Source organism: Tetranychus urticae, chromosome 1, assembly GCF_039701765.1.
Source record: "Tetranychus urticae isolate SD_2017Ah chromosome 1, NJAU_TeUrti_SD_1.0, whole genome shotgun sequence".
In the NCBI taxonomy this organism is placed as follows: Eukaryota; Metazoa; Arthropoda; class Arachnida; order Trombidiformes; family Tetranychidae; genus Tetranychus; species Tetranychus urticae.
Genome location: NC_142958.1, coordinates 28,552,124 through 28,803,149, shown reverse-complemented (window position 1 = coordinate 28,803,149; position 251,026 = coordinate 28,552,124). Strand labels below are relative to the sequence as shown.

The following is a 251,026-nucleotide window of genomic DNA, read 5'->3' as shown; positions in this document are numbered from 1 at the left end:
AAACCTAAGCCAGCAAAATCGTCGCTTGAATACACATCGCATTAAAGGGTACCTTGTGAACCTTTGGTATCAGATTTGATAATAAAAAGGTACCTAATTGATTGTTAATTCAGCACTTCTGTGACTCCATCTCCTCTTGTGAATTTTATTTAATTTTAACAAAAATTGTATTGAACTCATATTACGGTGCAAGGAGTATATACGGCAAGCTATTGGAAATTTATTAGATTTACTTTATGTTGGCCATCTCCTCTTGTGTGGAGCAATCTTTAATACTAATCTCGAAAAAACATTTGAAAAGTGCCTTTCACTATATCGAAACTGATCAAGAATTTTGCGTCGACTGTGAAATCAAAAAACATTTTTTAGAAGATTTGGTTCTTGATTTTGTTAGTTTTTCTGCTAAATTAAAAACTCAAATTTCTGTAATATTTCATGTTCCTCTTCCTGGTATTTTAGGATTATGATTCTCCTGATTGGTCAGTCTTAAGATGCATATTGAGCAAGTATCCAAACATTTGGCTATCAGCGGTGAAACAGAAATATCTAATGAAAATATTCCTGAACTTTTAGAGCTACTTCCTCGTATTATTCTCATTAATATCAGAGAATCGGAAGAAGTAACCGAAAAGTCAGCTGAATATATTGAACAGTTCTGTAGACAGCATAACCGTTCAATTTCATTCTTTTGCCAAGATGATGAAAGTGAAACAACAAAAAGAAAAATTTGCCAGCATGTCAACCTCAAAAGGTGCATGCAAAAATCTACAGATTTTGATAAATAAATATAAAAAAAGTTTAAAATAAATAATTTATTGAGCATATATGTTTATTAGTTCTTATTTCTGGTGAACAGACGGTTTTAGAAAAATTGTGCCCACTCCAACGGCCATAATATTTTTGCATGTGTCTTCGATGAAATGACGAGGATTAGCACAATCCTGTAACTTGGTTACCTCCTGAGTAAAAACGTTAGGGATTTGCGCAGTATACCCTGTTACTTGTGAAGGAGGATGCAGAGTATTGTGGTGTTGAAATTTTTTGCAAGCCTAGGCCGTCCATGAAAGATATCCTGAGTTTGCAATAAATTTGAAGTCATAACTCGATAACCAAATTTTGAGTTATCAATTCATGCCAAACTCAGATCTAAGGTATATTCACCTTTTTCATTTGAATACTCTTTGGGTTCCTCGTTCGACCTTGAATATGGTTGAAAACTCAAATTATAAGTTGCTCAATTTTCGGGAATTCAACATTCAAGCCTGAGATTTGTAGCATAGATATTTCGTGATTTATAGCCGCAAACAAAAACTAAATGATAAAAAAATATAAGAAAAATACAATTGTATAACGATCAAGTTCATTCAGGTCGATCTGTACCATGGCCTCTGATTTACATTGTAAGAAATTTATATTTTTAATCTTGTTCACGAACAACCAGATTTTGCAGGCTAATGTGCTAAATTTCTTACGATTTCATCTGCTTTTCATTTACCACAAAAAGTCATCAGTTTGAACTTTTAAAGTCCCTCAGTAATCAAGCCTTCAAGGGAAATTTCAAGATCATCTTCCATCATTTCTGAGTCTAACAATTGAGTAAACAATTAACTTTTCTTCTGTTTACTTTCTTGCAAACATATGAAGTACACATCGAAAATTCGACAGTTTTCATTGTGGAAACAAAATCGCAGCACCATTCTGTGTCCTAATGCAATAGTGTTTCAGAACCAGATGATAACTAGCTAATCAAATATGAGTTTTATAGTTTCTATTATATTTCAAATAATCCATGTAGAGTCGAGGATTTTGTCTGTGCATTGAATGGTTCATTTGATTTTGTAATGTTATCTCTTTGCAGCAAAATTTGGACAAAATTTCAATTATCAATTAAATGTTGATAAATTTTGGTGAAATGCATAAAAGTAGCTAAAGAAGAGCAATTTTATGATTAACTGACCTCAACTATCTTTACAGGGAATTATAATAGCAATAATAATGATAATAATAGGAATATAAAAATAAAGGTCATAATAACTGCGATTATAATGGTGATAAGTATCAGCAACATAAAAAGTATAATAATACTGGTAATAACAATCATTCCTTTTATTATTATCATCATTCTGTGATCTTTAGACTAAAGCTAACCTCTAACTTGAATAAACATGGAAAAGAGTGAGAAAAAGAGAGGAAAAAATGAGTAAAGTAATAATGATAATGGTAATAATAACAACAATAATAAGAGAATAGAGAGCAAAAAAAGTGAATTCATTTTCAGTGGGAAACATAATGAAGACATGATAACAGTAATAACAATAATAATGATATAATAATAAAAGTGCTAAGTTAGTCTCAACTGAAGTTTCAGCAAACAAACGGGTTCAGCTAATTAATCAGTGAAAAGGGACAAAAGCTTCAATAGCTTCAGTACATCGAAATCAAATTTTTGGTCCAATCTGAATCACAAATGCTGAGAAGTTGAAATTTTCAGAACAAAAGTTAGAGAAAAAAATGTGAAAATTTTCTCCATTTTTTGTTCGGGATAAAGTTCGTGTAAAGCAAAAATCATCACATGTGAAAAGGAAGAAAAATGTTTTTTTCTCTCTTCTCCATTATTCTTTTGCAAACATGGTGATTTAGTTGTAATACTAATAATAAAAATGATAATAATGATAATAGAATCAAGAGCAATTTGAAATTCCAAGTGAACAATTTAAAAGTTGAAAGTTTATTATCGTGTGCAAGACTGCAGAGGCTATAAAAAAGGGAGTAAAAAAGAGGAGGAAAAAAAGGAAAAACACTTTTGTTCATTTGTATTAGAGTTCTGTAGAGTTCTGGAATTGGCTTTAGATCCATGTGTGTGTGTGTGAGCTTACATGAGTGTGTCTTGAAATCAACATAATTAGCATGATGCATAGAAGTGAATAATGATAAATACACAAGAGTAGAATGGAAGGGAAGGGAAATGAAAAAAAGGCTTAAATCTTGTACTTTTTACAACTCCTAAAACTTTACCACTATAATCAGTATTATCATCTTAAAATACATTATCGTAAGTTATTTAGACAGCTTACAAGATTTAACATCCATTCTTGGTTGCTTAATTTTCAACTCTAAAGGTTTACTTTATTTTTCATCTTTTAACAATTTTGCTCAACAACTCACATGAAATGTCATTTGGAATGATATTTTATCCATTTAGACTTTATGTCGATATCGGAACGTGGGTAGACAGGAACAACTTGATTAGTAAATTAAACCTCAGATAATAGACTTTTGAATGTTCTCATGAGATCAGTAAGCTCAATAAGTTGGATCAACGTTTTACAGCTACTGATATAGTCGACTAAATCATAGACTTTTTTACAGAAGTATTATAATAGCAATAAATTGATATTGTGATAAGAAATTTTCGTCTAGAGAGGAATCGATCTGACAGAGGAAGGCCAACGAATGGTGCACAAACAGGTTGACTTCAACATTCGTATAAAATCCATATTTGATGGACTGGATGAATATTTCATAATGAAAACAAGATACAGAATTGAAATTGGCTCTGATTGCTCTTCAGAAAATAAGTTATGAAACGAAATTGTGATCTTTAAGTGATCTTTTTATTTAAAGGCTAAAATTTACTAATATTCAATTCCCAATACTTTTGCCGTGAGCTTCAGATTTGAGGATTGCATGAAAATTTTTAGGAAATAATCACTGATGGAATTTTGATCGACTTTATTCACTGGTTTATGTTTATTCAGTTGAACATGAATTTGAATTGCTGTGCCTTCATTTATCCCACTAATCAACCTCAATCTATTTGTGTTCATTTGATGATTTTTACCATTTGAAAAAAGCTTGTAAACCAGTGTCACTTTTATTTGTAAAAGCATCATTTCATTAATACTTAACTGCAAGTTGATACAGAAAAGGAAAGAAAAATGAAAATGAGGATGAAAAAAAGAGAAGCAAAGAAAAGATGAGAATCCATTACACAGATAGGCACTTTTCTTCCTCATGACAGACCAATATACTTTGAATCTAACGGTACAAATAATTTGTTTGATTCAATTAGCATGGTTCAATGGAATCCTTGGTCATCATCATCTTGATCATCATGAGAATTTCTTGTCACATATCATTGATCTTCCTCTTCTTCATCATCATCTTATTTACGCTCCCTTTTTCAACAAAACACTCTGTTGACTTTTCTCATTCTTCATCTTTTCATCTGCCTTTATCATCTTATCATCTAGAGAATCGAAAGAATAAAGACCAAAAAGAATGGGATAAATTGTCTTTCAAGGAATTTCTCTAATGAACATGTTCTCATGTAAAATTTTTTACTGAATCCATTTTTAAAAGTTCCATTTTCGAAATGAATGACAAAAACGCTCAAAAACATGGAAACGCGAATAACAATTCAAGTAACTAAATCCATCATTAATAAACGAATTTATCTGATTTCGAACTTCGAGAATTTCGAAATTTGACATTATTTCGAAAAATGGATTCAGGATAGCATTTTACATCCATCATGTTCGTAACTACAAAATTCCTTGTTGGACACTTGGGTCTTTATCCTTTCGTCTCTGAATTTTTTCTCCGTTCTTGTTTTCTGTGTCAACCTTTTCAATACAAAGAATCATCAAGATTTGATGATGATTAGGATGATATGAAAAGAAATTTCGTCCAATGAATATGGAACAAGTTATCATCCAATTTGTCTTCATCTTCTTTCACATCTATTCCCTTTACCCTAAATGTGTCACACGAAAGCAAACGTTAACTTGAAGATTCATGAACAAGTGAAGACAAAAAAGAGAGAGAAATGGTAAAGGAGAACAAAAAAAGTCCAAACTCAGGATAACTTTTTTTCTCCTCCCTTCAGCTTCCATTCATTCTTCGAGTTTATTTTTATTTTTCATTACAACTTTTCCATGTTTCTGTCTGTCATCTAAATCTTCAACACCTTTCTTCTCATTTTGCTGTTCATTATCACTGCACTCAATCTTGTTGTCTTTGCTGTTAATTCAATGTCAATAATGGCACCAACACAATGAGAAAATTGAATTGAATTTTTCTCTTTTCATTTCTTTCATTCCTCACTCAATCAGGTGAAAAATTGTCTAGTCAATTTTCATCTCGAGATTATCACAATTTATTGGATTGCAACTTGAAATTGTCTTTCATTTTCTGTTTTCGGTCAACTTGTGAAAGTGAACAGAAAAGCTTTAGACAAGTTTTTCCGATTGTCTCGAAACAAAAATTAGTAAATACCCTCGATTTATTTTGCATTGCATTCTGATATAGAAAACTGACAGTGAAATTCAAAAGAACTGAAATATTTCTCATATCAAACGATTTTTTGCTCTGATATCAAGATTTTTCATAAAGTGAGTGTATTCTCATCAAATCCTTTCAATGGCATATTGAAATGGAACTTGCTAAAAGGGCATTTGTTTCATTTTTCCGCTGTTTGCGGTCAAAAATTCACGAACTATTAATGGTGTAAATCTCAGGGTTGAACCATGGACTTTCAAAAATTCATCTGCCTTAAATTTCGGTTAAAAACGTTTTTCAAGATATCATTAAGCCATTTGACCTCTGAACGACATTTCAAGGTCACTGAAACTGACAAATCTACACACTGCTTGGTATATTGCACGAACTTGTTTGAATAAGGGATAGTAAAGGTTTGAATACTATGTGCTAGATCTTTATGAGTGTGCGATCTGACAGAAGTACCAACCGATAAAAAAAATTCGATACTTTAGAAAATAACCTTGTAGAGGTCAAATGGAAGTCAAACGTAAGACTGGACCCCATAGATGAAAATCAAATGGATCGAGCCAGGATGAAGGTGATTGAAGAAAATTCAATTAATAGTACAGTTAGGTGTTGCCCCATCCTGATGAATCCAGTTATTGAAATATAAAAATTCTTGGTCAACTCAGGAACAAAATATTAGACACTTGATTTGATTTCAGTTGACGCTTAATAATGTTAATTATTACTCGGGTATAAGATGATATGATTTATCATGAAATAAAAAGATTCGGCGATATCGAATATGGTTTCAACACGCAGCGTGTAGTTATTCTAATGCAAAAATTGTTATTAACGAAAAATGGTTTTCATATTAGTCTGTGAAGCTTCAGCCCTGTGGTTAAGGGTTTCGGCAATGACATATGTAACCCCAGGATCTCTCTCTGGTTCTATTGGTTTCTTCTCTCTTTCTCTCTCTCTCTTCTATCCTTCCTCCCTTTGAAAATGTAACCAAGTCTAACTTGTAACTATGGAAATGAATTAAATACAAAAATGTAGTTGCGTAACAGCGACATGGCCGCCGCTAAACTACTAATAAAATTTTGTTAAAAATGAATTTTAAACTACGAAGCCCAAATAATATGATCGGTGTTTTAAAAAGATTCCTGCGAAACAATTAACTATCATCATGGGAGCTGATGGCACTCATCCTACAGTGAAATGTCATACTCTATAGCTGCATGTGTTGCCAGATTGTATAAAAAATATACCGCAAGTGCATGTGCTCAACGAAGATCTAAAGAGTAAATATATTCGATCTTCCTGATATGGGTTATGAACTACTGAATACGTTTATTTTATCCTTGACGGTCGTTTGTGCTCCGTACTTTTGAGCCAGAAGGCAGATCACCAAAAAAATCAGTCAGTATAGTTCTCAAAATTGAAGAACTATATATCCAGAGCATCAAGGACATTCAAGGTCATTCAGTTATTTGACTTCTAGCTGACATTTGAATTACAATTTCTTGAAGTTAAACTTTTCACATCGGTTGATGTTTGTTACATTTTGATAACTCATGTGAGTTAAAACATATGAGTGTTTATTTACTGTCCAGTTAATGAATGCTTTTTGGTGTAAATTCGTTTATTGTCCCAACGATATGAGTTATCGATATATATTAATAACAAATATCAACCGATGTGAAAAAGTTTAACTTTAAGAAATTGACATTCAAAAGTCAGCTAGAAATCAAATAACTGAATGACCTTGAATGTCCTTTAGACTTTGGATTTATAGCTATGCAATTTTAGGAACTATATTGACTGAATATCATCCAGAACATAAAGTGATGGTAAGTATCTGTTGATCAGAACAGGTAAAAAATGAACTAAACGGTTTGACTACATTGAACTAAAAATGTTCATGGATGAACTCTGTCTTGTTCTGTCCGTCAATTTCTGTCTTTATGACGATTCATCAGCATAATGAGCTTTCTGCTAGTAATCAGCACGGTCGCCCAAACTATGTACAGAAAGTTTAAATGTTGAAAGTTTTACAGGTACTCTGAATCTTTATCCGCATCATGATTTATATATAATATATTTTATCGGAAAAAAGACTGAACTGGAAAGAAAACTGAATTAAACGATTGAAATGATTTAAAAAGATTATTCAAAAATGTTAAGCTCATTAACACCGAGATTAATCTAATCTATTATATTGAATCATCATAGTTGGTAAGTAAAAGATTATATTCATTAGGATTTTCACATTTTGTGGCTTATCATCCCATCATTTTTCAATCTGATAAAAGAAATAAAATTTTATTCGCATTTTGTTTCAACATTAAAGACAGATTAGGAATGGAAAGAAAAGCAAAAATTTTTCAATTTCACTAATGAATAAATTGAATGATAATGTTGGCTTTCATTTCGGTGTAAACCTTCCCTGCAAACTAAACTGACTAATGAACCATTTACATTTCTCTTTTTGCATATAAAATCCAGGTTCGGAACATCATTTCACCATATTCATGTCAACATTATCAAGCAATAATTCAATTGCAAGTTCAAATCGAACTCGATGTTCATCATTTCATGGGATGTTTGGTGAGTAAATTAATGTTTACCCATTTATTGCATGAGAAAGAACAAGAAGAAAACATAAATCAACAAGATGAATTGACCAGGCAAGTGAAGGCAATACAATGTAATAAAGAACAATATGAATGCGAAAAATATCATTTAACAGAATATATCGATTCTGAGCGAAATTCAGCAAAAAAGAAAAGAAAAATTTCCTCTCAGAACCTTGATAAATTTGAATTTAATTAGAATTATCATATTCATTAGAGGCAATGAAGAGTCTAAACAGAATGAACTTTTAAAGATAAAAATTTAAAGGCAAAACAAGTTGCAAAACCAACAGCAAATTAAAATTCATGAAAAATTCATCATAGCATAATACAAATTGGAATGAAATTTAATCTCATTTTTTTCATGTTTTAACCCAAATTCATTTTATAATCACTTTACAAATGAAATGAAACTTTTGACGAAAAAAAACATTTCAACTTTTCTGTTCATCCTGAATGTAAATAGGTTTCATCATGATTGTTGATTAATCAATTGCCTTTCAGTAAACTCTGATTAACCCCTTTGAACACACGAAGTGGTGAATGGCTTGTTTACTCAAAATTAATGCAGCTTTGTTGTTGTTTAGCTTAACATAATCAATTTACACGCAGGTTAACCTTGTTAACAATAATTCTGTGCTTATTATTAAATCATTAACATGGTTCATTGGAAAAGATTTTTTTTCCCGGATTCTATTATAATAATTAGCAAACAGAGAAACTCTCATTAACAAGTATCATGATATTTTGACCTTTTTTTCCTCTTCTTTTTTGTTCAAAGCTACACAAACTCAACTGATTGTTTGCACAGAAGGAGTTGAGGGTCGCTATCTGACCATTCAAGATGATTCATCTGCTTATGAATACTTTGGATTGTGTGAGGTCAAAGTAACCACTGAAAGAGGTAAGAATTTTTTGGAATTCTGCTTTTGAAAGATTCATTTTGGGGTGAAAATGTACAACTGTTGAGACTTTTCATGGTGCAATGTTAATATTTGATAAAGTTTTCATGGGAAAAGTAAAAAGTTTGCCATTTTCGTTTGTTATTTTTCTTCAAAAAATGAATCAATGATGTGAATCAAATGAATCACCTTTAAGCTATTATCGTTGATTTTAATGAGTTAATTTCCACTCGAGTCAGTGACTATTAGTCATGCCTCTATTCACTTGACATCCAAGTACTTTCAAAGACAATCAAAAAGGTTTCAAATTTACTGCTTCTAGAAGTTGCATAAATAAAGTTTGGAGTTTAAAAGTCCGTAGCAGTCAGGGATGGGTATTTTGATGCAGTGAGTAAGCCCAGTCAGGTTGTACTTGGTAACTTGAGCTGGACTCTGACTACGTAAGCAAAATAAGAGAAAAAAGAGACACGAAAAACGGTCGATTTTACTCGAGAATTTCAATTTTATTTTCTTATCGAATACAATACTGAAAATGTATAATAGAATCTGAACTGAATTAGACACATGGATTGCAAAGGAAACTGGAATCGGTCGTTACTATACATATTGACTATATGATGACTGTATCAACTTTTATGGATAGCAGGCATTTGGAGTTTAAAAGTCCGTATCAGTCAGAGATGCGTATATTTATGCAGTAAGTGAGTCCAGTTAGGTTGTGCTTGGTAGTTTGTCTGGGACTCAAACTGTGCAAGAAAAATAACATGAAAAAGGTGTAAACTAAGCTGATCGATTTGGCTCGAGAAGTTTTATTTAATTTTGAAAGAAAATAAAATATTGAAAATGCGATTTTTATTATTCGAATAAATGCAACCCTGAATTGAAAGAAAGATTGAAAAATTTCCTGTCGAACCATTTTTTAAGTTCTAAGAATCCAATTCAAACAGAATCTTAATGGCTAATGAAATGCAACTTCATACCCAGTAAAATAGAATCACGATTTCATTATTTTTAAATTGTCCTTTTCTCGTAACTAATGAAAATGCTTTTCTTTCAGACAAATATGAATGCGGCGAACCTGAGAAGCCTTTAAATTCCCTTCCAATAGAAACTCACAAAAACAACGTTGTTCAATATCAATGTAAAGATGGTTACCTACTTGAAGGACCTTCCGAACGTCATTGCCAAAACGATGGCTTCTGGTCTAAGGATCAAGCCGTTTGCAAAGGTAAAGAGTCATTATCCTGAAAAAAGGTCTCTTCTTAATTACCCTCAACTTTGAAGTCATTTCCATTTCTCAACTCAATAGTTATCATTAGTGCAACTGGCAAGTTTCCAAATGATTAAAAGCAACATTATCATTGGATCTTCTTTTTTTGTACTTCACTCCCAGTTGATAAACTGATTGTTAGTTATCATTTGTAAAACTGGCCCATCATGAAGTCCACTTGTACCAAACCATTTCTCCTCCTTTTCATGGTTTTATAACATTCACATAGACAAAGTCAATTTAATTCAATGGGAACATTAAATACAGAATAGCAAATGAAATATATTATAATAACAAGACAGACAAGAAACAAGACAAAAAGCAAACAAAAAGCATTGAAACGCAAAGAACAAGTTGAAAGGGAAAAGAAGAAAAAAAACTTTATAACTCGACAAAAGTCGATTCCAACCTCCCAATAAATTAGAATTGAACTCTTCCAAATCAACCAATACAACTGATTTAATTTACTGTTACATGATCATTGACAATTGTCCATTACTGTGTGCAGAACCAGTGTAATTAAGCCAATGTTGATCAATTTCAATTTTGATGGAAAGAGGAAAAAAAGAAGAGAAAAAGTTGTTCCATGAAAAACAAATGCGAATATTATAAAGTGAACATTTTGTGTGCAATTAAACAACATTTTTTCGTTGCACACTCAAATTGGATAATTACAATAATCAAGTTAATCAGGGAAGCACAAAAAAGGAGTGAAACAGTTAAAGCAGATTCACTTCTTCGAGTTGATTAATTATGTTCATTATAACCTCAGTTTTAATAATACTTAATGGTTAACTTGGAAAGAAGAGAAAAGTTTGCAAACTTTTTTTTCTCTCTCTTCTCTATCCATCCTCTTTACCTCATCATCTTAATCTTTAATGATTTACTAACTTTAATTAGAGTCTTTTAATGAAACTATTAAATTTAACTTGAAACCTTTTCTTTTCTTCTTCTTCTTCTTCCCATTCAACTTTTACTTCTTAACCAGCACACTTATACATTAGTAACACGCCCAAATTGATTAATTGTCATTAGAATGTAAATTAGTGAGAGAAACGAAATTTAACTAACAATGATTCTTTGATTCATTAACTCGATTCAATTGATACTATTAACAGAATTTCTTTTTTTCTCTCTCTTCCTTTTACTTGGTTTTTCTCCATGAAATTTTGTTTCACTTTTTCTTCTTCTTTTTGGTTCCTTTTCATGAAGAGAAAAGAAAAAAATCTGATTATCCATTTAGCTCATTATATCAATATATTGTTGTTAAAAGTCATGATAGTATTTATCAATTTCATGAATGAAAACGGAAACTTTATTCAATTAATTGATTCCTTTTCTATGATGATTGATTTGCTAAAGAGTTTGGTGAAAAGTTGAGAAAAAAGTTTCTTTTCAAATCAATGGAAATTGCCAGTTTCAAATTATTGCCACTTTATACACTTAGAGCATTCCCAAGACTCGATGAAAACTCTTGACTTCTTGGAATTGGAAAAGAATGAAAAGTAAATTGGATTCAATTTTTACTTCAACTGCAAACTGGTGAATCCTACTGATTGTTGAGATTTTAATTTGATTCTTTTACCGATTTTCTTTCATATTACAAGAGGTTACCTGCAAAGAGTTGGAAGCTCCGTTGAATAGCAGGATGGTTCTAAGTGGACTGAATGAAAACAGACAAGCGACAATACTCAGTCAAGCATATTTCCATTGCGATTCCGGTTTCCAGGTTGTGGGTGAGAATCGTCTCGTGTGTTTATCCACTGGTAAATGGTCGAGCTCAACTCCTCAATGTATCGGTAAGTTTAAAGACGAGTGTTTGGTCTATCGAAACAAAGACAATAGAAAGTCAAGAAGATTTCAACTGATATAAACTCTGTTCAAATAACATGAGACTAATTTGCTTTCCATTCATAATCAACTTCATAAAAAAGATCACAAGAAAATAGAAGATTTTCTTCTCATTCGACCACAGATTTTAAGCTTTAGACCATTTATTTTGCTGCATAGTCGATCCAAAGTGCCTTTCGTTTATCGACATTTTACGCTTGAATCTGGTTCCATTTCTTATTGATCATCTTCTGGTTTGAAAGTGGATTTGATCCTAACAAAGTTAATAAACATTTAACTTGATGAGAAAATGTCATTTCCAATGAAATCCATTGAATGATTGTTGCAACGTTTAGATTATTATTCAACTTTGGATTGTAAAAGTCGATAAACTGTCGAGTTGTTTAGCATTATTATTTTGTTTTATTGAATGGATATCAATTTAACGGAAAACAGTTTAACCAATCCATCTGAAATGGTGGTTAATTTGATGACTAGAGTTGATTTGATGCTAATAAACATTTCAAGAATAACAGCATTTTCAAATAGACATTTATTGCTCTTCCTAATATTTACATTTATCGTTACAAGTAGTCTTTCAACTTGCAATTTAACTGCTGATTCAACTCAACTTTGACATAACATTACATAATAAAAAGTTTCTTTGCTTTTTCTTTCCTTCTTTTTATTCCTTTATTCAACTTGTCTTCTTCAGCCATTGACTGTGGATTACCCAAAAATATTGTTCCCGAATCGAGTCGATTTATCCTTCTCAATGGGACAACTCGATTTGGTTCCATGGCTTTACTTGAATGCCTAAATGATCAAGGATTACCTGAAACAGAAGTAACTATAGTCTGCCAACAAGATGGACTCTGGTCACAAGCATACATTTCATGCAATAAACAAGGTAATCAATTGTTAGACTAAACAAAAGGCAACATTTTCTTGACCAACATTTTTCTTTCAACGGAAAAGTTCAATCATGGAAAAAGTGCAAACTCGACTGATGAACCAATAAACATTTTCTCGACTCTTTTTTTTCGATTTCCATTTGTTTTCCAATTGTCTCTTGCAAACTGCAAAGATAATATTAAACACAACTTAACTTGAAATCATTCTAATTAATAGTGTTAACGATAATAACTAAACGAATGGGAATGATTTAACCTCCAGGAAATTAACTTCATTTGTATTCCTAATTTGTCAATACTCTGAGTCAATACACTAACAATCAGAATATTGTTCAGTTCTATTTGTTTCTCTGCTTTTTTCTTCCTCTTCCTCAGATCTTACCCTTGATCTGCTCAATTCTTTTCACCTTTTTTTTCTTCCTTCTCTTTACTCTCTATTTGTTTGTCGTTATTGCGACCCAAAAAAAGAAGCCTCGAGCTAATGGTGAAGCAAAATGTCGAGTTGCAAGTGTTAATATCCAGTTGGAAATTGTTCCAATCCCTGTTATTAGATAATCAAAACCAGTTGATTGAGCAAATAGTCTTGAGAGCTTTTCCTTTGTCAACCTTTTTCCATATCTTGACAGTTTCGGTCCATTGTTTGAATTGCTTTTTTTTCTCATTCGCTGATGAATTTAATGAGAAAAACCAAAATTCTTGTTCAATTGAAATTAGATATTTCATCTAAATACAGACAAATATGAATAATATTGAAATTCATATCTGATAACATTCATTGCTCAATACCATTGGTCTGATTACATGTTTCGAAATATTCATTGAAAGTATTCTGTTTCAACTAATAATATTGTTGGCAATCAAACTGTTAATGTTGATATGATTCGTCGAATGATCGATAGTAAATGAACAACTGGTTCAACTGTAAAGTTGCAAATTGAAATTTTCATCATTTTCTTTTATCATCTTTTCGACAGGAAAAAAGTTCAAATTCAGCAATGATTAATGATTACAGAATGGAGTAAAATATGTTTTCTGTTTCAATTAAATATTGAAATGATAATTGAACTTGCAAACCTGATATTATAACAAAAGAGACAAACAATTGTCATTATAAAGCTTTGAAATTAAATACTTTTTTTTGTCTCGTAAAGTCAAAGAAGTAAAAAATGAACAAAATGTCGAGCTGAAAAATGGTGAAAAATTGAAAGAAAATGTTTCTATCTGAACATGGAATGAAATTATTAGACGAAAAACTCGTCTGCAATAATGTTATAAAATGTTGGCTAGAAAGCCAAAGTAAAGGAAAAAGTCGACTTTTCCATTAATCATTCCAACCTTTTTTTCAATCAAATGATTAACAAAACTTTAATGACAATCATGAAAATGATTACAATGATAATGATGAATTTAAATTCATTTTTTCTCTCTTGAACAAAAGTTCTCTCCGAGTTTGAACAAAACAAATATCCAATTAGAGTTGCAAGAGAAAAGGAAAACTTTTGTTTCCAAATTTTGTCAAATTAAATTTTCGCTGCAAATGTTGACCAAATGTTGTTTCCAAAAGTAAAGATATTCATTGAATTTCCAATGAAAATAAATGACATCAATTTGCCAATGGAATAACATTTTTTTGTTGAAAATTTTCATTTCCATTTTTTTCTCCTTTTCGTTGCAACGATTTTCTCTCCCAAAAGTTGATTAAGTGGCGGTTAAAATACAACGAATAATACATTTTCTTGGAGTAACAATAAACAGTAAAATATTACTTTACATTATCATCATTATTTGCTGAGAATGATTGTTCTTGTTACTCTTTTTTTTCTCTCGCCTGATTCTCTTATTTGACTTTTTTTTCTCCATCATTGCTATTCTTCACTCCCTGTGCTTGTTCAAGACTTAGCCTTGTATTTCAAGATATTAATCTCAACACACTAAAATGCTTAGCTTTCTCCATTTGCTCCGAGCAACATGTATTCTTGGCTTGGTTAACTCTCTCATTAAAACCCAAGTCAAGATTACACCTTAAGGGTGAAACTATTATTTCCTAATGAATTCTTCTTTTCTCTTTTTCTACATTATTATTTTGTCTTTTCTCTTCCCATTTCACCTTTCTTTTTCCTCTTCATGCTCTTCATCATTATCACGATTCAATTGGTTTCATTTTGATTGGTTAACAATTAATGCCTCATGAAAGAGTGACACATGCAAACGAAAAGAAGGAAAAGAGAAAATTTCACATTCCATTTGCAATATTGAATCAATCAATGTTATCAACGATATTTATCAAACTTTGACTGGGAGTAAAAATATTCACTCCCAGTTAAACGATAAACTTGATTTACTTTTCATTTTGAAATGATATTTAAATGCCATCAACTACACTTTATTTAAACTTTTTTTCTTCTTTTGCTCTTCACTTTTTCATCAACCTTACCTTTTTCATTTCATTTTTTTCTCTCTCCTCATCAGATTGGTTATCCTCTGAAACATTTGTCAAAAGTCAATTGGATTTAGTCAAATCTGGAAATGGTAATGTCATCACAAGCATGATTATCATAATACTTTGCGCTCTTTCCATGATAATAATACTTTTGATTGCATTGCTTTTAAAAAGGTTTGTATTACAGAAAAAGTTTTACCTGCAACTTTGCAATTTTACTTTTTTCTTTCTTTCAATTCTTTTCTCTTTTCTCAAAAGTCAAATATTAAATGGCTTTTTGCTTTTACTAAATTTAACTTGATTTCTTATTTTTACCATTTTTAAACTGTTTTCCACTTTACTTTTCAATTCTTTTCTGCTGGCAAACTTAATTAAATGAACCTGTTAATGAGTTATTTACTCAATTGTAGTAAATGCCATTATCCATTGGTAAAACATTAACAATAATCAGTTGTAATCAGTCACGGAATATATCTGTGTGTAAGAAAGTGTGTAAAGAATGGAAAACTGTTCAATGATAAAAGTAACAGGGAACAATGTTAATGTTGTGAACAATTTAAGAATTCAATTCCATTGAACCAGATTATAATGGTAAATATACATCATTAGGTTAAACAACATTATTATCATTTTTTCTACTTGTACCATTAAAAATTTTGTAAAGAAAAGGAGAAAAAAGTTTTGGAATGAAAAGAAGGGAAAAAAAGTTCGGTAGAAAGAGAAAAATTCAACTTTTTTTTCTCGTTTTGCAACAGAAAATTTTTATCCGTTAAACTTGTAACCTGGCGTGATCATGATCACAGTGATGGGAAAAGGTGCAAGGCTCTTAGGTCAAAGCATAAACGATTAGGAGCCACTTTATGCACAGTACGTAAGCATCTTGGACTGCAAAGTGACTTGCCATTGTTTGGTTCACTCAAGTGTTCCTTTCCTTCCCTACCAATGGCAACCTCAAGTGAGGCCAATGTGGTTACACAGTCAGGTTTGAATGTCAACTCTTCAAGTCAAGGTTATGGCAACTACAATGTAACTGATGATGCAGGCAAGTTGATCAATGTCAATAAATATTTGGATAAACATGACTCATCAAAACATGACTGTTCAGATGGATCCATCTGTGTTCCAATTGAAGATTCTTATCGAAGTTCGTATCGAAATTATCAAAACTTGGATGAAATAGAGACAAATGAAACTTCGATTCAAACTGGTTTACCATCGTCGACACCCACAACTACAAGGGTTACTTCAACGGTAGAGGTAACAGCAAGTACGGTTGCATGTTTGGATGAACATGCCTTGGTCTCCACAGAGGTATCTTCACAAGATTGGATGAATATTAGCAGGAAAAAAAGTGGTTACTGGAAAAGAGAAAAGGATCGCTTCAAGAGGCAAAATATAGCCTCCTTATCCTCACCATTGCCATCATCATCATCTTCTTCTGGATTCCCATTTTCACCAACAAACTCATCCTCTTTTCCATCTTCATCATCCTCTCTTTTACCAACTTATGTCGACCTTGATTTAACCTGTAAACGTTCAGGTTACATTTTACCAGCCAGTGAAAACACTGAACTTGACAGTTCGAATAATTTGGTTTCCAAGAGAATTGTTCAAGTGGACATTGAATTACCTCTTGATGTTATCACTGGCCTTGTTACTTCACCATCATCATCTTCATCTGAAACAACAACAACAGATTCACCTTCATCATCATCTTCTATTACCAGTAAACCTTGTGCTTCACCAAACGATAAAAATAATGAGACTGAAAATGAGAATGGTAAAGTTGTTGATGTTGCTGTTTATCAGAAACAATCCTCTAATCCAACTACTTCTGCCTGTGATTTATCCAAGTTACCAGCTGATAAAATCTCTACTGAAAAGGGCATTACAAGAATGATGATGATGATGATGATTAGTGATCCTATTGATAATGATATTACCCTGGATAATGGAAATGAGCATCCATTTGATGAGAAGCAAACAAATCTGTATAAACATGAAAATAATTGTGATAACAAAGAAAAAGAGGTAAAACAGCAACTTGACCAGACAACAGTCCAGAGTGACCAAAAGATGCGTGATGATGGAAGAAGCTTCAAATCAAATGGCATCATCAAAGTGAATACCAATAATTCCCATGGAAAACAAAATTCAGCCAATTGCTCATCAAACAGTCAACCCTATTGTGACACTTTCAGGTCAAACTCATCACCTTCAACCAATGATAAACTCTTATTGAGTCACCATGATAATCATGCAAGTTCAACTTGTGACACCAACATGGACATTTCAATAATAACACAGAAAAGCTATCATTCCTTTTCAAATGCATAAACTTCACGTCAAACCAAATAAACGAGACAAATGTTCTAACCAAGAATTCGTCATTCAAACCATGTAAATCATTTCATTTCATGATTCTACAGATTTATATTTTAATAAAAATTTCTAAAAATTTTTTGAGAAAAAATTGTCTGAAAAAGTATTCCACGAACAAAATATTCGAAAATAAGAAAACACAAAAACTCTTCCCAACGAATAAAACGAATCGAACTTTTGCAAATTATTTTTGAGAAAATTAGAAAAGAGATTTTATCCGATTTCGTTTACGGAGTGTTGTTTATGGGCAAATTTTCCTCTGAAAACTTTAATGCGAAATGTCTCGATATTTGAAATCGTTCAAGTTATGTAAAGTTCATTTCGAAAAATATTTTTGAAGAAATTGTTTTAGATTTTATTGAGTCTCAATTTTTCCCAATTTTCTTGAGATTTTTCATGATGCATTCTGAGCAATCTGAACATGATTTTCGGTCAAACTTGAATCGAATTTTCTTTTTCTGTGAAAATAAGTTTCTGATCATCTCGCTATTTTTATTCAGGATTTTGCGCACTTTTCTGGGAGTGAGATTGAGCTAAACTTGTATTCAGTTTTCACTTGTGTTGTTCACTCCATTCACTGATCATTTCATCCTGTTTCACTGTGCATTTCCTTCTCTGTGTTTGCATGTTGATAAATGTTGTCGATAATCATTCAACTTTAATCTTTACTCATTCATTATCCTCATCAATGTTCATCATTCATCATTAATTAATAAACAATTAAACATGTCATTTACTCATTATCTAATTTTCTATTGTATAACACTGATTGACACAAGTTCACTCACAGGAATTGATTTATCTCTTTCAATCAACAATTCAATTTCAATTGACAAAGTTGATCAATTGACAAACGCAACAACACTTGAAACAAACACAACAACCGAAGCATCAGCCTCAACAGCCTCAAGAGTAACAACAACAACAGCAACAACCACAACATTCACATTTGAATCAACATCGCAAACATTAGCAACACCAGAAAAAAATGAATCTTTAGTTCCAATAGAAATAATTCAATCAAATAGTACTTTCAATGAAAGTGAAATTGAAACGCAAAACTCGACTCATTCCTTGGTCGAGCAACCTTCAACAACATTAACACCATTGGAATACCCGACGAGTTCAAAATCAACTTTAATCTTGAATAATGATACAACTCCAAGTGAAAGTACAACTTACGAGACAACAGTAAACAATTCGTCTTTACTCCAAGAAAACTCATCTCTGTCCAGAGTAGCAAATGAAACACTTGTAGTGAGTAGTAGAGATGATAATGAGACCAAGACTGGACAAGATGAGCGAGTAAAGAGCGAACTGCAAGTTCAAACCGAAGGTGAGGAAGAGGAAGACGGTGAAAGTGATGTTTACCTCGTTTCCAATCGACGTCAATGTCAACCTTCACAGTCCAACTCCATTGAATGGGAAACCGTAGATGCCTCTGTAATGGCAAGTAAACCTTGTCCTTTACCCTACACTGGTACAGCTTACCGAGCTTGCTATTCAATGGGTCACTGGGAGGAACCTGATCTAACTGAATGTCGATTGCCTCATTTGCGAGAAATTCAAAACTTGGTGAGTTGCATCGGTCACTTTTACCTTTATTCAATTTTCTGTTCATCCAAAAATTCACTTTCAATTTTTTTCCATCAAAAAAGGCTACAAATGCAGTTAGACTAACAATGTAAATGTTTACTAGATTTGATTAACTTTTGCCAAGTCAAGCTCTTTCACATTCAATCAAGTTTACACATTTTGGCTCAAATTTTTGTGAACAGTTCAATACAATAGTAAGCTTCGATTGGAATAATGCAATCACACGAAATCTTGTTGAATCCAACAGCCAAAAAGAAGGCAGAAATGGTTGAATTGAAATGAATTTTGTCCAAATTTTGCTTCTTCTTTTTTCTTCTCCTCCAAATCAAAGTTAACCTGATTGAATAAGAACTGCTATTCAACCTTTCAATGTTTTGTGCGTCAGTAAATATGATAAAATGTTTCAACATTTTGCAGAGGAAAAAGTGTTTACTCAAATTATCTCTTGTGCATGTAAATTTGATTGATGAATCGTGAAAGGTAAAAGTGTATAAAAACGAAGCAACGCAAAGCTCGCAAAAACAAAACAACAGAAGAAAAGAAGAGAAGAAAAAACGTTTCCATGAATATAATGATGTTAAAGATTATCTCATGGAATTGCAATTTTTGTTCTTTATTCCTTTTCTTCTTTTTTTCCTCTCGCTTTTCCTTCTTTCGCAAACAGTCAAAACCATGTTATTATTACGAGAAAGGAAATTGTTTCAATATCAAAGTATCAAAGTAATTATGTTTTTCATCAGGCAAAAAGTAAGAAGCAAGCAAAGAATACGAAAAAATCATAAAAAAAGAGAAAACACAAAACGAAGAGATTTCCGTTTCCTATTGCATCTCATCATGTTAATAGTTCAAGGTTTATCTTTTTTTACTCACTTGTCATTGTGACTGGGAATGAGTAAAGAGAAAACTCTTCAATTTTCATTGAAGAGAAAAAAGAACAAAACTTTTTTTTCTTTTTTCTCCTTTTCTCATGAGCAACCTGTAACATTAAACGGTAACACAACCACAAGTCGATGTAAAGTTGATGCTAAGAGTAAGCCTTTTGGGTCACATTTTTATGCTCTGTTAGGCTTCTGTTCTCGTCTGACTTATGCAACTTGAAGCTCGTTTAGTTCGTTCACTGGCACCTCAACAAACACTTGAAAAAGCACTAAATAATGTTCACTGAAAAGTTCATTTTTTACTCTTCTAACTCTTTTTTTGGTTCATTTTGTTCTCATTCGTTTGCTACACTTTTTCTCATGTAATCATGTAAAAGGTTTCAAATGAAAGATGATATTTCTTTCGGTTCATCTTTTTCTCTTCTTTTCATTCTACCTCATTGTTTAGCTTTCTTATTCTCTATTCACTTACATTATTATCATGTTTTCGTGTAAACCTCTTTTTCTCTTCTTTCCCTCTTCATATTATTCATTTTTACGTTTACCTTTTTTTTCATGGTAACCATGTTTATGCAACCCTGTCAACTGTAACATTGGAATGTTATTCAATAACAATTTTACCTTGATTTGTTTGCTTCTCCAAAGGAATAGTTTGAAGAGCGATTTTGCTTTTTTCTTCTCATAACTTTATATTCTTTGACGTTCAGTTCAATTTCAAAGAAAACCAGAATAAACACTGAAAATTGATGAAATTTTAGAAAATTAATTATCGAAATTTTGCAAAGAAAAAAAGTTCTAACAGGTGGTTTCGTCATACAGTCATTTTTTCCTTCTAAACTCAAAGTTTACAACATTTTCAGAAAATCATTTGATGGAAATAATGAATAAACTGAGATTATGGAAGCTTCTTGAATATTTTCTTTGCAACTTTCTGTTCGTTTCAAGAGATTTAACCTTTTCAATATTCTTATTCGACAAGTTTATTCCAACACTGAACATGAAAAGGAAAATCAAGAGTTGCAATTATTTTCCATGTTTCGTTTATTTGTGATGATAAAGATTCAGTTTACCTCATCATCATAATTATCATTACCTTGAAGTTGTTGGAAATGAAATTTGTTTCTATTAGCCAAAAGCAAATAGTAACTCAAGTGCAAAAAGGAATAAAGAAAAAGTTTGTTTTTTCTCTCTCACTCTTCATGATAATCTCATTTGAGTGGTTAAGCTTTACTCCCTGCTTAACCCATGCAAACAACTTTATACAATACCAACAGTGAAAAATTTGGAGAAAACAGTTTAACACTTGGAAAATCAATGAATGCGGTTTAAACATTAATCTGATTGAACTCAGGGAAGAATCAAGAGAAAAGACGAAAAAAAAAGTTTTGTCACAATTTCTTTTCTCTCCTCAGAACAATTTACCCTGAAATAAAAACAAACACCTCTTTAACAATGTTATCTGTTTTTTTTGTATTCAGTTTTCTTCTCACCTTTGTGCTGATTCAGTGAAAAGAAATCTCGAAAGTTAAAGGGCAAAAAATCGAGAATCAACCAAGTTCCATGTTCAATTTAGATGAATCATGTTAACATGGAATAAGAATTGAAATGGAGGAAGGAAAAGAGTGAAAAGTTTACTCGAAATGCAATGAAGAGGAACAAGTTTAATAAGAAGAAAAGTAAACACATTCGATGCTCGAAGTTTACAAATTTTATCTTTACCCTGCAATCGACAAGCATTCATTAGCATGTTTACTCATCAATGATAGTTGACAGAACTTTTGTCAATTGTTTAACCTTGATTATTGCCTTTTGGTTAAAAGAAGAAAATTTAAGCCTAAAAAAAGAATCGTTCAATAGCTTGAAACAGTAAAGTGTAAATTATTCAAAAAGCTTATTCTTTTGCTGGGAGTTTTTTCCTTCCCTGTTCAGTTCTCTGTTATTTTTGGTGATCTTGTTGGGTTGATGAGAAAAGGAAAGATAAGCACAAACAAAAATGTTAATCTTGATGAATTCATTCAGTGATGAGCTTTACTTTTATTCTCTCCTCTCATTCATGGTATTAATTCAGCTGAATAACTGTTCAATTTTATAGAACTCAACTTTAGAAGAAGAGAGAAAAAAAAGAGAATCTCAACGATAAATTTAACTTGAAACTTTACTCTTTTTTTTGTTCTCTTTCAATTCAACAATATCAACTCAATATAATAGCGATAATAATCATACAATAGGAATCATAATCATCATCATGATGAGTTTTTATTCCTTTTCGCTCCATTTTCTTTGTTACCTTTTCCTTTTTTTTACAGATTTGTTTTCCTCTCTCATTGTGATTGTTGAACTTTGGGCTCATTTTTTAATCATGGAAAAATGTTTTTCAATGGAAAAGTTGAAATGAAAATTTCTTCTCATTCTTTTGTTTGTTCATCAAGTGTCTGTTTCAATTCATTGATTTGTATTTGCTTTTCACGAGTAAATTATATTTGCTTTTTGTCATGAATCATCAAAACGAAATGAGGAAAACTTGATTCGACTTGAAAGGTTGGAAAGGATCAAGTTGTAAAGTTATATGAATAATTATCAATTTTGTTTCATTAATGATTCATTGAAATTGAAACTTCGATTTTGGTAGAGAAACAAAATTCAATGACTTTTGCAGGTGCTTTTCATCATTTGATTACATTTTGATTTTATAATTTTGTTTTCCTTTCGAGTAAAAAAAGTAATTTTGAAAATATTCAACTTTCATTAACTCGAAATGTTCAATTATTTATGTAAAATTGCAGTGAAAAGTGATACAAACATAAAATTTAATTTTTAATCCAAAGTTTAATAGCTATGCAACTTGGGCATTAGATTACCAGGCAGCCAAGCTGCAACTTTGTTCAACAAAATTATGAAATTCATTTCCATCAGAATTTGAAAGTAAATACAGAAAAGATCAGCAAAAGTTTCAAATAATTTATTTCTTTCATTTTATTCAACATTATTCATGAAATCATTTTTTATTCGCAACCTTATAACTAATGTTTATAAATTTTCCTACAACTTCAAGCATCGTTTTGTTCCATAACGCAAAATTTGTAAACGAAAAAAAATATTTCTAATTCTGTTTGTTGCTCATTTCGATAAGCAACTGAGTAACAGTGATCCTCCGACAAGGATCAAAGTTAGCATATAACTTGAAGATGCATAGCAAAGCCTTGTGCATCATTTTACGAAACGAACGAACGAGAAACTTTCATAAAATTTAATATCGACTTCTATTAGAGTTTGAACGAACTGATCGTATTGAATCATCTTTCCAAAAATGACAGCAACGAAAATCACTTATTGGTTCGATCATATTCTGAGTCTAGCGAAATAGCAAAAAAAAAGAAAAGCTAAGTTCAGTAAAGTGCTTCAAGCAGATATTTTCGAAGAATCTTAGCTTCGGCTTTGCATTCAAAAGTAACTTTTTTATAGTCAGCAATGGAAGGCTTGAAATTGACAAATTTCATCGATTGTTTAAAGTCTTACACAAAAGTTTGCCGAAGCGTTGGTTGCACATTTCGAAAAAACCAGCCTCATTTGGAGCTGCATTTCTCGAAGAGAAATTTTCGAAGAAAATGGGCAATAAATTGTGCTTTTTTGGATTCAGCTTTGATTTTCAATGTTGGATATTGGGTGAAATTAAATTTGTAGAACAAGCTTTACTGCTTCATATTTTATCCAAGATTCAATATAAAATGTTTTATTGCTGCATTAAACTGAGCAAATGGATGTTCATCTTTTCCTAATAATAGACTCTTGCAATTGATTCAATTTGCAAGTTTTATTTCACATTTCGCTTTCGCTAATCTTTACTCAAATTAATATTCATTACCAAATGAGCAGTTGAAAAGAAACTAATTTGTTGCCTTTTCATTTTTTATGTTCACTTTAATTGCAGAGCAAAACAGGCAAAAGTTAAAAAACCAATCCAAAACTAGTCAACAAACATGATATTAATTATGCCTTGAGGATAAATTATGAAAACATTCAAAGTCGAAATTGCAAAACTCGAAATAATCTGCCACAAAGCAAATTAGAAATTCATTTTTCTGTTTTTTTCTTCTTTTCATTCAGATATTTTATCATGTTCATAAACATCTTGTTGATGGATTGTATCCATTAGCAGAGGAACTCAATCGATTACTGCAATCACCAGCTCTTCCAATTCACAGTCCAATGGATAAACTGGACGCTCTTGATTCCCTCAATTCAATCCTTAAAACCAAACTTCGAATTAAATTGGACGATGAAGATCGAGATGTGCTCTTTATCAAGGTAACTATTGCCTTATCATCCCTTTTGGACAACACTTTACATCCTTTATGTTTTGCATATTTATTTTCATTCCAATGATTGCAATGATATTATTTGATTAGTTGAAAGTTCAAGTTGAATGTAAATAGTTTGGAAGCTTTTGAGTTTTGCATGAAAAAATATCACATTTTACTATTTATATTCAATTGTCAATTGTTGAACAAAAATTCTCTTTACAATTTATCATTCAAGAATGAAAACTGGGAAGGAAATATATATATTTATATGTTTATTCCCATTCATCATAATGCCTCAACTTGAATGGGTTAAACTGAGATGTGAATGAAAAAAGTAACGATAAACACTTTTGTTTACTTTTTTAAATGTATTCCTGTTTAGCTCTGTCGCTTAGAATTGATTACAAGTTATTTATTATAATAACAACTCTCAGGGAGTTATCAACATTCTTGCTGTTATATTTGCTTAAAATGGAAATAGTAAAACAATCCTCATAACATTAAAATAATTACCTTAAAGTTCCAAAAAAATTGTTTAGCAAGATGCTAGTAAACAAGGTAAATGCTATTAGAAATTAAGTTTTCTTTTCTTATTTTTGCAATATTCACCATTTTATTAATCGAATATGTAATTAAGATGGTAAGAAATCGAAATCATTTTTGTTTTTAATATTTATATGCTTGTGATAATTTAAAAGCAACTATTAATCAAGCAGTGTATAGAATTATTGCCATTTAGTTAGATTCGAGCACTATTTCAATGATCCGTTGTTGCTATCATAGTTCCGGCACCATGTATTTTTGATTTAAATTACACTTAGCCAATTGCGCAATCAAAGCTGCACTGAAATAGTCTAAAGCTAAAGTCATGCGGAATTTAGAAATACGGGTGACTTTACTTTTTAGCTTAATTCAGTGTGGTTAAAAATTGAAAATGTGATTAATAATATCAAAAAACTGCTACATTTTCACTGAATTGTTAAAATCTCGTTTGCACTATTGATTCACTTGAAGGATCAGAACTGTACTTAAGCGGATAGATGAAGCTATTCTTTTAATTCAAGAAGTGCCGTCTGTTGACTTTTACAATCCAAGTTTCTTTCATAATACGCTATTTGCCTGTCATAATTCATGGGCAGGGTACTGAGAATTTAAAAGCTAAAGTTCAGCTCATCGTTCAACCATCTGAACTTTTAAACTCTGACTCTTTTCTGCAAAATAGGTTGCGTTAGGTATTTAAAGTTACGTACGTTACCTAGATAAAGCTGAAAAGTCGATCAACTAGTCTAACATCTAGTTGGAAACGAAATCAATTGAGTTAGCACTTCAGCACAATGAATGAGCTAGTACAAAAAAAGTGTTTCTCAAAACCCAATGATATCATCTTACGATACCGCTTCAGTACAGTTTCGAGCGTTACAATGCCACATGTGCATACGGGATTTTCATAAAATTTGTGCGAACAATGGAGAAGTACAGTTACGTTTTATTTGTGACGCTTGCAATTACTCAATAAGCTGAATCAAACAAAAGTAAACCCCATCGCTGTGTATCGTGTTGATGCAGATAATTTTGCCTAGTGATACCGTTTCAGTACAGTTTACATTTTGAAAATTGTATGACTTTCCCTTTCAGCAGAAAATATAATTTTCTAAAATCGGAATACTTGATTATATCTATAAAGATTGCGATTTGATTGAATAAATTACATTTTATAACTAGACAAAGGTTAACCCTGTTTTGCATTTTATTAATCTAATAGAATTTAGAATAAAATCATTTCGCATTAATAAGTGTTCATTTTTTCTCTTGCGAACGCAACATAATATTAATTAATCTCGTTTGTTGTTGCAATTTTTTTCTTTACTTGCTACCTCACAATATCAAATTAAATGATTGATGTTGAGTTAAGTAGCTCTCATGATGATTAAGATTACATGGTATCAATTTTCAGTTGAGCACAATGTTGATAATCAACAAAAGCAACAGAGCTCAAAAAAGACTCATTGACATTATTAATAGAGATTAACAGTTAATTAAACAATTTTCGTCGTTCATTCCCTGTTATAATATAAATATGATTCAACATTCCATTTTCATCTTGTCTCACTTGTCTCACAACCTTTCCTTCAACATTAATCACTTTCACCTTTGCTCATCTCCAGTCATTATCACTCACTCAATCATGAGAGAATGCATGAAGAAGAAAAAAAATCGTTGAAATTGACAAAAAAATCTTCCCACCAATTTCGTTCTAATTAACAAATTATCTCTGCCCATTTTGAGCGAAATTAATCAACTAATTGAGCCAAAATTACTAAACTCTTCTTTTCGCTTCTCTTTACAGTCACTGATTTCAAGTTCAGAGCAACTTTTAACTCAACTTCCATTAGCCTTTCCGTTGGAAACTGAGAAAAATGTAAGTAACCTCAACGAGTAAAGTTATTGAACAGGAGGTTAAAGTTGAAATATTGTTGGAGCTTCAACATTCAACCCAAAGTGCAATAAAAAAGCTCCACCTTGAGAAGCGAACCAACGAAGAAAAAAAATGATAATCATTTTGGATGATAATAATAATATGCACTTTTAAAAGTGTTGAATAAAAGTTTATCTCAAACGATAAATCATAACTTAAGGTAATAATCATTTCTTAAGGTGAGAAGGAGTAAAAAGAGGCAAGAAAAAAGGCAAAAAAACTATTAATACAGATAATACCTATTCAAGCAAGATTATTATTATTATCATTACCACCTTTTCAACCAAATCTTGCCTCATCTTTTGCTCCTTCAGCATTTCATATCAGCTTGATCCATTATCATAATCAACATCTTGTGTTGCAAGCTTCTTTTTTTTGTACTCTCTTTCACTTCTTTTCTTAACCCTTTTCTGCCATTTATTGTTCTGCTGGATAAAAAACTCACTCCATGTTACTCTGTCAAAATTGCATCTCCATTTTTTCCTCTCACTCCTTCGCCTTCTTTTGTTCAACCATTATCCTCTAACCCAAAGGAAACCCATGAAGAAGAGCAAGAACAAGAAATGTTCTGCCAAAAAATCACATCACATTATTTTCTACTTTTTGGTTTGGCTAATATCAAAATTTCTGGTGAAAGTCGAACCTTTCATTCCTTTCATGTTTCATGTTTTCATTTGCCTTATCATTATACACATTGAACACCATCAAACAATTGTGTCCAAAATTCAATTTACATTTCAATTCCAAGATTTTTCGCAACTTCACCTTTCATCCAATCTTCATCGAAATTCCGATTGCGCTGAATTGATTGAAATATTAAACTTTGGTTAGAATCTTAAACTAATATTCATGATAAAATAAGCAATTTATTAATACCAATAGTAGACAGTCATTTGTTAGATTGATCATCAAGAGTAAATCAACTTTAGTCACTTTGATTAGAAGGACAAGTTTATAATCTTTACACTTGTTTGCAGTCATAACTCAAGGTTGATGCTACAGGTCTTGAACCATGAGCTTCCGTAGATAGAAAAACTTTAGTTCAGATATCCGATATTCTTCCAAGGTTCACTATCCATATCCATGAGCACATTTCTTCACCACAAAGTAATTATTCGGCAAAGAAATCGACCTCTTAAAAAATCGATTTTCCAAAATTGTTGAGCTAATCGAATAAATAAATTTATTGCTATGAAAGTCTTTCAATCTCAAACCATAATGATGCAAAATGCGCTGAAATAATAAGTGAATCAACAATGATTTCGTATCTTTACAACTTGGTTCACTTTTTGATAAGTTTGCTCGTTTGCATCTGACAATAGATGCACAGGTTGAACTCGTTATGAAGTTGTTTGCTTCAGCCTTTAAACGTTATCTGGCTGTAAGCTGATAAGTGTGTATTAATACGTGCACCAAGAGTCGTAAAATTTTTTACACCTTTTTTATTCCAACTACTTTCGCAAGCAACATTTTGCTTTTTTTGCTCAATTTTTTCTCACTTGTTCCTTGCTCTACTTTTTTTGTCAAGGCTTCACTTTTTTTCTCCTTGATACTCTTGTCTGTACCAACAAAAGTGAACAGACAAAAATACACATTTTGAAAGCTGAGTTTTTCATGATAAAGTTGACATTTTGGACATGTTTTTGTCAACAAACAAACAAAATGTTATTTCACAGTTTTTCTTCTTCTTCCACGTTCCATCATCCTCATCATCATCTTGTTGCTCTTTTCTTTTCCTCTTCCTTTTATTGTTCAAGTTCAACTATTATCCAAGTAATATACTTGCAATATTTTACTTGAGCTTTTCAATGTTGACTTTTTTCATCTTTCAATTTTTATATTTCAGCTTCTTGTATTGAGCACAACTTGAGCATTTCCATCTGAAGTAAACAAAAAGTAACTTTCAAAATTCCCAATTTTGTTGACAAAATATCCACAACAAAGAAACAGGTCAACATGATTAATACACAGAAAAAAGTGTTTAGATTTTGAAGCAAAAAAAGACAAAAAATTTATCAACCCAACAGTTAATTGCATTTCCGAGTCCAAACATTTGAAGGAAAAAATTATCAAGAAAAACTTTCGACCGAAAATGTTCAAAATTCATGAGCAAGTTGATGAAAAGGTTGAGAGAAACGTTGTGATCAAAATATATCGAGCAGTCAAAGTATTGAAAATGATGAATTTTAATGTCAAAGAATGGTTTGGTTAAAAGATAAAAATCGTTTTCTAAAAAAAACTAAGCTTGGATCTCAATTTGGTGTTCTTATGGTTTCAACTGAAAATAGAAAAGCAAATGTTGAATTGAAAATGAACAAAATCAATGTGATAAAGATTTTCCTTTGAATGTCCACAGGACGACCTTCAGAAGCAATCAAACTAAAATAGCCAAAAGTAAAGGTTTCTACTGGCGTAATAGTAAAATATTTTTTCTATTTTTGTTTCAATCTATTTCGTTGAGAATTTAGATTAAGAAAATGAAACAAAGTTCAAGTAATTCGTCTTTTGTAAACTTGATCGGGCATCTCAATCCTTTGGCTTTTTTGAGACGCAACAATGAATATTTGTTCCGTAAAAAGTCAGCATATAATGATATATCTTATTGATTCTGAAAAGATGTAAGTGAAAAGCTCGAAAAAAAGCCGGATCAGGTTCCAGCATTCGACCTGTTCTCCTAATGGATTCTCTTGGATTTGGTAGTAGCACTTTAGTCTCTTCCAGGGCCCAAATGTCTCCGGTCGTCCATTGAGCCAGTCTCTAAAAACTTATCAATCAAACTGAAAATGATTTGAAATTAATATTAGCTACGAGCCATGTTAGTTTTTACCAAAAAGAGTAATGTGAAAAAATTTCAAAATTTGGTTTTATAAAACTATAACTTACCGTCCAAGAGTACTATCTGAACAAGTGACATCTTTACCGAAAGTTGTCTTTAATCGCCGTATGGCAGCAGCTTTAGATTTTCCCAAAGTGAAGTAAAATTCAATTAATTTCACTTTTTGTTCAATTGTAACTTCAGACATTTTGTAAAATTATCAACACAAAACACTGAAAAGGAAACTTCACTGACTTCCTAACTCAACCATATGGTCACCAGAACGGAAATAGATGGCGTTCAAATTCCAGTCACATGGTCAAAAAAGTCACTTATTTGTTAGAAAGAGTAAATTCTGTCGATAGAAATCTTAACTATTTTAAGAGCTTATTTAAAATGCTCATTGTGATAGCTCAATTTGAGTAATTACGTCTCTCGGAGTTGGAAATAAACATGATTTAAACAGAAAAGAATTAAATTATTGGACAAAATATCACTTAATAATGAATGTAAACTTTGATAGACTCGATTGAACTTGCATTTTCTCCATTTTTTCACGTAAATTACACTGGCTAATTCAATTATTTTACACTGAAAATTGAATTTGATGAGAAGATAAATTAGATTGAAAAGCATGAAGACAGTTTACGAGTAAAGAAAAGAAATGACGATAAAATGAATGAACAAGCCTGGCAAGATGAAAGTGAAAATGTGATAACAAATATTAACTGTAAACAAAAGATTGAGTTGCTCTTGATGACCTTTATAAATAGACTCATGAGAATGGTTGAAATTGAATAGTAACTGTAAAAGGGAAGAAGAGACCAAGTATTGCTTACAAATAAAAAAAAGGTTGGTGAACAGTTGGGTTCATTGAAAGAGAATGGCAAAGGAAAGTAAATCAAACCAAGATGAAGATGATGATGAAGGGAAACAAAAGTGTTACTGATTGCTTGTTAAACACATTCAATCAATAAATTGAGTTGAACATGATGAGTTGATGGTGTTGGTGTTGAAAGGCAAAGGGTAAAAAGGCAAAAAAGGCAAAAAAAAGCAGCGAGCAAAAAAAAAGTTGAATAAAGAAAAATGTTGGAATCAAATGAAGCTGAGCAAAAAAAATCACTTTTCCAAGTTTTTCATTTTTTCTCTCTTTACTCATGATAAGGTTTAAGTGAATCTTTCATATGTAAACCCCTTGAGGTACAATTCAGCTTTTACTTCAAGATTAGATGATCAACAAACGAAAGATTATTTTTTCACTTTTCTTCTTCTTCTTCTTCATGTTCAACAATTTTTACTCTTCATCATTGCCTTCGAAACCTTTCACTGTAATCGGGTTAAAATTTGGGTTAAACACAAATGAATCAAGTAGTGAAAAGTAGCACCTTATTCAGGTAAAAGCAAGGTGTGAAAATGTTACTAACGAAGAATGGAAAAAATGAAAAATATCTTTTTTCTCATTACAATAAATACTGTTCAATTCATTGATTAACTTGATTGGAAATTCACTTTTTATTCATTTCTATTCATTTTCTCATTTTCACCTTTTCTCACCACCTTTAGGCTTTGCTAACCATGAAATCGGTTGAAACTATTTTTGGACTCAAATCACTTTCTGAATCATTGTTACGAGCATTAATAGTATTCTGTAATGATGGAACAATTCGTCAAATTAAATCTTTCAATCCAATAACAACCAACATCGGTAAGTTCAACTGAACCCAAGCCTTCATGTAATCCAATTTTGCAGGGAAAAAAAGCAGAAAAGAGAAAAAAGTTCAAATTTTTATTCTAATCCATTTTTTGCCATCTTTATTGTCTTTACTTTAAGTTGATTTTAACACCATAGTTGGTGGTAATATTCATGCTGATCATCATCATCATCATCGTTATATCAAATTTCAATTTGCAAATAATGATGAGAATAGAAATTTTTTTCCTCATTTCCACACTTTTCGTTGAGACTCTGATTCTGCCATTGACAGTTTGTCAGATAAAACTTTATTGGCCAAACAGATAATAAATATGCATATGATAATGTCGATGAAAAGGATAACAATAATTCATCTTTGACATTGATTTTCCATTAATTTCTTCTTCTTTTTTCTCTGAAACTGAAACTGAAATTAAAATTGATTAAATTTTCAGAAATGAATTTTTGCAGAATTTTCTTTTTTCATTTAAATTGAAAGATTATTCAAAGTGATTTGGGAAAATCTGTTTTGATTGAAACCTTGATCATGGAAAAGAGCGAATTTTTTTGTCGTCAAGTCTGCTTTTGATGATGATGATGATGACATGAGATGAAAGATAAAGAGAGAGAGAGACAAAAAGGAATGATCAAAAGGCAAAAGTGGAAACGAAAAAATTCATGATAAAAGTAAAGGTTCTTCTTGTAGATAAACTAACAGTAAAGGTCCATTAAGCAATAAATCCTTGTTATCTTTTTAAGAAGGCGAATATACACTTGGAAGAAAAGAGGAGAAAAAAAAGAAAAAGAATAAAGAGTAATTGAAGTTACCCTGAAGAAGGAGGAGAGATGAAGAAGCATGATGTTGATGATGATGACTGGTGAGATGAGCAAGATGAAATTTGTAGCTAAAAGTTACATTTGGAAGAAGAGTTGAAGAGAAACGAACAAAGCTAAATAAAGTTAACGAAATAAAAGGCAATGAAAAATGATTTTAGAGGTTTTTTTGTATTATGTTTTTGTCTAAAGTAGTTGCAGCTTTACCTGACTAAATGACCGTGATTGATGAAACTCGAGACCCAACAGGCAAGGCTTTTGGGTCAGACTCTAGTCTTGACTGTAGTCACGCTTCTTGATGAATAACCAAATGAGAGAAAAAAAACATTTCCAAAAGTCTTTTCTTCTCTCTCGCAATTCAACAATTGTAACTTTATCTGTTTTTTGGTCAACTTTTTTTCCCTTTTCTATTCAAGTTTAAATTTCATTTTTACTAACCTCAACTTTTTTTACTTTTGTCCAACCTTCATTTGTTATTCAAGCTCTAACATTGACCCATGTAACGCCTTTTGGAGATCACATTTCATTGTTGCATTCTGAAGATGATAGCAATGAAATTGAACATTCACCGAGTAAACCTAAAGCAAATATTTTTCTAGAAGGCAAGTTTTCGACTTTTTTTGTCGAATTTTTGGGTTTCAAATTTTGACCTTTTCGTCTTTTTATAATTGACAGATTTTCGACGATATGGAATGGGCATTTCCGAAATTTATTTAAAAAATGTTGACAAAGACTTCGATTCTGATTCAATGAGCTTGGTTAGTGATATTATTGTTATCTCGGTGGTTCCACCAATTTCCATTGAAGCCAACTTTGAGCGAGTTCCGCAAATAGAGATTGACTTTGCTCTTCAACAAACAGCAACCTATCAAGAGAAGCTCATTTGTGGTAAACTGAGATCGCCTCGCGAGTAAGTACACATTTAAACTTTTTTATTCTAATGCAACGAATTAATGACAAAAACAAAAAAAAAAGTCTGATAACTTTTCTTGGAATTTCCTTCAAGTTTCGATTGGAGAAAAAAATTTCACTCTGATAACTTACAAAACTTTCGTCAGCAGGGAATGACATTTCTAAGCATATTTATATGCAGAAAATGAAAAGTGATTAAACTCGAGTCTTGAAGATATTACAATTCATTTGGAGTTAAGAAAACTTGAAAGGATTGTGAAAAGTTTTTTACTCAAAACGGTCAAGACAAATGGAAGAAAACAAGTCTTGGGAGTTTTCACTCCCTGATGAAAAATTATTTGCTCAATAAAGACATTTTTCAATTGTAATTAAGTCAAAATGGAAATGAAAAATTGCTAAACTTGATCCAAACTTTATTGACTCGAGAATGGTTATTCTTGCATAAGTAACTTGACCGGAGATTATAAAAGCGTCAAAATATAGATAGAAATTATTATCGAATAAAGTTGCCTTTGACCTTCAGAGGACATGCATGAATCACCAATCGCCCAAATATTTTGATGGTAACAAGCACAACACAATGAATCAATGGATGATGTTCCAAAGCACAATATTGAAGTTCTTTCGCTTTCCTTTCGTTGCAAATGTAACTTACTCTTGAACCTTTCATTCCTCCAATTGAACCATCCATTACTTGATCAACTGTTTTCCAATGCAATTTTCATTTCAAAATTTTCCACTTATCATGATAATGATGAAGATTCATCAGATCAAAGTAATCTCAAAGTAGAAAAACTTGTTTTTCCTTTTTTTCCATTTTCTTGTTCGCATTTCGTCCAGATACAATTGAATATTTCATCAATTGTTTTACCATTTCTCAAAATGTACATAACTATCTATTTATTCATCGACTCATTTCTTAGTCAGTGAATCAATTCCCAATGAAAAGTCATTTTCTGGGTAAAAATTTTCTCCTCACAATTTCCACCGAAATTCCATCATGTTTATCCAATTGCTCGTCAAAATCAATCAAAATGATGAACCAAAATAGTTGATTGAAAAATATCGTTTCAGTTATTATCTTGTAATGATTGTAATTGAATTGATTTTTTGGCTTTTGATCAAAGTCAATTGAAAACAAACGTAAAATGATTTTGAACGTGATTCGAATTTTGCCTTTTGTTCTTGTTCCAAATATTACCAATTCATTATCATCATCATCAGTTGAATTTATTGTCCTAATAGTTACAGTATCATTTTGTCTGATTATCATTACCATCATGATAGAAAATTTTACAAGAGGAAGAAAATTTCTCAACTTGTTCCATTCATTCCCTTTTCATGTGTGTTTTCAGTTGAAATGAAATTCCTTTCCTTTAACATTATCTGATTCGCGATTTTTCAATAACTTTTTTTTGATTGAACAATAAAAAAAATACTTTTTTCTTCTCTTTCCTTTCAAGTTCAGAATTTCAAAAAGGAGGGTGACAGAAAGCCTATGTAAAACTGCCCATTGTGAGCCAGCTATTTGATAGTGCCATTCGATAGAGGACATATAAACAAGTAAAAGTCCCCACAGGCATAAATTTCCCAGTGCGGACTTAAGGCATGAAAAACGCGTTTGGAAGTCGGAAAAAATAACATCGAGATAACAACTTTGAATAAATATTCGAGGCTTATAAACGATAATTAAACATGCCTTTAAGTTTATTTTTTGCAAACAATACTCCGTTAGCTAATTAACTAAGTTTTTGTGTATTAAAGTATAAGGAGTTGCCAGATTTGGCAAGAAAGTTAGTGAGTCGGAGATTTGATAGACTTTTTGTAGGTTTTTATAGATGGCCTTTCACCTGGACTATGTTTGGTAGTTGTCATTTCGGACTTTCGCGTATTTCCCGAGTTTGTCAACTTTCACCCCGGTGCTGCCTATTCTTTAACATGCGTGAGCCAGAGGTTTGATAAGATTTTTATAGGTTTTTATAGATGGCCTTTCACCTGGACTATGTTTGGTTATTGGCATTTCGGACTTTCGCGTATTTCCAGAGTTTGTCAACTTTCACCCCGGTGCTGCCTATTCTTTAACATGCGTGAGCCAGAGATTTGACACAATTTTTATAGGTTTTTATAAATGGCCTTTCACCTGGACTATGTTTGGTTATTGGCATTTCGGACTTTCGCGTATTTCCAGAGTTTGTCAACTTTCACCCCGGTGCTGCCTATTCTTTAACATGCGTGAGCCAGAGATTTGACACAATTTTTATAGGTTTTTATAAATGGCCTTTCACCTGGACTATGTTTGGTTATTGGCATTTCGGACTTTCGCGTATTTCCAGAGTTTGTCAACTTTCACCCCGGTGCTGCCTATTCTTTAACATGCGTGAGCCAGAGATTTGATAAGATTTTTATAAGTTTTTATAGATGGCCTTTCACCTGGACTATGTTTGGTTATTGGCATTTCGGACTTTCGCGTATTTCCAGAGTTTGTCAACTTTCACCCCGGTGCTGCCTATTCTTTAACATGCGTGAGCCAGAGATTTGACACAATTTTTATAGGTTTTTTCAGATGGCCTTTCACCTGGACTATGTTTGGTTATTGGCATTTCGGACTTTCGCGTATTTCCAGAGTTTGTCAACTTTCACCCCGGTGCTGCCTATTCTTTAACATGCGTGAACATTTAAAATGTATGAATTCACAATTACCGAATCAAATATGTGGCTTATAAACGCATAATGTCAACTTACAAATCATTATTGACACTATTTGTACATAAAAAGTTGAAAAGTACTTTGAAAACAGCTTTTTCAAGCTTTTCAACATTTTTTTCAGTACTAAAAACCTTTATTTTCATTTAAAATACTGTTTAAAAAATTCGACTTTTTACCGCGTTTTTTCGGCCTTAGGTCCGAAATTTTCTGTAAGGTTTTGAACATTCCTTATAGAGTCGAGTGTCCTCTATCGATTGGCATTGAAAAATCTCTGGCTCAAAAACAGGCAGAATCTGTCACTGTCCTTTAGATTCTCTTTGTTTTCCTTGTTATTGTTGACTTTCAGTTTGAGTCTCGTTCACTTTCCAACAAAAGTGAAAATCATCTTTTGCTTATCAAGAGTTTTTCCTGATTTTCAACTTCGAACTTTTCTCTTCTTCTTTCGCTATTGTAAAGTATTTGGAAAATTTTTGTTTCACAAGAAAAGTTCAATTCATGATGTCTGCAGAATCAATTTGAAGTTTCTCTTTTTGTTCGTTATTACTGTTCAATAAGAAAAGTGGGCGAAATTAATGAGCAAAAAAATGTGTTAATAAGCAGAGAAATGGTTTCATCTTTTTTTGCAATTCTTTCCTTTTCTCACAATTGGTGAATCTAGTCAATGAATGTCATGGCTATTCATTTGGTCGAATGAACCAACATGTGTCATCAGAATGTCTCATTTCATACATATTTATTATAAATGCTTTCAATTCATATCTTTCTCTTCAACTTGTGATCGCAACAAATTTTTCAATTCAAGTTTGATTGAAATTGACAAATCAATTTGTTCGATGAAAACTGTGCAAAATTCAAATGAATATTCATGAAAGATGAAATAATGGTCAGCAATGTCAACTGATTAGACTAAATTTAGATTTCGAAACTCGAGAAATTCGTTTCAACTGTATTTCGCATACTGACGAAGACAATCAGACAATATGATTGACTGTGATTGTTTCGCCCATTTAATGACTATTTCACGTTTCAATAGAACTGAACTTTAAATATTGAAAATTCTATTCGCTGAATTTGTTCTATCGAGGTGGTTCGCGTTGCAAGCTCATTAATAGATCGTGCCGATACAGTGAGAATCTGCTTATTCTTGAGTTTCTTTGTCAGCTGCCTTTCCAAAATAGATTATTGAATAATTTTCCGTCAAAATGTTATAAAATGTTCATTGATGACTGAAAAGATTAAAGGAGATTTGAAGCGAAACTTTGCCTAATAAAAATATTGCAGTCTCAATTGACTAACTGAATAACATTTGCTAATAATTACTAAACTTGTAAATCTTTTCATCTCTCAAATTCCGAATAGATTAACGAGCAAAATCGATAAATATTAGGTGACAAATCCCTTATTCGTTATTCAGCTGTTTTTTAAATGAAATAGCAACAGTTTTTGGTCCAACCAAAAATGCACAAGATTCGTCTTTTTGGAAATTTTTAAGCCCTTTGGCAGGCATAAAAAGAGTGCAATAAGAATCAAACTCGACGATCCTTTAAGTCTTCATCTGTGAATAGATTGACCTTGAAAAGTTAATCGAAGTTGAACCCATCAATTGCACTAACAGAAAGTCGATTTGCAACAAGAATGCAAAATTAATCTTAGTGATTAACGATGAAATCACTTGAGATTTACAATTGTGACAATTTACGCAAAAATCAGAAAAGTGAAAAAGAAGAAAAGAAAATGTTCACAGAATTTGCATTTCAATATCAACCTCGAAGCAGAAATGGAGAAATATCGATCACTTGCAGTTACACGTTCTATCACGAAAAATCTAAATCGAAGAATGTTGAGAAATTGAGTCATTTCGATCAAAAATTGGTGAAATAAATGATAACAGTTGGACGCTTTTCATTATTAATATTTGCTTTTCAACTTTATTTTATTGCTTCTAGCAGACTGCTTTGCGATGTTCACCTTCGTGTTTGACGAAAATTCATGTTTCTCATGTATCCAGAAGGCAAACAGAACATCGCATTTCGATTCATTTGATTTCAATTTTCTGGCCTTTTCTATTCTCGTTTATTCTCATCTATCCTTTTATTGATTGAACAAGCAAAATTAACGATTCAAAAGTAAATTGAAACACTTTCAGTTGGTTGACAATTCATGAATAATGATGCTTGTAAATTTATGGTGGAAAAATTGAATGAGTCATTAAATGAATAAATTGCGACAAGTTGAAAGAAGAAACTTTTCTCCATTAATTAAATGGATTCTTTCTAATCAATTGGACATGATTGAGGTCGATAATTGGAGGTGATACATTCTTGAATAGGAGAAAAGGAAGAAAAAAAGAGAAATAAACTTTTCTCCTTTCATCATTTCAACTAAACAAATTGATATTCTTAGTTAATGTGTTGGCATGAATGGTTCAATTAAGAGTCCTTGTCAAAAGGTCGATACATTGAACCAGGTTTTCAATGAGAATCAAAAGTTGAAACAATTTGCTTGAAAAGCTGAAAATTAGTCTCAACATTCATTCATCATAAAGTGCCCAAAAGAAAAGGCAATATTAATCATTTTTCCCTCCCAGCAAATCCATTGATTGCTATTATCAAGAGTCATTCCCAGTAAACTTGCCAAGTGAAACAAATTGTGAGCATTTGCCTTACAGTTGAGGTCAAAATGTTTGGTTCAATATTATACTCCAAGTAAAAGGTAACATTCAACTGAACAAGATGAATGCTGGTTAAATGGATTTATATGAATCTGTAAAATAGCAAACAAATGAAGGGAGTGAAAATGTTTTCCTTTTCTTATTCTTGTTTCACTTCTTATTTGCCTGTTCAAGTATTCATCTAATGAATAGATTAGGCCAGAACAGGAATAAAAGTTTTTTCCTTCTTTTCTCTATAATACATTTGTATGCATGGAAAAAGTTGAGTGTTCATAACTGGGAACAAAGTTGAAACGCTATAATTCAAATTGTGTGTTGCTGATGCAATGAGAATTGTGATAATTGTACTGGGAGTGTAAATGCTTGCAGCTAATATAATCACGTCGTGTCCATGGACTGTGGACTGAATTGTACCAATTACCTTTTGATAAGATTCATTTGCTCATCAATTGATTTTCCTTGACAATGTAAATATCTTGAGATGGTATAAAAGGTTTTTCTTGGGAACAAGCAAGATTGTACAGATAAAGAGACTGGGAGTGAAAGGATGGGAATGAATGGAAAACTGCTTTCCAGATAAACAAACAAGACAAGTATATGGCAACAACTCGAGAAAAGGTCAGCCTTACAATTTGGAATCATCATCATGATTCTTTACATGAGAGGGAAGCGATATCAGGGAGAAGAGCACAGGGAATGGAATAATGAAGAGGCAAAGAAAAGAAGCTGCTAAAAAAAGAATGAGTTTCCATGTAATACTTATCGTGAGAAAATTATGAATATCAAGTTTCCAAAAATTATCATATGAGCTGTTATAAATTAATATCAGTTTCACAGGGAATGATAATCTAATAATAGTGATAATAGTGGTTTAGATAATAGATCAAATTGTATGGATAATAATAATGATCAGAGAAAAAAGCATTTTTCTCCTCATCATTTGGTAAACAGAAAAGGATGCAAGAATTGTTGGGAAATGATAATAATCCGACAAACAAAACTGGAGTCATTCAAGGTCATTCGTTCATACATTTCAGGCAATCAGTTGACTTTCAACAACAGAAAATTAAAAATTGCAGTTCACCATAACCATAAGTCTGATTAGTTGTCTTAATGTTCTAGAAGCTAAAATAAGCTAAAATAAAATAAGCAATTATTTTGAACAGTTAGTCATTTTGAAAATTTACTTTCTGGTTTGGTGTATAAAAATTTTTTAGACAAACCACAAAACGAAACAAAAAAATTATGAAAAATTCATCCATCATATGCATATCGTGTCGATTTGCAAATGATAGTAGATTGGCTTATGATATAATTTTTGAGTCACTAACAGCTGAAGTTTTTTTTTGCTATCCATCTTGATGTATTGTATCATTTTATTGCGCCCTTTTCTTCTTGTCCATTATGTATCTACAGAGGTAATTCTCCAATCCAATATTTTGTATCTCAATTCAAATCACATTCGCAATTTTAAAAATAATCTATACAATATATAAAGTAAAAACATGAAATTTTTGAGCAAAGATTTTGGCCAAACTACAGGGTTCCTACGCTATTTTGGATAATTGACCATAGATGGTGTTAAATCACATTATAAAATTTTTAACAATTGACCGATATCAATCAACATCTAGCTCACAAGTCGAGTCAGTTCTTACTAGTTAACTATTAGTAAAATTTTTATTGAAATTTAAGGTAATTTTTTTTGTACAGGGCATTTTAGCTAATTTTCTCATTGTAAATTGGCTATATCTTTGCTCCTGAGTGACCTAGAGGTTATATATTTTGTTTATGGGAATTCGGGCGGAACTCAATTGTCATATTTCAAGGGCAAGGTCATTCAAGGTCATCGCTTTATTTGACCTCTAAGTAATGTTTGGAGGTCATTTTCTAGGATTGCAATAATTTTCAGATTAGTGGCATGTTCATAACTTTTTCTGGCCAAAAGATATGAGTGTTCACACATTGTTGTGTTGATCAATTGGTTTTAAGAAAAATGCATTAAAATGTAACTAATGCAATGTAATGCATTAAAGATACTAACTCGTAGTAAGCATCAACAATTCTGAAATTTTTGCACTCTTAGAAAATGACCTCCAAATATCAGGTAGAGATCAAATAATGTAATGACCTTGAATGACCTTGACAATTGAGTATCGACTAAATTTCAAGTAACAAAATATCTAACCTATAGGTCACTCAAGGGCAAAGATATAGCCAATTTACATCGAAAAATTAGCTGAAATGCCCTGTAAATTAAATGTTGAGTGTTAGGTTACAGCTGAAGACTTTCAACCTGGTGAAACTTTTTATTATAATTAAGCCGGATCAAAAAGGATAGACAATTTTTTTAAGTGATATATTTTTACAGAACGAATCGCGGTTTTGGTGTCGTATATCTTACTGTATCTATTTGCGCGCTTGTAAATCATAACTACACATAATCAATCGGTCATTCGACCTCGTATTGACATTGGATGCTCATTCTCTAAGTTCACGATTTTTTTCAGATCGGTTAGTGTTTGTTAGGTTTTCTAACTTGTGGATTTTAGCGATTCTATTACGTTCAATCAATCAGTTGAATTGAAAAAATTCAGTTATCTTTCCAATGGTAAAAGTTATGAATATGAGTTTGAGCACAAACGATCTGAAAAATCTATAATCTATAATCCAATGTCAATTTGAGGTCAAATGACGGATTTACCTTGAATGACCTTGTCTTTAGCATTTATAGCTCTTCAATCTGCGGAAGCTCATGGTTTAAGTCTGAAGTCTGTAGCACCAATCGATTGTGAGCTATGGCTGTAAACAGGCGCAAAATTAAAAAAACATTCGGTACAAATTAATGTAGACTGCCTGAAAGTGAGGAAATTGGCTTTGCTTTCAAAATTGATTGTAATTTTGAAGATGCGACAGGAAAGTTGAGTGAATCAAAAGTGTATTAAACTCATCCAACACAGCTAACAAATGATTCACTATCATTTTGATACAAGTAAATGAAGTCGAGATGAACACAGTGTGAACAAATTGTGTTAACTAATGGCTAAGTCTATCTGTCTATGAATGAATGAAATAAACTGTTGAAAATAATACTATTGGCAAAAGTAACTTGTAATGATATTTCTGTATGAATAAATGTCACACTTGCCTCTCAACTTTTCCCTTTCAATGTGACTTCATTTTCAGATTACAATTACAATGTAATATCAACAGCATTAATAGTATCGAGTTTAAATGGCAAAAATTACCAACTCTACCAGTTCAATCATCGGACAATCATTAAATAGTAATTTACACCAAAAGAAGTTGACCAAAGAAGAAGAAACGATTCCAACTCTTGCAATCATTAGAGATTTTGGCTCAACAGAAGACAATTTTTCCTATCCATTCTCCTGTCCATCCGATTTCAACATGAAATATTACTTGAAGCAGAACGTCATTGAGATTAATTTGAAATCGGCAAAATTCAATCATTCAACGCAAATAATAAACTCGACTTTGATTGTTTAATCTCGACATTTAAATACAGAAATGAAACATTTTTGCAAGAATGTTTCAATTTACATTTCAACCCTTTTCTTTACAAGCAATTTTGTTGCTCTTCAGTGAATCCGAATAAGGTGAAATAAAGAAGTCAAAATTGTTCAAATGCTTTGAGCAAAAGAAGCAAAGAATCAAAAATGAAGAATAGAAAAGAAGAGAAAAAATTGTTCGACAATCTACTTCTATTGATACAAGTAAAGCTTTACAATCATTATTTATTCATTGCAATATTTGTTACCATTAATGATTCAATATAAAGTCAATTTTGTTGAGACGATGTAAGATGAATCCCAATGAAAGTGGATAAAATATAATGAAATGTGAAATTAAAAGTAAACAAAATGAAGAGTAAACTTTAAACCTTAAACCTTTCAATATTTTATCGTCGCATTTACCTAGAAAGACAAACTTGCAACATTATATCGATAATTGAATTTCAAGAAAATTATTGAACACACAAAAAAAGATGAACAAGAAAATACGAAAAAAGTATAAAAAAAAGTAAATCGAACCAAGTATCACTAACTGAAAGAGTAAATATGGGAAAACATTTGTATCATTGGATTCAATGAGAAATGCAATTTTATAGAAATGATTAAATTGTCGATTCGCTATCAGATTAATTTGTTTTTTTTGTTTCGTTCTTTTCCTCTTTTCTCTTGTGTCAAGATTTTCTGCTTTTACCTGTTTTCAGGGTTTACTATTTGTTCAACTTGTCAACTCTCTTTGAGCTATAAATAAACTTTCACTAATTAATTGGTTAAATTTAATCAAGTTAATCAGATTACCAATGACTTGAATTGATTCATAGGGTTCACTGGGAGTGAAAAATATCAAAATGTTTGGTGGAAACATTTCTCTTCGTTTGTTCTGTTCATTTCAACTCGAAACAAAACAGATAAACTTAAAGGTTAATGAGAAACTAGTTGTAAATGGAAATGATGATTGGTAGTGAGATTGAGATACAATGGGATGGAGAAAGGGTTAAACAAATTAACAACAATTTCGGTTGCTACTTTGGTCATGTTTGTAGTCTTAGCCATTGGTCAAGGACATAAATCTCTCGAGATTGGACAATCTTATTTTCTTCTTGTTTCACTTTCAATTATTTTTGCCAATGGAAATTTATTTGATTCTGTGAGAAGAAGAAGAGAAGATGGAAAGAAGAAAGATTAACGTAATTCACTCGTTTATCACTACATCAGTATTTATTGCTTTTTCAATCTAATTAAAGACTTTTTTGTCTCTTCATCGAGAACATTGAGTTTTAAATGAATTACATTTCATTACAAAAACCTCATTCATTCGCTGCCACTTTTGCTATCATTAACATTGTGTCAGCACTTTTGCTCGATAAATTTTGTACAACAAACATTAAGACACAAGTTTCACCATTATTTGCACAAAGACACACAGCCTCGTTGGTTTCTCAGATTAAAATTGCTGTCCATTAAGAAAAATACATTCTTATTGAGCTTATCCCAAGATGGGTCCGACCTCAGATAATATTAAAACTTTAATGTGATATAAATTTTTATGCGTGCTTTTTGCACTTAGCGACTTTTATTGGGGAAATTTTCCGTTCACTGATTATCGTCACATCAGTCGTTCGTTAGTTATGATAAAAGTGTTGGAATAAAAAATCCCATTTTTTGCATTTCAAACAAATGTGCTTACACTTGTTGATATTGAAAGTTTACCTGAAAAGGAAGTTGAAGCAAAAAGTTAAAAATAAAGTTGACAATAAATTTAAATTATTAGCAACTTTTTTCTCTCTAAATAACCAAATAAAAAAGTCGACGAAAAGTTGAAGCCAAACATTAGAATGAAAAACTTCTCACAATTAATTGACTTTTAATAGATAATGATTTTGTCATTAATTCACCGCAAACAAACAAATTACAAAATAATGATAATCTGTAAACATTAAAGTTGCAAAAAGTAAACTAAAATTTATCTCTTTTTCCTCTTAACCCAGACTTTGGAGCCATAAAGAGTGCCAAATTGTGTTCCGTAATTTAACCTTCATCAGATGCTCTTGCTCTGAACTTGGTATATTTGGAGTTGTTCAAGTGAAAAGTTTAACCTCCCAACAGCATTCATTCAACCATCACAATCAATGTCATTTTAATTCTCTTATAATTTACCTTTCCTCGGGATTGAGTTTAATTTTTATTCTGGTAACCATGGCTGGACAAGTAGTGATCATGGTTAAATCGCCGAATAACAGAAAATCTTGTTACATTCTACTCAATCTGTTGACCTGTTTAGCATTGATTGAGATTATTTTTCTGTTCGGTGGACCCTTCCAGTCATCCTCATCTTCATCCTCCTTTCCACCTTCCCTGGCCAGTTCACTGCCATCAATTAGTAAATCCTTTTCATCGGCATTCATTGTTGATGCAATAAATTTTGCTACACCTTGTAAGATGATCTCAATGGTTCTTCACTATTTACATCTTGTTGTATCATTTACAATGTTAACTTATTCAATTTATTTGTACAACAAACTTTGGCATTACCAAGATATAATCACACCTGATAATAATAACAATGAGGTAATTTGTTATCCAGATAATGGTTCACTCTTACCAATTACAGTGACCAACAATGGTCAATCATTTTCATCCAGTGAATCCTTACCAGCAACTCGTCAAAATTATTACCAACAATATCATCATCAACATCAGCAACAACAGTCGATCCAACAAACACAAAGTTTCTCAAGTTATTCTTCTTTTCCCTACTTTTTCTCTTCATCACCATCATCTTCACCAACACAATCCTCATCATCATCATCAACCTCATCCAATTGTTCATCATCGTCCTCATCATCAACTTCACCAACTTCTTGTGAGAAAGCCTTAATCTCTTGGAATCAGCCCAATCTTCATAAAGAACCAGATTCTCAACGAATCATCAATTTACTTTTATTCACTTGGATTGCATCCTTACTTTGTGTTATTACATCCAACATTATCAATCCACTTGGATATGAGACTAAAAGATAGTAAGTTGCCAACTCAAATTCAATTTTTATTCCCTTCATTAACTAAACAGTGAAAACACCAGTAAAAGTTGATTCAACAAATCTAGCCATTCACATAATGTCCAAGATCCAAATTAAGACATTTCGTTTTCTTTCAAAGTTAAACTCATTTTCAAAAATGTAAACTCATGTCAAGCCAAGCTTATGTCTTTACATTTTGTATCGCCATTTTTCAAGTTGAGTTTTGTCTTTTGATAAACTGGCCAATTCTCAACAGGAAATCAATCCTTAATCTTTTGATTCATGGAATCGTTGAGCTCAGTCATTGTTGACAAATCCAAGTCTTGTTAGTCTCATTTTAAATGCGATTCAACTCGCAATCTGATCAGCATTTTAAATAAGCGATATTATCCTTTGGATAAAAAAATGATTATTGTGATAAAACTTGAGCTAATGGAAAATCAATTTTATGAAAAGTTCTGATTCTACAACCAAGTTTGATTTCTGACATCCATCGAAAAATACTGATTCAGTGGACTCAGTCTGACCATAAACCCTATCTCTTGCCTCGAAAGTTTTTGCATTCATTTCTTTCGAGGTTAACACTGGTTTTGCGGTAGATTTGCTAATCAGTCTTAAGGAGTCAACGGTACATGACCAAGCATCTGCCTTGTGACTCCTTTATGATGGCCTAACCCTTAGATGCTTGCAAAGCTCGTTAACAGTTTGAGTACAAATAAGTCCATCATGTTGTATTCAATTGCCAACATTGTCATGTATCATTAGATGCACCTTGAATGATGCAAAAAGAAAGTGACCAAAAAGTAATTGAATGAGTGTAGATTAAAAAAAAGTGTTGCCAAAACTTTGCTTTATACCTTCACTTGGGACCAATTATTTATTACAAGAGACTCTGTTATTGATGAGGAAAAAGTGAACTAAATTTGGAATGAAAATGAGCCTAAAATGTCAGAGGAGAGACAACAACGAATGTCTATCAATTGAAACGACAAACGAATATTTTAAAAGCATTTTTAGCAAACATGATTTCCACAACCTTTCTTGTCATTACTTTAAAGTAAAATGTAAATGCCAAGTGAAGTGACATTTGAAATGAAAACACTTGACCATCAATTAAACGTTCAATTGAGACGAGTGAAACATAAATGTTTATCTCATTCATCATCGACTGTCAGATATTAATCATGTTTTCCAATTTAATTTAAGCATCATGAAAGTGCTTGGATTGGTAAAACAGTGGAACCTTTTTTCTTCTTCTTCTTCTTCTTGATAAATTTCTTTCCTTTTTCCTTCCAATTTTCCAAGTGAAGATGAAATAAAATAGAACCGGAACTCAATCAAGGAATCAAATTATAGATCCAACAAAATTTTCATCCCCATCATCAGAATCTTCTTAACTTTTTTTTGCCTTCTTCTTCATTCTCTTCACCAAATCATGTCCGCTCAAGAATCAAGTATAACAAGGGATGCAACTTTACTTCTCCTTGTTCAAGTCAAAAATGTAGGGAAAGAAAACAGTTCATAAGGCGTAAAAAGATGATGAGAAGAAGGAGAAGCCAAAACTTTTCATGATAATGATGATGAGCAAAGGAAAAGCTAGTTTTTTTCGTGCGATTCTTTCTTCTTCTTCATCTTCATCCACCAACTCGCATTAGTTAAACCTTTTTTTTCGCCTTTTCCTCTTCTCCATTCATGATCATCTTTAGTGGTGAGAAGCACAAAAAGAGACTCGAAATGAGATGAAATCCATCAGACTCAACAGGGTAAATGAGGTTTACAAAAGTGAGATAGAAATTTCCTTGTGAATCCTTTTCCAATTGAGACATTTTACCGGTTCACTGAATTGAATGGACAATGTTGAATGAATCAAGCTTAAATAACGGTCAACTTAAAGATGGACAAAAAGGCAAAAGGCAAATATTTTCTCATCAAACGTTAACCAAACGAAAGAAGAAGAAAAGTCGATAATTTTCGATCAAATGATTATGGAATTTCACAAATTTCTCGATTAAACGTAAATGCAATTTCATGAATAGAAATCATTCAATCTCAGAGACTAGAAACCCAAGCCCGAGATGTCTTAATATCATTCACTTGAAGTCAACTAACGACCAATTCAAAGTTAAAATTCGAGTTTTAATGAAGACTGAAAGTTTTCTTTTCGGTCAAGAAAATAATTCCAATGAACATGAGAAGAACTTTGGGTTTTTCTTCCAATAATTTGTGTGTTTTTAAGGCAATAATGGGTCATTACCTGAAATTATTATCCGACTGAGAATGAAAGAAATGTTGAGCAAATGAAAATGAATTTTGCGTTGTTTAGTCAAATTTGTTTTCCAATTTTGGGTTTCACTTTTTTCCTCTTCTTCTTTACCTTTTTGCTTAATAGTTGCGATTATTTGTTGAGCAAATAATAATCGTCATTAGAGTATAAATTGTAATTACAAATGCATAATAGCAAGTAAATAGTGAAAGTATAAAAAAGCAAATTTGGAACAAGAAAAAAAACTTTAAAATCTCTTCTCAACTTTTCAACATCATTTATTTTTCCTTCAGAATTGAACTTTAAAAACTTCATTTTTCTTGTTTTGCCTTCTTCTCCTCTTCAACTTCATTCCCTGTAACTTTGAGATGAAAATTAATTTTTTTTTGTTTCAATTATTTTCGCCACTTTGAATAATTTCAACAGCTTTCTTGTTTGCGCACTTTTACAAGCCAAATTGCGATTTCATTTCAAGTAAAACTCATTTGTTTCAATTTTCATGATTGACAATTTATTTTCGTTTGTTGCTCTGCCTTAGACCGGGTTGAAAGATGATTAAATTATCGATAATTTAACCGAGCATTACAACTTTAATTGTAAACTGTTTGGCAACTTGAAGTTGTAGGAACACGAATTTTTTGCACACTCGCTTGTTGTACAAGTTAGTCTTAGTTGCTCATCAAAATGCAAATTAACTGTACAAGTTGAGATCTTTTTACTTCTTTTTTGTTTTCTGTTTCCCTTTTTTTCTGCTTTTCATTTGATGATATTCTTGATGAAACTATTAACGCAAAGTTTTGTACAATTTACTTTTGAATCATGTTTCCAAGTCTAGTAGTTTATCTCGCTTGAAAAATGGCTTTTGTGAGATTACAATTTCGCAAAATGAAATCAACTTTTAAGTTGTTGTAAAAAGAGTTCAACTCCTTTAGGATAAAAATGTTGAACCATTCAATTTATTAAAATGAGAAAACATTTATAAACGCAAAATGAAAACTGACACATTTAACATTGCCATGAATGACGCGTAAATGATTGATTCAAAGGAGACAATCAATAAACTGTGAAAATTCGTTCAACTGCTTTTACTTCAATTTTTATTGCCTTCAGATTACCAATCGATTGACATTTATGCAAATTTGTTAGTCTTTATTGCTGTTAATAAAGGCTTTTCGAGATTGTCTTGCAAATGCTGACAAACTTTGAATTTGATTCGTATTCGAAGTTCATTTTCCGAAATCCCAACTTTTACTACTTTTCTTTAACTTTTACACATTAGCTAATTAGCCATTCAGACAAGTCTGGCATTTTCATTTCTTCAGACTCAGATTCTTTACTATTAATAATGTGAAAAGCATTTTCGATTTTCATCTTTTATTCCAAAAGTCAACCTCTTTTGTTACTTTTAAGACTAAATGAAAGATAAGTCGAAATGCGAAAAGTCAAGTTACATTGAATGCACTCACTGATTCCATTGTTGATTGATGGCTTTTTAATAATTACAAGTTGCTGGAAGCATTTCATGGATAAAAATGAAACAATTATTTTTGCTGCAAATGCATTAACATTGCAAGTGTTTAAAGTAAATTATCATTCTTATAATAATCCTGCTGAGCGTAAATTGAATGGCGATATTTGAACCCTCATTTTCATGGTTTACTTATAAAACTTTTATTTTCATTATCATTGTTTCTTATTATATCTCATCAGTCGAGAGTCACAATGAAAAAAGCAAAAGATTTCTTGTTATTCATTTTTTCTCTCCCTTAATGCATCTTATCATATTTATACAAATATCTTACTTATCTTTGCTTCACTGGTAATATTTGTCTTTATATACTTTTATTTTTCCAATTCAATGAATTCACCATTTTTCCAGTAATCATCCAAATGATGATAATGATGATTATGAGAATAAGGAAGAGAGAGAAATCCTTGGAATGAACAAGAACTAAAAGGATGCAAAAGATGAGAAATAACATGGCAATGGATTGAACCAAAAGGAAACTTAAATAATGTTTCAATTCCCAGAACAGAAATGAATAATCATTCAGCATTCAAATAAAACTTTTTTTTCACCGAATTATTACATTCCATTTTTTCCTTTCCTCATCTTGAATCAACTTTTTACTCCTTTTATCATTCAATTTTAACTTGTTATTGATAATTTCAAAACAACATTCAAAACATCAAGTGTTTTCCATGTAATTCAAATTTTCACCTCTTCTCAACTTTGCATTCATTTTTCTTCCAAAATCCCAAAACTGAAAAAACATTTTCACCTTATTTTCACACTCGCAACCCAACATCAATTTCACAAACAGAAACGATTAACTTCAAATTTCCAATCTTGCAATATTTCAAATTATTATATTTCTTCAAAGTCTTTAAAAATCCAAAAACAGAAAAACAAGAATTTTTTTAAAAAATCGTTAAAAACTTTCTCAACGAAAAACCGAATGAAACGAAAAAAAGAACAGAAAACTCGTTTCTCCGATTCTGCAAGTTTCGCTTCATTATTTGCCACCGATCCATCCAGTCACTTGTCAACGTTCAAAGGGAATATTTTTTCCTCGAGAAAAAAATTTCATTTTTTCTTGAAACTTTTCGAAAAATCGAAACAGATAATTTTTAAAGAATTGAAATTTTCCATTTTTCGGCCGAAGTTGAAACTTGTATTGAAATCTGTTAGAATTTGATTGGAAATTCCAAGTTTCTAAAGCAAAACTTTTTCTTCTTTGCAGCAATTAGTCTTTTCGTTGAGAATTTCATTTAAAAGTTAGAAAAGTTTGAGTCAAAATCAATTTTTGATTTAAAGTCGAGCAAAAAAGTTCTTTTCATTTTCGGTTCAAAACTCATTTCCAGTTATCAATGGAACCTTTGAATGTTATCAAATTTCTTAACTAACCTCTCATTATTTGATTCGAGGTGGAAATTTGTTAATATCTAAATATATATTTATATATATTTGTGTTAATAGTAACATTTCTTTTCTTTTCTTAGTAACGATTTTTTCATTTGCCAGTAAAAGCAAAATAATAATGTTCATGTAAATTTTTTTTCTCTCCTTTTTTTCTTCTTCTTCTTTCTTCACTTTTCTCTGTTCAACAACTTTTCTCTATTCATTCACAGATGAACATTGCTTTGAATGCTAATATTCAATTCTAATGGGAGAAGATGAGGCAACGAGGAAAAGAAAGAAAAGAAAAATTCTGCCAATAATATGAATATTAGCTTGACTGAGCATCACACAAGAATCGTTGATGTATTCAGATGAATATAATGATAGTCAACTCGAGGAATTTCACTTTTTGTTCACTTTCGTTTTTTTTCATATTCTTTCAAATTCTTATTACAATTGTCACTTTTGATGGAGTAAAAGGAAAGAGAGGAATACAGTTGAACGAAAACTGTTTTCATTGAAAAGTAAGGCAAACTATCGATAATTGGACAAGTTTCATTGAATAATCGAAAAGGAATTTCAAATGGAAAAGTTTGTAAAGTGAAAAATTTCAATTTTCTCCTCTTCTCTAATGAGCACAATTTAACACTTTGACAATTGATAAAGGTGTTTAATGATTAAATTTATTTGTCGACACAAAATGTCCAAATGTCTGTTTAATGTCCAAAACGTTTGACCATCAAAGTTGACAGAAAAGTAAAGAGAATGAAAAAGATTGAGCAAAATGGGGTTAATTTTTAATTCTGACACAAGTTGAATGACATGAAAGTGTCGAGTAAAATTGTTTTCAACTTTACCCTTTTCCAGGTGAACATGACAATGAGATGAATATTTTATCAATAAAAGTTGAAATTGAGTTTTGAAAATGTTTAAATGAAAGTAAAGGAAACAATTGCCAGATGAAAGACACACAAAAAAGAGGTTTACTTTTGCCTTTTGTTTATCTGTTTGTTGCTTTGATTTCAACAATTCAATAAGTACAATGAAGATCAATTTGATTTCACATTATTTCATTTGATTCCTTTCAGTGTGATCATTATTTTCACCATTGATTCCAATTTCCCTATGGATCATTATTCGTTTCACCTTTTGTAATCCTTTTTTTCTCCTCTTCATCTTGTTCCATCTTTCCTTTGCTATGTGTTTTTTTTTCATTCTCATCTTCCAATCAAATAATAATTGTCAAAATGATGTTACACTTGTTTGATAAATGATTTCAAGCCATTTCCTATGTTCATTTCTCGTCGACTTTTTCCCTTCTTTCCTTTTCATTCCTTTTCTGTGAGCTATTTTCAAATGAAAACTTTTCGTGTGTCAAATGTGGACAGTTTTGTTTCCCTTTATTTCGCATTCTCATTCAATTGGTAAATGATGTTGTCCAGTTTTTAAAGGAAAAGTTGAGAAATGATTCAAGGCAAAAAAAGGTTGACTTTTCAAGTTAACAGTTTCCAGCATTTTGTTAAGGTAAAAATGATACCTTTGAGATAACGCTGAAAATGGATGAAAAATGGTTCCTCAATTTGGGCAACGGGAAAGGGAGTAAAGGATAAAGATTAATGGGCCATTCATGTTGATAAAATGCATTGAACACAAAATATTTTTCCCTTTTTTCTTCTTCTTTTTTCTCATTCTATTTCTTCTTTTTCTTCTTGTTTTCATCTTTCAAGTCCATCTATTAAATTTTTGGGAAATCGTGAAAACAGGCAAAAAACGGTTAAATGTTGATCATTTTTATTGTTGCTTTAATTTTTTATTCACTTGCCTTTTCTCAAACGCCTACCTTTTCCATGTCTATTTTGGGTATTTTGTAAGGTAAGAAACACATGATTACTTTAATATTGATGAAAGTCTCTGACTACTTTATTTCACATCTTGTAGCTGTTGGTTAATTTTTTGAGAAAAAAATGACTTCATTTCAAGAATCAAATACGTGATGAGAATAAATGTTTGGTTGCAAAAACATTTACAGTTTTGTTGGTAATTTAAAGTGAATCTTTGGTGCCCGTTAAAAGGTGCATTTACTGATTCAATGACAGTTTAAAGTTGGCTTATTCAACCAACAGGGAAGAGCATTGTTCGTGAAAGTCATGTTAATTGGTACTTTTGGTTGTTGATTTGAAAATTTCATGCAAGTATACATTGTACAACAATGAAATGTCCAAAGTCAGTGTTTCGTTTCTTGTAAGTCTTTGCTGTGTTTATTTTAAGGAAGGAATTTTGTTCGTGTCTTTTCAAGGCTAATGAGTTTGACTCTGATAATCATTTTGATTTCAATTTTGATACAAAAGTTCAATTCTCTTTGCTTCTCATCCATGCAATTTTATGCCTCATCAGTTTACTATACAATTGTCACCGAATGTCTTATTGCATTTGCTTAGTTTAAAAATCACATCATCTATTCGTGTCATGGTGTTGGTAAATTATCAGCTTTGAATAGCAATATCTCGTGACTATGTTATTTTGCTCATTATTTCAAGAGAGTTACATCTTTTGAACAATCCAAATGCGATTTTCCGACAAATCAAGCTTTTAAAGTCGTTTTTGAAAGTTTCCGTAGTTCAACTTTTTGTAGGGAAAATATTTATTTTCCGGTAAATCTGAAGCTGATAAAATCTCGTTGCACGTAATTTCACTTATTTCAGAAATTGCATAGCAAATGCAAAATTTTGCTTCAGCTAAAAGTTTTTCTCTTTGTTTTCTCGTCTTGGTTCTGGCAAGCTTTTTAATTCCGGAAGACACTTTAGCACCTTCAATCGACAAGATCATCTATAAAAATAGTCCTGTCATCATTCACGCCTAGGTCCGTGTTTCAAGACGGGTCGGATAGAGTGTCGATCTACTGACCACAGAATCACTATGTTAACGTAAGCTTGCCTCTTTTACCAACAAACCACCAAAAGCCAGCCAATCCATGAGTTGTCTCAACACCAGGTAAAGAAACAAACATTGTCAACGAAAGACTAGTCGGATTCGTCAGAGCAGATAACAAGCAATGTTGACCCTGTGGCAAGCTTTTTAGTGTTGGGTTAATGTAATTCAAGCAGAGGTTATCTTCATAAGAAGGTTTGCACATGTGAGGATCCGAAGATTGGATTGATCCTGAAAAGATACGATCCTATCGGGTCTGCTTGATATGAGATTCGCAACATTCAAATATTTTGTAGACAAAAACCAGGAAAATGATATCGAAAGAAAAGTTTTGAAAAAACGAGTTTTCGCTTCAAGCCTTTAATAACAACATTTTGCATTCCTTTAGACTTTCAATCTTTTTAAATTTATCACTGAAACATGTAAAAAATTTGAAATTTCACAACTTGAATAGTAATCCTGGTGCAAAGGTAAATTGATGAAACAAAAAGTGAGAAAAGAAAAGATGAAAGTTATTCGTATTTAAACTCTTTTTCATTCTCATATTAATACATCCCATTTCAAGACTCAGTTTTGGAAATAAAATGAAATAAAACAACATTTATATTTCTCAGTTTTCCATTTTTTACCTCCTTTTATCTGTCTATATTGAGATGGATTTTTATATTATCACAGCTTATCGCTATTCAGTTTTCCTCTTCTTTACCCACTTTTACTTTCAATGAAATGATTATAATATTTTGCTTAGCATTTTGATGACATTTTCTTCTTGTTGCTTCTCATTTTTTTTCTGCTGCTTTTTGCCATTTTTCAGATGACTCAAATTACCTGACAAGAAGAGAGAGAGAGAGAAGAAAATTTTGTATATTTTGCCTGATAAATTCGGAATAAGAAATGGCATGAAAGAGAAGAAAAAAGAAGAAGAAGAAATAAGATTTCATTTTGTTCCGTTAAATTGAGCGACTCTGACAAAAGTCTGCAAAAAAAGGTTAACCAACAGAAGAAGGCAAAAGAGAGGAAAGAAAAAGGTACAAAAGTAAAGATAAACTTTCAAGATTCTTTATCATTCCCTGTTATCTTCCCTGTTAGCCTTGATTCATTTTAGTTTATCTTTTTCACTTTCACTTGCAGTGTTGAGGGAGTAACAATTTTTTCTCATTCCATTTCCAGATTACCGTCAATTCAACCTGTAAATACCCTGATTTAAAGAGGTAAAAAGATATTCAACTGACTTATGTTTTTACCTCAATCCTTGTAACAAGGTTTTGTTGAGACAAAAGGAAAGAAAAGAAAACTCAATTACAAAAATTTCTATTCAACTTGATGAACAGAACTTTCTCTCTTCTTTTATCAAAACCTCAATCAAACGGGAATGATAAATATCAACCAGAGTGACAAAGGGAAAAAGGTTAATCAATTGTTTAAAGGCAAAAGATTATCATTAACATTACAACTTACATGGAATGATTTTTCAAATGAAATTTACTTTAGTCAATGTCACCTCGAGTCAAGACGTAAACATGCAAACACGGAAAAGCATTAGACTCGAACTCTTCTCTTCTCTTTTTCAGGTAAACTCGAGTGACACCAAATTAGCACCAAATTGATTCAATAGATTAACCTAATTAGATTGCCAATCAACAGTTTTTAAACAGCAAACCAACAAGTTGAAGAAAGAGAGGAAAATAGAGTTTTCCAAGTTTTGAATAAAAGGTGAAAAATGATTCAATTTGAAAGATAATCAAATTGTCTAGTCAAAGGGTTGACGTTAATCAATAATGTTAATAACTGATGAAACTTTTCACCATCAATTATCTCAATTGCATTGTCATATTGGCGAAATGTTTGCCGAGAGAAAAGGCAAAATCCATTTACAGTAACAATGTTTAGCTTTTCAATTAATCATTCAAATGATTACTTTATATTAAAATATACATTTTTATATTCAAAACACTTTTGTCACTCTTTTTTTGTGTCCCAACAGTTTGGGCAAGTTGTTGGCTCATTGTAAATGGTATCAAGCTTAATGATAATAAATTAGTTCAAGTTGACAATTGGATGCAACATTTACTCTGGATTCATTTTTTTCCCTTGTTTGGCCTCATCTTTGATTCCCATCAATCGTAACTCACAAGTCTAGCTTCCAGCTCTTTTTTTGTTCATTGAATAAGAAACTCGAGAAATTTCAGCTCATTTTTCATTCCAACATTCAATTTTACTTCTCTTTTTTTTCATCAGTTATTTTCAGATTATGATGATGATGATGGAAAGAGTCGAGTTATAAAGTTGTCTTTGCTTTGCTTGCACTCATTTTGTGTCTTCCTTCTTCGCTTTAAACTCAATTTTGGCGTTTTTTTCCTTCCAACCTTTTACCTCAATTTAACCTGAAGCTAAATTTAATATTTCCATAAATTCATAAACTTGTATAATGCTGTATTCAAATGAATTTACACTCTTTGATAAATGTTTGTGGATTTTTTTTCTCTTCCATTGAAGGGAAGCCAAGAAATGATTTGGGAAAAAGTTTTCACTCTTTTTCTTCACATTCATCAATTGCTTTCCTTTTTTCAATATTTTGTTATCAAATTTGGTCCATGATAAGCGAATGTAAATTAGTATTCAATTGAAATATTGCACAGTTAATGTAATTTGATCAATTGAATTGATGAAAGAGAATCAACTTTTTGATTGAACTAATGCAATTATTTCAAATTGTTTCAATTGCTTAGACAGCTAAATTGTCTGCAAGAAACTTAATAATTGTACAATTTGATTAATATTGATCCAAAGTACAATATCAAGTTTAACCAAGAATCGGAATCTCTTTTAATAAAAGGTTTCATCAAAGCTAACTCAAAGTTTAAGTGACTTGACGGGCAAAGGCAAACATGTTTCATCGGGTTATTTTGCATTATTGTGACTAAAAAAACTAATGTTGCCATTTCCAGGACAAAAGTTGACTCATGATTACATTGCAATCGATTTGATTGCGATAAACATTTCATCAAAAGTCATAGTTCAAGTCTGCTTTGAAATTGTTGACTCAAAGTTTCGTGTTACATCGTCGGGTTATTTTGAATTACATTATTGAAACCTTTGTAAAGTGTTGCGGATTATAAGATCCTTATTAATGTTAAACATCTAATTGAGTTGATTTTGTATTTGTTGAGTTAGTCAACATTCATTGTTAACATTTAGAATCTCAAAGTGTAAAATTACATTGAATGGTAATTACGATTTGAAGATCAATAATTTATAATACAACCAAAATTTACTTCAGGTTATGAAGCCTGTACGCTTCCGCTGTGCCACTCTGCAATTGCTTTGATGACCAAAGATCAACGGATAAAGCTTGATGTTTATGTCTTTATCGATATTTAGAGTTAACTTGTTAATGCATGTTGAATCGTTACTCAAGTCAGCTCTAATACGTTAAGAGCTTAAGATATTAGATCAAAATTTAAGTATGTTAATCAACATTTTTCATTAGGAAGTTGGGTACAAATTAAAGCTTAGGATTTGATTGATCAATTGTATAAATTTGATTGAGCTTTTCTTAAAAGCTCGTGATTGATTTGAAACTGATAGTTTGAGGCATTTCATGTGCACATACCTAATATTTATAATAAACTGATGCAACTGCAATCATTGTATTGATTTCTGAAAAAATATCCTGAATATTTAAAGTTGATTATATCTCGAGGAAAGAAAGTTGTATTAGAAGTGAACATTTAAAAAGACCATCTATTATTGCTGAATTCAGCAATTCATCACTCCTCTGAAAATTCAGGTAGGAAATTTGTTTGCCATGAATGAAATTTTCTTAATCTTTTCTGTTTTTGACCATTCATCATTCTGTGCATTCAGTTTTGTGCAACTTTTCAAGCAAGTCCTGCAAAAACAGGCAACAACATGATAGCTCATCTTGACTGTTTTCAATCTCATCTGGTCAACATATCTGCATTTTTCGAGCTCAACTTTGCTCGCCATTTTATTTATCACCACATCAAAATTCATCTTCTTTGTTCAGTCTTTTTTTTCTCTAAAAAATGCATGGAAATGATGATGATGATGGTTAATATCCATATGATTTTGGGTGTAAAAGTTTCGATTCTCAGATCATGATGATGAGAAAAGGAAAGAAAATGATTTGCGAATTTGATTATTTTCTCACATCCAAGTTGATCAATGAAACATGAAAATTCAAAAGTTGTCCCAGCATTATATTGTGAACAAAATGATTGTGACAAAATGAGAAATATTTTCAATCTTTTTCTTGACACTAATTAACTCATCAAACAACATTGAACACAGAGGCAAACAAATGTGATCCAATGGATGATGACACTCAAAAGTTATCAATCAATAATCCTGCTGTCAGTTGAATGACAAACAACAAAACAAAACTCAAATTCCAATCATGAACTGACAATCATTTTCCTTCTCTTTTCCTATTCACTCCCTTCAAACACGAACAATAATAACATCAATGGAAACTCCAAGTTTCTTCACCTTAGAGACAAAAGTTTACTCGAGTTGCTTCCTTCATGGAAATAAACTCGACTCAAAACTACAGCAAAACACTTACTTGAATCAATCAACTAGCATGACTTTTCCAACCAGTCTGGCCCTTTTGGCGAAAATCAAACATCATGAAAGAACAAAAAAAACGACTCAAACAGTCAAATTTCAATTCAATTTTTCACCAAAGAAAATGAATTGAAAAATATTTCTCCAAAACTCGAAAGCAATGAAACTGGAGTTGCAATCAATTTACAGATTTGATAAACTTGATGTCAATAAGTTTACGATCAATGATCAATCGACAAATGACGAAAACTTGATCGAACATTACTTTGAGAAAAGAATGAAAAAGTTTCAGAATTTTATTAATCCCGTCGATTGATGGATCAAAGGAAAATGTTTTTTTCATGTTTTCTGAATACTTGGCAACTTATCTTTTCTCGCCATGAAACTGTTCCTCCTTTTGTTCACTTTCAACCAATTGATTATCCAATTGATTATTCAAACGAGATATTTTCATGACTAGATTGGAAAAGATTATTTGAAGGGAAAAAAAGTAAATTGAATAAACGGAAAAACGGAAAACTAGATATTCATTCACAGAGTAATCATGAGTTATTAAATAGTGAAGCCAAAATGATGCAAGTGACATGAAAAATCATCAAAATGATAGATAAAAAAAGAGTTAAATAGAGGAAAAAAAGTAATAGAATTGGTGAAAATGAGAAATATTATTTGCCAATATTCAATCATTATTCTTGCTGTTCATTTAATCTCATTTTTTGTTGCTTCTCCTCTTCTGATTCTCATTCAATATTATTACAAACCTGGCACTTTATCTGTTTCATTTGTTTGAGATGAAACAAAACGAAAAATGAAAAGAGCAAAAATATTGAAAAGAAAAAAAATGAAGAAAAAAAAGTTCATTTCAGTTTCTCTTTTTCCTCTCCCTTTGCCTGTTTACCAATAATGTTTTATCTCATGTTATGTTTCATGGTGCAAAAAGGTTTTGTACTCATGAATTGAAGATCAATCATCTTACCTGTCACCAACTTTCAATCTGGAATCTGTTTGGAAGCGAAAAGAGGCAAAAAAATAATATTCATATTTATATATATTTATATGTAATAATAGATGCTAATGTTTACCTTTCAATGTTGGGAGTTTTCACAGTTTTGCAGTTGAAAACTTTTTTCCCTTTTTTAATGGATAATTTGATTCTCAATATTTTCGTTTGCGCTTTTTTACCTGTCACTATTATCATCACTTGAGTTCACTCAATGAGCTTTTCTATTGCTGAATATTGAACCGATTCAAAATGAAGTTGCCAGTTGAAGTAATTATGGAAATTGAATCAAAATACTTTGCCTTCAAATGTTGGATACACAAGATAACTCATACACAAGATGATCTTTGCCGATTCACTTTAATTGACTGGTTAAATTGTACATCAATTATACTTGTATTTATGTGTTTATCATTTGTTATTTCACAAGATTATCGTTTGATTGGTTTGCCACAGAAACAAGGTTTCAATGGTTACAACTGAGCAAAGTAAAATTGATAACACAAATGTAACCATAAAGCTTCTCAGTAATAATAATCATCATGAGTACAAGAAAATGTTGCTAAGACTTTTAGATTGCAAGTTTTTTTTCATTTGTTTGCCTTGTATCAAAATATTGGTAGATTTACTCGTAAAGGGATTGATAATCAAGTTACACTCGAGGCAAACTTTTTTTTACGCTTTTTTGCTTCTGATTCTTATAAAGATTATTACTTTTCCTTTCCTCTTCCTTATCAACTTAGCCTTTCGTACTTTATTTTTTTTTGCTTTTTGCTTCAAGTCGACTCTGCTTTATTTGCTCTAATCCATCAAAAGGACCAGGTTTACTGACAAAATTATAAGATTGACCAAATATTAATAACATCGAGAAGGAATGAGTGAAAGGTTCCTTTTTTTCACCAATTTTCTTCTCAAGCTGAACAAGTTGCCAAAGTACTGTTCAATAGTTTTCAAAAATCTGGTTCCATAACTGCACGAAAGGCGATCCAAGTTTCAATTTTAAACTAAATTTTCCTCGAAAACTGTTGGTCAGAAAAAATGATTTAACTGCATAAATGGACTCGAGTTTTTATGAACCAGGTTGAGACTCGATTGTTGACTCGAAATAAAAAGTTTTACGGTTTACTTCTTATTGTTGTCACAGAAATGCAAAATAACCTGAACATTTTCATGTGTTTGACTCGACAGTGAATTGAACCGACAGATTAAATTGTGAACCTTTACTTTTGTCTCAGATTTTAATGTTCACCCAAGCTGATTGTCAATTATTTGTGCTCTTTTATTTACTGGCAGTTTTCATGGTAAAGCATGAGAATGGTCAGATGATTATGATAGTGATGATTAAAGATTACCAGAAGATGTTTCTCTAAACCATTTCTTTACAACAATAATCCAATGATTGATGGTCAATCAACAAGCGCTTCTTCCAGTCATTCAAGTGTCTTCCTCAAAACATTATGCCTTTTCAATTTACTTGAGCTACCTTATTTTCATCCAACAATCTCCATCTCTATCTTCAATGTCTCTCAATTTTGCTTCATATCTTTCATTTTTCTCATCTTTCTATCCTCTTCTCTCTCTCTCTCTCGCCTTCTTTCCCTTTGACAATCTTTATTCAGCTCAATTCATTGTTCATACCGTTGTCTCCATGGATTCAATTAATGTCAAGAATTTTATGCCCTCAGAATAGAGCAAGGCGGACAAAATGGTGAAAGAAATTTATCATCAACAGATAAAAAAAAGGAGAAAGGCTTAAGTTTACTCATTATCTGAAAATTTATTATTTTCATTAAAGGTGATCTTGATCAAAATACCCTGATCAAGCAAAAGTAATTTCAATTTGCAACAAATTCTCACCGCCAAACAATGTCGGTTCATTGTTTAACCATTGTCAATGTAAGGTTAGGTTCGGTTAGGTTAGGAAACCAAATGAATAATAACAAAGAGCTTCATGTTTGTTAAAGATGTTTAATTGGTGAACCTTTTGCTGTTCATCTTTTGCTCAATATTAAATGTCTTTTTGGCCATTTCTGAGACTTGCAGGGTAAACTTGCACTCTAATCTTGACCCATTACCATTGATTATTATTGATTGTAGCAAAAAGCCATTTAAAAACAAAACAAGACAAAACTGTTGGTCCAAGTTGTTTAAAGGTAAATGAAAGGTTAAACCAAATGATTGTGCTCAAAGTAAAAGCAAACTTTCATCTAATGGATAGTAATGACGACAAATGAAAGGTGATTGCTGTAGACTGAAGATGATGAAAAGGGCAAAATCAGAGAGCAAAAAATTAGATGATCAAGATGAAGAAGACGATGGAAAGGAAATAAGGTGAGGAATGATGAATCGGCAAAGACCTTTGATTTATCTCTTCTCAACTCAATTGGGCCAAACTGTGTATTTAAGGGCAACTCTGAGAAAAGGTAACAAGGTAAACATGATGATACAATTTAACTAAACTACTCACAACTAATTTAACCATTTTTCTTTGCACATTTGCTCTTCTCTTACCCATTCCATTCATCATCATCTTTTGTCTTTCATCCTTTCCTTTTCCCTTTCATCTTCATCTCCATCATTATATTAATATCTTTGTGTTTACCTTTAATTCACCAGAGACATTATATGTTACATTAGAGTCACAATATTTGTACAATGTCATGTAGCAAAGATAATGTCATGAAGAGAAGAAGAAGAAGCAAAAAAAGATGAAACAAAAAATTCATAATGAAATGCTCATAATCATGTAAAGTTACTCATTTCAAAGTTTCAACTTTTTCCTTTTCTTTCCATCTTCACATTGACATCAATCAACAATTACATTGAACTTGAAAATTAACTCTACTCTTTACTCGTTCATCATTAACTTTATCAACTTCAACATCATTAGATATTAGATTTTTTCATCTTCTTCTTCAGTCAACCTTTCCTCATCTTCATGTTCATCATTTTTTTGGCCAACATTTTTGTCTCGCTTACCAAGTCTATCAAGTTTACCTTTTTTTTTCGTCGAGTCTCACTTTTCACTTCTTAACCTTACCTTTTTTTGCCTGCAAAAACCTCCTTTTCCTATTATAATTGTCAGTTGATCAACTGAACAGTTGACAATTTTAGTTGACTCTTTATTGGCAACACTCAATCAATGACAACAAAACAAAAAAAGCTTTCAATTTCAACTTTTCTCTGTCACATTTGTTTGCCCAACTTGCTGGTCTTTTTGCGTCTCTTTGGTTATTTCATAACTTTTCAGGGTAAAATTGGTGAAAATGTGAATATTGTAAACTGTGAATATTGGCCAATGAATCAAGACCAACTGTAGCTTAGCCATTGTCCAGTTAATGGATGAAAATGATGATATTGATGAATATTGACAGCTCCAAAGGGATGTTACATTTGTGTTTGTTATCAATACTGGCAAGTTTCTTGCGATCAAATTGATTTTCCTTTTCTCTTCCATCTTCATCTTTTCTTCCACTTCTTGCCCAACAACAGCCATCAACATATCAATGATTGATTGAGAAAATAATCATCTTTAATTGCCTTTTCATTGATTCATTTCACAAATCAAATTTAAAATTAACCTTCACCAGAACAATGACAACAGACGAACCAGTTAATCAAACAGATTCATGCAATATTTGAGTCTAAATTTGAGTCGACTTCAAGTTTCATTTAAAAGATGAATTAAGACAATTTAGTTATTCATGAAGGAAAAGATTGATTTTTTTCATTTCATCTTTTCAGCCTAAAGTGAACAATAAAAAAGGTTCATTGGAAATTGTTTGACACAAGAAAAGATGTGACAAAGGTAAATAAGGTAAAATGGTGATCATATTGATGATGATGATAATGACTCTGACAATGAAGCCAATGGAAGGTAAAAAGAGTTGCAATGCTTCAGGGTTTTACCTGAACAGCGACTAAAATGACAATGTTATTTATCATTATCACAGTTTCCTTTTCCTTAACAAACTTTCATCATCTTTCATCATCCTTCATCCTTCCTCATCTTCAATCATCTTCAATCATCTTTATCCAGAAAACAAATTTCTCTCTTCAACCAAAATTTCAAATGTCAAATCACAATTTAAAGCAAACCAGCAACAGTAAACATTCAAGAGAAGGGTTAGACTCTGAAACGATTAAATAACTTTATAATTTCATATTAATATCCAATTTGAATGCAAGAAAATTTAGAAGAAAATTGATTCAGAGAAAAGATTGAAACTGAAAAAAAGAGCGACCCTAAAAATTGAATTCATCTGGCGTCTTTGCTCTTCAATTGAACCTTTTTTTTGTAATAAATATCAACTTTCCCAATGTATACAGCAATGACAATGAAAAGGATTTGCTTGTAATAATAAAAAATAATAAGTAAACTCTTCTTTTTTTCATGCCAAAACTCTGATTCTTACAATTGAACTTTTCCAAAAGAAAAGAAGAACTTTCAATTGACAAAATTCCATCTTCACCATCATCATGATCATCATTGTCATCTTCATTCCATTGTAAAGTTTCTCTCTCTCTTCCTTGTCTCTTCATTGAGAACCAGTTTTGGATATATTTCATTGAACCTTTCAAAACTCAGCATGAAGTCAAGGGAATGAGATAGTTCAGTGTGTTAATGTTTTTATCTACAACAGTTCAGCTCAAATAATCAGGGGAAAAAAGAAGTTCACAATTTTACTCTTCTTCTTCTTGGCGATCATCATCATCAACATCATCTTCATGAGCAATTTTTTTCTCTTCTCTGGTTCAATATTTTTGCCTCAAAGGAGACTTAGACTTATGTTGATGAAAAGTGCATCTTCTGTGTATAATAATAAAAAAAGGCAACATTTTTTTTTATTCACTGGTTAATGCACATTGATTCATATTCATTGAATCAGAATTGATCTTTCCAATCAGCTTTATTATCTTCTTTTCATTTCTTTTCTTCTTCGCCTTCGCATTATCATTATGTTATTGACACTGTACACTGTTTACAGCCTTTAAATAATGCAGTATTGATTACATTCATTGTTGTCATTAAGATGTTCACAAAGGTTGAAACCTTTAAATTTTTAACTCATTTTACTTCAGCTTCAGCCTCATGTCTTCATCTTGTCTTTTCACTTTAACCATTCACTAATTAACTAACCATTGTCAGGTTAATTGTAAACATTGTCTTGTTTGTTTATTTTTGATTGTTGTCTCAACTTTTACAATCACTTGAGTCAATTTTCACTGATTTATTGTTGTCTTTCAATGCCTTTAATCATCTCGTTTTATTCATTGTTTTCCTAGTTGCTGGATGTCCATTGAAGGTGGAATGATGTTTTCCTTCATTGTGCCTGTTTCATTGCTTATAATGGTAAGTAAAGCTGTTGGTTTAGTTGAACAATTCAATTTTTGGTGAAAAATCAGTTCCAGAAACTCTGTGGGGTAACGTCATCTAGCGAGTTGCAATTGAATTAGCTTTGGTTTCTATTAGCAACAGTTTGGGTTTTTATTTTTAACGGTTTTGGCAAATTTCTGGTTTGGTTACCTTTTTTTATCCATACTGTGAAAGATTCGTGATGATACAATTTGTGTCATGTTATTTCGTACCTCAACTGTAATCAATGTCGTTTTATTGGTGTTCCTGGATAAAATAAAATGACTTGGAAATACCTTGAAATAGCTAATTACTATTTTTAAACATCATTCTATGTGGTGATTACTTTGATAGATATTGTTGCTTAAACATGTTAAACAAATATTTTTAAGTCAGTGATTTTCCATTTCAGGAAAACTTGCTTCTTTTAGTTGATTTACAGTGGTCCGGGTTTTAGTTTATTTCCAAACTTTCCTCAATTATGTTATTGTGTAAACAAGTAGTGATGGTTAACTAATGTATCTAATGGAAAGATCAAATGTCTTTCGTTTTCAACTAAACCTGAAAATCTTGCAGCCATTAGCATCCAAATCTGTATTTATATATTCTTTAGTATTTTCATCGAATATAATTGTTAATCTTTTTGATAAATTCTAGTTTCTTAATTTGGAAGGAAATGCATTGGAAAAGTACGGCCACTATTCAAATCAAAAGAAGCAAAGGCAAAATAATCAGAAGGTTAAAGATGATTAAGTAGCAATTTAAACTTGTCAATAATTAGATTTACAAAGGCAAAACAAAATATAAACACTTTTTAGGTTGAATTGTTAGGCAAGTTGATGAATCTAACTAGAGCTTTTGATGGGCGATAGTTCATACGGAATCAGAGGATAAGCATTTGAATTATACTTAACACGCTTTACGTAGTCAGAGTCAAAGATTTGTTTTTGATAAGTCTATGGATCTAAGATTTTTCTATGGATATTTCATCCGAACACCTATTGATAATTTTATATGAAAATTTTACAAAAATCCTGAAACAACATGATAATGTAAAATTTCAATGAATTAACGAGATCTTTCAATTCTTATAATTCTTTTATTTTAATAATTCGAATCACATCAAATCCATTTTTTGAAAACCATTGCAAAGTTGAGTTGAGACCCCATTCATAACAAAATCAATAACTAGTGATACCAAACGAAATAAACTTCAGTTTACTGTTATCATTTATGCTGCATCGAGGCCATCAACGCTTTTTAGTCGCACCAACGTCAACTTCGGCAGCTCCATCCACTATGTTATCTACGGCCATGTTTCTTCCCACCACCCTTCTTTTTCTTGGCATCTGAAAGATGGCCAGATAAAACAATGAGAGTAATGAAAAATATTAGAGTCACAATTTTCGTCAATTGCATTTTAACTTCCTTTATATTTTTATATTGAATCACTCCGAATGAAACCTCGTAAGTTTGAAAATTCAACTAATAACTTTACAACTGACAATTATTTGCGAGTTTGTGGCTTTTATACTCAACTTATATTTGTTTAAGAAGTCACCTTTTCCCATTTATTTTTGTCTGAATAAGTAAAAACCAAGGCGCGAGGATGTTGTTTTTATTGTAATAAGTACGATTCATGTTTATTCAACTTCAAATTTTGATAAATTAATATCAACCAAGTTGTTTAATGTCATGAAAATTTGTTCATACGACTTCGTTCAGCTCTTGCAAAATATTGATCTATTCATTTGCAAGTTTTCGCACTGAGTATAGCAAATTCCTATCATGAGCTAGAAGTGCTTTTTGCTCAATAAATTCATCCAAACCGAAATTCTGCCAAATTATCAAGTAAATTACTTCCAAGTTTCAATTCACATTTTCATATTTTATTGTTTCAAGTTATCTCAATTTGTTGCTGAAGTTGCTATTTGACTTGAAAACAACCATTTCTGTTGGTTTTGACCAAATTTTTGTCGTAAATTCTTATCCTTTTTCAACTAATTTACTTTTCTTGTTCATTTCAGAGCAACACTGTAACCATGTTGTTGATATTGAAACGCTTCTTTGCTTACAAGCCTATTACACACAAGATTGAAATTGAACGTGTTGAACCTTCACTTCGATCGGGTGTATCATTGTTGCCCTTTTTTGCTGTCAACTGGTTTTTAAGTGTATTAGCCTTAGAGGATACGGCGACAAACATTTTTCAATATTTATTCTCATTTTGTAATCTAATTCAGCATCTATTGATTTTCCTATTCCACTGTTATCAAAGACCTGAGGTGAGTAAATTAAGCTTTTAATAAACAACATTTATCTCTCACGAAAAAAGGGTTTTCACTTGAAATCAAACTCCAGCAACTTGAGGAAAAGGCAACAGGAATAACCCAAAATACCAGAATCTATAATCTAGTTAATTAGCTTGTTATTTCATCAATTACGTTAGCATAATATTAGATTGCAGATATCAGTTAATCAGGGGTTAATTTTGTTTACCATTGCCGTTATTCAAATATTTTGAATTTGATTTTATATTACAAATGGTTTTGTAGATTGACTTGGAAACGAAATGCTTTTTTCCTTTGATATAATTTAAAAGATTGTCATTTATTTACAATAGATTTTTGATTTATTTAACTTATTCAATAATTCAACTCTCAAAGTTAATTATGTGAATATTTGCTTTATTTTCGAGTCACAAGCCTCAATAGTTATGTATTTTTAACCAATATTGATCTGGTTTTACTGTTTTCCTAATGTTATTACCTTTTCCATTTTATTTATTCAGATTCATCAAATATTCGCAATCTATTTCTATAATGGTAATTATAATCGGACCGACAAGTCTAACCTGAAATCAAAGAAAAATTATTGGTGTTCAGCAAATTGTGCCACTGTACCTTTGTTGATCTATTCAGATGATGGATCTAACCGATTACCAGAAAACTGTTTTGAGGATCCTGCTAGTGACATGGGAAGGTTAAAAGATCAATGAGACAATGTTGATAATTAGCTCAATTGATAATCGAGACTTGATTGACTCAACCAATGTCAATGTCAATGGATTAAATATGATTATTGATATTGTTAATCAATAATTGGCGGATTATGGAAAGCAAAAATAACGTCTCAACGATCATCAGAGTGCCAAAAATGACTCCAATTGATTTAGCTGTAATCTGGAAATTTCAGCTTCTCAATAGATCATCTCATCTATAATGAAAATAATCATCAAAATGAATAATTTCACATCAGTTATTCTGATAAAACATGAACGTTTAGTCAACTCTTTTTTCCTTTGGATTAACTCAGTCTTATTTTCCTTGTCCTTTGTCCTTTAATCGTCATTAAATCATGATTTTATTGTCCAAAACGTGATAATTATTCAAATTGTTTAACTGCAAGAAGAGACAAGAATAAATTATTAAAAATTCAATTTAAACAAAAAGGTTGATTCAATAATCTGTTCATAACTTATGGAGCTTGTTAAAGTTACCCGAAACCTTCTTGAAAAAAATACAATTGATCCGCAGCTTTTAAAACAAGAGCTAATTAAGAGCTGATTTCAATTGAATTAAAATTGAAATGTAAATTCATCAAGCTAATCAAACTGTAAAATTAAGTCAATCAAGTCAATTGGAAAGCTTTCGTTTGCGGAGGAAAATTATAAATTGGAACAATTGACTGGTAAGATCAAAGCTTCAACGTGTCAAAATTGGTGTAAAAACAATTGAAATAATTAGAGAAAAGATTATCGGAAAGAAATTCTGAGGATAAAATGTTGTGAAGCATAACGATTAGGATAAGAGGATAAAGGGTTAGTTACTGATGGTTTGGGTTCAAAACAGAGAAAGACAAAACAGCGAGAGACAAAATAGCGAAAGCAAAATAGAGAAAGTCAAAACAGCGAAAAACTCTATGCGCATGTGTAAGTAAAAAGAAAACACAAGAGATGGCGCTAGAAAAAAAGTTTAATTCACAGAGAATCAAAGTTTACACAGGCCAATCGAGCCATTAGGGCATTTTAGATATTATTTAATTAATGTTCAACGACATTTTAATGAAGGGTCAATGGCGACGCGCATAGATTAGACAAGCCGTTTTGTACTGCGCATTAATTTATTAAACTTGTATAATATTTAACTTTATCAAGAAATTCTATGACCGAAATGCGATTTTCCGTGTAATCTTCCGTCAGAATAGCAATTCTGGCATCAATATCCCGATACTTCTTATTCTGAGGTGGACGAGATCCATGGGCAGCGATCAGAATTTGCACTTCGTAATTGTTTTGTTGTTTAATTAGATTTTCAATATATTGATATAAGTTCGCGTGATTACGACCGACGGCTTTGTTTAGTCCATGATGCCATCCTTCAACATGATTATTGGTTCTCGGGTCACTATCTGCATAATGATTCCATATTTCTTTCGGGAATCTAGGGTCACCATACAAATATGTTGTCTCGAAGTAGGTCAAAAAACCAATCATATCATCATCGTCTGGCGCTGAGGCCTTTATTGCATTGTACGCATCAACAATATCTTCGGTTTTCAGAAATGGCAGAGCCGATATTCTTTTAACGGAGAGTTTAACATTGTCATCATTGGCCTTGTAACGATTTACCAAACCGAATTTACCAACATTTCTCCATAGACTTTGGCTGAAGTGAAATAGGCAGCATTTCAATTCGCAGAATGGGAAAATTATATTGATTGCCTTGATTGTGGCAATTTCGAAGTCGGTCGTAAATTTTGTTGGCTGCCAGATCAATCCCAAACTTGTGCAAGCATCTTGAACTAGCCTGAAAAGTCTGATATAAGTTTGCATAGAAGCGTCTGGTATCAAGGCGTAAACGACGGGAATCATGACCTCATTTCTCATTACATGAAGAGTATAGAGAGAATGGAATAATAGCGGAACACTCTTGAAAGTCCCATCGGCGTAAACATGATTCGCTTCACACAAATGACGTAAAAAGGCATCAGTAGCGAAAAAAAGAATTTTATCATTACCACCATCTGAAACTTTGAAAAACTTCTCCGTGGAGCTGAATTGTAGATTAGAAGGTATTTCAATATCGTTCAATGATTTAGGCAAACTTGGGAAACGTGAAGCTCGAGCTCGAGCAATTGTCCTCTTCATATGATGAAAACTTTTCAGGGCCGGAGCGATTTCCTCTTGAGGCACTGGAATTGTGTTCAAAACTTTGTTAGTTGCACTGTGATAAGTTAATTTCAAATTACAATAATTATCACTTTTAGCAATCTCTTTTGCAGCATTTCTTTGCTTAATTTCAATTAACTTTGCAGTATCTGGTTCATGAGAGTGTTCAGTAATAGAAGAAATGGTATCACCAATTAAATTAACTTTGCCTTTACAATTTGGCTGAATGCATGACCAATATGATTTATCATCAATTACTTTGGTCTTTCGATGGATGTTATTGCACAAAACTAAAAAATTGCCACCTTTGTTGGATTTAATTAGTTCATAATTAGCCATGATTGAGTAAAAAATTTGATTGAAAAAGATTGAATAAAACAATGAAAAATTGCCAACTAAATGAATTGAACAAGTTTAGTTTATGATAAACAAAGCATTGAGTTACCTTTCACCTAATTCTATGAAAATAGTTTAATCAGTTTAATTGTTAAGCTTCTTTAATTTAAACGCCTTATTATCTTTCGCTATTTTGGCTTTCTCTGTTTAGACCTTCGTTATTTTGACTTTCTCTATTTTGGTTTCTCTGTTTTGACCCCTTACCGTTACTGATTGTTACTCCAGCTAAGATAATAAATAGGGAAAAACAATTGATTAGTGATACATTATTAATAATGTTATGTGAGTTCAATTTCTTGTTTAACCTGAGTTGTTGGACATTGAAATTGAAGAGTGTTTCTATGATGACAATTGGTAAGCAAGAGTCATGAATTTAAGTTTTCAACAGCATTGATTGGAGTTTTATCGTTTCCTTGTTCTGAAGAGATGGAAAGATTAAAGCCTAAGGATATCCAATGATTGTTAAAGAAAAATGTTGAGATGCAAAAATCTATTTATAATATTATACTGATAGGAATGCATCGACAAGCCAGGAAACCACTCTAATGTACGATTTGCCCCATTGATATAAAAAAGAGTTGGATTTAGGTTCGACTCTTGAAAGGTGAGGTGATTGAATCAAGAATTGTGAGAATCGTTTGAGCACCGATAATCAGACCACCAGATATGATTTAGTTAGACTATTGAACAATCAACTTGACATGAAACACAGAATAAGCAGATTTCTTTTCCAAAGATGAACACATTTTGCTTTTCATCCGAGATGTAATGGCTGTATAGAGAGATGAAAAAAGTATAAATTAGATTGGAAATGGTTTTACGTTTGACGTTAATGGTAGCTGATAAAAAAGATGGTAATTTGATTCCTTAAAATCAAAAAATTTTCCTTTAAGAAATTAAATTATCTCCATTGTCCGTAGGACAAGAATTTTGAATGTTTAAATTGAAAGTTAAACATACTCGTTTTGATTGCCATTCAATTTGGCATTGCTTCCTCGTACAACAGATTGTCAATTAGTTTACAATTCAAGGTAATCGGGAATCGTATGAACAGCTTGCAGCTTGATATAGATTTAATGTTAGAAGTAATCGTTGCTACTAGTTGAGCCCCTTTGACGTTAACCTGATGATGTTGATCATCATGTTATTCATTCAAGCTGAATTTTTAATCCTCTTCTTTGACTGCATAACCTTTGTTTCTGGGTAAACAAGAAATTTTGAGAGTTTGTAAACATCGTCTGCGTCATTTCTTCCTTATTTTCACTGAATGATCGTCATCAATAGGTGCATGTAAAGAGTCCTAGAATTTTCATGGTATTAGTCTTTTGAACTTAAAATTCTCCATCATCATCCCTACCACCAAATGGTTTCTTAAGTCCCATGATTTTGTCCCTTTCCAGCCTAGTGATCAGCTTGTTGAAAGCAATGGAGAAGTCCAAAGATCACCAATTCCATCAGGCTTTAATTGTTCTGCTTGTTGAGACTTTCCGACTATTGTGTCATTGATGTGCACGAGGATGAAATTTATCTGGTAAAAAATGGAAAAAAAATATTAGATTAATAATGTCTCCAAAATATAAGAAGCAAATAATGCAATAGCTACTATTATATGATAAAATACTATGAAAGAAGCAACCCTTTGACTCTTCATGTCTCATGATTAAACTTTGGAATTGAGTTGGACATTGAATCTTACTATAATTTACATCAAGATAAGGTTATTACACATGATGATAGACCAAGGAACTCTCTTGAAATTAGAACAAACAAGCTAGAAATAAAGGTAAATAAGACTTTTCCTTCAACAAATCATGCACAATCCTTTGGATTCTTGAACTGGAATAAACCTCAGTTAATGAGGGAACACATGCATCACAATAAGTACACTTGTTAAAAATCTTGGAACGTTTTTATTTTCAAAACATCCAAATCAATTAATAATACTTCAAGTTTTTGAAATGACAAAAATTAAAAGAAGGGTAAACAAAAGCCTTGAGAAGCGCAATTTTCACTCACGTGAAACTGTACATCAGATGTTAAATCTTCAATGATTGTTATAAGGTTACCTCAGTAAATTTATGTTTACAATCAATTAATATGCGATCAGATAGAAATTAAAAAGCTTCAGTTATCCAAAAAAATAGTTTTTTGTCTAAATTAAACAAAATACAATAAATTTGGTAATCCTTTAGGTTCAAATAAAGCGGTTATCAAAATTACTTAGAGAATGCGTAAAGTGGTTACAGAACATTGCATCATTAGTTTATTTTTGCTGTTCCAAACAACTGATTAAAGTGGGTTGAGTTTAACAAAACAATCACGCTATTATAATTTTGTTGATTCCACATCAGACCACTATTTTCATCATCATAATAATTCGCCCTTTTTCTCACTAAATTTCATCATGTAATCCAATCTCTGGTTTTGTTTGTATGTTTGGCTTCTTCAGATTTTCATGGTGAGAGTTGCTCTTCAAGCTAACAATATTTTGATGAATCACATAAATTGATATCATATTTAACTTTTCTATTGTTTTTTTTCACCCTTCTTATTTCAGTGTCATTGTATTGAAATCTATGATCAAATGGAGGAGATACTGATTCTGTATAACGAAGTGGATGGTTTGTTCATGAACACAGTTTCACTCTCTCCAAGTTGTTGGCCTTAGGCTGTACCAATCTATTTACCTGGAACAGATAACCATCATGAGATTACCTTTAAAAGACTGATTAATCAAGGTTAATCTTCCTGTAAATCAACAATAAGAGTGTCACACTATTTACTTACTTGGTTTATTGGTCCATACATGAGCTGCATTATTAATGGGTTGCGCCAAAACCGACTCAAAAAAAACAACTGATATTGTTGGCGATAAAATTTATTGGACTGATTAACAGTATTACAACGACTGATTGGAAACATCAGGATATTAGATTATATGATGGAAAGCTCCATTTAATTGAACTCAAGCCTAATCTATTCACATATCATGTTTGTGTGAATTTGATTCAAGACGAAATACCAATTTATCATTGGAAATTAAGATGATTCATAAATGGCAGATATCGTGATGTTTATTGCTAGTTGACATCATATCTAAATCAACTTAATTCTAAAGGTTATTTTTTTCAATTAGTCTCTTCGTCGTTTTTTCCTGTTAGACAATGCTAATTACTCATTAATCAAGGGTTGGCCAGATTGAAATAGCGGGACAAAAAGCAAAACAATCACAAGAAAGCCAAAGAGAAAGCAGTTGAATGATTTTATAGTAAACACGGTTTTAATTGATTGAATCATGTTAGACAATCAAAATAGACTAACCTTGAGACTGTGTATTATTTGTTTCATCAATTAGATAATTAGATAATTAGCTAATTTAATAATATAATCTTAACCTTGGTAGTCTATTTAGGCATCATTTTTTTAATGAATCAGTTGTACTTTTTGATCAATAGAGACGCGGAAAATGCTTGTGTTTATCATGAACATGCAAAAGCTTGTCTAAATTGTAGCAATTAAAAATGATCAACGGTAGGCTGATTGTGGCAATGAAAGACCGGACCATTAACAATGTCTTACAAGCAATTTACAAACCGGCAAACAGCCACTTCGTGGATATCCGCTTTAAACGGAAAAGTGGATTTACTCTTGAATTTACAAACAGTTAGATCATGAACCTCAAGTACATTCTTGTGGTCCTCTCAAATTGTCATAAATTGGTTTTTATTGTATTTTTTGGTAAGTAAACAGTTAGATTATCATCTAGTTAATTTGAGGAAATTTTTCGTCCAATAACTACTGTTATTTGATTATTTCAATGTCTTCTTTTGAATTCATTTATCAGGCAAGAAAAATATTGCCTTTCATTGTCAGTGAAAATTTACTTTTTGCTTAGTCTATTGTTTGACTGTAATATTGATTAGTTTGACATTAACATTGGTAAAAGATAATTCAAATACTCAGAAGAAAAAAAACTGAATATTTTTCAAATAATGTCACCTAATCACACAACTTTGAAAAGCATTAAAAAAAATGGACCATTAATTATTTAAGCAAATGGTTTATTCATTGGTAATTATTGAGTTTGACAGTTGAACCTTTTTGACTTGATCACAAAAGAAAGTTGAATAATTACTATCTGATACAGAACTAAAATGATGTAATAAAATGATGCAAGATAATCATGAATTTACCATGAAAAAGGCATATGCTGAGTTGTCCATGTAAACAAAAGAATCATTCTGCAACAATCAAGACAACTAAAGCGATAGACAATTTGGTAACCAAGTTAGTGTAGGTAAACCCAAAACCAAATGATTGATTAACATGGTTAAATTTATTCAATTGTTTTTTCCTTAAATATTTAACAAATCATATTTACAATCATTAAAAAAATGCTCAGAGACTTTTGGGTTTATTTGGGTTTACTTGGGTTTATTTTGGTAATGAACAATATGGTGAAAAGTGAATGAAAACGAGATTGGAAAAGCAGAGGGAAAAGCCGGTTCCTTACTTTCAGCTCTGGTCCCGAAATTTGCTCTCCTTTTTCACTTCTAAAAACTGGTAATAGGAGGTGGAGCTTAATTACCGGTGAATGTTTACTTCCCTTTTCATTTTCCCCTAAAACTGGTATGAAACAAGAGCAAAGGTGAGTAAGCTATTCTCATTGAACCAGAAGCTGTTTCGCAAAAATAAAAACCAGTTTAGGTTTTGTGGTAAAATGAAGCTGAATTTTCGGAAAAATTGAAAATTTTGCTTGTCTCATGTAATTGTTTCATGGAAAGCATCATCAAATGATGAGTAAGCCTTCTTCAATTACCGTATTGACGTGAATTCATATGATTACCGTATTATCGCAGTACCGAGCCTTCAAAATGAGAGTGTCACTTTTAAAGGCACAACTTTGCGACAATAGAGGCGCAGTGTGTTTATGAATGATTAACTCTATGTAAAAATGTTGGTCTAGTTATAGAAATTTTCAGGAAATTTCTAGATTATGACACAGAAAAAACGCTGTTTGGGTTAGTAATTGTAACATTTTGGGAATAATGACTGGAACTAGGAAAAATCGGATTCTTGTGAATTACAAGCTTCATACGCAATTGAAGTTCATTGGTAACCAGTCATTGATTTGAAAGATTGAAAGATTGTGTTATAGCGAAAATTTGAAATAACCACTTTCCGGACTCAGTATTTTCATTCTTGAAAAAGCAAGCTTGAGGAAATCCCGTTTTATTTAAATAAAAATTCATTCAAAAATACGCACGGAAGGCTGATCTTCAGCACCTTGTATAAGTAAATAAACCTTTAAAAGAGGTTTTCTGTCAGTTCAAATAAAGGCGGTTCTCTGCATAATCACCTGATGTTACCAACCCCCCTTATTTTTCCCCCTAAAACTGGTGATATCAGTTTTGTGGAGAGTCTGATGTGGATGATTTGGATGTAGTTAGAGCAACGTTCTTTTTTTCTGTCTCTCATAATTTCACTTTTCCAATGTGATATCTGTTCAATTAACTAACGTCTGATTATCAACATTATTTATATTTTATCCAAGCATCGTATTCAAACTTTACCTTTATGTCTGTTTCATTCTAACCGTATTTAGATTCCCTGTTTGATTCATCATCAGTGTACTTAACAATTTTTGGACAATTAATTGGTAAATACATGTTGTTTCACTTTTCATACATTATTTGTTAATTCTGTGATTTTGTTTTTATTATTTGGTGCTTTTTTCTCATATTTCACTAAATTAATTGTTTATCATTTTGTGTGTTCACTCTTAATCATCTTGTGACTCATCTTTTACTCTGATTTGCTTGTTGTTAGACTTCTTTTTCACTAGTTATTAATGTCACCTTATGTCACTATTAAACACAGTATAAACACGCTTCAACAGTAATTCGATCAATAGTGTTTTTCATCTGAAGGTTGAATTCTTGTTTATTGCTCGTTTTGATTTGATTATTATGCTTTTTTATGCTTTCCCTTTTTTGATACCATTACGTTAGCGTCTTCATATTTTCTCTTTTTATTCTTGACTTTTGTCAACTCTTTAAATTGAACGACTTTTGTGTGTGGGACAACCTTCCATATTTTGATTTTTCTAATATCTCCTTCTAATTTTTGCTCTTTCATCGTTCTATATCAAAATTTTCACAGGTCAAAGAAATTCTTTTGTAATTTAAACTTAATTCAACTTTTATTCATCAAAATCACTTGGCCCGTCAATCAGCCGTGTCTCTACTCAACCAGCTTGTATCACCTCATTCAGTTTTGTTTTTTAATTTAAAATGTCTACTGGAAACATGACTGATTCTCTTGGTGTCTCGGTTGCCTTAGGCATGATCAAGACAGTGGTCTGTGCTTACGATTTAATGACTTTACCCCTTTACACAATTGTACAACAACCTTGGCAAAGAACCCGAGCCAGGGATAAAATTAGAGCAAAACCAGTTAAGGAAGGGAATTGCTACTCAGGTAAAGACTTTTGAAAACTTATTTATGCAATCTTATGAATATCGAATATTTAAATGAAATTATGTTTGCTTTTAAAGCCTAGAAAAAATGACTTTAATGTACTTGAATTAATTCATCTCGATTTATTTTTTTTTTTCATTAATCAGAATGGCGTCGGACTGATTCTCCTCCCGATCATTTGATGCTTCATGCAGAAACTGTTGACGAATTATTCGTGAAGACTTGTAAAGTATATTCTGATAAAAAGTGTCTCGGTTTTCGGGAAGTTTTTGGTGAAGAAGATGAAAAGCAGCCAAATGGTAGAGTTTTTCGTAAATTGATTCAAGGAGATTTCAAATGGTTCACCTACAGTGAAGTAAATCAAAGAATTACTAATGTTGCTCGAGGAATGTATCTAAGCGGCCTTAAACCTGGTGAGCCTGTTATGATTTTTTCCGAGACTAGGCTAGAATGGTTCTTAAGTGCAATGGCGGCATTCCGTCTTGGAGCAAGTATTGCAACCCTTTATGCTACGCTTGGTTTGGAAGCTTTGATTCACGGAATAAATGAAACTGAAGTGACACATTTAGTAACAACTTATGATTTGTTGCCAAAGATAAAGTCGATCATCAATAATTTACCTCACTTGGAATGTATTATTTACATTGAAGGTCCTAAAAGACCTGACCTAACTGGCTTTGGAAACATTAAGCTAGTTTCCTTTGCTCAAATTGAACTTAATGGTACTTCATCAAAACAATCTATTCAATTTGAGCCAAGGAAAGGCGATGATCAAGCTATCATCATGTACACCTCCGGTTCTACCGGTATTCCTAAAGGAGTAGTTATCACTCATAAAAATATTATTGCGACTATGGTAGGTTTCTATGGTGTTGTGCACAGTTTAACCCCTGATAATGTTTACATGGCCTATCTTCCGTTGGCTCACGTTCTTGAATTAGCTGCTGAAAGTTTCTTCGTCGCAATGGGTATTCCAATTGGTTATTCATCTCCTCATACCATGACTGATAAATCAACAGCGGTCAAGAAAGGTTGTAGAGGTGATGCTCCTGTTCTTAAGCCAACCATTGTAGCAGCTGTTCCATTAGTTCTGGACCGTATAAAGAAAGCGGTGACTGAAAATATCGATGCTCAGGGACCTTTCATGAAAAGCTTTTTTAGGTTTGCTTTGGAATACAAACAATACTGGATTAAAAATGGTTTCCAAACTCCTTTACTGAACAAAATTATCTGTGGCAAGATAAGGGCCATGTTGGGTGGAAAAATAGAATACATGGTTTGTGGAAGTGCCCCCTTAGCTCCAGATACTTGTGATTTTATTCGAAATACTTTAAATGTTACTCTCATTTCGGGTTATGGTTTAACTGAAACTACAGCAGGAGCCACGCTTATGGATTTTGATGATTACAGTGTTGGTCGAATCGGACCTCCTCTTTATGGACTCTCAATTAAATTATCAGATTGGAATGAAGGTAAATTTCATACTTTATAATGTTATAATGTATAACCTCGAAACCCAAATTTCTTATAACTCTTATTACTACTTACTATCTATTTTTCATCTAATCTATCATAATAATAATTATCTTTTTTAATATGTATTTAGGTAATTATCATCCTCGAGATCAACCAAATCCACGAGGTGAAATCATCATTGGTGGAGACTGTGTTACTGCTGGTTATTACAAGAATCCAGCAATGACAGATGAATTTTACAAAGTAGAAGATGGTAAAAGGTGGTTTTACACCGGAGATATCGGAGAAATTTATCCTGATGGAACAATAAAGTTAATCGACCGTAAAAAAGATTTGGTTAAATTACAATATGGAGAGTACATTTCACTTGGAAAGGTGAGTGATTTCTTGTCTCGAAATAAAAACGAAATTCCAAATATCTCACATTTAAATATGCCAATACTTAACACTTTTTGTTATTTTTTTATTACAGATTGAAACTGAATTAAAAATCTGTCCGATTGTTGACAACATTTGTGTTTATGGTAATTCTTATCATGACTATTTGATTGCCATCATTGTACCGAATGAAAAAGCTCTTCGAGGCTTAGCCAAACAACATGACCGAGAACATTTAACACTTTCCCAACTCTGTAAAGATCCTGTTATCCTGGATGGAGTTAGAAAAATTTTAATCGATCGAGCAAGCGAGGTAAAACTGAATCGAACCGAGGTACCAGCCAAGATATTACTTGTCGATGACGATTGGACACCAGATAGTGGATTAGTGACAGCAGCCATGAAAATTAGGCGTAAAAATATTCAAGAAGTTTATATTGATGAAATCAATAGACTGTATAATACAATAACCTCTAGTGTTCAATCAGCTTGATCCCTTAATGTAATTATTTTATTATATTAATCTTATTGTCTTGAGATTATCTATTTTGTTTTTATTTTCTTTAACCGTTAAACTGTATATTGATTTGTTACTTACATGTTTTTGATTTCAATAGAAAATTGTGAATATTAAAGCCCAATAAATCGAATTCTGAGCTCTATACTTTGTTGTCTCTTTTTCGGCTTTCAATGTCTTTAATGCATCTTGCTAATTGTTGTTTTAATTTGAAATTAATCCAATCCAATAAGAAGCTGAAAAATTTACTACATGAGTTGTTTACGTTACGTTTACTTTTCTCATTCAGATCTAAAAATTAATAAGCAACTCGTCATACTAATTAAATCAGTCCAGATTAATTAGATCAATGGGAATAAATCAAACAGGAAAAGCATGTCAATTTTTGCATTTACTAGATCTAATAGTGGGAATAGGTGGAAATAGTTTATTTGCACTATTCTTCGAGCACTCGAATCTATGAATCTCCATCATGCTTGACTGTAAATTAGTTATCGGAAGATGAATGAACTCAGCCATTTCCATAATCAGAAAATACATTATAATGATGCATATTGAAAGGATAAATTAATAGTTCAATTGGAAACCGATAATCAAACAGAGGTTATTTAAGAGTATCAATGAAAGTTCAAGATCAACGACTTAGAGCAAGAAAAGTCTTAATCAATATTTTATTATAATGCATAAAGTCAATGTCACCAAATTTCTTAGCAAAATTGTGGCTAAATTCAAAAGCATTCAGAAACCTTTTCTTATGTTAATAATTATGATTGGTAATCATTTCTGTTTGTAAAAATGCTCTTGTATTATCAGCATTCGGGGCCAGGTTGGACTATTTTTTGATTTTATTCAATCTACTTACTAAATCATGGTTCAATTATCGCTTGTTATTTCAAAATAAATGCATTTGGATAACTTAGAATCAACTATCGATAGATAATCATCTTTTATAAAATAAAATAAATGCTAAACACCATTCTCTATGCACTGAAATTTCCATGACTCTTTTAAGAATTCATTTCAAGCTGATATGATTCGTATCTATGAAAAAGATATAAGTTTAATAATAAGTCTTTTACTGAATTAACATTTTAAATAAGATATCACTAGCAGTTGATCACAATAACAACCTAATAACCATTCTGAGCTTTATAATTTTATGCTTCTATTAAAGTATTCAATGTTATCATATTCGCCATTTCTTACAATTGATAGACACATTTAGTTTTGTTACTAATCGACTTTAGGGTAATAACAATTGACAATTTTAAATGAGAAAAGTAAATTGCCTGTAAGTGTGTTGAATGCAGAAAAGATACTGTTTACTGACTGTTTACGAACTCGTTACTGATCAAACTATTAAAAATGTGATAAAATTTGTTTTGGAAAATTATCGATTCGAATGATTTTAATCGTTAAAAATGAATATTCTTCAAGTTTATATGCTGCATTGAAAAACGCATTTGGTAAAAAAAATTTAGTAGCTTTTGAGTCTCTTTAGTAGCTCTTGAGTAGTTTAGCGTTTATCACAATATCACAACGTTTCTGCATATTTTTCTTTCAAAGAACTCGGTGAATTTTCATTTACTCGGTAAATCCTTTTTGTACTTAAAACAGCATTTCCTTTGATTTATAATTGACAATTCTGTAAGAAAAATGGAAGCAATTAGAGTTGGTGTTTACAACTTTCATCCCTTTTTGTATGTAGATGAATCAAATAATGTAGCGGGCATTTTAGCGCCTCTCATTTACAATCTCTACTACTTCATCATTAATAAAGTGAATACAACTTTTGTGCTAAGTCCGATAAACTCAGTTGATTTCTGTGCAGATAATGGAGTTTGCACGGGCTCATTGATTTTGATGCAGAAAAATGAAGTAGACTTTAGCCATAAAGTTGGTCTCAGTGGTTTAAATCATGTCGGAATCAATTTGACTTTAACACCAATAATTATGGAAGAAAACTGTTACCTTTCTTATAACAGCAAATTACAAGTGAGTTTGACGAGTTCATCATTTTTCGACTTTTTCTCATCATTTCAGTGGACATTTTGGATTCTCACAGTTTGCTCATTTTTCGTCTTCATCATGGTAAACAATGTTTCCCTCAAATTTAAACGCTCCGTCTCTTTGGTCCAAATCTTTTGGTCACATTTTGATTACGTTTTGGGCCAAAATTACATTACAAATTGTGCTATCCAAAAAGAATCTTTTTTCATGGTATTCATTATTTTCCAATTGCTTGTGAATAAATTATTAATGGCTTCACTACGAACTGGTTTGGTGCAGCATTCGGAATATCTTAAATTGGAATCATTCCATGATATTTTAAAGTACAACTTCACAGTGAGAATCGCCTATCCAACAGTATGCAACCGTGAATTCCAGAAATCACTCGATCCTGTTGTTCGCAAAGTTAGAATAGAGCACAACGTCTATCAAGGAATACCAACACATGAGCAAATATACCAGGCATTGAGAAAAGATGGAACCGTTACTTGCATCAATGATGTCAATTTTCACGCGGCCAAAAATTTTGCCTGTTTTCTTTATCAAGCAGCAGAAGAGCGTGAACCATTGCGAAAATCAGAGCGAACAGTGTTTAGATGTAGCTTTGGATTCAACTTGAATAAACTGGCTTCAGCGAAAAAGCTAAAAATCATAAAGACTGGTCTTTATTCCGCTTTTGAAACTGGATGCATCTCATCTAGAATTATAAACAAAATAACCAAAAGATGTTTCCTTAAATCTGATGCAGCTCCGTCTTGTATCAATCATAAATATGATTCCACCGAGATCAAATTTATACCCATATCGATGGCTTACCTGAAAATTCCGTTTGTTATTTTCTTCTTCGGGCTGATCATAAGTGTTTCAACGTTCATTATATTACAATGTAAATTTTACATTCACCAGTTTCTTTATCGCAGATCTCTTTCAACTTGCATCGCAACGACTTTCAATATTAACTTTGCTGAAGAGTTGTTTTAACTAAAGAAATTTTGTTTTCGATACGCTTTAATCGTTGTCACACTAATTAAATTAGTCTATTTTAATTGTACAATTATTGTAATGGGATAATCACTAAAACAAGAAAAACATGTCAATTAATGCTTTTACTGCTATCTATTGTTTTATAAATTCACTATATTTCAATTCATAGATTTTAATTTGTGTAGGTGGCGCAATTTTGTGGGAAAATAGCTTTGGTTTACGGTTTTCTCTTTCATTCTATTCAAAAGTTGTAAAAGTGACTCAAAGCTACTATTCGAAGTGCAATCATGGATGATGATGAAGATTGTTCCAGACCGTCGGATGAAGTGTACAAACTTTTATACGACGAGGAAGATTCAGACATTGATGATGGTAATTTCAAAAGAACGAGACACACTTCATCTAATGATGGTGATCGTGATGCCCCGAATGAACGACTCAAAGTTAATGTGACTGCTGCTGGTAAAAGTGATTTATCAATCACTAGAACCATAAGATTTGATGACGCATTGTTGAAAAGAACCATTACTAAACCAGTTAAGGCTGTCAACTCTTCTGGTTCTCCTGGTTTTACTTCTCCAGTTAAACCAGCAACATCTTCGACTGATTCTGAAAGCGTCTTTCAGCGACTTTCTTTTCCTGAAAAAAATGCAATACCTCAGCAAACAGTTTCATTGTCAACAAATATTCAACGTCCAACCATTCCAAAATCATCATCTACTATTTCTCTTAGTGAAAAGACCTCTTCACCTTCAGTTAAGCGAATACTTGATGTTCAACGACCATCTAACAGTATTAAATTGCGGCCCAGTTCTGATGCAATCAATGCACCCATTTCACGATCCAATCTAGATCTTCAACTACCTCAAGTAATTGTACCGCCTAAATCGAAGCCAATTTTTTCCGAAAAAAATGTCGACTTGGACACCTTTCTCAGGCAATTGAAATCAGAGCTAATAGCTCATCGCTCCTTGGACCGTCTTTACAACCGCTCTTTATTTGAGTTGAGTGCAATGAAGAAAAATCCTGATTTTCAACAAATTCTCAAATCTGTAGTCGAAGGAGTACTGTTTGATCCTGAATGTCAACCAAATTCTGATTCAGTACATAAGATCCTAAAACTTTTACAAAATTTTGATCTGGATAATACAAATACATGGACATTTCTAATAGACCGCTCTTATACGCTCATCACTGAAAATACAGACGCTCATTACAAAGTAAGTAAATTTAGAATCCCAATTTTGCTTGTTAAATCTTTGACTTTTTATTTTAATATTTCTTCATTTTCTTTCCAGAGACTCTCATGTTTCATTGAAATGACTTTCAACCACCTTTTTCTGACAAAACTTAAACTATTGCCCTGCACTGCTTTGAATTTGTTCAAAATGGCCCAAGTTTCTCCATTTAATCCAGCCGTCAAGCTCCGTCCAAGAGCCCCTGTATCCAATCTAAAGAGTAATCTTGTTAGTGCTCTACAAGAAAACCAATAAGTTGGCTATCACAAGTTTTATTTTCTAACCACTTAATCAAATGTTAAATATTTATATTTGATAAAAATGTGCAAGCACTTTTAAATATCAAATTGACGCGATACTCAGCTTTATCAACATTGTTGCTAAAATTCATTATAACCGACATCAAAGGTTAAGTATATAGCTATTAATAACTTACATGTTAACCTTTGCAAAAAAAATGTTTATTAAAATTTAGTTTGTTTCTCGACTTTTTCATTAAATTACAAAAATTGACTTTATACAAAAGGCAAGTTATAAAATCTTATTTATAATTATTGGCGCGCTAGTGAAGATCTCGGATAATTCAAATGAACACCAATCCAATTGATGAGAATTATAACCTAATCTGATGAGTATTCGTGATGTTACAGAGTGAATGTTATTGATGAACATTTGGCTTTAACATTCTTTAAAAACGAGGATTCGACTTTTCAAGCATGGCCCAGACTTTTTTGCTCAAGAAAGACTTTAATCAACTCGGAATGGTCATTAAAACCATGTGAAGCAATAACTCGACTATAACCCAACGGATCATAACTTTTTCTCCAGTAATGGAAGTTTTTATTATGGAATGGTTCCTGTTTCAGCTTTTTGGCCAATATTCCGACATAAATATCGTCAAATTTGAAATGTTTTGTATAAAGACTAGCATAATACATTTCTTTAACTGTCCGAGATGATAAAACGAAGGCTCCAGCCGTCACATAGGGTGGATATTTTTCATAAGGATAATCTTCCAATGAAATGTACCATTTAGATAGTTTATGTCTCATTGGCGATGAATTGCCGAAAACGAAACCTGCATAGAGACGACCATCTTTAGGAATGAATTTGGATGGGATTGAATTTCTTGATTCCAAATCATCTGGATCATAATATGGGCGACGAATGAATTTTAATAAATTTTTTGGTGAAACATAAAAGTCATCATCCACAAAGAGAATAGCAGCTGTCTTTGGACAATTTTGAACAATCCATTTCATGGCCATCATGGTCTTGATAGTATTATTGAAATAAGTATCGGTAAAATCAGCTTGTACAATGTCTCCATGCCTCCTAGATTCATTGGCAATCAAATTTTCACACTCATCAGCTGATTCTGGAGTACTGGAGCCTTCACAATTTCCGAGTACAAATAATCTTCTGATGGGTACATCTGAAAATCGATCTTCCCGGCCCCAAGTTTTTCTAATTGCATCACGGGAGTCAACATTACTCAAAGCACTTTTAATCATAAACACTAGATTTATCCTATCATACATGGTTTTAGTTCGTTTTAGTCTATTCTTGGCAGGACTTTCATTCTCATTCGCACCATCGCCAACATAACCTCCGTCAGCATCATCATCTTCCCCTCGTGTATCATCTCCGTCTCCATTATCTGGCGAATTGCTTGATGATCGGCATTTATCCTCGTTAGGAATCAAAAAGGTATATTTGTACTCATTGATTGGGTCCACATTGACTGACAACTTGGTTCCATGGATATGAGAGTCAACAATTTCTTGAAGATTGTCCAACATTAAAGGATAGTTGAATGATGTGTAACCAACTTCAAATACATGGACAAATAAGCCAAATTCATGAAAAACAATGAACAGAAAACTTAGACCGGCAATATAGAGAAATCTTCGTTGAGTTAACCTTTTGTATCTCATGATGTAAATTTCAGGTAGTAATAAGCACTCTGCAAAACAGTCATCCGATGAAATATAACCATTTGTTGAGCTGATGACTAAGAGCCATTGTGTTCACAAAAAGCACTGATTAAGGTAATCAAGAAAAGGAATCATCAATATAATTATTAGCAGAAATAAGACTTAAGTATAATAGGACTGAAAAGAAGTTATGTTTACATGCTATAGCTACTAGCATTATAGCACAGAGAGTGGCTGGAGTTTGTACTACCAACAACCTTGAGCTTTTAATCTCACCTATTCTTATTGATATTTTACTATCAATCAAGAACTGAATATTAGCAATTTCTTTCGAATTATTGGACAATCCATTGATCTATTGTTGATACAAACTAATGATTTCGTTTAAATTTGCAGTTTTGATAAATACAAGCTAATATTCAACAATTGAGGACACATCATGTCAATATAGTTTAAATTTTATTCTGATAAACACTAAATATTACAATAATAGGTACATTCCAACGTAAAATGGATTAGCCGATTATGGGTCATTTCTATGACTAATTAATCCATTAAATTTTCTGTTTGACCAGCCTTAACTTCATACTTTGAATGTTTCCATCTATCATTGTCGTGACCATTATGTTTACCGAACATAGCACTACGGTTGAAAAATTGTGATGCTGTTTCAGCTTCAATTAAACGGTCTACCTTCATGTTGTAGTACAAAAGCAAACTAAATCCAATTAAACTAGGAAAGAAGCTTTGATATTCTCGCCAAGGGTGTCTAGAATAGATTTGCGAGAAATGATGAATGATTCGTCCACCAGCCATGATTACTTAGCCTCTGCTTCTTTAGCTGCCAACTGAGCTTTATACCGTTGAGTCTTTTGGTAATCCCAATTGATTCCGTAAGCAGTCAAAAGCGGACAAACAATGTGAACTTTGTATCTGTAGATCACTTTACCGATATTAACCAACATTAATTAAATTAGCAAAACCAAATTAAAAAATAAACAAACAATATTCAGTAGACTTAACCTTAACATGAGATGAAAGCGCCTCCCTATGAACATACAATTACTATGACAACAGTGGCAGAAAATTCAAAAAGATTCCTAAACTGACTAACTTTTTGCTAATCAATTTTAAATCAATCAGAATTATTTCGATCAGATATATTGTATTTGAGCTTAAAAATCTACAACAATGTTTAAAACGAGATGGAAATTAGAGCATTTTATTTCAGTCTATATTTCAACCAACTAGAACAATGGATACTAAATATTTAATATTAAATTTCTGCCATTTATTAATTTTATCATGAACCTAAGTTAACCAAGAAAAGCTTTAAAAAAACATTTGATGGTCCTTTGAGAAAAAATTAAGTAGCTACAGGTAAAGGTTCTCCTTCTTTAAGCCACGGATGAGCTTTAACATGGTGAAGAGTAGCTCTTTTCGTAGGATCTGAGGTTAAACAATCAGCCAGTAAACGACTGACACGTTCTGATAAATTGGTAGAGACTCTTTGAGAATGATAAGGACCGAAGGTGAATGAAGACAATTTGATTCCCTTAGAAATGTATTGAGTTGGGTTAAATGGTGGATCTCCGGTAACCAGATAATAAAAAATAGCTCCCCAAGACCAGATATCACCCATCTTTGGATCAGTAGTTTCACCTTCAATAATTTCTGGAGCCAAAAAAGGGTCAGGATCGCGATTAGAAGATGAATTTCGAAAAGTTCCAGTCTCAATATCATAACAGAATCGTGAAAATCCAAAGCCAGAAAGACGAATACTTTCATTTGTCATGATAAACACATTTTCTGGAGTTATGTTGCGATGAGCGATACAATAATAGTGAAGAAACTCTATGGCAGAAATCAATTGGCGAAGCCAGTTTCGTGTTTGATCTTCATTAAACTCTTTGTTTGTCTTGATTTTTGAACGATAATTTCTCAAAGTTCCCATTGAACAATATTCCGTGTCAATGAAAACGTGTTGAACAACCTTACCAATGGCATTAACCTTAATTATGTTTGGATGAGGATGTTCAGATAGAAATATCAAGATATTCAACTGTCTAGGTAAGAATTTTTCAGCATATTCTTTACGACTTTTCTCCATATTGATAACTTTGATTGCTCGCTTCTCTCCTGTCGCAGGATTATTTGTAACATAGCTTTTAGTAAATGATCCTTTTCCAATCAAATTTTCTTTCGAATAATCGATTGTACCAAAGTCACCAAATAAAGACATATAATCGGGATAGTCTTTAATTTTGTTGTGCGCAATCAAGTATTCCAAATCATGCTGGAGCCTATCTTTGAGCTCAAGGATTTCCTTCAACCGTTCAGCATCTTGAGACAGTTGGACTTTTTTACGAAATTTAGTCATTCCAGGTGTAATTACAGGCATAATGGTTAAAGTAGGTTTCCAAACAAAAATTCAATGTAAATTAAGCGAGGTTTAAAGCTAAAATTGAGATTCCATTTTGAAATTGATGAAACCAGATAAATCCAACAATAATTTGTAATATGGCTAGATTCAGGCTCTCTATACCAACTGTAAAAATACAACAAAAGGATTCGATTAGTAAATTATATCAGATTTTAATGTTAGTCATTAATTTGGGTTATACGGATATTGTTAATGGTTTTAAAGTGTCTATTTTAATGAGTGATATTTTAAAAGTTGTTATGAGTGAAAAATCATTTGAAATTACCTTACCTGACCATAAATCATCGGAGAATGACACTAATTTGTTAAGGCCAGACGGAACCAAAGAAAAGGTCAGTGAGAAAGATGAATCGTTTGAGAAGACCATTTCCAAGAAGAAACCCAATGAACTATTAGATAAGTCACCGAAAGTTGATGCGGCAGAATCATCAACCATAGACAATTTAGCTAAGAATGTCGCCAAATTGGAAGACAAACCACTAAAAGAAACGAAAATTGAACAACCGGTGAGCAGCATTTCATCTACTAATGAACCGTCCATCAAATCTAGTGAATTAGCTGATAAGCTTGGTAATGATCGAGCTTCTGAAAGTGAAAATGAAAATCATGTTAACAAAGTTGGGCATCAACATGAAAAGAGAGTCAATTTTTTTGGTGTTCCTTCCATAATGGATTCAAAGAATACTCGCCGGTCATCGACATATCTTATTGACCGGAGTGTGTTGCTTTCAAATCAACAATCAACCTCAGCTACCTTTATAAAAAGACAGCTGATTATTTTTAGTGTTTCAGTTTGTTTTGTCGCCTATGTTTTGCTCAGGCTTATTCGTTCTTGATGTAATAATATCTAATAACCTAAGAAGCAATAAATTAATCAACCTTTCAACTCAATTGAATTGTTATATTTGATTTTCTTGTTTACTTGTCTACCTCTGTTTAATACACTGTTGACGCTTCTTGAAATCATCAAAAATTCTGACATTAACACGTCAATCTTACGAGAAAAGACCAATTTTATGAAAAGATAATGCGGATATTGAGAAATGCTTATATTCAATAATTGTTTTACCTTTTTGTGTCTGATTACTGGTTTCAATCTGATTACAATGCTCCTCATTCACTTAGAAAAATTGATGATATCAGTCAATTCACTTTGTTTTCAGTATCTTATACGATAGGTTAACTTGTTTCTTTGTGTTTGTAGAGGCTCAACCTTTATCTAGTACTTTCTGTAAAAATTGACATTATCTTGACATCCGTTAACTGACAAAGGAACCAAATGAATATTGTTTTACCTTAATATCACCAGCATGAAGTCCGGTCCATGAAGTATCGAGTATTTTTCCGTATCAGTATCTAAGGTAAGTCGCAATCATGATATGCTATCAACATTGCAAAATGCAACTGGTGAAAATTGCGCTCCAAAAGATGTTAGTCCAAGTTTAGATATTGAATCCAATTTTATCTTCCACTCCGTCCACTCATTGATCGAGATGATGTCCATTTTTGAATAGATTATGATCATTTGGACCATATTAATAAACGTGTATCTCCAAGATACTTGAAGAGTTCCTGATAAAACATCTATCAGAAAATGGTTGTGGTAAAACATCTCAATCATTATCAAGAACTTGATTTTACTCACCTTTTGAAGTTCGCTTAATCCATGATCTTGAACAGTTATTTTCCAAATTATAAAAAAAGGTAAATCAGCTGAGTATTAGCTAGCTAATTGTATAGAGAGGCGAACTGTTTATGAAGCTTTATCATTATTAGCTCAATTATGTTGAAAATTATCACAGATATGTTATAAAATGATAGATTGATAACAAAAATATGGTTTATTATGGTAGCCGAGAGTTAGAATGAGATACATGCAATATCTCATACCAAACAGGCTGAGTTCACTTGTCTCTAGTTATCAGGAGCTTTCAATTATCAACGTTTAATCATTTTAATATTAAAACAAATATCTTTGAATAAAGGCAACTTGTGCGTAAAAGAGGAAAGAAGGAGAGAAATGTATTAAACACCCTTAACGTTCATTTCTTTGTTTCATTTTCAAGTCCAATGTTTTTTGATCGTTTGCTTTTTTCCACTATCTTCTGAACCTTTTATCCTATTTTATTTCAGTTATTCAAAGCTTTCTCTTGCATTGGTTAAAATACTGGTTAACAAATCAACCAGATTGACATTAGTCTTGTTTTAAACCATGACTCAAGTTGCTGCTGAAGGTAACAATAGGCAGAAAATATGTCGAGTTTGTTCAGACAAAGCAATGGGATTCAACTTTAATGCCATAACCTGTGAATCATGCAAAGCCTTTTTCCGACGTAATGCTTTTAAGGGTGAGGTAAGATAACATTAAGAGTATTTTACTTATTTTTAGCTTTGGCTAAAAGTGTTGAAAGTAACCGTTTATCAGCAAAGCTGGTAAAATAGACTACTTATTGGAACTAGTGTTATCCATAAACACATGTACCGTTCATTAAATTGCGCCTCAACAAAACAATGTGTTTAATGAATTTACTCAATTTGTATTTCTTTATTTTTCACAGAAACTTCGGTGTCCTTTCAATAATGATTGTATTATTGATAAATCAACTAGACGTTTTTGTCAAAAGTGTCGCTTGGAGAAATGTTTACAGGTTGGAATGAAAAGAGAATGGATTTTATCCGAGGAACAAAAGAAAATCAAACGAGCCAAGATAGCGGAAAACCGTATGAAGCGGACTGATAACCCTTCGGATGGTCAAAAAGAGGACAGATCCAAAAGTTCGAGTAGTAGTAAAAAGGATTATGCAGGTCGAGATCCAGTTACACCTTCGTCAAATTTTTCGTGTTCATCTTCATCTTCTTCTCATTTTGGTGATGACAATGGTGCATCTCAATGTTTATATAATTTTTCTGGTAATTTGGCTACTTCACCTTTTCGCGATTCATCAAGAAAAGAATCAAGTGTTCATCACTCTGCTGCACTCGATCCTTTACCCATTAGTAATGATCAATCCAAATTGATAACAAACAAAATTCCGGTTGATAGTGTTGAAAACCTTGAAGCAAGAGCCGATAAATTTGCAAGATCTACAGCTACAGCCCCTCATTTACTCGATAGTGACCTTCTTCATAACAGTTGGATATCATTGATAACAGATCCCTCAGCTAATCCAGTTCCAACTACAAGTAAACCAAGTTTAACAACAAACCTGTTAGGTAATCACTATAATGGTCTTATTAATTATCATGTGAATGTAGGTGATTCCTCTGATACAGGTAGACCAGCAACTATACCATTAATGCCAAATTTAAGGTTCCATACTCAACCAGGATCTCGATTGGAACCAGTGACAGACAATAGACGAGATTTTGATGAAAGAGAAGAATCTTGGAAGATCAAAGTTAACCATCGTATATTAGAGGCCAATTTTGTACCAATTTACTTGCGAAATGATAAGAAGGATTTAAACACTCTAAATGAAATGGAGATTGACAAGCTAAACGAGTTGGTTCAAGCATTTTCAGCAATTGATGAACCCATTTTGGATCAATCGTGTGCTGAAGATTCGGGAATATCTGATGTTATCAGATTTTCTGACCTCGCTATTAGAAGGTTAATCAAATGGTGTAAAAAGATTCAAGCTTTTGCAAGCTTGTGCCTTGAAGATCAAATGGCGCTTCTCAAAGCAGGATGTCTCGAAATGCTTTCAATGAAAGCTTCATTTAATTTTAATCTTGACGATGAAAGTTGGCAGGTATTACAATCTTTTTCTTGTAAAATTTTAATCATTTCATCTTTCTAATTACCTTTCTTCGTAAAGGATGCCTACACAAAAAATGGTTTAAAGTTGACCATATTTCGCCAAGCAAGCGAAAAGCTTTATGAAGCTCACCGTCAATTCATCAGAACTTTCAATCAACGCTGGAGAACTGACCATAAAGTAAATCTACTCCTTGTTGCAATTGTTTTATTCAATCCAGATCGACCTAATTTGCTTCACCCAGCAACAGTCAGGTTCGTTTCAATATTATTCAATACATGGGATTATTAATATACTTCATTGACAACTAATCTTTAAATTTGTTACAGATTAGAGCATTATACTTATATTTACCTGTTACGTCGTTACCTGGAAACTAAGAGTGATTCTCTGTGCCAAGCTCGAACCGATCATTATAATTTAATGATGAAAATTGAGGACCTTCGAGAGCTTCATGATAAAACTGTACGACTCTATTCGGATGCAGGACCAGAAGTGGTTGGACCATTATTAATTGAAATACTTGATCTAAAATGAATCCTAAATTCTTGATAATAGAGTGTATTTATCAATGGAATCATATTGTTAATATAATTATACAATGTAAAGAAAATTAGAACATTTTTATATCAAAAATTGTCAATATTATCAAGATTTTTGACCAAAAAAATTGTTTAGGTAAGGCTCAGTCGCTCTTTATTTAATGTTGACGCTTTCACTGTTTTATTTTTGCCACAAATACTTTACATTCACAACATATCAGGGATTTTGTCATTTTATTGATTTAAAATTAATAAATCTTTAAATTTAAACCCATATCAACGATTATCCATTGATAATCTTTTCATTTCCATAAACTAATCTAACCTTTTCTATCAAATTAAAGAAGCAACTTTCGACTGGATCCAATCACGGTAGAAGTAAACATCAGTGGAACCTTCCCTGTCACCTTCAAGATATTCATCGCCAAATGAAATTATTCCAACCAATTCATCTTGACTCGGAGTTTTACCTTGCACAATAACTGGTCCCCCAGAATCACCAATGTATACAAGATCTTCATCCGTTCTTTGGGTAAATAAGATTCCATTCAAATGAGCATCATTATTTATCAACACTGAATCTTTCTTTTTCAGGAATTTAGGTGATCGGCCACTTTCCGTCAACCCATAACCAGCTAACACCACAGAGGTTCCAATTGGATAGTGTTTTGAAGCTAAATTGGCAATTCCATTCTTGGCCGACGATGAAGAGGATAAAGGCGACTGGGTTAAATCCAGTTTGATGAGTGCAATATCATTAATTGGGATTCCTTCATCATTAACAGTGTAATTTTCATGGACAATTAATTTGGTTCCATTATTGACTTGCCATTCAAATGGTTTTCTTGACAAAAACAGACCTCTCTTTGATTTTGATTGGACCATAACCATCTTAGCGGGTTGACCATTATCCCTATTCAATGGAAACAAATGTATTTACTTAATTTAATTACGGACATGTTTGGGTTTACTTTTCAACTTGAAGTATTGGCCATAAAGTGTATTATAAATGTTAAACTTACCACACACAATGAGCTGCTGTGATTACGATTGAATCCTTAATCAAGGTTCCACCACAGGTTGGAAAAAAATCACCCAATTGTGTAATAACCTGGACATAATAAGGAAACTCTCCAGGTTCAGCAAATTTACCTCCAATGATTCTTGGACCAAGTTCTTGTTGAAAATTTGATTCCTGGCTTGATTTTGATATTAACCTACCATTAACGCCAACATAATTCACAATGGTTAACAAACAAAGTATTGCTGTTATCAAATAGGAGTCCATTGAACATTCACTTCTTAAACTCTGTAAAGCATGTAAAAAGCTCCACAGGTTAAGTTGATTATTTATTGACAATCAAAGCTTTATAAGGTACCGGTAATTACTATTACCGAGGTCAACACAATTTACCTTCATGTTGATCAAAGAGCGATTCAGTTTTAACAACCGATCATGGAAATATTGCAATATTTCTTACAGTTGTAATCTTTTTACAATGAAGTCAAAATAAACGGTAAATAGCAAGACAAGCCTCACATTGAACTCAATTGTTTTAATTAATTCTCACCTAAGCTTAACATAGCCATAAAAATCAAGGATAACCAAACTGTAAATTGTAAATGATTGACGACCCATTTAATTTAAATCATGCTATTTAACCTTGATCTCTATTTCCTAGGATAAGGGTAATATCAGGTTCAGATTATTTACATTCTATATCCTAATCATTCCACAGCTATTGTTGATTGTTGCACTAATTCATATACTTTCGCTTAACCATTAGTATATCCAGATGAATGCGTCCTTACGTTGCTTTATTATTCTTGATTCAAGCTTTGCTATTTTGCTCGATGGTTAAGATAATTGTTGATCAAGAAGCTTCAAAACCATTGATTTAAGTCCTCATCGACAGTTTTTGTAAAAAAGATTTCTTTGTTTTAATTAGTAATTGTATTTTAAATATCATTCCTTTGCAAACTGAAAACCGGTAAGATTAATCAGCAAACCAGATAATTCCATAAATAGATTCCCCAGTGCTGCAATCATTACTAATGATAATGATTTAGTCGTTCTTGTATTGTAATACATGTACCGAGTACTGTATTTTAATCTAGATGTAATGATAGACTGGAAAATCATAGATCAAAGGATGAATCAACAGATGATGTTTCAAGTTCATGCAAACCCAAATAGTCAAATTGAAGTGGTTCAGTAAACCCAAAAAATATTAGCTAAACTCATTGATCATGATTTTAAATCAGAAATGGTTTCATTTTGAGGAAACACATGAAAAAATCAAAGTTATAAACTTAATTATTTTTATTCAATGACTTGACTTGGATAAATCACTGTCATTGTTACACTTACAGATGTTAGTTTGTTTATTATTATAATATACATACACATTGAGTATCCAATTTTTCATATTGAATCTTTGGTAGACATCATCAGAGTAAAATGATGTTACAACAATTAAATTGTAATCACAAAGATGGTGATGATGATAGTGATGTTGGCGTTTTACAATTTTTTAATTACGGATTGGTAAAATAAAAGGATGGGATGAAAACAATATCAAGATAAATGTTAAACGAAAGATGAACTTTATCGAGTGACATCTTATGGTAACAATGATAATCTCTCTGTTTTTAATCAAATCAAATATACTCTTTTTAATCTAATATAATATATAAACTTAAACATATGTCAATTAATATTAAGAATAGACATAACTTAAATTTGCTGGATAACCAACATTGGAGAACCAATTTTCCGTTGCAAATACCGAGCATATCTTATCCTGTAAGCCTTTTTTCAGTGTTCACGAATGGTCGATGCTAGAAGCCTAAGATTTGAACCACGAGCTTCCACAAATTAAAGAACCAACAGGTCATTAATGGTCACTAGGTTGACTGATTTCAAACTCACATTCACACTGGTTGTCGTTTGTTTCATGGTGATAAATTAAACCCTACAGGATAAAAAACGCCCGGTATATCAAGCTTACAAGCTTGTTAGTAGTGACGGTTAGCGAGCAAACTTAAAGTCAACTATCATAATACTGTATATTTACCATTGATTGGTGGAAAAATACGATATTCTGAGTTTCCAATTGTTCCTATGGAATTAAAATACAGTCACCATTGAGATAATGCACCGCACTGGGAATAGCTTATTTTCACTATTCTTCGGGCAGCGTAATTCATGATTTTCAATCTTCCTTATTAGATCAAATTTAACCTTAAATTTTGCTTTAATCTGATTTTGCGAGTTTTTGGATTAAAATTTCACGTAAGAAAATTGAATTAAGTCAATTGATAATTAAAGAAATCGAAGCAAAATTTGACGAAATTCAAAAGTAGATATAACTCCTCCTCAATAGGGACCATTGAAAAAATGAGTGCATTATCTCAATGGTGACTGTAATATAATATAATAATGGAATGGTTAATAAATTGATTGAGCTGAAATTGCTTTTCTGGTTTCCGTAAGGTTAACCATTTTTTTGCCATAGCTCAAGTCACTTTTCATTTTCGGGCTTTTTTAACAATTAAAGTTAATTTTCTTGCCAATTAACATTTGTATCTTTGGTTGGAAGATGTGTGATTAATAAATTAATGTTGATCGAGATGTTGATCGTGATTAGAGGTACAAAAAGTGTAAATATATGTATATATTTATATATTTGTAAGTAAATATGTATCTTGACAATTGGTTAAACATTAACATACCTTACATTGAAAATAATGTATTAGAGGTGGTTGAGATGGGAGACTTTATGATGAGAAAAGGTTTCAATCTGTATCTTCTTTCATTGTAAAATATAACAATTAATTATGACTTATACAATATAGAAACAATGAGAGTGATTAAAATTAATAATTTTACAATCAATAAATTGATAATATCACGTTTACACATAGAAAGTTACTGGGCACAGACAACAGCATTGAAGGAAAACCCAAATACAAGTTAACCCTGTTTTTGTATACAGCAAATGGATGGACAAGTAACCCAGTAAATTATTTCTTAATTGTTTACAATATTCATTTAATTGACGATTGATACCAAGACAATAATGTCGATGATGAGCTGTTAAACCAACCATCAAACATTACAATCTCAAATTGATTTGCAGTTAGTAAAACAACAGCAACACATTGATCAAATTGTGATTTTAAAGTTGCCGGTTTTCATAGGTTGCTTATGGTAACAACAATAACATCATGTTACTGTTGGTCAATTTTATTGTAACGGTTGAACACATTGATTAAGGAAGGAATTGGTTTCACCTTTTTTGCCATCGCAATTAGTTTTCCGTTCAAATCACAATTTACTTAATTGCTATCTAACAATGTTTTAGCTCTTCGGAATGGCCGAGCTTTGCGTTTACCAATTTTGTCTCTCCAACTTTTATCCTTTTCTTTGGGTTTACTTTTAGTTTTATCCTCTTTATTATCTTTATTACCGTTGCCGTTACTACTGCCGCTGGCACTGACACTGCCACTTGTACTGACACTACTGCTAGTACTGGCACTGCCAGTTCCGCTGATGGAACCTTTATTACTTTCAATTACAGGTTTGTCCGTTTCTTTGCCTTCCTTTTTGCCAACTAATTCACTTCGAAGTCCATTTACTGTAATATGGTTTAGGTCGCTATTTGAAATGTAACCTGATGTACTTGTAGATGCTGATCTTTCCGACCGAGCTGACTGTTGTTGTAAACCAAGTAAATCACTTCCAGCTATATTGAGTGCATGAGGAAGAGTCATTCGTCTAAATCTATTTGGTGATTCAATTTTATGTAAATCAACACTTCGAGGATCAGCCTAGATAAACACGCAAAAAAAGGAGAAACAAGATAGGATTGATCAATGAAACGAGTATAAAAAAACAAATGAAGGAAAAACTCGAAGATTATAAATACTTGGAGATGGAGTTTAAGGAGAAATGATTGAAATTAATGTTTCATTATTTCATTATCAGTAACTGATCAAGACGGAAAGTTAATGATAAAAATAACCGGGTTAACAATCAATAACAAGGTAAGAAGCTTTACCTATGAAATGCAAAACAAGAAATACAATATCCTAATCTTATTAAGTTATTAAAAGTTTAATCATTTTTATGTTGAAGGGAACACACACACAAAAGCCTAAATCTATTTCTACTGTCAAGCAACTGTGATTTCAAGTTGAACCTATTTCAAGATGATAATGCATATAATTACCTGGAAAGCAAGAGCATTCATGATAACATGGTCCGGAACAACTCCCAATGGATGTACTTCTCTCATCAATACTGTGGCTGGAATTTTGTAAAACTCGATACACTCGAAAAATCCAGACATAACTTCCCTTAAATCAGTTGAACCCGGTGAAGCATCACAGTACCGTTGGCTCCATGAAAGAGCAGCATGAAATTTGGTCAATTCATCGGCTTTCAACTCTTCACGTGATAAAATGAGGCGAACAACATGTTCAGGTAAAAGGGCAAAAGAACCTAAACAAAGAACATCATTTCCATGTTGATCGACAAACTCGAGAACCTTTGAAATTGGAATAAAGGAGAAGAAGAACAATCAAGCCAACATTGCCAATTGTGCAAACAATTACACCAACAGTTGGGAATGGAATTGATAAAAATGTAAATATTTGAAAGAGAACCAGAAACGAGTTGAATATATCATTATAAACAGCAACACTTTCATTTCAACTCCCAGTTGATTAACATGGATTATCACCTTCACTAATGAATTCACTGAGCCAACCCTGTCATTGGACCCGGCAATTAAAATGAATATCAACAAGAGAATTGAATTGTTCACAATTTTATTTCACTTCTCCTCCATCTCAACAATTTACTCATCTAATCATGTTTCCATATTGTAGTCAATGTGCATTTTGTAGACATTTTGTTTCAATTGATTAACTTTTCTCATCTCATTTCCTTTCGTGTTTTTTTCTTCAATTTTTCACTTTTAACAATTCAGCCTTTTTTCACACCTAAACATGATGAATCGGAAAAGAGAAACGGAAAAGAGAAATTTTTTGATTGAAAACTAGTTTTATGTCTGTTAATCCTTTTGTTTGCTCGATCAATAATTTGAATTCACTAATGATATTTTCATCCTTAAACAATTCACATTAACTGTTGACTCTTTTAGCCAAAAACATTTTGACTATTGATTCAAAAAATGTAAAAAGGTTAAAGGTTTTCATTTTTAATTTTGCCTTTCAGTTTAGTCAATTATCAGATACAAAAGATGAACTGAAATCTGATGAAATAAAAAAGTAAATTTGATGACAACAAAAAAAGGTTTGATGAAAGGCAAAAAGAGTAAAAAAGGGATTCTTTTTTGACTAAATTACCAAAAATAGCTCAAACTAACAATTTTATTATCAAAGTCAAATGATTTAGATGAAAAAGCTATTTTTGACAATTGAAAAGCAATCAAAGGCAAACCTGATCAACTATAGATTAACTATTTGATTAACATTTCAAGAGACAATTCATTTGGCAAACCTGAACCGAATCAACCTTTTTTTCATTTAAATTTTCAAGTTGACAAATTTTGTAAGAAACAAGTTTCAAGTATTCAATTCTGTATATGAATGCGTAAATATGTGAACAAAGAAACCAGAATTAAACTATATTTTGAAAGAAATCAAAAATTTCCCAAAAATGTTGATCACATCAATAAAATTCAATAAACCCAATTTCCACATTCTCAACTCATTTATTTATAGTTGAATTTTCGGTAAACATTTTTCTTAAAGATTCACAATATTGCAAGATAATTTGATTTGCCATTTGGTACAAACAAAGTGCATTTCAAATCAACGAATCTTAACTATGGCTCAGGAAAATCAGAGCTGAACTCACTGAAATTAATGTGATAGTGTTTGGAATCTTATTAATAAGTCTTTGAACTTCGTTTCATTACAAGCATCAAATTATTAATAGAAACTGATTCTGCCTCAAAATCTTTTACTGAAATCGCTTCTGGCCAAGTCTCTTTGAAATTCAATCGTCAAACACTGCTATTGGTTTTCCATGAGCTTTTATATCATTCAAAGAATTTGCTGAGTTTCATTACTCGAAAATTTTCTTACAGCAAAGTACATTAAACATCTTTTTCATGTTAAAAGTTTCAGATTTGTCAGCTTTCATTAATGCTCAGTCAGCTACTTAAGCCATGAAAACCAATTCAGATCACATTTTTGTATATTTTCCAGTCAAGATAAAGATTGGTTAAAGAATCTTTGAATTGAATTTCCCTTCCGACTTTAGGACAAAGAAACTGCGTTTCAATTGTATTTGAATATTGGAAAGAACAATCAAGAGAAATAACAAATGATACTTGATTAATGGACCTTGTGTGGCTCTGTCTTTGGAATCCAAATGCAAACTCAAAGACGTTTTTCATCTGATTCTATAAATCGCTTCGAATACCTGAACCTGAACTAAATTCATAAAATTCAGAGATTCACTGGCACTCTCGCTTTAGTAAAAGTCACAACCAACAAACCCTTTAAAGCTAAGAACGCATTTCAATCTCTTTCTGAATTTTACCTTTCAAATATTACCCAAATCACTGTTGTATTAGTAACTAAAAAGACAAATTTATGCACAAATTGACAGAAATGAGCAAAAACGGGTATAAATTAATTTCTTTCAGATTGGTCTGTTTGTTGGTTTGTAGAGACATGGAAACTGGAGTCATTTATGCGATACAAAAGTTTCTCTGATCCACAGTTTTCGAGGAAATCCAGGAAAAGTTCAAATTTCGATCACCTTTTGTACAAGTAGACGACAAGATTTTTTCATGAAACTAATTTAACTGATGTAACTTTTGATCATCTACCAGAAAATATAATAATTTTGTGTATTAAAACTTTCCTTTTTCTGCAAAACAGATCAGTTCGATTTTTGCAAAAACCGATCGCATTCTTTGGTCATAAGAGTTAGAGTACTGAAACTTATTATTTATCCGTAAAAATTGTTGCTTCACATAATGAATTGAATAGTTTTTTCAGTTTGTGAAAAGTTCTCGCGATTTAGACCAATTATCTTAAAATTTGTAAGCTCGATATTTCGAGAATGGTGACATCTACAATCATCATTCTTGCGCTGATTTAATCCTTCACTAATTACTAATTGAATGCAATCTAATAATGCTCCATTAACGCATTTCGGGCATAAATTTGTGGTTGTAAATGTACGAGAAATAGCTTATTTAACAAAACAAACTCATCTCAACCCATTTCTTGGTTAATAAACCAATTTTCTGGTTGTGATTGCAATGAAATGCAAAGATTGCTTCCATAGACTCGAATATTTGTGTTAAGACTTGAGATTTGGTGATTTCGCATAGAAATAGAGATACTCTGTCTATTGGTGCTATTAAATAATGCATCAGATGGATAGTTCTCCAGCAAATCGAGGGCAAAGTCGGAACTTCGATTGGCTTTTCTTCAGCTCTGGAAGCACGTTTTTTCATCAAACTCATTTCAACGATGTAACTTGCGATGATAAACCAGAAAATGCACTAATTTCGAGAAATAGAACTTATCTTTTTCTGCAAAATAGACAAGTTCGTTTTTTAATTAAACCGATCGCACTCTATGACTGTAATAGGAAGCATGCTGAAACTTATTATTTATCCATAAAAATTATCGGTCCACATCATGGATTGAATAGTTTTTTTAATTTGTCAAAAGTTCTCTTGATTTAGGCCAATAATCTTAAAATTTTTAACCTCGATATTTCGAGAATAGTGATACCTACAATCATCATTCTTTCGCCAAACATTAGGTTTCATTATGGGCTATAACATTATATGACTGAATATCGAATAAAATCAGAGTTAATTCATTTAATAATGAAGATACTTCTAGAGCATGAATTTTCTTTAATAGCCATTCAACTTTATAAATCAAGTATCATACCTGTCATCATGAATAATAAAATGCTATAACTTTTTTTGTAAGATCTTGAATGATTCTAATATTTGAATATATTATAGCGGATATTAAAAACTATCGTTTGGTTAAAGAATGGTACTTGTAGATGATATCATTCCCAAGATATCGAAACTCAAAGTTTTAAGGCCGATGGCCTAAATCAAGAGAACTATTTGAAAATTGAAAAAAGTTTTTGATCCATGGTGTGGTGCATCAATTTTTATGCACAAAAGATAAGTCTCAGGTTGCTAACACTCACACTCACGGAAAGCGATCGGTTTAAAAGAAAATCGAACTTGATCTGTTTTACAGAAAAATAAAATACTTTTGCTCAAAATAAGACGATTCCCTGGTTTTTTATCTCAAGCTACATTGTTGAAATGAGTTTGCTGAAAAAATACGCTTCAAGAGCTGAAGAAAAGCCAATCGAAGTTCCGACTTTGACCTCGATTTGCTGGAGAACTATCCATCTGATGCATTATTTAATAGCACCAATAGACTCAGTGTCTATATGTTCCTAAGAATCCACCAATACTCAATTCTTAACATAAATATTCGAGTCTATGGCAGCACTCTTTGCATTTCATTGCAGTACTAACCAGAAAATTGGTTTATTTACCAAGAAATGGGTTGAGATGAGTTAGTTTTGTTTAATAAGCTATTTCTCGTACATTTACAGCCCAAAATTTATGTCCAGAATACGCTAATGGAAAATTATTAGATTGCATTCAATTAGCAATTAGTAAAGGATTAAATCAGCGTAAGAATGATGATTGTAGGTGTCATTATTCTCGAAATATCGAGACTTAAAATTGCAAGATTATTGGCCTGAATCAAGAGAACTTTAGACATACACAAAAAACTATTTGATTTATTATGGGAAGCAACAATTTTTGTGGACAAATAATAAGTTTCAGTACTACAACTCTTACGAACATTGAATGCGATTGGTTTTAGTAAAAATCGAACTGATCTGTTTTGCAGAAAAAGGAAAGTTTTATTTTTCAAAATTAGGGCATTTTCTGGTAGATGATCAAAAGTTACATCAGTTAAATAAGTTTCACGAAAAAATAGGCTTCCATAACTGTACAAAAAGCTTTGAAAGTTTCAACTTCGAACCCGATTTTTTCGAGAACTGTTGATCAGAGAAATGTTTAAATTGCACAAATAGACTCATTTTTAATGTCCCTATAAAACCCATAGAGTCTCCATACAAAAGAAAGTGTTTTTTACCCGTTTTGCCCATTTTTCTTTTACTATTTGTGCCGATTTGTGCATTAATGTGAAGATGTGTTTATTATGTCTTTTTAGTAACAACCTAAACACAATTTGCTCTGCAATTGATTTAAATTGTATAATGAAATGCGAAATAAGCGACTTAAAGAAATGAAAGATACTTACTCTTTGGACAAGAGACTTTGTACATTTATATTGAATATATCGTTCGGCAGAAGCCAATAAGGCGCAAACAGTATCAACGGTAATGCAACAGGAAACAAAGCCTAAACAAGCCCGTTTCAGTTCATCAAGACCATAATAATCAGCAGCATTGAGCAAACCTGAAAAGAGTTTATTCAAAAGATGAAAAGTTGGACAAAAATCAACAAAAAAATCCTTGATTGTTCAACAAGAAATCAAAACGAAGCAAAACAAAAGCATAAATCCCAACACAATAAACAGCAACATTAAACACTAATTAAAATTGTCCTCTTGAAACTGATGATAAATTTCCTTTCAATACATTTGTTGTTTAAAAATATGTAAACCCAAAAACTAGCGATTTGGGTTGAATGAAAACCCAAAACAAAAAAGTATCAACAAGAAAAATGGCGAAGAGAAAAGCGGAAATTTGAAAATCTGGAAAAAAAATGTAAACTTTCCATGATAAAGGGAAAACTGTTTGCTTATTGAAATTGAATATCAATGTCAACTATTCAAAATTCATTGTGAAAATTTCAATTGACTTGATAATGGTATTATAATGTTAAACGATCTCTTGGAGTGAACAAAAGGCAAAAGGTAAGATGAAAAATGAGGAGTGAAAGTAGACAGAATCAACCACAAGATGAAATAATAAAGCCAACAGTAAAGTAAAAATAGGATGGAAAATTTCTCGTATTCTCATGATGGAATCATTAAGAGTGAACAGAATGATGACTTTTATCATGATATTCAATGGCAATTCAATAAACTGCAATAACATTTCATTCAATTTTGATTTTTTCTCCTTTTCTTTCCTTTCCCTTCAACCTTGATAATACTTTTACTTTGCCAATATTCATTGCATCTTTTACCATCTTTATGGATATTATGCTTGAACAGAGAGAAAGAACCATTCAATTGAATTGTTCAGTGTTTATTTGAAAATGTATTATCAGAGGGAAAATGTTAATCAGATTCAATGTAATATCGTTATTCAATTTTTCTTCCTGGTTCAACTTTGTTTCATTTGATTATCTTCAAGTTTACCTTTAATCCAGTCAAACATATAATAATGTTTTAAGTTGCCTATTAAAGGCTTTTATTAATATTGAGATTTTTATGAAAGCAAAATGTCTTTTGTCTCTTTATGTTGCTGTTAACATTTTATAACTTTACCTTGACTTTGACACTTTTATATCCTAAATCTACTTCCATCTTCAACTAAATCAATCAACTGGCAGATTCTCACTCCCAGTTGAACCCAATTTTGTCCTTAATTCTTGTCAATCCATCGTATCGATGAAAATGATAATACCTTTAGTATAAAGAGTAAAATATTTTATGAGATTGAGTCAACAAACCTTTTTACTCCACACTTATGCTTCTAATGGTTATAATGATGATAAGCATAATTATCATGATAATCTATCATGATGTGTTCAACATTATTAACCAATTTGAAAAAAGCTTACCAAATAGATTTTCATAACATCACTTGAAACTGTTGAGTAAATTATTCAAATGGATTGCCAAATGAACAGTTCAAGTGCAATCTTTACATTTATCATCAAAATTCATCTTAAACATTTGATTTGGATTCAAGTTGTAACCTTTAACATTTACAAACACTCGAAGATTCCAAAGCATTTTGGTTAATTTTTCACACTTGAAATGGAGAAATTAGCAAAATTCAATTTCCATAAAATCATGTTTTACTTTTGAAATGTCCAAGTTTATCTAGACGATGGATTGGAAAGAGATTTGTAGATGAATTTGGGTTGAAATTGAAAATCTGGTTGAATTTTTTTCGAAAATTGAAATTTTCTAATTTAAAATGGTTTGAGTGATTGAAGGAAATTTTTTAAAGTTTCGTTAAATTATTCCTTGAATTTGCACATTTCAAGTGACAAATGTGAAAAAGGTTATTAGTTTAATATAAAATGTGATATGTGACAAGACAAACAGCTTTTGCAAACACAAATTATGAATTTTGTTGTTTCAACCTCCAAATGGCTTGGGAGTAATTTTGACTAATGACCTTTGATAACCTGATATTTACCTCTAAACCTGAAAAGACAAAAGAAAGTTATTTTTCATTGAAACTGTGACTTGAATTTGCAAAATAAAAGACAAAATTATCTGAAAGATTGATTGAGAATCGAATTGAAAAGCGAGTAAAAATCTTGTTTTATTTTATAATTTTATTTCACTTTGAAATGATTTTTGATGAGAAGAAAACAGTTGAATTTTCATCCTGGAATAGATTTTTCAGTGTTTTCTTTTAGCAACTTTTCTTCTTATTGAAAATCATCATCACATGAATATAAAAGAAGTATGAAAATGGAACAAGTGATGATGAAGATTGAAGCATTACCAGCTTTTACTTACTTTAACATGATGATAATAGTAAAGGAAATGCTGACGATAATGATGATAATGATGAACTGAATAAATATGAGCAAAACTTGCATGCATATAACCATGAAAATTTAAAGATAATATGCAAATGTGAAAGAACAAGGTAAACAGAATATAAACAGATTATGATAATAATACATAATAATAAGGTAAATAAGGAGAGATGGAAAAGAGAGAAATGGCTTTGACTTGGTGAAAGGTAATATACTTTTTTTCGGATTCCCTTCTTTCTTTACCTTGAAACTTGAGTTTTGCATTTTCACACTTTTCACTCCCTGACCATGAGAGTGAATATGATAAATATAATGATAAATATGACAAAGATGACAGAGATGAAGAGCTTTCATCTTTTATCTTCAAACTTATTCACATGCAACAAAATAATAACATGACTTGTTTATTTTCAGTGTTTTTACTTGTGTTTATCTTTTCCCTTCAACAGATCAATATTTATCGGTCGCAAGCTTTCCAGCCAAAACCAAGTATCGATTAAAATGTTGAATAATATTAATAAATTAAGGTTGAAAATATTTGCAACTTGATCAAGGATTAACTTTGGTTCCAACCGAATCTGGATAATTTTAAAATGCATTTCGTTAAACATTGCTCTTTGGCTATTCATTGAACTTGAAAAAGTGGTTAGCATTTGCAATGAATAACTAGAATGATCAATTGCCTTTTGTTTCGAGTTTTCTGTTCTTTCATTTCCATTTTGTTTGATATTCATATTGATGTGTTACTTGTTGAAGCATTTGAGGCAATTGATCGCAATCAAAAGAAACGTTTAAAGCCTTTTGAGATTGAAAAGCAATTTAGTGTTCATTATACATCATTATGGTCAGATCATTATCAAGAGAAGAGGAAAACAAGAAAAGTCGTGGTCTAATCGTTTTAATTCTTGTTTTCAATTCAACGGTTTCTTCAATTTTGCAAACTTCACCGAAATTGTATTTTCATGAAATGTTAAACACAAAAGTATTGAGTTTTTGTAGTTTCTTGAAGTCATCAGAGTCTTTAACAGCTATTTTTTGATGATCATTCAATCCAGTTCATTGAGACAGATTTTTAATGTTACTTCAATATTTCTCAGAACTACATTCTAATTGCATTTGCAATTAACTTCTGAATCGGTAATTTTCTCTTGCTTTCTTCTGTTTTTGATCGAAGCAATTTTTTAGCTTCTTGATTAACCTCAAAGCCGAAACTTTGTCAATCCTTCAAAACTGACTGAAATGAAAATGATATTTCAATGCAAAATGATGTTCTTGACTATTTCGTGCAATAAATTGACAACTTTCCGTCAAATCGCTCATTTTTAGGTAACAAGTTTCTGGAAAGTTAATCTTTATGTTAACAGTTTATTATACAATTTAGACAGTTCAGACTCTTGGATACGTTAATGATTAACTTACAATTTGGAGAAGAGAAACTAAATGCAAACTAACCCAATGAACAGTGTTGAGTCAATTTTGAGTCAAAAAGTAGGTTGGTTCAGCCATATTGATTCAATTTTGATTCAAAACATTTGACACGTATTTGAATCAAAATTGAAAGCTTTTGACTCAATACTGAACAAAATTTTACAAGTTTTTAGTCAAATTTTTGTTCAATATTGAGTCATTATTTACCGGACTTGACTATTTTTTGTGTCTTTTTTGAAACAAAAGACAAGTTGAAAGCCGAATATAATAAATCGCGAATTTTAGATATTTGAGTTTCCGACAGAATGTTTTTTCAAGAAAATTTCGATAGTAATGGATTCTCAAAGAAAATTTCAATGATAAATGATTCCCAAAGGAAATTTCAATGAAAATAGATTTAAAATTCAATGATTTTGTTCTCGTCAAAGGATAACTGATTAAAGATCAATTATCGTATTTTATTGCGGTTGAAAAAATCAATTATCAAAATGTGTTGTTGAAAAAGGAATCAAGCATAAATGATCATTTTTTTTCAAACCAGTCACTATCCCATATCATCGACTCTTGTGATTTTCCCGATTCAGATTCTTGATCTTCGATATCTTCTTTAGCTTTTTTCTTGGAAATTTCTGCATTAAGAAAACATAATTCTTTCATGATTCTTCTCCGAACATGACTTTCTGCTTCCTTTGAATAAGAAAATATATTGGATTTTCTGAAAGTGTGATCTAATTAATTTAAAGGACAAGAAAATGGATCAATTTAAAGCAAATTTCACAAATAATAAAAGTATAATGAATAAATTATCAAATCGGAACTTACTGATAAATGCTCTGATTCTTTCGTTTCCGAGTTTGTAATCGAAATTACCTTCCATTCTTTCATTGAATGGATCTTTAAATCCCCAAATGAAAGAAAGTGGATATTTCCGATTTTCATCTTCTTTAGATTTCAACATTTCATCAAATTCACTTCTTTCATAAAATTTTTTACCTAAAACCACATCTTGGATATAAGATTTTGGAAAACTGAATTTTACTAATGAATATGCAAAAGAAGCTGGATTATTTGCTTTCGCGTGTTTAACTGCCGCTTCATAAAGGTCCAAATCCAACTGGATTAGTCCCTCTATAAAAATTTGATTCTGTAAGTTTTCGGAAATAGTAAATAAAAGAAAAATTTATCAGTTATATATTTTCAAATTAAAGCTAAAATTATAAATACCTTTTGACTTATTTTATACGTTGAATCTTTTTCTGGAACAATATTTGCATTTGCAAGTTCATTCTGTTGATTTTGATCAAGAAACTCTCTTAGATCATCTAGAATATTGATAATTGTAATTAAAACCTGGCCGTTCGTCTCTGAACTCGAGATAATGCTTTTTTTCTGAATAATATCATTGATCTGAGAATTGAGTTTCTCCATGATTCTTTCAGGTCTTGTTTTGTCAACTTCAAGAACATCATTTCTCATCCTTTTTTGTTTGTTTGTCATAATTTCCTTTGCTTGATCTTCTTTAGTCTTTTTAATTGCTTTTTTACCACTAATTTTATGATTCTCGTTCTTATCGGTTGAATCTTCTTCATCATTTTCCTCTTCACTAGATGATCTTCGATCTATCTCTTCTTGTGTCCTCTTATTTTTCTGAGATTCGCTGTTTGTTGACGATAGTGGTGTTGATTCATTGATTTGTGAATCTTGAGCAATATTTTCATGAAAAATTCTTTTCACCTCAATCTCTGTTAAAATCTTGTATGGTGGTAGATTATTCTTGTCTTTCAGAGGAGTATGAGAGAATTTGGAAATACGATCGTTCATTCTAACCATTTTCGGCAGTCCTTTCCAATCTGGATTAGCTGAAGAATTACGACGGAAAGTGGCTTTCAATTCCTCTGAATTGTCTAATGAAAATAGAAGGATTAGTTTTACTGGGAAATAATTGATTTCTTATGATAACTTACCTCCGAGTGACAAGATTTTTCCATGAAAATCAATATTCCCAACCTTGAATTGAAAGCAATTTCTTGTATTCGAATTATACATAGAAAAAGGTAAAACTAATTCATTTTCAATGAAAGACACTTTCTTCAATTTCAAAAGAACTGGTTGTTGCACTTTCTCATCATCGACGATCCAATATGCCATGGTTATACAATGAATTGTATCTTGGTTCATTCGTTGAGATGATAATATTGATTCATTGGGTTCACTTGACTTCATCGATGATGAATTTGATGAGCTTTTCCCAGATCCAGGATAAGATTGTTGACTTGGTTGTGAGGAAGACTTTGCACTTGTTGATGGAATCGGTTCGATTGAAGTTTCTTTCAAAGGTTGCTTGAACTTTCCAAATACTTGCATGTTCTTGAAATTTCTTGTGATTCCAGGCCAACTTTTCGGCTTGGTGGTTTCAATTGATTTTTTGAAAGATGTAGAAACTCGACTCATGATCAATGATTAAATTCAATAGTCAAACTATTGTATTGTGTGAACAAACACTGGTTGAAACAAAACTGTAAATGAGCTTATTGACAAGTGAACATTTTTATTTGATCAAAAAGATGTCTAAAATTAGGTAATAAATGGATTTGAAATTGAATCCCTTGAGACTTTCACATTAATTTGATTTGAGATCATTGGATACAGGATTTTTGAGAAAAATTTTCTGACATTGAATAAATTTGAAAGTTGATAATTGATTTAAATTTCATTGGATTCACTAAATTGTTTAATCCAATGAAAATTAAAGAAAAAAATTAGTCTAAATGAAGATCGTTTATAATTGAAAGTAGAAAATGAAAGTAAAATTGAAAGAATAATTAGAATTGAAACGAGATATTTGAAACAATTTTGAAGGAATAGTTAATCTTTTTTTGCTTCTCCTTGTTGATTCTGGGAAATCAATTGCTTGAGTAAAGCTGCATTAGCTGGGTTAGTAAGGAAAGCTAAAGTCATTGGATCAATTGTACCCGCAAATGACTGATTTTCTTTTACCTCAGATCCTGATGGTTGGATAGATCCACGAGATTTTTCATCGTTTTTTTCTACCTCAGGTTCTTGATCAGCGTTTTTAGATTTTTTGGAAGCTAGATTTTCATCAAACAAAGCAGATTTTTTTCGTTTTGGAAAATATGAATCTATCGTACCTTTTTTTGTTGGATCCACTTTACTAGCATTACTATCAGAGCCTCTGCTTTCTGATCCGACACTTTCAGTCATCTCAGTGTCAGACTTTGATTTTCCGGGGATCGGTGAATATTTTAAACTCAAGTTGTGGACAACATTATCTTTAGCTGGAGTTGAGGTCAATTTCTTTGAAACAGAATCACCAGTTCCTTCTTTTTCTTTACTTTCCTCTTTTGATTGAGGATCTTGAATCTCGGAATCATTGGTATCTTCCTTTTCTGAACCTGAGAATATTCGGTCAGGCTCATCACCAAGATTTAAATCGCGCAAAAAGTCATCGTCATCCTGGTTGAAGCCAAGACTTTCTTGTGAATTTGCAGGTGTCCTTGGTGATCCAGGATTCTCATTTTCAGCCGTTTCACCAGTATCTTCCTTTTCAACGGGTCCCACGTTATCTTCTTTCAAATTATCTTGATTTTCATTATCTGCTCCTACAGTAGTTGCTGACATCGAGCTTTTATTGGCAACTTCATCATTGTCCTTTTCTTTATTTGGATCCGCATCTTTCTCACTTGCATGTTTCGGTGAAGACTCGTAAACCATAGAAATGTCTGGAATCATGACTCTTGGAGAAAGATTCACTGAATTTTTAGAGCTGGAGCTTTCAAGATTTTTAGATCGGCGAGAACTAAGAACAGGAGTTTGAAATCTTCGATCTTTCGGCTTTGGTAGCGTATAGGTATCAGCATCTTCATACTCTTCGTTATCAGCGTCTTTATCGCTCGTATAAATCAAATCTTCATCTTCATCAGATGTTTCCATTTGATCCCAACCTCTAGTTGAGTTTACTTTGGTTCTTTTATAATGGATAGCTTTCGCCAAAGCTGCACCAAGATGTTTCTCCATTGTTTGATCATATGATTTTCGACCACACTTTCGCATAGTATGATTAATCAGAGCTTGAAGTCGATCCGTACCAAGCTGCTTATTATAGGCTCCAGCGCAGGGAAAAGTCAAAGGATCTTCGTAATTCCATAGGTTTAGAAGAGATTTTTTGCCACCTTGACCTCTTAGTGTCACACCTGAAACCCAATGATCAGGGAAGCAAGTTTTAGCAATTGTAGTGATCACATTTGAAGGTTCACGATCTTGGATATCAGCATTTAAAGATGTCATTGCTCTCTTATACCACGAAGTCTTGACTGGTAATAAACCTTCGATTAATGTGATATTTCCACTTTCTCGAGTACAATCTTCTTCATCTATTATTGTAATATCACAAGAATATTGGATTCCAGAATCAAAGTTATCTATCTGTTTGTGATTTTCAAATTTGTTTTCAATATTTTGAATCAATTTGATAAGATTCGAATGTATCTGAGATACTTCTAAGAATAATAATCGATAGGGGTCAAAAGATGAAAGGCTTTCTAATAGCACTTGAAATTTGGTAATATTTCTCATAGTAGAATCCAACAAATCTTTCTGTGAACCAGAATCTTCGATACTGGTAGAATCTTTATTGACCAATGACGAGCCTTCAGCACTATCAGTAACGTAGCCAGATGACGATTTAGACACATTTGGTGTTGGAGCTTTAACTGATGAACTTGGTTTCTCCAAAATTGCTTGTTGTTTCTTTGGTTTCGAAGAATCTTCTTTTTCTCCGGTTCTTTTTTCAAGTTTCGCTAAATTTTCAACATGATGAATGAAACCATTGAAATCTTTACTTGTTATCGATTCCATTTTACTGCCAGATTGCCTGATCACAATAATATTCTTGATTGATAGCCAATGATTGATCTTATTAGCCAAATTAGGAAGCTTTTTCACTTTCATTCTTTCACAGAATGCAGAGTAAAACTCGCTCAACTCCTTGGAATCGCCTGAAAAAAGAAAAAAGAGATTAGAATTTAGAAAAATAATCTAATATCAAAAAGAAACTCACCTCCAATACAAGCGATCATTGCTGGTAAAGCTTTATATCCAGCAACCTGAATATGGACTAGATTGGCTGAATGTAATCGATCTGGTTTCACTTCAGCTGGAATCGCATTTTCCTGGATTTTGAAACCAACAGGCACAGATTTTTCAGACTCATTCGCATCTCGAATGCGAAGAAGAGCAACAACAACTTTTTCGTTGGCCATTAGGTTACACAATGATCCAACAATCGTAGATTGATTCAAAATAATATTTGATCTTTTAGGGAATTTTCTCGTTGATAATCGAAAATTATAACACTTTCTTTTAGGCAAAATGTCCATAGAATTAGGCAGAAAAATAACACTTTTTGGGTATTTTCATGTACTAAAAGCACGGAAGTTGATGGCAAACTATCATAAAATCACTTTTTGATGAATTAAAATGAAAAACTGATAAAAATTTAAAAAAAAGACTTCCTAAATCGATAAGATAAAATTTAATCTTTTCCGCTAAAAGCGTAGAACAATTTAAAGCGTCTTTGTTGCTTAGCAACATAGATTAGAATAGAATCATTATCTTATCTATTAGAAAAGCACGTTTTTCCTTTAAACCATGTGTTTTAAATGTGCTTCAGTCAATAATTTAAGTCAATATTTTAAGTAAATTATTGCTTTAATTAATTGAGTTTTAATATTAGTTTAAACCATTGATATGTGCTTATTTAAATTTAAATTACCATAGATATCAATATCTTAATTTGTTTCAAGTTTAAAATGAATATTGACTCAGTGATATCTTTGAGAACCGCTAACAGGAGAAAGCGTTTCGTTCATCATCTTCACCAAGCTCAATATATTGAAAGTTTACCCGATTTGGCTGATTCTGATCGCGAAAATAATGTTCTTTCTGACTCAGAGATTGACAGTGAATTTTCCGGTCAAAGTCTCAACTCATCATCCGATCAACTTTCCAGTATCACCGATGATTCTCAACATATTCAAGTGAAAGTTTATAGTGAGATTCTAATTTCAGCTATTCTCAGTAAATCTCATTTATCTCTTAAAGCAGCAGAAAGAGTTGTGAATCTTTTCAATGATTTTACTTTGCGATTTTCTTGTGATCCTGTACTGTTGCCAAGTGTTCGTTATCAATGGGATAAAAGATCAAAGAAAAATCCGATTTGTGTTTATGTACTTTGTGAAAATCAACATAGTCACGGACCCTTTATTGGTGAACCATCAAAATATGGAAATTTCATTTGCCAAGGAAATTTGGTCGAAGCCAAAATCAAAAATGATAGATTCTTTCTCCACATTCAATTCAGAAATCAGTTAGAAAGTCATTTACCGACTATTCCAGATTCGCAGTGGATTCAAACAATGGATCAAGAAGAGACAAATGATATTTCGAATGGTAAAATGGCAAGAAATCTGGAAAATTCATTCAAAGATTCTAATTTGAATATAAAGAAAATTACTCTTACGATCCATTCAGATGAAGTTCAAGTTGGCAATAGTTCAAGCGTGAAAATATTTCCCGTTTTTGTTTCTATCAACAATCTAAAACCAGAATACAGAAAGAAACATTATTTTCTAATTGGACTTTTCGTCGGCAAAGTTAAACCTGATGTTTCTGCTTTTCTTGGACCCATTTGTCAAGAGCTCAAAAGTTTAGAAGAATATCCAATTTCATGGAAAAACAATGATAATATTGAAGTGATAGCCACTTTTCATTTGATTGCTCTCGTTGCAGATGCTCCTATGAGAGCATATCTAAGAGGGGCTAGACAATACAATCATATCTATGGATGTGATTGGTGTCTCATCAAAGCAACATCATCGACGCGAGGATCAAGAATCTATTCTGTTTTGGATCAAAATGAAATACAGCAGATTAAAAGAAAACATGAAGATTTCATTAATTTCGAAAGTTTGAATCTTGGTGAAGAAATTCAACTGAATCAAGAATCTAGATTTCATGGCATTATTGGTGGATCACCACTTTTACAATTATCCAAATTCAATATTGTAGATGGCATAGCAGTTGAACACATGCATTGTTTAATTTTGGGAATCTTTCGTGGCTTATTTTTACGCGGTTGGCTTGGAGAAACTAATATCACTGTATTTGAGAAAAGAGTTGAAAAGTCATATTTCAGAAAAGAATTATCCAGGAGAATTGAAGATATTTCTGTTCCATCAGAAATTACCAGAGCTCCAAGAAATCTAGAGCATATCAAATTTTGGAAAAGCTCTGAATATGAAGCGTTTTTATCTTATTATTTTCTGCCCCTGATGAAAGGTTTACTTAAACCGAAAGTGATCAACCATATTCTTGTTTTCATTAGAATCCAACAAATTTCTCATTGTGGACCGATTGATCAAGATTCTGTTTCTGAATTGAAGAATCTTATATATGAATTTCAGAAAGGTGTTTTGGAAATTTATGGAATCTCTTTCATGTCTTATAATCTACACATTCTAAGCCATCTACCTGATTCCGTCATGTTTCTCGGTCCGACCAAGAACATCTCATCTTACGCTCTTGAAAATTACATGGGCATTCTCAAAGAAAAAGTGAGACGATCATCAAATATCGCTCCATCTCTAGTAAGAATATTCATCAACGATTTTAGATATCAAGAGATATTGAATTCAATAGTGAACTGGCCATTAAGTGAAAAAGAGAAACGTGATTTTGGTTTCAATGATTATCAATATGATGAAGATATGAAACGCGTTATTCCTATCAAAGAAACTGAGAATCACATCGAAGAGACACAAATGTTGGATCGAATTCGCCAAATTCTTGGCCGAGAAGCAGATGAATATGAAATTTCATTATTCAAGACGGTTTCAATCAATGGAAAAAGATTTTCTTCAATTCAATATGGCAAGAATAAAGTTCGATGTGATTCCATAATCAAATCCAATGACGATGAATATATGGAAATTCAGATTATTTTCAGCTTTAGAAACGAGTTCTATGCTTTTTGTCATCTCATAGATGTTTCACCGGTCAGAATCTCATTCAAAGGAATCACTGGATCCTTTTTATTCAAGCTTTCTCACTTGTTTGAAATTAAGAAAGCTAATTATGGTGAATCGTATGTGAAACTTGACCAAAAAATCAAAAAATGCTTCATTATAAATAGCACTAAATTCCATTACAAGTATCACCGCGACTTTTTGATCGAACCTTTCCTCTTCAACATTTAAGCTTTTTTCTACGTTTTCTTACGCTTTCTTAGGCTTTCTTACGCCATTTACGCTTTATTTTCTCGAAAGCCATCATTAATTCAATTCTTTTTTCACAAATTCTTTTCATTAATTGTTTTTCATCACCAGTTTATTTCTTTAATTAGTTTTCCTCAATCAGATATCCTGTTTCTTTAAAATTAGTGTTTAATTGTGATTCTTTTTCTCAATATCTATTAATCATTCCATCAAAATTTCTGTATGTTGAATCTTTTTTCAATGCGCTTTAACAATTTCTAAGATAGCGTTCAATCATCTTACATTGTGAATTAAATTGTGAATTAAATTGTGAATCTCCGCTCTTTTTGCCACCAAATCATCATCGAATCATCGTCACATCATCGCCTCATTATCATCTTATAATATCAAAAATAAATAATCAAGAACCATGGTTAAACGTAAGTATCCTTTTTCCTCACTTTATCCATGCATTATCATTTGAATTCTAATTCTATTTTCTTTCACTTTTTCCTCAGCCAATCAAATCTATAAATCAAAATTCAATCCAAAAAAGGTATCAGTTAATAGTTCGATCGGGAAAAAGATTATTAGAAAAATTATTCTCCCTAAAGAAAAATCAAAGAGGTTGGATTATTTTATTGATGAAATCAGCGACATTTTCGCTTCATATTTGGAAATCAAAGAAAATCTATCGAGTAATTGCCTTCATCAAATTTTCAAAGATTCACAAAGCAACTCGGAAATCGAGAAAATGGATTTCTCCCAAGAAATCAAAGATATGGAGATTGATTAAATTCACTGTTTCATATATGTTATTCTGGTTTATTATGGTATTCTGGATCCTGTTTCCAAGTTTATTTTTACTAATTTTCAAAGATAATTTTTCACAATAATTCAAGCCAAATTTTATCAAAATATCTATTTTCCATTTAAAAAGTGTCAACAATTTGCCTAGTTTTTGAATTTTACATTGATTCTATGATCTCTTTTATAACAATCCATCAAATTCATTAAAAATGTTATTCTGATATCAATCATTCAAAGCTTTTTCTCATTTTACTTGAAAATTTTGGAGTTTCTAATTTTGAAAATTAGAAATTTCCAAGATCATTCTGACTGTCAGAAATTGTGATTCTGAACTTGAGTCTTTTTTGAGACAAAAAACGAACATTTGTGTTCAATTTGATTTTGACTTTTAATTGAGTCAATCATTGACTCAATTTTGCGTAAAAAATTGATCAATTTTTTGTCAAAAAAAATTGTATGTTCATTGGGAAGAGTAAAAGCGTTCCAAGTTTTTGATTGAAATTGACTGATTAAAAGTTAAGTGAACAATTTGATATTTTACAAAGCTAATTGAATGATAAAGATCAATGTTCTTGACCTCTATTTGCTCTTGCTATTATATTTCCTATTAGAATGCAGTCTTTTGTAGATCAACTTACCTATTCAATGGTTTGATGTTCATGTTTATAACATCAAGAACTTTTTTTTGCTTGCTTTTGCTTCTTTTTCTGGTTCATCTTCATTTTGCCTTTCAATAATATTATCATTATCTTTATTGAAAAATAAATGTGATGAAAAGAAGAGGAAGAAGAGCGAAAAAAAGGAAATGTCATACTTTCTTACATTTCTTTCATCATTCCCACCATCATCATCATTTTGGATATTCAATTTACCTTAACAGTAATTGAAGGTAAATTATTATTTTTTGGTTACGAATGACAACTAACCTGGCAAAACGACAAAAGTTGAACCACAATTTAGCTGATCCAAGATGATAATGATCAACATTTATCCTTTGCAAAGATGTCTAATGTAATAACACAAAAGGATTGTTGAAAAGCCCAAGATAGCCATCAAACATTTTAATAAAAACGTTTCAATAAAAGGTAAAAATGAAAACAATGCTAATGATCATTACGAGTTCAAACACCAAACATTCGATAAACACTTTTGTCCATAAATTCAATGTCGAATGTCGTCTTTCAAAGTAAATTCCCAATCGAAACCAAAAGCTAATAGGTTTAAAAAGCCTTTAAAATCTCATTTGATCAAACATTGTGTTTACCTTTTAATAAAGACTTGCTGGGAGTTTCATTATCTTTAAACTAAACATAAAAACAGTTTGAGTAATAACAATGAGTGATGAATGAAACAAAAGAAGCTTTGTTAAAGACTTTTTATATTAAGAGTTCTTATATCAACATGTTCAATCTTAACAATCAAATTAACATGATTGAACATCAACAGAAATTAGTAATTCAGTGTAAAACTGGGAAAACAAGGGAAAAAATTATCATGTAACAAGCAAAATGTTTCATAATGATTATGGTAAAGTGTAAAGTAAAGGTAAAATGAATGGCAAACCAAAAGGTAAGGAGAAGGAAAAAAAGTCCTGAAGGAAACATGAATAAGAATAAGCATGTAATAAAAAAGGTAGAAGACAAAATTGAAAGAATAATCAGAATTTTTCTCTCATTTTTTTCTTCTTCTTCTTCATCTTATCAATGTTAACATGAAAAGTAGGAAAAGAAACAAGAATGCTGAGTTATCATATTTTCTGGTTAAACTGGTTAATCAAAGGAACGGTTCTTGGGTTACATTATGTTATTTTTTCTTCTTCTTCTTTTTCTTCTTCTTCTTTTTCTTCTTCTTCTTTTTCTTCTTCTTATGAGAAACAAAATGTAACACTTGGTCTATTCCATTATTGGTATTATCAGAATCATGAACAATGTGAACATTTAAGCTCGATAATAACCATTATTATTGAACAGATTTGAATAGTCAAAGTTTGCAAGTTGCAACCATTCAATCAATAATAACTGTGACATTTAAATGTCAGTTGATGGATGCTGAGCAAAGCTTTTTCCCATTCCTTGGTCATCATTGTATTGAGAATTGAAAAGATCAGAATCAAACTAAAGAACAGTATTTCGATGAAAACAATGTTGGCAATATTTTAAAGAAAAACATTTTTAAAGTTGTTTGAACATTTAGTGAGCTCCAAATCTGTTGAATGCTGAATAAGCTTACAGACTCAGCTTTCCTTAAGTAAGTATCATTGAGTCTTGACTAGCATTTACATTTTATTTCTGACCAACTCTGGTAACTCTTAAGTTTTGTTCATAAAGTCTTTAGTAAATCGTGTTAAATTGCATTCTGTTGTCATATTATTTAGCTAATTTCAATAGAAGCTGAGCAAAAGTAATTTTCGACTCAAGATAATTTTCCAATTCTTTAAGATGATTCACTTGGTTCTTTATGAGACCGAGGATCGAATTGAACGAAATAGTTGCTGTCGAATAGAGATACAAATGAAGAATCAATATCGTGAAAAGACTAATATTGTTGGGATAATCCTTTGAACTAACATTATAGCATTTTAAGTATCTTTGAATATTTGACCGCGAAAATTTTCTTCTCTCGTGAAATTGAGAAGACAAAAACAGTTTTCAATTTCCTTGATCAGGCGCTTTCACACAATTATTTGGATTAAACTAGACAAATTACTGGAGCATTGAATCCAATCATTAAATGCGATTAAAACGTACAGTAATTGATCCTTTCTTGTTCAGATTCGGTAAAGAGCTAATGATTGCGACTATTTGAGTTTAAAGTGAAAGATTATTCAATAAACTTGTTGATCGACGATTGTATTAAAGTTTAATTTGATGAGCAGAACCTTGAAAGTCTTGAAATATATAAATTTGAAAATAATGTTCAACCATTTGAGATTAATCCAAGTGTAATTGTTTCTCCCTTTTTTCAACCCTTTCCTTTGCAAAGTAAGCTAATAATATTGAAAAAGGTAACGAAAGGTTGAAGGGAAGAAAGAAAGCGAACAAAAAAAGAAAAGTTTCTCTCTGAGAAGGAAATTTATCATAATCATTTTGATATGCATAAATGTATTATCATGTACTTAGTCTGTCAGAAAATATAAATTATACCAAATGAAATTCAAACCATAATTTTAAAAGGTAAAAAGAGGAAAGGTAAAGACACAAATATATTAATAATGCGAAGCAGCACAAAAAAAAGAGTAAAAATAATAATATAAACCAATTTGAGGAATCAAAATGAAATAAGTTTCTATCCAAATAATGATATGTTATGATGGTTAACATTTACAGATATAAAGCCATAAATTGCAGGAATAAGTGATTACATTTAAAGATTGATAAATGATTGCTGAATAAACCTGGTAAAATGGTTGCAGTTTAATTGATTTTCAAGTTTTACTTCAACAGTTCATCCTGTAATGATGATATAATCAGATCAGAGAAAGATCAGAGTAATGATTCAATTTCAAGGGTTGACTAAGATCATATTTTGCATCATTAAAGGTCTTAAAACATTCATCATTTGTTTCAAATCTTGCAACTTGATCAGTTGATAAACATTTGATTCAACATTTTTCATTGCATTTATAACATTTAAAACAAATATCGATTTTAAAGGAATTGCTATTTCGATATTCAAGTTGATTCTTTACACTCAACTCGCTATTTAAGGAAACATGATGAAATCTGTAACAATAGCAGATGGAATGAAATGTTTCTCAGTTGGGTGAAGAAAGACAAAAGTTTCCATTACTCGGTTTGAGGTTGACTTGTTGAATGCATGGAACCATGGTTACATGGTAAAGATGATGATTAGCTTGTAAAGATTAGCGCATTCTATCACAATTTAACATGGTAAGGGAATGGGAGGAAGAGGAAAAGATAGTCGACAAATGCACATGAAATCATTGAGTGACACACAACATGGGAAAGATTATGATGAAAGAAACGAAACATGAGAAAGGTGATAACAGTCAACAACGGTGAAAAAGAAGAGAGAAAATGAAAGATTAAAAAGGAAAGGTAAAACAGAATCAAGTGTAATATGAAAAAAAAGAGTTTCATCGATCGATAATATTATATACTTAGAAATAATTCATTTGACTCTGAGTAGTTGAAGAGGAGGAGGAGGAGGAGGATGGCAAGAATAAGGTAGTAACAAGAAGAAAAGGGAACAAGAGAAAAAAAAGATTCACCGAATCTTGAATACAATTTCGTCTACCTTTTCATCCAACAATTTTACCCATTTGACTTACCATTAGTAACATAATGTAACTCAACTGTTTACCAAGTGAATAGTGTTGAACCTTAACCATTCACTTGCTTGCATAAAATAGCCTGTTGCGCTCCTCTTCTGGTTCATGCTTTTTTTCACCACACAAAAAAGGAACCAAAATTTTTTTCTTTTCGCAGTTTTCTTCCATTTCATCTTCCCTTTATCATCATGTTATTCTTGCTTTTCTTTGCCATTCCCTGAAATCTTTGGAAATCTTTTATCTCAACTTTTTCTTTTTTGTTCAAAGTTACATTTTTATTTCGATTCATTCTTTCATCATAAACTTTTGATTTGGAAAAAGTTCATAAATTGAGATTATCATTGTGTTCAACCATGAAATTCATAATAGTCAGGGTCAAGTTTTCTTCTTTCATCTTTTCCAAACTCTTTTCTCTCTTCGCCTTCATAATCATTTTTATATCTTTTCCTCATCTATTACTAGCTTTTCTGATTGCCTGAGCAAATTGAACAGACGATGTAAACAATTATCATGGTAGATGGACCTTGCCTGACCAGACAACTGAACGATTAAACTGACCGAAAAAAAGAGATGAATTTTTGACACTCAGTTCCATTTGTCAGAAGAAACCATTTTCTTGCCACAAAATTCAACAGTTGAAGTGACCAACGTCTAAGAATATTTTTCACTCCCAGTTTCACTCCATTGGATAAAAACTTTGATTCACTGATTAACAGGTAATAATGATTGTAAATAGACAAAGAGTATTAACAACAATTAGCAGCATTTTTGGGTTCTTCTTCTCTTCCTTTTCCTTTCATTATTCACATTTTTTCCCTTTACCAACTCACCTTATCAACCAATTTTTGTTATCCACTTGAAGCAAAAGTAAATTGTCTTCTAATTAACTTTGAAAAGTTAATTAGAATGATAATCAACATTCTTTGATTATCTTTTTTTCATTCTCTCGCTCTTCTGTTTGCGTTTCATTCGCATTGGATTTTAGTTGCTTTGTTATTAACATTGACAATGAACGGGAGGAATGTTAATTAGTTGGGTTTGATTGAAGTTGCAAATTGATAATGAAAAACAGTTTGAACTTCATTTCAAAAAAGTGTTTTTCCATGAAACATGAAGAGAAGTGAACGAAAAAAGTTGAACCAATTTTCATGGAAACAAAAGCTGATTAAAAGATTGTCCAAAATCTGGACAACAGTTGGTAGTTAATTTAAACAATCAAAGCTCCAAGTTGATGATAATTTCAGTTATTATTCAGGAATCACTTGAAACCCATAGCTTCAGGGTTAACCTGAAAATTTCCTTCACTTTTGTGACTATCCATTAGCTATAACTGTATTATCTTGTTGTTTCACTTTGAATGTTATTTCGTTGAATTTATCATTTTTCCTGTTCCATTCTTTATCAATTCAAGATTGATTCCAAATTTGGGTCAACATGGAACATTAAATTTTTCAATTGTTTTTCCCTTTTATTCGCCAAATTAATCATCATTATCATGGTAAATTTCATTACTTGGATATTATTTTCAGTTTCAATTGCTTCCCATTTTTGGGTTGTCTTCAATTGTTCAAAAGTGTATCCAATGAAAACTGTTTTTTTCTCACTGATTTTTCAACTCATTTTCTCGATTCTTTTCCTTCTGTTGATTATTAGGTTATCATGCTTCTTGAATTTCCATTCAACAAATCTATCTGTTTTTCAACTCAACTCATGTTACCTTGTAAAATATTAAACTTATTTTCCCCTCTTTTCTTGCTTCGCCTTTTTCCTCTTTTTTTCAGGATTCTTCATCATTCGTCGTCTTCAATCAAAATAACATTGAATTGCTGTTTGTAAGTTGCGCTCTGTTTACTTTTATCGAGCACAGAATTATGATAACAATGTTCAACTGAAACAGTAAAATGATGATATTTTATCATTATTAATATTAGTATCAATATTGTTATTTGTTTTTCATTGGAAACACTTTCATGATGGAAAACAGGGAAATCCAAGAGTTGAATAATGAGAAATGTTTATAAAACGTTTCCAAACAAATATGGATAACTTTCATTCCTTTCATTTGTATTTTCACATTAATTTAACTTGACATCAAAAGCATCTATTGAAACCAAAATATATTCAATTGCAATTTAGACAATTTTTACCAAATTCAATAGAAATCGATACTTTAAAACAAAAAACATTTGCACATTATTTCACAAATAAGTGACAAAATCACAATCAAATTTGTCCGTTTGAATAAACATTGGCTTTTCATGTATTTTACATTTTGCAACCAGTGATGTTAACTTTTGTGTTTTATTTCTTGTTTAGTGAAAGAACATTACAGCTTCATTTTATAAGAGTTTTCACTAAAAAGGATTGAAATTGTAAAGTTTTCAGGTGATTTCGTTTGGCTAAGAGTTAAAAAGCTTAGTCTTGGGTAGTAAACGTAGTAAAGTTTTATGCTTCGATCATAAGCTGAAGAAGGATTTATTTCCTATGGCTTTGAACTAGCTAAAGAGAGGTTGACTTCGTTTGCGGAAAACTGGTCTATTCTGTATTTTATCCAAATATTGCTAGAAATTCTGATACCTAGCCTCTAGATCTTTACTGATCAGCAAGCGGACTCGAACTTAGCTTCTAGTGAGCTAAGTTTGCTTTAATTATGTACCTTCAATCTAAAATAAAACGAATGTGTTTTAAGATGAAAGAGCATTTGTCTTGGAAACAATGAAATTCTTAGTGAAATTTTCCAATCCGAGATATTTTCTTCATGAAAACACTTTGGAAAATAAGACCTTAAACTACCAAATTTTCCATCTCAAAACTGATCACTATTGAAAGATTCAAAAACTAACTAGATTCTCTTACTTTCTCTCTAAACTCTACTGAAAATAAATAACATTTCATAGTAAATAAGAACCGGTGAGAATAGTAGGTAAGAACCGAATAATAGAATAAGAAAGCGATTAAGAAAAAGTTAATCTCCTGATCCCAATTTCATCGTTTACAAGAAAAATGTTAATTTATTTTAAAATAATACATGTAATACATTCGTTTCTTTCAATATTGACGATGAAAAAGATCGAACCTGATTAGCTCTACTTGATAAACTCAAGTTTTACTCTTATTTGAAACAAACTCGGTCTACAAATGTTATCAAACATTTAGTCAATGAATCATCAAATAAATTGAGGTTTGGACTATTTGTCCAAATTGCTTGAGAATCAAAAGGTGTTAAAGTAGTTGGATTGAATAGTCTACTGCCAATAATTTATGATTATAATCATGAAAGTTTAAATCAAATTAGAAATGTCCAAGAATGTGATTACTGGTCACTCAAGACCAACACTTGAAACCAGTTTGTGTGATTGAACATTACACAGTATTTGCTGGGAAGCCAATGAACGTGGTTGTTAGATTACCTGTTGAAGGCAAATTAGGTTTACACAAAGCATAGCAATTATAAGCATCCTAATTGAATTACCAGTTAATCTCAATGAGATTAAGGTATTTAAACTGAAAGACAAAAGTTTCCAGAAATAATTGAATATCCTTTAACGGTTCAAGAGTTTAAGGTTTCATTAAATGATGAACAAAACCAAATTTTAATTAAAACTATTAAATCACCAAATCACCGAATCAACAAGAAGATGAAACAGAAAATTTCCATCATTTCCAAGATGAAACAATCTGTTGATTATCCTGATATTCACTGAACCTGAAATGGTTATCAATTCTGTCGACGATAATAAGGTTATTGAATATATTATTAGGTTAATGGCGATTCCCTTCTGATGAAGAGAATCTTCTTCATTCAAATATTCCCATGTTAAAACAGAGGCTGACAATGATTTATAAATGATGTTACAACCAATATCATTTAGTCTGGATGAGCAAGAATCAATTACGATAATTGATGTCAAGTTGATTAGTTTGATGTCCTTAGCAATGGTAAACATTAAACGGGTTAATCAAGTGAATGGGTCAAAACAAGAATCAAAAATAAACTTGAATGTAAATTTACAGTTCATTTTGGGTAAACAACAAGTCATCCAATTAGAAGGCAAATTGCAACCCAAAACGAACCAGATATTTGACCATTTTTACGGTTAAAATGATTCCATTCAATTTGTTTAAATTTAGATGAAATGCCATTTAATTGGAATGGAATCATCAAAGAAATGTTCATTGAATGGTCAACTTGAAAAGTGGCTTCTGTTGTTACATTGACTTTTCATTTGCTTTTGGTCAAGTAAATGATTTTCACATAATGGTGATCAATCATTGGATAATAATGAAACCCTTTCAATAACAATATTCATATTCATTCCTCTTCTTGCATGGAAACTCCGGAAAAAGGAAATGACGAATCGCTAAGGAAGTTACAAAAATATTGTCATTTTTAGGTGTAAATAAAGGTTTGAAACATTTTCAGGTTTCAATGATATTGTAATATTCAATTGAAATAAATTGTCTCCAAGAGAAACATTCAACATCTTTATTGAAATCAATCTGCTCATGAAATCTAATTGTTTCAGTTTAGAGACAAAAATGATTTACACAAATCAAGTTTAATTGAATGTTTGGATTGAAAAATGAAAGCAAAGATGACAATGTTTAGGTTTGATTGGTGAAGGAAGCTTCTTCATCTCTATTCATTAGGAAGGCAATATGAGGCTAAAAAGCGATGAAAGATGAAGAAGAAGGAAAATGATGAAATGTTGACCTTCATTTTAACCTGGAATTGGAATGAAAACAAGAATCTGATAATGATAATGGAAGTGAGATGATTGTGAAGTGATGAACATCTTGTGGGAAGAAGATGGAAACTGAAGTGAACAAGAAATGACGAAGAAAGTGCATAAAAGGTGAAGTGATTTCATGATGAAGTTTTCTCTCACCTTAACAATTGATTGGAGTCAAGATGAGGAAAAGAGGATAAGAAGATGATAAAGATGAATCCAATTGTGATAATAACATTTGAAGGAAAGTGAGTGAACACATGAAATGAACACTGTTGATCCAATCAAAATGCACTTGCAAACCAGAGAAAAGATTGAGAATCACAATTTTCACCTTCTCATTACAACTGATTAATAGACGTTTCTTTAGCATTTAAAATTGTTGTGAAGGAATGAGAAAAAATTATTCTGATAATTCATCAACTTTAAGCAACATTTTTCACTCCAACAAGGTTATCACTGGGAGTGAAAAGATAACATTAATCAGCGAAATTCTGGAAAAAAGAAAAACATTCTTTTTTTGCAACATTGGAACCGATTCAAACTCGAAACTCGAAACTCGATTATCTTTCATGTGAGAAGAAATTGCTTGACAGAACTTTTGCTTTTCCTTTTTCACCACTTTTCTTTACAGCACTTCATTATGCACATGAATGAATGGTACAAATGAATAGTTCAACTGGTAACACTTGCTTGATTGATTTGAACCTGTTGATTGGTTGCAATTCAAAGTTGAACCAATTGCAAAGTTCGTTATGATTTTCATGGAAAATTCATTTTTTTCTTGTTCTGTTTCGAGGAATAATGTTGGAGGAAAATTTTGTTTCCATTCATGAGTTTACTCTTGATTTTGAATGAATCATGGTGAAAGAGTATAAAGGTAAATAGTTGAATGATAATGTTGATAGAAATTGAATAAATAATGGTTTGATAGAGAAAAAAATATTGCATTTTATTCAGTCTCTACAAGAACTTTTTCATCATCTTATTCAAGTTAAATCTCTTGTTCAGCATTAATAATAACATTATTTTTCTAAATCTTGCTTTTTCTTTTTTCTTTCTTTTCTTTCCTTTTTTTCTCGTCTTCCTTCCAGCCTTTTACTTTTCAAAGTATCATTTCATTGTTATATCATGACAATAATAATAATTTTGAGCAATTTGGAAAGATTTGCTGAATAAATTTACTCGACTCAAGAAATGCAACAATGAAAAGAGTTTGGTTTATCATTAAAAGACCTTGAAAAATTCACTAACAAACTAATCGTCAACAAAATTTTCACCATTTTTCCCAATTGAAATCGTTACGAATTTACTTTTTTCAGAATTTTCTCACAGAATTTCCATTTCCCAATTAAAAAGATGAATCTCTTGATAAGAAAAAATTTTCCCTTTCGATTGGTTAGAAAATTCAAAATTGATTCGAAACCGAAACATCGAAATGAGATCGAAGTGTCGAAGTCTATAATTTTTCCCATTCCAAGACGAGTGATTCGAAGTAAACCTGGTCAGTATCTTTCGATAAAAGACATTCTTGGGTCGAGTTCAGTTCCAAAAGGAAAGTCGAATTTTTCGCTAAGTTTTTTTCTAAATGCTGAACTTTTAATAGTTGAAATTTCGACTTGTATATGGGCTGATTTGGCCTTAGATTAGCTTGGATTTTTTGAAAGCTTCAACATGTTTTATTGATTGGAAAATGTTTTTGACCTGAAAATTGAACTTATAGTCGATATTGAACTGAACAAATTGGAAATTCATGTAAATCTAAAAGGGCAATTTTGCCATTAAAAGATTACATTAAATCTGAAATTATATGCTCAACTTGATTCGTGTTCAAATGTTGAGCTTTGGCTTTGATGAAATTATTAAAGTCAATAGATTCATTATTAACGCTGTTAAACTTGCTGGCTTTACTTGTTTCATCAACAATCACATTAACCAATTATATTCATAATCTTACTGAATCGTTGAATTGGAAAATTTAATTCTCAAACAGAATCAGGAGAGAAAACATTTTACTTGATAAATTGTTGAATCACATTCAATCATGATAATCATTTGCATTTGCAGTTCATTATTTATTTTAACTTTCCTTTAAAATGGTTAAAATGAATGAATGAAAAATGAAAATTTTGTCAACTTTGTATCTGATTAGCCAATATTGAAATTTTTAATTTCAATCAATTTTTAGGTCAACATTTGAGACAACAAATTTTCCAAATCAAAAAATGTTGACTCGATTCCAACAGATTTTTTCATATTTCACCGAAAAGTGGAAAAAATGAAAACAATTGTTTCTTCATTTCCTAATTTCTTCATGGGTACATCATGAATCTCTGGTTACAACAGCAAGCTTCAAGGTTGAGAAGAAATTGTTTCGTGTCAAAAACAAAAATCAACTGTGAAATAATGTAAACTATTCAGAATATTCATGAGTTTCCATGGCAATAACCAGAAGTTTGTAGCGATTGTTGATTAAAATAATCATCATTAAGGTAACAAGGTAAAAAAAGGTGAAATGTAAACCCTAAGGCAACTAATTAATTTACATTGTCGACATTTCTCTCAAAATTTTCTCTTTTTTCTTCTTCTTTTTTCCATCATTTCTGTTTATCTACTTTATGCTTCGCTTTTTGATAACATTAACTGATCACAATATTTGCTGGGAGTTTGAGTTTGCCTTCAATCATTTCAACCATTATTTTACAATCTCACTTGAATGAACATTGATTACAGTTTATTACAATCATGTTTGTGATAATCAAATTGAATCAACTGTGAAAATGTTACCCTTTTTCACGCTATAAATTGAAATTTTCAATGTTCACCTCTTTTATACTTCACATGGTTTAACAGTGAATTTTGAAAAAAATGAAGTGATGATGATGATGATGATGGTTAGACAAATTAGCTGGGGAAAAAATTAATCTCATTTTGTTGATGTTGGAAAATTGGATCAACAAGATGAAAGAGTATTAAAAAAGAAAGATTCAAGTTTCATGATGATAATTCAGATGAATACACTGAGCTACTAGAATAGATGTATTCATATGTGTAATGTTACAGAAAATGTTTCATCCCAAATGAAAGTTACATCACATTATCAGTTGAAAGGGTAAAATATTTTCCATCTTATTGTTTCAACTCATCTTCATCTACCCACAAGTTTCCGGTTCAATGAGTTTAACTTTGAAATGTAAAGGTAAAAGATTAATCTTGAAAAAAACAACAGTCAATAGTGCATTGCTTTTATTGATCATGTAAATAAATGCTGTCTGGTTAAAAAATCGATTCCGACAAAGGATCGAATTCCCATGAATAATCAATTGAATTAATGCAATTGTCAAAATGGACTATTTTACTGGGTTAGTATAAAATGGCTGGCTCGAGAACACTTTTCATCAGTTTTCAACTCACTATTTTAGCTACAGAATTTTCCCGGTTCTCCTTCATTCACACAAAAATATTTTGCGAAAATAATTAACAATCTTTTGAATTATTTTTTAATGACACTCTTCAAACTTTTTTCATAATTAACATGCTTACATTTTGAAAACAACGTAGAAAATTTTTCAAGGTTATTAGCTAATGGGACAAATAAAATGTAAAAATATCCACGAGCTGAAGAATTTTGCGTTTGATATTTTTTGCAGAATATTCATACTTTCTTGAATCATAAAGTTAGAATATTTATAATCATGAATCACTGTGAAATTTGTGCAGATAATTACAATTGAAATATATATCTTATCTAAATGCAGTGATGGTCAATACAACTAGTAATTCATCATTACCATCAACAGCTGCTGAAAAACGGAAATTCATCGATATTATCGATGATTAAGGAATTAACCATATTAATACAAAAATGCGCAAAGCAAAATATCCTGATCACAATATATAATCTGGGCACTATTTAACCTACCAAACTGTTATTACAATTAAATTATTTTGAATTCGTAAGCCTGTATGTTGCATCTGTAAATCAATTTACGGTTAAAGTTTCATCATTTTATTATTTCCCTAGACCTGCTATGAACGTCTTATATTGCAATTACTGGCTTGTCATCGAGTGTCACTGTATTGTCACTAGCTGCTGACGATTGTCAGGAACATATGGCTCACTATCGCTAGGTACGTTCAAATGCTCATCATTAGCATTTTCATCATCATTCGAGCTGCAAAACAACCAGTATCGCCAATATCGATGGTTGTTGCTGCTGGTGTTGTGTAAATCCAGTGAAGGAGCTGATTAAACTGATATAGATAAAAAACTCTACTTGTATCATCTGATTTTGTTATAATTTTTTTATCAGCTCCACCAAAATCTCCTCCTGAGCGCTCTTACTAAAGCCTTAGAGCTTATTCGCTATTTTATCCACGGCTGCAGATAATAGTAATAAAATAACAAAGATATTTCTATGATCGACAATCCCAACTCTGAAAAGTGTACTAAAAAGATTGCCTAAAAATAATTAAAAAATTTGTACTCATTTAGTTCTTGAAAGCGCCTGGGTACTTTTCTAATGACTTCGATCTTTTATCAATCATTTAAGAAAAGTTTCAAAGAAATTATCCCCGATTTGAGGATTGCATTGGAAAATCACAGATCCCGTCATTTTTTATTTGAGCATCCATGTGACAATAGTCGTTGGACTTTCGTTTTTCGATTTTGAAAAATCGATTTCAACCAATCTTTTGTTCACTTGATAAAATCGATTAAATAATTGAGCCAGAAATGTTTGGTGAAATCACTCAAATTTGTTTAATATTTTCATATGCATTGTGGTGTTATTTCGTTGGAAGCAAAAAGCAGAGAAGAAGCTTGGAAAAAATGATTTGTCTTTACTTGCTCAAGGCACGCAATAACAACATTTGTTTTCATTTTGAGTGAAAATTTTGCATTCCATGTTTTTAATGTGCTGTGAGTCAACAATCAATGTTTACCCATTGTAAAGGTAAACAAATTGATTAAAAATCGATTGCTTTCGGGGGTTAAAAATGAAAATCAGAAAGAGCTTGATTGAAGGCGAACACTAAAAACAAGAAAATGTCATTTAAAATCATTGTATTTTAATGTAATGGTAGATGAAAAAAAGCGAAGTCAAATGGGTAAAAACAATTTCTATCCATTAACTTGATCAAATTTTACCCTTTAGCATTTCATTAATTGATTCAAATGGTCACAATGAATGGTTGATGAATTTAACCTGATGAACACTGAATAAAACAAAGAAGTAAAAAGCTTGAGCAAACACAATCAAGAATCATTATTAACCTGTTGCATGAACAAACCGAGAAGCAGAAGTACAAATATCGATCAAAGGTAAAATTGAAATAATCAATTTATCCAAATTTGCAACACTCACTATTCCCGTCAAGTCAATCAACATAAATATTCTTGGCAAACAATTAACACGTCAAATCAACTGCGAATCAAATTGAGTGCGAAACAGTAAAAAAGAGTAAAAAAAAGTCAATTGATAATTCAAGGTTCAAGTTGTTCACATGTTCATGTTGCTTTTGTGGTTCAATGTTTCACATTTGTTTTTTTAGTGAAACTTGAATTTTTTGCTTCCACTCTGTCTCACAAGTCTAAGAGTGTTTCAATGATGCTTTGTGTTGGGATGAAGAGGGCAAAGAAGACAATGACAAAAGAGGATGAACAAAAGGATGAAGGTAAAGATGATGATAACAACAATATTACCTAACAGTGTTCTTGCTTGAAGAGTAACACATCCAGTGTGAATGTATTCAATCAGTTGACGGAAAACATCAGGTTCGAATTCCTCGATTATCATGGTTCGATGGCTTTGAACAGTAAACTGATTTTGGTGTGTCAAGTGTTGATCAAGATGAAGGTGATAATGATCAACATTTTCCAGTCAATTCCAAGAGTATCCAAAGGAACATCATTTTCCAATGAAAAGAGGTAAAACATGAACAGAAAAAAAAGATGAACTTCATTAGCTTCTTTGATAACAAATCGCACTTTTCTTTCAAATCATGTTCAACCGCAGAACTTAATGATTCAATAAACATTTCATTGACATTCATTTACTTTTCATGGAAATGCTACAAAATTCTTGAAGAGCTTTCAATATTGAAATTTCACCAACAGAATGACTAAATGTTTCATTTTCAAACCTTTTTACTTTCGCTTGCAAACACTTTACATCTCATTGTATCTGTTGATTGGAAAAGATGAAAATGAAAAGGCGTTAAGAATCGAGTGAAAAATGTTGACACTTTCCAACGATATTATTACGATTCTTTAACAGTTTACTTTTGCTTCATCTTCATTCTTATCGATTAGTTTCTTCTTCTTCTGCCTTCTCACCTGTTTAATCTTCAACACTTCAATCCAAGAGGAAAAAAATAGAAGAAAAAAAGGAAAGAAAAAAAGAGTTTGATGATGAGAATTCACTTTTCACTCCCAGTCTTTCCCGAGTTATTCCCTGTTGAGAAATTTTATTCTGTTTTTGTTGTCTTTTTAAACAATTTTCTTACACTTTTTGTTTGTTTGTTTGCTATTCCTAATACACCTGAGATGGGAAAGCATTTCATGACAGCAAAGGAAAAGGTGGAAACAAGCTTAGGCTGAAAGAAATGAATATAAAGATGAAAAATTTTGATTATTTTCAACACAATTTTGTGTTTTCCTTTCATCACCTTTTCCCTAATATTGTCGATAACAATTTAAACAGTTTTTCATTTGACAAATTAAATTAAATTTCCTAATTCATTTAATGAAATTTCAATGAAAATCATTGCTTCATACTTTCCTCATTGCCTTTGTAATTGTTCATTGAAATCGCCTTTCACATTATTCTTGGTTAGTTCAATTCAACAGAAGTTCAGAATTGGCTCAAAGCTGTTTCATCCTAATAAACATGTCCATTAAATGTCAACTCGACTTGTTACTTTTGATTATCAAGTTTAAAATGATGTTTGAAACATTAACAGTTTTCTGTGGTTTGATTTGATTGTAAACATTTCATTCTTGTTTAACTTGTTGATTTGATGTCAACTTTTCAAGTCACAAAATGGTTTGAAAATGAAATTCAAATGGAAATGAAATTGACGATTAAATTGATTCATTTACCTGATGATGATGGTTGACTGGAAGTCCATTTAAGGCTGGCTCGGAGCTTCGTTTTAAAAACAATTTCAATTTAGTCTCTTTGCTTGTTTCACGAAATTTTTTGCTCTTTGAATATTTCAATTGTTTCTCTCGTTGAGAATCATTGCTAATATGAGTTTCCCCGCTATCACCTTCACGAGGTGATATTACTGATGATAAATTGCCTAAAGCATAGCCACTGTTATTGTTGTTCACTGGGCTTGTATTATTATTGGAACAGTTGATGTTATTGTTGTTACCAGTGTTATTGTTGCCATTATTATTACTGGTTCCGTTGTTTTGTTGAACATTGTTGGTCACTGTTGATAGGACACTTAATTGATTTTGCTTATGGGCAAAAAGAAGTTTGTGAAATGTTCTGATTAGGAAAGAGGAATGAGGGATGAAAAAAGGAAAAGAAATGATGAGAACTCAGATCAACATTGAACATGATACCATGTAAATTTAGAGTAAAATCAAGAATTTAATCTTCTTAATTTGTGTAAACATGGGAAAAACTGAGCGACAATAGAAGCTATCAGTCAAAGTATAACAAGTGAAGTGTAATGTTACAGTTGATCAGTTATCGAAAGAAAACAAACATTAACCTTTTTCGATAATTTCATGTTCGAAAGTATCTCAATGTTTCCATCGAACAATCATTTTAATCGAAATTTTTACACAGAATTTTCATTTCAATTGCTTTTTTCAAGTAAAAGAGTTTTCTCTCAATGTTCATGTTTGATACGACTTATGGACCTGAATCGGTTAGTAATATGTGAAACACTCAGACTATCGATTCTGAGATGATGAACATTTTCATTTGCAAATCGTTCATAAATTGCTCTTGGAATGATTGTGATTTGGAAGATTCCCTGAAAAGAAAATTTCTCCTCAATCAGACTCGAAGCAATATTGATGAGGGTAAAATGCTGATAAAATTGGACAAAACCATGATAAGTAAAAGAAAATATTTTGATGCGAAAACAACTCAATGTCTTTATCATTGGACACTTCGATTATCTTTCAAAATTAAAGTGATTTCGATTATTAATCTGTATTCGGTCAATCGAGACATTAGTCACAAAATGCTTATTAATTGGCTGTAAAATGGCTCAAATCATTTTATTAACTTCATTTAAAGTTGAAAATTTAAGGTGAATGTAATAGCTACTGAGAAAGGATTGAGTCTCGTTAGACAGCTTTAACTCTGTTCATTCATGCAAAGATTGATGAAATTACTTGATTAAAAAAAACAATTTCATCAGTTTAAACCTTTTATCGGATAATTTGCTTCCACAGGTTATAACTTATAACTAAAGGTGGCTTTGATTGGAGTGAATTAACTTAATGAAAAATTGTAAGACATTGACTTTTCCTTCAAAAGTTAGAGACAAAATTCATGGCAAATATATTAAATTAACATGGTTTAACAAATAATAAAACTCAACAGAATAGACTAAACTTGATAACTTGAAAAGTCTTTATCAAAGTCCAACCTTCAAAGTCTGATTCCAATCTCCCTACGCCTGAAATCATTTAAATTCAAGAGTAAATTGTAATCTCAAAAATCAGAATTTCCAAGACAGAATTGAAAGATGCTTTGATATGGAAAAAGAATCGCAAATTTTATTGAAAAGCAACAATTAAAGTTGAAAAATTCTTGATCTCAAAGTTCTTTTTCCTTTAAGCCATTGTTTTGAGAAAAAAATTCTCGAAAAATGTTTGTCCAGAAGCGTCAGTCTTCAGTAAATCAACTATTGCATTGATCAATAGAAATTCAAATGTTATGAAATTGATAAAATGAAATGAATTACTCATGAAAAGCATCAAGCTGACGCAATCTAAAGAAAATAGTTGGAAATGGAAAAAAAACTTTTCCAAGTTAATGGTCAATTGAGATTCGGAAAAGTTATAAAATATTTTTTCTCTTGAGCTTGAAATGAAATTGGGACCAGTTTAGATGATCGCTGCTGCTTACCTGCTTCGAGCGGCAAGGACTGACCTCACAGCACAAACGGGTTCACGAGTTTCCCCGACAAGAAAAGTAACATCACAAAGTTCAGGCATTGAGGCAAGAAATTTCATATCTTCAGCTAAACCCGATTTATTTTCATACACTGAATAATCAGTCTCATATTCATGGTCAATCAGGTCATCCTGGGAATCTTGGTGAGTCCCGAATCCGGGTGCCAGTGGGTTAATCAGTGGATTGGGTGAAGATGAACAGTTGTATGAATCCATGAGACTAGTTTTATCAATTGAACTGTTGATGATGATAATGTTGTGATGTTGACTGGAATTGTTTGGATTTGTAAAGATGATGGAATGATTTGTTTGATTGTTAACGTTTGATTCATCATTTTCATCATCTTCCTCATCTTCCCTGTTTTGACCAATTGAAAAGCCAATGGAATGGTTAACGTTGAAATGATTGTTGGATACAAAATTTTCCTGATCACAATTGCCAAGCAATTGATTAAACAGATTATCATCAAGAAAGGTTAAATCACCTGACATTATAGTGATTAGTTGTTTCATTTAGGTAAGTCAACATACGAAAAATTAATGGAAAGCAAATTAGATTTAGATTTTGAGAAAATAAAATCACAAATTGAAAGGGAATTTAAATTTGTCTAATTTTTTGCTTGTTAATCACAAAAAGCCATTTAACTTTAACTTTTGTTTGTTTGCTTGTTCCTTCTGTCATTACTGTTGTTCAGTGTTGGTGTTTTGTTGTTGCTTTGTTAATTCACTTGTTACTTTAGTTGTGTGTGTGTTGGTTGTGTAGGGTTGACAAAGAGATTGAGAGGTTGAAGATGAAGGTGAAGATGAGATGAAGATGGTGAAACTGATGATGGTGAGGATGATGATGATGAAGGATGATGAACAGAGAAGGATAAGGATAAAAAGGATGAGGATAAAACGTAGGAGTGTAAAGATGGATAAGGAATGGAGTGAATGAGTTGAGGAAGACGATGAAAATGATAATCCAAGAGGAGACACAAAATGTTCATTGCTAGACTCATGCTCAATCAATTTCTCATGATACTGTTCATTGCATCGTCTCACCATCTCTTTCAACATCAACTTTGTTTTTACATTTTCATCTTTCCACATCATTCCAAGTAAATCTGGTTAGGCCGAGACTAGAAGAAGCGTCAACCTAGAAGAGTCACTCTCACTGCACCAAATGTAACAAACAGTAGGCCTCTGTTGTAACCAAGTCAAGGGTTTACTTTTTTTTCCTCCTTTCATCCATTTTCATCTTAACCATCATCATGCCCATTATCATCACAATTATCATCACAATTATCATCACAATCATCATCATTTAAATTGCCATTATCATCACCTTTGCCATTGTCTTCACATTTCAATCAACTGGAAACGGCTGCATGAATAAAATTTCATCAATTTTACTGTTGAATATTTTTTTATATTAACCAAATATAACAGCTTTTGTAGTCCATCAATGAATCATCATTTTCATCATTTTTCATCATTTTTTCGATATTTTTTTCTCATTTTGCCTTTTCGCTCGCTCTCTCTTTTTGCACTTTCATCAATGATTCAACTGAAAATTTCACTTTTCATCCAACATCTCGGATGAACAATTTGTTCATCTTCTATTTTCGTTCGCCCGACCTTCTCTTACTTTATCTTCTTCCTTCTTCTTTCCTCCCTCTCTTTTCATTTCTCTTTCTCTTCCTTTCCAGTTTATACTGTTTTAAAGTTGCAGCCTCTTTTTTACTCTCTCTTCTCTCTCTCACTCACTCTTCTTAATCTTTTTGGCTCTTCTTTAGTTTTATCTTTTCGTCTTCATCATAATCATAACTTCTTAAGAGTTTGTCTTTTTTTTAACGAAAAAATTTGCATCTTTTTTGTTTCTTCTCACTTGCCATCCTTCGTGTTTCAATATATGTCTCAATATCATCTGGATATATTACTTTTTCATCATCTTTATCATCCTTAATCATCATCCCAATATCGGCCGAAGTTTGATTAGGAATTTGGTTCTTCTTCTTTGAATTTGGTTAAAAGCTTTGACTTTGTTCATAGCTTTGGCTTTTTTGTGTCTTTTTTTGTTGTGTGTGTGTTCACTTGGTTTTTGTTTGTTTGCTTGATTACTTGGTTCGATGTGGATTAAATTAAATTACGGTTTGTTTGTTTATCTAATTGCTATCCTAATTAACTACTGTTGGGCATTTAATATTGACTTACGAACTGCTGTTGTCCATCGTGGAACCCCTGATACCTATTATGGATTTGCTGTTGCTCAACATAAAGATGGAGACAATTATTGGTGAGTGACTATCGTCAACAATCATCTGAAGGGCTTTCTTTTTTTACTGTGATATCAACTGTTTACATTTTTCATCTTTTTCATCTTATCTTCACTGACCTTCTATTATTGTGATGATAACAACTATCAAAATTTGACCAATGTTTAATCAGTTAAATTGAAGTGGATTGTTTAAGCTTAGTCTTCCAATTTCTCTGTCTATTTGTCACAATATTTCTCCTCTTTATCTGTATTAAATGCAACAATCAAACGTAATTCAGTCCAAAAACTACTTCCAATGGTTAAAATGAAAGAAACAAATTTGATTGATTGCCTCTTCACTTTCAGTTTAGTTAAAATTTCCAATTAAATAAACGCTGTATAGAGATGCAGCCTCATCTTAGCCATCAATGTCATTAGGTTAATGTTAAGTTGTTGCCTTCATTTTTGGTCCACTCTTGGTCACTGTCCATTACATCTCAAGATTTGGATCCATGTGCTCACCATATGGGTTTAGGTTTTCTTCAACTGATGCTTCAAACCAGAAACTCAAACAACAGTTACCCTTGTTGTTGGTGTTTATGGTTAAGATCACTGGCAAAGATGATAATGGGAGGATATGTTAAAGTCTTGACACGCTCTTTCCATATTTATTTGCTATGTGCAACTGTTGAAAAAAAGATCCAATTAATTAGTTTAATCAATTTTCCAGTTATTTTAATTTACCTTTCTTTTCGTTTCTGTTAACCGTTAAGGCTTCTTGTTGGAGCTCCACTTGCTCCAGGATCTCAAGAAGGTATAAGTCGTGGTGGAGCGGTCTTCAAATGTTTACCCCAATCATCAGGGCTTTGTCAGGTTATACCCTTTGACACAACGGGTAAGCCATTTTCAACAATTAAACCAAATCCGAAAACAAAATCATATTCAGAGTCAGACCGAGTGATGCGAAAGACCAGAAATTCGAGTGTCATAATCAGTGGCTATTTCAACTTCTAGTTGACAAATCCAAATCACATTTCCATTAAATGAGAAACCAAAATCCTGTTTGAAAAAAATTACCCAAAATTAAGTACAATTAAGAAAAAGGAACTATTTTGAATATGATTTTGATTTTTCCAAAATATAATTGAACGACGTCAAAGCAATCCAAATCGTCAGCTGATATTAACTATCGGTTTCTGGCAATCAGCATTGAAATTACTTTCATTTTTTTCCCTCCATTACCATCATTATCGTCATAATCAGTATTGCTGGTGTTTTAGTTGGTAATTTTGATGATTAAATCCTTTTCTCACATTTACCATTCAATTGAGAAATTATAAAGTGAAATTTTTTTTGATAAACTGTACTCAATAATGTTAGCTTCAATATCATTGCCATTAAGCAGGTGAAAAACCAGAAAACCCAACTTATTATTATAACCAAATAAACTTGCATGTTGAAGATGTCTCATTCATTCTCCCTCTCTTCATCATCTTACTCACATCATAGCCAACATTTTCATCCTCATCACCATCACCATCTCTCCTAATCGTTTCTTTTTCTGGTTTTCCTTGCTCTTCATGCTTTGCTTTTCAATACATGTTTCTTTTACTACTTTTTTTTCTGATCTTGTTGCTGCTGTTTCTCTTTTGCATCATCATCTTAACTGTTGCATCAAATCAGCTTACTTTTCAGATTGTGTCTTGATGAAGATGATGATGATAATAATGATGATGGTGATGTTTGAATGATGAAAACGAAATGAAAACACAAAAAAACTTGATTATGGTAACTTTTTGAATGTGTAATAACAGAGGGAAAATGCGCAACATGCAACAGGTGATTCTTCAGAATGTTCATGATTAACAATTTGTTACCTTAATCAAGGCTCAAAATTATAACAGAATCAAAACAGGAAAAGAAAATGAATGTTTTTCCTCTCTCATCATTTTCTTCACCAAAATCACGATTAGATAGCTTTTCATCTTGAATGATTCTCATTATCACATTCGTAAGCAGAAACCATATTCAAAGTTGCTTTTTTTCTTGAACATTTCTAGTTGATTTAACATACAACACCAGCAACACTGATAAACTAATGATGATAATGATGAGGTGTCAGTTGAATTATTATTAGGATTTCTTGGTCTTTAATCCAGATTACCAGCTGATGAATTTGTATTGATTTTTTTTTGCCTTTTATTCCTTGCGTTTTAATTACTGTAATTACTGTCCAGGTAACCGCAATATAACAACCAAAAATGGCTTACGAGCTCAAACAGAGGAAAAGGAAGGTCAATGGTTTGGTGCAACTGTACAAAGTTCGGGTAAAACAGGAGTAATTGTGGTAAGAAATTAGACTCTTAATTCATTCCACCATTTATGTTGCCATTATTAAATGTTTGCGTGATCAATCGAGATTATCATCATTAACATAATAATCCATTAAATTAGTCCTGTCAATCTATTGAAAAGGAAACAAAAAAATTGGTGAAATAGATTAAAAAGCAAATTATTATTTTTTTTTGTCATTTACCTGATCTTTGTATCCATTATTTTGATGAGCTTGAACTCCCAATACATAATAGTATGATTGGTTATGAAGATAAATTGCTCCAAATCTCTCGTTAATTATCAATTCACTTTTTTACCATTTACAAAATGATACCTGTGTGCGTTCCTTGATCAGATCATAAAGTCCAGCTGAAACAATTTAAAAAACAAAAAATGAAAATTATTAGAGTAACAACAAATGTTGGAAATTATTTTAGGCTAGGTTGGGTTAATGGGTAATCTTACATGTAACTTTGATAGGGAAAAGATAAAATCTTAATCACCAGCAAATATATAAATTTTATCATTCACACTGGAGTATAATTAAAATCAAATCGGGCAGTTCTAAGCCATTAAGGTAAAAAATTGCAGACTTTCAGCTCAGCTTTGGATCAATATCATCCTTTTCATGTCGATGATTCAAATAATCTTGCATTTAATTGTGGACCATTTATCTTTACTTATCATGTCTTTTTTTCGTGTTTATGTTCCAATTTTCATCTACATTCCAATTGAAAGGCTTGTGCACCAAGATATAGCTTCTTTTCCTACAATAACAAACGACGAGATCCAGTTGGATTCTGTTACGTTTCCACTGGAGGATTTGCAGGGATAACACCATTGGCCCCATGTCGAGTTGCTGGTAAGGCAGCATGTTTACCATCTCACATTTATTCTCTACTTATCATGTCTTTCGTTCACTATTTTCATTCAATAAATTTTACTCTCACTTATTGGCTGGTGAAATATAAAACTTGCACTTTTTCATTTATCTTTGTTCAGAGAAATGGGGTTATCATCGATTGGGTTCCTGTCAAGCTGGTTTCTCAGCATCCGTTGAACCAGTAAGTTTCATTTGACTGACTAACATCATCTCAGCATCACCATCTTTATTATTCTTCTCTTCTTTTGTTTACTTGTTTTCCTTCTGACTCCATCTCTTTTATTTTTTGATCTTCTTCTTCCTTGACCATCAATAATAGGAAGGTCGCCAGGTATTTCTTGGTGCAGTTGGTTCATATTATTGGCAAGGAAAGGTTTTCTCTTATGATCTTCATCAATTAACTCAGCCTCCCTATGAGACTAAAGAAGGAAAAGAATCAAATGATGATACTTATCTCGGTAAGTTTAATTGTAATCCAATTGTTGTAGATTATATTTTATTATCTTTGTTTGTCACTATAAAAAAGGAATGTTTCCCCTTCCATTAAGGTAACACAATCACAGATTTTCAACCTTCTTTTCTAATGGCAATTTGTTGAACCAAGGCTTTAATCAATCAGTATTAGACAAGCTAAATGAGAGAGGAAGAGAGTAAATAAAATAAAAATCAGAACTATTGGTATTAAAAACACGAGCAAATCCAAATGAAAACGAAAAAATTCAGAACTCACCAAAAATAGATGCGATTAATGGATTAAAATCTGTTTAACTTTGCATGTCAAAGACTGTTAACAATAAAAAGAGAGTAACTTGTGATGAAGATGATACAGTAAACGTAATTCATACAAGTGTATTCAAAACAATTGCGATTTTGTCTTTTAATCACATGAAAATTAATTTTAAAGACAAGAAACGTAGCTAAACAAAATACATGAGCTTAAAGACTTACCGTTGAGGAGAATTGAGTGGAAGAAATTGAAAGCACAAAAGGCAAAACTGAAGATTGAAAATTGAAGCAAAACTAAGCATTTAAAACACGCAGATATAAGTGAAAGTGAAATTTAATCTCCAAAATTATATAATCGTAAATCCAAATCAACATTATCTAGTTTAAAGATCGTTAAATGTCTGGATTTGGGTTGAAAATAAAGTCTGGATTGTCTAGAGGTTTTACATAATGTATTGTCAATATGGCGTCCAAGTTAACACATTTTAAGTTGAACCCTTGCTCATGAAACATTAAGGCGCCAGTTTCTTATCTCTTTAGCCATCAGAATATTGAAAATGGGAAAATGGTTTTTTCCAATTTTCCTATTGGTCGTAATTATAATTAGAATTGCTTTTAACAGAAAATTAAATCTTGAAATTGAAACAATACAAAGTTGTCTGTATAAAGAAAGAATAAATTATTTGTTATACTTTTCGTCTTTTGTTAGTATCCTTTTTTACGGTCAAACAAGATTAACTTTACAACCAAAATGAGGCAAAATTACTTGCCAATGTACAGGATTAATTGATGTTTCAATCTTTAATAGTGATAAATTGTCAATGATTTTGATACCTTTCCCTTTCAACTTCAACATTGATTAATCTGATTGCCAAGCAGATTAGAAAGATCAACACTAATCAAGATATATTGGAAACACCATTGAAATAAGAATTACCTTCTCTTTTTTTCTCAGTTTAAAACATGTTATTATCACCTTTAAGTGTTCTCAGATTAACCCAAAATTGTGTTTATTGTTACTCTAGGTTACTCTCTGGTTTGGGGAAAATTTGGTTCCAGTGATAGATCAAATGACATTGCGGTAGGACAACCTCGAGGAGCAAATCTAACTGGTCAGGTAAGATTTCATCTTTGATTCATTGTCTATTCCTTTTTCACCATTAACGTCTAAACCAACCAACCCTCATTCAATTAAATGAACCATCCTTTGAATATCATCATGTCTTACACCCCCACACCAGTCCAAAAACTCTGACTAACATGTTTACCAATGAAAATTACATCACCATCATGATCACACAGACAAACATTTTGTCTCGTCTCTGTTTACATTTTAGCCAAAACTTCCGGTTTTTTTCTTTCTCTTTTCTCTCCATCTTCTTTCACTTCCAAACTGTTGGCTCAAACCAGTAAACAAAATCTTGAAGCAAGTTGAAGGCAATTTCTTCCAATGGTTATTTTAAGGTCTACAGTCAGTGTAATGCGACTATCATTTTAAGGTTCAACTAGTAGGAGTAGAACTAGATGAGCAACAAAGAAAATCTTAATTTATAATAAGCTTGTTCAGATTGACCTTTTTATCATCCTTCTTTGACATTTTACTCATGCTTTCTACCAACCAATACCGATAGCTCAATCATTTGACAAGTTTTAATATTTAATACATTTCAACAGTTAACAGACTAACACTTCAACTTTCCCGTCATTTCTCTGTACATTAAACAAAATGTATCATCTCTACATGTCTGTTTTTGCCCATTGTAATGTTAATGTAAAGTTTCTCTTTTCACTGTTGTACAAGAATTCATTTGCTTTTTCAATCTGTATATAGACACGAAAAAGTATCCTCCAAACAGAGTGAAAAGGTTAATTTTTTGACACCAACAACCTTATTGATATGTTAATTGTGAGTCCAACTTTATTGACTTTCAATTCATTCTATCTACAATGTGTGATATAAAATGTTATAACATCAATCTAGTAAATGGATAAAGATTATATTGTGTGTTTTGTAATAAAACGACCCTTTCAAGGTGTAAGGAATGAAGATGAGAAAAAAAAAAGACTCTAAAGAATTGGAGTAATTCCCAGTTTTTTTACCCAAAATTGGGCCAACATTACATTTTATTTCTCGCTCTCGCTTCATCTTCATCTCATCATCTTGATCCTTCATCTTCAGTTTTCCTCATCGCCTTCATCTGTAAATTTGTTGGCTATAAACATAATTTTGACAGAAATTTGAGCAACTTGTACTTCAATTGCCAACTTTTGCTCTCTCCCTCTCACTTGTCCTCATCATCTTCTTCCTATTATTATTCATTCATTCATGAATTACTCTTACTAAATCCTCTTCATGCTTGATTCTTTTTCTTTTCTGGTTACCATGAATAACAACAAACCCATTCAGATTAACCCAATAAACCTGTCTGAATAAAAACCATTGAGCAAAAAAAACAAAATAACCAACTCACACTTCAACATTTAATTCATTTCTAATTCAATAACTTATCATTATTGAAGTGAAATAAATGACACAAAATTTATATTTTGTTCATTATCAAGCAAAATAATTAAATTGTGCATGATAATAATGATAACTGTTGAGTTACAAAGAAAAGAAGAAGAGAAACCTCAATTAAAATCTTTCTGGTTAATCCTTTATTTTCCTGGTTTGGGTATTTTTGCCTGTTTTTTGACACATATCTATTATAATAATCATACATAATCACAATAATCACAAGATTATCTGTTAATAGCGTCTATTAATGTATGCAAATTGGGTAAAACAATTTAATTGTCAAGCTTAGTGTTCAATTTAAACAATAAATTAGGATTGAAACAGTCAATTTTGACTTGTAATTTCATTTAACTTTCAGGAGAGTAAAAGGTTTGCGTTTGGAAATACAATTGAACAATTTTCAATCAACCATGCTTGTTAATTGATTGACTTTCGATTAAACAAGTTAAAGTTGACAACCAGTTTTTACCCATTTAACCATCAACCTCTAACTCCTAGGGCTAAAAGCTGAAAACGCATAATGTCAAACCTAATTGTCAATGTTTTTTTCTGGCTCAACCTTTTATAACCAATTTTCACTTTCTGGTTCAACTGCTGAACAAAACTCAGCCTGAATTCACCCACACCGTTTCCTAGTGAATCAGGTTAAATAATTGAAAAATTGAGTGAAAAATTTGCTCCGAGAAACAAAAATAGCTGATCTTTTCAACAATCTTTACCATCTTTTTTGTTGTTGTTGTTCAACAATTTACATGTTTACAGACATGAAAAATGATCAAATTGTTTAATTAACTATTGTAGTGATTGACACTCCAAAGTCATTCAATGATCAACTGATTGGTGCAATCAACAATCAAGGATCATTGGAAAATCCAAATTCAACCATATTTCCTGTTAAACTGTTCAACCCTTTCCATAACCAACTCACCTGAATGTACATATTTACCTATTTGGTAAAAAAAAGTGTAATATTGGTTAACTTCTCATCTTTTACTTTTTCCCTTTCTCTCTGAATTAATCATCTTTACACCTATTTGATGATTGATTTCAATTGATATCAACACACCTAAAAGGCATAACAAATATTGTTTTATTAACATTATAAGCAACAATTATCAACTGATTGTGTTTTTCAGTTCAACTTAAACAATTTGTATGCCTTTCAAAACCAATGAAAAATCATATGTTGACTTTACTCTAAATATTGATTTTACCCTTTTTAAAGTTTATATTCAAGTCAACATTGTTTTAATGGTAATGAGAGTAAATCAGGTTAAATAATTAGCTCTAGTTAGATTTACAATTGTCTGGTAAATACAAAAACCCAAAAAATCACAAATTGTGAATCAAATGTAAAGCACTTTTAACGCTCCAAATCAATACAATTGAAAAAGAGTTTACAGATTTTCTTGATTTTCATATTCATTGTAATCATTCAGGTTTCCTCCTTTCCCTCTAAATCTTTTCTACTCTTGAAATGTTTTCTGGACAAATTTTAATTTCTATCATTTTACCTTTTCTTTAGGTTTGCATTTTTTCCAAAGAAATGAAAAACATAGTCAACATTACCGGTGACACTATGGGTGCCTATTTTGGTTATTCACTGGCTTCAGCTGATCTCAATCGCGATGGTTTAGATGATTTAATTATTGGAGCTCCATTTTATACCAAACCTGATTCAAAGGATAAAAGCTATGAACACGGACGAGTTTACATTGCCTATCAACGGAAACCGGTAATTAACACCTGATTTAGAGTTGATCCAGTTTACAAGATTACACCAGTAAAGTCAATCTTTGTAAATAGTTAAGGTTTACACAGAGTTTACCTTAGTTCCAATGCAAACAAGATTAACTTGATTATTGATTGACTGGTTATTAATTGAACTTTTACATTGTCCCCCAACCAGCATATTTACATTTACCCTGTTCTCTGGATTTTGTTGTTGAAATGGTTTAATGATACACTGAATACAGTGATCAGATTGATGGATCAATTGAATACACTTTTGAATGATTTGTTGGGAAACCATTGAAAGGAATACAAATGTTTCAAATTTATAGCAATTACCAATGTTCAATTGATCAGTTAGAGTTATATGTTTTTCATTTATCATTATTATGTGACTTACGTGATTGTATTACCAGTGAAAAGGAGTGATTTGTTGATGGTGATTAAACAAGAGTCACCATTAACATCAATACCAATCAACAGCAGCAATATATAAACTAAAATCTGTAAGATTAAGTTTATATCTTGACAATGTTTCCCATTGTTATTATTGTAATGGTTGACCCATGAACAACAACAACCAACGACAACTATTGATCTTACGATTGTTATTACGTGTCTTTTTCATACAATTTATGTTACCTTATCACATTGTCAACCTCTTAATCCCATGGTGAAGGATTGTCAGGAAAATAACTGAACCAAAATTGGATCAAAACCAAAGATTAATCCATAACAAACTAACCTTTTTCATATCCATTTGTCTAATACCTTTTCGTCATTGGGTTAAAACCAGAAAAAAAAGATGAACTCTGTTTTAATTGATATTGAGAGCAATATTGATATTTTTCTGGTAACCGATGAGAGTGAAGACAAAATTGCTTCAATCTTGGTAACCTTAGGTTAAAGGTTATAATTGTCAAAATCAATGTTAATAACTTGTCCATCTTAAGTGATCTCAACAGGGAACCCAATTGTTGATATCAATGTTGGAGTAATTGTTCAACTCTTTATCACAATCTTTTACGTGTTGATTGTAAAAGTTGAATTTAGTGTAAATCGACATTGAATTTGACAATTTTAACACCAATTTTGAACCTTTTTTTTCGTTCATTAAGATGAGTGAATGTTAACCATTCCCATATCTAATTAAGAATCAACATTAATTAATGTTTCCACCATTTTGGACTATTTTTTATCAATTGATTACCAAGGGAATCATATTATATTTTATATCTATCTACATATTATCATTACTATTATGAGTTATTCATATTGCTAGCATATTAGAGTCAATGAATAAATAATTAAAAATGATCATCAATCGTAATTTAAACCAACAAGTTGACAGTTGATATAATTAATTTTTTGCCTTCCCTTTGTCACTAATCAATGAATGTCCAATTTGCCCAAGAAGCTATTATTAACCAAATGATTTGTTTAAATCTTTTCAATTTATGGTTAATGGTCAATTGTTTTGACACAACATCAAATGATTTGTAAATAATGGTCAAACATTATTTAAATTGTTTGCATTGAAGCTGGAAGCAGGAAAAAAGAGGAAAAAAACTGTTTATTTGTATTTGCTTGAAATGTTATTTAACCAACTTTTTCAGCTTCAAATTTGGGTTTCCATTGAATAACATTGAAAAAAGTGGAGCTTCAATAATGAATGGAAAGATGAAAGATTAAGACCATTTTTTGGTTGTACTTACATCGATGCTAATCAGTTGAGTTAAAACAGTTTTTCCTCAAATATTTCAAGATGAGATGAAAAGCCAACGTTGAAGATGAGGATGATGAACGATGAAGATGTAAACACGCGAAAAGAGATGAATAATAATCTCTTTATATTACTAACTAACCAAGTCTCAAGGGCAGTAAAAAAGGCTGCTTTTTTTGTCTAATAGACTTCAGTAAAGGTCAAGTCAAAATTTTCTCATCCTTTTTCCTTATTTCAATGTTTTCCAAAGGTTTTCCGTTCAATCTTCACTTTCATCCTCATCATCATCCACTGCTTATTTTGTATTGATTTTGCTCCCTACTTGTGTTAGTCGTTTTTTTGCTGCTTGCAAATTGCTGAGACTCTTTTTTCAATGAACAACATGATTAAGAATCAAATTGAAAAGTGGAACAGTTTGAGTTTTTTATTTATGGTTTCCAAGTTGATTGGGTTGATGTTTATGGTTGTCAATTTAATCAATCACTGGGTGGTTTCCAATCATCATTCAATATGATTAACCTTTCATCTGTAATATTGCTTCAATTTGCTTCTTTGTTGTTAACAGTTAACCCAATTTGGTCTCGTTTTTGTCTATCAATTAACTCTGTTTTTTGATCCCAATAATGTTTACCCAAAACAAGTTAACAATGCTTTTGATCAACCTTTCTCATCGGCTTGGTCAATAACATCACTATTTACTCAATGCTTTTTTGCCTTACATTTAAATTTCTCAATTCATATTTACTCTCCAATTCATTGTTAATTAGTTTCACAGTTTCAATTGTCCGAAATCAATATTTTAAAACTCAATCTAATTCTGTTAACTGTTTTCCCAGGATGAGTTGTTGGCTGAAAATGAATATTATTGTCACTTAACTGCAATGGTCTCAATCTTTTCCCTCAAAAGACGAATGGACATTAAAAGCTGCTCAATGACTTTTCAATAGAAACAGTTTCTTTCCAGAAAAATGAATTCTCACCAATAATGAACTTTCCGAATTTTCGAGTAAATTTATTTTCGGAACTTAGCCTTCAAAAACAATTTCGTTTTCATGAAAATCTAGAAATTTTGAGAAGAAAATTTGATTTTTTCCTTCTTTTTCCGCCTAAAATGGCATTTCAGTTTAGAGGTTAACATTTGGGTAAAAAATGATTCTGACTATTCTGACTTTTTGATTGATTATTTGTTTCGATAATTGTTTAATCGTTAAATAACGATGTCTTAATTTAATCAAATGGTTTACTTTAAGTTGAAGCGAATGATAAATGGAAGCTTGAAAGTCTAATGATGAGAACACAAATTTCATGGTTTTACTGATTTGCTATTAACCTTTAAAATGTTTCTGGTTTTGTTGTTGATTCTTAAAATTGTGAATTCTCAATCATGATATTAAATTAATTTCTCCTGAGCACTATTAATCTTGCAATGTAAAATGTTTGTGATTAAAGCAATGCTTCTTGTACCAATTGAATAATCATTAATAATGATGCTTGATGCCACGGAAAATAAAGTCAAGTGAAAAATAATGATTGATTTAAAGTCCCATTGACAAGTCTCCAACCAATATTAATAATAATGATGAACAAAAAAGTGCAATGATAATGTTGAAAAATAAATATAAATTAATCGTTCAATTTTGACCTGAAAACCGCAAAAAAAAGGTAAGGATAGACAGAGACTGATTAGGAATCATCTTATCCAAGTTTTTCAGTGAAACATTTTGTCTTCTGTTCATCCTCTTCTTTACTCATCTTGGCTTTTATTCAATAAAAATTAGATGAGCAAAGTGATTGATGAACTTTCAGGTTAAACTGATTTTTGTTTTTTCTGTGTTATTTGTGTGTGAGTGTTCAAGTAACTGTTTAAATTGCAAACAAATTTAGATGACAATATCACCATCCAATATTGTCATCTTATTCAGTGGATGAGTTAGATGAGATTATTGAATTTTTGCTTCTCCCAATAAACCCTGGAGACATGGGAAGATGAAGAGCAAAATATATCCAAGAAGCATCTGATGATGTTTGAAGCAGCAAGTGAAATGAAGACTAAAAATGGAGTCAATTTTTTAACCAAATTCAAATGAATAATTGTGTACAATTAATGGTTAAACAAAAGAGATAAATTTAGTTGATTGTAAATGGTTAAGCTTTAAATTTGACATTTTTAGCCTAATCACAAGAAATGTTATAAACAAGATTCGCTTTATGCTTTTACTGTAACTCTAAGGATATGAGAAGATGAAGTGATGAAGATATTGATGATTTAGATGATTTAGATGATGCTGATGGAAAGTCATCCTTTTTATTGAATCTTTTTACTTTATTCCTTTGGCTTGAAAATGGTTTTCACTAAAAGCCTTTTGAATCAACTTTTATCATGAATTTCTGTGTATCTTTGGCATCTTGATTCATCTTTGATTCATCAATGAAAAGTCTTGTGTCAGAAGAAGAAGGGAAAAACAAATAATCTAATTCTCATTGAATTCATTTTGGTCCATCTTTACTGGACCAAATTTTCATTTCTCTCAGTGTTTCAGTGACAATCCTTTCCTTCATCACTCTCCATTATTGTCATTATTTTCATGTTGATTATATTCTTGACTTTAACAGGGAGAGAAGAAAAAACAAAAGCTTCAATTGTTGTTAACCTTAATTTAATTTACTTTTAATGGGTTATCCTTAACATTAACCATTCATTTTTTCGTTGTCTTTACTTTTTGATATTGGCACAATTGACCAGTCTTGTAATGGATTTGATTAAAATTGGATTAGCTTTTTTTCACTATATTACAGAGTTTACTTAATTCAACTAAACTAATGTTTTCATTTCTTTTCCTCAATTCAAGGGTCATTTTGAGATTGGTGATAAAATTGATGGACACAATCACAGAGGACGCTTTGGTAATGCAGTAACAAGTCTTGGTGATGTTAATATGGATGGTTTCCCAGGTAAAACCTGTTAATTCATGTGATAGTCAAGGGACAGGGAAAATAAATGTTGAACGAGAGACGAAAAAAGTTGAACCCAATTTCAACGATTTCATTGAATGGCAAAGCAAAGACTTAAAAATTTGTGAATCAACTCTCGATTGAATTGGATTTGAACAACATTGAAAATTGATTATTTGAGGAAAGGATATTTGCAATGAGATTCAGAGGGAAATGGAAACAAAAACTAAGTGTAATCATGTTAATCATGGTGACACTGGTGCTGTATCTGTTGCCTTTGAATTTATTATTATAAGCTAAATCGTTATATTTAGTGGATCAACATATGTTCACATGGGAATATCAACATTATCATGATTATCATCTTGATGATGATGATGATGATGATAAAATGGTAAACAACAATCATGTTAGTTTCCTTGAATGATTGACATTGGAATTATGTTTCAGGCAAACTTCTTATATTACACATTCATCTAGATAATCAGATTCACAGAGAATATACTTTGTATGAGTGTGTTTATCTGCATATAAGAACAGATACAATCTTGTTTAATCTTTCATCTTCTTCAGTTGCTTACATGATCATAATGAACATCTCTTTTTTTTTACTCCTTTTTTTACTCTTTTTTTATACCATTTAGACATCGCAATAGGAGCACCTTATGGTGGTGAAGGTGAAAGGGGAGCAGTTTATATCTACAATGGAAATAAACATGGAATAAACAAGAATTATTCTCAGGTAATTCTTCTTCTCTGTTCATCTCTTATCTTGCCATTCAGCCGTCTCTAACTTTGTTCATCATCAAGAGATTTCTTCTGTTGTTTTCCACCCAACAAGATATCGTTCCATAATATGATTACATTTATCATGTCAGTTATAAATGAATGAAACAAAAGAAGGAGAAGAAAAAAACTAAATAAATAAAAAATAGTGTTCGATTGATTTTTTCCTTCATTATCTTCAAACATTTTGGATACAAAATGTTTTAACATAACAATCAGTAAAACATATTGTATAACATTTTCTGGTAGCCACATTTCACTCGAAACATTGAACAGCTTTCAGCAATTGCTTTTCTCAACCCTCTTTAATCAACCAATTATCAAATTTTTGACTCTATGAACACTTTTGTTAACATGATCAATATTAGAAGCAGAAAAATCAGAAGCTAAACATTGCTTTCATTGTAGTCACTTGTTGCTCCTTTTCAGTTAATATCAACAATTCAAGTTATCATTTGTGTGGCTAAATATATAAAATTTTGATGTTTCTATTAATACGAATAGATTGGTAATCGAGTCTATTTTCCGAGTAAATTTAGCTTCATCAACAATTCATTTTAACTTCATTTTTGCTTGATTAGACCAGCTTTCATCAATTTATCCTTAGACCTTAGACAATCTTGTTACTTGTCAGTAGTGATTTGAAAATCAATGGTCAGGATAATATTCAAGTGGATTTAGACACTTGGCTTGAGCTTTTCGCAAATTGTTTCCCTTGATAAACAATTTTCTGGTATTTCCATATTTTACCTAAACTTGCTTTGTATCTCTATTTTACCGACTATTACCGTTTTAGGTAAAGATAAGATTTAACTTTGATTTAAATTGTTTGTTTCTCATTATTAATTTTTGATTTGTTGATTTACTTTGTAGGTAATTAATGGACTTGACCTAAATGATCCAGGAATCAAAACATTTGGCTTCTCATTGTCTGGTGGACTTGATATGGATGAAAATGCCTATCCTGATCTTTTAGTTGGAGCTTATGCTTCTGATCGAGCTGTCCATTTAAGATCAAGACCTGTGGTTAATGTAAACACTACCATGAAAATTAATCCACCAAAGATTAGCTTGAAAGATCGTTCCTGTTCACTTAATGATGGATCCAGAGTAACATGTATGGACATTGAGTTTTGCCTGAGTTATGATGGAGTCAGATTACCAGATGTCATGGGTAAACACTTTTACTTTTGGAAATTCAATTGCCTTTGTTTGAAATTTTCAACACTGATTATTGATAAAATTTCTTCTCTTCTCTCAATCTAGATTTATCTACTTTTATACGTCTTGACTACCAACCCAATCGACCTCCAAGAGCCTTCTTCTTGAACAATCCTAATGAAAGTGAACAAGAAATATCACAAAGTTATCAACGGCGACGTGAAAGATGTAATAAGTTCAAAATTTACATTGCTGTAAGTATTGTTCCAATGATTGTTGGGATTATAAATGATTGATCATTCTGGTTAACTGCCTTTCTTTATTTCTTTTCCCTTCAACAGAACAATATTCGTGATAAATTGACTCCAATAAAGATTGAAGCTGAACACAACATACCAAATCATCCATCCCATCCAAACTCATCCAAAGGATCACCAAGACCAGTACTTAGTTTAGTATCAAGCAATAAACTTATCCGTAATATAATAATCCTCAAGAATTGTAGTGTCGATGAAATTTGTATACCAGACTTGAAGATTACAGCAGAATCGTAAGTATTTACATGAAGAGATAAATCAATTTTAAGAAGAACCATGCACCTTGATCAGAGATCAAGATTAGTTGAAGAAAATCAATTTTTGATGAAACTCGATTGATAAGGTGGAACAATGAAACTTCTCAATCCTTTTCTTTTTCACCAATTAACTTGCAAAATTTTTAATCCTTTCAATTTCTCTTCTTCTCTTATCCTATTATAGCAATCCACATGATTCATATCCAATTGGAACTGGCAAGGCAATTGAATTAAATGTGACTATTGTCAATAAACGTGAAGATGCCTTTGAATCAACATTTGAACTTGAAATTCCCATTGATGTTGAATATTCACACACTGAAGGAATTAAAGTAAGCAAGAGTGACAGAAATAATATGATTTACAGAAGTACATAAAACCAAAATAATGATAAATGAAGGGAAAAAATAAGCATCTTTTCCCATTTTATCCGTTACTATTATTTGAATTTTCAATTTTGATAGACTTAGTTTTCAATTTCAAGCTAACACCTACGAATAGATAGTTTGATAAGTCAACTATGATTCCTTGAAATCGATTCCTTGGGTTATTATCATTATTTTTAGTTTTTTTTATCTCCAATTGTCAATCAGAACTGATTCACCTTTTCTCTAATCTCTTTTAATGCATTTCTTTTTGCCTCTTTTTTCAAAAACAAGGGCTGCTTTCCTCCAAAGCCAAAGTTGACAGGTAAAAATGTCTTGAAATGTGACATTGGTAATCCACTTCTAGCCAAAGACAAGGTAAGCTAATGGCATTAGGAATAATCAAATAACAATCAAATGAGATAAAATTGACAATGTTAACATTTACTTTTCTTTTGTTTAAATTTATCCAACTCAGCTCAATTTTAGTGTACATTTAAAGCCAAAATTGTTTGTGACTGCATCGCCAACCTTCCTCTTCCTGATGAGTGTCAACAGCACTAATCCAGAAAAAAATGAAACTCTTGGAGATAATCAAGTTCAACTGTCGATACCGGTTCGAGTTGATATCAATATGACAAGCACTGGGTAAAAGACAACAATCAAAATTCAATTTAATGGCAAAGAAAGCTCAAACTCAAAAGCCTTATTCAAAAAGAGCAAAAAGTAGTTGAAATGTAAAATTAGGGTTATTGAAGTAACCTTTAAGCTCCTAATTTGTATCCATATTATTATGCTTTTTTGTGTTGAGCTTTCTTGTTGCTTGGTTATAAAACTAGAGCTAATTTAATTTCTATTTTTGTATTTTCAGAGCTTCAAGTCCGGAACAAATTATACACAATGTTTCTGAAACAATTGTCCATGATCAGACAACTGCAGAAGACTTTGGATACTTGGTTAACCACATTTATACCTTGCAAAATATTGGCCCAAGCTCTGTTAAATTGGCTCGAGTCACTATTTTATGGCCTACAAAAACATTGGATGGTAAACATTTACTTTACCTTCTATCTGACCCTGAAATTGATATAACTCGTGGAACTGATGCTCAACCTGTTACAGTTGATTGTAACAAACTTGGACCTGATGTAATTGATCCTCTCAAATTACCGGTAAGTTAACAGACTTTAATTTAGACGTGAGTCAAGCTTACGTTACAAATTAATCTTGTTAATACATTTTGTTGGTACAAAAAATATATTTCCAGAAAATATTGAATAGAAACGAAATCAAATTAAAATCGCATTTCTAAATTGAGATTTATTGTATCAACAGGTTTACATCAAATATTAGACACAAAAACTGAGCTACATTTGCTTTCAACTTTTTTGACTTTTCAAATATCAAATTGTGTTTTCCATCTTTTATTGATCATGATTTGAATAAGATTTGAACTCTCATAACCATCAAACAGATATCATAATCATTTTTTTCTGAAATATCTCGGAATAAAAGCTTTTTCATTTCATCAAAAAAAAAGAGCCTAATATTAATACATAACCAATGCGCATTTGGAATGAGAAAAAATTCAACTAAAAGTAGATTCAACTGGTTAAGTTGGCAAAAAACGAGTAATGTTCAACTTGTCAGTATTAATCAGTCTCTCAAGTTAAATGGTTCCAGTTTTTTATATTAAATATACAAGCAAATCGATGGAATAAGATGAGCAAAATGTAATTTATAAAAATCTATACGATCCATTTTTTCCTCCTTTGAATCTTTTCGTTCTTTTCATTTCTAGTTTTTTTTCTTTTACCGTTTTTCCTTCCTTTTTTTCCTAGTATTTCTTGTTTTTTTTGCCTCTTTATTTCTGTCTTTTCAACTCCCCAATGAAACATGACATTCATCTTAGCAATAAGTAAATCAAGTTGAAAGTCTCATGGACAGTTAATATTTTTCTCTCTTCTTTTCTCATCTCTTTTGCACTCAATCAACTTCTTACTTCAATATAACAATTCAACTTGATTCCTTTAACATTGAGACCATTTTTTGCTCCATCTCCTTGGACTGCCAATAGTTATATTTCCTAGGAAATTGAAATCTTACACTAGGATAGTTCGTTTAACAGCTATTTCAAATTTTTCCTCTCCATTCCAAAGACTTGGATGCATAAGCTTATTAGGAATCAACTGTAACAAGGTAACAGAGTTTTTCATCATTTTTACCGTAAAAAATGTTCCAATTATACCTTGTTTCAACAGAGGTAGTTGATACGATTATAGCTAATTTGGTAAATCTTGATTGTTGCCTTTCATTTTTTTAAACTTGCACTTCTTTGCGTTAAAATGACAAACTGATAAAAGTTGAGCAAAATTCTAAACATTTTATCCATTTCTCTTTTCTTTTTGGGAACAGAAACACCGTAACTTGGAGACTCGAAAGTATTCCAACTATCTTGGTGATGATCCACGAACTATTTCCCATCTAAACCACGAAAATACTTCACTTATAAGTCGAGTGAAACGCTATTCAACATCAGAAGATATAAGTAAAAACTATGGATCATTGGCTGAAGCTTTGGTAAGTTGTGCTTCACATTCACATAGGAATACTGTTTATTGTCCTTTTTTTATAACATTAACTCAAACTCTTGTCTTTGTAGACTAAGTTATCTAATTAAATAGTTAACTCGATAACATAGCTTTCAATTTACCTTCTATTGCTTTTATTGTTACGATCTTTAATCATTTGTTTTTTATTTTTGTGTCCTTTTCAGTCTTGCGGAGCAACTCAGTGTACAAAAATTGTTTGCCATGTCCATAACCTTGGTCGTCAATCCATTACTTACACCATCCGATCCAGATTGTCCAAAAAAACTATCTCAGAGATTGGTTTACCTGAGTTTCAAGTGTCATCTAAATTGGTTGCTGAGATTGTTCAGCTTCCTTATGGGATTGAGAATACTCAAATTGAGATGGACGCAAAGGTAACAAGGGTGTCAACTGATGTCAGAGTAATTGGTTTAGAGAGAGGCCTTCCAATTCCACTTTGGATTATTTTACTTGCCATTCTAGTCGGATTATTACTTCTATTTATTTTAGCCATGTGTCTCTGGAAGGTAATTGTTTTCATCAGCGTCCATTTGAATAAAAAATTCTCAAACTTTTCTATTCTTTTTTCGCCCTCTAGCTTGGTTTCTTCAAGCGTAAACGACCACCAACTCGTGAAGAAGATTATGAACCATTACAGCCAAATGGGAATGGATATAAATTCAGAACGGGTGATACATCGCTGTGAGAATCGACTGTTTAGGGACAATTGTAAATACATTTTGCTAACCATGGAATCATTCATCTTTATAATGGTCATCATACAAAAAAATTATTCGTTTTGTTTCGTCTTTTTCTTCTTCTTTTTCATCATCTACTATTACTACTTTGCTTTTGTTTTTAAAACTCACATCTTTTTTTTCCAAATCATAATGATTTCACTTCATCATCACCACTACCCATGTTGCATTCATCTGTTATCTGCTTTCCTATTTTCAGGAGACCACCAACTAATCAGGTTTTAACGTGAATCAAATTTAACTGCCTCTTATACCAACGTGCCAAAAAAGCCCACCAAAGTTTCTCCATGCACAAGGAATTATCAATTTAACAGCTTAAATTGCTGTGATTATTTTTCCGTGTTTGGAGGCTAATAATGTTAGTCAATTTTAAAGAGAGTTGTCAAATCAAATGCTTAAAATAAAGAAACAATTTTTTCGTCTATGAGATTTTTTCTTCATGATTATTGATTTTATTTGTTGAAATGAAGTCTTTTACCACCAACAGAATAAACACTGATTGAACTTGTTTATAATGCTCAAGCTGAGTTGATCTAAAATAAATCCAGAATACTTTCAATTGACTAAGTTGTTAGTTGACTGTTTTCCTGATGGTGATTGAGAGGTTGAATTAATAATATACCACTTGTTTACATTTAAAGGTAGACACTAAATAAAAACAGATTAAAGAATATCATTAGTAGCAGTATTATTAATTAGTAAAGAAAAGTAAACAATGGATCACAGTATCCAATTTACACAGTAAATTTCAGTTTGTCAATTAATCCGAAACTTGTTCAATAATTCCTTGATGTATTAGCTTTTCACATTGGGAAAAAGGTAAATAATAAAGATTATCTTTTTGGAGACAAACTGTTGTACCATCCTCGAGCTCATGGTCACCATGATCTTGTAGACATCTAACTTGGATAAAAATCCTCTTTGGAGCCGTTCGATTGAGTGTCAAATCAAATCCTCGACCTTCATTCAATCTGCCCATGTAATCACTCAAATTTGAACAATATTTAGCAAACCATTCAATCTCCTTGGGGGTTAAATTACAAGATACTTCGGTAGGTAACTCAGATCCAAATTCCCATCTCAGTTTTTTCAATCGGTTCAACCTTTCATGGCTAAATAAAAAGTTAACAGGTTTACATTAAAAAGGTGTAACAAAAAGATGAGACAGTAAAAAATTACTTACTGGTAGGCAATCAAACATCTTTTGATGAATAATAATATGGAATGACGAATTTTCACAACAATAAAGCCATCTTGAGAAGATGCCGAATCTGTAGATGTATCCAAAGCTTCCTTCTGGTTCTCCTCGAACAGTCGCTTCATAGTAGTAATACATTCAGAGACAATTTCATTATTATAAACAGGTAAAAAATCTTTCTTTGAGCTACTCAGCTCTTTAAGCAGTGAAACACAACGATCAATAAAATTCATATTAATACAGAAACCAAACAAAATATAAAATTAAAATAAAATTATGTTTAAATTAAAATAAGTTTACAAATTAAACAATTTATTTAAGAAGATGAAACAATTTTTTTTCATAACACATGAATAATGGTTTTGTCCATACTTTTGGCGGCAATCATATAAAATAGCGCGTGAATCAAACGAAAAAGCTTTGAAGTTACAGCATTTCTTTATTAAACATTTCAAATTCATAAAATATTCTAACAAAATATAAATAGACTAACTGATAAACAAGTTAATTCAAGTTATTTACAATTAATATTTATTTGTTTATCTAAACGTTTGAAAATTTAGCCACAGTAGGTACAAGATTTTTTCGTTTATCTCTGTTTAATAAACAAACGTAATTTGTTATTTTAATACCAATGATAGTTTGTTGGCATTAATAGGAAACAAACTAGTTAGCTTGACTATTGCCTTAATTTGACATCTATTGTTTGAGATAGATCGTGTATGCAGTGATTAACGGCTTCAATTTTTTAAGAGGTAATGATTTGTACTCTGGCACTTCTCGACGTAAGCGATCGTAAATAGCCTGTTTAGTTGGACCCGAGGTGTCACTTATAGATGCAATGTACGATGCAGCACAATCAACACTTTCATCGATTAATTTATAATCTTTCCAGTCTCGTTCACTTAGTTGCCATAATAATTTAGGATTACACAAATGCTCGGGTCCAATTTTGGTAACTCCAAATGATTGTAAATCTTTGATAGTTTGAGATAATGTTTCCAGTCTATAACTAGTCAGAAGTTTTGGGTTGTTGACTATTTGAGATGAAGTGAAATGCGGTGTCAAAAGTTTTAGCTTTTTGTCCAAGCTGGTGCTGAAATTCGCGCTATGTGTTTTCGTTGAAGTTAGGAAAAGACTAGAAAGAAAAACGTGGGCCTCATTCTCCTCCAATCCAAGATGTTTATATGCAAGTTTCAGTAAAGTGTCAGTTTTTTCTTTGTTGTAAATAATATGAAGAAAAGACGATTGTTTACATGCCTGAATAAAAGATTGTTCATATTAATGATAATTGTAAAATTGGTAATAAAAAAGAAAATCAAAATTTAACAAACCTTGACTGCCATTGAAATCGAGGATAGAGTTGTGAATTTTAAAAGATCTGATTTAAAGTCCTTAAAGAGAGTAGTTTTGATTTTAACAAAACAAAGTTTATAAGCACATTTAAAAATTCATACAAATGATAGTTAATCACATAGTAAATTGAATAAAAAATTTGTTGAACATTAAAAAAAGATAAACAATATTTTCAAAACATTTCAATGGTGATGTTCATGGGCAGCTTAAAAGGCGCAGCAATGAAAATTTACAGAATGGTGCAACCTTAGAGCCATCTAGTGTCAGCAATTTTAAAATAAATCGTGATTCGAAAGCTTAAGGGGAATCACAGGACCGGACTAATTGTTTAAACTAGTTGATGATTCTAAACACTGATTCTTGTTTCAAGTTGATCGTGTTTCATGGTGCTGAGATATTTGATTGAATGAACTTAAGAATGCTTTTTGAGTAGCGATTGTAAGTTCATCCTCACAAGCCGCAAAATTTTATTTTCACCTGAACCTTTTACTTCTCACTGAGAATGGCATTCTAATCCTTTATGAGGCAATCTACTCACAACTGCATGAACTGCATGTATTTTCATTTTGATGATTAAAATCAAAAATTGAAACAAAATGAATCAAAATCTCAAAGTAAACGATTCAATTAAGTTTGTTGACATTTACAAAGCAATATCATTTTCCTACCGAGATTGGTCTCAAGTCAATGAGCAGTTATAGTTAATGTTGAAACCACGTTGGTCTAAATGATTTAAATAGTGAAAGTATTCTAACAATGATCACAATTACTGTTAAACATAATTTATTTTACTTGTTGCTTATTATCCTGTCATTGCTTTAAAATCTTGTGTTCAACAGTTCATCATAAACTGTTTATGCAAAAATGATGTTGCCATCTAGGGGACTTTTAGAAAGCCATAGTATGAAGGATTGAAATAAAGTTGATGCAATATTCATCAGCTGGTTAGCCAAAAAATGTGCGAAACTTGAATATTTGTAATAAATTTTTTTTATGTTCATGGAAAAATGTCAACTCTAGGCCCTTTTGGTCAAATTAAAATGGTAAACCAAGATCGATTTGATGCAAAAAAGCTTGAACCAAAAGTAAATAGCTCTAACCTTATTTTGATAAACTATTTGCTTGAATGTATATAATTTAATTTATTTTATTTTCTCATTTGCAGGAAAGTACATTAATCGACTTCAGCACTCAAAATGAAAATGCTTCAGAGAGGCAGATATTGGCTGCCGCTTCTGGGATCAGAGCTCAGAAGCAAGATAACTCTGTGTGGTCCAAATTTAAAAAAATCTCACCTAATGTGGACCATGTTGAATCTTTGGATATCGAAAAATTGTATTCTCTTGAAGGGTGGAATTTACCGCCTTCTATGACTCGCTATTATAAAAATAAAGGGATCAATTCCCTGTTTAAATGGCAGGTAATGTGAGATACAATATTGTTTTATAAAAATAATTATTAATCAATTCTCTTATATTCAGGTTGAATGTCTTACTATACCCGGTGTTATTGAAGGTGGAAATTTGGTATTTTCTGCTCCAACCTCTGCCGGTAAAACAATTGTCTCTGACATATTGATGATGAAGAAAGTTATAGAACACAGAAAAAAGGCGATTGTTATTTTACCTTTTGTGTCTGTCAGTCGAGAACGAATGGTCGGGCTCAAAAGTATGCTTAGATCAACAAAGATTCGTGTTGGAGGTTTCATGGGAAATCAACATACACCTGGAGGCTTAGCTGCATGCTCAATTGCTGTTTGTACAATCGAAAAGGCTAACAGCTTCATTAATAAGTAATGAATTTTATTTTATTTTACTTTCAGTATTCAAAAGTATTAATTAATGTATTATCTTCATAGACTGATCGAGGAGAATAATATAGAGATCATTGGATCAGTCATTGTTGACGAACTTCATATGCTTGGTGATTCAAGTCGAGGATTTTATTTAGAACTTTTACTTGCTAAATTATTATATCTATCAAGAAGGAAAAATAAACATATCCAGATTGTGGGAATGAGTGCCACAGTACCAAACTTGAAAGAGATAGCAACATGGTTAGATGCAAAGTTATATATTACAAACTTTAGACCGATTCCATTGGTAGAAAAAGTTCAACTTGGAGATAAAATTTATATTGCACCAGAATTGACAGAATCGCATAATCTTCCACCAACTTATGGATTCGATATGGTTGAAAGGAGAACGCCACGAGATAAATCATTATTCCTTGTTCTTGAAACTGTTTTAGATGGAAATGGTGTTTTGATGTTCTGCCCAACTAAACTGAAGTGTGAAGTTACTGCTCGTGATTTTGCTCTTCTATTGGCAGCAATAAGTCGCAGTAATGAAGCAGATGTCAAATCAAAATTATCTCGAGTATTGAAGAAGGAAGCTGCAAAAGACATAGCTTCGCAATTGTCTCGTACCCAAGTTGCAGCAGAGCCATTGTTAGCTAAAATTGTGCCATATGGAGTTGCTTATCATCATGCAGGATTGTCCCAAGAAGAGAGAGAAATTATTGAAGATGGATTTCGTCGAGGGATAATTAAAGCACTAATGGCGACTTCAACATTGTCAGCCGGGGTTAATTTGCCTGCACGTCGAGTTGTCATTGCATCACCAGTGTTCATGAACACAATGATGGATATAATGACTTACAAACAAATGGTCGGTAGAGCAGGAAGAAAAGGAATCGACGATAGGGGAGAAAGTATCTTAATGTGTACTGAAGATGAAGAGGAGACCGGTAGACAATTGGTTTCATGTGCTTTGAACGAAATTAATTCAAATCTAATGAAAATATCCTTTTCTGCTCAAGGTGGAAATGATCCATCATCTCAAACATATCTCATGACTGAAAGTATTAAACGTGCCATCATCGAAGCCATTGCTAGTGAAATGACAATCACTTTTGATGACATCAAAGACTACCTCAATTCAACTTTTTTTGCATCTTTAAGACCAATACCATTTGAACATGTCTCGGAAGTGCTGAACTATCTTGTGGAAAATAAATTTGTGAGTTATTCTAATAGCACGCATTATATTTCAACCAAATTAGGAAAAGCTGTTCTGGCATCATCGATTGATCCTGATCAAGCCATTTATTATGCCCAAGAATTGGAAAAGGCTCAAAAAGCGTTCGTGTTGCATAGCGATTTACATATCTTATTCGAAGTGACTTTACCTTTAGGTGATAAAGAAAAAATAGATTGGAAAAAATATTACGACATATTTATGGATTTAGATGAAGAGACTCGCAAAGTTTCAGAAACCATTGGTATAAATACTCACTACTTACAGAAAAAATCTTTATTTCCTGGTAACACATTCGATGAAGTTGCCAAGGTACACATTAGATTTTATTTTGCTCTTGTTTTAGCTGAACTTGTAAAAGAAACACCATTAAGACAGGTAGCAGAGAAGTTTGGAATTCCTCGCGGAGAGCTCCAAGCAGTTCAACAAAGTGCTGCAACATTCGCTGGTATAATCACAATGTTTTGCCAAAAACTAGGCTACAACAATCTTGAAACAATTATTGGGCAATATCAAGATCGGCTCCAATTTGGTATTCAGCGTGAATTAGTTGATTTAATGCGAGTATCATCAATGACTGTAGCTATTGCACGATATCTTTACCAATCTGGTTATTCAACTGTACTTTTATTGGCAAAAAGTGATATTCCTTCAATTGAACGACTTCTTGCCAATGCTGGCCCTTTTCGTATGGCATCGGAATCTTCTGAAACACAGCGTAAACTTTGGATTGGAGATGTTTGCCGTTATGTTGACTGTCATGAATTAGCTAAGCTTATCGTCGAGGAATCCAGAAATATCATTGAAGTAGATCTTGGTTATAAAGTTAGCTGGGAACAAGATGAGGATACGGAAATTCGTGATCAAATGATTGTAGATAATTTACAAAAGAGTAAAAAAAGTGGAAAAAGTAAAAGTAAACCTTTCAAAAAGAAGAAAAAAACGTTGTCACGTTTAAAATCAAAATCGACTAAACCAAATGCACTCAAGCTGGAGCTTCAAGCTGCTCAACTCCAAGTTGCTGGATGCTACAAACCTTTAAGTCGATGAAAAATATGTTTAAGCTTTTTATCGAGTATTCATCATTTTATGGAAAGCTTTAAAACTGAATGAATCAGTGTTAATTTCATCTCTTGTTAAATAAAAATTGTGATATATTAACTGACAACTGTGAGATAACTCTTGAGCTTATTGAATAAAAAAAACTTAATACAAGAACGATCATAGTGTACAACAAAAAACTTACTTGACGAGATATTTGCCTAAGGCTAATCCATTTGAAAAATCACTAAAAAGTCATGCAGAGGTATGAGTGGGCTGGATGAGAGATCTTCAACATCGTTCTGGCGAATAGGAAGCATCCTAGGATTTTACTGGAAGCTTACTCCGTAAGCGTTATTTTACTTTAGATGAAACTCCATATTTAAGTAAAACTGTTGAGTTCTCAAGCTTCTCTCAAGCATGTTGACCTGTGATGTTTTTCTAAATTTATCTAATTAGTTTAAATTAATCATCAGCAACATAAGTCATCATTTTAAATTGATCTTTTAGCAAACAGTGCCACAAGTTTCGTGAGAAAAATAATGTAAGTATATTTTGTTTCATCATAAACATTCAGAAAATATAATAGCAACAGTTAAGTTAATAGCAACATCTATTAGCTAATAGCTTTTAGTTGATTTCATCGTTTCTCTATTAGTGTTATTCGATCAAGTGCTTACCCGGATGAGTGAATAAGTTTTTGAAACATTAGGAATAGTGAAATTAAAAACCTCTCAACAATTGGAGATTGCTTTCTTTATGAAGATTGGATTTTCAAGTGTGATTTATGTGAAAAAATTAATGTTTCATCGAAATAATTAATTTTGGTTAACCATCGTATCGTTACATTCCCTTTGTACTCTTGTCTATCTGATTGGCGCCTTTTTGTGTAACTCTAATAAGCTAAGAGATTCAGTGAGCCTTAAAGCTTTAGGTTTCAATTGGTTGCATTAGGTTCTTGGGTTTGTTATAAAACCTCTCTTTTTAATTGTAAATATATTTATTTTATATTGTTAATTTAAAATAACCTTTAACCTTTAACAATCACTTTTGGTTGCTCTTTACAGTTCATCATTTTAATCAACATAACCTTTGGCATTTTAACATTGTTTACCAACATCTTCTAGTTAATTGGGATCAACTGTAACTGGATTTTCTTTGCTTTAAAGGGAGATCAGTGTTGCTTCTTTCATTTTAACTTGGCCGGTTGAAGGCCTTACCTTTTAATATTTACAATAATCACTTTTAAGTGTTGAAGTTGGTGAGTTTAATTTATTTTTACATTTTTATAATATTTACATAAATCATTAATGTTTCAACTGTGGTCACTTTTAAAGTCAAAATATTTTTATCGGAGAAATTTTCTTCCACTTCAGTGAGAAGCTCTCCTTTTTATTGTTAACCTTTCCCTGGCTTCTTTCAATTTCACTTCACGCGTTTTGTATTTTGTTTTAATTTGTCATTTTGCTTCCTTACTTAACTGTGAATATTCAGTATTTATAGTTGATTGTGATTCTATTTAATTCTTAGTCATCATGGGTAAGAAAGGTAAGTCGTCATTATAGTCAATTTATACCCTAGATCACGAAATAACATGGCTTTACATTTTTAGACAAAAGCTACAAAAAGAAGGCTGCAGCTTTTGAAGATCCCATTGATGATAACGACGAAGACGAGACTGTCGGTAAGTTAATTTAATTTAATTTGTATGCTTTTGTGTGTTTAATAGTAATTTTTCCTCTTGTTATTTTCCTATCTTTAGATGTTTCCATTCCTAAAGCTGCCAGTAAAAAAATCATCGATGGTGTAGAGTGTGATGAATTTGGAGCTAAAGATTACAGGCCTCAGCTTCAATTGAGACCTGACCATGACGCTAGACCCTTGTGGGTGGTATGTTTCATCATTTATGACTGACATATGTTATGAGTCATTACTGACTTATGTTACAAAAGACAACTCTATCATGGATTATATTCCATGTGTTTGTAAACTGACTAATTTCGGGTTTGGCTTATTCTCTTTACTTAGGCTCCTGATGGTCACATTTTTCTTGAAACCTTTTCACCTGTATATAAACACGCTCATGATTTTCTTATCGCTATTGCTGAGCCAGTTTCTCGGCCAGAACATGTCCATGAATACAAGTTGACAGCTTATTCTCTATATGCTGCTGTATCCGTAGGCTTACAAACAGATGATATTATCGAATACTTAAGAAGACTTTGTAAAACTACCATTCCAGAGGGTATTGTTGAATTTATTAAGGTATGTCTATTTAGCTGCTTATTCAATTTGCCATATCTCAATTTTATTGCGTTATTTCTTACAGTTATGTACGCTTAGCTATGGAAAAGTTAAGTTGGTATTGAAACACAATCGTTATTTCGTTGAAAGTCCACACACAGTAAGTTGATCCGCACTTGTTATTATTTGGTTTTTGTGCTTACCTTTAATTTTTTTCATTTCAGCACATTTTGCAAAAGCTTCTCAAGGATCCGGAAATACAGAAGTGTCGTCTAAGACGGGATACAGATGAAGAAGAGTTCATCCGAGAATCTCACAAAAAGTCTTCTGCGATTGAAGTTATGAATAGCAAGTCAGGGGATAATGGAAAGCCAGAGAATGGAGAAACATCTCAAAATCCTCAATCCGCTGTCCCTGATGATATTTATAATTTCATTGAAAAAATGGAAGTCGATGAAGAAGATGACGATGACAATGAGACTCTCCAAACTGTTTCCTTCGAAGTTAAGCAAGAAGAAATTGAAAACCTGCAAAAGCGATGTATCCAACTTGAGTACCCTCTCCTTGCTGAATATGATTTTAAGAACGACACTGTAAATCCAAATATTAATATAGACCTCAAGCCTTCAGCTGTTCTTCGTCCCTACCAAGAAAAAAGCTTGCGTAAAATGTTTGGTAACGGTAGAGCTCGATCCGGTGTTATCGTATTGCCTTGTGGAGCTGGTAAATCTCTTGTTGGTGTAACTGCTTGTTGTACTGTTCGAAAAAGATGTTTAGTCTTGTGTAATTCTGGTGTTTCCGTTGAACAGTGGAAAGCTCAAGTAAGATTATTATTTATCTAGAATATTATCATTCCAGAAAGTGAACATTATTACGTGAACGGATATTAAATATTTAAATTTTTCATTCTCACAGTTCAAAATGTGGTCAACTGCTGATGATAGTATCATCTGTAGGTTTACTTCTGATGCCAAGGATAAACCTTTAAACTGTGGTATTTGCATTACAACTTATTCTATGATTACACACACTCAAAAAAGAAGCTGGGAAGCCGAACAAGTAATGAACTGGTTGAAAGAACAAGAATGGGGAATGATGCTTCTTGATGAAGTACACACCATTCCAGCCAAAATGTTTCGAAGAGTTTTAACCATTGTCCAAGCTCATTGTAAACTTGGTTTGACTGCAACCTTAGTCAGAGAAGATGACAAAATTCAAGATTTAAATTTTCTTATTGGACCAAAACTTTATGAAGCCAACTGGCATGAATTGGAATCTCTCGGGTATATCGCTAAAGTACAATGTGCCGAAGTTTGGTGTCCAATGACGCCAGAATTTTATCGAGAATATTTAGCTACTAGAACATGTAAAAAGATGGTAAGTTTTAAACCTTTTTAACATTAATTAATTGATACATAACTAAATCTATTATTTGCTAATATTCATTTATTTATATTTACAGCTTCTTTATGTAATGAATCCGAACAAATTTCGTGCCTGTCAATTCTTGGTTCGTCATCATGAGAGGCGTAATGACAAAGTCATTGTATTCTCTGATAATGTGTTCGCCTTGAAACACTATGCTATCAAAATGAACAAGTAAGTAGTTTTACTTCAATCAATAAATCCGAACACTCTTCAATAATTTCTTATCTAATTGTTTTAATTTTCAGACCTTACATTTACGGTCCAACTTCTCAAGGAGAGAGGATGCAAATTTTACAAAATTTCAAGTACAATCCGAAAGTCAACACGATATTTGTCTCTAAAATTGCTGACACTTCTTTCGATCTTCCGGAAGCTAATGTACTAATTCAAATATCTAGTCATGGTGGATCAAGAAGACAAGAAGCCCAACGTCTTGGTAGAATTTTAAGAGCTAAAAAAGGAGCTATAGCTGAAGATTACAACGCTTTCTTCTATTCTCTTGTTTCTCAAGATACTCTTGAAATGCATTATGCTCGAAAACGACAAAGTTTCTTGGTCAATCAGGGTTATGCTTTCAAAGTTATTACCAAACTAAAGGGAATAGATGAAGAGGAATTGCTTTACTCAAATAAAGATGAACAACAACAACTTCTTCATCAAGTATTGGCTGCAAATGAGTCTGAAGCAGAAGAAGAAAAGGTTCCTGGTGATCCATTCGCCAAACCATCTGGATCCCAAGCAACTCGACGAGTTGGGAATATCGGCTCAATTTCGGGAGCTGATGATAATGTTTACATGGAATATAAATCTAAAGCTAAAAATTATGAAGCCAGGCATCCATTGTTTAAGAGATTCCGCAAATAATAAACTTTCAACATTTATTTCTATGTTGATCTTGTCTGTTGATCTTGTCTTTATCTTGATTACTATTTCGTGCCCACAGTTGAACATTAATGATTTATCCAAGGTTACCGTTTGTTTTAACTTGATTAAAAAACTAATCTTTTTGTTACAGGATTGCATGATGTTATCCCAATTCAACTATGAATGACAAAATGTCAACTTTAGGCTCTTTTGGTCGGGTTAAAAAGTCAAACCCACATCGATTTGATATAAAAAAGCTTGAACCAAAAGTAAATAGCTCTAACCTTATTCTGATAAACGATTTACTTGAATATCTACAATTAATTATCATTTTTTTTTATATTTTCTCATTTATAGGAAAGTACATTAATCGACTTCAGCACTCAAAATCAAAATGCTTCAGGAAAGCAAACATTGGTTACTGCTTCTGAGATCAGAGCCCAGAAGCAAGATAACTTAGTGCCTAGTTTTACTCATAACTCGTCTAATGATGTGAACCATGTTGAATCTTTGGATATCGAAAAATTGTGTTCTCTTGAATCATGGAACTTACCACCTTCTATGATTCGCTATTATAGAAGTAAAGGAATTAATTGTTTATTCAGATGGCAGGTAATGTGAGATACAATATTGATTTATAAAAATGATTATTAATCAATTCTCTTATATTCAGGTTGAATGTCTTACTAAGCCCGGTGTTATTGAAGGTGGAAATTTGGTATTTTCTGCTCCAACCTCTGCCGGTAAAACAATTGTCTCTGACATATTGATGATGAAGAAAGTTATAGAACACAGAAAAAAAGCGATTGTTATTTTACCTTTTGTGTCTGTCAGTCGAGAACGCGTAATCGGGCTCAAAAGTATGCTTAGATCAACGAAGATCCGTGTTGGAGGTTTTATGGGGAATCAACATACACCTGGAGGTTTAGCTGCTTGCTCAATTGCTGTTTGTACAATCGAAAAGGCCAACAACTTTATTAATAAGTATTGCATTTTATTTCATTTCATATTTTATTTTCAATGTTCAAAAAAATTAATTCATGTATTATCTTTCAGATTGATTGAGGAGAATAATATAGAAATCATTGGATCAGTCATTGTTGACGAACTTCATATGCTTGGTGATTCTAGTCGAGGATTTTATTTAGAACTTTTACTTGCTAAATTATTATATCTATCAAGAAAGAAAAATAAACATATCCAGATTGTTGGCATGAGTGCCACAGTACCCAACTTAAATGACATAGCAACATGGTTAGATGCAAAGTTATATATTACAAACTTCCGTCCGATTCCATTGGTAGAAAAAGTTCAATTTGGTGATAAAATTTATGTTGCACCAGAATTGACAGAATCGCATGGCCTTCCACCAACTTATGGGTTCGATATGATGGCTGACAAGAAAACATTACGAGATAAATCATTATTCCTTGTTCTTGAAACTGTTTTAGATGGAAATGGTGTTTTAATGTTCTGTCCAACTAAACTGAAGTGTGAAACTACCGCTCGTGATTTTGCTATGTTATTGGCAGCAATTAATCGCAGTTATGATGAAAGTATCAAATCAAAATTATCTGAAGTTATAAAGAAAGATGCTGCAATAAACTTAGTTTCGCAATTGTCTCGTACCCAAGTTGCAGCAGAGCCATTGTTAGCTAAAATTGTGCCATATGGAGTTGCTTATCATCATGCAGGATTGTCCCAAGAAGAGAGAGAAATAATTGAAGATGGATTTCGTCGAGGGATAATTAAAGCACTAATGGCAACTTCAACATTGTCAGCTGGGGTTAATTTACCTGCACGTCGAGTTGTCATTGCATCACCAAAGTTTATGAATAACATGATGGATATAATGACTTATAAACAAATGGTTGGTAGAGCAGGAAGAAAAGGAATCGATGATAGAGGAGAAAGTATCTTAATGTGTACTCCTGATGAAGAGGAAATTGGTAGAAAGTTGGTCACATGTGCCTTAAGAGAAATTAATTCAAATTTAATGAAAATAACTATTTCTGCTCAAATCGGCAATAGTCCATCATCTGAAACATTCTCCATGACTGAAAGTCTTAAACGTGCCATTCTCGAGGCCATCGCTAGTGAAATGACAATCACTTTTGATGACATCAGTGACTACCTTAATTCAACTTATTTTGCATCTTTAAGACCGATGCCATTTGAACTTGTCAATGAAGTGCTGAACTATCTTGTGGATCACAAATTTGTGCGTTTCTCTAATAGCTCTCACTATGAATCATCTAAATTAGGAAAAGCTGTTCTGGCATCATCGATTAATCCTCAGCAAGCTCTTTATTATGTCCAAGAATTGGAAAAAGCTCGAAAAGCTTTCGTGTTAAATAGTGATTTACACATCTTATTTGAAGTTACTTTACCTTTAGGTGATAAAGAAAGAATAGATTGGAAAAAATATTACAACATATTTATTGATTTAGATGAAGAGACTCTAAAAGTTTCTGAAATTGTTGGTGTAAATGCTCGTTTCATACAGAAAAAATCTATATCCTCTACTTACACATTCGACGCAATTACCAAGCTACACATAAGATTCTATTTTGCTCTTGCTTTAGCTGAACTTGTGAAAGAAACGCCATTAAGACAAGTAGCAGAGAAATTTGGAATTCCTCGCGGAGAGCTCCAAGCAGTTCAACAAAGTGCCGCAACATTCGCTGGTATAATCACTATGTTTTGCCAGAAACTAGGCTACAACAATCTCGAATTAATCATTGGGCAATATCAAGATCGGCTTCAATTCGGTATTCAGCGCGAGTTAGTCGATTTGATGCGAATATCAACAATAACTGTAGATATTGCACGATTCCTCTATCAATCTGGTTATTCAACTGTAATTTCATTAGCAAGAAGTGATATTCTTGCAATTGAACGGCTTCTCACCAATGCCGGCCCTTTTCGTATGACTTCTGAATCTACTGAAACTCAGCGTAAACTTTGGATTGGAGGTGTGTGTCGTTATGTTAACAACCATGAATTAGCTAAGCTTATTATCGAGGAATCCAGAAATATTATTGAAGGAGATCTTGGCTATAAAATTGGCTGGGATCAAGACGAGGATATGGAAAGTCATGATCTAATGATTGACGATAATTCACAAAAGAGTAAAAAAAGTGATAAAAGTAAAAGTAAATCTTTTAAGAAGAAAAAATCCGTTTTGTCCCGTTCAAAATCACTAAAAATGACTAAAGCAAAAGTAATCAAAAATCGTTCAATCAAGCAATTTCAGAAAATGATACAGCGTGATAATTTACTTGCAAATGTGATACACAAAAAGGCAGATAGATCTCAAGAAAATTGTAGTTCTACGGTTGATGCAAAGCCTAGTTCTAGTAACACTTCTCATGAAGAAGGTAGAACTCTTCTTTCCGTTGGATCACCCGAATTGTCTAATGTAAGGTCAAGTCCAGTCCTTCAACCAAGTGACTCCGAAACTAATGAAAAACCAATGAAAAGAACTACAAGTCCTGTTGGTGATTTACTTACTGAAGAAGCCAAGATCAAGAGAATTGACCAAGAACTGTTTAACAATGATCCATCGCCTCAGCACCTTGGTCAAATCGCTGATGATGTGCCAAATAGTTCACGTAGAGCCTCCAATGAACACTTGAATCAGTCTTTTAAAGCACCTTATATTGAAGATCTCGATGATACAATCTCAATGGAGAAATTTTTCATTTCTTTAGAAGCTGATGTCAAGACGTTTTCATTCTTTATTGAACTTGAGCATTATAAAGCTCCAATACAAGAGATAAATTTCAACAGATCAATATCAGAACCAGATGTCGATGGACTGGAATTGTCTTACAACAAACTTTTTCACCTTACCAAAGTTGCTATAAGTTTAGATGGACGCAAAGTTTTCAGCGTAGAAGGCAAAACGATGTTAGCAACATTCGCCACTAAAATGTCTTTATTTATAAAATCATTGACTCAACCAGTGACTATTGTTGTGTTTAATCTTTATTCTGCTTACAAAGTCTTCCGAAAATGTTTTAATCTATCAAGACCTGAACTCCAGAATATTGTCTGGTGGGACTTAAAAGTAGCTAAATGGCTATTTGATCCAGAAAATGCTGAACCCAGTAGCTGCTTAGCTTTGTTTTGCTGTCAAGAGAATGTTGTTCTACAAAAAATTTTGCAGCGATCTGACTCTTTCGATGAAATTTGCTACTCTGCCGCTAATTCACTCAGTTTACAGGAAATTTATGCTGATAAAATTGCCTCAATGAATTTAACTACATACTTTGATCAAATTGAAATGAAAGTAATCACAATTCTATCTGAGATGGAATTAACTGGATTCGGAGTGAATAAGAAACAATTAAATGCTGAATCAAACATCTGGGCAATCCTTAAAGACAAAATTCATAGTTTGGGCCAAAAGCGAATCGATGGTGAAGATTATAATATTGACAGTCTTTCAGAACTATCACATATACTTTATCGAAAGCTCAATCTTCTCTCTTATTTAACCAGTGAAGCGCAACCACGTAGAGCTATTAGTTCAGCTATTGTATCACGAAAACTACCCGATCATTTGAAGACGAACAAAAAAATTTTGAAAAAACTTGCTGAATTTGATGTTTTTCCTAAATATGTTCTTTATGAACGTCAACTTTCATATGTTATTGAATGTTCAAACAATATCATTGCAGCTGTTAGACCTGATTTAAATGAAAAAATATCTCTACCGAGAGTTTCAGGAAACTGCCAACACTGGACAGTAACAGGCCGAATACAATTGATTGAACCAAATCTACTTGCTCTATCTAAACCATTTACGATAGAATTGGATGATGAAAAAGTCCAAGTCAACATTCGCAAAAACTTTGAAGCCAAAGAAAATTACTCTTTACTGTCAGCTGATTTTAGTCAATTAGAGCTGCGGATATTAGCCCATTTTTCTAAAGATAAATTACTGTTGGAAGCTCTAAATGGAGGTGAAGATGTTTTTAAAACCATAGCTAGTCAATTGTACGTAAAACCTCTCCAAGAAGTAGATGAAGGAGAGCGATCAAATGCTAAACGAGTAAGTTATTCATTTAATCCTACCTATTATTTATTTTGATCAAATTTCAAGTCAATAATGTTTATAATAATTTATTCTTCAACAGATTTGCTATGGAATTATTTATGGAATGGGCTCAAGAGAATTAGGCCATCAATTGGAAATAACTGAAACTGAAGCCACCGAATTCAAAAAAAATTTCTTGGATACTTACCCAAGTCTGAAAGAATTTATCGATGTTTGCAAAATTGATTTCGAGAAAAAGGGTTTTGTTAAAACATTAAATGGACGAAAACGTTTTATAATACCTGAAGAAAAGCCTCGTTATGCCGAAATCAGTAAACAAGGAAGACAAGCTTTAAACACTAAAATCCAAGGATCAGCTGCTGATATAACCAAAATGGCAATTGTTAAAATTGATAAAGAACTAACCAGTCGGCAATTGGATGCATCATTGATTCTTCAAATTCACGATGAGTTAATCTTTGAAATTGAAGATTCACAGATTGATCGCTGTGCTCGTATAATCAAGGGTTGTATGGAAAAGTGCGCGAAATATCTAACCGTTAAAATGCCTGTAAATATCAAGATTGGAAAAAATTGGGGAAATCTTGTCCCTAAAACCTTCGAAAAAAAGGTGAATCAACAAGATAATCAATGATTTTAACTAGAGCGAATGAATGAAACAATTTAGATTGATCATTCATTTTTTAATCAACTTTTGTTTTTAATGAAAAAAAACGCATCAAGATCACTTACCATTATATTTTTTTAAAACGCACCTCAATCAATTTCAAGTTTAAATGCTGTCATCACCATTATCTACTTTTTTGTATCATTGTCAAATAATCGCTTTTAATGTTGACCATTACATCATCAATTGTACTGTCCTTTTGAGATATGCGTTTTAACTATCTATATTTTAGCATGATATTGTTTCGACTATCATATTCATCGCCATGTTTTATCTTTTCTGTTTTTATCCTTAGATCCCATCAACTTTATCACACTCTCATCAAACAATCAATTATCTTTTGACTCGTTGTCGTTGAATTAAACTTTAATCAACTATAATATGCAAAAAAATCTTAATGTTCATCATCCTTTATTGCCTGTAAAATTGTACGCTACTTTTAAAACAAAATTTAACACAAAAATTAACTATATTTGTTGAAATGAAACATTCATCAGATCTCTTATTTCAAGCTATAATACAAAATCTTGTCTATTGACTCGGGTTATTACAACTCAATGTGATCTGGATAAAATAAATGATTGAGTCTGTGGATTGATTGATGAACTTTGATAAAGAGGTTATAACAGAGGTTGATAATGAAAAGGGCTTTTAAACACATTGCCTAAAAACAAATTACAAATCTAAACTTTCGTGACTAGGAAACATATCTTTCAACAATTAGACTGACTTATTAAAATCTTTACCAGTTTCAATGATATTTTAACACGAAACTTACAGAAGCTTATAAGAACTGGTTTTAACTTTATTATTTCTCAGGATGATGAAATGAAACAATTATAACTCAAGCCCAGTGTTAAGTTTTGTAGAGGTTTCTTGTAATGGTAAAGAAAATCTCTGAATTGATTGAAATTTGCTGTAAAATTAAGTGATAATTCATTTCTCAAATTATTACCTTTGATATGACTGTAAACTGGATAATGGGTGACATTCAGAAAAATTGCTACTAATATTGTTGGTATAAAAGCACACGATCGTTTGATACCACCAGCAATGTAACCGGTATTAGCTATTATTATCTTGTCAATTACATGAGATACTTTAAAGTTCATCATTAACAAGACAAATTGTGATTGATTGGCACTCATATTGAATTAACTAAAAATTGAAACAAATCACCCTGCAAGAGTAACCTCTAATCTTAGCTTTTGTTTTGTTCAACAACAATTACAACTTTTTTGCTCAACTTTATCCAAACACCGGACAAAAAAAAAGACGATCATAGTAAACAGTTAGTCTGACAGATTGTCAAACATTATTAGCTTCAATTGTCACAGCCCATTCAATGGCCTTCCTATTGCGTTTTATGTGTACAGTTAACTACAAGAACAGTACTGGAAAAGACTAAAAATAAGAGTAATGAAAAAAATGGATAAAAAATAGAAAAGAGAAAAATAGGAAATAATCGAAAAGTTGACTTGAGGTTGATGAGTTTTAATTAAAGCTGAAACTGAAGATGAGGCCATTAGCTATAACAAGCAATTAATTATCAAATAAAGGCAAAAAACTGGTCCACGAGGTTGACTGATGATCAACAATTGTTATTGGTTTTACGCGCCAATGAGAATCGTTATAAACTATTATTCTGAAGGTTACACAAATTGTTATTGTAATTTTGAAACTTTTTTTGCCGGTTAAATCTGTATTTCATACTGTGATCATTACTTTCTTGTTAAAGTCGTGTCATTGATTTATAAATGTATGGATAGATTTTGTTATACACAAATCAATAAATGATTACCACAAGATTTGAATATGGAAGAAAACGATGAGCCTGAAGCAATAAATACAATATCCAGTTTGTAGTCATAAAAACTTGGCTGGTTAGATCAGTTGACAGATATTCAATGAATAAAATTCAGCAATAACAATGTGAACACTAACTTTTATCAACACTTTATAAAAATACATTTCTTCAAGTTTTCAGGTTTACATTTTTACAAACTTGACAAAAACAGCTTTCCATTTTTCTTTTTAAAAGCTTTTCAGTTGGAGTTCTTGAGAGTTAATTAAATGTTTGTATAGATAAACTGTCTGAGATCAGTTTTATAAAGTTAATGAAATTGAAATTTGAAATTAAATTAAAAAAGACGTTAAAATAAAGCAAAATAATACAATGAAACCTTGTATACGCCAGGAGATGGCGGGCAAATAGAAAGATTTACTTTGAGGATAAAAAGATGGCGCAACAGAGGAAAGATCATTGATGAAATAGTGGCTGGATAGGTTATGCCTTTTCTGCTTCAAACCTACCTTTTGTATCAAAAAATAGTAGATCTACCTTGTACACCCGTTTCTGTTTTCTTTGTCCTCATTCTTGATCAATTGACGATTGTTTCGCTTCAAACAAATGAAACCATCAATGGATTCTCATGATGATGATTCAAGTAAAGATGGATCATCGGAAGGAGATATTCACAATACTTCAAACTCAGATGCTGAAGGTGTCTGGTCTGCTGACATTGAACAAAGCTTTCAAGAAGCTCTTGCCATTTATCCACCTTGTGGTCGACGTAAAATTATACTTTCTGATGAAGGTAAAATGTATGGACGCAATGAGCTTATAGCTCGTTACATAAAATTGCGTACTGGTAAAACTCGTACGCGAAAACAAGTATCCAGCCATATTCAAGTGCTTGCTCGGAGGAAAGCCAGGGAAATGCAATCTAAACTGAAGGTAAAGTTGTTTCTATGTCTTTTTTATACCTTTCTCATTTATTTTCTTCTCTCTTTGTGCTTTTCCTATTCAAGACACAACTTTGGCAGCCTGCTGTCGGTCCAACAGCCACCGTCGATATTAAACCATTCAATGAACTTAAAACTTTCAACAGTGCATCCAACTCGTTATCCAATTCTACTCTTCAATATAATGTTCTCAGCAATTATAATGTCCCTTCATTTGATGATAGATGCATAGCTACACACGAATTGAGACTTTGTGAATTTACAGCCTTTCTTGAAATCGGATCCGGTGCTCAAGCAACCAAGCATATTTTTGTTCAAATCGGCGGGCCTTCTTCGTGTTCTGACCCAATTTTGGAAGACATCGATATTCGCCAAATTAGTGATAAATTTCCTCAAAACAAAGAAGGTCTCAAAGAACTGTATGATAAAGGTCCTCAGAACGCTTTCTTCTTAGTTAAGTTTTGGGTAAGTAACAGTGCAAATTGAATGATGCCCTTGATTTTCCCAAGTACTTCACATTGATCATGAGATGAAAGTTCAATAAGTATATGAAAGTTCAGCCATATGACTTTGCTTCTTGACCTTGCTCTCGCGGTGTTTTTTTTTCTGTTTCATTGGAAATAAGTTGAAAGTGTTCACAAATATCTGTTATCTTTTTTACCTAGTTTGGATTAGTATTGCATACTCATTTCTTGTCGATCAAGCAATATCTTGTGATATTTCGTTATCCATTTTTTTTCTGCTAATCAATCTTTTTTTCGTTTTCTATTCTAGGCTGATCTAAGTATTCCTCAAGATCTTATGTTCGAGAATGCCTTTTATGGAGTTACTGCCATGTTCGAATCAGCGAAAAGTATGGTGATAACTTGTTCCACAAAAGTTTGTTCTTTTGGTAAACAAGTGGTTGAAAAGGTTGAGGTGAGTATCTATTTTATTAATATTTCAAATAAGTTTAATCATTGCAATTTAAATTAATCATGTCAGTTTGTCGATTTAGTGATTGTCATAATTTTGGCAACTTTCTGTGATTATCGCAGTAAGATGGCAAAATAAGTTAAACATATGATCAAGAGCGCGGCGGATATTTTTGAGTTTTTTCTGTATATGACTACTTGAGCTGAGTTAGTAGCTAATAAATGAACCCCCAAAAAACTCATTTTGTTTACTTCTTGTCTCTCTCCTTGTTTTAGCTCCTAACTAGTTTGCTCGTTTAGTGCTGTTTTTCTCTTCCTCTTTTCAAACTGCTAATATTATTCTTTCAAGTTTTATACAATGGACAACTATTGACAAGCTGCTCATCATTAATACTTCATTGATACAGGTTTAACTTTGACAAATCCAGTATTAAACTGCCCATTATTTCAAGCTTCTTGATACATTTGCTTTTAATATACTTCATTTTCCGTTTTATTTTATTTTCTTATGGCAACAGGTTGAATATCCAGCTTATGAAAATGGAAGGAACGTTTATCGTATTGAAAAATCACCCATGTGTGAATATATGATTAATTTTATTCATAAACTGAAGGACTTGCCGGAAAAATATATGATGAACTCTGTGCTAGAAAATTTTACAATTCTCCAAGTTATAACTAACAGGGAAACACAGGACACTCTATTGTGTATCGCCTTCGTTTTTGAAGTGTCATCCTCGGAACATGGAGCCCAACATCATATTTATAGATTAACCAATAACGACAATTGATATAGCAAACATGTATCAATTATTTTGTGTACGATTTTCTTTTTTTGTAATCCTTTCTCTCTCTCTCTCACACACACACACTTCCTCTTCCTCTTGTTCATGCTTGCTATATCTTATTCTCACTCTGTTTTTCTTCATCTTCTCCCTGTTTATTCACTTGAGGCCCAAAACAATCAACAAACCACACTGACCAGCTTAAAAACTAGTGGACTTCTCCATTGAGCTTGAGTTGAACCAATCTCATCGTAATTTAAATTTCTCTTTCTTTCCTTACCAATCGATACCAACTATCCTCTCACCCAGTGATTTTACCTATCCCAAGTTTTTTTTACCCACTCCTATCCTAGTTTGCCTCTCTTCCTGCTATCAAGTTATCTTATTTCAAGTCTGTTGATGAAAGTTCCAGCAACTTTATTATATTTTTGTTTTGCTTCGGCTTTTTTAGATACCTAATCAGTTAGTTTTACGCCCTTTTACCTTATTCCCATAACCTTTTGCTGTCTTCTTCTCTCATCCTCATTCTCCTTTTTTTTCAACTTTTTAGCTTCTTACCTCGCAAAATTCTCTTCATGAGCGCAACAATTACCCAAAACAAAATCATCAACTTTACAAAATTGACATCTTTCATTATTCATCGATTGAAAAGCAACCATAGATGCATACGTTAACCAACACTTGTCAACATAATTTGGAGAGGAAAAAAACAAAACAAAAGATGTGATCTCAATCTAATTTAACACATTTTTTTAATTTAAAATTCATATGTGTGTATTTCGCAAGGCAATCATTAAAATACACACATATAAACATTAGAATAGAAACAAAAAAGAAACAAAAAGAAAACCTCAAATCAAATATTCAACTATGTTGACAAATGCGTCATGATTGATGATTAGCTCAGGTGTTTAATCTTTTTTATCTAACCAATCAATGAATACGAAAGGTGATGTTTTCAATGATGATGGTAGGATAAATGGATGAACGAATTATGATCACCTTTCCTTTCCCAAACTAAACAAAGTATCTCAAATTAACTAAAAACAAAAGTATAAACATGATGTATCATCTACAATTTACATGATACTTTAGTCCCAAGGCCCTTGTTTCTTAATCATGAATAGTTTTTGATGCAGTGATCTTACATATATTTATATTTCAAGCACCACACATGTATAAGCTACAGACACTGACACACACACACCACAAATCCACACACACCCTAAGACGAATTGATGCTGATTTTCACCTTTTTCACCTTTTCCATCTTCTATCTTCTCTCTTTCCTCTTTCCTTTTCTCATCTTTTCTCCCTTAAAATTATGTTTTATTCAATCTTCTTATCCAATCTTTATCTCTCTCTCTCTCTCTCTCTCTCTCTTGAATCCATCATTTTATGTTCACAGGGTGTTATGTAAATTTTGTACCATACCATCATTTATTTCATCTCATTAACACTCAAACTTGATCACTACAGTAGTGGTTAGGGTTAAGTTAACAAAAGTGGAGATTTTTTTCATAGTCGCCATTTAACGCAAAATAAAAGCACCTTTAAGATCGAATTTGATTTTGTCCATTTCTCTATTGTCTAGTTTCTCTGAAAACTAATTGTTACCGAGATGGCGAGACTTGAAAATTAACTTAACTCTGGCCCTATTTTGTTAACTTAACCCTAACCTCTACTGTACCATAATCATTATCTATTTATTAATTAAATTGTATTTACTATCAAAGATATTGCTTTTAATTTTCTTCTCTTTCTCTCAAACAATTTCACTTCCGCCGTGAAATTTAAAAGCTATTGACCCGACAACAATTCACACAAATTTTACTGGATTAATCTTAATTCTCATTTTTATCTTCTCATTTCAAAACAATTCATCAACCTTGAATCAACTTTAGGAGACTATTAAATTGGTTAACCGGTAAACCGCCATGGGAATGCAGCAAAGAAAAAAGAGAAGCCATTGAAAGCGTTTAAAATAACATTTAAAGCTAAATTCAATTGTACCTTTTGCCATCCTAATCTCCAGTCAATTTCATAAACCACTGATTTACTCAGATCATCTGATGATCAAAAAGACTCTCAAAGTTACCCAAAGCGATTCATCTCAAGACAACTCAAATCAACTTAGGGCAACCCCAAGTTAAAGACAAGATTAGGACTTTATTTGCCATGATACATTTTTGGGTGTAACTTGCCTTTTTGTGTATTCAATTTAATTCAATTGAAAAGATGAAAGATGATGAGGATAAAAGGAAGAAGACCAAGATTTATGAATATTTCATCCAACTTCAATCCCCAGGTTTGACCAAATAACATTAACTATCCAATGTCAGTATATTTTAACAATGTTTTGTCTTGTTTCGCTGTCGCATTTGTTATTCAGTGTTGCTTATTTGCTTAACAAACTGATTTTTAGTTTTTACTTTAACGCAAATTGAATCCCATATCATTTTAAATGGACATGTTTTTTCTCTTCTAATTAACTGTGCAACCTTTAATTTTCCAGTAACTGTATAATTTATCAGTTAATTCATAGCTCTACATTTCAATTGATGCACCAAACATATATCAATACTGCAAAGTTAAACACGTATCAATTTAAAAGGCTCATAACCTGATTTGTAAATATAATCAAGGAAAAAAAAGACTGTGACTCTTTAAGCGTATGGATAAAGCGTCTGTTCAAGTCTCGTGCTTTATTTCATAATCTGATAGTCTTGAAGGTAAACTTGAAATTATCAAGTTGCACCCACACTTATGTAAACTCATCATTTATTACAATTTTTCAACCTAAAATTAACGTTAATTCATCAACGTTAGTCTCTACTTTTACTTGCAGTAAATGGTCAACCTAAAAGAAGCTAAAATTGATTAATGTTTAAAAGTTGAACAAAAAATACAAGATGAAGATGATGAAAAGACGCTCTTCTCTCTTCCATTAATATTACCCTTACCCTGTGATCTTGATTTCAAGGTCAATCCTTGTGTTGAAAAAAGCCTGTAAAAGTTGTTTCTGTTTCTTAAACCACTGCCAATTGACCACTTTTCAGACCCTCTATTTCAATTTATACAGAACCCAGATTTTAAGTCCCAGTCTAGTAAACTAATCAATCAATTTTCACAATTGTCAAAAGTGTTACCATTTAATTTGAGCAAATCTTATTGTTACCTTCATCAATTACTGAAAAAAGCTAACATTTTAGTTCAACTCTGATTTAATTGTCTGAACCCAGCGAAGACTATAAGGTGAAATCAGAAATCTGCCTGCCGCGGTAACTCAATTTTTGGGTAAGGGTATACAAAACCCCGTGAGCTGACTTCTTCTATTCTCAAGTCTCAGCTAGCTGACAAGATACTACTCTTGTGAGTCGATATTCCCGCTGATGATGATAATTGGCATAAATTTATCTAATTATAAATTAAATTGTTTGGATTATTGTGCTCTAGACTATGTTTAGTTAGTTCGAGTTGATTTAAAATTTGATTTGGTTGTATAAACTTGTGTCAGCCATGAAAGCTGATGTCTCAATTTAAGCTAGTTTAGACTTGAAAATTAAAGGTGTCAATACAGCCAAATCAAATTTAATTCAACTCTAACTAACTAAACATAGTCTAGAGCATAATAATCCAAACAATTTAATTCATAATTAGTTAAATTTATGCCAATTATCATCATCAGCGGGAATATCGACTCAGCTAGCTGAAACTTGAGAATAGAACAAGTCAGCTTACGGGGTTTTGTATACCCTTACCCAATTTTTATAGTAAAGATTTTCACAAGATCTTGAAAATAATCTTATATTAAACCAAGGTTTTGCTGTTTAGTTTTCAGTTAACATTGGCTCACTCCCAAATTTTCATAAATTTTATCACCGATAGATGCAACATCTGTACAGACAACAGATGGAAGCACATTTTAGTTGATTGCAGTAACCTGAGTCAGGTTACCTGACAGATACAGAAAGATCCCAGATAATGAGACTACTGTGGAATAGCTAATTAAATGATTTTCAATCTTCCTTAAGGGATCTAATCCAATAGTAATTCAAGATGATTTTGGGAGTTTTTTTAATTGATATTTTACGAAAGAAAACTGAATTAAGTAAATTGATAATTAAAGAAATCAAAATGAAATTCAAATTGAATTAACTTAGGGATCGTTGATAAATTTATCTCATTATCTGGGATCTTTCTGTAATGGGACAGACTGAAAATAGCTTATTTTCACTACTTTTCTTTATTTTCAGAGCTAAAGCTTTAGGAATAAGATTGAACAATGAATGTTTGAAGTAATAAATTATCAAAAATAATTTATATAATCGAAAGTAACTTGTTTAGTTAAATCTTCAAAGGAACAACAATTTATTACTTTTGCTGACTAGTAGGAAGATCTTTGCACTCAATATCATTAACAGATAAACCATTAATATCAAGCTCGTAACCAAAATGTTTTCACCAATTAATAATTTTATCTATTGATACCTCAGACCAGGAACTGTTTACCCATACAAGAGCCGCACGGAGTATGGACAATGTTAGATTTCATCATGCTCAGAATGTCCAATCTATAATTGATAATGCTGATCATAATTTGCTTTTTCATCAAGCTTATTCACCTTTGTTGAACCCTACCGCAGGAATGTTTAATCGCTTAAAACACTATGTTAAATTGTTTGTATTAACCGTAATTAACCGATGAGGTATTTACTAGTGTTAAATTAGCATCACAAGTTATCTCCGAAGATAATTGTAAAAGTTATTACACTCACATGCTCTCATATTTACCAAAATATTTGAATGAAGAAATTATCTTGAACTAATTTGACCATGAATAAAAATTTCACCCAAATTTACGAACTTCTCAAAGTAAATGAACCATTTCTCCCAAGGTAAGACAAAGATTCGCAAAGAGCTAATCTGTTAGTCCCCATTTCATTGTTATTAAGAAAATTTTTCTTCTTTTAAGAGTACATTCGTTTTCTGCTTAAAATCACTGTACTCAGGAAAAAGTGGTGGAAAAAGCCAGTCCCTATTGATCCCGTTAGCCCCAGACGACCTGTTAGGCCACTCAGCTGGAGTTGAACAGTCGGAGTTAGCTCCTCAATCAATATCGACAATTCATTGGCAGCTATCTGTTTATTCGACCTTCTCAAAGACCAATACATCGAATTGAGCTGCGCCCTTTGCGCTTTCAGCATTGTTTTTATCTAGAAGCATTTGTATGCTTTTCTACGAGTATTTGTTTTCTATATACATCCAAATTCCGAAATCGAAAAGTAGACAGCTAATTTCATTGTATTGGTCTTTGAGAAGGTCAAATTTACTACAAAGCTACTCATGAATTGTTGATATCGATGATCAGTTCGCAAACTTTCCGTCTTAGTTATTCTTCAAATCTTTAATTTTGTTTACAATGGATCCACATTGATCACAGTACAGTCACCATTGAGATAATGCACTCTTTTTTCAATGGTCCCTATCAATGAAGATTTATATCGTCTTTTGAATTTCGTCAAATTTCGATTCGATTTCTTTTATTATCAATTGACATTCAGTAAACTCTCACTTTTTTGACAAAAAAACAGCTCCATCTAGTTGAAATTAGTAGGCAACTGAGCGATCATAATTTTTTGTTTTTCGATTTTTGATCTTTTTATTGATGATAATTATTTATTTTTGAGTTTTTACTCAAAGTATAATGAACTAATCATGATTAGCCCTAATTAAGAAGTAAGTCGATAAATTCTGTGATAATTTCATCGAAATCTGCACTATTAAATCTTGAGATGGCGCTGATTTGCTTCTCAAAATAAGTGAGAGTTTACTGTAATTTAATTTTCTTTCGTGAAATATTCATCAAAAAACTCACGAAATCAACTTAAAGCAACATTTCAGGTTAAATTTGATCTATTAAGGAAGATTTAAAATTATGAATTACGCTGCCCAAAGAAGAGTGAAAATTTGCTATTCTTAGTGCGGTGCTTTATATCGATGGTGACTGTATACACACGATCAGACGTCAGTAGATCAGATCTGTCAGGTCAGATCAGTAGATCTAAAGATTAGATCTAAAGAGTAGTAAAGATTATATTTATATTATAATAGATATTTCAAGATTTGTTGTTTTTCATCAGGATAAAGTGGAATTGGTTGTATCTCCTTGAGTTTACCCGATGACAATATTGAACCCAAAATGGTTAACTCGAGTTTCTCATTTTCATGATCACTATTTTAATCATCCCGGAAACTGTCAATATCATCTTTTACCTGAAACTGGGTCTTACTGATCAACTTTAACTCGCGCTTCTTCAACATCATCTTTAAACCAAGATTCAGTCTTTTTTTATTGTCATTTGATTGTGAGGTAATATTATGTTTTATTGTAATATTTATTACCTTTTATTACCTGCTTTTTAATCAGCTTTCAATCCATTATTTTACATTGAAATCAATTTTCTGTGCAAATTACTTCAACCCTGAAAAAATTGAGTTTACTTACTTATCTTGGCTTGATTTATCGTATCCAAAGGTAATTACATTGTAAATCATTATCAATTTGTTACATATCAATTGGGAAACAATTCAGAGTCTTGAGTGTTTCTGGTTGAAACAAAGAAACAATTTCCAGATTTCACTGTTTCAGTTTAATGTTTATCAGATCAGACATTTCATGTTTTTTATTCAAAATCATTTTATTCTTGAAAATGGATTTTTCACTGAATTTATCAATTAATTTTTGATTTTCTCTTTGATTATAGCAAAAAGGATGTTTTTACATTAACAATGATAAAGTGTATCAATGAAAATAATAATGTTTATTGTACTTTTTTAACGCTAAATGAGGATAAATGAACTCAAAATTTATCCTAACTCTGCTTCACACATCCAGATAAAATACAGCTAATCATCAATATTTCATTTTAAATCCATTTAACTCTCCATTTTAAATACGGGTCAGCAGTACAGGAGGTCAGATTTCCGGATAATTGAAAAGGAAAACTTCCGGATAGTTGGGATAGAAAGTGAGCGAGAGAAGAGAGAGAAGATTGGAAAAAGATTGAGTAAGAGAGGAGAAGGAGAAGGAGGAGAGAGAAAGTGAGATTTGTACATCTCCTGAGGGGAGTTCACACTTAAGTGGATCTCTCTTAATGTAATCAATTAAGCCGTTTCTCGATTGCATGTTTTAATTTTTCAATTTGATCATTTGAAATTTTAACGGCTCCATTTGAAAGGTTAGGTGAGGAAGAGGACAATGATCTACCATCTTTCTTGTTGTATGTTTTCTTGTAGAAATCGCTGAATAAAAACCAGAAAAGTATACCATGGCAGCCAATCCAGACCATAAAGGCTTTAGGGAAATTGCACTCACGGAACATTAATTGAAACGAGTGTGTGAAAATTAATAAAAATTGGACCATTTGCATGGCTGTCAAATATTTTTTCCATGAAAGATATTTGTTCATATGAGGTCCAATGGCTGAAAGTCCATAATATGTATACATAATGATGTGAATAAAACTATTAAGGAAAGAAAAGAAAGTTGCATGTCCACCTGGGACAAATTTAACTCCCCACCAGACACTGAAGGGCATGATTCCATGATGGATTACGTGAAGTGTCGTTATATGGTCATACTTTTTACGTAACACAAAGAACAGGGTATCAAAGAATTCAACAAATTTAACAATAAAATAAAAATATGATGTTTTTGCCATCAATAGGGCATCCGGTGAAGTTGAATAATCAACTGGTTGACACTTATAACTGTAGTTTGTTAACCATCCGGAGATTCCGTAAAAGTAAACTAAAAGGGCACTGATTATAACCATAACAAAGTTATAAGCAATCATAAGGCTGCGAAGTTGAAAGGGTGGACGGTTTTTCATTAATTTGGGTCCCAAGTGTTTCACAAAATAAACATAGGCTAGGCAAATGGTAATAGTGGACAGAGGAGAGGACATAAGAGGCCAATCGGCAAGCCGTTTGTCACTTTTCTCCATAATGGAGTTATATAAAAAAAATAAACCCATTTTTAACTCAACTGAAGAGTCCTTATTTACACTTTACTTTGTACACGTTCAAACTGTAACTGAGCGACTAAATGCAAGTTACCAGTTATATTATAAACTCAAACCGTACCGCCTATTTTCAACAATAGATGTCGCTTTTCCCGATTCATTGGATAATCATTTGTAATGTAATTCAGCAAATGGTTGAAGAGATCAATGGAAACAAATTAAACTAACATTACAATTATTAACCAAATGCAACATTTACCTTGATTGACTTTTGATGGCCCAAAGGCTTCTAGAGAAGGACAAAAGTAAAAGTAAATTCTTGGACAGCATCTATAATGGACAAGGAAGACTGGAAAGAAGGAGAGAAACCAAAATGATTACTTTTGTTTACTATCAACAGACAATATCAAGTTAACTTACATATTTGATAATAATGACCATGGACAGTTAAATAATATTTGATTGTATTTTGATTATCAAGGAAAGGTTAAATGATGATCAATATTTTAAATTGTTGAGGTGATAATAGCAATTAGTCGTTTTACTTTGATCAGCCAAGGTCAATCTGTTAACCTTTAAAAGTCAATTGTAATACATTAATGTGGTTACCTTTTTTTGCTAACCAGGAAAACATATCGATTTAAATTAAGCAATAAAAAGATGGATTTAATTAACCCAACTGAAACATTGAACTTGTCAGGGAAACTGAAATTGTAAATCAATACTAGAGTAGTGAGTAATTAATAAACTATTGGACTGATTGATTTAATGCTCATCCATTTTAATCTAAATGTGCGCCATTGTTGATGAAATTTACGTTTATTTTGCATTTCAATAGATTATTCACAATTATTCATTTCTTCAATTTATATATTTAATTTCGTGACATTAAATACAGACTAAATTTCATGATGAATCGTGCAAAGAATTGAGAAAATTACAGAAAATTATATTTTATTCATTTTAACTCGTCAAATTTAGCGCTTCTTTTTCTGGTTCAATTTTTTATTTATTGTTGTTCCTTTTTCTTTTCTTTTCAATTGTCAGGTTTTTTAATCTTAAATCTGAACGTAATATTATTTACTTTTTGTTTTATCGTATTCATGAGTTTATTTGATAATGTAACACTTGATTTTGACGGTAAGTTGTCTTTAAATGGACTCAATGTTGAACAACAACAAAACCAGGAAGATAATTTGTGAAGATGATTAAAGATTGATCCAATTGTGTCAAGGTAGACTAATGCCAATGCTATATTTGGATTACTATTAATACCAATTTTACTTAATTTCTTCCTGGCTAACAGCAATCATTTCTTGATTAGTTAACAAATTTTAATTGCTTAAGGCTTTCCCTTAACCATTTTCAGTGAAAGTGATAATCACAATTACCAATTCAACATTGACCAAAACATTTATATCAACCTTGTAAACTGGTTCACTAGTTAACCTTGCGATCGGCAATACACACAGAAAATTTGGTGAATAGATTTACATTTATAGATTTGGTTAAATTTTTTCTAGTTATTGGCGATGATGACGATGATAATTATGAAGATAATTCATCTATTTACTCTTTTTTTGCCAACAGCTTCATCAATCTTGTGCGACGCTGGAATATCTTGTGGTTTTTTGTGATGGCGTAGCAAAAGTGTTTGTTTCCCAGCGTTACTTTGAATGTTTGATTAGAAATTGGTAAATTTATTGAGCAATTAGAGTTGACTTGTCTAAGATAATAAATTCAATCATTTTCTGATGTTCATCTGTTAAACAATCAATCCGAGGTAATCATTGTTAACTTATAATGCTGGTTCCCTAGTGCACTTGTCAAATTAACGTCAAGTATCTCATAAATAGCTATTGTTTTCACTGGTCAAACATCTTCACCACTCATCATGGGACTTCATCATGGACTGTAGTTTTTCAATTTATCTCTTGGTTTTCATCGCCCAATTGAAAAATATTCAAATTTCTTAGCCTTTTTTGACAAAATTTTCCTCGTATTGGATCATGTTGGCAATGTTATTTTCTTGAATTACAATTCTGAATGTTTTCCTTTTTTAATTCAAAGACTTGTATTATCCGATAATCAACATTCATTAAGCAATGAAGATAATGATTTTTAAATGTTAGTTGTTTACGTAAATGTCCAACAGCGATATATAGATTGATGATCAGGAAAATTTACAATGTTAGTGTATTTTGAAAGCAATGAAAGCAACTAGCATTTAAATCTTGCAATAGTTAATCACTGACGGTAATTTGAAAATGCTCAGAGCTATTACTTTGACCAAAGGTAATCAATGGGGGTTTTAACAAGATTTATATTTTTCTCTTCACTTTTAATTCAATATCTTTTTGTATATATACATTTAGATTTGTATATATGTATATAAATACACATATATGAAACTTGATGCCGATGATGAGCGTAAAATGATGGTGACTATGATGATGATGTTGATGATTAGTATCATAAAATGTGTGATCGATGATAGAAAGAGGTTGTAGGTAAGAGAGAGAGAGAAGAAGAAAGAAAGATAGATGAAAAGGTAAAAGAGTAAAATTGAAGGAGTGAATAAAGTGTAGTTTGATTTGAAAAGAGTGAGACAAAGTAGAAAATAAAAACAAGGCTGTTTTGTGAATGGTTGACAAGGCCGTTGCAATTTGAGTTGAGTGGTTACAATCAAGTGTGAGAGTGTATCGAGTAGTGGTTTTACTGGTGGTGAAAGTGAGGCTTGTTAGATTAATAGTTGGCATGGTGAACAGTTTTGTGCTTATATTTATATATATATATATGTATATAATTATATTATCGAGGTACGGTAATATGAGGAAGAGAAGGTAGAATCGTTTGTTTGTCTGCTGGTTTATGTAGTGAGTTGTATAAGCCAAAAATTTAGAGGCCTGCAGATTTGGTATCCTCTTTGGTTTCCTTTGTTTTGTCCTTTTTCGTTTTGGTTAATTCATCATGAACAAATTCATCCAATCCATTGAAGAGTACTTTCTTTTTCCCTTCCATGCCAATATTAACGATTGTGTTTTCATCCTTTCAAGGACTTTGACCAAATCTTGCGAGTTTAGGTTGATGTAGAAGCTTCAAGTTGGTAAACCATTTCATTATCTTTTGTAATATCTCTTCTCTTGAAATGGCCAGTTCCTTTCTTTTTATCGAATTAGCGTGATTTTTTTTTTCGCCATCCATTTGTTTGAGAGTATATTTTGTGTGTGCATGTTCAGGTATCATTGTGTCATGGTCCATCGTTATCCAAAGCATAATCATAACCGTCATTGATTCATCATCACCATCATCATCATTGGTGAGCTTACGTGAGCAAGTGAGTTTAAATTGAAAGGAAAAATTAGAATCAACAATTTAAGCTTATAAGAACCATGATCAAATTGAATTTTAACAAATAAAGGTAAATTAGATAAACAATAATTTTAGTAATTATAGTGGGGATGACTATATATATTTTTGATCTTTCAAAAATTAACAATCCGTATTCTTAATGTTGTTGACTATCCTAAAGGGTGTATTGTTTAAGAGTGCAATTATGAGAGCAAAAGAGGGACATTTACTTATCTGATTGTGATTGTTATGACGATAAATATGTTGATAAGATGAAGATAAAGGTGAAAATGGACAATGATGAAAAATGCAAAATATTTATCAACATCTTTATCACCATAATCACCACAATCAGTTAGATAAATGTTACTCTTTTGGCTGCCATAATTGCACTCGCAAACAATACACCCTTTAGTAATTGATTATTTTGCTGGTGAAATTGTTATTACTGATGTTGATTTAGTTGATTGTGTTTACTTGGTAGTAACTTGGTTACCAATAAATGACTCGATTTATAATGGGGTTTATCACTTTTCAAAATTGACTTGTTACAATGCGCTCATATTGTTTCATTGATTGGAATTTGCGTCAGCTTAACAGCATTATTTGTTAAATTTTTTAACTACAAAAATAGTTGTATCTCACAAAGCTTTGTGTTCAAATGTTATACAGGGTGGGGAGAAAGTTTCTAGGCAGTGACGTAACAATAATGGATTAAAATGTTTTAGAAGGTGGAGCTTAAATGCCTAGAAACTTTCTCCCCACCCTGTAGTTGAGTAATTTCCAATATGAATCCAAGGGTCTGATGATTTGTATGCAGTAAGTATTAAGAAAAGTTCCAAGTTCAAGTGAAGCTGATGTAATGCTGATTGTGTAATTGATAAACTTTAACTTTTAAAACTACATCAGAAAAGATTGTAAGTTGTTCGTTGGTGGTTACGATGATGTCGTTTGTGGCTTTTAGTGATTGCAATTTGAAAACAAAATTCAAACTGATTGGTATTTAAAAGGGTAAAAACAAAAATGTCCAGAAAACATTGCTTGAGGAAGCTACAGAAGATTGGTTTTTTTCCTGGTTAATTTTTGAAAATAATTGAAAATAAACCAGGGGAAAGCTTGAAAAGATTTTCTTAGCAGGAAGAAACAAACCAATTAGCAGCAGTCAACAGAACTGGTTAAAATGAGCAGACCAAACGTTGAGACCCAAAAGATTTGATGATAAAGATGAATGTTTTTGTTTTTGGGTAAAAAGGGAAAACCAATAAGATGCATGAGATGAAAAAAGATTGGTGATGATGTTAACCTAGGATGGATGACGTTATTGATGTACACTTGGGTAATTAAAGAAATCACACAAATATTGTTAACAGTTCTACGATTGATAGAAGAAAAATCTGCGGTGAATAATCTTAACGGTAACATTTTTTTGAAAAATTGTTAGACAGCAGCCATTCTGGTGAATCCATAATTTTGGAGCAAACAATTGTTAAATGTTAAACTAATTGGCGTCCATCAACTCTAGATGAGACCATTGGTCGACCAAAAATGAGACCAAAAAACAATATAAAAGTGTCGATTTAGAAGAAATTAAAATGTTTGATTTACAATTAAAAAAAACAACAGAAAAATTTGAATTTGTTGATCATAAGCTTTTGCTTCAACCATGCTGGGAAGGGGTTACTTCATTTTTTCCCACTTCTCCCTCGATGAGTGATAAGGTTGAAGATATGAATTTGCAGACAACGTTCATACAAAATGGTTTTATAAGATTTCGAAATGTTTCTTCTTTATAATTGTTTTTGTTAATTTGTGTGAGTGTGTGAATGTGTTAGCACTATTATCCTCGTTTAATCAACCATCATTAAAATCAGTGTCGTTTCTAATTAAAATACGATTCCAGTTTGCCTACAAGTTACAAATTGAACAGTTTTTTACTTTTTGTTACTCTTCCCTTCTGACAAACCAAACGATCATCTGATCAAACCAGTTATATAATATTAATATAAGTGTAAACTGGCGCTAATTGAGAAAGTGTTACTTGATCTTTTTTTGTACAGTTATCATCAGTATGATTACATGGATTACATCAAGGAGATGCCCCAATGGTTAAAGTCTACCTTGAATACAGGTAGACATGGTTATTTTTTTACAATAAATCAAATAGGTAAATATTGATCCCGTTTAATAAAATTGTGCACATAGCTGGCCTCTGATGAGAATCATTCTTTTTCATGTTGTAACAGGCCATTAACTAAATGCCGTTATTTTGGTTGCCATTGAACAAAGGTCGATCGTGAGCCTGTTCATTACTCGTCCATATTTACTGGAAAAACGTACTCATCACTATTGACTGATGATTCAAAGTTTAATAGCTTGGTCCTCTCATCCAATCTTGGCCCTTTATACCCTTCATGACTCCGATAGGTCCCTTCTTTTGGTCACTGGACAAATTTTGGTGTAATATTGCCCTTTCATTGATTTCAAAATATTTATAATGAAAGATCATTGTCAGGATGGCCGAGAATGTTTACTTGTTTACCATCTCCGTGATTTCCTCTTATTTGTGTTTTGAATTTGGAGCCGGTAGAATTTTGAAACTTTTGGCATTGGAAAATTGCAATAAACATGACAAACTTGATGAAACGAGATAAGTCAGGATTTAAAGCTGAATCAAATATTTGGGTTACTGTTATTATCGTTGATGAAGGTGATCATGACTAACACTAAAGGCAGGACTTTTCGTTTCCTATTAAAGAGGATTGGAGAGAAAAATTCCATTCAAATGTAGCTTTAAGCTATGCATGTATTATCAATACCATAATCATCATTATATTTTCTTGAAATCTTTTTTCATATCATATTATCGAATTATTTTGTTTTCCTGATTATCGTCTTATCATGTCTCATCGGCATACTCAGTCAATAGCGCAACACAGCAAGATCACATGAGCCGTTAATACAAGAATCTTGCATTAATAATTGTCCATTATTCTTTTACATTAATCGTTATTTTCCTACAAACAAAAAGCGATTTGGCATTTCCTCACACATCAGTTGACCGACTTGTGATACTTGGTGACCTTGAGTGAATTACAACCTTATGACCCTTGCTATTAACAGTCTGTCCCGCACCATCATCATCACCTACAATAGATGATGCTCGATTCCTCTCCATTGATTCATCTGTGAAAACGTCGTCTCCATCAGCTGCGTTCTTTCGAGCCTTATATTTTAGCCATGCTGTTTGAATTATTCTTGCACAATATTCTTCTCGTTGTCTCCAAAATGTTGATGAAATATGTTCAAAGCGACCCCTCAAAGGTAAAACTTCCTCCAATTCTGGTGTTTCTTCAATTGGTTTTCCTTTGCGTGCGAAAAACTCTCTTGTCAGGATATCCAAAATTTCTACACAATAACACATGTCGTTTCTGCATATTGGTATATCCATTTGGATAATTTTAAATTTATTGGGCCTCGGAACTCGCAAAGGTTCTTCCAGTGCATCCAAAAACTCTCCTAAATCATTGAATGATATAAACTGTGTTCCATCAGGATCGAAACGCTGCCAAATCTCATAGTACATATCATAATCATCATCTGTTAAACCTTCTTGGACATCTTCAGTTGCTTGAGAATAATTTTCTAAGATTACAGCAATGTACATGTTTACAATAACAAGAAAAGAAATGATCAAATAGGTGACCAGATATGCGATCGCAATTTTTTTGGACCCACAATCTGACACTTCGCTATCCTTCTCACACTTTGATTCATCCATGATGGCAGCCAATACACCATCCCAGCCCGCTGAGGTACACATTTGAAAGAGAAGGATAAAAGATCGGAAAAAGGTACCAAAGTTGAAAGTTTCATCGAGACCATAACGTTGCTTGACGTTCATAAAGAACGACATTCCAAAGATTGCGTATATAAACATAACCAAAAAAAGTAGTAAACAAATGTTAAATAAGGCAGGAAGAGACATTGCCAAGGCAAAAAGAAGGGTTCGTATTCCTCGAGCACCTTTAACCAATCGCAAGACTCGACCAATTTTAACAACTCGAACAACTCGAAGTAACGTTGGTGATATCAAATAATTTTCAACAAAATCTTTCAATGCCGAACCTGTGGAAGAGCAAACAAAAGTATATTATCAGAAAGTTGATCAAGCCAATAGATACATTCATTTCAAGAACAAGCATCAAATCAAATCAGTAGCTAATCAAGCTTTTGGACTGTAATTTTTGTCTCATTGAATTGATTGAAGTAAGAAATTTGTTACTCAATGTTTAATCTTTTCTCGCTGACGAGCAAATTTCATCAATTGTCTCCACTCATTTTGCTTTGATTTACTTTGTTCCTCATTGATTTACCATTTACTTTTTTCTCTCTATTTATTATGTTTCTTCTCTTTTTCTTTTCATGTATTCATTTGGTGGCTTCACTTACTTGCAATGGATAAGATGACAATTACAAAGTCAAAGACATTCCAAGGTTCCCGGAAATAGTGGAAACGAAGAGCAAAAATTTTGAGCATGCATTCAGCAGTGAAAACTGCAATGAAAAATAGGTTACACATCTCAAGGATGTGCTCCATGAAAGCAGAGGCCTGGTAATGGTCAAGGGACATCACAAACATGTTCAGCATTATGAATAACATTATCAACATATCAAACTTTTTGTTTGTTACAATGTCAAAAATTATTGCTTGAAGTTTAAACTGGATAATGAAGACAAGAATGAGACAAGAAATAAATTATTAGCCATAATTTACGTTTAACCCAAAAATTAATTGGCGATCAAATTGGTTTCTTCATCAAGCTGTGTAAACGCCAATTGATCAACCAAGAAATGTAAAAGAAAAGTTATTCTCTCAACTTGAATTGAACACAATAACAATGAATTGTTGTAAATTCAGACTAAATCTTTTATTTTCATTTGATAATGACAAGCAGCTATCAACTGATTGATTATAGTGTGTTTAATTCAATTCAAGTTGATAGATGACTTTTTATGTTGGATGATTCAATGATAAGTTACCCTTGGCCTGGGGATGGCTTTCATTGGTTTCTTTGATCCCATCTTTTTCATAGCATTGAGATACTTTTTTTGATCTTCCGTCATCAACATCTCCCTGGAACCACCTCCTTTCTTTTTTTGTTCATTAAAATTATCAATAATGACTCCAATAAACAGGTTAAGTGTGAAAAAAGAGCCAAAAATGATGAAAAATACGAAATATAAGTACATCAGAATACTATTTTCATAAACTGGTTGTTGATGGACTTCACGTGAATCAATTGCATGGTCCATAATAATTGTCCAACCTTTGAATGTTGCCTTGAAGTTGGTCATAAAAAAGGATTGAAAAGCCATTAAAATTTCAACCTATTACCAGAAAAACCCACAAATTCACAGATAACTATAAAAACATTAATTACACTTATCAACGATTGAGCAAGATCTTAAAAAAAGAGACTTCATGAGCCATATTATACCAAATATATTCATTTTAATGTATTGATATTTTAATTCAGTATGTGTTATAATATTAGATTCAAATGTCTAGGAAAATGATCAAACCTTTAACATAGACTAGTCTGCAACAACGTGTAGGCCTTAACACCCAAAAATAATAATAATAGTTTCAATCATTTCAATAATATCGATGAAATGTTACTAGACAAATCAGGGCAAAATAGGCAATCCCAATGAGAAATCAAAATTAATCAAATAATCCGTGAAGCATATCAAAAATGGTCAGAAAAATTAATTTATATTTTCATTGTAACTTCAAATTAAAGTTAACTTTCAACAAATCATTAGAAACAAAAAACTGTGAAACATTGATTTGTATGTGCAAAACATAGCATAAAATGTCCACTGAAAAAGGGTGACCATTAAAAATGAAACTCAATTTATTCATCTCTTCTTCATGCATCATCATCACCTTTCCTCTTCCATCTTCAGTCAAAACAAAACTCAGACAGGGAATGATTACAATTGAGAGATTATGATGATTATTACAAAAGAGAGTCACAACTGAATCCATAAAATGATTATCATTTCTCAATGGTTGTAACCCGTTAACTTTGAATATATAAATACAACTTTTCCCTTTCGATTTCTTTTTTTCTTCACCACTAGAAACTCATTTATTAATTGTATCATGAAAATTGTATTACAATTGCTTTGCTCGACTAAATTCAGGGGGGAAAAGAGGTGAAATTATCTGCGTAACTAATAACCAAAAGTACCATTGGAATAGAGCAGCAAAAAGTAAGCAAGAGAAGTAAAAAAATGGAGAACTGAAATACATAGAGAAAACTGGTTTTTACCAGAAAAAAAGCCAAAATACAATAATAATAATAATAGTTACCAGAAAAAATTCACTTTTGTCTTGAAAGCAACAACAAACAGTCCAACCAGCCAGTTATTATTATCATCATCTCACCCACCTTGTCATCCTCTCTCTCCTCGTTTCACTCCCACTTTGCAGATTACTCAGGCAAATCGATCGGTAATATGAAAATAAAAATAAGTTGAAAATGCCTAGCGACTATTAATCTATTATTATTTTTATTTTCCTCTTTTTTTGTTTTCTATTCTTACCCAACCTCTGTCGGTCTATTTTTTCTCATCTGCCTCTGTCTATTGAACATTGTACAAATATCGATCGAAACGATCTCTTTCAATTCAGTAAATTTGGTCTTTTAGTCTGATTGAACAACAAATAACAACAGCAACATCAACCTTACATATCAACAGTAACAACAGTAAACTGTAACTGTTAATAACAATTAAAAATGTTAATTTCCAGTGATTTAGTTTAACCGGTAAATTAATTGTAAATTTGTAAATCAAATAAATAAATAAACATTGAATTGACAGAGAGAGAAAACCAGAAAATAAGATTAACTTTGCTGCCTTTTTTTCGGCTAAATTTGATTGAAACAACATTTGTCAAGTTTGGGTTAAAACTGATGTGATTGACGTTACTATTAGTTCAACTCTTTTAATGAGTTTATTTCCAGGCTAATAGTTGATTGTTTACCAAGCCATGATCATCATCATCATCATGTAAAGACATGAGAAGAAGAAAGTAAAGAAATTAGATTTACAGGGTAATTCCAGTTTCATCATTTCCAATCGACTTGCAGCAACTCCAACCAGAAATTTTGTTTCCCTTTCAAACCCACTTTTACCATTGCAATATTTTTAGCTTTAATTTGCTCATTGACTTAACCTAAATTATGAACTCATTAATAACATCAATGAAGTGACAATTAAGTTGAATTTAAATAACTCAATGGTTAGTGAAGAGCAAAAAACTGGTGAAAATTTGGGTTTACATAAGGAATGGAAATGATTGAAATTTGATATTTTCTGGTTGAATTTGCCTGACCATTTGAATAGAAAAATTTGAACCAATTAATAAGGTAAATTAAATTTAAAGGGTTGATTAAATGGTTAAATCTAGTTGATTGATTAAGGTGTTACTTTGAGTTGATCAATTTGCTGGTCTCTTTAGACTCTTTAGACTCTTTAGAGTGGTTGAAAATGAGATGAAACAATTATCATCTCAATTGACACGCAATCAAGTATTTCAATACATTAAATTGTAAATATATATAATATGGTTTAACCTTTTTTTCCTGTGTATATTAATTAGATGTGAATCAATTTATTAATAGTTAACTGTGGTTTGTGATTCAGTGTTGAGAGTATGCTGTGAATGTCTAGATTAATTAAATGAAACCTGATTTGGTGTGCTACTTACCACTTGAAAAAGTGAAAGGTAACCATTAAATACATTGTCAAAATTGACCATTGGCGTATACCATTCAAGGGTTTCATTGTGTTGATCACAGATAGTCTTGTTTTCAATCTCATTTGGATCACTTTTTTCCTCCGTATTACGATCACGACAATATGAAAATTTACCAGCAAACAGTTGAACTCCCATGATTGCAAAAATTAACCAGAAAATTAGGCACACAAGAAGTACATTGAAAATTGCTGGAATTGCCTGAATCAAGGCATTAACTACAACCTGAATGGAAAGGAAATTTTTCTCATGTAAATTAAAAATTTTCAAACTTTAAACATGAATCTAATGTCGACTAAAATTGCTAACTTCATGCAATAAAATCGTTGATTTTCAATACATTTTGTGCAACTTAATAAGCAATACTCAGTCTGTATCAATCGATTAATCAAAATCCCAAATCCATTGAAATGGCTTCTGTAACATTCGTTAGACTCTAAAAATTTCATTCGTTTGTTTAACATTCAACATTTGGGTTCTTCAATTTTCATTGAACAGAGCGAACGATGAAAATTTTGTGGATTTTTCTAATTTGATTTATTGATTGATATCAAGCTTTAATGGGAAATAATTATATGAAGATGAGGTGAAATTTTCTCGTGCAATTTACAAAGAAATTAAAATATAATTGGAAATTGGTTTTGACGGGCATTCACAATTAGTTTAAATAGCAAATTCTGTTCGATTGATTGTCTGAAAATTTGTGTGTTCTAACTCATCTTACCTCTTCCATCAACAACAACTTTCATCTAGCATTTAGCGATTTTTTAACTTTAACAGTTCGGTGTTGATGAAAATTAAATCTAAAAATAAGGTGAAAATCGCGACTTTTATCCTGAAAAATTGGTTGATAAAAAGTCTAAATTGTATGAATGGCTAATTAATAACCAGAAAATATAGTGACTCTTAATTAGTGACTTTGACTGTTTAAAACATTACAAATGATCAAACAAACAATCTTTACTGTTGCTGTCTATTAAATCACAATTAACACATACAAGGAAATTAGAACAGGAGAAATAATAAGGAATAGGATGTAAACCAGAATTAAATTAATGTTGATCTTATTTAATTGTGGTTTACATTTGGTAAGGTTGGCAAAGATGGATTGAGATGTGAAAAAATAAGTTTTTTAATGCATTGAAGGAAAAGTGAAACGCATTGGTGAAAATACGTTTAGTTTGGTTTAGTTATTTGTTTAAACGTTTAGGTTTAGATTTAGCTTTGATTTGATTTTGCTTTTTTAGTCAATTTTAGCTTATATTTAGAGTTAATTTAGTTTGTTATTCATACCCTCATCCCTTTAGACCGAGACATTGCTCTTAATGGGCGAAAAGCACGAAGGGTTCGCATAGTTTTAAAGGCTTGAATTTTGGCAAGACCGGCAAACTCGGCCCCAAGATTTAACGCAGAAACCTATGAAACAGCAATTTCAATTTATTTTTCATTTAGTTTTCTTTCTTTTATCACAGTAATTAATGGGAATTGACGGCAATGGTGAAGACATTTAAGCTAATAATCAAGAGTAAAATTGTTGATTAAATTTCAAAATTTGGTTAAAAGCTTTGGTTACAATTGAAATTGAACTTTTTTCAACCCAAATAACTGAGTCTCTGGTTAAGAATGAGAGTTAAAAATACTTTCTTGAATATTATTTGTAAAACAATCAATTCTTGGTTCATTTATTTTGCTGGCAAAATTGAAAAATGTTGGTTAAACTTTCAATCAATCAAAGTTTTCACTTTCAATCAACAACCTAATATTAAAGAAGCCAATGTTAATGTTGAACCAGAATCGCCCAAGTTTACTTTGTAATACATTTGATGATTTAATTTGGAAACTGTGATTTAAATGATGATTTAGAAAGATTGATTAGGCTGGCAAATTAGTTGTGATTGTTAGAATTGGTTTAGTTCATTGTAAAGTGTTAAGTCAATGTTGTTCACTTGTGATTAAAAGGTAAATCTGTTTAAAAAGGTTGCAAATGAGTGAAACATTCAATGGAACAATTAAAAGGTTAATTGTGTGTAATTGTTGTTCTAAGGCAAAAGTCTAATTAAACTAAATGTTGATCAATTGACACAACTTACTCTCATCCCTTCCAATCGGGACATTGCTCGAAGTGGCCTCAGTGCCCTTAAAGTTCGCATAGTCTTAAAGGCTGGAATATTTGAGAACCCTAATTGGCCAACAGTGAAGTTAATCAATGACACCTAATGATGGAAAGACAATTTATCAATTGTTCTTAATTTTTTCCCCTTTTCTCCAAAGTCGAAACATGAAACTCGAAAATGGACTCTAATCAAAATTGAGTTCATTCAATAATCGACCAACAATTATTACAAGTGAATCTAATTTTCTGTACAAACTAGGGAATAAAAAGTTACCAACTTATCTGCATAACTGGGTTAATCAATAAATCAATCAATAGAAGCTATTATTGAACAAGAATATCATTTTGACTGTTTAATTGAACTAAATCATGTTTTTTTATTCTCACAAGAAATCCAAGGTTCCATTGGAAAAAGGTTGACAAGGTGAAAATAGTTGTGAACGATTAAAATAATGAACAGATTTAATGATTTTAAAACTGACCAGAAAAGGTTGAAAAGTTCAACTTGAGAAAGTGAAATGTTTTAAATGTTTGAAAAGACTAAACTGTAACCAAGAAAGACTTAGATGGACCCAAAATGGGTTAAGTTGAACCAGAATTGAATTATGAATTGGATAATAGAATGGATTAATCGTTTTCTTACCATGACAATAATAAAATCTAACCAACACCAAGCATTGGAAAAGTAACTTTTAAACCCGTAGGCAAACCATTTAAGAAGCATTTCACATGTAAATATGATGGTAAAAAATTGATCAATATATTTCAATGAATATTCCAACCAGGGACGTTCTTTAAGATTAACATCTTCCAAGGCCTGAAACAAACAATTAAAAGTGTTAATGGTTAATGTAAATTGAATGTTAAATTGAATGTTCAAGTGTTTGACATCTTTCAATAATTTTCTGGTTCGGGTTAAAAATGAATTAATTTGTAATGCAAACATTATTCAATGGATTTGTTTGATGATGATAAAGTGGTTAAGATGAAGGATAAAAGTGTAATAAAAAATGATTAAATCCTAATGTCGGTTATTAATATATCGAGCCAATTAGGTTTGAGATTGTTGATTCAATTAAGAAATAGTTGGCTTCAATGAATAGGGAATGAAAAATGGTTTAGTCAGTTTATTCTTGTGATGATAATGATGATAATGATGGTGTTGATAGTTATGGTGATGATAATAATGATGATCATTGTGATGATTATGATGTTCTCTTGTGAAGAGGCAAAGAGAGAGAGGAAGAGATGAGAAGGTGATGAAGATGATGAGGATGAGTGTTTCATGATAACCCATGATAGATCCTGTTGTCAGGCAACCAAGCAAAAAGAGTTAATTTAATGGAAGTTATTTTAGAAAGATGATCAAGATGAAGATGAGAATGAAAAGATGATAAATAATAATAGCAGAGTGATAAAAATGATTACACTTGACTTGTTGGTCAATTTCATTTCACCATTTGTTTGTTTCCTTCGGCTTTTCAGTAAAACCATATTTTTTTAAAAACAATATTGTCAACCCAAAATTTTAGGTTTTTTTTCTGATTTATGCCAACAAAATCAATTCAACTGTAAACTCTAATCAACTGATATAAACTGCTAATTAATCAAGACTAAAAACGATTGAAATAGTTTCGAGAATCTAAACGACAACATCGATAAACATAAACGGCAGAAGTCAAGATTTAAAATTTTCAATCGAGTTAAAAGGCTAACATTGTAACTAGATTTTGGGTTAAATTGTTTTTGGGTTTTTTCAGATTCTAATGAAAGTTTATTTGGAAGTCTTTTACTGATTTTATGTTGTGATGAGTTATGAAAGGAAAGGTCGATTTTGGTTTCTTTCAGGTGAAGAACGGAATGAATTTGAAGTTGAATTGGTTTCATTGTGTCTTCATGATTCACCAAGAAATCTAATAAATAACATGTTCAACGACCTTTAACATTGGAAAGAAAAGTTTTCAGTTTTTTTATCGTTTCCATTCTGTTTAAACTATTATCAACAGACATGGAGAAAGATGACAAAAAAGCAACTGAATAAACTCATCTGTCAAAGCAAAGTAAAGACAAGAAAATGAATGATGCATTCCCAGCATTTTGGTTATGCTTTTTCAATTGCCTGTCACATTTTCAGATTAAACAAGAAAAGGATTAGAAGAAGAAAGGGAAAGAAAAAGATCACAAAATGAGCTTAATTTTGTAGTTTGGTTACAATTGGTTAACTGGCTTGAAATGGTTTCAATAATTGACTGAAAATATCAACAATTTAACCAAGAAAGGAAAGACACAGCAAGCAACAACGAGAAGTCAATTGAGATAATAGCAACCATTAAGGATAATTGAGTTACATCTGTAAATTAAGTGATGAGAGGCAAAAAGTAATGACAAATTTACTGCAATTTTAATGTAAATAATGTAATGAAATATGAAAAGAATTGATTTTTTGCTTCATTTCTTTAGGCTTGAAAATGTGTTGGAAGCACAAATTGTTTGATTATTGCGGTGGAATGAAAAAAAGTGGCCAAAGGGGAAAGAAAAGGTTGAAATGATTAATGCTTTCCAAATAATAATATCATCATTGATCAAAATGTTGGACTATTTTTCGAGTCAATTGCACAATTTAGCTTGACCGAGTTATCAAGGTTTGTGTTCACCGAGTTCAATATTTCAACATGGAACAACAATTTCATGTCATCATCCAAAACTGGACTTGAAACGATCGATAGAAGAAGAGAAGCAAGAAGAAAAGGTAAACTCAGTTTAAATAGCCTTTCGTATGAAGAAGATGAATCTTGATTGAGCTTTTTTTTCATGGATTGGTGTGTTTCACTCAATTTGATAATTTGCCTTTTCTCTTGATTTTTGTTTGTTTTCACTCAAAGTTACTGAACTTGGATTCAATTGGAATAACTTTGATTCTCAATAATTGTTTATATTCATCAACATTCAACAACAGTTTCGATAATGTTTATTATCGATCAATAGCATTCCCGTCATCACCTAATTTTTCTGCCTTTCCTTTCATTCCAATTTTGTGTTTCTTGTTTTCACTCTTTTCCTCGACCTTATTCATTGTAATAAGTTGCTTTTTTTTGCTTCTCCTTCGTGTAACACCAAATGTCAAAGTCAAGTTAAAAATCGATGATGATCAATGAGTGAAAAAAGAGGATGATTATGATCAGATAGAATTTGCTTTTTCTTTTTCTTCTTCTGTGGCTGGGAGTGAAAAGTTATTCTGAAAACGGAAAGAAATAATATTGGGATGAGAATTCATTGTAAATGAATATTGAACAACCAGTAATGATGAGAGAAATTTTTGGAGGAGAAAACATGATAAATATTATCTAAACAGCAAGTAAAAAAAGATGTATTATCTATTGACTGTTCAAGACAGATAAACTGATAGACAGGGAATGATGAGAGGAAAGAAATTATTCCGTTTTCTTCCTTTTCTCCTTTTCTCTTCTTCTTTTTTTGTTCTTCTTCTTTTCTTCATGATCATCCTTTTCTGCTTCTCCAGATTGAATAAGGTTAAGGAAACTTGTCTTAAAGATCAATGAATGGTTAAGATCATTAGATAAATGTTGATAGACATGCACAGTGGATACAAAAAGCAAGGCCCTAAAGGGACTGAGGAAACCATTCAGAGACTGAGTATCATGTTTGGGTTTGAGTTAACCTAATCATCCTCAACAGCCTTACATCATCAACATAATTATCGTCATCTACTCATGAGGGGTGTCTCTTCATCTCTCATCCTTTTCACTTGAAACTTGCAACATGAAAAGGAATGACAATCTTATGTTCGCTTATGGGTGGAGATGAAAGGGAAAACAAGGAAAAAATAAGATTAAAATTAAAGGAAAATCAGAAACTAAAAGTGTTCCAATGTAAGAAAGGTTATCAAAGGGATTGATACAATATTTTGAAACTTTAATTCATGTTGACTTGATCAAAGTGTATCGATGTTGGTGTGTTTAACAGGGAAAAGAAACCAATCGATTCAGTCAACATTTTGAAACATGAAATAATGTTTTTTATAAACAAAAGGATTATTGATTGAATGAAGTAAAATTTCAATGTTTGCCATTTGAAATTAACAGTATTTTGATAAAGTTCCAGTTTAGATTCTTTGAATTCGAATACGCTATTCAAGTTATTTGAAACATTTCAAATGAGGAAAGATTTGTTTTGTCTTTTCAAAAGGTTTCCAACATAAGTAATGAAAAATAACTGGTTGATGTTGAACTTTGGGTAAACCAAGCTATTGATACTGCAAAATTGCGAAAAATAATCAACTGTAAAAGTTAAAATGAAAGGTTTATTAAGATGAAATCAATTTTAATCATTTAAAACGATTTGTTCAAATATTATCGATTTATTGTAATGGACTAATGGTTATAAAATTGAAGCAAATCAAGAGTAAGCAAGACTTAAAACTACTTAAATCGATGACAAATAAAGCAAAATTTCCATCAGAGTTGGACTAATTTTGATTAAGGTGATTGCTTTACGATTTTTGAAATAACAAAATGCAAAATAAAATTTGATCTTGAATCATGACTGAAACTTTCAAGGGAACCGAATTGATAAATCAATATCGACCTTTCATTGTTCACTATCGGTACATTGGGCCTTCTTCAAGATCAATACCGGGCGTTTTTTTTATTTTACGCCTTCATGCAGGCATAACACAAGAACGTTTGATGCGACAGACCTCAGACTTAAACCATGAGATTATGCAGATTGCACAACCATAAGTTCGAAGGTTATTTAAGGTCAATTCTTTATTTGACCTCTAATTGACATTGGAAGGTCATTTTCTGAAATCGCAATCGCATTTTCTGACCCGATTATGTAAATCACATGTTCATAACTTTTAGCATTGGAAAGATAAATGATTTTTTCCGAAATGCGATTGATTAACTGGATGGAATGGAATCACTCATATCCTTTAGCCAGTATCAGTTATGAACATGTGGTTTACATAATCGGGTGAGAAAAATTTTGCTATTTCAGAAAATGACCTTCCAATGTCAATTAGAGGTCAAATAAAGAATTGACCTTGAATAACCTTGAGCAATCACACTTATGGTTGTGCAATCTGCTTAAGCTCTTAATCCAAGTCTGCGGTCTGTAGCATCAAACGTTCACGAGTTATGCCTGCATGAAGGCGTAAATTGAAAAAAAACTACATTTAGTTTGTGTCATACATTTAAGTTTGCAATTCGAATTTTTTTTTATGTATTTATGATTTTATTTGAGGTAATTAAGTCGGTGCTCGATGCATCATCTTAAATAGTTCCTCAATAGTTTCCCAATACTACCTTAAAATGACCAGTACTCAGACCCCTTTGCAAATAAGTTTATTTAATGAAGGACGAGAAAAACGCCTAACAATAAATCCAAGGAGTGATCTCGACACATGGGAAAGTATATGGTCGATCATGGAATTAGCGGAATCAGACGAAGGCCGAAAGAAATATAAATGTTTGGCGTCGGGAACCCACCTATTAAATCTATCAACTCTGGCGGAATATCTTGATGAAAAAACAATTTATAATTTGACAGTTGCCTGTGCTGACTGTGACAGTATGTTCAGCTTTAAAAGTGTTACAAGTTGAACTTCGCACCCATTAGGAGTTTGAGAATAGGTTGAGGTCATTTCGGCCCCAAGACCTCTAATCAGCCGCTCTACTGAATGCTACTGGTACTTCCATTGCTGCCTGCTATCCTGAGGGAAACTTCGAAAGAAACCAGCTACTAGACGGTTCGATTAATCTTTCGCCCCTAAACCCGGATCTGACGATCGATTTGCCTGTCAGAATCGCAGCCCTCCACCTTTAGCTTCCAACAATAACAGTTAAAGTGGTCGAAATCAGAAATGAATGGAATTTTTTGAAAACACAAAATGAAATTAAACTATTAAAGGGAACCAAAAGGTATCGACATAAAATTGAAGCCAATCTGGTTCAGTGAAAAGCACTTCAAGATGCAAAGTTAGGGATACGATTTTGTTTGTCTTTTGAAAATGATTAATACAAATGAATTGATTTACATTTGATTTTGAAACAATGATTTTGATGATATTTTTAATAATTTATCAGTCGACTTTAAATGTAATAATCTTTTGCTTTTTTCGTTTGTTTCCTTTTCTTTTCTTTCAATTTTATCCTTTTTTCTTTCCATCCTCTTCTTCATCATCTTTTCCTTCCTCTTTTACTCCTTTTCCCCAAGTGATCCAGTCTTTAAGATGAAACCCAAATCAATTGAATAAAGTTTTGTTTAACCTCACACAGATTTGATTGTAGGCCAGTTTGATCAAATTACGTTGAGAAGAAGGACGAAGAAGATGAAACATTAACAACAGCAACAGCATCTAAAGCAAGATCAAAAGGCATCAACCAATAATCTTTAACCAACCTCAATCTACATTCCCCGTTATTCAGTAATCAACTCAGTAGTGAAGCATCAACATGAAATATCAAAGAATAAGATGAAAACAAAAGAAGATGAAGAAGATTGATTCCGTTCATTCAATTTTCCTCTTCAACCAACTAAAAGGAAGTCAATATCTTCCTATCAACATGGTAATGATAATTTTGCTCAGATGCTATTCAAGTAATGAGAAGTAAGAAAAGACTAAATTGTCTTCAAATTTCAGGGTAAAAATTGTAAAGAAAAGAAGAAAAAGCAAGTTGAAAAATTAAAAGTCAATTCAATTCTATTTGCACTTGGAATATCAGTGAACATTATCAAAGATACATTTCAAGAAAAAGGATTGACAATTTCAACTTGTAACTTTGTTCATGTTTTTCATTCAATATTTCATTTCATCATGCAAAAAAGATGATAAAGGAAAGAAGAAAAAAGAAGAAGAACAAGAAGAAAAAGTAATGAATATTTCGTTGAGAAAAATGCATCTAATGTAATGCATTTTATCTTTTTGAATTTCAATTTCTTTCTACAATTTTTTTCATCATCACCATGCTTTTTCCTCTTCTTATTTTTCATATCAAGTAGATGAATAACATTGATATACAAATACAATATACAGTTTGTATAAAGTAACAATAATATATTGTTGGAAAGCAACTCAACTGTAAGTGTCAACTGTTTTTGTTGATATTTCATGTGATAAAATTGAAGTTCACCAAGATTGTGAGTGAAAATATCTGTAACTGGAAAAGCAAATTTTAAATTTCCTTTTGTTCCGTTTGAATATTACATTTCACTTGAGCTAATATTTTTCCATTTGAATCATGTGATCGTGAAAATGAACGCCAAATTACATCTCATTGATAAAACATTGAAACCTCAATTGTTGGACAATTTTGAATGCAACAAAAAGAAACCAAATAAACATCAATAACGCATGGAAAACCTGATAACTTCAAGATTATTTTAAGTCAACCTTTTGGGTTAACAAGGATTCTCAGGTTCAGGTCAGAATAGGAATCATCAGGTTCTTTTGAATCTTATGAGATGTTATGAAGCTGTTTTGATGAAGGAAAGTAAAAAATGAACAAAACCAACATGTGAAATTCAATTCTGATAGAGTGGAAGAATGATTGAGAAAAGTGAATGAAATCAATGAAGTTGAAATAATTGGAACTCATAAATAAAATGAAACTGTGAAGAAACTGTAATTGAGTAAATAAATCTTGCAGTGAAAAAAAGGTTCAACTTTGTGCTAATGAGTGGAAAGAGTTTGAAAAGAGTTTAATTGAATAACTGGAAAAGAACAGCCACAATGAATCAGAAATTCTAACCCTAAACATATGATATCTGGGATGAGTTGTAAGCAAAATGAAACCACAATGAACATGATAAATGATTAAACTAAAACTGAAATTATTATGAAGCTAATAATGTGCGGTTTGTTATGTAAAGAAACAATGGGAAACAGTTTATTAGAAACAATTCAAAAGACAAATACAATCACAATTAGTCATGATGAGAATTAATGAAATCTAGATTCATGTGTGATGAAAGATATCGAAATTTTTTCTTTGGTAAGGTTTTCGAAAAAACTTTTATCAGTTTTGTTTTGAATGATTAGGATTTCGAATGAGTCTTCGATTCCTTCGACACAGTACCTTTTTCACAACGAAAATTAGTGTACTTTCAAGAAACGGTCTTCAAATGTTGACGATAGTCAATGATGGCCTGCATGGCCTTAAAGCTTAATGTTAATGATCATTCCATTTTGTTGATCTAATCATAGCTCGTTGCACTGATCCTAAACTTGTTGCATTAACTTTCGCAACAACGAGAATTATTCAGTTTCTGAAAAAGAAAGATGTACGGAATCGACTCATTGTATCTACTTTGAACTTTTTAAAGTTTGAAATGTCATAAAAATCAATTCCAAAGTTATTTTTAAAAACTCAAAGTGAGCTAAATTTTATTGTCCAAAAGAAAAAATTTAGTCTGATAAAGAGCTGAAAATATTGCATTTATAACATTCATGTTTCGATAGCAACCTTGAAAATATATTTCATTGTCTTGTTATTAGCTATTTTTAACGCATTAGTCTACTTTTGGTACCACGGTTCAACCGGTAAAAGCCTTTTCGCACAAAAAAGCCAAATCAAGAAGAGAAAATGAAGAAGGAATCGACTTATGGCGCCGTTTTGTTCACATTTTGTAAAGTAATCATGCATCTGGTGGCAGATTTATAACTGTCCGAGATGTCTCACTTTTAGATATTTAGATGACCATTCGCATCATCAAGCAATCCATCATATTTGCAGCACTTCAGTTCAAAGAGCATACAAATTCTGTTTGTACTGCAAGAAGTTTTGAATGGGTATTTTAAAAACCTAAAAGTGATCATAAACAATAGTCCATAGAGCCACTAATGGGCGGTAAAAGTGCTCTTGCTCGAGCATGCAAATGAAGGAAAAACATTCAGATTAACTCAATTTTAACCCGATTGAAAATAAATTGAAAGATTGAGCAAATTTAACCAAGATTTAGATGTTTAACGCTAAAAATTGAGATGAAAATGTGGAAAAATTTGTAAATGTAAACTTACCAGAGTCATTGAACTAATGAGGATCAAGGTGATAACAAGAGTTTCAAAATATTTATCCTCAACAAGTTTATAACACTTTGATCGAACCTCTCTCCATTTAATCCAGAAAGCTGTTTCTTCCAGGCAACATGGGAATCGATGATACCAATATTCAGGTAAACAATCATCCGGATGATCGTTAATGTTTACATCAGCAGTCACAGTAACCATTTTATTGGCATTCATCTCTTCACCCATAACATCTTCACCAGGCCCATTGAAATGGTTCAAGGGTGAAGGAGCCAACCGGTTAAGGGAAGAGTATGAATGTTGAAATGAAATGGGAACCGGACCTCCAGCTGGGTGAACCTTGGACAATTGAGATGCATTATAATGGTGAGCAGTTGGATGAGATGAGGGATGATTAAGATGATGAGACGGAGTCACTGATAATGATGATGACTGTTGAGCTGAACTGTCATTATTATTACTAACATTATTATTAACAAGATGCTGTTGACTCTCAGATGAACCATAATATCCACTTTCACCATGGTAGTCACCACCATGAGGTTGCTGTTGAACAAGATGATGATGATGATGATTATCATCCAATGGGAAAGGTGAACATCCATTGGCATCATGTAAGGACGGTTTAACTTTATTAACATTATTATTGTTGATGGTTGATGCACTAACTAACAAATTGTTGCTATTGAGTGAATTGTTAAAGTTGGTATTGTTGAGCGAAGTTGACCGATCATTTACATTATTATTATTAACAGTTGAAACGTCACCATGTAACCGATTACCTTCATCTGAATGATTTGTTACGGACGGAGATAATTTTTCAATGAGCGCCGATTCAGTTAGAATAAGCTTATCACTAGACAAATCTTTAACCGCTTGAGACAATTTAACTGAATTGAGAACAGTTTGAGCGGAACTTTTCAGAGTAACCTTTCCACTCTCTGTAAGTGAATACTCTAGTCCATCGGGACCGACAACCGTTTCACCATAAGCAGCAGCAGCAAGAAGCTTTTTATCGCGAATCAATCCAGACGCATTCAGTCCATCCATCATAATGATGTCTCCCTCATCGAGAACACTTTCACTGCCAAGCATCATGGATCGACCCACCATGCCACCACTTGATGCACCACCTCTACCCGGCCACTGTGCCGTGTCTCGAATTTGATTTCGCGTTTTACTGCGAAGCTGCTTAAGTCCGGTTAGAATTCGATTTTTTAACCATTTATGGGCTCGACCGAAGCGATCAAAGGCTTCTTGAAGTTTCTTGGTGTCGGCCGATTCCGAGGTTGGTGAGGAAAGGTTGGATGCACCGAAAGAGGAAAGGAGCAGGGCAAGGAAAAGGTTAAGCATAACAAGATGACCAATGATAACGGTGGCCAGAAAGAAGGGAACACAGACAAAGCCACAGACCAACATGCAGCTCCACATTGATTCAATCCATTCGCCGCACAGGACACGGAAAACAATCATGAAAGAGTGCATGAAATCTTTGAAATTCCAACGAGGAATCTCTGCATTCGGAAAAAGGTACACTTTCTTTGAATAATTGGCTCCAAACAGTTGCATTCCCATAACAGCAAAAATGAATACAATGATGGCCAGGACAAAGGTTAAATTACCCAAATCCCCTAAAGTTTTACCCATAATGGTGATCAAAAGGTTAAGAGTGGGCCACGATTTGGCAAGCTTAAAAACTCTTAAAAGACGGAAAGAGCGTAAAACTGAAAGACCTCGAACACCTTCGAGAAAAATTTCCAATAAAGACAAGGCCACAATGATAAAGTCAAACACGTTCCAACCTTCGCGAAAGTAAAACTTTGGACTTATTGCAATCAACTTCATGAAGGCTTCAATGGCAAAAGTTGCAGAGAAAAACTAAAAGCGATCGACAAAAGAAGGTAAAAAAAGAGGGAAAAAACATCGATATTAGAACAATTTCGTCTTGAAATTTTGCATCAAATCAATTCTTTAAATTATAATCAATGTTCAAAGTCAAAGGGAAAATATCAATGATTGATTCATTGGAAGACGAAAGCAATCAATTTAATTGTGATCGAGTCTATTTTGATGTTGGCTTTAGTCTATTTACATTATTGTCTTGTGGATAAATTGTTTGCTTATTTGATAATTTGTTGGTCAATCAAGTAAAACTGGTTTCTTTTTTTTAGTTGATTACTGAACTATTATTGAAAGCTTTGGTCAATCGATTGGAAAGGTTGGAAATTTTTGGTAAATTGTTTCTTGTGAGATTCAACAATTTCATTATTTTTCTCACTCTTAATTTGATTAACTGCCATTAATTATCTTTTCGTTTTCATCATGATAATCATTTGCAACTTGATGTTGTTGTTGATTGATTAAATTAAATTGATTTGGATTAACCATCATTATATTCACTTATTTTAATCATATCATTGTGAGGTCATTGAATTTGGTTGAGTCAAAGTATTATTTTCACTGTAACCTCTTTAAATAGGATTAAAGTTAAAGATCTATCGTTTGTAGACATGTTTAAGTGATTTAGTCTGAAATGTTGGTTAAATTAGATTAGACGAAACAAGAGTTAAAGACGTAAGTTAAATGCTAGATTGTTGATTGAACCAAACTAAAGATTAATCAAAAGGTAATTCAATTTCAACAAAATGAAACAGTTGAACATATTTTCAAAAAGCTAACAAAAAAGGTAACATTTTGATAAAAATCAAAATAAGAATCTTAAATAATTTTTTGGTTTTTAAAAGCTAATCAATCCAAGTAAAAGTGAAACCAGAATCACTTTGAATTGTTTTCTGGTTTTAACATTTTCTGGTTTTATTTGGCTTTGATTTTCAATTTGAATTGTAAATTTTAATAATAAAAGTGAACAAAGGTTGATCTAAAAAATCTGGTCAACCTTAACCAGAAAAAATGGCTCGTGATCAACAAGTAAAGAAAGCGTTTACAAACCAGATTTCCAGTTTTAAGGACATTCTCAAAATCGGGATCCATGTCGTGGTGATCCATTGCCATGAAAAGTGTATTAACGACTATACATAAGGTAATAAAGAGCTCCATAAAGGGATCAAAGACAATGAGAGCAAACAACTCTTGGATGCGAACCCAGCACCAACAGCAATCCCAAACACACAAAACATCAATAGCCTTAAGACAAGAAGTTGTAAATTGTTGCTTACAACTGGGCTTCTCTTCTTCGCAATCTTCCTTGTCTGTAGGAAAATAATAAATAGAAACTGTATCATGCTTAAGTAATGCCGTTAGATTATGACAACCATGAAACCGGGAATGGTAAAAGTAAATTGAAAGTGAAACCAAACTGAAAACAATTGAATCAAGAGTAGTATTGACTAAACGTGAAAAATGTTTTTACACAAAACCTAAAAATGTATTTTGTATAAATTTATATCCATTATTAGCCTTTTATTTTGGGTGAATCTGGTCAACACTTTAGCTCATTTGGTTGACCAAATTGTTTGTGTGTTTAAGTGTTTGTTTTGCTTGAGAATCAATGAGATTTTACTGGTTCAAATTATCTTGTTGATTGATGATAGAGACCAACGAAATCCCAAGAAAATTGCCTTTGCGTGTAATAATGATAATGAACATCATCATTATTAAATTGTCATGTTTGATATAAATTTATATTCATCGTTTTCTATCTTTCATTTTCTTCTTCTTTGTATCTTCTTTGTAATACATTTTCATGTATTTCTCTTCTTCTTCTTCTTCTTCTCTTCATCATCCTTCTGCATTGTATTTCAACATTTATATTCATCTATTGTTTAAATGTTTCAATGATTACATAATTGCAACCTTATCTAGCCATTACAGTGTTCAACTTATCATCTAATGATAATCGGTTCATTTTTATTCATAAACTTGAAATACTTTTATTCTTGACTTTTCAATGGTTAACTCAACCGAGTCAATTAATTACAGTGAAAAATCAAGGTAATGATAGCGAGCAATCGATCGCAAAATGGAAAAATCCATTTGAAAAGAAAATTGTAAAAAAGTAAATTTTCCAATACAAATTGAGTTCAACTTTTGTTCAATGTTAAAAGCTAACATCACTTGTGGCAGTTTAACTATGTAAAGATGATTTTGGTTTCTTAAAAAGATGTAAAGAGGATGAAGTGAATGTGAAACTGGAATTGTATTCATCAAGGGAAGTAAGTTTTCATTTTTGTTCAATCAGGCTGAGAGAAGAAGTTGGGAAAAAAAGGAATAATAATGATGATGAAAATGATGATGATGATGGTGAGGATGGGGATGAAGAGAAGATGGGAAAAGAAAAACAAAGGAAAAGATGAAAGTGTTGAGTTGCTTTTGTTGGGAGGCAAAAAAAGGAAACTTGGAAATGTTGAGCTTGAGTTTAGAGATGAAGAAATGGGTTATCTGTTTATCAGATGGCTCAGCATAGAGAGAAGATGAAGGAAAGAAGAAGAAGAAAAAATAATAAGATGAGGGAGAAGGAAGGAAGTAACAGGCATATGAAGATGATGATCACTGAGGATGGATGATGCAGTAAAATGGGGCAAAACAAACCTCTTTCACTAGATTTGCTTTGTCGTCCAGCAGCTTGATCGATAATATCATTTAGAACCATTACATCTATCAATGAGAAAAAATCAGATTAGATCAACATTTTTCGCCGCCTTTTCCCAATGTTTACCTTTAATATCAACGGCAGTGTGCCGAGGTGTTTGCTGTGGGTCGATAAAAGGATTTTCAAGTTGTCGTTTCATTAAAGCACTTCCAATATCATCTCCCTGAGCATACATATCCTGAAGCAAAAAGAAAGGAAAAATACAAAAAAATCAATTTTGAACGAAAAGGCAAAATATTGAAATCGAATGTCAAAAGTGTGAAAATTGTCATTTCTGGCAACACATAAAATCGAAAGGAAATGTTGAAATTAAACAAAAACTAAATTAAATTAGTAAATAGTGGTAAATGAAATGCTAATGTTAAATAGCAATTAAGCTTTCAAGCTGGAAAGGTAAGCCTTGGTAAATGTGTAAAGCAAATGTTGGATTTGGACTAATAAGTAATATGAAAATAAGGTTTGAAAATAATTCTGAATACTGGTGAGTGATGATGATTTGATGATAAAATTGTGAACAATTTTACTGTTAAGTTGAAACTGAATGTTGGAATGCTAAAGACTGGAAAAGCTATTTGAGTGAAGGGAGGAAAAAAGGTGACATTTTTCTTTGTCTTTTTTTTGTTTCTTGAAAGATGACAAAAGATGAATGAATGAAAGATGAATAACCTCTTGAAAAAATCCTTGAAGGTTTCTCCTCGAGAGCAATTGCGACTCTTTGGTCCAGGGAATACCTCGACCGTATATATCACCATGGGAAGTATAGGAGATTCGGGAAGAGTGGGACGTATAACTGGAATGTCGAGAGTGTAAATTTGTATAAACGGGTATAACGATGGCACCATTTTCCTCCGACATTGGGGTAACTGCGGCACTATCATCGGCATAGGGCAGGTGTTCTTGGGCGTCTAAGAAGGTTTGAAGTACCAAAGGTTTACGATCACCCACACGACGTGCATTGTTACGAGCCCAGGTCACACTGAATTGGCTTCCTCGACTGCCTCGACGTAAGTTATAAGGTGAGCCTGGAAGACTTAAACTTGCCTGAGCATACAACAAACATATTCACAAGATGATTGATGAAAGTGAATGGACAACATTGAAAGATGGTAAAAGTGAAGAGGAGAAAAAAAGAGTTGATAAAAGAAACCATCAGGTAAATAATAATTCATTTTTTATCATCATTATCATCATAAGCAGCGGATAATAGCAGCAGCGGCAGCAGCAGATCGCAAAACAGCAATTTTAATAAGTATTTTGTTTTCGGCAAAATTGAGAATCAAAGTTGAAAAGGGAAAAGGAAAAGAAGAAGAAAATCATTAAAACTGTCTTTTTTTCATTTAAAAATTAATTACTCGCTAATATTAAAGTTAATTTTTAGAGTTACAATTTAAAACAATTAACATTTGGCAGCATTTGGTTTGCATGCAAAAGGTTTGGGAGTTAAAATTATGGATCAGAAGATTTAAGTTGATCTGAAAGTTAAAGAACTGAACTTTACCAAAAACAAGAAATTTATTCAAGGTGAAAATCGAGTTGATTGATCAGTTTATGATTAAAGAAAAAACTGTTTCAATTGCAACTATTTTACGTAAAATAACAAAAGATTTTCTGAGATTTGCTTTTTCATAGAAAATTGCAAATGAATTAAAAATTCGTTTAAAATTTTTGTCCATTTTTCATGAAGAAAGAGTAAAATTTTGACTCAGAATAAGCTGCAACATAATTCCGATAATCACTGGGAAGCATTTTCCAGCCAACAAAAAATCAAAATTTATATTCGTTTGCTTTTTCAAGTTAACTAAATTTGCTGGGAGGAAAATTGACCTAAAATTTTGATCCATAATTTTTAGCTAAAAATTGAATAAAAATATTGAACCATTATCAGTTTGATTATTATCCTTTGAGACCTTTTCTTGTTTCGATATTGAAATGTTCATTACAAGGAAAGTTGAAAATGTATTACAATGTATTTGACAAGAAAAATGTTTTTAGATTGAATGTTGCCTGTTATCATCTCTTTGTGGGTTAAATCATGGGAATGCATATAATACTTTGGATGAATGATTCAAATGCAGGGTAATTTTTCAGTGGTATATTCATGGATGGATGTGAAAAAAAGGAAAGAAAATGATAACAAAAAAATGAGAAGAAAAATGGCCAAAAAATGGGGAAAACGATTCAAGCGACAAAACATCTTTACTCAACTTTTTCTCTAAACAACTTCTCAACATTGAACACAAATAGATTGGTAAAAAAATGACACAAAATTGAAACTCAATTTAGTTGAAAATGATTTTCCAATGAATATCAAAACTGGAAATATTGGCCAAAAAGAAATGATGAAAATTGAAATGCAAAAAAGTGGAGCAAAGTTGCAATCAAATGAGTTGCACTCTTCAATTAATGTTGAAATTGTTCAACAGAACTGGAAAACAAAATGATAATTTCAACTTTTCCCTTTTCTTTTTTACCCTTTTGTTTATATTCAAATAGCATGAATAAAACATTGAGGCTAGCATTTGGTGAAAGAAGAGAGAGAGAGAAAAAATGAAAAAGAAAATATTAAATAATCGATTTCAATGATTACTATTCATTTTGGACTCAAATTGTAATGTGAGATTGAAGATGAAAGTACAGAGTCTACATTAGTAAATTATCGTGAATGGAATGTAAATGTTCACTCAATTTCCACTGGAGGACAATTCAATTCATCAGACGACCCGTGACCCAGTTATTAACTTTATATTCAAATCAGATTCATTGGTCACTCTTCAGCCTCTTTTCAGTCTCCCTTTTCGTCTTTTACATTTCATTGAAATATTGTAATGGACAGATGACTTTGGTATCTTATAACATTAATTGTTTCATCTTTTTTTGCCAACTTCTCTCTTTCTCTTCTTTTACCGCATTATCAGCAATATTGTTGCCATAATTATCATCATCAATTTGCTCTTGGACAAATAACTGACACAATCAATATGATTGACCTTCAAATGAATATTAATATTTGTTAACCTGATTTTTAGTGTAAAGTCTTTGTAACACTTTCCAATCAAACCTTTCAACATTCATTTCAATGTAACCTTTTTATCCGAAAACTTGCATTTCCCTATTTTCCAACCTTTTCCCGAATCCTAAACATTCACTCATTTTTTCATGACTTTATATCCACCAAGAATTAGATATCGATTCAGTGAAAAAAACAAATCGAGAGAAAATCAAAATATCGTGCAATTTCATGCGATTTTTCAATAGCAAAAGAGTTTGATTTTCGTTCACTTTAGTGATTTTTGGTGGAACCTGAAAGTTCAGTTTTTGTCAGAAAATTTTCCAATTTCCAACTTTTCAATTCTGATTTTATTTCTAATTTGAATGCTAAATAATTTCATTTTTATGAGTTTTCGCTGATAGTTAAAAATCAATTTCCATTCAGAAAGAAATATAATTCTATGAGATTTTTCTATTGGAAAAGGTCGCAACTTGAGTTGGATTTTTACTCGTTTTCGTGATTCTTTTTGATCAACTGGAGAAACATGTTTTCAAAATAGTTCAGAATTGTCGTTGACATAGAACTGGAAAAACTGCATTTCGCTTAACCTAATATTTACCTTTCAGGCGGCGAAGGAAATTGAGGGATAAAGTGTTGAATTTTTGTTAGTTTGTTTAAACAGAGTTGAGTGTAACCTGTGAATGAATAATGATGATTGTGATTAGAAAAGCATGAATTGCTCAACTCTTTCTGTACACAATGAGTTAATAATTGCCTTTGCAGGATAAAATTATAATTGAATTGATATAATAACTTGGTAAGTTAAGTCTACTCATGTAATAATACACAAGTTATAATAATCATTGGGATATACAAGGGAATAAAAGCAAAACCTAAAAAAACAGATTGATGGTTTAGCCTTTTTTTGTTGTGTATGTGTTCAACTTTTATATAAATGAAAGGGAGAGAAAAAAAAGTTCACTTGAAATGGCAATAAAAAAAGGATGATAATGATAATGATGAACATTATCAGGACTGAAAGAGAAAAGTTGAAGAGAAGAAAAAAAAAGTGAAAGTTGATAAAAAAATGAATGGAAATAAACTTGATATTGCATTGAATTGGGTTGGAGAGGGAAAAGTTGAAGATGAAGATAACACGGTTAACAATGGGAAGGTTAACCATTTGACAACAATAATTTTATTAATAACTTGCTTTCAACAAGATAAACACAAACAGAAAATTCATCTTTTCTGATTATTTCAACAGTTACAGTTGATATCAACAGGAGTTGGTCAAGGTTTCAATTTTGATTGGCAATTTGATTTCAATTTAAATTGAAAGGTTGAATAATTATAATCAAATTGGTTGAGATTAATGTTGAAGAAAAAAATTGAAATGAAAGATTGGGAGGCAAAAATGAATCCATTATTGTAATAATAATGATAATGATGCATTAAAAAGTGATAGTGATTGGTAAAGGAAATCAAATTGAGAAAGAAAATCGATTTTGATTTAAAATGCTAATGATTATGGATTGTAATGGTTAAATTGCAAGATTATTTGGATGACGATTAAGATTATTAATCAATAAATGGTGGAAGCAAGTCATCATGCAATAATTTGAACCAATATTAACATTAACTTTGATTGGAATGGACAGTTTTTTTTCCATTATTTGCTCATCACAGATTGATTTGAAAATTGAATTGTAATTGGATGGTTAAATGAAGTGATTTAGATTTGTGTTGCGGACTTGGATTGTTTTGAAAGGTTAAAGATTGTAAAGATTGTTTTACCTAAAAATTTGACAAAACTTGATTTTTTTGGGTTCATTATTAATCATTTGAAACCATTGATTTCCTTAGGTACTAATGTAGTTGCTAGAATTGTAAAGATTATCAAGAAAATTAAACTTAGGCCTAAAAGCAACCATTAAAATTGTTCCGATGGGATTACAATCAACACCTCAATCGGAGTAACTTTTTAGGCTGCCGTAAAGCATAAAAGTAAATTGACAAGCAGTTAAGCGTTTTCATGTAAATCGCCTTTTGGCAATCAATTCAAGTGCCATCAAAGAAGCATTGAGCCGCTAATTGCCATCTATAACAGCTGATAAAGAGAAAAAAATAAGCTATTATTAATAAATTAAACTCTTCAACGTTTCCATTTTATCAAAATTGTTGGCAAATGGTTTGAAAGTTGAACATTTTTTGCTTCTTATTTTATGATGAAAAAATGGGTAAAATGGTTATCAGGATTGACAAGAGTCTAGAAGAGATTGAAAGATGGAAACGTTGAGAGTTTTTAGGTTCTAAGTTGATTATAATCTAGAATAGAAGTTATAATTAAAATTAATTTGGATAGAAGTAATTAGACTTAGAAAAAGTGAAAGTGAAACATACCTTACGAACCTTTCCGTTGATTCGTCCACCACGAAAATCGTAATTGGGATTACTTTCTTCGGTACTCTTAATGGAAACTCTGTCCCTTTCATCACCCACTTTATCATCATAATCAGAGTAAACTGAAGGGCTTGGCGGTGCATCCGATTCTCGGCGAGCCAAAGGGTCCAAGTGAAGAGGCAATATTGAGCTTCCCATTGGGTGAAATGTATGTTGAGGTGATGGGTGAGATAAAAGGTTACCATTGGTTGGCATGTCATTCATTCCCATTAAACCTGCAACACTGTCAACCAGTGCAGGACCCGAACCTGCAGGAGGACCAACTGAACGGCCATCATCCACCTCGGCTTGACGAAGGGTATCCTGATAGGCTGCTTCTTCCGCAGCGGCCGCCAAATCTTCATCGACCAGTTTCTTCTGCAGTTCATCATATGACATGGCAACTATGGCCAAAATAAGGTTAACTAAGTAGATTGAGCCTAAAAATATTGCTCCAATAAAGTAAATTATATGCCAAGGACTTGTTGTTCGTAGGATCATTTGATATAACGATTCCCAATAATCTTGAGTTAAAAGACGAAAGGCATTAAGCAGAGCCCATGGGAAGGTATCATAATTAGTGTACCCGTAATTGGGATTGGGTCCAAATCCTTGGATACAAGTACTTAATGAACTATTGCACAAACTGAAACAAAAACAAAGGATATTAGTAAAGTATATTTTTTCAACCTGTTTAAACATTTTCACCATTATATGAATGACAACAACTTGAGAATTGTCACAACAATTTTCATTCATTGAGAATTTTGATGAGAATAGATTTGATCAGAAATTGAAATTGAAATGCCTTAGGAATAAAGACAAAAAGAAGGCCTGAAACAATGTTGTCTCATTGATCAAATACAAATCTACTTCAAAATTCCCAAATCATAATTTTGCTTAAATAAATACATTATTAAAGTGTGTATTGAACATGAGAAATGAAGAGATTTTTAGCTAGATTTAAGAGTTGCTATTCTAACATTTATCAATTTTATGCTTTTAGCTGAACAAAAAGCGATAATGATGTTGCCCTGAGCTTGTAAAAAGATCAAATCGAAACAATGTAAACACTTTTACTAATAAATAAACCATTAAATGTTTTGTTGGCTTATTAATTGTTTACTGTTTGCACTCAAGCAATCTTGATTATCTAATAAATGTATACTTTACAGTCTATTTAGAAGAGGAGAAAAAATATGATGTTGAGCTGATTGTTGTCATTAATATTGTCCCATTATTGGTTTAGTAAATAACGATAAATGTTGATAAACTTACGTAGCACCAGAAGTGTTGCTACAAAGAATCGGATCACCCGATGAAGTGTTTAACCAATGGGATCTATCATTACACCAATCAAACCATTCCTCTGTGGTCATATTACTTGGTCCATGGAGGATACATTTTTGGGTTAAAGCTCCCATGTAAATTTGAAGTCCCAATAAGGCGAATACAGAAAGTGAAAAACATGTCAGGATAGTTACATCTTTCAAGTTTTTAGCAGCTTCAATTAATGCACCAACAATTGTTTTTAAACCTAAAAAAAGAGTCAAGTGGAGTTAGTAAATTGTGAACAAGTGTAAATTTAATTTCAAGTATTTACCTGGAACAACAGCAACTGTTTTTAAAGCTCGTAAAACCCTGAAAGTACGAAGAGCGCTTAAGTTTCCTAAATCTTCAAATAGCATGGTTAAATAGGCTAGGGCAATAACAACAAAATCCAGCCAATTCCATGGGTCCCGGAGATATGTGAAATTTGTAAGTATTAAACCTCGGGCAGTCACTTTTAAACATGATTCAAATGTGTAAATTGTAGTAAAAATGATTCTGAGGGAAAAGAGCAAAATACAAGCAAATTAGTAAACAAAATCTCTCTTCAATTCAAATTCAATCTACTTACTCTGTTCGCTCAATTTCACTTGACTGCATGGTCATTAGAATACAATTAACAAGAATAGTAACGATAACAAGAAAGCTAAACCAAGGATGGACAAGCATAAAAATGGCAACTCGACGAATCGGGTTGAACGGGCTTAAGATGAACAAGGCTTTGGTTGCGCTAAAACGGAAGATATCTTTTCCCTTGCTTACAACAACAAAGGTCTAAAGAGAAAGAAAATGGATGAAACAAAAAGCAGAGATTGATGATTAGTTGATTGTCAATTGCAAGAAACGTAAAAATGTTTAAAATAGCAACAGTAATTGATTAATGTGTTTGTACATTTGTTTAGCAATCGAAACAAAAGTTGGACAAAATTAAGAAAGTGATTGAGTCATTTACAGCATTTACGTTGGTCAAATATTGATTACTTTTGGCAAACAAACTCTTTTTTTTGGTGTTTACTTGTGATTGTCTTGTTTCTAGTAAATTGTAAGCTGAATAATGACATTGACCAAGGCAACTATTATACAATTTTGAAATTGAATCGTGAATTAATCTGACAATGAATGGTAATAATGTTGTAGTTATGGATGAAAAAAAACAAAACCAACCTTGCAAATAAATTTGAATCATCATCTATGTCAATATAAATAAATAAATAAATATTTTATACAGATAAATATAAAGGCATTATATTTATAAATAATACATAAAAGGAGTAAATCATCAACTGATCACATCATAAATAGCAATAATTCATGGAATCATTATTCTGATGTTCATCTTATAACACATAACATGATATCTATGAGAAAGCAAGTGTTTCAAGAAACATTCAACTTTCAATCAGTAACAATGTAATCAAAGACATACAAAGTGAAGGTTAACAATTGACCAAAAAATGAAACAAAGAAACTCCCTGAACATCACTTGGAAACTGTAGATAACAATTTACAAACAAAAATCTAATAAATCAATGTTCTATTGGAAATTTACTTCACCATTTCAACTGATTAGTTTGAATGGGAAAAGGACTCGAAACATTGTTTCTCATTATTGGATAACTTAACAGACTTAATTTGTAATCCTAATATCAAAACAAATGTTATACATAATCTTTTGAGTATAAACAGTAAATCCTTTTGTAATCCTTATAAACAACTTTAAGCTTGGAGTTGATCATCAATCTTGGTAAAGATAGTTCTGTAAATATCTTCATCTAATTCATCTTATTTTCTTGTCTTTTCATTAATTTCTTTGTCCAAGTTCTGTGTGTGTTCAAGTTGATTATTAACAGTCCCTTTCAATTTGCTTTAAAAGTCCAACATTAAGTTTCAATGAGAAGATAATAAAAGTTATCTTCTTCCACTTTTCTTGTCCAATCTTTTTTTTTCTCCTTCTCATCATTGTCAGTCTCTCATCAGAGATCAATTACGTTTGTTATGGGATTGTTAATGCTCTTGTTGATACTGGCTTTTATTGCTTTCAATCAAGCTTGACCATTTATGGGTCAACAGAGAGAACAGAAGTTGAAAGCCGAGTTTAGGTAATTTCAATCAACATTTTTGTTTCTCCTTCCCTTCAACCAGGGAATGAAATTTAATAAGAAACTTGAGCCCAGAGTTTATCAAGATTACATCCAAAGCAGAAACTATTCAATAGACTGTAATTTTTGCCTTTTCTGGGTGAAAACCTTGATAATCTGTTTGACCCTTTTTACCCTCAACACAATAAGGATAAAAATTCAAGATTATCAATGAATCTAAAGAGTGAAAATAATTTGGATCAACATTGAAGTCACTGATTTGAAGAGGAAACATTTAAGATCAACATTTAACATGAAATAAGACAACATATTAACTCTTGATTAATTAGAGTAAATCATTTTTGATTGTTTGTTGATTAACTGGTGCGGTATCAACACATTGAATTTGAGTAAATATTGAATGAAGAGAATGTAAAATGTATTAAAGTTGAAAGATAAAAGAAAAGCTGGCGTACTATTTACGGATAATGAACAATGAAGCTAACATGGGATGTTGAAGAAGATGGTGATGATTGTTCAGATGGAGAAGTATCTCTCAATTGAATTCAGTTACTGAACAACTGACAAGTTACTGAAAGACAAAAAGCAAGTTATATGTTTTGATGAGGAAAAACAGATAAAAGGAAAGATTCCAGTTTACGGAATCGATATTATCATCATCTTATAAGATGATTGTGCGTGAGTTGGAAGATAAAGTATAAAAAAAGATGAGAGAGAGTTGATGAAGATTCGTTTGAGCAAGAATGACAAACAAGAGTCTGACTAGTTGAGGAAAAATAGATTGAAGAAGAGAGAGAAAGAATTGAAAATGATAAAGATGAATGAAGATGAACGTTTCAACAAATGATTTGTACAAATGATTATCAGATAAAAATGCCAATGGCCTTTGTTTTGGCTTGAGAAATGATAATTCAAAGGATATAAATAATGTTAATCTACACAATATATAAAGTCAATGTATCAAATTTTTGTGTCAAGATTGTGGCCAAACTGAGCGGGTTCTAAGAAAAAAAATTACACAGCATGAAAGCCCAAATATAACTACATCCACGAAAAATAGGAAACCTCACCTCAGAATTCAGATCTCTAAGAAATTCATGAAAATAGAGGTTGGGGGAAAAATTGTAGAATCCGTATTCCATAACATTGAAAAGGGGGGAAAAACTTTTTTGTTTTTCAAGTTGATAGTTCATTGTTGGACCAGGATTTATTTAAAAATTTGTCATTTGAGTAAAGAGTTAAGAGAGGCTTTTTTCACCATATTGTCTACCTCTCCATCCAACACATCCACCAAATCAACCATCAAAACATCACTTTTTAAAAGACTTTTCTTAACAAAATTGTCCACCACCATCTTGACCACTTTTACACCATCTAGCATGTCCACTATTAATCGCATCATACCTCAAAAAGTGCTCAAAAATTTGGTGGATTTGGGGGGGATAATCTTATAAGAAAAAGTGTTTGAAAATGTGGTGGAATAAAGACACTCTAAAGTTGTTAATGAAAGTGGTGGACAAAAAGTGATGTTCGTTTTAGTTGTTTTGACGTATGTGTTAGATTGGGTGGTGGACATTACCGTGAAAAGACGGTTAGCATGGGTGGTTAAAAGAAACTTGCGATCAGCCATGATCGCATTAGTTTCTTGTAATAATCTAAATTAATACAAAAGCGAAACAGAGATTGAATTTTATTAAAAGTAAATTGACATTTGTGATGATCCAACAATCAAAATAATTGGATAATTGTTTAGTTTGTCAATTACCGTCTTCATCAAGATAATCAGTAAATTGTCTAGTCTAGTGATTTTAATGACATTACTGGTCAAGAAGAGTGGATTGGGTCAAGAATATCTCTCTTTTTCCTGGTTAACTTTTCAGGCAAATCAAACTAATTGTTGCAAGATAATGAATCAAAATGTTTCATCCAAATAATTGACAATTTTTTCGTCTCTTCTTTAAACTAATCTGAATAGTTTGTTGAAAAAAAAGTGGAATAAGTTTGAAACAATTAATTCTGAAGAGAGGAAAAAGTTTGGTAATGATGAAGGTGAAAATTGGAATCGATTGTAACATTAAAATGGAAAAGCTGACGATAATTATCATAATGATAGTGGCGGCGAAATCTGGTCTTTTTATACATTTAATCATATTCATGAAAAACCTTGTGAATGTTGATTAAGCAGAAAAAAAATATGAATGGGAAAAGTGTAATATATTGCAAGTTTGCAGTTGAACATGAAGAGCAAAGAGACTCTGATTTTGCATGGATCTATTAGGAATTGATAATAGAGAATTGGTTGAAAAGGAAATACAAAACTCAGTTGAAATACAGGGGAAAGGAAGAGAGAGAGAGAATGGTTTCTTAGAGAAAGTTTTTTTTTCTTGATTGATATCAACATTTGATTACTATCAATTCTTGAGCTCAATAAGTAAAAGGAACACAATATTGGATCGATAACGATCTAATCGATTTAACTGCACAATGGACTGTGAAAAGATCGATAGAGAGCAGAGAGAGAGAAGAAGAGTAAGATCGATCCGAGAAAGAGGAGAAGCATGAGAAAGGTCAGAATAGAGGAAAAGTAAGAAGAGAAAGAGTCGACTTTTGTCTTTGCTTCTTTTTTTTGCCTTCTTTCGGTCAACAGGGAGTGAGAAAAATGAAAGAGAAATAAAAGAGAGAAGAAAAAAATTGAGACCATTTTATAGGTTATATTCAAGTGTATTGTCCATTGTGACTATGGACACCAAAAATGCATCATGGATTCTGATCAGAATTGAACGATATCAGATGAGAATAGAGAGGAAAATTGAAGGGGAAAAGAGGCGACTCTTTTGTTGACGATTGTCAAGAAGAGGATGATGAACGAAACATTTCATTGAATGTAATGGGCTAGGTTAGGTTGGGTCAGGTTAGGTTAAAGTTGAATTACAATATCTTTAAATAGCTCCATTAATCTGAACAATTCAACAATTACGCGATTTGATTTATAGTTGAATCCATTTCGCATCATAACTAAAGTTATCAATGGAAACCAAACAAACCTTTTTTGCCTTCTTCTCTCCCTTTTTCAATGGATTCATGATAAAAGTCTTGAAATTTTTCTTAACATTTCCCTTCGTTTCTTTCTTGATAACTTTCTTTCTTGATAACTTTCTTTCTTTATACAGTTCTCTGTGTAAAGAAGGGAAAAAAGTTATATCATGAAAAATATGAAGAAAAAAACTTAGCATTTTCACTTGTTGCCTGGTAACCAGTGATATTAGCAGGCAAAAATGAAAATAAAAAACAGTTAAAGTGGTTAACATTTATTGGGAACAACATTTCATACAAGTGAACACCCAACTCCACCTCAACAAGGACATTGATTACAATGTGACCAGGGAAGTGAAATTTAGGGAATCATTCATGATAATGAAGAGAGAGAGAGACACAAATAATGTTGCTTGTTTTGCTTTTACCTTCATTGGGAATTAACAATTGAATTGTTTTGTTTTGCCTTTCAACTGATAATCACTATTGTGTTGGTGGTTAGTTGAACCTTAATTGAAATGGATTTACAAATGAAACTGGCAAAAAAATGATTATCAATTGTTCATGATTGAACAAAAAAGCAAATTTCACCATCAATATTGTATTACTTGCTGTGGTAACAATGTCAATAATAATCTTGCCCAACAATGGGATTCATGGTTATTGTTAATTTGGTAATAAAGAGGTGTTAATGTAAATATTGAACAAGAATAACCAGAATTTTGACCATTTAATGGTTAGGTTTTGTTTGTAAATTTGAAAATTTGTTGGGAAAAGATTAGCATTTATAAAAGTCTATTTACATGTAAACTCTCAATTGTATCTATTATTTTATGCTGAAAGATAATATAATGATAAAAGTGGTTATTCTGGTTCTCGTTTTCATGGTAAATGTATCATTACAACTGTTACTCGGAAAACCTTTTTTTAGGGTTGCTTAATTCACTCAATTGTGCTTATTACAATCATTTAAGATGATGGTTTGTAACTGACTAACAAGGAATGTGATTTTTTATGTTGTTGTTGCTGGGAAGTATTCATGTTAGGTGTAACTTTCAATAAGCCAATAATGTAAAGCTTAAACTTGACAGTGAATGTTCATGGAAAGGATGAAATGTTGTGTTGAAAGAAAGATTAGAATGTTGAGTTAATGTTAGACAGTAATGATGATAGGAAAGGGATAAAGAGAAGGAAGAAAATAATGTAACAATTAAAACATTTTCCAGGATAACGATGAAGATAACCTCAAAAGATAAACTATTTCAATCTTGCTTTTTAAGGAAGACAGATGACAATGATAATGATGAGAAATGATAACACAGAGAGATGACAAAGTTCTGTAAGTTGAGAAAGATAAAGAGAGTGAAAATAAGGAGGATTTTGTGGTAAGTGAACTGATTTTTCAGCTATAATAGAACGGAAACAACATTTCCGAGCTCATTTTATCTAAAGATTATGATGGAAGAAGAAGAAGAAAAAAATGAGATGATGAAGATTAAAAGAGAAGGGAATAAAGAATTAAGAGAAAAATATAATAACGGAAGAATCTTGAGGAAAGAGTTAAAAGTAAGAGGAATAATGAGTAACTGTTGAGTGAACAATAAGATGATGAAGAAGGTTGTCCAAGTTGATTATGTATGATGGAAACAATTGTGATAAAAATCATTGAAATACTTGACATTGGCAAACAACAATTTTACAGGTATTTTCACAACTTATAAGCACTTGATGTAAACTGTTTGATCCTCTTTAGTCTCCAAACAACCGATTATTGAGATAAATGGATATATTCCTTTTGGTAAGCTGTAAACTCGATGAAATTAACAATAACTCACCGGAATTCCAGCCTTCTCATAATATTTGTCCAAATCTTCTATGGGAGTTCCTATTAGGTCAGGAGGGAAACCACGTTCTAAGTACTTCGGAAGTATTCTACCCGCTTCCAAAGATTCATCTGGATGCAGTTCTTCTTCCTCACGGTGTGGTACATAAAGTTCGTCCACTCCGGTGATTTTCTGGTTGTAATGTAAATGGAACGAAGTGAACCAAGAGACGAAAAGGGAGAAAATAAAGAAAAGAAAAATAAAGAATTAGAACAATTTTAGCTTCAAGATAAAACAATAGAAACATTCTGGTTGATTTTTGGGTTAAAAATATACTGAAAATTACCAAGAAATGAAAATTGGTAAAAAGTAAAGGAAAAATACGCTAAAGATTGACCAATTTTCCTGGACAATAAAAAAACAAATACTTACCTCTTCTTTTTCGTTTTGTTTCTTTTCTGCCATCCTGGCTTCAATGGCCGCCAAGGATTCCCTGGTAAAAGGCCGAAACAACTGTTTTTGTGGTACATCGGCATAGCCCAGGTCTCCTGATGACATGTCGATCTTCACCAACCAAAATGAAATAAACACAAATTCATCTAAAAGGGAGAGAAATTGAGAGAGAAAGGGAAATAGAAGGAGAGAAGGGACAAGAAAAATAAGAAAGAGAAGATGAGAGAGGAAAAAAAGAGCAAGTGAGTATTCCCGGTTTTACTAGCGTTTGCCCACAATCATTCTGAATTTCCCATGAAAATGAAACTGAATGAAATAACGTTATGTAATAGCTGCAATCAATTTCGATCTAAACTCCATCTACAATATAAGAAAAGAACTAATATATGTGGTTCTATCTGGTGTTATATAATCAAACTATTTATACCTCTAATTGATTTTACCGTTTACTGTTTTTATTGATTCTAATCTTTTATTTTTGGTTATTGATTTGCTGAGAGTTTATTTCATCTTTATTCATCTTTAGCTTTTCAAGTATTCAATCTTTCAGAGTCTCGCCATTTCAATATTTTCGATGATAAAATGGCATCATCTTGAAACTGGTGATGGCTAGATGGCTGAGTCAATTGTGTGTTGCTTAATTTGTTTTTTTTCACTCAACTCTTTATGCTGACCTAACAAATGTTGATATTAGTCAATTGGGTTAGAGTCAACATTTGTCTCAATAAAAGAGGGATAATAAAATGCTTACTGAGAAAGTATTGATTGCCGATAATTGCCTGATTACTTTATTAATTGCCCGTAGCGGGTTGCTTGTATTTTCTCAACCTTTTATTTCCAATCTTTATGTTCTCAGTGTTTAGACATTTTTTAGTCGTAATAAATGTGAAATGTCTCATTATTTGAATAGTTTACCTCAACCCTTTTCAAGTGTTTTGTATTTCAAATGAAGCATTAATGGTTAGACAATGGTGATTGAAAAAAATGTAGGAAGAAATTTGAAAAATTGTTTAATAATTTAAAGATTCACTGGCTATGGGACAAGGACGCTCGTTTAGTGAATTAGTAAACAATGAAAATCATTTTCCACTTAAATTTACGCACTCATTAAACAATTTATTTATTCCTTTGGCTGTTGAAGGGAAAATCTTTAACTATTAATAACGGTAATGAGTAAATCGATCAACAAATATAGTGAACAAAAATATATTATTTTGAGCTTAATGTTTCTTTTTCTAACAATCGACAATATAATAAAATCATCAAGTCTTGGCTGAAAAGGTTGAACTATTAGACAATTCAGTTTCTAGAGACTTGATTCAACCATCATTTACATCAAGTGAATTCAAAAAACTTAAACTTTAGGTAAAAAAGTGCGTTTTGAGCCATTTTCATTTCCATTGTCAATCTTTTTTTTTCTGTCTCTTGAATTTTTTCAATGGTATCAAAAAGATGGAACAAAGAAAACATGTTCCATTCAATTTGGAGAGCAGGAAAAGCTCTTTTTTTGCCTGGTAAAATATCTTTAACGGGTAGTTTTGAAGTAGAGAGAAACAAAAAAATCATTAAATTGATTCAATCGATTGAAGTTCAACTGAATTAATAATGATGGTTTGGTCACAGCTTATTGAGCCCATTGCTATGCAAAAGATTATTTACAATAGCGAATGTAATGGTTGTTGTTGATTTTGTAATTGTTGTAGTTGTTGGTGATGATGATGATGATGATGATGGTGATGATGGAAGAAAGATAAACACATAATGAACGGATTGTTTAATAAACGACGATAAATATTATAATTAACTATCCAAAACGATTAGAACCATATGATTGAAGGGGAAAACAGCAAATGTTGAGGAAATAATGCAACCAGATTTGGGTTAAAGGAGATGTACTTTAAGGTTGACGCGATCATTAAAGAGTAAAAACAAAAAGGGAAATCATAATTTAATGGAATCAATGAAATGGTTAAAATTATAAGCCAATTATTACGACCGTTGTGATAAAAAAATGTCAATTAATTAGCGATAGTTTTATTGAAAAAAAATAAAAGATCAAAAGTAAATTAACCTTTCCAGTTTTTTGTTGGTTCAAAAAAGGCGGTTCTCTCTCGCGTAATAGGTTCAACCCCCCATTTCTCCCCCTAAAACTGGTGATATCGATGGATGTTGTTAAAGCAACGTCTTTTCTGTCTTTCATAAGATTCACTTTTCCAATGTGATATCTGTTTAATTAACTAACATCTGATTAACATTATTTCTATTTCATCCCAGCATTGTATTAAACTTTACCTATTTAAGTGTCTGTTTTATTCTGAATGCATTTAGATTCCCTGTCTTCTTCAATACAGTGTAATCATCTTGGTAATTTGTTGACAATTAATAGGTAAATACATGTTGTTTCATTTTTCTATCCTTTTTTTGTTAATCCTGTGATTTTGTTTTATTATTTGATATTTTTTAGCTGATAATTCAACCAATTTGTTGTTTATTATTTTTGTGTGTTCGCTCATCTTGTGATTAGTTTTTACTCTGATTTGCTTGTTATTAGATTTCTTTTTTCGCTAGTTATTAATATCACCTTGTATCTCTATTAAACGCAATATAAACAAGCTTCAACAATAACTTGTTCAATAGTGTTTTTCATCTGAAGGTTGAATTCTTGTTTATTGTTCGCTTTGCTTTGTTTGTTTATTTTGCTTTTTGTTGATGGCTTCTTTTTTTTTGATACCATTACTTTAGCGTCTTCAAATTTTCTCCATTTCATTCTTGACTCTTGTCAACTCAATAAATTTGAGCAACTCTTGTGCGTGTAACGACCTCCCATATTTTTGATCAAGATTTTTGATTTTAATGTCTCCTAATTTTTGCTCTTTCATCGTTCTGTTTCAAACTTTTCACAGGTCAAAGAAATCACATTTCTAATTGAAACTCAATTGAACTTTTATCCATCAAAATCACTTGGCCCGTCAATCAACCGTATCTCTACTCAATTCACTTCTATCACCTTATGCACTTTTGTTTCTTAAATATTCTGCCTTGTTATTGTTCTTGTTATCATTCAAATTTATAATGTCTACTGGAAACATGACTGATTCTATTGGAGTCTCGATTGCCTTAGGCATGATCAAGACTGTGGTCTGTGCCTACGATTTAATGACTTTACCCATCTACACAATTGTACAACAACCTTGGCAAAGAAGCCGAGCCAGGAATAAAATCAGAGCTAAACCAGTTAAGGAAGATAATTGCTACTCAGGTAATGACTCTTTAAAACTTATTTATGCATTCTTACGCATTCCTATGAATAGTGAATATTTAAATGAAATGACGTTTGCTTATAAAGTCTAGAAAAAATGATTTTATTGGACTTTGAATTTAAATATAACGATGCATTTTTTCGTTTTTTATTTTTTATTGATCAGAATGGCGTCGGGTTGAATCACCTCCCGATCATTTGATGCTTCATGCAGAAACTATTGACTCCTTATTTATGCAGACCAGTAAACTATATGCTGATAAAAAGTGTCTCGGTTTTCGTGAAGTTTTCGGTGAAGAAGATGAAAAACAGCCAAATGGTAGAGTTTTTCGTAAACTGATTCAAGGAGATTTCAAATGGTTCACCTACAGTGAAGTAAATCAAAGAATTACTAATGTTGCTCGAGGTCTGTATCTAAGTGGCCTTAAACCTGGCGAACCGGTGATGATTTTTTCAGAGACTAGATTAGAATGGTTCCTAAGTGCAATGGCTGCTTTTCGTCTTGGAGCAAGCATTGCAACCCTTTATGCTACGCTTGGTTTGGAAGCTTTGATTCATGGAATAAATGAAACTGAAGTGACACATTTAATAACAACTTATGATTTGTTGCCAAAGATAAAGTCAATCATCAATAAGTTACCTCACCTTAAATGTATTATTTACATTGAAGGTCCTAAAAGACCTGACCTAACTGACTTTGGATCCATTGAGCTAATTTCTTTCACCCAAATTGAACTTAATGGTTCTTCATCAAAACAATCTATTCAATTTGAGCCAAGGAAAGGTGATGATCAAGCAGTCATCATGTACACCTCCGGTTCTACTGGAATTCCTAAAGGAGTAATTATCACTCATAAAAATATTCTTGGGACCATGAAAGGTTTCTATGCTGTTGCATACAACATGACCACCGATAATATTTACATGGCCTATCTTCCATTGGCTCATGTTCTCGAATTAGCTGCTGAAAGTTTCTTCATCTCAATGGGTATTCCACTTGGTTATTCATCTCCTCATACCATGACTGATAAATCAACAGCGGTTAAGAAAGGTTGTAGAGGTGATGCTCCTGTTCTTAAGCCAACCATTATGGCAGCTGTTCCATTAGTTCTGGACCGTATAAAGAAAGCAGTGACTGAAAATATCGATGCTCAAGGACCTTTCATGAAAAGCTTTTTTAGGTTTGCTTTGGAATACAAACAATACTGGATTAAAAATGGTTTCCAAACTCCTTTACTTAATAAAATTATCTGTGGTAAGATAAAAGCCATGTTGGGTGGAAAAATAGAATACATGGTTTGTGGAAGTGCCCCCTTAGCTCCAGATACTCATGATTTTATTCGAAATACTTTAAACGTTACTCTCATTTCGGGTTATGGTCTAACTGAAACTGCAGCAGGAGCCACAATCATGGACTTTGATGATTACAGTGTTGGACGAGCTGGACCTCCTCTTTACGGACTCTCAGTTAAATTATCAGATTGGGATGAAGGTAACTTTCATACTTTGTACTGTGTAACCTCGAAACCCAAATTGTTTACAACTCTCATGACTATTTACTTTTCTATTTTTTACTGCTCGATTATAATTATAATTATCTTTATAATAATGTAAATAGGTAATTATCATCCTCGAGATAAACCAAATCCACGAGGTGAAGTCATCATTGGTGGAGATTGTGTTACTGCTGGTTATTACAAGAATCCAGCAATGACAGATGAATTTTACAAATTAGAAGATGGTAAAAGGTGGTTTTACACCGGAGATATCGGAGAAATTTATCCTGATGGAACAATAAAGTTAATCGACCGTAAAAAAGATTTGGTTAAATTACAATATGGAGAGTACATTTCACTTGGAAAGGTGAGTGATTTCTGGGTTCCTCTTATTTCTTAAAATTATTTTATCTGTTTAAAGCCAGTCAAGAAATTTTATCTTAGCTAGAATCAAATATCTTGTTTTTTGAACAAAGTTAAACAAACCCTGCCAGCAACTTTTTCCGGGTCAAACTGCATATTTGCACTGTTGGAACTCTGTAAGAAATTATCATTCAGTCGAACAAACAACTGACTCCAATTGCAAAAGTATCTGTTTTTCATTCAAATCACATTACCTTATAATTGCATAGAAAAATATTACATTTTATCTCTTTCATCATTTGAATTCAATCCATTGTTTAAAATGTGTCAATACAATTTATTTACACAGACTTTTTTTGTTTCTTTTTTATTCTAGGTTGAAACTGAATTAAAAATCTGTCCGATTGTTGACAACATTTGTGTTTATGGTAATTCTTATCATGACTATTTGATTGCCATCATTGTACCAAATGAAAAAGCTCTTCGAGGCTTAGCCAAACAACATGCCCGAGAACATTTATCACTTTCACAACTCTGTAAAGATCCTGTTATTCTGGATGCCGTTAAAAAGATTTTAGTCGATCGAGCAACTCAGGTTAAACTGAATCGAACCGAGCAACCAGCCAAGATATTACTTGTCGATGACGATTGGACGCCAGATAGTGGATTAGTGACTGCAGCCATGAAAATTAGACGTAAAAATATTCAAGAGCGTTATATTGATGAAATCAATCGGCTCTACAACATATTAGGCTCTAGTGTTCAATCAGCTTGATCCTTTAATTATAAATTATCTTCTAGTTCCAAATCTTTTCTTCTCCCTCCTCTCTTATAATTACAATGTTATAGATTTGAGATGCTTTATTTTAGCATCACTACTCTATTTATTCATGTAACTATATATTTCTCTATTACTATTTCTCATCATCCTATTACAATCATCTTCATATTCATCTGCAAAGTTCATTGTAACTACACACTCAAAGGATAATATCTTTACCCACTCTTCGCAATTCCTCTTGGTGCTAATCAAATAACATCCAGAAAACTGCATTTTTTGTTTTCTTTAGTTGGTTTTTTCCTCTTCTTCTTTTTCTCATCTCAAGATGATATTTTTTTGTTTCTTTTTTTCCAAAATCAATTTCTTTTTTTCCTCTCAATACTTTTGTTAATCTCTTTTAAATCAAAAGAGCAACAACCCTAAAGGTTTCCACCAAATTAAGGAAGAATATGCAGAATCAATGAAATTATAATGTATAAATATTCACTTTAATTTGTAGTACAATTGGTATTAGCTTTAAGTTTTAATAATTTATTGATCCTGTAATGGCCAGTGTTTTTAGACTCACGAATTTAAAATTTCATGAGCCTGACTCAAGAATCAATCATTAAAAAGTTCCAGTTGGTCTTTTTTATTCCAAAATCGTCTCTCCTTTAAATTTCAATCTTTAAATGTTAATCTGTTGAACTAATTATTCCGTTTTCTATTCATAATTGTCTTTCAAAGAGGAAAGATTAAAAGATTACAATAAGGTCTGGATTTAATCCAAAAGATGACATTTGTAAACAGATTATGACAAGTAAAATGAAAGAAAAATTGATAAAAAAATCAACTTTTATGGAAAAATTGAGTTGCAAGATTATCTAAAAGTTAAAATCTATTTATGCTAATTGAATGTTTAATGGTCAATAATCCTTGATCTTGAGCCATTCAAGTGATGTTAAACTTTGAAATGAATGATAAATGAAAGGAAGAAACAATTGAGCTTTGAGTTGACAATTTTGAAAACAAGTCTGATCAAAGTAGAACAGATTAAACTGATGTAATTAGACGGGGCACTTTGCCAGATTTAGTGATTAAGTTAAAATCAAATCCACTTGAAAGGAAAGTCTATAAATATTAATAAGAATCCGAAAGAAAAGTGTTCATGTTAGCAAGTAAGAGATGAACATCGCTGATGAAAAGATCATGATTATGATGGTGAATTATATTCCAGTAGGTAAGAGATTGGATGTTTCAGTCAACAATTACAAGTTGATTAACTGAAGAGTCTAAAAGTACAGATTCAATGTCATGTTATAAATAGTAAATACAAAACATCAGTCTAATACATTGTTTAACCGACTTTAATCTGTGAACCAATTTGAAATCATTGAAAATATCTTCAAGAGTAACTTCATTTAATCAGTCTGTCAATTGAGGCGTATTCAAGTTGGTCTGCACAACATCAGATGTTGATTTTTTATAGATTTGAGATTTTAATTATAATCAATCAAGAATACGAATAGATTTTCCTGACTAATGTATCAGAATTGAACATCAAAATATCTAGAATCAGGATTTGTGGCCTGACTTTTCATTTTTTTTAAAGAAAAAGATGATTTCAATTGTGCACAAGGAACTTATTTTTTTATTAATGATACAAGTTGACATGAAAATAATGATAAATGCCAACTTTAATTGAAATAATTAAAGGTATATTATTGGCTTCTTTGATTTGATCTCACTATTAATTTGTTTGGTGTTTGAAGGTGTATACATATAGAAAGTGAGTATATGTTGTCACTTATACATAAAAATTAGGGTAGAATAAATGTAATCAAGTGAAAATGTAAGAAACTTAAATTCCAGTTCCATAGAAAATTTAGATTATAGTCTGATTGTACAATAATTAGCAGAGTATTGGAAAAAATGTCGTCTTTAAAGGTAAAAAATTCATTCAATTATCAAGATATTTTTGTATTTTCTTTTGATTTGTTTAAAAAACATAATCTTTCATTTTCCTGTATCAGTATGGAACTGAAAATTAAGATCATTTACTGTATAAAGGTCTTCTATGATTTGATTACTTTTTGTTGTCGTTTTAAGCGTCTTTAAAAGATATCTCACAGTCAGGACCAGATAGTTTCAGTTGAGGTTCGAAATTATTATTTTTTTATACCTTGGCGTTGGTACAGCTGCAGCTGATGATGATGATGAATATGAAGATCACTTGGATGCTTGAAAGAAAGGATGTAAAGGAAATGAGAAAAAATAAATCAAGAAGCAGTAAGAAATGAGAAATGAAAGACATAGCCAAGACAATTACAGCAGATTATAGTGAGAGTAATGCGTTGATTAAAAATTATCATGTTTATGTTGAATTCGTACAGCAAAGGTAGCTGATACGAGTATCCTCCAACTTTGTCTTTTTAAAGTTTTACGGATACAAATGTTGAGCACGATTATAAGCGGGAAGAATAATTAAAAGGAAAAGAGGATAGGTAAGAGTAATTGTTCAATTCTAATTCACCATTTTAGGTAGCATCAATTATATGTGAATTAGATTTGTTTTCAGTGTAAACAGTTGTTGACGAGTAAATCGTTTTTTCGGTCACAGTTGGATTTTGCATGAGTAATTCGAGTTCGCGTTTCTGGTAACTTCAATATGTTAGGTTGATGGTTTTAAATAATTATCTTGATTGGAACTTGTTTATTATTGCTTTTCCTTGGCTACCAGCAGTAAGATGTATGGTCCCTTGAAATATTTTGTTTGAAAACCAAACAACGGGTTGAAAGATTTTTATCGGATAATCACTATAGACAAAAGACAAAAAGAAAAAAGAGAAAACATGAGTCGATGTACCTTATTTATGTCTGCAATTTTGTAGCAGTTTTGAGTGAAGAGTTAAGATATTGACAAAACAGGTTATACTGTAGAGACAATTTAACAGCAAAAGTAGAAAATGTAAAAACAATTAGTCACACTGTTAAACTACGTATCAAGGATATGAGATTTCATTCAAATTATTCACTAGAGTGAAATAATAATCAGTGCTAATAACATAAAGTAAACAATGACACTAAATGAAAACAATTTCCAGGTGGAATAATACGCAATGTGTCTGAAATTATTATGATTATCTAATTTGAATTGCCTATTTTTACGCTGACTGGTGAATCTTAAGAGAAGGAATCTTGTACTCAATCAAGGATCAAAGTTTTTCAGTGTAGCCAATTAAACACGACTGATATTTTGCATGGCTTATTTCTTACCATAGGCCTCTCTTGGGTTTCGCTTCATTACCACTTATGATAAATAACGGGAAAAGTAACGAAAATATACAGCCCGAAACAAACCATGAGTCAGATAATGAAGTTAATATGGCCAGAGGAAATCCAAATCCGAAAAAATAAGGCCAATTGTTTTCTATAACTTGCAGTCTTTTGTGGAGCTCCCAACCTACAAAAATGATATGAAAATTTAAATTATCCATTCTTTTTGCGTGAAAATGCAACAAACATACCCATATTAGACCATTTGTATTCAAAAGAATACAAAGCATAAAGTAAGCTTAAATGAAATAAGCTAGCGAGTTGACCAAGCAGCGGAAATGGGATGAAAGCAATCACTAATGCCTGTAGATAGAAAATTAAAGAAATGTTAAATTTAATAACGAAAGATGTTCCTTGAAGTGACTAGAAATATTAACCTGAATAAGAAATAGGGCTTGAATCATTAAACTGAAAAAAGTATCAGCAATCAGTTTAGGTATACTTCCAATGAAGGAAGGTCTTCCTTTGTATGTTGAATCAGCAATATCCTGAAACCATAAGGCATTAACAACCCGAGTCAACAAAAACACAGGCAATCTCCATAACGCGTCAAAGGTATGCGATAAAATAGGTTTCATCCAATACCATAATGATTGTACTACACCAGGTTGTGATCCAAATATTACATGAATGAAGGCATATAGCATTGGAAGAAGAACATAGTCAAATAGAATCAACGAGAACTGTAAAAATATAAAAAGAAATGAAACCAATTAGGATATGATTGTTAAACATTGTGAAATAACTATGACGATAAAATCTTACCCAAAATATACATCCATTGAGAAGGCAACATTGGCATATCATATGAAAAGTATTTTTGTTTGTTTTACGTCTAGGCTTAATTTTAACATTCTGTTTAGATGTACTTGGCGAAGATGATAAAGATGGTGATGGTGTAGGTACCGATGAGGGAGAGGATGAGGATTCAGAATCTGAGATTGCAGAGTTATAATGATTTTTTATGGCAAATATACCACTAATGGCATCTTTAAGACCACAAAGTATTCCTGTAAGGATATTTTGAGGGCCCATCAATAGCACATAAAGAATAAGGAAAGGGTAGAAAACAAAAGAAAGAAACAAACAATAGAGGAAAAGGCTGGTTGTTTACTAATTAATTTTATCCGAGTATTGGCAATGATGGCTTGTTGATTGATAAGGGTATTAATGGTTCACAAAATATATCAATTTAATACTCTCTATATATATTAATATGTTTATATAAATTCACTATTTAGATTTTACAAAATCAATAACATACGAGCTCATAAGCTCAAAACACATAAAAAACAATCACAAAGACTCTTTGACCTTACTCTTTGATCCTGATAATAAACAGGATAATTGATCTAGCTTTAAACAGCAGTAAATTTGGGTTAGTCCAAAATATCTAGATCTATGTATCTAGGTTCAAAATTATCTGTACAAAAGTTGCTCTCAGGATCGCTAGATGTCTCTAGATAATAATCTTTCCATTTTATTCAAACATGAGCAGCTTAAAGCTAGTTTCAGTGTAAAAACAATCACATTTTTCATCATTATCTCAAAACTTGATTGTTTCAATTAGATTGTTTTGGTTTTTTTTCCTTACTCATTTGTCATGTCGTCCATTCCAGATTTTTACTTTCGTTACTATGTTGGCCATAAAGGTAAATTTGGTCATGAATTTATCGAGTTTGAATTTCGACCGGATGGAAAGTTGCGATATGCTAACAACTCCAACTATAAAAATGATACCATGATCAGGAAAGAAGTTTATGTTTCCAAAGCAGTTATCAATGAATTAAAGCGTATCATTGAGGATTCCGAGATTATGGAAGAAGATGATGAACTTTGGCCACAACCTGATCGAGTTGGCCGCCAAGAATTGGAAATTGTACTCAATGATGAACACATTTCTTTTACAACAGCTAAAATCGGTTCTCTGGTTGATGTAAACAATAGCAAAGACCCCGAAGGTTTGAGAACCTTTTACTATTTAGTTCAAGATATCAAATGTTTTGTATTCTCTTTGATTTCCTTACATTTCAAGATTAAACCTATTTAATTATTTAAACGATATTTTGAATCTTTATCATTTCTTTTCATGCAATTCATTTTTGAATGTTTTTCCTTCAATTGCCTCCGGCTATGCTGCTACTATCTAAAAAATCAGCAGATGTCGCCCCTCTCTCTCTCTCTTTTTCTTTCAATGTAAGCAGTTTAACTGAAGCATAGAAAATCCTCTTCTCAACATTCACTTGATCCATTAATATTTAAACAAACTCTCAGTTGATTTTGTTTCCTCTGTATATTTATTGTAAATTGGTTCACATTAACTTTGGCCATGACAACTTACTGCCCTGAATGTGGAAGAAAATATGATATTTTTGATAAATTTTGGATTCAGTGTGATCATTGTAAAGAATGGTATCATGGTGAATGTGTTTACGTTCAACCTCACCAAGCTGTTTCACTTGACAAATTTTACTGTGCTCGCTGTGAATCTCGAGTAGGACCTTCTACCTATAAACCTGTCACTAATAATCATCGTCACAATGTCTATGAAGAAGATCCTAGTGAAAAAATGCAATCTGGTACTACTGCTTTCATCGATAAGTTAAAAACACGAAGATTTGACTTGATTGAACTTCCTCAAGTTCAAGGGAATCAACTATCTCTTACCTATTTGATTAAAAATGGATTCGATCAACCTATTTTTGTTGAGAAAAAGGATGGCCTCGATATGTGTGTTCCTCCAAGTGAATTTGGAATTGAACAAATTATCGAACTCATTGGTGGTTACACTGAGCTGGATGTGATTGACTCGAAACGACAACTCAGTATTCGTTTACCTTTGGTTGAGTTTGCTAGATGCATTAACATGGATCGCCGAGAGCAAACTCTAAATTGTATCAGTTTAGAGGTTAGTAAAACGAAACTAGGTCGCCTAATTAAACCTCCTGGAATCGTCAATAAATTAAGTTGGGTCGAGAACAGCTGGCCAGATGTCGATATTCGTCCTAATGTTTCAAAGTATTGTTTGATTTCTATGAAAGACAGTTACACTGACTTTCATATTGACTTTGGTGGTACCTCTGTTTGGTATCATGTTTTACAAGGGGAAAAAGTATTCTATCTGATCGAACCAACTCCACAACATCTATCTATTTATGAACAATGGATGAGTTGTCCAGATCAATCCGAGATTTTCCTGCCTGATCTCTTAAATGACCCTACAAAGTGTAAAATGTTGATTTTACGACAAGGACAGACCCTTTTCATACCCACTGGATGGATTCATGCCGTTCTGACAACTAAAGATTCTTTAGTTTTTGGGGGCAATTTTTTGCACTCATTAAACATCAAACTACAGCTGGATATTTATGAAATGGAAATCCGTCTACGAACTGCCGATAAATTTTTATTTCCTTTTTTCGAACTCACCAATTGGTATGCTGTTCCGACCATTTGTAAACTACTTCAAGACAGTTTTGTCAAACGACCACCTAGAAAAGAGTTTATTGAAGGAATCGAAGTGTTATCCAATTACCTTCGCAAATGGAACAACAAAAGTAAAGAGGAAAATTCGTTGAAAAATGGTGATTTCTCACCTTATGCGCCTAAAGGTTGCTTTAGTACAAAAAGACTAATCAATGATCTTGTGAAAAATCTCAGGTCTGTTTGCAGCCGCTTCGGCCAGACCAATCCATCACAACCTGCCAATTCTGCCCTTATGACCAAAAGTAAAAATGGTTTACCATCTATACCAACGTAAAATTTATTATAATAATTTTTTCTTCATTTTTTCATCAATAACTAACCTTATTACCTCAGAATTATCAAGATGCATTTTTTTGTAATAACTTACAAAATTTATCCAATTTGTTCATTTTTTTACACAAGCCATTATAACCAAAGTCAATATCAATAAGTTAAGTTTCTCTCAGCTCAACTTAATCAAGTATTAGATTACACTTCTTTATTAAATACACATTTACATTATATCTATCATGTATTTATCATACTTCACACTTTTTTCAATTTTACTCAAATTTAATTAATTATTTAAATACATTCATACACTTGTATTAGTAATAAAAATATCGATACAAAAATAAAGGACAAAAAAAATTCGAAGAGACCGCTTCATTTTCATTTGCCTGTAAAGGACGTTGTCAAGCAACCTCATGATATTTCCAGGAACAGGCTAAATAGACAGAAATCTCTGTCTATTTAGACGCTGGTGGCTAAATATACAGATCTAAGCTAATGCCCCCTATCGGCGAGTAAGTTGGTCGTGATTAAGGAAATCGTAAGTTATTCAGACGATATCCTCTTAGCTAACTGTTAAAAGTTATTTCGCAAAAAAGTGATTTTTTCTATTGAGTTCCCAATTTGAGATCCCAATTTGAGATCTCAAATAAATTATGAGTTCAACCAGTTCAGATAGTGGCATCTATGTTGGCCAAAGATTTAACACCATAAATGAATTAGAAAGTTTTATTGAAGAGTATGAAAAAAAAGAGTCAGTTCAACTGGTTAAAAGAACCACGAAAAAACATGATAACCCCGATATCAAGTATAAAAATTTGGTAATCGTTTGCAAAGCTGGTGGACGTGAATACAACACTAGGTCTAAAGGTTTGCGTCAATCAAGGTAAGTAAATATAATCTAATTCTAAAATTCTCGCATTTCAAATGATTGATTTTCATTTTTTCCATAGGTCCTATCTATCGGACTGCCAGTTTAAAATTAATATCAATTCACCACCAAATCAAAATTATTTGGTGGTAACAAGTATGAATGAACAACATACTTGCCAGATTGCTGGAAATCCTGCCATTTACTCGCGACTTCCGAGACAGAGACGACCAGACGAAGAGGCTGTTAAAATGATAAAAGATGTGAAGCAGTGTCGTGGAAATACTAAATCTTTAGTAACCAAATTGAAAGATGAATTTGGGAAATTCATTACCACCAAAGATATAGCAAATCTGCTTGCTAAAGAAAAAAGATCAAATCGTGCCACTGATCTCGAAAAATTACTGGATGCAATGAGATCCGTGCGTGAGAGCTCAATTTTTATTGAACACGAATCGAACATGGTAAATTGTATTTTCTTCCAAGACAGATTTATGCGAGATCTCTATTTGAGCTCCCCTGAGATTCTATTTATTGATGCAACTTATAAACTCAATCAAAATCGGATGTGTTTGCTCGTTTTCATGGTTGTCGATGGTAATGGAGAATCAGGAGTAGTTGGACTAGCTTTTTTGAAAAGTGAGTCAGAAGCTTGCACTTTAGCTGCTCTCGAAAGTTTCAAAAAAGCAGTTGGGACGGTTCAAGAAACTGAAATCATAATGGCCGATAAAGATATGGGGAATCGCAATGCTTTTGAAGAGGTAAGATATTTTTCAGAATTTAATTGAAATAGTGATTTATTTTTTTTCTAATTCTATCAGGCACTTCCTCATTGTAAAATACATATTTGTATTTTTCATGTCATCCAAACATTCATACGTGAAGTAACATGCGGAAAAAGAGATCTCAATCCTGAGCAGAGAGACAAGGCTTTAGCTTTACTCAAAAACATGGTTTACAGCGACAGCGAAGAAAAATACTTACGTCTTTATGATGAGTTATGCAGAATGGAAATCCCTAAAGTTAAAGAATACTTTGATGTGAACTGGCATGGTATTCGTGATCAGTGGGCGATGTTCGGCCAGAATACGGTTTCACATTTTATGAATAGAACCAACAATAGACTCGAACGTTTCAATCGCGAGTTACAGGAAGTTGTGGGTAAATACAGTGAGATCTCAGTTTCTTTTACTCATATTATGACGGTCGTGCGTACTCTAAGAGATATTCGGAGTCAGAAAGCTATCGAAATGCTAGTGAAACAGCCACGGATAGATGTTTTATGCCCTACATTGAAGAAATATCATGAACACCTAACTGACTACGCTTTTAAAAGGTTGAGAGTTCAATTTGAGATCTCACATGATTTACTCGATTTTGATGTGATTGGAAATAGTGCAATGCACAGAGCGAATGGCAAAAATTATAATGTAACTCTGGATGGCTGCTCCTGTTCGTTTTTCAATGTGATGAAGCTACCATGCAAGCATTTGTTAAAATTATTTCGATTGTTGGATAAAGACGACTTCATTCCGGAGTTATGTGATCAACGGTGGACTTTAGCTCGCTTTAGAGAAATCCAAAAAAAATTACTCAATCTTGATGAAAGTGATACACTTACTATCGCAAATAAAAAGCGAGATCTCATTCCGAGATCTTTCTCTACAAAATTCAGGGAACTGAAATCTGTTTTACTGGATATTGCGGATGTAGTTGCCTCTCAACCAAATCATATTTATGAGTATGTATTCAATGAAGTAAAGACATTGAAAGAATCTTTGGATGGCAAAATTGCCGAAATCACACAGGAAATAAACCAAACAAGCGAGCAAGCTTCAAGTGAGAAGTGTTTCTGTGGAATTGATAATCCAGATTTAGCAATCGACGGTTTCATGTGTTTGCATTGTCGTGCTATCACACATTCTACTTGCCATGGCTTCCTTAATTGTTTCAGTCCTGATTACGATACACGTTTCGATCAAGATCAAAATCTTTCTTGCTGGCGTTGTCCGATTGAGAAGTATTCTGATATTAATCTCAAAAGCCGCACGCCTTCTGATCTAAGAAAACTTGGGTTGACAAGATTAGCCATTAAAAACCTCATCATAAACGGTAATTTTGAAATCGAGCCTGCCATTCTGGAAACCCAAAATAAATTAGATGTCAGTTGTATGAAAACTCTGGTAAAACGCTTTTTCACGAAGATAGATCAAGTAACGAATCTTGATCTCATTGAGATAATTTATGGTGATGTTAGCGATGATCAAGATGCTCTATCTGAGATCTCAAACACAGATGTTCAACCGGTTGCTCCACCATTGCCAGCTGGTATTGACCATAGTTATGCTGGTCAGATTTCGCAATTAGTTTTACCACCAGTCCAAATCAATATTAGACCAAGAGGCTCACAAAAGGCTACTAAGAGCACAACTCTGAAAACATTCAATGAGTTGAATGGCTATAATAAAAAGAAACGTAAGTTATCAGTCTCTTTCTCTCATTTGTTCAATTTCTACAAAAATTTAAATGCTTATTAATTCTATTACTTACAGGAATGCTTTCATGGTTGGGGTTGTCAATAAATACAGAAGCAATCATCACCGGCAATGTAAAAATTACTGCTGGACATGTTGATGGCATTGACACGCTGGCATTACAAAAATTCAGGAATGATTTTGTTGATCAAAATCTCATCGAGCAATTTTTTGAAACCCAAGCGTTTGTTCAATTCGGAAATATGTTATCATCACTAAAAAACAAACGCTGGCTCTGTCACGAATGCAAAAAAACTACAGGCCAAAAGACAACCATAGGATGTGATGTTTGTTTGTCATGGTATCACTTGAGATGCGTTGGCCTCAAAAGTGCTCCAAAAACAGAATTTTATAAATGCCCTGAGTGCGTTTGATTCCATTATTTCTCTGCGCTTTAACTCTCTTATTCTTCTTTCACATTTTATTTTATAAATTCAGCTTATTTCGAGACCTCACTTCGAGATCTCATTTTGAGATCTCACTTCGAGATCTCATTTCGAGATCTCATTTCGAGATCTCATTTCGAGATCTCATTTCGAGATCTCATTTCGAGATCTCACTTCGAGATCTCACTTCGAGATCTCACTTCGAGATCTCAATTCGAAATCTCACTTAAAAACTCACTTTGAACTCTCAATTTATTAAACATTAATTTCGTATCCTTAACTAACTATCTGTTTTAGAATCCTTTTGTTGCCAATAAAAATTACAATTACATATCTCATTCAATTTTCAAATTTATTTCAAAATGGGTGATGTTGTTGAGAACGATTGGGCTTTTGCGAGAGTGAGAGAGTGTGAAAGATTAATTGATGAACAAAATGAACAAATTTCAAGTCTACAGGCAAAAATTACTAATTTGAAAAAAATCAAAACCAAAGTTGTCAAGGAGAATAGAGAAATAAAGAAAGAATTGGAAAATATTAAAGTTCAATACACTGGCCATTTTAAATATTCTTGTGAAAAATGTTCTTATATTACATGTAAAAAAGCGAATTTGGATAGACACAATAATTCTTGTGAAAAAAAAATTCGTTTTGACCGCCCTTCAAAATGATCTGCTATTAAGGATACTACTTATATCTATTAACCGATCCCATTTCTGTGTATTTAGACTTCACCATATTTCCAACATGCGGCAAGATTGTTCAGTTCGTTCCTTGTGATTCATCTTATTTTTGATTGTGGTTGTTTCTCTCATTTAAATAAAGTTTTTCTTAATTACATCTGTACTCTAATCTTGCTACTTCAAGATGGTTAACTTTTCAGCCCGATTCCGGACCAAAGATACCAACATCAGCATTCCAGATACTGTCTATAGTTTGAATGGTAATTTGGGACCAAAAGAATTGTCCAATCTTATTAAAACTGTGTACAAAGGAACTTCACCGGACACAGATTCTTTATCAGATGGCATAAGACTTTCGTTCATCATCGATGATCGCTTGCTGCGTTCAAATTTGGTTGCACATTTTCAAGAGGAAACTGAAGATGGAAATGAGGCTGGACCAATCGACGAAGAGAAAGTTTTGGAAATAGAATATTTCATTAACCAAAAGGCGCCCATACCAATTAACTCTTGTTCCACCGATGATTGGATTAGCTGTATAGATACTAATGAAGCAGCTATTATCAATGGGTGCTATGATGGAACTGTCAACATTTGGAAAATAGGAAAGTTTGATCAACTTATATCGATACCTGCTCACGCTTCCGCGGTGAAAGATGTAAAATGGATTCCTCGACAACAGATGGTTGGATTTGATAATTTGTCTGAGAATGATTATTTCTTTGTCACTACATCTAACGATGAAACAGTCTGTGTTTGGAAGATAAATTTAAATGAGGAAAAAGTTGATCAAATTTATCTATGCAAGGGACATACACGTTCAGTCGACTGTGTAGACATTCAAGATGACATTTTTGCTACTGGTTCATATGATGCATTACTCAAAATTTGGTCACTTTATGATAAAGAAAAACCTGGTGATGAAAACGAACCAGTTGAAAACAGTACCAAAAAATTCAAAACTAGTGACAAAGAAGAGACTGACAGCAGTTGTAAAGTTAAAACACCTATCATGACACTTGCTGATCATTCAGAAGCTATTTCCGATCTATGTTTTATCCGAGATTCAACCGACATTTCCAAGCAAGGAAATTTGCCTACAATAATAGTCACATGTTCTATGGATAATACAATTAAATTATGGGACGTTGAATTAGGAAAAGTCGATTCAACATTATCCGGCTCTAAAGCATTTCTATCAATAAGTTATTCACCAATGAAGAAATGTTTAATCAGCGGCTCTTGTGATCGTCATATAAGATTATGGGATCCTCGTTCAAGCGAAGGTTCAATTGTTAAATCCGTTTTCACATCTCATCAAGGTTGGATTACATCCGTAAATTGGTCACCTACCAACGAAAATCTGTTCATATCAGGATCTTATGATGCAATCGTTAAGCAATGGGACATTCGAAGTAATCGTGGATCACTTTATGATCTGATAGGACACGAGGATAAAGTTCTTTCTACCGACTGGTCCAATCCAAAGTATATTGTTTCTGGTTCTGCAGATAAACATTTAAAAATTTATCAAAATGAATGCTGAAATAAATAAACCTAGTTTCTTGTTCACTCTCAAGCCACATTAAGTTATGTATTCGCGACATCGCTTTTTCAGCTGTTGGATATTACAAGGCAATTTTTCAGTCAACTAATTATGTTTATCTTTTGCAAAATTCCCTTTTCTTTTGTTAAATTTACTACCTCATCATTATAAAAAGTGTGAACTTTCATTCACAATTAACTGATGACATTCATTCTCTGCCAAAAACTTTTGATCTAATCATAGCTATGAAAATGAAGATGACCTTTAAATAATATCTTTTGTTTTCTGTTGATAATGTTAATGGGAATGTTTTGAAAGGAATAATATCATTTGACCAAATGACTTAAATATCCATTTCTGAATTATTTTCCTAAAAATCTTGTTTTGAATTTATTCGCAGTCAAGATTACTTTAAATGCCAAGTGCTGACTAATAGACAATATTCTGAATGTGAACTGGTTAATCTGTGAATAACCATTGAGATAAACAGGTTTTCGTGATAAGAGCTTAAAATTTTGGAAGAGATTAGCCTTTGGATTCTTTCAATAATCTCATTTTCTAAACAGATTTTCAGGCTTATTCTAAATGCATTTTTAGTGATGAGTACTCAACAATGCTAACTAGGTTAGAAAAAATTTCCTTTTAATATGTAAATATAATCGGCAATATTTTAACTTAACCTCAATTTTACATAAATTACATTCAATTAGTTTATCAAATTCATTTGGAAAATTGTCGTTTGTCTTGTCCCATCTTTTTTGGTTTCTTGTAAATATTTGATTTGGCAAATTTCTTTTCTCCTCCAGGGGTAACAGATTTAAAACTTGCGTCTCTTTTACGCTTCATAGTTCGTTCAACAGGCTTTTTGTTCGAAATGGCTGCAGAGTAAAATTTGAAAATAAAATTAGATAAACGGAAAATTTCAGAAGAATTGTCTAGAACAAAAAAAAAACTTACGTAAATCAACAAACGGCGGGTTCTGGAAACCAAAGGATTTTGAAACGGCAATCAAATCCAATGTATTAATATCGAATATTGTTTTAAGATGGTGAGAATCGTAAGCTCTGATGTAAGCCTTGTAAGCTTCCTTAGCTGATAGATTTAAAAAGTAATTTTTACCAATCAATTTTTCAAGCTTTAGGGGAAAAAGTAAATTATAAATCATTAGTCAAATGCAGATCATGAAAGCTAGAAAAACAGATAAAACATTTTTAGATAACAAACCTGTGCTTGAATATTGGCTACTTTATTCCACGAAAATTCAAATTCCATTAATGGAATTTTAGCTTCTTTAAGATATTGCAGGAAACCGAGTTCTTCTGGTCTAAGCAATAATAATGCATGACCAATGGCTTGATCTCCTCGAGCTGTTCGACCGACTCTGTGGATGTATTCCTGTAAACGAATAAAAAAATGATCAGAACTAATGATACTTTGAAATAGTTATTTCAAATAAAATACCTTTGGATCATCTGGAGGATCATATTGAACAATCCAATCAATTTTTGGAATGTCTAAGCCTCTGGCAGCAACATCGGTACAAAGCAGGATACCAGAATCAGCATTACAGAATTGGAAGAAAGTTGTTGTTCTCTTGGTTTGCTTTTGCTTTCCCTATAAATGAAAGGAATATTGGAATATCAATTCTGTTCAAATAGAAAGAACAAGATTAAAAATGAAAAGTATTGAGACTTACATGAATACACATGACAGGAAGATCGATGTAATTGAGAAGTTCATGGTGAAATTTGACTGACATACATGAACTGAAAAAAACCATTATCTTCTTGTTTCGATTTTTCTTCAGGAAAGTGAAGAGAAGCAAAAATCGCTTCTCACTTGGAGCAATAACATAGCCTTGTTCTAACCCATCGACTGTAGCCGTATCTTTATTATCCGCAATACCAACGTACATAGGCTCTCCTTTAAGAGCCAAAGAAATTAGAGTTTCAGTTTTTTGAGTTAAAGTTGCACTGAAAAGCATAGTTTGTCTCCTCGTGGGAAGGATGCGAATAATTTGTTTCATTTCCTCTTCAAAACCAATATCCAGTATACGATCAGCTTCATCAATTACTAAGCATTGAAGATTTTTAAACAGAAAATTTTTTGTATTTTGAAGATGATCCAAGAGTCTACCAGGTGTTGCAACAAGTATGTTTACTCCTTTAATAAGTTTGTCAGCTTCTGATCTTCTATTTGTGCCACCCATGATTAAACCAAACGTCTGGGAATGATATTTCATTAGATCTTTCAAAACACCAAAAGTTTGCATAGATAATTCACGAGTAGGAGAAATAATGATGACTCCAGTCCCATTTCTAGGCATAAATTTGAGTTTACTCATCAATTCAATAACAGGTATAAGAAAAGCTAGTGTTTTACCAGAACCAGTTTTAGCTGACCCAACAAGATCTCTGTTAATAAAATATAAACGCAACAATGTTAATTCAATTAGACTTTAAGCAAAAACTGATCACAACCAATGAGAATGCAAGCAAATGATCAAATGAAATAAAACAATTGATAAAAGTAACAATTACTTACTTTCCTTCCAACAAATGGGGAATAGATTCAGCTTGAATTTGAGTCATTCGACTGAAGCCCATTTCATCGAGAACTTTCAGAGTCTTGTCAGAAATTGAATCACTGTATTCAGTGAAACAATTTTGTGACAAAATATTGTCTCCAATCAATACTTTCTTCTCTTCAGCCATCTTTAAATATCAATTGAACAATAATTTAACCACGAAACAAAAAAGAAATCACCATAAAATCAGGTAAAAGAAACGTTTAAAGTACCAGATGAAAACAAAACCAAACTCACATTTTTAGGTTTAACCACATGTGAACCAAAAAAAGGAGGCGCTTCTCTATGGAGAATCATAAAGCGCCATTTTCAAATGCGCAAAGTTTATTAACCAGCATTTCAAGAAACTAAACAAGTAACGATTTGTTAATCAACTCAACAATGCAGCCTAATAATCATAATAAAATAACAGAGCTAAAGATGTAAAATAAGGCACAAATACCTCAACCAAACAAAGGCTAATGACCCAATATCATTTAAAGATTAATAGGTTCAAACAGATTCCCATGTATTTACAATGTAATTGTTAACTAAAAGGTTTACATTATAAATATTACAATTAGATAATCAAAGGAAAAGAAAAGCCAAGTCCATTCATGTTCAATGGTTGAGAGTGAAACATGAAAAGTACAGTGATAAATGGTGTTGATTAGGAGAAAAGGTGAAAATGGGAAAAATGTTTTAATTGTCAGGTAAAGTAATTTCTCTTAAAGATTGATTTGATTTTGATTAATAATTGAATCCATCCTTTGTCTCCCAATGTTATTTAGAAATCTAATTAACTCGGAAAAGGTTCATTGAAGTTAACATGAAGCAAAGCCAAAATGATTTAATGACTGCATAAAGATTAACTTAATAAAATCAGTAATCAACTCTAAGGCCATAAAAGTACTCGAACAGTTTCTTTGGATCAATGAAAAAAAAATCAAATGAAAGAGCAAATCTTTTATTTTTTTTCACCTAACAAAGATTCAAGCAAAGTCAAGCTAATTAGAGACAACATTTTCAAAATTTCACCATCATTATTCATTTCTCATGAATATACATCTATGGTAATGAATATGATGATTTAAAATTGAAAAATAGACTGTCAATGATGATCAATGATTGTTGACAATGTTAATGTTGTAAGTCATTTTATCTGTTAGACGGTGAAAATGTTTGCCCATTAAATATTGTTAGCTGATAAAAAAAAATTGATTTAATGAAATGAATAAAAGTTAATGATTAAGTTAAATGCGGTGATTTAAGTGATGAAACAAGCAATCTTTGAAAAGGTTGGCAAAACAAAGCAAAAGGTTACTTTGCATAACAAATTAAGGTTAAAATAAATAAAGTAAATTACTTTTTCAGGTAACAAAGCTAAAGTTTAATGCAAACCCAAATGTTTATCAAAATGTAAAGATTCATATTTTTCCTGTTTCACCCCTCAGCATGTTCATTATCATCTTCATTTACACCATTTCAGTCCCTGAACCAGTCTAAGCAAACAATGAAACACTGAAGAGATTTACACTTAAAAGCTGTCCATCTTTAGACAAGCCAACATTCACTAAAAGTCAACCTAAACAAGTGACTCTTGTCCCATCAACTTCAACACACTGTTGAGGTTTTTCACGTAAAACCCAAAAATAAAATTCAACCTTCATTTTGATCTCAATTTTGATCTTATTTAATTTAATCATCTTTTCATCGTTTTTGCTCTTCTTTAATTTCATGATGGGTTCAGATTTTAACTTAACCTTTGTCTTTAATAATAAAAAAGAGAATCAAATTTTTGAGCTTTTCATTGAAAAATTGCAAGAAAAAGAGGAAAAAGTAGAAACTTAAAATGAAATGAAAGAAAAACATTTTCACCATCTTAATCAAAATCATGCCCATTATCATCTTCATCTTCACTATTTTAATTTACCTTATCTGTTCAGTCAGAATGTTCAATAAATTATTCATTGCACCTTCATCAAGTCTTCTAACTTTTGCTTCAATGAAAATTACTCTCAACAAAAAGTGATATTGACTTTTATCAGAAAAGTCAGAAAAGTTTATTCATATTTTTCAGATGGAACCAAGAAAACTGTAAAGGTAAAGGAGAAGAAAAAAGGAAAGAAAGAAGATGATGATAAAAGATGATGAAGGAAAAGATGAAATAGATGAAGCTCATTACCTGGTAAGAATAAGAAGATAAAAAAAAGATGGGAAAAAAGAAGAAGAAGAAAGAAATATTATTTGAAAGAAAAAATGTCTTTTACCTTCAATCATTTCATTTCATGTTACACCATCTTACTTCATGATACACATTGTATACAATAAATAAATACTTTTAATGATGAAAGAAACACTAGATATATCATGCTCATCTGTATCTTCATCTGTATCTTCATCTGAATCATTTTCCATTCAAGATAATCGATTACATCTTATAATTCTGATGTTACTTTTTCACTTAAAGTAATTTCATTTGAACCCAAAGTCAAACCCAAATGATGCAGACACACACACACACAATATTAACCTTTCATCATGATTTATTAACACTCTTCTTGGAAACCCTTTTTTCACATCAATATCAAAGTAATCATTATCAGTTGATTATTGATTGGTTTTATCCTAAAATGTGATCCAAAAAAGTGATCATCAATTAACACAAAAATGGTCTCAATGTTGGTCAAGCTTTTGTCTCAAGTATATTCATCATTCACCAACACTTTTCAAGACTGAATTTCCAATCAGTTTGATCGAAAGGTTAATCACTGAATTTGGCCAGATGAAAAGGTAAACAAAGATGAGCAAACAATTAATCAATTTAATACTAAATTTAATAAACTCAACAAGATATGTTAATCCATTTAATTATAAAGAAGAATCAAGAAGAAGAAGACAAAAAATCGTTTCCCTGTTAACCAAATAGGCAAACATGAAGGAAACCTAAACCAAGCTTAGCCAAATTTTTGCTCATTAGACAAGATTAAACCTTAATATGTCAACAAACACACCAATTAATTAGAGATTTAATCAACCCTCATCAGAGTAACTTCACAAATCATCAATCATCAAAATGATGGTTACAATCAAGCTTTTCAATTTGATAACAGCAAACCCTTATCAAGTCTCAAGAGGAGAGACACAATAATGTGTATTACATGGAAGCAAAACAAAACAAAATAACATCTAATAATGAACACTTTTTTTTCATCCCTCATCATCAAATCATGTTAATATTAATATTGATCATGAAAATGATGAACAGGGAAGAAATAATAATCAGTAGAAGAAGAAGAAGCTAAACTGACGAATGGCGTTTATTAAATAATACATTTAATAGTCAGTATGCAACTGATTTTGGATATTGAATATAATGCCTTTTACCTTCAATTGGATAACAAAATGATGATAACTGTTAATGCAATAATATGATATGAAACAATCACAAAACTCATTGATATTACATTTTGAATCATTTTCCTGGTTAACTGATAATTTTGCATTCTTTATTATTATTTATCATTTTAATGGCACTTTTTGTTTTGTTATTGCCTCTAAATTATCACAAAAATCAGTGTTAAATCTTTATTATCACCAATTTTCATGGTAATTTCATTTACTCTTCCAGTTATCTTATTTTAACCTTAACTAAAATAAATTTAAATAACAAACCCTTTTAAATAATAAATATTGGATAATAGATATTTATCTCTTATCATATTATTAAGGTTATCATCTTTTCACTCCCAGACAAAAATCGATATAAATGATAATCAATTTTGGGATGAACAACGTTTATTCAATAAAATGACGCATTTGAAAAATGATGGTCAACTTTTCTTGTTGATAAATGAATTTAATGAGAAATTTCAAAAAGATTATTCAGTTATCATCATTATCATTTCACTTGGACCCAATAAAAGGTTCCATTTCGAAAGGTCAATTTTCTTCTGCCTTCAACTTGATGGTCCTGTCAAGTTTAATTATCAGTAAAAGTAAGTAAACCATATTTTTGTTCAATCATATTTTCCGCCAGACAGATTTTAAGACCCAATTGTTGGAACTGGAATAAGATCAACTTAGCAGACTGTTTAATATTGTAATGAAATGTTCGGAGTTTACATAATTACCAAGTCAAGAAGTCAGAGTAATAACAAAAATTAAGAAGGTTCATTGTCAGGAAGACGACCAAGATGGTTCATTGTCTGCGGGTAAACGGCTTTCGCCCTTCAAATAGAGTAATCGACTTATCTCATATAAACCATGATCGAAGTCGTCGATCATGGAAGAGCTACTTACAAAAAGAGTACCAGAATCTTCTAGACGAGTCAGCTATTCAACCAAGTCAGAAATTCCTTATATTCAAGACTGTTGCAAGATTACTCAATCAGCTAACAACATGGAGAAACCCATCTACGATTCGGGATAAAAGACAGAAAAACTGGGGAAAAGAGGCAAATAAAGGACAAACAGACAAAAATAAAACAAGAAAGCAAAAATTTTTCCCTCTCTTGGATGGGTTTTAACAGTATATCTTATAATATTATATTCAGATCTTTGGGAGTAATTACAATAGGAACATCTTAGAATGCTGAATTTCAGTCTTTTTCTGGGCTCAGCAATTTAATCGTTGTTCCGATTGCCCAACCCAAAGATAAATTTTATAACCATTTCAACTTTTCTTCAAATGTACGGTTCACCAATCTCCGGATCT

At 31.8% G+C, this 251,026-nt stretch overlaps 26 protein-coding genes and 7 long non-coding RNA genes across 46 annotated transcripts; 19 read left to right on the top strand and 14 right to left on the bottom strand.

Annotated features, from left to right (window-relative positions):
- The first annotated feature begins 7,779 nt into the window (after positions 1-7,779).
- LOC107369768 (protein lev-9-like) lies at positions 7,780-12,833 on the top strand. The gene is made up of 5 exons (XM_015937744.3): positions 7,780-7,875; positions 8,683-8,805; positions 9,861-10,031; positions 11,681-11,872; positions 12,619-12,833. Exons 1-5 carry the CDS (start codon positions 7,800-7,802, stop codon positions 12,831-12,833), a joined length of 777 nt encoding a protein of 258 aa, XP_015793230.2. The 5' UTR covers positions 7,780-7,799.
- Positions 12,834-15,283: 2,450 nt separating this feature from the next.
- LOC149094910 (uncharacterized) lies at positions 15,284-17,731 on the top strand. Its single transcript, XM_089266360.1, has 2 exons — positions 15,284-15,431; positions 16,013-17,731. Exons 1-2 carry the CDS (start codon positions 15,364-15,366, stop codon positions 17,592-17,594), a joined length of 1,650 nt encoding a protein of 549 aa, XP_089122486.1. The 5' UTR covers positions 15,284-15,363; the 3' UTR covers positions 17,595-17,731.
- A 475-nt stretch (positions 17,732-18,206) lies between these two features.
- LOC107369708 (uncharacterized) lies at positions 18,207-67,552 on the top strand. The gene is made up of 10 exons (XM_015937681.3): positions 18,207-19,214; positions 24,218-24,418; positions 26,762-26,833; positions 31,269-31,410; positions 32,715-32,834; positions 32,908-33,142; positions 44,043-45,074; positions 64,044-64,110; positions 66,141-66,398; positions 66,905-67,552. The coding sequence occupies exons 1-10, from the start codon at positions 18,366-18,368 to the stop codon at positions 67,109-67,111; spliced, it is 3,183 nt and encodes a 1,060-aa protein (XP_015793167.2). The 5' UTR covers positions 18,207-18,365; the 3' UTR covers positions 67,112-67,552.
- Positions 29,058-30,361, bottom strand: LOC149094909 (uncharacterized). Its single transcript, XR_016201001.1, has 2 exons — positions 29,774-30,361; positions 29,058-29,667 (listed from the first exon to the last, which is right to left on the bottom strand). It is a non-coding gene; the product is annotated as an uncharacterized LOC149094909 (long non-coding RNA).
- A 2,337-nt stretch (positions 67,553-69,889) lies between the features above and the next one.
- On the bottom strand, positions 69,890-71,616 carry LOC107369738 (uncharacterized). The gene is made up of 4 exons (XR_016197977.1): positions 71,376-71,616; positions 71,037-71,207; positions 70,640-70,979; positions 69,890-70,451 (listed from the first exon to the last, which is right to left on the bottom strand). It is a non-coding gene; the product is annotated as an uncharacterized LOC107369738 (long non-coding RNA).
- Positions 71,617-71,921: 305 nt separating this feature from the next.
- On the top strand, positions 71,922-73,233 carry LOC149094908 (uncharacterized). Its single transcript, XR_016197976.1, has 2 exons — positions 71,922-72,137; positions 72,237-73,233. It is a non-coding gene; the product is annotated as an uncharacterized LOC149094908 (long non-coding RNA).
- A 1,883-nt stretch (positions 73,234-75,116) lies between these two features.
- On the top strand, positions 75,117-78,675 carry LOC107369712 (long-chain-fatty-acid--CoA ligase 4). Of its 2 annotated transcripts, none has more exons than XM_015937684.3 (5): positions 75,117-75,338; positions 75,842-76,159; positions 76,306-77,631; positions 77,766-78,010; positions 78,108-78,675. In XM_015937684.3, exons 2-5 carry the CDS (start codon positions 75,973-75,975, stop codon positions 78,504-78,506), a joined length of 2,157 nt encoding a protein of 718 aa, XP_015793170.1. In that variant the 5' UTR covers positions 75,117-75,338; positions 75,842-75,972; the 3' UTR covers positions 78,507-78,675. The 2 variants fall into 2 exon arrangements, with proteins under 2 accessions (XP_015793170.1, XP_089122485.1); XM_089266359.1 differs by having other exon boundaries at positions 75,117-75,609.
- Positions 78,676-79,920: 1,245 nt separating this feature from the next.
- On the bottom strand, positions 79,921-81,237 carry LOC112539631 (uncharacterized). The gene is made up of 2 exons (XR_003083593.2): positions 80,502-81,237; positions 79,921-80,175 (listed from the first exon to the last, which is right to left on the bottom strand). It is a non-coding gene; the product is annotated as an uncharacterized LOC112539631 (long non-coding RNA).
- A 531-nt stretch (positions 81,238-81,768) lies between these two features.
- LOC107369714 (uncharacterized) lies at positions 81,769-83,249 on the top strand. The gene is made up of 2 exons (XM_015937687.3): positions 81,769-82,744; positions 82,823-83,249. The coding sequence occupies exons 1-2, from the start codon at positions 81,812-81,814 to the stop codon at positions 83,015-83,017; spliced, it is 1,128 nt and encodes a 375-aa protein (XP_015793173.2). The 5' UTR covers positions 81,769-81,811; the 3' UTR covers positions 83,018-83,249.
- Positions 83,205-84,699, bottom strand: LOC107369713 (beta-1,4-mannosylglycolipid beta-1,3-N-acetylglucosaminyltransferase brn). The gene has a single exon (XM_015937686.3). The coding sequence runs from the start codon at positions 84,697-84,699 to the stop codon at positions 83,473-83,475; it is 1,227 nt and encodes a 408-aa protein (XP_015793172.2). The 3' UTR covers positions 83,205-83,472.
- Positions 84,700-85,893: 1,194 nt separating this feature from the next.
- On the bottom strand, positions 85,894-87,555 carry LOC107369717 (uncharacterized). 2 transcript variants are annotated; one of them, XM_015937691.3, is made up of 2 exons: positions 87,413-87,555; positions 85,894-87,247 (listed from the first exon to the last, which is right to left on the bottom strand). In XM_015937691.3, exon 2 carries the CDS (start codon positions 87,098-87,100, stop codon positions 86,066-86,068), a length of 1,035 nt encoding a protein of 344 aa, XP_015793177.1. In that variant the 5' UTR covers positions 87,101-87,247; positions 87,413-87,555; the 3' UTR covers positions 85,894-86,065. The 2 variants fall into 2 exon arrangements, with proteins under 2 accessions (XP_015793177.1, XP_089122483.1); XM_089266357.1 differs by having other exon boundaries at positions 87,408-87,544.
- A 747-nt stretch (positions 87,556-88,302) lies between these two features.
- LOC107369716 (nuclear hormone receptor HR96) lies at positions 88,303-92,975 on the top strand. Of its 2 annotated transcripts, XR_003083590.2 has the most exons (7): positions 88,303-88,503; positions 89,276-89,495; positions 89,701-90,894; positions 90,961-91,154; positions 91,230-91,578; positions 91,787-91,974; positions 92,037-92,975. XR_003083590.2 is itself a non-coding variant. In XM_089266356.1 (5 exons), exons 2-5 carry the CDS (start codon positions 89,355-89,357, stop codon positions 91,435-91,437), a joined length of 1,737 nt encoding a protein of 578 aa, XP_089122482.1. In that variant the 5' UTR covers positions 88,303-88,503; positions 89,276-89,354; the 3' UTR covers positions 91,438-91,718. The 2 variants fall into 2 exon arrangements, 1 of the variants encoding a protein (XP_089122482.1); XM_089266356.1 differs by lacking the exons at positions 91,787-91,974; positions 92,037-92,975 and having other exon boundaries at positions 91,230-91,718.
- Positions 91,660-92,755, bottom strand: LOC149094907 (chymotrypsin-1-like). Its single transcript, XM_089266358.1, has 2 exons — positions 92,465-92,755; positions 91,660-92,355 (listed from the first exon to the last, which is right to left on the bottom strand). The coding sequence occupies exons 1-2, from the start codon at positions 92,728-92,730 to the stop codon at positions 91,776-91,778; spliced, it is 846 nt and encodes a 281-aa protein (XP_089122484.1). The 5' UTR covers positions 92,731-92,755; the 3' UTR covers positions 91,660-91,775.
- A 2,780-nt stretch (positions 92,976-95,755) lies between the features above and the next one.
- On the bottom strand, positions 95,756-133,876 carry LOC107369715 (serine-enriched protein-like). The gene is made up of 6 exons (XM_015937688.3): positions 132,876-133,876; positions 130,877-131,273; positions 129,479-129,596; positions 101,814-101,971; positions 96,677-96,994; positions 95,756-96,275 (listed from the first exon to the last, which is right to left on the bottom strand). The coding sequence occupies exons 1-6, from the start codon at positions 133,433-133,435 to the stop codon at positions 95,784-95,786; spliced, it is 2,043 nt and encodes a 680-aa protein (XP_015793174.1). The 5' UTR covers positions 133,436-133,876; the 3' UTR covers positions 95,756-95,783.
- Positions 95,886-97,391, top strand: LOC107369719 (uncharacterized). Its single transcript, XR_001570410.3, has 3 exons — positions 95,886-96,025; positions 96,099-96,491; positions 96,583-97,391. It is a non-coding gene; the product is annotated as an uncharacterized LOC107369719 (long non-coding RNA).
- Positions 133,877-134,499: 623 nt separating the features above from the next.
- On the top strand, positions 134,500-154,687 carry LOC107369721 (integrin alpha-PS2). The gene is made up of 20 exons (XM_015937692.3): positions 134,500-135,200; positions 135,935-136,056; positions 137,399-137,508; positions 138,234-138,357; positions 138,498-138,559; positions 138,698-138,836; positions 140,130-140,221; positions 143,148-143,357; positions 147,926-148,028; positions 148,673-148,770; positions 149,688-149,988; positions 150,081-150,229; positions 150,317-150,525; positions 150,734-150,881; positions 151,209-151,292; positions 151,393-151,562; positions 151,786-152,086; positions 153,330-153,494; positions 153,691-154,032; positions 154,104-154,687. The coding sequence occupies exons 1-20, from the start codon at positions 135,034-135,036 to the stop codon at positions 154,209-154,211; spliced, it is 3,204 nt and encodes a 1,067-aa protein (XP_015793178.1). The 5' UTR covers positions 134,500-135,033; the 3' UTR covers positions 154,212-154,687.
- On the bottom strand, positions 138,882-139,454 carry LOC107369724 (uncharacterized). Its single transcript, XR_001570413.3, has 3 exons — positions 139,327-139,454; positions 139,109-139,162; positions 138,882-139,008 (listed from the first exon to the last, which is right to left on the bottom strand). It is a non-coding gene; the product is annotated as an uncharacterized LOC107369724 (long non-coding RNA).
- A 5-nt stretch (positions 154,688-154,692) lies between the features above and the next one.
- On the bottom strand, positions 154,693-155,800 carry LOC107369722 (DNA replication complex GINS protein PSF1). The gene is made up of 2 exons (XM_015937694.3): positions 155,447-155,800; positions 154,693-155,375 (listed from the first exon to the last, which is right to left on the bottom strand). Exons 1-2 carry the CDS (start codon positions 155,692-155,694, stop codon positions 155,024-155,026), a joined length of 600 nt encoding a protein of 199 aa, XP_015793180.1. The 5' UTR covers positions 155,695-155,800; the 3' UTR covers positions 154,693-155,023.
- Positions 155,801-155,880: 80 nt separating this feature from the next.
- Positions 155,881-156,994, bottom strand: LOC107369723 (uncharacterized). The gene is made up of 2 exons (XM_015937695.3): positions 156,796-156,994; positions 155,881-156,721 (listed from the first exon to the last, which is right to left on the bottom strand). Exons 1-2 carry the CDS (start codon positions 156,805-156,807, stop codon positions 156,161-156,163), a joined length of 573 nt encoding a protein of 190 aa, XP_015793181.1. The 5' UTR covers positions 156,808-156,994; the 3' UTR covers positions 155,881-156,160.
- A 730-nt stretch (positions 156,995-157,724) lies between these two features.
- On the top strand, positions 157,725-161,023 carry LOC107369727 (DNA polymerase theta-like). The gene is made up of 4 exons (XM_015937700.3): positions 157,725-157,902; positions 157,983-158,237; positions 158,299-158,609; positions 158,676-161,023. Exons 1-4 carry the CDS (start codon positions 157,825-157,827, stop codon positions 160,903-160,905), a joined length of 2,874 nt encoding a protein of 957 aa, XP_015793186.1. The 5' UTR covers positions 157,725-157,824; the 3' UTR covers positions 160,906-161,023.
- Positions 161,024-161,552: 529 nt separating this feature from the next.
- Positions 161,553-171,651, top strand: LOC107369726 (DNA polymerase theta). Its single transcript, XM_025162374.2, has 8 exons — positions 161,553-161,886; positions 161,964-162,157; positions 165,584-165,701; positions 165,790-166,044; positions 166,106-166,416; positions 166,489-170,491; positions 170,577-171,107; positions 171,460-171,651. Exons 3-8 carry the CDS (start codon positions 165,612-165,614, stop codon positions 171,520-171,522), a joined length of 5,253 nt encoding a protein of 1,750 aa, XP_025018142.1. The 5' UTR covers positions 161,553-161,886; positions 161,964-162,157; positions 165,584-165,611; the 3' UTR covers positions 171,523-171,651.
- On the top strand, positions 162,432-165,432 carry hay (ATP-dependent DNA helicase hay). Its single transcript, XM_089266091.1, has 10 exons — positions 162,432-162,444; positions 162,509-162,580; positions 162,659-162,786; positions 162,925-163,161; positions 163,226-163,300; positions 163,365-163,550; positions 163,725-163,961; positions 164,056-164,517; positions 164,603-164,739; positions 164,814-165,432. The coding sequence occupies exons 1-10, from the start codon at positions 162,432-162,434 to the stop codon at positions 165,430-165,432; spliced, it is 2,166 nt and encodes a 721-aa protein (XP_089122217.1).
- A 1,785-nt stretch (positions 171,652-173,436) lies between the features above and the next one.
- sd (TEA domain transcription factor 1 homolog scalloped) lies at positions 173,437-177,343 on the top strand. Of its 2 annotated transcripts, XM_089266355.1 has the most exons (5): positions 173,437-173,901; positions 173,976-174,374; positions 174,684-174,827; positions 175,342-175,642; positions 176,159-177,343. In XM_089266355.1, exons 1-4 carry the CDS (start codon positions 173,575-173,577, stop codon positions 175,612-175,614), a joined length of 1,143 nt encoding a protein of 380 aa, XP_089122481.1. In that variant the 5' UTR covers positions 173,437-173,574; the 3' UTR covers positions 175,615-175,642; positions 176,159-177,343. The 2 variants fall into 2 exon arrangements, with proteins under 2 accessions (XP_089122481.1, XP_089122480.1); XM_089266354.1 differs by having other exon boundaries at positions 175,342-177,343.
- Positions 177,344-182,413: 5,070 nt separating this feature from the next.
- Positions 182,414-183,699, bottom strand: LOC107369730 (very long chain fatty acid elongase 7). Its single transcript, XM_015937702.3, has one exon. It carries the CDS (start codon positions 183,645-183,647, stop codon positions 182,772-182,774), a length of 876 nt encoding a protein of 291 aa, XP_015793188.1. The 5' UTR covers positions 183,648-183,699; the 3' UTR covers positions 182,414-182,771.
- Positions 183,700-184,467: 768 nt separating this feature from the next.
- Positions 184,468-187,513, top strand: LOC112539634 (uncharacterized). 3 transcript variants are annotated; one of them, XR_003083597.2, is made up of 3 exons: positions 184,538-184,869; positions 184,942-185,115; positions 185,226-187,513. It is a non-coding gene; the product is annotated as an uncharacterized LOC112539634 (long non-coding RNA). The 3 variants fall into 3 exon arrangements; XR_016197975.1 differs by lacking the exon at positions 184,942-185,115 and having other exon boundaries at positions 184,468-184,775; XR_003083596.2 differs by having other exon boundaries at positions 184,468-185,115.
- Positions 187,514-189,009: 1,496 nt separating this feature from the next.
- para (sodium voltage-gated channel paralytic) lies at positions 189,010-225,087 on the bottom strand. 7 transcript variants are annotated; one of them, XM_089270347.1, is made up of 18 exons: positions 224,733-225,087; positions 224,313-224,492; positions 217,917-218,119; positions 217,620-217,843; positions 217,295-217,553; positions 215,978-216,662; positions 211,252-211,626; positions 210,652-210,763; positions 210,525-210,590; positions 208,926-209,209; positions 205,968-207,854; positions 197,571-197,744; positions 196,905-197,027; positions 196,108-196,230; positions 194,767-195,039; positions 192,027-192,326; positions 191,436-191,706; positions 189,010-191,111 (listed from the first exon to the last, which is right to left on the bottom strand). In XM_089270347.1, exons 1-18 carry the CDS (start codon positions 224,856-224,858, stop codon positions 190,030-190,032), a joined length of 6,747 nt encoding a protein of 2,248 aa, XP_089126473.1. In that variant the 5' UTR covers positions 224,859-225,087; the 3' UTR covers positions 189,010-190,029.
- A 1,875-nt stretch (positions 225,088-226,962) lies between these two features.
- On the top strand, positions 226,963-231,294 carry LOC107369734 (fatty acid CoA ligase Acsl3). 2 transcript variants are annotated; one of them, XM_015937712.3, is made up of 5 exons: positions 226,963-227,139; positions 227,657-228,012; positions 228,179-229,504; positions 229,631-229,875; positions 230,248-231,294. In XM_015937712.3, the coding sequence occupies exons 2-5, from the start codon at positions 227,826-227,828 to the stop codon at positions 230,644-230,646; spliced, it is 2,157 nt and encodes a 718-aa protein (XP_015793198.1). In that variant the 5' UTR covers positions 226,963-227,139; positions 227,657-227,825; the 3' UTR covers positions 230,647-231,294. The 2 variants fall into 2 exon arrangements, with proteins under 2 accessions (XP_015793198.1, XP_025018143.1); XM_025162375.2 differs by having other exon boundaries at positions 227,093-227,559.
- Positions 231,295-232,259: 965 nt separating this feature from the next.
- Positions 232,260-235,293, bottom strand: tank (EI24 domain-containing protein tank). Its single transcript, XM_015937766.3, has 5 exons — positions 234,733-235,293; positions 234,345-234,650; positions 234,159-234,270; positions 233,908-234,094; positions 232,260-233,448 (listed from the first exon to the last, which is right to left on the bottom strand). The coding sequence occupies exons 1-5, from the start codon at positions 235,000-235,002 to the stop codon at positions 233,325-233,327; spliced, it is 999 nt and encodes a 332-aa protein (XP_015793252.1). The 5' UTR covers positions 235,003-235,293; the 3' UTR covers positions 232,260-233,324.
- A 26-nt stretch (positions 235,294-235,319) lies between these two features.
- On the top strand, positions 235,320-236,026 carry mago (mago, exon junction complex subunit). The gene has a single exon (XM_015937767.3). It carries the CDS (start codon positions 235,571-235,573, stop codon positions 236,015-236,017), a length of 447 nt encoding a protein of 148 aa, XP_015793253.1. The 5' UTR covers positions 235,320-235,570; the 3' UTR covers positions 236,018-236,026.
- A 270-nt stretch (positions 236,027-236,296) lies between these two features.
- LOC107369786 (lysine-specific demethylase 7B) lies at positions 236,297-237,956 on the top strand. The gene has a single exon (XM_015937763.3). The coding sequence runs from the start codon at positions 236,297-236,299 to the stop codon at positions 237,725-237,727; it is 1,431 nt and encodes a 476-aa protein (XP_015793249.1). The 3' UTR covers positions 237,728-237,956.
- Positions 237,957-238,157: 201 nt separating this feature from the next.
- On the top strand, positions 238,158-241,571 carry LOC107369788 (uncharacterized). The gene is made up of 4 exons (XM_089266353.1): positions 238,158-238,609; positions 238,677-239,355; positions 239,416-241,069; positions 241,147-241,571. Exons 1-4 carry the CDS (start codon positions 238,380-238,382, stop codon positions 241,500-241,502), a joined length of 2,919 nt encoding a protein of 972 aa, XP_089122479.1. The 5' UTR covers positions 238,158-238,379; the 3' UTR covers positions 241,503-241,571.
- A 659-nt stretch (positions 241,572-242,230) lies between these two features.
- On the top strand, positions 242,231-244,120 carry LOC107369787 (ribosome biogenesis protein WDR12 homolog). Its single transcript, XM_015937764.3, has one exon. The coding sequence runs from the start codon at positions 242,382-242,384 to the stop codon at positions 243,741-243,743; it is 1,362 nt and encodes a 453-aa protein (XP_015793250.1). The 5' UTR covers positions 242,231-242,381; the 3' UTR covers positions 243,744-244,120.
- Positions 244,121-244,364: 244 nt separating this feature from the next.
- pit (probable ATP-dependent RNA helicase pitchoune) lies at positions 244,365-246,579 on the bottom strand. Its single transcript, XM_015937769.3, has 6 exons — positions 246,288-246,579; positions 245,440-246,157; positions 245,205-245,357; positions 244,968-245,138; positions 244,701-244,878; positions 244,365-244,621 (listed from the first exon to the last, which is right to left on the bottom strand). Exons 1-6 carry the CDS (start codon positions 246,455-246,457, stop codon positions 244,464-244,466), a joined length of 1,548 nt encoding a protein of 515 aa, XP_015793255.1. The 5' UTR covers positions 246,458-246,579; the 3' UTR covers positions 244,365-244,463.
- Positions 246,580-251,026: the final 4,447 nt, after the last annotated feature.

What these genes read in the sequence shown, in the direction of transcription:
- LOC107369768 (XM_015937744.3), top strand. Translation starts at nt 7,800, where the DNA reads ATGTCAACATTATCAAGCAATAATTCAATTGCAAGTTCAAATCGAACT. An exon ending in CAAAGTAACCACTGAAAGAG is followed by an intron (nt 8,806 to 9,860) that starts GTAAGAATTTTT and finishes CTTTTCTTTCAG; the next exon opens with ACAAATATGAATGCGGCGAA. An exon ending in CTCAACTCCTCAATGTATCG is followed by an intron (nt 11,873 to 12,618) that starts GTAAGTTTAAAG and finishes TGTCTTCTTCAG; the next exon opens with CCATTGACTGTGGATTACCC.
- LOC149094910 (XM_089266360.1), top strand. Translation starts at nt 15,364, where the DNA reads ATGATTATCATAATACTTTGCGCTCTTTCCATGATAATAATACTTTTG. An exon ending in ATTGCATTGCTTTTAAAAAG is followed by an intron (nt 15,432 to 16,012) that starts GTTTGTATTACA and finishes GTTTTGCAACAG; the next exon opens with AAAATTTTTATCCGTTAAAC.
- LOC107369708 (XM_015937681.3), top strand. Translation starts at nt 18,366, where the DNA reads ATGTCATTTACTCATTATCTAATTTTCTATTGTATAACACTGATTGAC. An exon ending in CGTTGGAAACTGAGAAAAAT is followed by an intron (nt 26,834 to 31,268) that starts GTAAGTAACCTC and finishes CACCACCTTTAG; the next exon opens with GCTTTGCTAACCATGAAATC. An exon ending in ACTGTTATCAAAGACCTGAG is followed by an intron (nt 66,399 to 66,904) that starts GTGAGTAAATTA and finishes TTATTTATTCAG; the next exon opens with ATTCATCAAATATTCGCAAT.
- LOC107369712 (XM_015937684.3), top strand. Translation starts at nt 75,973, where the DNA reads ATGTCTACTGGAAACATGACTGATTCTCTTGGTGTCTCGGTTGCCTTA. An exon ending in ATTATCAGATTGGAATGAAG is followed by an intron (nt 77,632 to 77,765) that starts GTAAATTTCATA and finishes ATATGTATTTAG; the next exon opens with GTAATTATCATCCTCGAGAT. An exon ending in AGTACATTTCACTTGGAAAG is followed by an intron (nt 78,011 to 78,107) that starts GTGAGTGATTTC and finishes TTTTTATTACAG; the next exon opens with ATTGAAACTGAATTAAAAAT.
- LOC107369714 (XM_015937687.3), top strand. Translation starts at nt 81,812, where the DNA reads ATGGATGATGATGAAGATTGTTCCAGACCGTCGGATGAAGTGTACAAA. An exon ending in ATACAGACGCTCATTACAAA is followed by an intron (nt 82,745 to 82,822) that starts GTAAGTAAATTT and finishes TTTTCTTTCCAG; the next exon opens with AGACTCTCATGTTTCATTGA.
- LOC107369713 (XM_015937686.3), bottom strand. Translation starts at nt 84,699, where the DNA reads ATGAGATACAAAAGGTTAACTCAACGAAGATTTCTCTATATTGCCGGT.
- LOC107369717 (XM_015937691.3), bottom strand. Translation starts at nt 87,100, where the DNA reads ATGCCTGTAATTACACCTGGAATGACTAAATTTCGTAAAAAAGTCCAA.
- LOC107369716 (XM_089266356.1), top strand. Translation starts at nt 89,355, where the DNA reads ATGACTCAAGTTGCTGCTGAAGGTAACAATAGGCAGAAAATATGTCGA. An exon ending in TTGACGATGAAAGTTGGCAG is followed by an intron (nt 90,895 to 90,960) that starts GTATTACAATCT and finishes TTCTTCGTAAAG; the next exon opens with GATGCCTACACAAAAAATGG. An exon ending in CTTCACCCAGCAACAGTCAG is followed by an intron (nt 91,155 to 91,229) that starts GTTCGTTTCAAT and finishes AATTTGTTACAG; the next exon opens with ATTAGAGCATTATACTTATA.
- LOC149094907 (XM_089266358.1), bottom strand. Translation starts at nt 92,730, where the DNA reads ATGGACTCCTATTTGATAACAGCAATACTTTGTTTGTTAACCATTGTG. An exon ending in ACAGCAGCTCATTGTGTGTG is followed by an intron (nt 92,356 to 92,464) that starts GTAAGTTTAACA and finishes TCCATTGAATAG; the next exon opens with GGATAATGGTCAACCCGCTA.
- LOC107369715 (XM_015937688.3), bottom strand. Translation starts at nt 133,435, where the DNA reads ATGAAACAACTAATCACTATAATGTCAGGTGATTTAACCTTTCTTGAT. An exon ending in GTCCTTGCCGCTCGAAGCAG is followed by an intron (nt 131,274 to 132,875) that starts GTAAGCAGCAGC and finishes TTTCCTAATCAG; the next exon opens with AACATTTCACAAACTTCTTT. An exon ending in CAAAGTCTCTTGTCCAAAGA is followed by an intron (nt 96,995 to 101,813) that starts GTAAGTATCTTT and finishes CCAATTTCAAAG; the next exon opens with GTTCTCGAGTTTGTCGATCA.
- LOC107369721 (XM_015937692.3), top strand. Translation starts at nt 135,034, where the DNA reads ATGTGGATTAAATTAAATTACGGTTTGTTTGTTTATCTAATTGCTATC. An exon ending in TATACCCTTTGACACAACGG is followed by an intron (nt 136,057 to 137,398) that starts GTAAGCCATTTT and finishes ATTACTGTCCAG; the next exon opens with GTAACCGCAATATAACAACC. An exon ending in TTGCCTATCAACGGAAACCG is followed by an intron (nt 143,358 to 147,925) that starts GTAATTAACACC and finishes CCTCAATTCAAG; the next exon opens with GGTCATTTTGAGATTGGTGA.
- LOC107369722 (XM_015937694.3), bottom strand. Translation starts at nt 155,694, where the DNA reads ATGAATTTTATTGATCGTTGTGTTTCACTGCTTAAAGAGCTGAGTAGC. An exon ending in AGATGTTTGATTGCCTACCA is followed by an intron (nt 155,376 to 155,446) that starts GTAAGTAATTTT and finishes CTTTTTATTTAG; the next exon opens with CCATGAAAGGTTGAACCGAT.
- LOC107369727 (XM_015937700.3), top strand. Translation starts at nt 157,825, where the DNA reads ATGTCAACTCTAGGCCCTTTTGGTCAAATTAAAATGGTAAACCAAGAT. An exon ending in CAAAAAAGCTTGAACCAAAA is followed by an intron (nt 157,903 to 157,982) that starts GTAAATAGCTCT and finishes TCTCATTTGCAG; the next exon opens with GAAAGTACATTAATCGACTT. An exon ending in GCTAACAGCTTCATTAATAA is followed by an intron (nt 158,610 to 158,675) that starts GTAATGAATTTT and finishes TTATCTTCATAG; the next exon opens with ACTGATCGAGGAGAATAATA.
- hay (XM_089266091.1), top strand. An exon ending in ACGCTAGACCCTTGTGGGTG is followed by an intron (nt 162,787 to 162,924) that starts GTATGTTTCATC and finishes CTCTTTACTTAG; the next exon opens with GCTCCTGATGGTCACATTTT. An exon ending in GTATTGTTGAATTTATTAAG is followed by an intron (nt 163,162 to 163,225) that starts GTATGTCTATTT and finishes TATTTCTTACAG; the next exon opens with TTATGTACGCTTAGCTATGG.
- LOC107369726 (XM_025162374.2), top strand. Translation starts at nt 165,612, where the DNA reads ATGAATGACAAAATGTCAACTTTAGGCTCTTTTGGTCGGGTTAAAAAG. An exon ending in TAAAAAAGCTTGAACCAAAA is followed by an intron (nt 165,702 to 165,789) that starts GTAAATAGCTCT and finishes TCTCATTTATAG; the next exon opens with GAAAGTACATTAATCGACTT. An exon ending in CTAAAACCTTCGAAAAAAAG is followed by an intron (nt 171,108 to 171,459) that starts GTGAATCAACAA and finishes TTTTATCCTTAG; the next exon opens with ATCCCATCAACTTTATCACA.
- sd (XM_089266355.1), top strand. Translation starts at nt 173,575, where the DNA reads ATGAAACCATCAATGGATTCTCATGATGATGATTCAAGTAAAGATGGA. An exon ending in AAATGCAATCTAAACTGAAG is followed by an intron (nt 173,902 to 173,975) that starts GTAAAGTTGTTT and finishes TTCCTATTCAAG; the next exon opens with ACACAACTTTGGCAGCCTGC. An exon ending in AAGTGGTTGAAAAGGTTGAG is followed by an intron (nt 174,828 to 175,341) that starts GTGAGTATCTAT and finishes TTATGGCAACAG; the next exon opens with GTTGAATATCCAGCTTATGA.
- LOC107369730 (XM_015937702.3), bottom strand. Translation starts at nt 183,647, where the DNA reads ATGGGTTTATTTTTTTTATATAACTCCATTATGGAGAAAAGTGACAAA.
- para (XM_089270347.1), bottom strand. Translation starts at nt 224,858, where the DNA reads ATGTCATCAGGAGACCTGGGCTATGCCGATGTACCACAAAAACAGTTG. An exon ending in ATGAGAAGGCTGGAATTCCG is followed by an intron (nt 218,120 to 224,312) that starts GTGAGTTATTGT and finishes CTTTCTCTTTAG; the next exon opens with ACCTTTGTTGTTGTAAGCAA. An exon ending in ACCTTTCACTTTTTCAAGTG is followed by an intron (nt 192,327 to 194,766) that starts GTAAGTAGCACA and finishes ACCAACTTCAAG; the next exon opens with GCAACATTCAAAGGTTGGAC.
- LOC107369734 (XM_015937712.3), top strand. Translation starts at nt 227,826, where the DNA reads ATGTCTACTGGAAACATGACTGATTCTATTGGAGTCTCGATTGCCTTA. An exon ending in GGAAGATAATTGCTACTCAG is followed by an intron (nt 228,013 to 228,178) that starts GTAATGACTCTT and finishes TTTATTGATCAG; the next exon opens with AATGGCGTCGGGTTGAATCA. An exon ending in AGTACATTTCACTTGGAAAG is followed by an intron (nt 229,876 to 230,247) that starts GTGAGTGATTTC and finishes TTTTTATTCTAG; the next exon opens with GTTGAAACTGAATTAAAAAT.
- tank (XM_015937766.3), bottom strand. Translation starts at nt 235,002, where the DNA reads ATGGGCCCTCAAAATATCCTTACAGGAATACTTTGTGGTCTTAAAGAT. An exon ending in TCAATGGATGTATATTTTGG is followed by an intron (nt 234,651 to 234,732) that starts GTAAGATTTTAT and finishes ATATTTTTACAG; the next exon opens with TTCTCGTTGATTCTATTTGA. An exon ending in ATACAAATGGTCTAATATGG is followed by an intron (nt 234,095 to 234,158) that starts GTATGTTTGTTG and finishes TCATTTTTGTAG; the next exon opens with GTTGGGAGCTCCACAAAAGA.
- mago (XM_015937767.3), top strand. Translation starts at nt 235,571, where the DNA reads ATGTCGTCCATTCCAGATTTTTACTTTCGTTACTATGTTGGCCATAAA.
- LOC107369786 (XM_015937763.3), top strand. Translation starts at nt 236,297, where the DNA reads ATGACAACTTACTGCCCTGAATGTGGAAGAAAATATGATATTTTTGAT.
- LOC107369788 (XM_089266353.1), top strand. Translation starts at nt 238,380, where the DNA reads ATGAGTTCAACCAGTTCAGATAGTGGCATCTATGTTGGCCAAAGATTT. An exon ending in AAAGGTTTGCGTCAATCAAG is followed by an intron (nt 238,610 to 238,676) that starts GTAAGTAAATAT and finishes TTTTTTCCATAG; the next exon opens with GTCCTATCTATCGGACTGCC. An exon ending in TGGCTATAATAAAAAGAAAC is followed by an intron (nt 241,070 to 241,146) that starts GTAAGTTATCAG and finishes TATTACTTACAG; the next exon opens with GAATGCTTTCATGGTTGGGG.
- LOC107369787 (XM_015937764.3), top strand. Translation starts at nt 242,382, where the DNA reads ATGGTTAACTTTTCAGCCCGATTCCGGACCAAAGATACCAACATCAGC.
- pit (XM_015937769.3), bottom strand. Translation starts at nt 246,457, where the DNA reads ATGGCTGAAGAGAAGAAAGTATTGATTGGAGACAATATTTTGTCACAA. An exon ending in TTCCTGTCATGTGTATTCAT is followed by an intron (nt 245,358 to 245,439) that starts GTAAGTCTCAAT and finishes TTTCATTTATAG; the next exon opens with GGAAAGCAAAAGCAAACCAA. An exon ending in TAGCCAATATTCAAGCACAG is followed by an intron (nt 244,879 to 244,967) that starts GTTTGTTATCTA and finishes TTTCCCCTAAAG; the next exon opens with CTTGAAAAATTGATTGGTAA.